Source organism: Oncorhynchus masou, chromosome 10, assembly GCF_036934945.1.
Source record: "Oncorhynchus masou masou isolate Uvic2021 chromosome 10, UVic_Omas_1.1, whole genome shotgun sequence".
Lineage (NCBI taxonomy): Eukaryota > Metazoa > Chordata > Actinopteri > Salmoniformes > Salmonidae > Oncorhynchus > Oncorhynchus masou.
Genome location: NC_088221.1, coordinates 6777746 through 7037500, shown reverse-complemented (window position 1 = coordinate 7037500; position 259755 = coordinate 6777746). Strand labels below are relative to the sequence as shown.

Sequence of the window (259755 nt, the reverse complement as noted above, 5' to 3'; positions counted from 1 at the left end):
ACTGGGTGACAAATTCACCTTTCAGTAGGACAATAACCTAAAACACAAGGCCAAATCTACACTGGAGTTGCTTACCAAGAAGACAGTGAATGTTCCTGAGTGGCCTAGTTAGAGTTTTGACAAAAATTGGCTTGAAAATCTATGACAATTCTTGAAAATGGCTGTCTAGCAATGATCAACAATCAACTTGACAGTGCTTGAAGAATGTTTTAAAGAATAATGGGCAAATGTTGTACAATCCAGGTGTGCAAAGCTAATAGAGACTTCCCCAAAAAAAGGCTACAGCTGTAATCACTGCCAAAGGTGTTTCTGCAAAGTATTGACTTAGGGTGTGAATACTTATGTAAATGAGATTTCTGTAATTCACTTTCAATACATTTAAAAACATTTCTAAAAACATGGGGGAATTGTGCGTAAATGGGTGAGCAAAAACATCTGTCTAATCCATTTTGAATTCAGGCTGTAACAACAAAATGTGGAATAAGTCATAAGTCAAGGGGTATGAATACTTTCTGAAGGCACTGTAAATGCATATAAATGTCACAGATGTTCATATTGTAACAACATTTGGTACACATGTTACAAACTGTCAAGACTCAACATACAGTATATAAGCACATTCATATCAACCACATTGTGGAGATATAACAGGCACATGTTTTGTTACTATCAGTATACTCTTGTTTGAATTGTTGTCACTAATTGGCGGGAGAGGGAGCTGCATCATTTGTGGCAGACAACATGTTTACTGTTGCCTTGTTAAGGATAGCAAGCCATTGCAAATTTAATGAACGTTCAGACCATTTGGCTATCTACTTCAGAATCTCAAAACTAACAAGCTGGTTTTTGGTTAGTTTAGGTCTTTTTTTGAGAATGGGTTTCTCTGGTTATCTTCAGAGTCTGAAACTATGTGAAAGTGACCATGTGACTCGCAAGGGAAATATATTGTCTGGCTGGGAATCACCGGATTTATTTCAGACAGACAAAATAAACCAGCTGACAGCTCGGGGAATGAAGGCCTGATTATTCCCATATATACCCACACCTGAGGCTCCCACAGAGACACACACACAGACAGTGGAATGTGGTGACGTGTTTATACCCGCAATGCTCCAATTAAGCTCTCCTTGGCCCCACACTGAGACACTTCTGAGATACTGAATATACACTACATGGCCAAAAGTACAGTATGTGGATGTCTGCTTGTCGAAAATCATACTCCAAAATCATGGGCATTAAAATGGAGTTGGTCACCCCTTTGCTGCAGCCTCCAGTCTTCTGGGAAGGCTTTCCACTAGATGTTGGAACATTGTTATGGGGACTTGATTCCATTTCCCGAACTGTTAGAAGCGCAAAGTAAGAAGCACAGAATCGTCTAGAATGTCATAGTATGCTCTAGCATTAAGATTTCCCTTTAATGGAACGAAGGGGCCTAGCCCAAAACATGAAAAACAGCCGAGACCATTATTGCTCCTCTATCAAACTTTACAGTTGGAACTATACATTCGGTTAGGTAGCATTCTCCTGGCAACCGCCAAACCCAGATTTGTCTGTTGGACTGACAGATTGTAAAGTGTGATTCATCACTCCAGAGAATGTGTTTCCACTGCTCCAGAGTCCAATGGCGGCGAGGTTTACGCCACTCCAGACGATGTTTGGCATTGCGCATGGTGATCTTAGGCTAGTGTGATGTTGTTCAGCCATGGAAACCCATTTTATGAAGCTCCCGACAAACAGGTTATTGTGCTGACATTGCTTCCAGAGGCAGTTTGGAACTCACTCGGTAGTGAGTGTTGCAAATGAGGACTGACGAGTTTTACGCACTATGCTCCTCAGTACTCACCGATCCCGTTCTGTGAGCTTGTGTGGCCTACCACTTTGCCGCTGAGCCGTTGTTGCTCCGAGGCGTTTCCACTTCACAAATCTGTCGTTCTGCCCCTGAACAGGCAGTTAACCCACTGTTCCTAGGCCGTCATTGAAAATAAGAATTTGTTCTTAACTGACTTGCCTCGTAAAATAAAGGTAAAATAAAAAAATAACAGCACTTACAGTTGACCCGGGGCAGCTGTAGCAGGGTAGAAATTTTACAAACTGACTTGTTGGAAAGGTGGCATGCTATGACAGTGACATGTTGAAGGTCACTGAACTCTTCAGTATGGGCCATTCTACTGCCAATGTTATTCTATAGATATTGCATCAATTGTATACACCGGTCAGCAATGGGTGTAGCTGAAATAGCCGAATCCTGCCGCCAACAATTGAATTAATGTTTTCTTTGCCGACGTTTACTGACACCGGCCATATTCAACGGGAGTTGAGCGTTCGTAAATCCATCAGTTATTCATCAGTTATTCTGCTCTGAAATCAGAGTAGATGGCCAGAGCGAATTTATGAACATACACAAAATAGTTACTTGCATAGTGGAGTCTTTGTTAAGACATGTAGCTACGTAAACAATTAACCATAATCCCAACTCATGATATTACTACCCTGCATGAATCTGCAGGTAGCTAACCAACCAGGTTCAATGTTAGCTAGCTAACATTAGCTATAACTACACAAGCAAATGGCTCTGAGATAAGAATAATAAGATTGTACACGTAACGTTAGCGAGCTAACAGTAGACTAACTTGAAATGAAAACGATTTTGTAAAAACTATAAACGTGTAATATCTGCAAATGTAGCTAGCGATCTCACCTGTATACTTTTTTATTTTTTTTATTTAACCTTTAACTAGGCAAGTCAGTTAAGAAGAACAAATTCTCATTTACAATGACTGCTAACCCCGGCCAAACCCTAACCAGGGCGACGCTGGGCCAATTGTGTGCCGCACTATGGACTACCAATCAAGCTTCTCCATGTCATGGATGCCCTTAGTTTAGTGTAATCCGGAGATAGGTGTTTTCTCCATATCCTTAGCTATCATACTCTAATTCAACTGATTTCAAAACTCTGTCCTCCAGAAAGTGGAGAGCAACACGGATGCAGCTCTACTAAGCAATATATATATATTTTTAAGTGGCGTTGGACAGGATTACGACACATACTAACCAGCTCAAATAGACAGAAGCTTACTATATGGCAGACCAACCCGAACTCTCTGTATGTCATTATCTCAGCCAATCATGGCTAGCGTATTTACTCATGCCATACAAGTTTGTTAAGGCACATGAAAGTTCACATGTTCCAGAAGGCATTTCTGCCAAAAAACACATTTGGATTATTTTCTTAAAGATTACGTTTCAATGCCTCTTCTGTGAAGTAGTGACTCGCGACATACGCCTAGTTTCCTGACACGGGTCACACATTTGAAGGGGTGTCCACATACCTCAGTGTAGATTCTGAATATATTCTACAACGTATCTCAGACACAGCCAGTGGTTCGTCTACTTCCGTCACAGACAGACACTAAATGTCCCATTTCCAGCAGCAGTGCTTTAATCTCCTTCCGATGGGTAGAATATATTTGTTATCCCTACAGATGAATGATGAAAGTGTTTGTTTTCCTTGTACACCGACATGAAAAGGTATGTTTTTTTCCACATAATTTGATTTTCCTCTTTCCATGTTTATTATATAATCCCATTCAAATTGGTGTAGAGATTTTGAAAATATTTTAAAAGTTTATTTCAAGGACCCTTATGTAGAATCTTAATCATCTTCATCTCTTGTATCAATGGGGAAATCAAATCAGCTCATGTAAGAATGTATCAGTTTGCATTTGACGAAACATTCTTGTGGTGGGAATAAAAGAGAATCAACAAACTCCATCCATGAATTCAAATTTGTTTCAGTAATTTGATAACAATCTCAATTACTGCTATTAGCATTTGCTATTTCTAATTTATGGGTCCCACCAAATCCCATTCTTACTTTGACACCTCACACCCATTTTGGATAGCAACAGATGACATTAAACATACGATAACATGACACATAAAACTTACAATAAAATATGGAAGAAATAGAGAACCTATGGTAACACCTCCATGACTTTATATGGAAGAAATAGAGAACCTATGGTAACACCTCCATGACTTTATATGGAAGAAATAGAGAACCTATGGTAACACCTCCATGACTTTATCTGCTAACTATTTTACTATAGATAGTATGTTATACTGTATATGCTTAAGAATCAATGGTTATACAGTTGAAGTCGAAGGTTTACATACAGCTTAGCCAAATACATTTAAACTCAGTTTTTCACAATTCCTGACATGTAATCCTAGTAAAAATCACGTCTTAAATCAGTTAGGAGCACCACTTTATTTTAAGAATGTGAACTGTCAGAATAATAGTAGAGAATTATTTATTTCAGCATGTATTTATTTCATCACATTCCCAGTGGGTCTGAAGTTTAAATACACACACTCAATTAGTATTTGGTAGCATTGCCTTTAAATTATTTCACTTGGTTCGAACGTTTCGGGTAGCTTTCCCAAAAAAAGTTGGGTGAATTTTGGCCCATTCCTCCTGACTGTGCTGTTGTAACTGAGTCAGGTTTGTAGGCCTCCATGCTCACTCAAGCTTTTTCACTTCTGCCCACTTCTATGGGATTGAGGTCAGGGCTTTGTGATGGCTACTCCAACACCTTGACTTTGTTGTCCTTAAGCTATTTTCCCACAACTTTGGAAGTATGCTTGGGGTCACTGTCCATTTCGAAGAACCAATTGCAACTAAGCTTTAACTTCCTGACTGATGTCTTGAGCTGATGCTTCAATATGTCCACAATTTTCCTCCTCATGATGCCATCTATTTTGTGACGTGCACCAGTCCCTCATGCAGCAAAGCAACCCCGCAACAGCTGCCACCCCAGTGCTTCACTTTTCCTGGAAACATAACGATGATCATTATGGCCAAACAGTTCCTATTTTTGTTTCCTCACACATTTCTCCAAAAAGTACAATCTTTGCTCTCATGTGCAGTTGCAAAACTTAGCCTGGCTTTTTTATGGCTGTTATGAAGCAGTGGCTTCGTCCTTGCTGAGCGGACTTTCAGGCTATGTTGATATCGGACTCGTTTTACTGTGGATGTAGATACTTTTGTACCCGTTTCCTCCAGCATCTTCACAAGGTCCTTTGCTGTTGTTCTGGGATTGATTTGCACTTTTTTTCCCATGGTGTTTATACTTGCATACTATTGTTTGTACAGATGGACGCGGTACCTTCAGGCATTTGGAAATTGCTCTCAAGGATGAACCAGACTTGTGGAGGTCGACAAAAAAAATGCTGAGGTCTTGGCTGATTTCTTTTGATTTTTCCCATGATGTCAAGCAAAGAGGCACTGAGTTTGAAGGTAGGCCTTGAAATACATCCACAGGTCCACCTCAAATTGACTCGAATGATGTCAATTAGCCTATCAGAAGCTTCTAAAGCCATGACATCATTTTCTAGAATTTTCCAAGCTGTTTAAAAGGCACAGTCAATTTAGTGTATGTAAACTTCTGACCCACTAGAATTGTGATACAGTGAATTATAAGTGAAATAATCTGTAAACAATTGTTGGAAAAATTACTTGTGTCATGCACAAAGTAGATGTGCTACCCGACTTGCCAAAATTATAGTTTGTTAACAAGAAATTTATGGAGTGATTGAAAAACTAGTTTTAATGACTAACGTAATTGTATGCAAACTTCTGACTTCAACAGTATATTATATCAATTTACTGCACAACCCCTTGATTTCTTCTAGATAGTCACATATTACATTTTCATCTCAAAACATGAGACAATATTTCTCACATGAATTGATTGTCTGCTCTCGATCAATATGATAAAACATTTCTTGAAGATCAACATATCATGTGTAATCTATAGAAGGAAGACACATTGTGTAGATGTATTTAAGAAATGTTTAGAATTCTGGATCAATTGTATGTTTTCAGATTAGCAGACAGGCCAAAAGCAACAAACTTTGAGGGATACACTTTCTCCAGGTTTGATATCAATCAAACATTTCCCTTTCACTGTTCAACAATACTTATAATACAGATCAATATCTACCATGTTTTTTGGAGCCCATCAAAGGTTGATCTTCCAGATATATTTAATTCAGTAGGACAAGAGAAGCTGTGATGGCAGAAAAAAAAGAAAAAATACAATAGCCATTCAAAGCAGAAGGGGGCGATTTTTTTTTGTTTATCAGTCAGTAGTTGTTCGAGTTAGGACTACAAGTCACATAACTGCTGCAAATGTCCATCATTGTACTCTAAAAATCACAGTTAACTGCAAAAGTTAGATTTGACTTCAAATTCAATATTGGTGCACAATTTCTACTGAAAATGTCAAAGGGATGTCAACGTCACTCTATTTGTTGAATGACCCCAATACCAACAGAAGTGATGGCTGCGAATATGGATTGTGGAGCTAAGCAACATTAGCTGTTCTGTAAAAGCTCTTGGGTATCCAAGTAAACAAACAAATGCTTGGGGAATAGAATTGCAAAATTCCAGTAACTTGGCCAAAATTCTCTGGATTTTCAGAAATCCCAGTTAGAGGATTTCCTGCTTATTCCCTCCAGATTCCAGGAATATTTAAACTGGGATTTCTGGAAAACTTTGGAATTTTACAGTTACCAGAATTGTGCAACCTTATTAGGTAAAGATGTTTATATCAATAGTAAAGACTAACTGACTCGTGCGAAACTTCTTCTACATCAGGGATGGGCAACTCCTGTCCTCTGGGGCATGATTGGTGACGCACTTTAGCCCCAGGCCATATTACCACACCTGACTACCAATAATCAACTAATCATGGTCTTCAGATTAGAATGCAATGAGTTTAATCAGGTGTGTATAGGACTGGAGGAAAAGTGTGACACCAAATCAGGCCCCTGAGAACTGGAGTTGCCCATTCCTGATTTACATAGTACCTGGTTCACGGTTTGGTTGGCTGGCTAGCAAATACACAAGAGGTATGTGGCAGGGTCTACAGTCAATCACGGACTACAAAAATAAAACCAGCCCCGTCGCGGACCAGGATGTCTTGCTCCCAGACAGAATAAATAACTTCTAATGGCCCGCTACCAAAACCTGCGGACTCTCCTTTACTGCAGCCGACGTGAGTAAAACATTTAGACGTGTTAACCCTCGCAAGGCTGCAGGCCCAGAAGGCATCCCCAGCCGCCTCCTCAGACAATGCGCAGACCAGCTGGCTGGTGTGTTTACGGACATATTCAATCAATCCTCATCCCAGTCTGCTGTTCCCACATGCTTCAAGAGGGCCACCATTGTTCCTGTTCCCAAGAAAGCGAAGGTAACTGAGCTAAACGACTAACGCACTCACTTCCGTCATCATGAAGTACTTTGAGAGACTAGTCAAGGACCATATCACCTCCAACCTACCTGACACCCTAGACCCACTCCAATTTGCTTACCGTCCCAATAGGTCCACAGACGTCGCAATCGCAACCACACTGCCCTAACCCATCTGGACAAGAGGAATACCTATGTGAGAATGCTGTTCATCGACTACAGCTCAGCATTTTACACCATAGTACCCTCCAAACTCGTCATCAAGCTCGAGACCCTGGATCTCATCCCCGCCCTGTGCAACTGGGTACTGGACTTCCTGACGGGCCACCCCCAGGTGGTGAGGGTAGGTAACAACATCTCCACCCTGCTGATCCTCAACACTGAGGCCCCACAAGGGTGCGTTCTGAGCCCTCTCCTGTACTCCCTGTTCACCCATGACTGAGAGGCAATGGTGTCAGGAAAGTAACCTCACACTCAACGTCAACAAAACAAAGGAGATGATTGTGGACTTCAGGAAACAGCAGAGGGAGCACCCCCCTATCCACATCAACGGGACAGTAGTGGAGAGGGTAGCAAGTTTTAAGTTCCTCGGGGTACACATCACGGACAAACTGAAATGGTCCACCCACACAGACAGCGTTGTGAAGAAGGCGCAGCAGCGCCTCTTCAACCTCAAGAGGCTGAAGAAATTTGGCTTGTCACCAAAATCACACAAACTTCTACAGATGCACAATCGAGAGCATCCTGTCGGGCTGTATCACCGCCTGGTATGGTAACTGCTCCGCCCACAACCGTAAGGCTCTCCAGAGGGTAGTGAGGTCTGCACAACGCATCACCGGGGGCAAACTACCTGCCCTCAAGGACACCTACAAAGGAAGGCCATAAAGATCATCAAGGACAACAACCACCTGAGCAACTGCCTGTTCACCCCGCTATCATGCAGAAGGCGATGTCAGTACAGGTGCATCAATGCAGCGACCGAGAGACTGAAAAATAGCTTCTATCTCAAGGCCAGACTGTTAAACAGCCACCACTAACATTGAGTGGCTGCTGCCAACATACTGACTCAACTCCAGCTCACTTTAATAAATGGAAATTGATGTAAAAAATGGATCACTAGCCACTTTAAAACTATGACACTTTGTTTATATACCCTACATTACTCATGTCATATGTATATACTGTACTCTATACCATCTACTGCATCTTGCCTATGCCGTTCTGTACCATCACTCATTCATATATCTTTATGTACATATTCTTTATCCCTTTACACTTGTGTGTGTATAAGGTAGTAGTTGTGGAATTGTTAGGTTTGATTACTCGTTGGTTATTACTGCATAGTCGGAACTAGAAGCACAAGCATTTTGCTACACTCGCATTAACATCTGCTAACCATGTGTATGTGACAAATACAATTTGATTTGGGATGGGCAGGTATTACATTTGCTGCTAGGCTCCCCATCTCAGTGGGGCCTACAAGCTCGTCGGTGAGCTTGGCATCACTATCGACATGGTGGTCTTCAGTATTTTTGCTTTTGGCAGTGCCCAGCCATTTTCAGATATCCATGCTGATCAAAGCTTAGCCAACTAGCTATAATTATTCAGTGCGCTGCTACCAACACTTAACAATCTTGTAGCTATTAGCTAGCCAAATATTAGGTGAACAACTTTTTTCCCTCTCTGTGAGAAAAAAACCCCGCCCTGGGATCCAATGAGCTTCCTAAATAAGGTAATGAAGGCGATACCTTATGACATTGTATGGCTAGGTTCCCAATCAGAAAGGATTTTAGGATTTTAAGTACTAAATATTACATCCCCCTCCCTCACTACTCCTCCTGATCACCCGGCATAAAGCCTCTGTCCCGCAGCTCTACATTGGCAAAAACCAGGCAGGGTAGTTCCTATACCATTTGTTCTGTTTATGGAGAACAAAACTGTGGGGGGGGGCATTCTGGGGTGGTTCATGCCTGGCTTCCTCACCCCGTAGAGCCGGCACTGGTACATGTTAATGTATACCAATGCAGGAACTCACAAAAAGCTGCATAAGACTAACAACATTTTTACAGTGTAGCCTTTGGCCCGCTATCACATAATGAAACTCCTTACAGGTCCAAACACATCATTATGAGGGCCAAGCCTTCCTTTCCCTTCTCTCTCCCTTCTCTCTCGGCTAACCACCATCTCCGCTCTGTTGAGATTCATATACTCATGTGGTGTTTACTCTGCCTGAACCCAATTATGCTTCACCAGCAAATTAGCTGCCATGGGGGGGGGAGCTCAACTCCCAGCCTGAGTTTCTTGACTCACAAAAATACTGTTTAGCGTAGCTGACAATGTGCACTAACGCACTGTGCCTCTGATTCTCCCAAGCTGCCCCCTTGTACCCTGACGTACCGTGTCTTTCAGAGACAACGGTTATGGTGCCCAAGCCGCACTCCGCCACTCTCTCAATCATTAGTCACAAACTTCAATTAGGGCCATTAAGAGGAACAATGGCTTCAGAGCGTAAGTGTGAAAAATCTATTTTGCCGTGTATGCTAGCATTTATCTAATTTGTAAGACTGTAAATCTTGATACAGTCAATGACAGGAGGCACTGTTATGAAGTGTAGTGATGATCAGAGCAGTTAGCTACTTCTGGATAATGGCTGTTGTGTTCATTGTAGCAGATATATCAAGAGCAGCCTTTGGTCATATGATGTCAGCCAAGAGTTCAAATCTATTTACATCAATCCTCACTGTTTCACTAGCTTCTGAGGATAACTATTTGTAATGTCTGGTTTATATGTGTACATACAGTAGTTAAAAACATTTGACGGAAATCTAGTAAAGGTCATGCACACAAAGCATGAAGCCAAAAAAACAAACTTAGAACCTTTATCCCTTGATTTACCTGGCATGGTTTGTGTTTGCTGGTCAGCTGTTTTATGCACAGGTTGCTTAATGTCAGCAATTGCAGTTGGCCTTGTTATAACTTATATATAGCCTATATTTAGTGGATATAAAATGTATATTTTGTTTCGTAAAGCTGTATAATTGTTAATGATTTTTATATATGAACAATTCCTTTCATGCATTTAACCTCTTGAAACTCTAGGGGCGCAATTCATTTTTGGATGAAAAACGTTCCCGTTTTAAACAAGATATTTTGTCACAAAAAGATGCTCGACTATGCATATAATTGATAGCTTTGGAAGGAAAACACTGAAGTTGAACACTGAAGATATTGTCTGTGGGTGCCCTAGAACGGGAGCTACAGGCAAAACCAGGATGAAACGGCAACCAGGAAACCAGCAGGATTTTTGAGGCTCCGTTTTCCATTGTCTCCTTATATGGCTGTGAATGCGAGAGGAATGAGCCTGCCCTTTCTGTCGTTTCCCAAGGTGTCTGCAGCATTGTGACGTATTTGTAGGCATATCATTGGAAGATTGACCATAAGAGACTACATTTTCCAGGTGTCCGCCCGGTGTCCTCCGTCGAAATTGGTGCGTCTTTTTACATTTACATTTACATTTAAGACATTTAGCAGACGCTCTTATCCAGAGCGACTTACAAATTGGTGAGTTCACCTTCTGACATCCAGTGGAACAGCCACTTTACAATAGTGCATCTAAATCATTTAAGGGGGGGGGGGGGGTTCAGCTGCTGGTATTTTTCCATGCGATTCTGAGGGGAAAGCAGGCTTCCACGAACTGCATATCAATGAAGAGATATGTGAAAAAACACCTTGAGGATTGATTCTAAACAACGTTTGCCATGTTTCGGTCGATATTATGGAGTTAATTCGGAAAAAGTTTGACGTTTTGGTGACTGAATTTTCGATTCGTTTCGGTAGCCAAATGTGATGTACAAAACGGAGCGATTTCTCCTACACAAAGATTCTTTCAGGAAAAACTGAACATTTGCTATGTAACTGAGAGTCTCCTCATTGAAAACATCCGAAGCTCTTCAAAGGTAAATTATTTTATTTATTTGGTTATCTGTTTTTTGTGAAAATGTTGCGTGCTAAATGCTACTCAAAATGCTAAGCTAGCTTAGCATACTCTTACACAAATTAGTGATTTGCTATGGTTCAAAAGCATATTTTGAAAATCTGAGATGACAGCGTTGTTAAGAAAAGGCTAAGCTTGAGAGCAGGCGCATTATTTTCATTTTATTTGCGATTTTCAGAAATCGTTAACGTTGCGTTATGCTAATGAGCCTGAGGCTTTATTCACGATCCCGGATCCGGGATGGGGAGTATCAAGAGGTTTTAATGGATAAAAAATTATTATTTTGTTGTGGTGATACATTTCTTTGACGTTTTTCAATTGCATCCTTAAAAGAAGTAACGTGAATAAACTTGGTTTTCGGACACGGGATATTGTGAACTGCACTTTCCATGACAGACTGACCAGGTGAATCTAAGTGAAAGCTATGATCCTTTATTGATGTCACCTGTTACATCCACTCCAGTCAGTGGATGATGGAAAGGAGACAGGTCAATGAAGGATTTTTAACCCTTGAGACAATTTGGACATGGATTGTGTATGTGTGCCATTCAGAGGGTGAATGAATGGGCAAGACAACAGATTTCAGTGCCTTTGAGCAGGGTATGGCAATAGGTGCCAGGCACACCGGTTTGAGTGTGTTAAGAACTGCAACGTAGTCCATGGCCCAACGCCTTGAGTCTGTTCTGAGGGCAAAAGGGGGTGGAACGCAATATTAGGACGGTGATCCTAATGTTTTGTACACTCAGTGTATGTTGCCCTAGAAGCGTAAAAAAAACCTTGCTCACCAAAATAATGTCATAAATGAATGCTTCAATCTATACTGAGCAGAATCTTAAAATGCAATATGTCCCATGGTTGGTCCTATGTTTCATGAGCTGAAATAAGAAAAGACCTGATCCCAGAAAAAAAACTCGTTCCATAGGGATGCTGGCCCATGTTGACTCCAATGCTTCCCACAGTTGTGTCAAGTTGGCTGGATGTCCTTTGGGTAGTGGACCATTCAGTTTCCGATTCATACACATGGGAAACTGTTGAGCATTCAAAAGCACTTCAATCATAAAAAATATGTATATATTTTTCACCCCTTTTTCCGTGGTATCCAATTTGGATACCAATTCGTGGTATACAATAGTTACAGGAGAGGCGAAGGTCGAGAGCCATGCATCCTCCGAAACACAACCCAACCAAGCCGCACTGCTTCAAGACATAATGCCCATCCAACCCGGAAGCCAGCCACACCAATGTGTCTGAGGAAACACCGTACAAATGGCGACCGTGTCAGCGTGCACTGCGCCCGGCCCGCTACAGGAGTCACTAGTGTGCAATGAGACAAGGATATCACTGCCGGCCAAACCCTCCGCTAATCCGGACAATGCTGGGCCAATTGTGCGCCACCCCATGGGTCTCCCGGTAGGCTGCAACAGAGCCTGGACTTGTTCCCAGAATCTCTAGTGGCACAGCTGCCACTGCGATCCAGCGCCTTAGACCACTGCGACACTCGGGAGGCCCGCACTTCAATCTTTTGTCTCCTCCCCTTCATCTACCCTTTATGAAGTGGATGTAACAGGTGAGATCAATAACAGACCTTAGCTTTTACCTTGATTCAACTGGTTTCATGAAAGAACGTGTGTTCCTAATATTTTGTACACTCAGAGTGTGTGTGTGTGTGTGAGGGAGATATATAATGGTTAATTGCAATAGGGCCTTATCCAGCATCTGACACATCAAACATGTAACACAAATTATTCACAACCTTTCACCTTTCCCTGCCAATTACCTAGCCGTACATCAATTATCACCATATCAATAATTGCTTCTTCCACGTAAAAAAGTTGTCATCTACTAATCTGAATCTTCTCCTGTTACACCATGTTGACATGCACTCACATTTTTTTATGTAGGGCGCTAGTTTTTGCTAAGCATCTGTTTGTAAACAGAATCGGTTCATTGAGTCGTTGAGTGACACTACCTGTTACCCAGAATGCTTCACTCTCTCTCTCTCTCTCTCTCTCTCATGAACATGGAGGACATTGAGTCGGAGGCTCTAAAACGAGACGGTTTTCACCACAGGCGCTTTGCGTGCGGCTGGGCTCTCTAAAACACATCTGTCAGTGTGAGCGGAGCGAGATCCCCTTTGATCAAGTGACATGTTGAGTGACACACCGGTACTCAAATGAAGTGCCTGCAACATGAAATGGAGAGAAGATTTAATTAGGTGTGGCTCCGTTGCCTCTTATTAATTATACGTCAAAGTGGGAGCACAATAAGGGATGTGATGACAGATTTAAATAGATCTAGGGCTTGTGGTTGTCTGGCAGGAGAGACATGCAGCAAACAAGAGGACAAACAGTAAACAAACGAGAGGCAGTGTGGAGACAAACGCAGACACACAAGCACGCATGGACACACACACATGCTCATAAAGCCAGTACTATCTGTACTAACAAATGTGGTGCTAGTGCATAAGTAGATGGGTTAATTATCTCTCCATCTCGTTCTGTCAATCATGTACACACATTTCCCTACATCCTCACACATGCTCATGTAGCCAGCACTGTCTGTCCAATCAAATGTGGTATTAAGTGCCTAAATGCAAAGATCCCGGCAAGCTAATGCTAGTTTAGTGTTTTTTTGTTTTCTCTGTGCCTGAGAGGTGCTTGGTGCAGGCTTGATCAGTATGTACCTTTGCGCCTATAGCCTGGTGAACTCCTACAAAAAGGGGTGTAAAGGCCATATTGGAAATGGACGCTAGTGGGGCACAATCTACAATGGCCCAACATTTTTTTAAACAATTGTTCAGACTTGCCTTGTACATAAATCTGGTGCTTTTATAATCCCAGAAATACCATAATTTGGAATACGGGGTTAAAACAAAGTTTTAGATTTCCAATATGTAGACTGTGAGGTAGACATGTGAAGGTGATCTGTTTGGCATTCCCTTTCTTTACAAAAAAATATGCCTTTTAAATAGGAAAGAACTTGGCTCAAGTCAAGAAAACCGAAATATTGTGTTGGCCACTGCATGTTATGGCAAATACTAGATTGAGAAATGGAGAAACAAACACAGCAAAACAACGCGACCATTGACAAGTAGCCGATGACTCGACTAAAGTGAGTTTAGCGACAAACAATACTAACAGAAATTCGCACTGACAATGACAAACTGTCCAAGCAGATGAAGAAAATATCAGAAAAAATCTAAACTGATATGACTGAACCGGGCAAATGTGTGGAGCAGGCCGAAACCGGGTTAACCATGGAGAAGCACAAGAAATGCTCCTGAAATCAATGGATGAACCAAAATACATAATTACGGGTCTTACTGAAAGATTAAATGCGATGGAGGACTTCAATAGCTGTTCAGATCTTTGTTTCGTAGATTTCTCCGGAAGCTGTGGAACAGCCGGAATGGAAGAATTCCTGGAAAAGGTAATATGACAACTACGGGGCCAGGAGAACTTCACACGAGCTTCCACAATTAAGCGATGACATCGAACAGGTGGCCCAGAGGGGACACAAGCAATAATCCAACAGGCATCATTACAAAGTTCCCTTAAAGCTGCAATATGTCACTTTTGAGCAACCTGACCAAATTCACATAGATCTGGCATTCTCATTGAACGCAAGTCTAGATCTGTTCTACAGTATGTGCACTATTTCTATTCTTCCCGTTCCTAAATTTTGATTTTGTGTATTTTACTTTCAGTTCTGTACACCAGCTTCAATCAGCTTAAAATACAATATTTTTGGTTGGTTATGGAAAACATATATTTCAGTGGTTTAGATGGTAAAATGAATATTTACACTATTCTTGCTTGTTTTGTCACAAACTGAAAATAGGCAAACTACTAGAATTTCTGTAACCAGGAAATGGCAGAGCAATTTCTGCATAGTGCACTTTTAACTACAGGGACAAAGATAAAGTTCTACAACTGGCCATCTAAGACAAAATGTTGGACCTTTAGGGACTCCTGAGTGGCACACCAGTGTAAGGCACTGCAGTGCTTGAGGCCTCACTACAAATCTGGGTTCGATCCCGGGCTGTGTCGCAGCTGGCCGCAACCTGGAGACCCATGAGGCAATGCACAATTGGCCCAGCATCGTCCGGGTTAGGAGAGGGTTTGGTCGTCCGGGATGTTCTTGTCCAATCGCTCTCTAGCGACAACTGTGGAGGGCCAGGCGCATGCACGCTGACACGGTCGCCAGTTGTACGGTGTTTCCTCCGGCACAGTGGTGCGGTTGGCTTCCGGGTTAAGTGTCAAGAAGCATGCGGCTTGGCAGGGTCGTGTTTCAGAGGACGCATGGCTCTCGACCTACGCCTCTCCCGAGTCCATATGGGAGTTGCAGCGATGGGACAAGACTAACTACCAATTAGAGATCACGAGAAAGGGGAAAAAAGTAAAAAAAGATATATATATTTAAAGTTGGACCTTTTGATGTATGAGGGCCATCGGATCTACATCAACGCCGACATGAGCAGAGACCTCTACATGAAACGCAGAGATTTCGACCCCATAAAGAACAAGTTATGGGAAAAACAAATCACACTTTTTGGTGTACCCCAAACAACTACAGTCAAAATGAAGGAAAGAGGCATGACACAGAACAGTGGAAATGACAATGAATAAAATGTAGACTACAGAACAGCTTCTCAACAGTCAATATACGACAGATGGGGCACTGAAATAAGGTGAACGATGGACTATTACACCCCACCACATCAAAGACACAAAAGAGAAAGATATATGTTGTTAATAACTTCACTAACACACCTATTGAATAGACAATAACAGCACCACCCAGACGATCTGTCTGAATAACACTTTAATGACTATTGGCTATGCAGTCCAAACGACAAAGGAAGTTGCCTTGATTTTACAAGTCATTATACCACCCCGCACTTAGGGATCTGCCCACTCTGTCCCCCGGTAGGTTAAGACCTGTGCCCCCCACATGTGGTTGCGTGCAGTACAACAGAACAGTTTGCATTTATTTCATAGGAGAATTATGTGGAGAGTTGAACGAATCTCTTTTAATATACTATAATGATGCCTAATTCCTACATAATCAAATTAATTTTATTATCAGTAAACACAGTGATGGCAAGTGCTTTTTGTTGTTGTTTATCTTTTGTTCTTGACCCTGAGAGGGATAACCTATTCATTTCATTTGGCTTTAAAAAAGAGCTAGAACTATCACACTGGCCCAGATAAATGATTAATGTATACTTTAGAAGGGTCTCCTATCTTAGAAGGTAGAACAAGCATTAGACAGGACTCCTTAATAATGATCACTATATTTACTTCACTAATACTAAGTAGTTGACTACACAACACATAGTACTGACCCTTACTCTACCAGTGGATGAGAGTGGATATGGGAGTCGATCACGCAGCAACCCAGACCCCTCTACTGTCGGAGATTACACATACTGACTCAAATAAACACATTAAAATATATAAATAAATAAATACATACATACATACAACTACTTAGTCCTAGTTGGGCAATATACAGCATAATAGAACTACCAATGGAATCATGTCATATTATTATCATATATATATCTATATATTTTTTGTTTTGTTTTGTATTTAACATTTATTTAACTAGGCAAGTCAGTTAAGAACAAATTCTTATTTACAATGACGGCATACACCGGCCAAACCTGGATGACGCTGGGCCACTTGTGTGCCGCACTATGGGACTCCGAATCACTACCGGTTGTGATACAGCCTGGACATTACAGTGCATTCGGAAAGTATTCAGATACCTTGACTTTTTCTATATTGTTACATTACACCCTTATTCTAAAATGGATGTCCCTCAATCTACACACAATACTCCATAATGACAAAGCGAAAAACAATTTTTTATTTTAACAGAAATACCCTTTGCTATGAGACTCAAAATTGACCTCCGGTGCGTCCTGTTTCCACTGATCATTCTTGAGATGTTTCTACAACTTGATTGGAGTACACCTGTGGTAAATTATTTTGATTGGAAATTATTTGGAAAGGCACACACCTGTCTATACAAGGTCCCACAGTTGACAGTGTATATCAGAGTAAAAATCAAGATATGAGGTCAAAGGAATTGTCCATAGAGCTCCGAGACAGTATTGTGTCGAGGCACAAATCTGGGGAAGGGTACAAAAATATTTCTGCAGCATTGAAGGTCCCCAAGAACACAGTGGCCTCCATCATTCTTAAATGGAAGAAGTTTGGAACAACCAAGAGACTCTTCCTAGAGCTGGCCGCCCAGCCAAATTAAGCAATCGGGGGAGACGGGCCTTGGTAAAAAAAAAAAAAAAGGATAAGTTCATTAGAGTTACTAGCAGAAATTGCAGCCCAAATGAATGTTTCAAAGAGTTCAAGTAACAAACACGTCTCAACATCAACTGTTCGGAGAAGACTGCGAGAATCTGGCCTTCATGTTTGAATTGCTGCAAAGAAACCACTACTAAAGGACACCAATAATAAGAAGAGACTTGCTTGGGCCAAGAAACACGTGCAATGGACATTAGACCTGTGGAAATCTGTCTTTTGGTCTGATGAGTCCAAATTAGATTTTTGGTTCCAACCACCGTATCTTTGTGAGACGCAGAGTAGGTGAACGGATGATCTCTACATGTGTGGTTCCCACCGTGAAGCTTGGAGGAGGACGTGTTATGGTGTGGGGGTGCTTTGCTGGTGACACCGTTGGTTATTTATTTGGAATTCAAGGCACACTTAACCGGTATGACTACCACAGCATTCTGCAGCGATACGCCATCCCAGCTGGTTTGCGCTTAGTGGTTGAGAGAATGCCAAGAGTGTGCAAAAGCTGTCGAAGGCAAAAGGTGGCTGCTTTGAAGAATCTCAAATATAAAATGTTTAGATTTGTTTAACACTTTTTTGGTTATTACATGACTTCAACTGTGTTATTTCATAGTTTGTTTTAACTATTATTCTACTATATAGAAAATAGTAAAAATATAGAAAAACCATTGAATGAGTAGGTGTGTCCAAACTTTTGCCTGGTACTGTATATATATTTTTTAATTATTTATTTATTGTAAGCTTCTTTAATTTACTATGTTCTGAATGTAATTATCTTCTGAGAATAATTAAGGAACATGACTCATTGTCGTTTATGTTAAATCCCAAACCTATGATAATAACAAAGCCATGGCGATTCAACACAATGTTACTTGGAGATTAGGAGTTTACCTCAGATCTCAATACACAGATCTGTCTAGGAAGCTCTTACAGCATATGTGAGAGGGTGTATCATGTCATACTCTTCACATAAGGAAACATAATATCAAAATAATTATTCTAAATACTAGAACAGAACATCATCGACTTAGAAAGAAAGCACAGTTTAAACTAGATATAAATTGTAACATCCTTCAACAGTTCAACACTTTGAAGCTTGAATATAACACACAATAAATACCCAATCTTCAGAGATTGCTGCCATGAAATCCAAGCAACAATAACTTGAGCAAAGTTCAGGGAAAATGCTTGCATGGCAAGTTAAGAAAGAGGAAGCGAAACGTACCATCCATAGCATTCGAACCCCCAGATGATAGTGTAACAGTGGCTCCTTCTGAAATCAACTAGTTATTTCATTATCAGAAACTATCATTCCAAAAACAACATTTCAAAAGGAGGATATAGATAATTTCCTAAGGCCAATTTTACCAATTAAAAGGTAACCAGAGAAAATGATTGTGGATAGAGACATTACTCCAGGGGAATTGTTGGAGGCCCTCAATAATCTACAAAACGCATTTGGTGGCTGTCTTAGTTTGGTTTTGGTCCAGTATTTATTTTCTGGATTGAGCTTTTGTACAAATCCCCCAAAGCATCTAAACAAACAAATGTAAAGATCTCTGAATCATTAACTTATCAAGAGGGACAAGACAGGGATGCCCTTTATATACTGTAGTTAATTATTTTATTTAGCCACAGAACCTCTAGCATCGATAATTAGAACTCATGGCTTAATCCGGGGAATAGAGATTGGTGGAGATCGACATCCAGATGTCATTTTACATTATTTATCTGAACCAGAACATTCTCTGTCATTTATCTTACTACTGTTGGACACATATATGGTGCTGTACCAGGATTCAAAGTGAATTGGAAGAACTGAAATAATGCCAATTTCTAGTTATGAATTCTCAAGCTTAGAAAGTAAAAGTGGAAATGGACAGATACATAAGAAATACCTGGGTGTACTGATACCATGCAATCTGGAGGAGGCATATAAAATCAATTACTTTCCTTTAATAAATAAGATTGAATCCGATGTTCAGAGATGGAGATCTCTACCCATTTCTATGTTAGGTAGGATCATACGTCAACAACGTCAACAAAACTAAGGAGCTGATCGTGGACTTCAGGAAACATCAAAGGGAGCACACCCCTATCCACATCGACGAAACTGCAGGGCTCTCCAGAGGGTGGTGAAGTCTGCCCAAAGCAACACCGGGGGCACACTGCCTGCCAGGAAACTTACAGCAAGATCATCAAGGACAACAACCACCCGAGCTACAGCCTGTTCACCCCGCTATCACCCAGACGGGAAGGTAAGTACAGGTGCATCAAAGCTGTAACCAAGAGACTGAAAAACAACTTCTATCTCAAGGCCATCAGACTTTAAATAGCCATGACCACCCGGTTACTCAACCCTGCACCTTAGAGGCTGCTGCCATATATTTATATATATGACATGGAATCACTGGCCACTTTAATAATGTTTACATACTTCTTTACTCATCTCATATGTATATACTGTATTTTAGTCACTGCCACTCTGACGTTAATCGTCCTAATATTTATATATTTCTTAACTCCGTTCTTTTACTTTTAGATGTGTGTATTGTTAGATACTACTGCACTTTTGGAGCTAGGAACACAAGCATTTCGCTACACCCGCAATAACATCTGCTAAATATGTGTATGTGACTAATACAATTTGATATGATGTGAACATAATACAAAATATATATATTACCAAGGTTGATGTATTTATTCCAGGCACTAACACTTTCAATTCCATCCAACTTTTTAAAGAAACTAAATGGCCTGCTCTCCAGCTTTATTTGAAATGGAAAGACCTCAAGAGTCAAATTGTCTGTTTTACACTTACCTTATAAAGCTGGAGGCCTTGGACTATTACCTCATATGAATATGTATTCATGGGCTGCACAACTGCGTTCACTTAAACAGTGGACTGCAGACTATCCTTGTGCATGGAGAAGCATCAAAGCCATAAATGTAATACCTGATGATCTAACATATACAGTATTCACTACATTGGGTCCAAGGCTTTGAATGAAAAATTTGACAAGCCAATGATTCTTAATTAGATTTGTATTTGGATAAATGTAAATACCTCCAGTGTTTATTAACAACACCTTAATTAAGTCCTGGTTCCAAAGTGTAATCATGAATTTTGAACATGTGTACTACGATGAATCTTTACTGTCATTCAATAAATTACAAAAAAAAGATTTGGATTATCCAAGGCCGATTTCTATTAATTCTTACAACTCAGAGATCATATTCAATTTATGCCAGCAGAATACCACCCTGCATACCACTGCTGGCTTGCTTCTGAAGCTAAGCAGGGTTGGTCCTGGTCAGTTCCTGGATGGGAGACCAGATGCTGCTGGAAGTGGTGTTGGAGGGCCAGCTCTTTCCTATGGTCTAAAAAAATATCCCAATGCCTGCCCTGTGACACTTCCCTGTGTAGGGTGCCGTCTTTCGGATGGGACATTAATTAAACGGGTGTCCTGACTCTCTGAGGTCATTGACGATCCCATGGCACTTATTGGAATAGTAGGGGTGTTAACCCTGGTGTCCTGGCTTCCCAATCTGGCCCTCAGAACCATCACAGTCACCTAATAATCCCCAGTTTACAATTGGCTCATTCGTTTCCTCTCCCCTGTAACTATTCCCAGGTCGTTGCTGCAAATGAGAACGTGTTCTCAGTCAACTTACCTGGTAAAATAAGGGATAAATAAATTGCTTCAACAGAATCTGAATGAACCTAAGGCATCTTGCATAAAAAAAACTACAGAAAGAATGTCACGACAGTCAAAAGAAGTGGACCAGAGTGGTGAGTGTACATTTTCCTTTTATTTAAAATGTTGCCAGCAAACAAAGACACAACCGTGATGCTTACGAGGGTTAAGTGCCACTAACACAAGTCAACTACCCACACTGAAAGGAGGGGAAAAGAGCTACCTAAGTATGATTCCCAATCAGAGACAACAATAAACAGCTGTCCCTGATTGAGAATCATACCCGGCCAAAACATAAAAATAAAGAAACATAGAAAACAAAACCCACCCCACATCACACCCTGACCTAACCAAATAGAGAAATAAAACGTCTCTCTAAGGTCAGGGCGTGACAAAGAAGCTGCTATGCCAAAGAAGTTGAATGCCAATTTGTATCAAGGGTTGAATGAAACGCTACCTGATTGTTCAGAACCAATAAGAAAAAAATAGGAAATGTTCATACCTGCTCCTACCTTAGAAATAAACATTTATTGGATATTTCAAACTTTTTTAACAAATCAAAAACTGAAAAATTGGGCGTGCAAAATTATTCAGCCCCCTTAAGTTAATACTTTGTAGCGCCACCTTTTGCTGCGATTACAGCTGTAAGTCGCTTGGGGTATGTCTCTATCAGTTTTGCACATCGAGAGACTGAACGTTTTTCCATTCCTCCTTGCAAAACAGCTCGAGCTCAGTGAGGTTGGATGGAGAGCATTTGTGAACAGCAGTTTTCAGTTCTTTCCACAGATTCTCGATGGATTCAGGTCTGGACTTTGACTTGGCCATTCTAACACCTGGATATGTTTATTTTTGAACCATTCCATTGTAGATTTTGCTTTATGTTTTGGATCATTGTCTTGTTGGAAGACAAATCTCCGTCCCAGTCTCAGGTCTTTTGCAGACACCATCAGGTTTTCCAGAATGGTCCTCTATTTGGCTCCATCCATCTTCCCATCAATTTTAACCATCTTCTCTGTCCCTGCTGAAGAAAAGCAGGCCCAAACCATGATGCTGCCACCACCATGTTTGACAGTGGGGATGGTGTGGTCAGGGTGATGAGCTGTGTTGCTTTTACGCCAAACATAATGTTTTGAATTGTTGCCAAAAAGTTCAATTTTGGTTTCATCTGACCAGAGCACCTTCTTCCACATGTTTGGTGTGTCTCCCAGGTGGCTTGTGGCAAACTTTAAACAACACTTTTTATGGATATCTTTAAGAAATGGCTTTCTTCTTGCCAACTCTTCCATAAAGGCCAGATTTGTGCAATATACGACTGATTGTTGTCCTATGGACAGAGTCTCCCACCTCAGCTGTAGATCTCTGCAGTTCATCCAGAGTGATCATGGGCCTCTTGGCTGCATCTCTGATCAGTCTTCTCCTTGTATGAGCTGAAAGTTTAGAGGGACGGCCAGGTCTTGGTAGATTTGCAGTGGTCTGATACTCCTTCCATTTCAATATTATCGCTTGCACAGTGCTCCTTGGGATGTTTAAAGCTTGGGAAATCTTTTTGTATCCAAATCCGGCTTTAAACTTCTTCACAACAGTATCTCGGACCTGCCTGGTGTGTTCCTTGTTCTTCATGATGCTCTCTGCGCTTTTAACGGACCTCAGACTATCACAGTGCAGGTGCATTTATACGGAGACTTGATTACACACAGGTGGATTGTATTTATCATCATTAGTCATTTAGGTCAACATTGGATCATTCAGAGATCCTCACTGAACTTCTGGAGAGAGTTTGCTGCACTGAAAGTAAAGGGGCTGAATAATTTTGCACGCCCAATTTTTTCAGTTTTTGATTTCTTAAAAAAGTTTGAAATATCCAATAAATGTCGTTCCACTTCATGATTGTGTCCCATTTGTTGTTGATTCTTCACAAAAAAATACAGTTTTATATCTTTATGTTTGAAGCCTGAAATGTGGCAAAAGGTCGCAAAGTTCAAGGGGGCCGAATACTTTTGCAAAGCACTGTATCTGTTGGAGACTTAAAAAGTATCTATTACATATACTGTGGTCCTGTGATAAACTGACACTATTTTGTGATAATGTAGGTGCTATCATTTCACTGTGTCGTCTAAATATCAATGACCAAAATCAGAGAAAGCTTTGTAATCTAGGTCTAATTGCTACACAAAAATGTATAGCCATCAATTGGAAACTCTCATTAACTGTAACGGTTTTCTTGAGTCGAAGGAGAGGCGGACCAAAACGCAGCGTGGTTATTATTCATGGTTCTTTAATATTTATTTTTATTTTATTTCACCTTTATTTAACCAGGTAGGCTAGTTGAGAACAAGTTCTCATTTACAACTGCGACCTGGCCAAGATAAAGCATAGCAGTGTGAACAGACAACACAGAGTTAAACGTGGAGTAAACAATTAACAAGTCAATAACACAGTAGAAAAAAAGGGGAGTCTATATACAATGTGTGCAAAAGGCATGAGGAGGTAGGCGAATAATTACAATATTGCAGATTAACACTGGATTGATAAATGATCATGTACAGGTAGAGATATTGGTGTGCAAAAGAGCAGAAAAGTAAATAAAAACTGTGGGGATGAGGTAGGTGAAAATGGGTGGGCTATTTACCAATAGATTATGTACAGCTGCAGCGATCGGTTAGCTGCTCAGATAGCTGATGTTTGAAGTTGGTGAGGGAGATAAAGGTCTCCAACTTCAGCGATTTTTGCAATTCGTTCCAGTCACAGGCAGCAGAGTACTGGAACGAAAGGCGGCCGAATGAGGTGTTGGCTTTAGGGATGATCAGTGAGATACACCTGCTGGAGCGCGTGCTACGGATGGGTGTTGCCATCGTGACCAGTGAACTGAGATAAGGCGGAGCTTTACCTAGCATGGCCTTGTAGACGACCTGGAGCCAGTGGGTCTTGCGACGAATATGTAGCAAGGGCCAGCCGACTAGAGCATACAAGTCGCAGTGGTGGGTAGTATAAGGTGCTTTAGTGACAAAACGGATGGCACTGTGATAAACTGCATCCAGTTTGCTGAGAAGAGTGTTGGAAGCAGTTTTGTAGATGACATCGCCGAAGTCGAGGATCGGTAGGATAGTCAGTTTTACTAGGGTAAGCTTGGCAGCGTGAGTGAAGGAGGCTTTGTTACGGAATAGAAAGCCGACTCTTGATTTGATTTTCGATTGGAGATGTTTGATATGGGTCTGGAAGGAGAGTTTGCAGTCTAGCCAGACACCTAGGTACTTATAGGTGTCCACATATTCAAGGTCGGAACCGTCCAGTGTGGTGATGCTAGTCGGGCAAGCGGGTGCAGGCAGCGATCGGTTGAAAAGCATGCATTTGGTTTTACTAGCGTTTACTAGCAGTTGGAGGCCACGGAAGGAGTGTTGTATGTCATTGAAGCTCGTTTGGAGGTTAGATAGCACAGTGTCCAATGACGGGCCGAAAGTATATAGAATGGTGTCGTCTGCGTAGAGGTGGATCAGGGAATCGCCCGCAGCAAGAGCAACATCATTGATATATACAGAGAAAAGAGTCGGCCCGAGAATTGAACCCTGTGGCACCCCCATAGAGACTGCCAGAGGACCGGACAGCATGCCCTCCGATTTGACACACTGAACTCTGTCTGCAAAGTAATTGGTGAACCAGGCAAGGCAGTCATCCGAAAAACCGAGGCTACTGAGTCTGCCGATAAGAATATGGTGATTGACAGAGTCGAAAGCCTTGGCAAGGTCGATGAAGACGGCTGCACAGTACTGTCTTTTATCGATGGCGGTTATGATGTCGTTTAATACCTTGAGTGTGGCTGAGGTGCACCCGTGACCGGCTCGGAAACCAGATTGCACAGCGGAGAAAGCGGAGAAATAAAGAAACTATACATGAATAGACTAACAAAACAAGAAATGTGAAAAACCAAACCAGCTCTATCTGGTGCAAACACAGAGACCGGAACAATCACCCACAAAACCCAACACCAAACAGGCTACCTAAATATGGTTCCCAATCAGAGACAATGACTAACACCTGCCTCTGATTGAGAACCATATCAGGCCAAACACACTAACAGACAAACTAGACACACAACATAGAATGCCCACTCAGATCACACCCTGACCAAATAAAACCTAGAAACATACAAAGCAAACTATGGTCAGGGTGTGACATTAACATTAAATAACAAACTGGAGGACTATACTATCTATTCGGAAACCACATGTTGAACACCTTTGGGAATTTATTGTATAGTGAGCATTTTGTGTTTTCTGGTTGTGTTGTTTGTGGGCTGCTTTGGAAAACAAACCAAAAATTGTCCCAAAATAACATTTTGAAACGTTCACTGCAAATGAGCTTTTTCAGTCTCAATGAACAGTCAGACTTTGTTGTTTGAAAGCATTGGCACAAGAAAGAAAAGCAATGTTAGAGGTATAAAAAAAAAGGGCAATCTGCGGTTCAAACAATAAAAAAACGCTACTCCACCAATGTTTTTGAGGGATGGGGCTGCATTAGAGAGAGCTATGAATATGCATGATGTCAAAATGACAGTTTTAACCATATTTTGAGGCTATACAGTGTTTGTTTACAAACAATGTAGTAAACCGCCCATATACAGTATTTTGGGTTCCGATGTTGTATGATAGTTGAACTAAGCTGACATTTAAACTTTGGGTATAAATTATTAATTTAAGTCTAAAAATGGATGTAGCAACGGCAGATTGCTCCTTTAAAAGGTAGTCAAAATGACAAGTGCTCAAGTTTGTCTCAATCCCATGCTATTGGTAGTGGATGGAGGAAGACTAGTATTTTTGACATGCTTACTGAATTTAGGCCCATCGCTCCTCCAGGGTGCATAGGCCATTGACGATCCCTGTCCATCACCCTCCTGTCCATCACACTCCTGTCCTCTGTAATGTTGACATGATACAATAATAAGAATGGGAGTCAACATAGGAACCAAGTGGGGTAAGACATTTTCTGGTTGAAGAAGCCACTTGGGTGAGTTGGTAATTAGTTATAGAGAAGAATGAGGACCCAAGCACATCCAAGACGTGTCATTACAAGCAAGGAGGAATGGAGATAGCAAGAAGACAGCTACCCTGGGCCTTAGAGGACTTTTCAGTCAAACTCCACTGTGCTTCCTTTATTGTTGGCTGAGAATCTTGGCTGGTGCGCAAAACCAATTAGGTCATAATGCACTGAGTGTACAAAACATTATGAATACCTGCTCTTTCCATGACAGACTGATCAGGCGAATCCAGGTGAAAGCTGTCAACCCTTATTGGTGTCTCTTGTTAAATCCACTTAAAATCAGTATAAATGAAGGGGAGGAGACAAGTTAAATAAGGATTTTTAAACCTTGAGAGAATTGTGACATGAATTGTGTGTGTGCCATTCAGTGGGTGAATGGGAAAGACAAAAGATTGAAGTGCCTTTGAACGGGGTATGGTCGACCACCCAAAGGACATCCAGCCAACTTGACACAACTGTGGGAAGCATTGGAGTCAACAACTCAATATTAGAAAGGTGTTCTTAATGGTGTTCTTAATGTTTAGTCCACTCAGTGTTGCTACTGTGTATACCACTTAAATAACAAAATGTTTTCTCAACTCTGTAAAACATCAAATCCATCAGAGTGCTGAAAGGTCTGATAGAATGGCTGTGTTTTATTGGGGATTTACAAATGAATGATGTTCCATATTTTACAAATAAATGTTTGTATTGAACTTATTTCTCGAGGCAAAAATATGACAGTTTTGAGAATATTGTATGTTGTCAACTCCAACATTTTTCTCAACTTTTTTTAATCAATGATTTTCAACAAATGCTTAAACGATTTAATAATTTATTGTTTTAGATCTAAGGGATATTGTTTGCTTTACAAAATGTTGCTTTACGTTCTAAATCTAGAAAAACATGCCAAAATGATAATGAAATTAGCCCGGGAGCATTTAATAGTGCTATCAAACGAAACAAAAAGAAGTTTGGAGATTTGTATTACATATTCCAATAATAGAATGTTGGAATTAAACAATCAAGGCCTTTAAATCAAATCAAATTGTATTGGTCACATACACGTGATTAGCAGATGCTATTGCGGGTGTAGCGAAATACTTGTGCTTATAACTCCGACAGTGCAGTAATATCTAACAAGTAATACATAACAAATTACACAACATATACCCAATAGACACAAACCTAAGAAAGAATGAATTAAGACTATATACATACGAACGAGCGATGTCAGAGCGGAATGAACTAAGATACAGTAGAATAGTATAGAATACAGTAAAGACAAATGAGATGAGTAATGCAAGATATGTAAATATTATTAAATGACTAAGATACCATAGAATAATATAGAATACAGTATATACATATGAGATGAGTAATGCAAGATATGTAAACATTATTAAATGACTAAGATACCATAGAATAATATAGAATACAGTATATACATATGAGATGAGTAATGCAAGATATGTAAACATTATTAGTGACTCGTGTTCCCTTCCTTAATAAAGTGACCAGTGATTTCTAGTCTATGCCTATAAGCTGCAGCCTCTAATGTGCTTAGTGATGGCTGTTTAACAGTTTGATGGCCTTGCGATAGAAGCTCTTTTTCAGCCTCTCGGTCCCAGCTTTGATGCACCAGTACTGACCTCGCCTTCTGGATGATAGCGGGGTGTACAGGCAGTGGCTCGGGTGGTTGATGTCCTTGATGATCATTTTGGCCTTCCTATGACATCGGGTGTTGTAGGTGTCCTGGAGGGCGGGTAGTTTGCCCCAGGTAATGCATTGGGCAGACCACACCACCCTCTGCAGAGCCTTGCATGCAATACTTTGTTATAAAGGGGAAATTTTATGGAACTCACGCGCCGCCTATAAACGGGTTAGTTGACAACGTCATCAAAACTATGCACACGCTTTAATGGGGCAGAAAGCAGTTTGTTGTTGTGATTCTGGCTGGCCAGATTGCTAGCAACAATGACAAGAACTTGCCATGTGGGGAATCGTAGGTGGCTCGTTTCAGCTAGTTTTATCTTGTTCTTGACATCATGTCTTGTTTTGAGGTGTTTTTACTGATGTCACTTTTCTGCTAACATGGCTCAAATTCACTAGTTAGCTAACCAACAACTGTAACGATGTATTTTCGAGACAAGTGTGATTGTATTTATGTTTTCAATAAACTGGAGACAAAACATAGTTAACATTCTGTAAAAAATCTAAGCCAACCCCATCTGTTTTGCCCCATAGTTGCGCACACATTGGTTTTTGTTGCTAAACAAACAACCCATCAATTGATGTCGGCATTTGAAGTCGGCCTTGTTGTGACTTAATAGCGTATATTATGCAAGTATTTAACGTTGCACTGTATGCACCGTTCCACAAATGCACCTTCGGAATCACGGTGTGGCTATGACCCAAAAGACAAAAGCAGACCACAACTTCAAAATTACTGTTGATAATCTGAATAATTGTAACGCTCTGGTCGTAGTGGGTGCGAAGTCAGGCGCAGGAAGCAGCGAGTACAGGGTAGTGCTTTTAATTGCACACACGGCGAACATAAGTTACCCCACGAAATACAAGGGCGCACAACAAAACAAATGCCCCAAACACGGGGACTCAAACAGTCCAGAGAAAAGCCCACAAACGAAAAACACGTCAACCTCAAACGTGCACAGTAGCAACACAAAACAATCCCGCACAAACAGCAGGTGGGCCTACTGGCTAACATAGCCTGACTAATCAGCCTACACACAAAACAGGTGAAACCAATAAACAGAAAGGCGAAAAGGGATCAGTGGCAGCTAGTAGACTGGTGACGACGACCGCCGAGCGCCACCCGAACAGGAAGGGGAACAACCTTCATTAGGAGTCGTGACAGTACCCCCTCTGACGCACGGCTCCCGTAGCGTGCCGACACCGGCCTCGAGGGCGACCCGGAGGGCGCGGCGCAATGCGATGTGGATGGAGGCGATGGAAATCCCTCAACAGTGATGGGTCCAAGATTTCCCCCACCGGTACCCAGCACCTCTCCTCAGGGCCGTACCCCTCCCAGTCCACGAGTTACCGCAGGCCCCTCACCCGGCGTCTCAAGTCCAGAATGGAACGTAATAGTGTACGCCGGGGACCCCTCGATGTCCAGAGGGGCCAGAGGGACCTCCGGCACCTCACCTTCTTGCAGGGGACCAGCTACCACCGGCCTGAGGAGAGACACATGAAACGAGGGGTTAATACGATAATAAGAAGGGAGTTGTAATCTGTAACACACCTCATTTATCCTCCTTAGGAGATTGAAGGGCCCCACAAACTGCGGCCCCAGCTTCAGGCAGGGCAAGCGGAGGGGTAGGTTTCAGGTTGAGAGCCAGACCCTGCCCCCCGGTACGAACACAGAGGCATCACTGCGGTGGCGGTCAGCACTCCTCCTCTGCCGTCCACCGGCTTGCTTGAGGGATTCCTGGACGGCTCTCCAGGTCTCCTTGGAGCGCTACACCCACTCCTCCACCGCAGGAGCCTTGGTCTGACTCTGATGCCAGGACCGGTTGGTAGCCCAACACACAATGAAATGGTGATAGGTTCGTAGAGAAGTGAGTTCTGGGCCAACTCCGCCCATGGGACGTACCTAGACCAATCCCCGGGCCGGTCCTGGCAATACGACCGCAGAAACGTACCCACCTCCTGGTTCACTCTCTCCACCTGCCCATTACTCTTGGGGTGATAACCGGAGGTCAAGCTGACCGAGACCCCAAGACGCTCCATAAACGCACTCCAAACCCGGGATGTGAACTGGGAACCTCGATCAGAGACAATGTCCTCCGGCACCCCGTAGTGCCGGAAGACATGGGTAAATAGTGCCTCAGCAGTCTGTAGGGCTTAGAAAACCAATCCACAACAACAAGGACCGTAGTGTTCTCCTGAGACGGGGGGAGATCGGTCAGGAAATCCACTGACAGGCGAGACCATGGCCGTTGTGGAACAGGGAGGGGCTGTAACTTCCCTCTAGGAAGGTGCCTAGGAGCCTTACTCTGGGCGCACACCGAACAGGAAGAGACATAGAACCTAACATCCCTAGCCAAGGTGTACCAGCAGTACTTCCCCCTGAGAACCCGCACTGTCCTCGCCACACCAGCATGACCAAAAGAGGGTAGAGTGTGAGCCCACCAAATCAATTGATCATGAACACCAAGCGGCACGTACTTACGACCTGTCAGACACTGAGGAAGCGCAGGTTCCACCCTTAACGCCCGCTTGATGTCCGAGTCCACTTCCCATACCACCGGTGCCACCAGCATAGAGGCTGGAAAGATGGGAGTAGGATCGATGGGCCGATCCTCCGTGTCATAGAGACGGGACAGCGCGTCGGCCTTCGTGTTCAGGGAGCATGGTCTATAAGAAATGGTGAACCTGAATCGGGTGAAGAACATGGCCCACCTTGCCTGACGCGGATTCTGTCTCCTAGCTGCCCGGATATACTCCAGATTCAGGTGGTCGGTCCAGATGAGAAAAGGGTGTCTAGCCCCCTCAAGCCTGTCTCTCCACACTGTCAGGGCCTTTACAACCGCTAACATCTCCCGATCCCCACATCATAGTTACGCTCCGCCGGACTGAGCTTCCTCGAAAACAAAGCGCAGTGAGGGAGTTTTGGTGGCGTACCCGAGCGCTCTGATAGCACGGCACCCAACCCAACCTCGGACGCGTCCACTTCCACTATGAATGCTAAAGAGGCGCCCGTGTGCGCCAACACGGGTGCATCGGTGAACAGCGCCTTCAAAATATTGAAGGCTCTGTCAGCCTCTAGCAACCACCGCAAACGCAACCGGCCCCCCTTCTGCAGTGAGGTAATGGGGGCCGCTACCTGGCCAAAACTCTGGATAAACCTAATTGGCAAACCCTAAGAACCGCTGCACTTCCTTCACCGTGATTGAGTCTGTCATTTACGCACGGTCACACTTTATCACCACCCCCGAGGTGGAAATGCGATAACCCAGGAAGGAGACGGCTCGTTTGGAGAACACACACTTCTCAGCCTTGACGTATAGGTCATGCTCCAGCAGTCAACCAAGCACTTTGCGCACTAGAGACACACGCCGGTCACGGGTGGCAGAATAGATCAGAATATCATAGATATAGACCACCATGCCCTGCCCGTGCAGGTCCCTGAGAATCTCATCTACAAAGGATTGAAAGACAGTTGGAGCATTCTTTAACCTATACGACATGGCAGGTACTCATAGTTGCACGATTTGGTACTAAACGTGATTTTCCACTCATTTCCATCCCGAATACGCACCAGATTATACTCGCTCCTGAGGTCCAGTTTTGTGAAAAACTGTGCTCCGTGAAATGATTCCAACGCTGTAGCGATGAGAGGTAGCGGGTAACTAAACCCCACCGTGATGGCATTTAGACCTCTATAATCAATGCACAGACGCAGACCTCCCTCCTTTTTTTCACAAAAAAGAAACTCGAGGACCATGGCCTCCCTGACCAACCCTGACCCTAATGGCCGGTTATCTAAGGAGTGCACAGGGAAGGGGGGGTTCTATCGGCATTAGCGGAATTCCCAGCTTGATGGCGAGTCCGCAATCCATAAAGTTACCAGCAGAGCCTGAATCGACTGGAGGCTTATGCTGGGAATAAAAATAAAAATAAATACAAACATGTGACCAACAGGGGTTCTGGATGAGTTTGGTGCTGACTCACCTGGGGTGACCGAGAAGTGTTCTGCTTGCCCTCTCGACTCCCAGACGGGCTCCTCCAGCACCGGTCGGCCGTGTGTCCTCTCCGACCACAGCTGGTGCAGGAGGAGCCTCCTCCTCCGGTACCCCTCGGCACGGCCCCCCTAACTACATAGGAATGGGAGCGGGAGTGCTAGGAGGTGGAACAGACAGGACCCTTTCCGAAAGCCCGCGGGCAGCCAGCAGATTGTCCAGCCGGGTTGATATGTCTATCAGTTCGTCGAGGGAGAGAGCGGTGTCCCGACACGCTAGCTGCCTGCGGACGTCCTACTGGAGACTACACAGGTAATTGTGTATCGGGGCCCTGTCGTTCCACCCAGTGGCCAAGGTCCGGAACTCCAATGCGAAGTCCTGCGAGCTCCTCGTCTCCTGCCTAAGATGGAATAGTCGCTCACCCGCCGCTCGGCCCTCTGGAGGGTGGTCAAATACGGCGCGAAAGCGGCGGGTGAACTCTGGATAGTGCTCCTTCGCCAAGTCTGGGCCATTCCAGACCGCGTTGTCCCACTCGAGAGCACGACCAGTCAGGCAGGAGACTAGGACACTCACACCCCCCCGAGGGAGTCGGTCTCAAGGCAGCCTGCAACTTGTGCTGTTGCCCGTGTCTTCTGTCTGTGTAGTCCATTTTGTCTTACAGGTTTTTTTTATTTTTATCCCAGCCCCCTTCTCCACAGGAGGCCTTTTGCCTCTTGCCAGGCCATTATTGTAAATAGGAATATGTTCTTATTTGATTATCCTGGTTAAATAAAGGTTTTAAAAATGTATGATTGGTTGAGTAGTGGTTGACATTGTATATTCCGTTCCACAGAACTTTAAACCTAATGTTGCAGGGATAAATAATGGCTGGAGTATTTTTTGTTGTTGTTGCTGTTCTCCACATTGCAATTTTGAGTTGTGTAGAAATGCAAAAAAATCCTTGGACATCCCACTTTGCCATACCCCTAGGTTTAGCTGAACTGATGCCACTGGTTTTATCCCAATCTTAATAATTTTCTTGACTTGAGAGAATTTCTTTGATGAATTATCACAGCAATCCACCATTTGACCTAGTTCAGTAAGCAGCAAATTGCTCATGTTGGCATCCAATTGGCTTGCGTTGATTCACTATGCTTGTCAAACAACATCCTAAAATAGCTCAATTCAATCCAATTTATTTCACAGCTCAATTCAATCCAATTTATTTCACGACAATATCACTCCAGAAGATCCGGCTTTGACTTATAGAATGAAGGATATTGGAAAAGAAAGTCTTACGTGATCATATCAATTGGCTGAACTTTGGACCTACAGTAAAAATGCAACATTTAATTTATGCCTGGGTCATAGGAGGATAGGTTCCATTTCCAGACAGCTCTCACCACCTCAAGGAGAACATCCCTGCCAGTATTGCCCTTGGCTCACTTTTACTAAGGTCAAGCCTGGGCCTGTAGCTAAGTGTTGAATTGAATTCAAAGTCATTATTCTCCTGAACCCTCATGAAAGGCCCAATGATTAGTGTGTTAGTTAATTTATGAAGGACCTATGAGACAAGGCGCCAGGACCTGAGAAGACGACATCTTCTGTAGATATTGTCTGCTTTTTCAAAATGAATTACAGAGGCCAGAAATTCTCCAGTGCTTGTGTAGACTCCACTATATCATGTTTTGGTTTTATCTGCTTGATCACTCTCTGCTGTATTCTGGACTTACTTTGGGGAGAGTTTTTTCTTTCCTCTAGGCCTTTTATTTAATTTAGTGTCTTAATCACTTCAAGCCATCAACTCCAATACACGGTTTTCAAAAGGGGGGCTCTACAATTACTCTTGGCTCTGGGAGAAATGAAAATAATGCTTACACAACATTCATTTTTCTTTCAGGGGAGCATATTTGACTGGAAATGAACTCTCTCGGCTGTGGAAAAATGCCTCCTATCAAATTATCCGTTATTGCTGGCCAAGAAAGTTTGAAATGGCATTTCTTAAAGGGCGACTGCACTTCCTGATTTGGCCTTGTTTTTCATGAAAGCTCATTAAGAAATGCTAGCAGCCACAAAAAGCAAACTAGAGTTGTCTTTGGGGTGTGGTTTGATGTGGGTGTTTCTTGAGTGTGTCTTTGCCATTCAACCACAACAAACAAGAGCAGTAGTGAGTACAGCGAGGTAAGCTAAGCTAAGGAGATAATAAAGTTTTGAAGTTGAGGACTTCTCCCCTCCTGACTCACCATCTCAAGATAGTCAGCTAATTCAGTTCTATGTGTAGGCTAAAGGCGTGCTGACCCTTGTGTTTAGCCAACAGCAGCTAGCTACAAGGTGCTACATAGAACCTAAAAGGGTTCTTCAGTTGTCGCCATAGAATAACCCTTTGAGAAACCCTTTTTGCTGGGTCTGTGTAGCACAGCTTGGGGATAGCTGCTACCCTAAATAGCTGATACTTCTCTGTCAAATCAGTTATGGCAAGATAGCAAGAGCCTGTGTCTGGAATGTGTTTCATAAGACACTCATTTCTACAACATCTTGCTACAAAAGTAGCTTGCAACATGGTTTAAACGTTTCATCACATCATGTAAATACATGTTACCGTGGATACGGTATCAAATTCAAGTTGAATACCCAGTCTTGAAGTCAGCTCAGCGGTCCTACAACACAATATTCTGTAACTAGCTAGTTTTGACTCTCCTTATGTCTGCTGTTAGATCAAATCCCAGAAATACTAATATCCCTATAACAGGTGGAGGCTACATCTGGACATAGCACTAACATTTCCCAGCTTGAGTATAGATACATGTATCAACTAAAAGTCTAAATATCATATATGCTTATAAAGACAGTAGGCACTCATCTACCTAGCAAATACAAATAAGTTGTGCATAGAGTACAACTTCAGCTGTCTAACCAGAACTAGAATGGTATTCCATTTGTCCAAATCAAAGGATTTGGCTGTCTAACCACACACTGACATTCACAGCTCTCTGGGTGAGGTTACAGTGGGTGATGAAGTCTATTCCATCTACAGTGCCTTGCGAAAGTATTCGGCCCCCTTGAACTTTGCGACCTTTTGCAACATTTCAGGCTTCAAACAAAGATAAAACTTTATTTTTTTTGTGAAGAATCAACAACAAGTGGGACACAATCATGAAGTGGAACGACATTTATTGGATATTTCAAACTTTAAGAAATCAAAAACTGAAAAATTGGGCGTGCAAAATTATTCAGCCCCTTTACTTTCAGTGCAGCAAACTCTCTCCAGAAGTTCAGTGAGGATCTCTGAATGATCCAATGTTGACCTAAATGACTAATGATGATAAATACAATCCACCTGTGTGTAATCAAGTCTCCGTATAAATGCACCTGCACTGTGATAGTCTCAGAGGTCCGTTAAAAGCGCAGAGAGCATCATGAAGAACAAGGAACACACCAGGCAGGTCCGAGATACTGTTGTGAAGAAGTTTAAAGCCGGATTTGGATACAAAAAGATTTCCCAAGCTTTAAACATCCCAAGGAGCACTGTGCAAGCGATAATATTGAAATGGAAGGAGTATCAGACCACTGCAAATCTACCAAGATCTGGCCGTCCCTCTAAACTTTCAGCTCATACAAGGAGAAGACTGATCAGAGATGCAGCCAAGAGGCCCATGATCGCTCTGGATGAACTGCAGAGATCTACAGCTGAGGTGGGAGACTCTGTCCATGGGACAACAATCAGTCATATATTGCACAAATCTGGCCTTTATGGAAGAGTGGCAAGAAGAAAGCCATTTCTTAAAGATATCCATAAAAAGTGTTGTTTAAAGTTTGCCACAAGCCACCTGGGAGACACACCAAACATGTGGAAGAAGGTGCTCTGGTCAGATGAAACCAAAATTGAACTTTTTGGCAAAAATGCAAAACGTTATGTTTGGCGTAAAAGCAACACAGCTCATCACCCTGACCACACCATCCCCACTGTCAAACATGGTGGTGGCAGCATCATGGTTTGGGCCTGCTTTTCTTCAGCAGGGACATGGAAGATGGTTAAAATTGATGGGAAGATGGATGGAGCCAAACACAGGACCATTCTGGAAGAAAACCTGATGGAGTCTGCAAAAGACCTGAGACTGGGACGGAGATTTGTCTTCCAACTAGACAATGATCCAAAACATAAAGCAAAATCTACAATGGAATGGTTCAAAAATAAACATATCCAGGTGTTAGAATGGCCAAGTCAAAGTCCAGACCTGAATCCAATCGAGAATCTGTGGAAAGAACTGAAAACTGCTGTTCACAAATGCTCTCCATCCAACCTCACTGAGCTCGAGCTGTTTTGCAAGGAGTAATGGGAAAACATTTCAGTATCTCGATGTGCAAAACTGATAGAGACATACCCCAAGCGACTTACAGCTGTAATCGCAGCAAAAGGTGGCGCTACAAAGTATTAACTTAAGGGGGCTGAATAATTTTGCACGCCCAATTTTTCAGTATTTGATTTGTTAAAAAAGTTTGAAATATCCAATAAATGTCGTTCCACTTCATGATTGTGTCCCACTTGTTGTTGATTCTTCACAAAAAAATACAGTTTTATATCTTTATGTTTGAAGCCTGAAATGTGGCAAAAGGTCGCAAAGTTCAAGGGGGCCGAATACTTTCGCAAGGCACTGTATGTAATGTATTACAGATTATGGACAGGTGCAGTTAGGTGGCAGGACAGGTGCATGACATTCAATCCTGGAAATGGCAGAGTTTGCCTCATCCCATGGGTTCAGCAGGCAGTGTTCAATAACTACAGTCAGATGAGAGATGTAGATATTCGAAACAAAGTGTTCTGATAACTTTCAAATAATAAAAGTTATAACTTTCTACAGTTCCATGAGGAATAAACCATACTTCACATTATACTGTGGAAACACACAAATGCAAACCTCCCAGACGAGCTTAATGCCTTCTATGCTCGCTTCGAGGAAAACATCACCAAGCCAGGCATGAGAGCCCCTGCTGTCATGGACAACTGCGTGATCTCGAGATCCCTGGCTGATGTAAAACTTTTAAACAGGTTAACACTTGCAATGCCGATGGACCAGACTGAATACCAGGGTACATTCTCAGAGCATACCCTGGCACTTGTCTTTACAGACATTTTCAACATCTTGTTGTCCCAGTCTGTAATCGCAACACGTTTCAAGCAGACCACCTGCCTAATCAACTGTCATCTCGTAGCACTCACATCTGTAACCATGAAATGGTTTGAAAGGCTAGTCACAGCACATAACAACACAGACACCCTGGACCCACTCCTATTTGCATACCAGCCCAACAGATCCACAGATGACATAATCTCTATTGCACCCCACACTGCTCTTTCCCACAGGGACGAAAGGAATACCTATGTGAGAATGCTGTTCATTGACTACACCTCTCCGTTCAACACTATAGTCCCCTCCAAGCTCATCCCCAAGCTCAGGACCCTGGGACTGAACACCCCCCTCTGCAACTGGATCCTGGACTTCCTGACGGGCTGCCCCCAGGTGGTGAGGGTAAGAAACAACACAAACGCCAAGAAGAAAAGATTGGGCATGGGTTCCTAAGTCATCCAAGACCGGGAGGCTCAGTCATCCAAGACCTCTATATTGGGCAGTGTTAGAGGATGGCCTGGAAAACTGTCAAAGACCCCAACCAAGGGCCTCCCGGGTGGCACAGTGGTTAAGGGCACTGTACTGCAGCGCCAGCTGTGCCACCAGAGACTCTGGGTTCGTTCCCAGGCTCTGGCGTAACTGGCCGCGACCGGGAGGTCCGTGGGGCGACGCACAATTGGCCTAGCGTCGTCCGGGTTAGGGAGCGTTTGGCTGGTAGGGATATCCTTGCCTCATCGCGCACCAGCGACTCCTGTGGCGGAAAGGACGCAGTGCATGCTAACCAAGGTTGCCAGGTGCAGTGTTTCCTCCGACTCATTGGTGCGGCTGGCTTCCGGGTTGGATGCGCGCTGTGTTAAGAAGCAGTGCGGCTTGGTTGGGTTGTGTACCGGAGGACACATAGTTTTCAACCTTCATCTCTCCCGAGCCCGTACGGCAGTTGTAGCTACTATCTTGTAGCGAGACAAGGTAGTAGCTACTAACAATTGGATACCACGAAATTGGGGAGAAAAATGTGTAAAAAAATGTAAAAAATAAAGACCCAAACCACCCAAGCTATAGACTGTTCACTCTGCTACTGCACGGCAAGCAGTACCGCAGCGCCAAGTCTGAGACCAAAAGACCCCTGAACAGTTTCTACCCCCAAGCCATAAGACTGCTGAACAGTTAATTAAATGTCTATAAAAATTAGCATTTTTTACACGGACTCTCTTACACTTAACCCTGTAAACACTCACTGGACTCTACCCACACACTCACACATGCAGTTAAAGTTTACATACACTATAGCCAAATACATTTAAACTCTGTTTTTCACAATTTAATCCTAGCAAAGATTCCCTGTCTTAGGTCAGTTAGGATCACCACTTTATTTTAAGAATGTAAAATGTCAGAATAATAGTAGAGAGTGATTTAGTTCAGATTTGATTTCTTTCATCACATTCCCAGTGGGTCAGAAGTTTACATACAGTCAATTAGTATTCGGTAGCATTGCCTTTAAATTGTGTAACTTGGGGAAAATGTTTTGGGTAGCCTTCCACAAGCTCATAATGTGGGTACATTTTGGCCCATTACTCCTGACCGAGCTTGTGTAACTGAGTCAAGTTTGTAAGGCCTCCTTGCTTACACATGCTTTTTCAGTTCTGCCCACAAATGTTCTATAGGATTGAGGTCAGGGCTTTGTGATGGCCTCTCCAATACCTTGACTTTGTTGTCATTAAGCCATTTTGCCACAACTTTGGAAGTATGCTTGGGGTCATTGTCCATTTGGAAGACCCATTTCCGACCAAGCTTTAACTTCCTGACTGATGTCTTGAGCTGTTGCTTCAATATATCCACATAATTTTCTTTCCTCGTGATGGCATCTATTTTGTGAAGTGCACCAGTCCCTCCTGCAGCAAAGCACCCCGACAACATGATGCCGCCACCCCCTGTCACGCCCTGACCGTAGAGAACTTTTTATTCTCTGTTTGGTCAGGGTGTGATTCGGGTGGGAAAGTCTATGCTTTCTGGTTCTTTGTTTTTGGCCGGGTATGATTCTCAAATCAGGGACAGCTGTCTGTTGTCTCTGATTGGGAATCATACTTAGGCAGCCTTTTTTCCTTTTCTCATTTGTGGGTTGTTGCCTTTGTTAGTGGCATGTATAGCTGTACAGAACTTCACGTTCGTTTTTTTGGGGGGCAACATTTAAAATAAAGAATGTACACTTACCACGGTGCACCTTGGTCCGGTCATTTCCTTGACGACGATCGTGACACCCCCGTGATTCACGGTTGGGATGGTGGTCCTCGGCTTGCAAGCCTCCCCCTTTTTCATCCAAACAATGCTCATTATGGCCAAACAGTTCTATTTTTGTTTCATCAGACCAGTGGACATTTCTCCAAAAAGTACAATCTTTGTGTGAAGTTGCAAACCGTAGACTGGCTTTTTTATGGCGGTTTTGGAGCAGTGGCTTCTTCCTTGCTGAGCGGCCTTTCAGATTATGTTGATATAGGACTCGTTTTACTGTGGATGAAGATACTTTTGTACCCCTTTCCTCCAGCATCTTCACAAGGTCCTTTGCTGTTGTTCTGTGATTGATTTGCACTTTTTGCACCAAGGTACGTTCCTCTCTAGGCGACAGAATGCGTCTCCTTCCTGAGCGGTATGAGCGGCTGCGTGGTCCCATGGTGTTTATAAAACAACAGTCTAGTTCATACTTGAGACCTTCACAAGTCTGGTTCATCCTTGGGAGCAATTTCCAAATGCCTGAAGGTACTACGTTCATCTGTACATACAATACAGACCCTGGTTCGATTCCAGGCTGTATCACAACCGGCCGAGATTGGGTGTCCCACAGGGCAGCACACAATTTGCACAGGGTCATCTGGGTTAGGGTTTGGCCGTCATTGTTACTAAGAATTTGTTCTTAACTGACTTTCCTCATTAACAGAAAAAGGTCACTTTCTTGTGAAATCTCTAATTCACATGTGTAATTTCAAGTTAAAATGTGAAAGCCATTCACATGTGAAAATCTAATTTGCAGTTTCACATGTAAGAAACATTCATAGTGAAAATCAAACTTATTTATTTATTTTATTTTTTGTAATCTATACCGCTTTTTCATCCTAATTTCGTGATTACGATCTTGTCTCATCACTGCAACTCTCCAACGAGCTTGGGAGAGAAGAAAGTCGAGTCATGCAACCTCCAAAACATGACCCGCCAATCCATGCTTCCTAACACCATCTCGCTTAACCCAGGAAGCCAGCTGCACCTATGTGTAGGAGGAAACACTGTTCAACTGACGACCAAAGTCAGCCTGCAGGTGCCCCGGCCCGCCACAAGGAGTCGCTAGAGTGTGATGAGCCAAGTAAAGCCACCCCCCCGATCATACCCTCCCCTAACCCGGATAATTGTGCGACGCCCTATGGGACTCCCGGTCATGGCCGCTAATGACACAGCCTGGGATCAAACCCCAGGGTGTAGTACTGCTGCAACACTGTATTGCAGTGCCTTAGACCGCTGCGCCACTCAGGAGGCCTAGAAAATCTAAAATGCACATGTGGAAATGAAAGTTCACATGTGGTGGTGAAATTGTGTTCTTATCCTCACTTGAAAAGGTGGTTTTAACATGTCGCAGTAGCAATGTTTCCACATGTGGAATTGCAAATTCTGTAATGCCATTCTATAAAAAAAGTATAATAATTCAAGTGTGGGTAAACTAATCATTTCTTATTTCTGAGCAATATATTCCGAGTGTTACTGCTGCAGGCACACATTTATTTTCTTTATATGTTGGCCAGTGACTGTTGGAAGAAGCCCAGTGACAAGAAAATACAAAAAAACGTCTCCTTATTTATCCTTTTTAACATGTTATAATTAGCGCTGTCAAAATTAATCAGTTAACTCAAGTTAACTTTGTAATTTTAGTGCACATTTTTTTTTTTATCGCATTTTCTGAAAGTGTTCAAAATACACTTAAAACACAAAATACATAATCTATACATCTAAAAACAACAATGCGATGTCGAAACAAGTTGACTTCTAGGTTAACCTCTTACACTTATGGTGGCGCTATTTCATTTTTGGAAGAAAAACGTTCCCGTTTTAAACAAGATATTTTGTCACAAAAAGATGCTCGACTATGCATATAATTGCTACTGTTCGAAAGAAAACACTGACGTGTCCAGAAATACAAATATCTTCTCTGTGCGTGCCCTTTAACGTGAGCTTCAGGCAAAACCAAGATGACTTGGCATCCAGGAAATGACAAGGATTTTTGAGGCTCTGTCTTTCATGATCTCCTTATATGGCTGTGAACGCAAGAGGAATGAGTCTGCCCTTTCTGTCGTTTCCCCAAGGTGTCTGCAGCATTGTGACGTATTTGTAGGCAGATCGTTGGAAGATTGACCATAAGAGACCACATTTACCACGTGTCCGCCCGGTGTCCTGCGCCGAAATTGGTGCGCAAAAGTCACCTGCCAGTATTTTTCCATGGGGCACAGAGAGAGAAGCAAGCTTCCATGAACTGCATGTCAATGAAGAGATATGTGAAAAAACACCTAGAGGATTGATTCCAAACAACGTTTGCCATGTTTCGGTCGATATTATGTAGTTAATCCGGAAAAAGTTTCACGTTGTAGGTGACTGCATTTTCGGTTCGTTTCGGTAGCCAGGCGCAATGTAGAAAACGGAATGATTTCTCCTACACACAGACGCTTTCAGGAAACACTGCGCATTTGGTATGTGGCTGGGAGTCTCCTCATTGAAAACATCAGAAGCTCTTCAAAGGTAAATGATTTTATTTATTTGGTTATCTGGCTTTTGTGAAAATGTTGCGTGCTACATGCTACACAAAATGCTATGCTAGCTTTGCATACTCTTACACAAATTAGTCAATTTCTATGGTTCAAAAGCATATTTTGAAAATCTGAGATGACAGTGTTGTTAAGAAAAGGCTAAGCTTGAGAGCAAACGCATTATTTTAATTTTATTTGCGATTTTCAGAAATCGTTAACGTTGCGTTATGCTAATGAGCCTGAGGCTTAGTCACAATCCCGGATCCGGGATGGGGAGTTTCAAGAGGTTAAAGAAAGTGTACTTTTACCTGATTTTGCTCACTTTTACTTTGGACAAAATCAAAACAGCAATATTCTTGTAATGGGACTGTTTTTATTTGCTAATTTGAATGTTGTAAACATTCTGTGCAATTTCCAGCCCACGATTACTGTGAACACTGAGGCTGTATCCGCTTTACTTTACAGTTAACAGTGGCCAAGTAGCCGACTGTGGCTATTTGATCATAATGTAAGCCTACCAGAGTGGCATACCATCAAAAACAATCGAGAAAATGCCTCCCATAACATTTTAACATGGAAATAGCTGTTTTATTATTCAGCCTACAGTAGCAGCCAATGTGTGGTACTCAATGTAGGTCATACATTCCATGAGACATGCAGGGCTTGACATTAACCTGTTTATCCATTTGTCCTTCAGACAAAGAGGTAACAGCATTTTTTGCGTTTTGTTTGACGCAAGAAACCACTTGACAAAATAAAATGCATTATTATTCCCATACCATTATTACAGAGAATCAGAAAGATTATCCTACCCTCTGCCTGTTGGCTTCTTATCTTATTCAACCCTGTCTTAAAATACAACACTGCCCCTATAAGATAAAAAAAAGCTTTTTACCTGACTCCCTTTTCAAAGATGTCTAGCAATGTGCATGTTTTGCGCTCTTGTAGGAAGCAATCACTACCCTATTGCTGACTACAAATGATCTACAACTGGGCTAATAACTCGCTAACTAGCAAAGGATATGAACAAAACGTGCACACGTGGCTTACATGCATCTCTTGCTTTGATCTCAAAAAAAGCCCATCTACTCACAACCACAGCTGTAAACACAGTCCAGTTCAAAGTAAATGGCATAGATCCATATAAGGTAATGGTCTATTTGCATATAGGCCTACTGTAGCTGTAATTGGTTATGCCGCAATAGTCTATGTAGAATCCTACTACATTGTGTTCTGCCTACAACAAACTATAGTGCATTTTTGTTTCGGGATATATCATTGATAGTGGCTAATATTGTGTTGATCCTTATTGATAGTACCATTAAATTGAATAATAATAAAATACGACAAAAAGTAATAGGTGTCTTGAATAATTTGTATTTTTACTATATCAGATGACTCCATTTCCAAAGCATATTTTCTGCCCCTCTGTAGAAAAACTAGGAAGAGTTGATAAGTGACAAATGTATTGAAAGGGTGATATTACTAAACACTTGTGATGTACTGTCTTATTAGTAATCCCCTTTTGTCTCTTCTGAGCTGTTTGCCAACACCTGATTGGCATGGCAGCGTAGATCAGCTCCAGACCCCTCTCGTCACAGATACTGATCATGAAGGAGCCCGACTTCAGCTCCTATATACAACCCAGCTTCTATATCACAGAGGGAGGGAGAGAAAGACTGTCACCATACAGTCATGGAAGCCAACAGTAAATCCATAGTTGAACATAGTCAAACAGAGATCCTGGTTCACAGCTAATTTACATGGGACAGTACTCGGGCCATCTTCTGATATGGCAGGGGTAGAGGTGTGCCAAGTAGTCAGCCAAAAATAAGTATCGTAACGGATATGGGCAATTTTCTGGATACGATTATGATCCAAGTATTTTTTGTAATTATACGTGATCTTTGGGTGCCATGCATCTTTCTAATTTCAGTCATGTAAGGTGCTATGTGCTCTAAATAATTCAAATAGTTTGTTTGTCTGTTTGTAAAGTGAAGGGTGGGCTGTTCGTTGATCCTGTTGCTCTGATTGGACAGAGTGAAGCTGTATTTTACTGCCCACTTGCTTGATAATTTCACCCGGTCAGATCATTCAGACTGCTACTGCCTCCTGTTAGCTTGCTACAATGATAAATCAAAAGCAAGGAGGTTTGCTATCAATGTGTATAATATCTAACAAGCCGGACGAGAGTCGGGAAAAAATATGAAACAGCAACAAGCATTCTGACTAAAGGTCGACCGATTAATCAGAATGGCTGTTTAATTAGGGCCGATTTCAAGTTTTCATAACAATCGGAAATCTGTATTTTTTGACACCGATTTGGCAATTTTTTAAATATGTTTTTTACACCTTTATTTAACTAGGCAAGTCAGTTAAGAACGCATTCTTATTTTCAATGACTCCCTAGGAACGGTGGGTTAACTGCCGTGTTCAGGGGCAGAATGACAGATTTTTACCTTGTCAGCTCAGGGATTCAATCTTGCAACCTTACAGTTAACTAGTCCAACGCTCTAACCACCTGCCTCTCATTGCACTTCACGAGGAGCCTGCCTGTTATGCGAATGCAGTAAGCCAAGGTAAGTTGCTAGCTAGCATTAAACTTATCTTATAAAAAACAATCAATCATAATCACTAGTTGAAAACATGTTGATACTACCCATCCCGGAACCGGGATCGTGAATACAGCCTCAGGCTCATTAGCATAACGCAACGTTAACGATTTCTGAAAATCGCAAATGAAATGAAAATAATTTGCCTGCTCTCAAGCTTAGCCTTTTCTTAAAAACACTTCTCAGATATTCAAAATATGCTTTTGAACCATAGCAAATCAAGCATTTGTGTAAGAGTATTGATAGCTAGCTTAGCATTTAGCGTAGCATTTAGCATGCAATATTTTCACAAAAACCAGAAAACCAAATAAATAAAATCATTTACCTTTGAAGAACTTCGGATGTTTTCAATGAGGAGACTCTCAGTTACATAGCAAATGTTCAGTTTTTCCTGAAAGAATCTTTGTGTAGGAGAAATCGCTCCGTTTTGTACATCACATTTGGCTACCGAAACAAACCGAAAATTCAGTCACCAAAACATCAAACTTTTACCAAATTAACTCCATAATATCGACCGAAACATGGCAAACGTTGTTTAGAATCAATCCTCAAGGTGTTTTTTCACATATCTCTTCATTGATATGCCGTTCGTGGAAGCCTGCTTTCGTCTCAGAATCCCATGGAAAAATACCAGCAGCTGAAAATGACGCACCAATTTCGACGGAGGACACCGGGCGGACACCTGGCAAATGTAGTCTTATGGTCAATCTTCCAATGATATGTCTACAAATACGTCACAATGCTGCAGACACCTTGGGGAAACAATAGATAGGGCAGGCTCATTCCTGTCGCATTCACAGCCATATAAGGAGACAATGAAAAACAGAGCCTCAAAAATCCTGCTCATTTCCTGGTTGCAGTTTCATCTTGGTTTTGCCTGTTGCTCCTGTTCTGGGGCACTCACAGACAATATCTTTGCAGTTCTGGAAACTTCAGAGTGTTTTCTTTCCAAAGCTATCAATTATATGCATAGTCGAGCATCTTTTTGTGAGAAAATATCTTGTTTAAAACGGGAACGTTTTTCATCCAAAAATGAAATACTGCCCCCAGAGTTTCAAAAGATTAACTACACATGGTTGATGATATTACTAGTTTATCTAGCGTGTCCTGTGTTGCATATAATCGATGCGGTGCGTATCGTTGCTCCAATGTGTACCTAACCATGAACATCAATGCCTTTCTTAAAAACAATACACAGAAGTATATCATTTTTAAACATGCATATTTAGCTAAAAGATATCCAGGTTAGCAGGCAACATTAACCAGGTGAAATTGTGTCACTTCTCTTGCGTTCATTGCACGCAGAGTCAGTGTATATGCAACATTCTGGGCCACCTAATTTGCCAGAAATGTACGTAATTATGACATAACATTGGAGGTTGTGCAATGTAACAGGAATATTTAGACGAATAGATGCCACCCCTTAGATAAAATACGTAACGGTTCTGTATTTCACTGAAAGAATAAACGTCTTGTTTTCGAGATGATAATTTCCGGAATCGACCATTTAATTGATACTCCCCATCCCGGATCCGGGAGCGTAATCATCGACTGACACTAATTAGCATAATGCAACGGACATAAATATTACTAGAAAATATTCCTATTCATGAAAATCACAGGTGAAATATATTGAGACACAGCTTAGCATTTCGTTAATCACCCTGTCATCTCAGATTTTCAAAACATGCTTTACAGCCAAAGCAAGACAAGCATTTGTGTATGTTTATCGATAGCCTAGCATAGCATTATGTCCAGCTAGCAGCAGGTAACTTGGTCACAAAAATCAGAAAAGCAATCAAATTAAATTGTTTACCTTTGATGAGCTTCGGATGTTTTCACTCAGGAGACTCCCAGTTAGATAGACAATGTTCCTATTTTCCAAAAATATTATTTTTGTGGGCGAAATAGCTCCGTTTGTTCTTCACCGTTGGCTGAGAAATCGACCGGAAATTGCGGTCACGAAAAAGCAGAAAAATATTCCAAATTAGCTCCATAATATCGACAGAAACATGGCAAACGTTGTTAATAATCAATCCTCAAGGTGTTTTTCAAATATCTATTTGATAATATATCCACCGGGACAATTGGAAAAATGTCTACCTCTGTATTTTACGCGAGAATCACTCAGAGCCATCAGGTGACCACTTACACAATGTAGCCGCTTACGGGTATTCTTCAACAAAAATGCGTAAAACTACGTCACAATGCTGTAGACACCTTGGGGAATACGTAGAAAAAGTAATCTGGTTGATAGTCCATTCACTGCTCAATAGGGACGCATTGGAACGCAGAGCTTTCAAAACATGAGGCACTTCCGGATTGAATTTTTCTCAGGCTTTCGCCTGCAATATCAGTGCTGTTAGACTCACAGACAATATTTTTACAGTTTTGGAAACTTTAGAGTGTTTTCTATTCTAAGCTGTCAATTATATGCATATGCTAGCATCTTGTCCTGACGAAATATCCCGTTTACTTTGGGTACGTTATTTTTCCAAAAATGAAAATACTGCCCCCTAGTCACAAGATGATCTAAGGCTCGTATTTCTGTGTGTTATTATGTTATAACTAAGTCTATGATTTGATAGAGCAGTCTGACTGAGCGGTAGTAGGCAGCAGAAGGCTCGTAAGCATTCATTCAAACAGCACTTTCTTGCGTTTTGCCAGCAGCTCTTCGTTGTGCGTCAAGCATTGCGCTGTTTTCTTCAAGCCTATCAACTACTAATAGCGTTTCAAACGTCACTCGCTCTGAGACTTGGAGTGGTTGTTCCCCTTGCTCTGCATAGGTAATGCTGCTTCGAGGGTGGCTGTTGTCGTTATGTTCCTGGTTCGAGCCCAGGGAGGAGCGAGGAGAGAGACGGAAGCTATACTGTTACACTGGCAATACTAAAGTGCCTATAAGAACATCAAATAGTCAAAGGTTAATGAAATACAAATGGTATGGAGAGAAATAATCCTATAATTCCTATAATAACTACAACCTAAAACTTCTTACCTGGGAATATTGAAGACTCATGTTAAAAGGAACCACCAGCTTTCATATGTTCTCATGTTCTGAGCAAGGAACTTAAACGTTAGCTTTCTTACATGGCACATATTGCACTTTTACTTTCTTCTCCAACACTTTGTTTTTGCATTATTTAAACCAAATTGAACATGTTTCATTATTTATTTAAGGCTAAATTGATTTTATTGATGTATTATGATAAGTGTTCATTCAGTAGTGTTATAATTGTCAATATTACAAATAAATAAAAATAAAAAAATCGTCTGATTAAATCGGTATCGGATTGTTTTGGTCCTCCAATAATCGGTATTGGAGTTGGAAATTCTTACTGATCGCAAACTTGTCTGCCAGCTGCAAGTTGAGTACACAGACACAGGTCAGACACACACACCCCTCCGCAGCTCCTAATATACCTGTCACGACTTCTGCCGAAGTCGTTGCCTCTCCTTGTTCGGGCGGTGCCCGGCGTTCGACGTCACCGGTCTTCTAGCCATCATTGATCCTTTTATCATTTTCCATTGGTTTTGTCTTGTCTTCCCACACACCTGTTTTCAATCCCATTCATTACCTGTTGTGTATTTAACCCTCTGTTTCCCCTCATGTCTATGTCAGAGATTGTATTGTTGTCAGTATAGTGTGATTGTTGCATATGTGCGCGTTGGGTCCTCGTACCCATGTTTGGTTTGTTTGTTAATTTATTGTTATGGAGCATACTCGTGAAACTTTATTAAAAGACTCCATTTTACACTCAGTTTGACTCTCCTGCGCCTGACTTCCCTGCCACCTATTACACCTATGCATGACAGAATCTCTGACCAATATTTATGAAGTCAGCAGGAGAGGACACTATGCCCATGGACCTGGAGGAACGCGTTCAGGAACAAGCGAGGGAGCTTGACTGTATCAGCTCCGTCATGGAGCACATTGTCCAGAAAATGGATCGCTGGGAGAGACAGGGAGTTTCTCCAGCACCACCACCACCACAACCGGAATCTCCAGTGAACATTTTTTCCTCTCCGGAATCGAGGATCCATTTATCCCTACCCACGGGATACAACGGAGATACTGCCGGCTGCCAGGGTTTCCTCCTCAAACTGAACTTATATCTAGCCACGGCCTCCCCAGTACCATCTGACCGTGAGAAGAGTTACGCCCTCGTCTCATGCCTCACTGGGAAAGCCCTGGAATGGGCCAGCGCTGTGTGTAGAAGGGAGGATGCGGCGTTGGACCATTTTGAGGAGTTCACCCGCCAATTCCGGATAGTATTCGATCACCCACCTGAAGGCAAAGCAGCGGGTGAGCTCCTCTATCATCTGAGGCAGGAGACGAGGAGTGCCCAGGATTTTGCTTTGGAGTTTCGGACGTTGGCTGCCGGCGCTGGATGGAGCGACAGGGCCCTGATCGACCATTACCGTTGTAGTCTACGCGAGGACGTCCGTCGGGAGCTGGCCTGTAGAGACACCACCCTCACCTTCGACCAGCTGGTGGACATGTCCATCAAGCTGGACAACATGCTGGCTACTCGTGGACGTCTAGATCGGGGTCTGGTTGTTCCATCCTCCCGCACCCTCTCTCCCAAACCTATGGAATTGGGAGGGATGGTGCGCAGGGAGACCGGAGGGGGTTCCCGCTCGAGCACCATTCTTGGTCGCAGAGGGCACACTGCTGATCGGTGCCGGGTTGGTTCCTCTGGGAATAGAGAGGGCAGGCAGGGCATTCTGGCGTCACCCCAGGTGAGTAGGCACCACTCTCATCCAGAGCCCTCTGATGCACTAATGTTTGTCTCTGTCTCTTTTCCTGATTTTTCACTGCATTCCCAGTATAAGGCACTAGTAGATTCAGGTGCGGCTGGGAATTTCATACCTTAAGGGAACTTTTTGACAATCACCGTATGGTTAGTGAGAAAGTCCATATTGGAAATGTACCGTCCCTTAATAGACGTCCGAAAACATTTTTAAAATTCAGGGACGGCGTCGGGCCGAGCGGCAGGGCCAGACCTACCGGGAAGTCATCAAATGAACTTTGTCGGACATTCGGTTTTCGTTTTATAAAATAATCAAATTTTGGTCCATTTTTCCGCTATGCCGGAAGATCCCACAAGAGGGCATAAGCAATCATATTGCAATTGGACAAAACATCCCGAATCACGACGGGCCATATCTCGAAAACTGAATATATTTCGAAGCCGAAACTTGGTGAGCATAGGTTTGGCATAATGGGCAGTTGGCCCCGAACAAGATGGCGTCTAGGCCTCAACGGTTTTTGAGTTATGGCCATATTTCTGGGATTAAAGGTCCAAAATGAAAATAGAGAAATTATTTTTTCACTTCACGTCAAAGTCAAGGAGCCTCCGGTGTCAATAAAAAAAAAATCAGCCATTTATCTATCGTCATTTAACTTCTTGAAACTCCCCATCCCGGATCCGGGATCGTGACTAAAGCCTCAGGCTCATTAGCATAACGCAACGTTAACGATTTCTGAAAATCGCAAATAAAATTAAAATAATGCGTTTGCTCTCAAGCTTAGCCTTTTCTTAACAACACTGTCATCTCAGATTTTCAAAATATGCTTTTGAACCATAGAAATTGACTAATTTGTGTAAGAGTATGCAAAGCTAGCATAGCATTTTGTGTAGCATGTAGCACGCAACATTTTCACAAAAGCCAGATAACCAAATAAATAAAATCATTAACTTTGAAGAGCTTCGGATGTTTTCAATGAGGAGACTCTCAGTTACATAGCAAATGTGCAGTTTTTCAAAAAAATATTATTTGTGTAGGACAAATCGCTCCGTTTTGTTCACGTTTGGCTATGAAAAAACCCTGTATACAGTTATAGCCTGAAGCTCATTAGCATAATGTAACGTTAACGATTTCTGAAAATCGCAAATAAAATGAAAATAATGCATCTGCTCTCAAGCTTAGCCTTTTCTTAACAACACTGTCATCTCAGATTTTCAAAATATGCTTTTGAACCATAGAAATTGACTAATTTGTGTAAGAGTATGCAAAGCTAGCAATGCATTTTGAATAACATGTAGCACGCAACATTTTCACAAAAACCAGATAACCAAATAAATAAAATCATTTACCTTTGAAGAGCTTCTGATGTTTTCAATGAGGAGACTCTCAGTTACACACCAAATGCGCAGTGTTTCCTGAAAGCGTCTGTGTGTAGGAGAAATCGTTCCGTTTTCTACATTGCGCCTGGCTACTGAAACGAACCGAAAATGCAGTCACCTACAACGTAAAACTTTTTCCGGATTAACTACATAATATCGACCGAAACATGGCAAACGTTGTTTGGAATCAGTCCTCAAGGTGTTTTTTCACATATCTCTTCATTGACATGCAGTTCGTGGAAGCTTGCTTTACTCTCTGTATTGTTTGGAAAAATACTGGCAGGTGACTTTGCGCACCAATTTCGGCGCAGGACACCGGGCGGACACGTGGTAAATGTGGTCTCTTATGGTCAATCTTCCAATGATCTGCCTACAAATACGTCACAATGCTGCAGACACCTTGGGGAAACGACAGAAAGGGCAGACTCATTCCTCTTGCGTTCACAGCCATATAAGGAGATCATGACAAACAGAGCCTCAAAAATCCTTGTCATTTCCTGGATGCCATCTCATCTTGGTTTTGCCTGAAGCTCATGTTAAAGGGCACGCACAGAGAAGATCTTTGTATTTCTGGACACGTCAGAGTGTTTTCTTTCGAACAGTAGCAATTATATGCATAGTCGAGCATCTTTTTGTGACAAAATATCTTGTTTAAAACGGGAACGTTTTTCATCCAAAAATGAAATTGCGCCCCTAGAGTTCCAACAGGTTAAGAGAAATCGTACAATGAAAGGTTTGTGATGTTCAGATATGTGTTTTTTTTTTCTACGGTTACAGATCCAGTTGCAGGGTGTTCATACGAATATTTTTAAAGTGTGCTGCGGAGCTCTGCGACATTTCTGTGATTTTCTATGATTTTCTGAAATAACACACACTCACTAAACCCTCCGTAAATAACTCAGTTCTTAACGTAAAGACTTAAAACTACACAGGATTCTGTAAAGGCATACCCCAATGAGGATATGAGTTTATTTATAGCTTTATAATCAGATCTGTCCAAAACTTCATGTGTGATTAGGCAACCCCCATGAACTGTAAATCAGTCATTTCTCCCAACAGATGTCAAAGAAAAGCTCTCACACACACACACACAGCAAGGATGGAGTGACAAAGAATGGTGTTTAAAGACACAGAGAGCAGGCAATGGCATAAACATAATCCCAAGGCCGTGCCGAGTTCAACGAGATATCCCGCTTGACCGTAGCTCGCTCGGTCTAAGCGCAGCGACCATGAGAAAAATAGGCCCACAATGAAGCCTGCACCACAATGTCATTTGATTTTGGGTGACAGCGGCGGAACCGTTAGGTTTAGAAAGACAATTCAACCACAGGAATGTTCCTAAGGTCCTCCCGATCTGTGCAAGCCTAACCTTGACGGTGTGGCATTAACCTTTCACAGTTAAAAGAAGGTGTTTACATCAAAAAGTTTGCATTGACTTCTCTCTCCATAGGAATACATTGGCTTCACCTCGAAATTCAACCTAAGGCCTACGTGGGTTATGAATGCCTTATGAACCTGTCTTCTATGACATTCCATCAGACCACTATGAGGTCTACCCGTGTCGATTCTAAGCTTCCTGGAGCAACCGGAAGTGGTTAAAATGACCCAAAAGTTATTTGGATGTACATCACCTCCAAAGGTGAAAATGACTCTGCATTATTCAACCCTGTGTAGATCAGTCAATTCTCAACTTAAAGACTTAAAACTCAGGATCCTGTAGGTTTCTATGTCAATCAAGACATGTGTGTATTTATAGCTTCCTGTGCCAACCGGAAGTGCCATAATAGGTGTCTCAGGGGCTGTTTGGAAGGGTTAAAAAAATCAGATCTGTCCAAAACTTCATATGTGTGATTAGTCAACCCCCATGAACTGTAAATCAGTCATTTTTCCCATAAAAATTCAAAGGAAAACTAAATCACACAGATACACAACTTGGATGGAGGGACGTATTGGGGTGTGTAGAGACTGACAGTGCCTCCAATAGTTAGCTTTGTTCGAGCTAAAAAAGAACCGTCAGACCTAGAGTTCCGAAACTTTAGAATCCTGTTCTAGACCTCAGGTCGATAGTGCGTGGTGAGTTACGGCGCTCTAGAAGGTTCTCGGACCGAGAAACAGCGTTGAACATTTGCAATGACTTCAATTCATTTTGACCATTACGAAAATGGCGACATTTAGAAATGTCCCAGAGACACAAGACTAGGTGCATTGTGACCGTCTCGGCCCATAGAGACACAACCCAACATCTCTGTCCGATAGCTCATTCAAGGACCCCGTAGCAAGGCATGGAAAAAAGTGAAATTTTCAGCACCAATTAGGGTTTTACTCGGACACCAAATTACCTATCGAGCCGAAACTCGGTATTCGGGGTCGCCTCACATAGGACTACACATAATGTCCGAACTGGCCCCGCAGCTAGAAAGTAACTATGTGTTTTATGGTTTTTTTATGGTTTGAACCGAAGGCGTTATGAATTTTGGGCCAGCTCTGAAGTATGTGATACTTGGCTCCTAAACGAGTTGGGAAAAGTGGGTTTGGTGTCAGTTTGCATCAGTTTGGTGTCAGAATGATATCAAATTGACTGATGGACGGTGACTTGCAGGTGACTCTTGTCCATTTGCAATATGTTTAAGCGGTGAGGTACCATCACCAAAAGCGACATTCTGAAATCAACCCTAACGAGCGATGGAGAGGTACCAGTATCACTGCCCAGTCATCCTGAGTTCATCGGGCCAGTCAATTTGGCATTCCTGCATGATTTTTATAGCATGACAAATTGGTGATGGTGAATGCCCAGTTAACCATATAGCAAATGCACAGTGACTTTGAAAGGGTGAGAAAACATTACCAAATGGACATTCTGAAATCAACCCTAATGAGCGATGGAGAGGTACCAGAATCACTGCCGAGCCATCCCGAGTTCATCGGGCCAGTCAATTTGGCATTCCTGCACGATTTTTATAGCATGACAAATTGGTGATGGTGAATGCCCAGTTAACCATATTGCAAATGCACAGTGACTTTGCAAAAGTGAGAAAACAAACAAATGGACATGATGAAATCAACACCACGAGTGATTGAAAGGAACAACAATCACTGCCCGGCCATCCCGAGTTCATCAGGCCAGTCAATTTTGCATTTCTGAAGGATTTTTGAGCATGTCAAATTTCTTATGACATTTGGCCCCCACAAAACATATGCCTTATGCACAAGTAAAAAAAAACAACAACATTATGATAATAAAATATGACTAAAGTATGTTGATACAGTTCTTATACGTGTGTAATTGACACAAAATTCGAAAACATTTCGAAAAACGGTCCAGAAAGCAATTTTTTAGGGGTGTATGAAGTTTATGAAATTTTGCAATTTTTGACTTCTTATGAAATCATGTTCCAAATGGAGAAAACATATGCCTAATGCACAAGTAAAAAAAAAAAAATATGATAATAAAATATGACTAAAGTATGTTGATACAGCTCTTATACGTGTGTAATTGACACAAAATTCGAAAATTTTTCGAAAAACGGTCCAGAAAGCACTTTTTTAGGGGTGTGTGAAGTTTATGAAATTTTGCAATTATTGACTTTTGACTTCTGACTTCCTATGAAATCATATTGCAGATGGAGAAAACACATGCAATAATGCGCAAGTAAAAAAAATAAAAAAAATAATGATAATAAAATTGGACAAAAGTATATTCATACAGTTCTTACACATGTGTAATTGACAAAAAAAGCGAAAGAATTTCGAAAAACGGTCCAGAAAGCACTTTTTTAAGGGGTGATAAGTTTTTGACAAAAAATCCATTTTTTCAAAATTTGGCTTTTGGATGTTGACTTAGAGTCCATATTCAATATGAAAAACCACGGTGGAGCGCACACGCCACCTGTTGGATTTTTGAAGTGTTACAACTGGCAATAGCCATATGGCATTTGAAGTACATTTTGCATGAATCAACGCCGATTTGGGTGGTATTGACCAATGTGTACATGGTTTGTACTCTGCCAATAGTTTGCCATTCATTTTTGTCCAATACAGGGGGGAATTCCCTTACATTAATAAAAGTCTAGCTCATAGTTTAGGGATCCCTATTGTTCCTGTGGATATGCCTTTCCCTATTCATGCCTTAGATAGTCGACCATTAGGGTCAGGGTTAATCAGGGAGGTAACCGCACCTTTGTGTATGATAACACAGGAGGGTCACAAGGAGAAGATTAGTTTTTTCCTTATTTATTCTCCTGCATATTCTGTGGTGCTAGGCCTACCCTGGTTAGTTTGTCATAACCCCACTGTTTCTTGGCCACAGAGGGCTCTCACGGGGTGGTCGCGAGAATGCTCAGGTAGGTGTTTAGGGGTTTCCGTTGGTGCTACTACGGTGGAAAGTCCAGACCAGGTCTCCACCGTGCGCATTACCCCCGACTATGCCGATTTGGCTCTCGCCTTCTGTAAAAAGAAGGCGACTCAATTACCACCCCATCGACGGGGGGATTGTGTGATAGATCTCCTGGTAGACGCTGCATATCCCAAGAGTCACGTGTATCCCCTGTCGCAAGCGGAGACGGAGGCTATGGAGACATATGTCTCTGAATCCCTGCATCAGGGGTTCATTCAGCCATCCATTTCACCCGTCTCTTCGAGTTTCTTTTTTGTGAAAAAAAAGGATGGCGGTTTACGCCCGTGCATTGATTATCGAGGTCTTAATAAAATCAGTGAAATATATAGTTACCCGCTACCTCTGATCAATACGGTTATTGAGTTAATGCACAGGGCACGTTTTTTCACAAAATTGGATCTCAGGAGTGCGTACAATCTGGTGCGTATTAAGAGGGGTGATGAGTGGAAGACGGCATTTAGCACTACCTCAGGTCATTATGAGTACCTGGTCATGCCAGATGGGTTGATGAATGCTCCATCAGTTTTCCAATCATTTGTAGATGAGATCTTCAGGGACCTGCACGGGTAGGGTGTATATCGATGATATTCTGATATACTCTGCTACACGCGCCGAGCATGTGTCCCTGGTGCGCAGGGTGCTTGGTCGCCTGTTGGAGCATGATCTATATGTCAAGGCTGAGAAATGCTTGTTTTTCCAACAATCCATCTCCTTCCTAGGGCATCGGATTTCCACTTCAGGAGTGGAGATGGAGAGCGACCGCATTACAGCCGTGCGTAATTGGCCGACTCCAACCATCGTAAAGGAGTTGCAGCGTTTTTTTGGGGGTTTTCCAATTACTACCGGAGGTTTATCCGGGGTTTTGGTCAGGTGGCAGCTCCCATTACCTCACTGCTAAAGGGGTGCCCGGTGCGCTTGCAGTGGTCGGCTGAAGCGAACAGGGCTTTTGAGCACCTGAAGACTCTGTTTACCTCGGTGCCTGTGCTGGCTCATACGGATCCCTCTTTGCCATTCATAGTGGAGGTGGACGCATCTGAAGCTGGGATAGGAGCAGTGCTCTCTCAGCGTTCGGGTATGCCACTGAAGCGTCGCCCCTGTGCTTTCTTTTCGAAGAAACTCAGCCCGGCGGAGCAAAACTATGATGTGGGGAACCGAGAGCTGTTAGCTGTCGTAGAAGCCTTGAAGGTGTGGAAGCATTGGCTTGAGGGGGCTAAACACCCTTTTCTCATCTGGACTGACCACCGCAATCTGGAGTACATCCGGCAGGCAAAGAGATTGAATCCTCGCCAGGCAAGGTGGGCCATGTTTCACTCGTTTTGTGTTTACTCTTTCTTACAGACCAGGCTCCCAGAACGTTAAGGCAGACGCATTGTCTCGGCTGCATGACACAGAGGAGCGGTCCATGGATCCCTCTCCCATACTCCCAGCTTCGTGTCTGGTGGCGCCTGTAGTGTGGGAGCTGGACGCGGATATTGAGCGGGCGTCACGTGCAGAGCCTTCTCTCAGAGTGTCCAGCTGGTTGTCTGTACGTTCCGTCTGCTGTCCGCGACCGATTGATATATTGGGCTCACACGTCACCCTCCTCTGGTCATCCTGGGATAGGTCGGACGATGCGCTGTCTTGAAGGAAGGTACTGGTGGCCCACTTTAGCTAAGGACGTGAGGATTTATGTTTCTTCTTGTTCGGTGTGCGCCCAGTGCAAGGCTCCTACCCAGAGGTAAGCTACAACCTCTACCCGTTCCTCAACGGCCATGGTCGCACCTGTCGGTGGATTTTTTGACTGATCTTCCACCTTCACAGGGTTACACCACGATCCTGGTCGTTGTGGATCGGTTTTCAAAGTCCTGTCGTCTCCTCCCTTTGCCCGGTCTCCCTACGGCCTTACAAACTGCAGAGGCCCTGTTTACACACGTTTTCCGGCACTATGGGGTGCCTGAGGATATAGTGGCTGATCGGGGTCCCCAGTTCACATCAAGGGTCTGGAAGGCGTTCATGGAGCGTCTGGGGATCTCGGTTAGTCTTACCTCAGGTTTTCACCCCGAGAGTAATGGGCAGGTGGAGAGTGTTAACAAGGATGTGGGTAGGTTTCTGCGGTCTTATTGCCAGGATCGGCCAGGGGAGTGGGTGAAGTTCGTGCCCTGGGCAGAGATGGCTCAGAACTCGCTACGTCACTCCTCCACTAACCTTTCTCCCTTTCAATGTGTATTAGGGTATCAGCCGGTTCTGGCTCCTTGGCATCAGAGCCAGACCGAGGCCCCTGCGGTGGACAATTGGTTTCGGCACGCTGACGAAATCTGGGAGGCAGCCCACGTCCACCTTCAGCGTGCCATAAGGCACCAGAAAATTGGCGCAGACCGTCACCGCAGTGAGGCCCCAGTGTTCGCACCAGGGGACAGGGTCTAGCTCTCGACCCGAAACCTGCCCCTTCACCTGCTCTGCCGGAGACTGGGTCCGCGGTTTGTGGGGCCGTTTAAAGTCCTGAGGAGAGTGAACGAGGTATGTTATAGGTTACAACTACCCACTCATTACCGTATTAACCCCTCGTTCCATGTGTCTCTCCTCAGGCCGATGGTGGCTGGCCCGCTCCAGGAGGCTGAAGTGCGTGATGTTCCTCCGCCTCCTCTAGACATCGAGGGGGTTCCGGCGTACTCTGTTCGATCCATTTTGGATTCGAGATGTCGGGCGAGGGGCCTTCAGTACCTCGTGGACTGGGAGGGGTACGGGCCGGAGGAGAGATGCTGGGTTCCGGTGGAGGACGTGTTAGATCCTTCCATGTTATCAGAATTCCACCGTCTCCATCCGGATTGCCCTGCACCTCGCCCTCCGGGTCGTCCCCGAGGCCGGTGTCGACGCGCAGCTGGAGCCGCGCGTCGGGGGGGGGTACTGTCACGACTTCTGCTGAAGTCGTTGCCTCTCCTTGTTCGGGCGGTGCTCGGCGTTCGACGTCACCAGTCTTCTAGCCATCATTGATCCTTTTTTCATTTTCCATTGGTTTTGTCTTGTCTTCCCACACACCTGTTTTCAATCCCATTCATTACCGGTTGTGTATTTAATCCTCTGGTTTCCCCTCATGTCTTTGTCAGAGATTGTTTTATTGTCAGTAGTGTGATTGTTGCATAGGTGCGCGTCGGGTCCTCGTACCCATGTTTGGTTTGTTTGTTAATTTATTGTTATGGAGCATACTCATGAAACTTTATTAAAAGACTCCATTTTACACTCAGTTTGACTCTCCTGCGCCTGACTTCCCTGCCACCTATTACACCTATGCATGACAATACCGCTTGATTGGTCTATAAATGTGCAGGGAGATGGGTATTTTCCAACATCCATCTAGGCATATTAAAACATTTTCCAATCACAAATATCATCCGATCTGACTATGAACTGTCCATTTACGGATCTGATTACAAAATAAGAGTATGACCATGTCGGCACACCCCTAGTAGGGGGGTTCTCACGATACTGCTGAACAACAAATACACCAGGTTTTGTACGTATCCTGTGAATGAAATAAAATATCACTCAAACATAAGGCGAGAAAAATAAGTAATTTGGAAGTAATTTATAAGCTAATAGAGGGACTAACAGAATAGATTCAGGCCGGTGACACTGACGCCATTACTAAGCAACAAGCTGTGTACGTTTCTAAATGCTTGCTGATATGATTTGCTATTTGCTGCCAGAGCCAGTTATATTTGTAGTAGACAAGTACCATCCTTCATTTATTTTTGCCAAAGATAATACACACACCTTTGTGAGAAAAGTCTGTTTGTTTTGGGTTAGCAGATGAAGCCCACTAATGCTTGCTAGCTTGCAAATCCAGGTTAATTATCATATAGTTGGGTTGTGACTAAAAGTACAGCTACGACTGGAAGTTACCTCTGGTAGCAGGTTAGGAGAATTTTAGTTAACCTAAATCTCATAATCTGCCAAATTAATTATCCTAACCTACTGCGTAAATTATCCTAACCTGCTAGGAAAAGGTCGGAACCATTTCTGAGTTGAAAGGAGTTGGCTAGCCGCCAGTTCAAGGTGAAACATTATGGAAACAAAGCTGGCCACATCCTATGACTTAGCTGGCAAGCTGGTATCCTTGTATTGAAGGCCAGTGAGCTACAGTTAGCTGCTGTTAGCAAGATAGCAGGCTAATGTGAGCTATGCACATCTTCTTTTGACATGATACATTGCATTACATGTTAGCTTGATGTATTTAGCTAGCTACAGTATCAATCCCCTTTAATTGTGGTATCATAGCTAGCCTGGATCATTATCAAATAATGTTGTATAACCAAAAGTAGCTACTAGCTAGGAACGTTACCAGTTATCTACTTAACCAACATACTCATCAACAACAGTGGTTTGACGGTTGACAGGCAGCAGAAGTGACCGTGTTGGATGTAATCCATTCCTGGCCATCTGGCAATATTGTTGAAATGGAAAATGGGCTTCCATAAAGTTTGCTCCAACTTTATGGAAGCCCATTTTCACTCCTATTTGCTGAGCGAAATGTGCAGACTTGATGGCAGCTGGGGGTGTATCACAACGTGTTGTCTTTGGGCATTTGGGCATCATTGGCAAAAGTGGAAAGGTAAGTAATCCATACCCAACCCTCCAGTAAGTCATGACAAACTCATGCACAAAACTCAATTAAGAATTTACACTTTGTAGTCAATTTTGACAATAGAATGAATGTTTGACTCATATTGATGCCACAGGCCTTTTAAAACCAAATACTTTAGTGCTAAGGTGCAGTTGACCTTTAAATAACAGATGGTGATGTGAAACATTTGCAAGTGTGGGTGTTAGTGTGTGTGTGTGCGTTTACATCCATGATGTATATACTTCATGGATGTAAACACACACACACACACACTAACACCCACACTTCTCATTTTGCTTAACGAATCACGTTCCTTCCCAGTGTAGCTACGTAGGACCAGCTTAGCCTAGCCCTGTTTAGTGTAGGCCTTAGGCTAAGGACTACAGTGTTGTCTTTTGGCCTGTACAGTACCTAATGGGTCTGTGTGTTTATCCCTGGTGGCCAGGTGTCAGAGGAACAGGGGGATCACACAGTCTTAATTACCTCGGACAGCGTCTGCAGTTGCTCTGGAATCACCTGCTGTTTAGCCCAGGAACGCTAATTAAATTTGGAATCCAATTATGGGAATGGTAATGAAATTTCCAAATGGGAAAGCTTGTAATCTGTTCATTGAGGTGTTTAATTACAAGCGGGTGTGTGAGTTGGAGATACGTTGCACCACTGGATTTAGCTGATCAGGGGAATGGTGTGTGTGTGAGAGAGAGGTATATTTAAATTTGATGAGGATCCCCATTAGCCGATGCCAATGGAGACATCTAGTTTTACTGGGTTCCAACACATAACGAGAAAGACATTACAGACATAATACTTTTGACAATTGACATACATTTTTTTAAATTAACAACTTAAGTGTGTGTGTGTGTGCATCGAGTTTGGAATGAGAGGAAATAAAACATCTAAATGTACTCATGTGTGCGCCTCGGATGAGTTCTGCTATTTAAAAAAAATTCTAACTGGGGCCTTTGTGGACATTTTCTCAGGAAAAGATCAACTTGGGGAACAAGCAAAATGAAAATACACTGAACAAAAACAATAAAAGCAACATGTAAAGTGTTGGTTCCATGTTTCACGAGGTGAAATAAAAGATCCCAGAAATGTTACAAGTGCACAAAAAGCTCATGTGCACCAATAAATTAGTTTACAGTGCTTTCAAATCAAATCTAATTTTATTTGTCACATACACATGGTTAGCAGATTTTAATGCAAGTGTAGCGAAATGCTTGTGCTTCTAGTTCTGACAATGCACTAATAACCAACGAGTAATCTAACCTAACATTTCCACAACTACTTCCTTATACACACAAGTATAAAGGGATGAAGAATATGTACATAAAGATATATGAATGAGTGATGGTACAGAACGGCATAGGCAAGATGCAGTAGATGGTATCGAGTACAGTATATACACATATGAGATGAGTAATGTAGGGTATGTAAACATATAAAAGTGGCATTGTTTAAAGTGGCTAGTGATACATGTATTCAGAAAGTATTCAGACCACTTGACATTTTTCACATTTTGTTACGTTACAGCTGTCACGCCCTGGCCTTAGTATTCTGTGTTTTCGTTTTGTGAGGCCAGGGTGTGACATGGGGATTTATGTGGTTTGTTTTGTCTGGGGTTGTTTGTAGTTATGGGATTGTGGTTAGAGTCATACTCTAGGTAAGTCTATGGTTGCCTAGAGTGGTTCTCAGTCAGAGGCAGGTGTTTATTGTTGTCTCTGATTGGGAACCATATTTAGGCAGCCATATTCTTTAGGTCTCTTGTGGGTGATTGTTCCTGTCTTTGTGTTTGTGGCACCAGATAGGACTGTTTCTTGTTTTGTAGATGGTTGTATTTTCATCTTTATTAAAGATGTACAAAACTAACCACGCTGCATTTTGGTCCGCCTCTCTTTCACCAGAAGAAAACCGTTACAGAATCACCCACCAACCAAGGACCAAGCGGCGTGGTAAACAGAGGCAGCAGCAGCAGGAGAAGCAACAGGTGCAGCAGGAACAACAGCAGCAGCAAAAGCAGCAGCAGGAGGAGCTAGCACGGCAGAGCGGCTGGAAGCCCGAGAGGCAGCCCCAAAAATGTACTGGGGGGGGCCACAGGGAGAGTGTGGCAGAGTCAGGAGTCAGACCTGAGCCAGCTCCCCCTGTTTACCGTAAGGAGCCATGGATGGAATTGGAGCTGTCGGCGAAGCGGAGTGCTGAGTCTGAGAGTGTTGAGGATGTATTGGACAGAGTAGAGAGAAGGCTGTTGGGTTGGCATAGTATACAAGGCATTCGCCCTGAGGTGCGTGTCCCCAGCCCGGTACCACCAGTGCCCGCACCAGGCTGTTTCTCCGTCCCGTCAACACAGGTGCTCCCGCCTGTCCGGCGCTACCGGAGTTTCCGCCACTCAGTCCAGAGGCGCCGCCTGAGCTGTCCGTCTGTCCAGCACTGCCAGAGCCTACCTCCCTCCAGCGCAGCCGGTGTCTCCCACCAGTCCGGCGCTGCCAGAGCTCCCGCCCCTCAGTCCAGAGGCGCCAGAGCCCCTCAGTACAGAGGCGCCAGAGCCCCTCAGTCCAGCGCTGCCGGAGCCGTCCTCTCCAGCGTTGCAGGAGCTTCCCGTCTGCCCAGCGCCGCCTGAACCGCCCGTCTGCCCAGCGCCGCCAGTATGCCCAGCGCCGCCAGTATGCCCAGCACCGCCAGTCTGCAAGGAGCCACCAGTGCCGCCAGTCTGCAAGGAGCCGCCAGTGCCGGCAGTCTGCAAGGAGCCGCCGGTCTGCAAGGAGCCCCCAGGAGCCACCAGTGCCGCCAGTCAGCCAGGATCCGCCAGGATCCGCCATTCAGCCAGAACTGCCAGTCGGCCAGGATCAGCCAGAACTGCCAGTCGGCCAGGATCAGCCAGAACTGCCAGTCGGCCAGGATCAGCCAGAACTGCCAGTCGGCCAGGATCTGCCAGGATCTGCCAGTCAGCCAGGATCTGCCAGAACTGCCAGGATCAGCCAGAACTGCGTCGGCCAGGATCAGCCAGAACTGCCAGTCGGCCAGGATCTGCCAGAACTGCCAGGATCTGCCAGTCAGCCAGGATCTGCCAGTCAGCCAGGATCTGCCAGTCAGCCAGGATCTGCCAGGATCTGCCAGTCAGCCAGGATCTGCCAGTCAGCCAGGATCTGCCAGTCAGCCAGGATCTGCCAGTCAGCCAGGATCTGCCAGAACTGCCAGTCAGCCAGGATCTGCCAGTCAGCCAGGATCTGCCAGAACTACCAGTAAGCCAGGATCTGCCAGAACTGCCAGTCAGCCAAGATCTGCCAGAACTGCCAGTCAGCCAGGATCTGTCGGAACCACCAGCCAGCCAGGATCTGCCAGATCCAGCAATCTGCCTGAGCTTCCCCTCAGTCCTGCGCTTCCCCTCAGTCCTGCGCTTCCCCTCAGTCGTGAGGCACCCCTCAGTCCAGGTGGGCCCTTTGTTGGGGTTAGTAGGCCTGGGTCGGCAGCGAGGGTCACCAATCAAGGGACACGAAGGGACACTAATCAAGGGACACTAAAATGTGAAGTTCTGTCAAACAACACAATGCCACAGAAGGGAGCGTACAATTGGTACGCTGACTGCAGGAATGTTGACCAGAGCTTTAACCACAGAATTTAATGTTCATTTCTCTACCTTAAGCCGCCTCCAATGTAATTTTAAAGAATTTGACAGTACGTCCAACAGGCCTCCCAACAGCAGACCAAGTGTAACCACGCCAGCCCAGGACCTCCACATCCGACTTTGTCACCTGCAGGATCGTCTGAGACTGTGGATTTGCACAACCAAAGGATTTCTGCACAAATTATCAGAAACCGTCTTGCGGAAGTTCATCTGCGTGCTCGTCGTCCTCACCAGTCTTGACCTGACTGCAGTTAGGCGTCGTAACCGACTTCAGTGGGCAAAATGCTCACCTTCAATGGCCACTGGAGAAGTGCGCTCCTGGTTTCAACTGTACCGGGCATATGGCAAACAGCGTGTATCAAATCAAATGTTATTGGTCACATACACAGGGTTAGCAGATGTTAATGCAAGTGTAGCGAAAAGCTTGTGCTTCTCGTTCCGACAATGCAGTAATTAGAGGTCGACTGATTAATCGGACTGGCCGATTAATTAGTTTTCATAACAATCGTAAATCTGTATTTTTGGGTCCCAATGTTTTTTTATTTTATATATATATTTTTTTACACCTTTATTTAATCTTTATTTAACGAGGCAAGTCTAAGAACACATTTTTGTTTTCAATGACGGCCTAGGAACGGTGGGTTAACGACAGATTTTCACCTTGTCAACTCGGGGGAACCAGTGCAACCTTACAGTTAACTAGTCCAACGCAATAACGACCTGCCTCTCTCGTTGCACTCCACAAGGAGACTGCCTGTTACACGAATGCAGTAAGCCAAGGTAAGTTGCTAGCTAGCATTAAACTTATCTTATAAAAAACAATCAATCATAATCACTAGTTAACTACACATGGTTGATGATATTACTAGATATTATCTAGCGTCTCCGGTGTTGCATATAATCTGACTGAGCATACAAGCATCTGAGCATACTAAGTATCTGACTGAACGGTGGTAGGCAGAAGCAGGCGTGTAAAAATTCATCCAAACAGCACTTTCATGCATTTTGCCAGCAGCTCTTCATTGTGCGTCAAGCATTGTGCTGTTTATGACTTCAAGCCTATCAACTCCTGGGATGAGGCTGGTGTAACCGAAGTGGAAATGGCTAGCTAGTTAGCGCGCGCTAATAGAGTTAAGTTTCAAACGTCACTCGCTCTGAGCCTTCTAGTGGTTGTTCCCCTTGCTCTGCATGGGTAATGCTGCTTCGATGGTGGCTGTTGTGTTGCTGGTTCGAGCCCAGGGAGGAGTGAGGAGAGGGACGGAAGCTATACTGTTACACTGGCAATACTAAAGTGCCTATAAGTTCTTCCAATTGTCAACGGTTAATGAAATACAAATGGTATAGAGGGAAATAGTCCTATAATTCCTATAATAACTACAACCTAACACTTCTTACCTGGGATTATTGAAGACTCATGTTAAAAGAAACCACCAGCTTTCATATGTTCTGAGCAAGGAACTGAAACGTTAGCTTTCTTACATAGCACATATTGCACTTTTACTTCCTTCTCCAACACTTTGTTTTTCCATTATTTCAACCAAATTCAACATGTTTCATTATTTACTCGAGGCTAAATTGACTTTATTTATGTATTATATTAAGTTAAAATAATTGTTCATTCAGTATTGTTGTAATTGTCATTATTACATATAAATAAATAAATAAATAAATCGGTATCGGCATTGAAGAATCAGAATCGCTCAACCTCTAGCAGTAATATCTAACAAGTAATCTAACAAATTCACAACAACTACCTTATACACACAAACATAAAGGGATGAATAAGAATATGTACATATAAAAATATGGATGAGCGATGGCTGTGCAGCATAGGCAAGATGAGGTAGATGGTATAGAATACAGTATATACATTTGAGATGAAAACATTATTAAAGTGGCGTTATTTAAAGTGATTAGTGATTCCTTTTATAAAGTCCATTTATTTAAGTGGCTAGAGATTTGAGTCTGTATGTTGGCAGCAGCCATGTATGTGATGGCTGTTTAACAGTCTGATGTGATGGCCTTGAGATAGCTGTTTTCCAGTCTCTCAGTCCCAACTTCAATGCACCTGTACTGAGATCGCCTTCTGGTGAACAGGCAGTGGCTTGGGTGGTTGTTGTCCTTGATTTTTTTGGCCTTCCTGTGACATCGGGTGCTGTAGTTGTCCTGGACGGGAGGTAGTTTGCCCCCTGGTGATGTGTTGTGCAGGCCGAGGAATTAAAAATGTCCACCTTCTCCACGACTGTCCTGTCGATGTGGATAGTGGGGTGCTCCCTCTGCTGTTTCATGAAGTCCACGATTATCTCCTTTGTTTTGTTGACGTTGAGTGAGAGGTTGTTTTCCTGACACCACACTCCGAGGGCCCTCACCTCCTCCCTGTAGGCCGTCTCGTCGTTGTTTGTAATCAGGCCTACCACTGCAGTGTCGTCCGCAAACTGTATGGTGTCGTGTGGGCGAGCAGTTTGCTTATGTCAACGTTGTGAACAAAGTTACCCATGGTGGCGGTGAGGTTATGGTATGGGCAGGTATAGGCTACGGACAACGAACACAATTGCATTTTATCCATGTCAATTTGAATGCACAGAGATCCCGTGACGAGATCCTGAGGCCCATTGTGGTGCCACTCATCTGCTGCCATTTCTCATGGAGGCCGTCATTGTAAATAATCATTTGTTCTTAACTAACTTGCCTAGTTAAATAAAGGTTAAATAAAATAAAATAAAAATATATATGTTTCAGCATAATAATGCACAGCACCATGTCGCAAGGATCTGTACACAATTCCTGGAAGCTGAAGATGTCCCAGTTCTTCCATGTCACCCACTGAGCATGTTTGGGATACTCTATCAATGTGTACGACGGTGTGTTCCAGTTCGTAGGACGGTGTGTTCCAGTTCCCGTCAATATCCAGCAACTTCGCACAGCCATTGAAGAGGAGTGTGACAACATTCCACAGGCCATAATCAACAGCTTGATCAATTCTATGCAAAGGAGATGTGTCGCACTGCATGAGGAAAATGGTGGTCACACCAGATACTGACTGGTTTTCTGATCAATACCCCTACCTTTTTTTAAGGTATCTGTGATCAACAGATACATATCTGTATTCCCAGTCATGTGAAATCCATAGATTAGGGCCTAATGAATATATTTCAATTGACCGATTTCCTTATATGAACTTTAACTCATTAAAATCTTTGAAATTGTTGCATGTTGAGTTTATATTTTTGTTCAGGGTAGAATAAAAATACATGTCCTCACAAATTAAACTGAGAACTTGGTCCAAGCCTTTCCTGTATCAACTGTGGACATTACTGAAATAGGCCTAAATCTATCCCAAATCATCCATAGCCAACAAAAGGAAGGAGAAACATTCCAACTTTATTCGTTAAATCAGGAAGATTCCTCAGAAAGATTGAGTTAGGATGATAACTTGGAATCTATGCACAAGTTTTTGAGCAAATCTTCCATTGGCAGCAATGCATGATGAGTCAATGTAGGCTGCTGAGGGGAGGCCAGCTCATAGTAATGGCCGGAATAGAGTCAATAGAATGGTATCAACCACATGGAAACCATATGCTTGGTACCATTCCATTGACTCCATTCCGGCCATTATTATGAGCCATCTTCCCCTCAGCAGCCTACACTGTGATGAGTTAAAGGGAGGATTTCTCCTTCTGAACTTTTAAACCCATTTTCACATTTACTGTTGTCGATATCCTGACACAATGTTTTGGTCCATATCATGGTAATGATTCATTTGGAGGCAAAACAGAGGCAGAGTAAGTGGAGGAGATGTGCAGGTTAAGGAGGAGAGAGGCTGAAGGGAGAGTAGGGATGAACAGGATGAGGTGGTGGTTCTCTGAACTCGGTAGGCGGGAGAGGCGGTGACTAGAGGGAGAGGGAGCTAGCTGGGGTTGGGCCTAATCATTTCCAACTGTTTTTGTTTCCTTGACTCTTTAGAGCACCATTTAATTTGAGTCATTTGATCAATACATTACAGCTGTCAGGGTGCGAGACAGTGTACATGTAGGCCTGCTACTACAGGAGGGCTGGAGGGACAAAATGAACAGCTCTCTTCCCTGTCATGTTGACTGCTGTAGGAATGGCATGCTTAAGTACGCGCTTCCTCTTCTAACAACTGATTGTGGATCAGTTCTTGCCTAAAACGAATTCTAACCTTTGACATTCAGAGCCAAACATCAGAACAGGCCCATGTTAATTTGTAAGTGTAATGAGTTTAAGGCCACAAACATGCTGTTCATTTGTTCACAGCTGCAGACACTGAGGAAGAGGGCTGGCTTAGGGGGCATATGGACAAAGCTTAACGATCATTAGGAAGACAACCTGCCATAAAGAAAGACAGAGGTGAGAGAGAGAAAAAGAGATGCCCAGTCTAATCAATCGCTAGCCCCAACCACATAGGCACGAGCTATGTCTGAAAACCTTACTAATCATCAATTCCTTGCTTCCTCCATCCTTGTTTCCTCCATCCTTGTTTCCTCTCAAAGTGCATTGGAACTTATCAGTCCTTCTCCTCCAAAGAGCATTGAGGAATTTAGGAAATAAGGAAGGAGGAAGCAAAGATTTGATTTCTAGTAATGTCTTCCAACACAGCCATGTTATTGGGCGAAGGCAAAACAACGGAAACTAGCCGCATGACAGATGTAGGTGGAGCCAATACCATATGGGGGACGAGTATAAGGTAAGCCAAAGGGTTAGTTGAGCCACCACTTGTTTTTTAGAAAACTATACACAACATGAATAATGTGAACAAATATTTAGGAAGAGGTAATCATTTCATTTTGTGATAGAAGAAACTACATGGAAAAAGCGGTTGGCAAGATTGCTCCAAAAAACGAATTTTCATGAAATCAAATGAATTTATTGTGTTACAGGTCAGGTTTCATGATGCTTGCATCTGAACCAAAGTTTTAAAAAAATGTAAACTGTTCTATACATCAGTTTGGACTCTATAAGCTCTAATATGAGGTACTAAACCTAGCATGAAAGTGCATTGTTGTAGCTTTTGGGGCTAATACAGTCAAAATGCTTGCTGTGGGATAAATTGAGCCATTTGACCAGAGCCAATGGTTGAGCCAATGGAAAGTTGAGCACATTGAAGTGTTTTCTTCCCAGGCTTGGTTGCAAGGCATTATCACTGGGATATGAGGCAACACCAAGGCATGGCCTAGGTTAAGTGTTAAAAAGTACAAAGTGTTTGTTAGGTGTTAAGCCTATGTTAAAAAATGCATACAATTATTCAAAGACAAAAAAGTGATTGTGCTTAATTGTGTTTGGCAAATAAAGATAGACATGAGTTTTAAAAGGTAGGTAGGTCATACATAATAGGTCATATTTCATTCAGTAAAGAAATGTGTAGGCAGCTGAATTGACCTTGTCCCTATGCTCAACTTGCCCCATATCCGGGGTAAGTTGTGCCAAGAGACCACTTTTTTTGGACAAGCTGTGTTTTCAAATCTTTATCTTTACACGAATTCTGATTATTTTCATGAATACTCATCACCCTGAAATATATGTAAATATCTTTGTTAGAAAGAATACTATATTTCCCTTGACATGGTGATGCTGAATGTAAAAAACAGCTCAACATACCGCACTCTCCCCTACTGCTTATATCCATCCAATCCTTTCAGATGTATGACTAGGGAAGGGGCTAGGGATGATTTCAAACTTGGCAAAAAGGATTAAGTAAGTCACAGGGGATAAACAGAGAAGCCATAACTATTGCTACAAGTAAACAATGTCACATGATGTTTTATAACACTCAACTGTAAGTATGTGGGTCTCAGAGGTCCTTCAAATATTGCACTCTATACTTCTTGCTCCTCAGTGATGTGTATATTTCTGTATATATAATCTAAGCTATTGATGTGGTTACACTGATATTGCTATTTGAGTCATGTTTACTTTTGGTCTTTGTCTGTGAGATTTTTAAGGACATAATGCATGTGGATATTTGGGTATAGGAGGTATTTAACAACTGCAATTACTTGAATTGTTTTCTTTATAGTATTGTCCTTAAGATCACTTTTGAGAAGTGAGAAGCCAGAAAAGGCAATCATAATATATTTGTTTGTGTCACGCTGGTATTAAGGATTTGGAGACAGGCGCAGGAATACACAATAGGGTTTTTTAATACACCCAAAACAAACATGTATACAAAAACACTGGGCTGTACCCAAACAAAAGAGTGAGGGTAAACCTTGTTGAACGAAATGGGACAATACCCATAATACACAATATATACAGCAAGCAGCATAACAGCTGCACCAACTCATAGGTACTCACACGACCAACGGACATGGGAACAGTAACCGACAAAGAGGGCACATACAGTTGAAGTCGGAAGTTTACATACACATAGGTTGGAGTCATTAAAACTCATTTTCAACCACTCCACAAATTTCTTGTTAACAAACTATAGTTTTGGCAAGTCGGTTAGGACATCTACTTTGTGCATGACACAAGGAATTTTTTCAACTATTGTTTACTGGCAGATTACTTCACTGTATTGCAATTCCAGTGGGTCAGAAGTTTACATACACCAAGTTGAGTCAATTGGAGGTGTACCTGTGTATGTATTTCAAGGCCGACCTTCAAACTCAGTACCTCTTTGCTTGACATCATGGGAAAATCAAAATAAAATCAGCCAAGTCCTCAGAAAAAGAAAATGTAGACCTCCACAAGTCTGGTTCATCCTTCGAAGCAATTTCCAAATGCCTACCACGTTCATCTGTACAAACAATAGTATGCAAGTATAAACACCATGGGACCACGCAGCCATCATACTGCTCAGGAAGGAGAAGCGTTCTGTCTCCTAGAGATGAACGTACTTTGCTGCAAAAAGTGCAAATCAATCCCAGAACAACAGCAAAGGACATTGTGAAGATGCTGGAGGAAACCGGTACAAAAGTATCTATATCCACAGTAAAACAAGTCCTATATCGACATAACCTGAAAGGCCGCTCAGCAAGGAAGAAGCCACGGCTCCAAAACTGCCATAAAAAAGCCAGATTACGGTTTGCAACTGCACATGGGGACAAAGATCTTTCTTTTTGGAGAAATATCATATAGTCTGATGAAACAAAAATATAACTGCTTGGCCATAATGACCATCATAATGTTTTGAGGAAAAAGGGGGAGGCTTGCAAGCCGAAGAACAAAATCCCAACCGTGAAGCACAGGGTGGCAGCATCATGTTGTGGGGTGCTTTGCTGCAGGAGGGACTGGTGCACGTCACAAAATAGATGGCATCATGAGGCAGTAAAATTATGTGGATATATTGAAGCAACAGCTCAAGACATCAGTCAGGAAGTTAAAGCTTGGTCACAAATGGGTCTTCCACATGGACAATGACCCCAAGCATACCTCCAAAGTTGTGGCAAAATGGCTTAAGGACAACACAGTCAAGGTATTGGAGTGGTCATCACAAAGCCCTGACCTCAATCCCATAGAAAATGTGTGGGCAGAACTGAAAAAGCGTGTGCGAGCAAGGAGGCCTACAAACCTGTCTCAGTTACACCAGCTCTGTCAGGAGGAATGGGCCAAAATTCACCCAACTTATTGTGGGAAGCTTGTGGAAGGCTACCTGAAATGTTTCACCAAAGTTCAACAATTTAAAAGGCAATGCTACCAAATACTAATTGAGTGTATGTAAACGTCTGACCCACTGGGTGTGTGATGAAAGAAATAAAATTTGAAATAAATCTCTCCACTATTATTCTGAAATGTCACATGCTTAAAGGGAATTTTTACTAGGATTAAATGTCAGGAATTGTGAAACACTGAGTTTAAATGTATTTGGCTAAGATGTATGTAAACTTCCCACTTCAACTGAATATAGCATACTAATCAGGGGAAATAGGAACAAGATGTGTGTAATCAGACAACAGTCCGGGATTGATGATAATGACTCCCGTTTGGTGACGTAAACCTCCGGAACTGGTGAACAGAATGAGCATCAGTACTGGGGGGAACCATAAGTTTGCATTCAGTTCCTTATTAACATTTTCAGAATTTGCAAGCACCTGAAAGTCATGAAAAAAAATCGTTCCCACTATTCTCATTTAAGATTCCGAAGGTGCAAACTCAGTCTGGTGAGTTCCTCATCGCTACTTAAAGACTCCCAAATGGTTCCCAGAATGAGAAAAGGCAGCCAAATTAACTCAACCTAACCAATTAGCTGACTACGATGATAAAGCTAAGGACAGGGAAAAAAGAATTGCAGATTCTGCCAACCCTCCAGGAGAGCCTAGTCGTCTCTGGGATTTTTCTTTCTCTTAGATGAAAGATTAAAATATTTAAAAATGAGTTGAGCTCCTCAGTCAATTATGACTTTAATTACTTAGAACCGAGAGCTGAGAACATGATTAGTCCTTCTTGCCCTCTAAGTTAGTCAGTGAATTCTTCCTTTGAACTGTTCCATCGGATGCTACAGGGGCAACGACATGATTTCCGGACCACCATAGAGCATCGGATGTTCATGACTGTAGCCCTCTAACTGACTCAATGTTTGTTTGGCAACTGCTACTCAAAATGACGCCACTAAATTTCTGCCATGAGACGGGAGCAAATCCATTGCAATTTCAAAGGATTTACTAGTGTAAATATCACCAAAGTGCTAGGTTCACTGGTACAGAAATCAGAGCAACAAACAACAAGCTATAACACAGGCTACAACACAAGAGTTTCACAAACCGTTTCAATTTGCAGACTTCAAGGCCAGATTACCAAACGGGCATCCAGTGCACGTGCCCCTGCAAAGAAATATGGGGGTCGGGGGCCCCCGAGATAGCATATGAACACGTCATAAGCAATGGCTAAATGTGTAGACAAGCAGGAAATGTACTTTAAAATGGCAACATTTTCTCAGAGCCTCATGGCAAAATGTGTAGAATAGGAGACCATTTGCTTTAAAACTGTACAATTGTCTCTAATCCTCACAGCAAAATGTGAAGAATAGCATGAGATGAGCTCTAAAACAGCACAATCTCTCTCAGCCTCATGACAAAATGTGTAGAATAGCATTATGAAACTGCAGATTTTTCAAACTGCTCTACAGCGAAATGTGTTGAAATGCAGAAAGTTAGCTGCTTTCCAAAAAAAAAGAAAGTTGTATTCCCCCAAAAACATTTTGTTTTGAAGGGGGGGTTGGGTTTCCCTGGAGCCCTAAATTCAGTAGTCCAGCCCTGGCTGTCTCCTTGCTCTTCAGGCTATGAGGATGTACCAGTGTCATCATAATAGTTTCCCATTCAAAATCTACAGCTTCTTCCAATTATCACTGTTTCATACCTACCATGGGATGCTGTAATGCAGATGCAACTAATTTATTACCACACTAAAAAAAAAAACTACACAGTGCCACAATTCATTCTCTTTCCATCGTATAAAATCAAACTTACAGTAAAATCATGTTTGTACTTCCAAACCCCATTACACAGACACCAGTGGCGATCAGTGCCAATGCAAATGAGGGAGGCCAATGATTGTTTTTCATGAGCATGGCCTTATTTCAGTTACAGCATATTGGATGACTGTCATTCATATTCCATTCACCCAGTTAAATGTAACAGCGATAGGTTTAATTTTACCTATACCCATCATGAGGTTGCTACAACCTAGCCTATGAATGAAAGTTTGCAACGTCGGTGCGGTGCACACAGGTCGAGAGACGCATTTTGGCCTTTCTAGGGAGTTTCCTAACCACAGTGCTTCAACACCAGCATTGCTTGCTGTTTGGGGTTTTAGGCTGGGTTTCTGTACAGCACTTTGAGATATCAGCTGATGTACGAAGGGCTATATAAATAAATTTGATTTGATGTGACACATGGACAGACAGTGACATTCAATACCGCCTTGAGCACTCTTGCCTGCATTTAGCTGATAGTGGGTGCAATCATTAGTCCACCAGTTGTAAACGAGCGTTTCCATTGGACAAATGCAGGTATGTTTATCCCCGTTTTGTTCCGTTTGCTTCTGTTTAACAGAACAATTTTTCAACAGAATCGGCTGAATGAATACACCACTGATCATGGGCAAATACAGTTCACAGTTTTATAGCAGCCACATTGTATTCCTTCTCGCATCTACATTATGCACTCTCCTCCTTTCACCTCTTCCCTTCGCTTGTGGACTTCAATGCACAACACATCAGCTGTATGTGACCAACCTTTCCAAGTCAAACTGCTACACACAGCCTACATCGTTATCAACATATTAGCTAAAGTAACGTCATAGACAGCGTAGCTAATAGAACTAACACGTTAGTAAACCCACTACAATCATGCAGTAACAAAACAGTAAGCAGTTATGTCGGCAGGTCCCGGTGGCAATACATTTGTAAAACCAAAAACTTACATCGATTTAGAAGAGTTCCAGTGTTGTGTTGGATAGTCATAACCAGCGAGCTAACATAGCATCCCTATGTTCGAACAGGGTGTTTCAGTAGGCTAAAATAGCTAGCTGCATGTCTTAGCTAAGTAAGTGAAACTGAAAACAAATGTAATCTCTCTCTTTAGCTTACCTTCATTTAGGAATAAATTAGTTTGTTGAAAACTGTTCAACTATTTTCTTTCTCTGAGTCAACTACTCACCACATTATTTTGCACTGCAGTGCTAGCAAGCTGTATCTTATGCTTTCAGTACTCGATTATCTCTGATCATTTGATTGGGTGGGCATCATGTCAGTTTATGCTACAAGAGTTCTAATAGTTTGGAGGATGTCCTCCGGGAGTTGTCATAATTACTGAGTAAGTCTGTGGAACGGGCTGAGAACCATGAGTCTCCTAGGTTTATGTAAGTCAATGTATTCAGAGGACGGAAGCTTGCTGTCCTCCAGCAATACCATGGTGCTACCCTACAGAGTGCTGTTGAGGCTACTGTAGACCTTTGCAAAATAGTTTTTTAATCAATTATTTGGTGAGGTGATTATATTTAGTATAATTTTATCTAAAAAGGATAGCTTCTTATTAAAATGTTGTTTTTTTTTATAATATGAACTCTCTCTCAAAAATGTGTCAAACAAATCGTGTCTATAATAAATCATGTAGTACACCAGTTGTGTTCGCACCCACATTTGCTACCATTGTGGCAATTGGAATAACTTGACGTTATAAACAAGAGTTCAAATTAAGTGTCTACATTCTGAAACTAGAAACAGGTCTCAAACGGACTGCCTACCCCAAAAGGGTGGAGCTAAGCAGGGGACAAAGTGAATGTGAATTACTGTTACAGCTCAAAAACTTCCATGGGAAAGTTCAGTGGTCCTTGGGCTCCCGAGTTCGAATCCATGCTGTATCCCATCTGGCCGGGATTGGGAGTACCAATTGTCCCAGCGTCGTCCGGGTTTGGCCAGGGTAGGCCGTCATTGCAAATAAGAATTTGTTCTTAACTGACTTGTCTAGTTAAATAACTAAAAATAAAAACATTTAACAATTCTCTCAGGGGCAAGGTTATTACAGTAAACTGAAACTAACACATATGGAATCATGTAGTAAACAAAGTGTGTTAAAAAATATCTAAATATATTTCAGATTTGAGATTCTTCAAATAGCCACCCTTTGCCTTGGTGACAGCTTTGCACACACTTGGCTTTCTCTCAACCAGCTTCACATGGAATACTTTTCCAACAGTCTTGAAGGAGTTCCCACATACAGTTTAAGTGGGAAGTGTACATATACTTAGGTTGGAGTCATTAAAACTTGTTTTTCAACCACTCCACAAATGTCTTGTTAACAAAATATAGTTTTGAAGGAGTACCCACATATGTTTAACAGTTTTTTTGGTTACTACATGTTTCCATATATGTTATTTCATAGTGTTGATGTCTTCACTATTATTCTACAATGTAGAAAATAGTCAACATAAAGTAACACACTTGAATGTGTAGGTGTTCTACAACTTTTGAACGGTAGCATATATAAATCTCCCTATACAAAAAAGTATAATAATGGATATGTATTTTCATCATGCAAAATTTATTCAGAACATTATTTTTTTATGCATGTATTGCTTTAAGATGTATTCCGGCAAAGTTTTTTTTTTTTACATGGCATTTATATATATTTTTAAATACATACATTTCACACATAGGGATTAATTATTTTCTAATTGCATTTAGTGTTAGGCAACCTCATGTCTACTTTGTTGTTTCTTGTATCTACTGTAGATGATACTTGCCATCTCATTTCGAGATTAGATTGAGATGGTGTAGACTATTGTAGGTTTATAATGTGCACATTTTTTTCAATGCACAGAAACCCATCTACTCTACGTATGAATGTTTATTTTTGTACACTATTAGGTTGTGGCCGCCATCAGGTTATGGAATCACATTGTATTTATCAATCAGGTTTAGATATTGTTGATGTAATCAATGACTGAATATGGTTGTAATCTACTATTATTTTGTAAAACTGTATATGCTCTAATGCTAAGCTAATAGCGCTAACCTATAGCCTATCAAGCCTTTAGGGTCGCTATTAGCTGACAGGCTACCGTTAGCTGGCTCACCATTAGCTGGTTTAGTAATTTAAAAGGTCAAAATAGGCTTCTTTATGTGTGTATTAATTTTTATTGAAACATAGTACATGATTGTTAACTTAATATCTGAGGTTAAAATAAATAAAGGTATATGTTTAAATACATGTCAATGTATTAGCTAATATGACTTTCAAATAGGGGATTTATTGTTATTGTACTTACAGTACTTTCTAGTCTTTTACAGCATCTGAAATAATTGTTTATGTTTTGCAAATCGAAATTCACCCAGGCTCGAACATTATTGTACAAAGGAACGTCTGGAGGGCGGAGTTAATCGCGATGGAGAGGTCTTGGAGCGGGCAGGCCTTCCCCGGGAGGGGAAGATCATGGCTAGGAGATCATGGCTAGGACGGGCTCGGCATTGGGGGTGAGGAAATAGCTTTCTCAGGCTCCATAGAATTGTCTCTAAGTTAGAAGATCCAATCACTGGATCACTTTTTTCGGGGCCTACAACTCAGAATGCACATATAAGGATAACAGGTGTTGGGTCGGAGATACATCACCTGTGAAGAGTGTCTACTTGTTGTTTACTCAAACCAACACTGTTTGGATTAGGAATGTCTGTTCCACTCTATGGGATAATCACTATTTGTATGTAATATTTGTATCATTATACAGCTAAGCCAGACTCATCGTCAGACCTAACTCAGATTTCAATATCTGGCTGTGTCATTTTGACTTTGGATAATTATTTGACATATTGAACTTATTTCATTTGAACAATTTGTAGGTGGCAAAGCTAAAAGGGGAGAAGAAGATGGGGGAGAAAAAAAAGACAGGATGGATCCTGAAAAAGTGATTAGAATAACTGGTGAGTAGGTTTTTGTTCATAGATGGAAAATTAGCTTTTGACAGTGTGCAGGTATTGTCATGATATTGTTTTGAAAAGAATGTGTCTTATAAATCACTCATGGCAGAAAGTATATTATTCCAGACACTGACATGACTTAAAGGGATACTGAGAAATGTAGGTTGTTTTTCTACTTACCCAGAGTCAGATGAACTCATGAAAACAACTTTTATGTCTCTTCATGCAGTTTGGAGATTATTAAAGTTAACACACTGTTAGCGTAGCACAATTACTGGAAATCTCCCACAGTAGCTAGCTCCTCTCAAAAAACACAGATATTGACCTTCGTGCTACTCCATAGCTGGGTGGTTGGTAATGTCTTGTCTTACGAAGCTATACATAGTAATCCATATTTTATACATGAGTTAATTTGACTGATAATCATTAGCGTCATTGAGACAGATACAACATTGTGATCTGCTGATTACTATACTGGGAAACTTCCAGCAATTGTGCTAAGCTAACTATGCTAACTTCAATCATCTCCAAGCTGCATGCAGACATACCATTTTGTATTCATGAGTTCGTCGGACTCTGGGTAAGTAGAAAAACAACCTAAATCTTGAAATCCTGCAGTGTTCCATTAAAAATGTATTATAGGGTTGGCATCAAACACAATTACAGGGTTGGCATCAATTTCAATTCAATTAATTGAAGGATGTTGAAGGGATAGTTCACTTTTTTTTTTTACACCTTATGGTCAGATGGCTAACAAAAAAACGATGAGCTTGATGGGGGCAATTAGTCAACAGTTCAATGTTTGCAGCCAAATCCCCTCAAGTTAATAGCGGCTATTTAAACTTCTTCGGGATTGGTGGGTCCACTGCGGGATGGTTGCGCTAACATAGGCTAATGCGATTTGCATGAGGTTGTAAGTAACAAGAACATTTCCCAGGACATAGACATATCTGATATTGGCAGAAAGCATAAATTATTGTTAATCTAACTGCACTGTCCAATTTACAGTAGCTATTACAGTGAAATAATACCATGCTATTGTTTGAGGAGAGTAAACAGTTATGAACTTAAATGTATAGAAGTGCAGACACTTGAAAAATGTAAAGATATCAATTTAAGGTAAGATTTGTCCCTTGTATGTTCTAAATTGATATTGTTTCATGATGATACCATCTATCTTTTCATATTTTTGCAAATCTTTCTAAAACAGAAAATGGACACAATTCAATGGATATCTATCAACAAAGAGGTAAGAATATGTAGGCTATAAGAATATGTTGAAGGCTAGTTGTATTGCGTGCAGATGACAACTGCTCACTTTTGTGTCTGTAGGTATACAGACAAGGAAGCACACAAAGGTATGACAATTGGTATGGTATGCAGATCACATTTACCATCCTCCTCCCTTACCACTTCAATGAATATCCCATAGGCCTCTACATTATGGACAAGGTATGTGTATGAAAACCATTATCAAAAAAAGTTTTTTTCATTCACATTCACCCCAGAAGCCAAGGTATGAATACTGTTGTGCGCATGTTTTGTTCATCATCAGTATAATTACTATTTCTTGGGATTCACAGACTTCACCCTCCTATACCACTACAAAATCATTCTGGCTATGTATACAGATAACATCACCATATTAACATCATTGTGCAAGAGGTTATACCCATTGGACTTTGAGTTATGCTGGGAGTTTACCTCCTATTTAGATTTTTATATTCTGCTTTGCCACTAAATACATAATAAACACTGAGAACTAAAATATTGGGTTATTGTTATGCATATTATTATTATTAATAAAAAATAAAAAGGGGGGTAGTTCAAAAATGTACCATAAAAGGTTCTTCAAGGATCCATTAGAAGGGGTTCCCCCACAGTTTCAATTTGAAGAACCCCTGAAGAATAGTCAGGGAACATTTTATTTTTAGAGTAGCGTGGCCATTTACGAATGCAGCAACTAGTCATTCTCAAATTCATTAGAAGCTAATTAATTGAGTCTACAGCAGTAGAGGCTGCTGAGGGAGAACGGTTCATAATAATGGCTGGAATGGAGCAAATGGAATGGTATCAAACACCTGGAAAAACAAGGTTTTCCAAAATGTTTAAGCTGGAGGAAAATCGATCCAGCCACAAATATAGATAAGAGATATCATCTTTATATATGTCCCATTATGGAGTCTGAGTGCACGATCAGCGCCATTGAGGCAATTTTCTTCTTCTACTACTTCTATGAGTTGCCTAACAAACTGAAAGGGTATATACTGCTACCTAGTGTTTGTCACAAGTATAATTGGCTGATCCCTCCTGATGACATGGATGGAATCATGTGATCCTTCATTAACCCATATGAAGTCCCACCCAGTTGACTACTTTAAAATGGTGGATGCCCCCAATGGCAATGTCCATGCCAACATGGGTTTTATCCACCTAGAGTCCCCGATCTAACTCTATGATCCTGACAGGCCGTATGAGTCCTCCTTGAGGCACATTTGTTCAGCGTGAGGAAAGACACCTAACATACAAAGTTAAGTCTTAAAAACAAACAGGCCAACAGATATGAGGGTTTAAGTGAGACTTATCACGTTATGACCATCGTTCGTGTGTGTTTTCCTTGTTTTAGTGTTGGTCAGGATGTGAGCTGGGTGGGCATTCTATGTTGTGTGTCTGGTTTGTCTATTTCTATGTTTGGCCTGATATGGTTCTCAATCAGAGGCAGGTGTTAGTCATTGTCTCTGATTGGGAACCATATTTAGGTAGCCTGTTTTGTGGGTGATTGTTCCTGTCTCTGTTGCACCAGAGGGCTGTTTTGGTTTTTTCACATTTCTTGTTTTGAAGATTGCACATTGTTCATCTTTATTAAAGATGTTTACAAATAACCACGCTGCGTTTTGTTCTGCCTCCCTTTACCCAGAAGAAAACCATTCCAAGACTGCTTTTAACAGCGCTCACTATAGGCCAATTGGTGCCATTCCTGTTTACCAAGTTACTCAAAGCCTTCTGTTTCTGTGTGCCAAATTAGAAAACAAGTTACCAATCTATGCTTAAGTTAAGAATTCAGACAATAATAAGTTTCACAACTTTACTGTGAACCCCTATTAAAAAAAAAGAACATTCATGAATTTTGTTCATTTTTTGTTGTCTCTGAACTTCGGGGAAAATCGAATGGGGTTTTAAAGCTTTTGAGGGGGTGGGTTTTCAAGCTAATGAATCTGGTGGGTAAATGCTGTTAGGAGATGGCGATGTTTAAAATAGGCCTAGCTTGTGCATCACTATCACTAGCCTTCACAAGCTAAACAGCAAAAAACAGGTTTCCCTCCACCATATTTTTGCACTAGTCTGTGCTATTCCTTTCAAATTCAAGTCACATTGAGATTTGTTTAAATTATAAAGTCAAACTTAACCAATGATCTGACCCATCACCTTGTAAAAAAACACAAAAAACACCATACAACACAAATGTCTCCTAGCCTCCCAGGCATGCCTTTTGTCCCTAAAATGAACTATAATTACCTTGCAAGGGGATAACTCTGCCAGCTACATTAGGAGAAATTAGGTGGACACCAATGCCTGTTCAGTTTGTATTTTGTTTAATGAACAGGTGCGCAATCAAACAGGAGTAGGTTCTCTTTGCTACGCTGGCACAAGTGTGGTTGATGCACCATTTGCATACAAGCTAATGTGGGGAACCATCACACACATAGTGAGAATGTGCTCCTCTGACACCAGGTGTTTGCCCAGCTGAGTGTAATTATCACATAGCCTAATTATTACGCTCATTACAGTATCATCAAGATCATTGATAGTAAGGGTAAAAAAAACAGATGCAGTAGTGGTATTAGTAGTACTCTTAGTTGTGCGGTAGTGGGTGATATAGATTTATTGTAAGTATTAGAAGTAGTTTAGTGGTAACAGTAATCATGAGAGTAGGCCTGTAGTGGTAATACTGACATGTACACCATAGTTGCAGTATCGGTGCTCATAGAGATGGTCTTAGTAGAGGACTAGGAGCATTAAGTCAGACTGACTCACTGACTATTTCACTCACTCACTGACCGACATGCCGCAGGGCTCCCACACTACACAGTAGGGTTGGCAGGTCTTCTTCCCACACTGTAGGGTTGCTAGGTCTTGTTCCCAAAGCGCCGGGGAGTGTCGGAGCAAGCAGGCATCATTAGGAGTTAGCGTATGCAGGGAGAGGACTATGGTGACAAGTAGTCATGCAGTGGGGAAGGTTCCCTGAGTAGTGTAGTATCACTTGGATCCCTAGGCACACTGCTCCACCACCTCATTACTCAATCAGCCATCCATAGGACTCTGGTTAAACGTAGTGCACTATGTAGGGAATGGGTTGCCATTTGGGACGCAATTAATCACTGTTCACCCAGGGAGACTCACATTAGTCAACTACTGTGGGCTCTTCTCCGGTTGCCATGTCAACTCCTTCTCATATGCCAGTGGGGGATTTGTACTGGGTAAGATGTGACAACTAGTATGTCAGCGCTGTGTCAACTTTGGTTTATAGTGACTGGTCACAAGGCATGGACTATCTTGTGAAAAGTCCAAGACTATGGAATGACTATGTTACCATTGCATGAACAAAGAGTGGCGATTCTTGTATGGATGTTTGTAGGGTAGATGATGTTCTTTGAATGTTTGTGGAGAGTTATGATCTAATATTAGCTCATGTCCTGGGATTGTTGTTTGCTGGGTACCAGCCCCTCCACACAATTAACTGCCTCGCAAAAAAATCTGTTTTGTAGATATTGCTACAATTGTGCAATATCTTAAAGTCCATGTAATGTGATAACTCCACTGTACAATATACCCAGCACAACCTGTGCACTCTAACCTTTCAACTCTCGAAGTCGGTAATACACACTGACGAATGAGTCCCTCGATGGGACCGGCCTCCAGATTTGCAACAAAATTGATTATTTATTGATTTATTATAGTAATTATGAGGTAAAAATCAATCATCAGATATTTGATACCAGGGCGAGTCGCTCTAGAATGCTCCCTCAGGAAATGGTGTGCATTTCAGCAAGTCAGGAACATAATTAGCCTTTTAACCCCTGAGAATGCTGAGTTTAGGCTAACATCCTCAAAACTGCCTGCATGGGCGTCGCTGATACCAGTATGATCAGCTGCCAATGACACAGAAAGATGGAAATAGATTATGCTTTTTGTAAAGGTAGAAATATTTCATAATGGACTTGGGTGGAGATGCACTAAATGAAAAAATGGTGTAGAAACCTTTCATATTCGTATCGCTGTGAAAAAGTCCCACTTTACAGAGCACTACATTCATGTCTATCTAAAATGTTTATATAATGTAATATGGAACACATCACATTGATAAGCAATCACTAACAGGCCTTATGCACAGCCTACAACATATGCCAGATCAAATCCATCTTAACCCTTGAACAAATATTGTGTGTGTTTCTCAACATGTCCAAGTGTAGCATTGGACAAATGCAAGGATAAAGTCAGCCCAGAGAATAGTTTCTCTTTGGCATCCAAATTGGCGCAGGCACAAAGGCAGCCTTGGGTTCACTTTCCACCATTCTGCTAATTGGCCTGTTTGGGGAATGGTGCTCTAAAAACTCTTCTTCCTCCAAACAGCAATGTGCTCATATACAGACACTTGCATGATCTCTTTCGCTCTTTCTTACATACACAGACACACACGTATGACTGTGCTCAATATGCATAAAACCACCCATCAAGTTTCAAATAGCCCCCATGCACTTTGAAAAAATTGCATTTATAGGCATCCCCACAGACCACAGTGTCCTCGAATACCCAGACAACTCTTTATCTCTCTGACATGCAGAAGCACACGCACGAACGCACACGCACACTCACTGTATTTGTTCAAGGGTTCAGAGGGATTTAATTTTACATAAGGCACACATGCACATGACAGACACACAAACAAGGCCTATGCTCCAATGTGCACTGATGGATGTACTCACGGACTGTGTACAGAACATGCTATTTACTAGAAAAGTATAGTTCACATCTAGCTAATGTTTTCCTCATAATACCTCACTCCTGCTGTGAGAGAGATAGAGAAACACATTTAAGGATGAAAACGACGATTCAAGTTTCTATATCCTTGGTTTGAACATTGGTAACACTGGTGGTACCTGACAGAGAAAAAACAAGCATGCCGTTGGATGACACTGATGAGTGTACAGGCTATTATGTCATATGATGGGTATGCTTATTATCTATAGTCCAATTAACAACTGCAACACAGTCAAATAAATAGTAGGCTAAATCAATGATTTATATTATTTGGTTATCATTTTATTTGCATGAGAGTTACAATCCTTTATCCCACCCAAGCAATGAACAGTCGGCCCTATACTACAGAAGGACAATAAAATTGTCTGTTTGTTGAGAAATGGAGCTAGACACGCTGTCACAAGGTCAAAGATTTTGGCTGAGTTTTGACACCACATTTGGCCGCAACAGTGGCCTGTTTGTTATGTTATACTAGGCCTTTTGAATACTAACGGGCTCTAATTTCCCTTAAAAATAATTGTTTTTAAACAAACCTTTTGGAATTGACCAGTTTCTACACTATATATACAAAAGTATGTGGACACCCCTTCAAATGAGTGGATTCGGCTATTTCAGCCACACCCGTTGCTGGCAGGTGTATAAAGCCTTGTAATCTCCGTAGACAAACATAGGCAATAGAATAGCCTTACTGAAGAGCTCAGTGTCATTCAACGTGGCACCGTCATATGTAAGTGATGTGACATTCAACGTGGCCCGGTCAACTGTAAGTGATGTTACTGTTACTCCTAGACGTTTCCATTTCACAAAGGCTCAGCTGAAAAGTGGTAGGCCACATAAGCTCACAGAACGGGACCGCCGAGTGCTGTAGCGCATAAAACTAGCCTGTCCTCAGGTTGCAACACACACTACTGAGTTCCAAACTGCCTCTGGAAGCAATGCCAGCACGGGAGCTTCATGAAATGGGTTTCCATGGCCGAGCAGCCTCACACAAGCGTAATATAGCCATGCGCAATACCAAGTGTCGGCTGGAGTGGAGTAAACAATGGCTCACCGCCATTGGACTCTGGACCAGTGGAACCGTGTTCTTTGGAGTGGTAAACCACACTTCATCTGGCAGTCCAATGGATTAATCTAGGTTTGGTGGATGCCAGGAGAACACTACCTGCCCCAATGCATAGTGCCAACTGTAAAGTTTGGTGGAGCAGGAATAATGGTCTGGGACTGTTTTTTCATGGTTCGAATTAGGCCCCTAAATTCCAGTGAAGGGAAATCTTAACGCTACAACATACAATGACATTCCAGATGATTCTATGCTTCCAACTTTGTGGCAACATTTTGGGGAAGGCCCTTTCCTTTTTCAGCATGACCATGCCTCTGTGCTCATAGCGAGGTCCATAACAAAATGGTGTATTTAGATTGGTGTGGAAGAACTTGACTGGCATGCACAGAGCCCTAACCTCAACCCCATCAAACACTTTTGGGATGAATTGGAACGCCAACTGCGAGCCAGGCCAAATCGCCCAATATCAGTGCCCGACCTCACCCTAGTGGTTGAATGGAAGCAAGTCCTCGCAACAATGTTCCAACATGTAGTGGACAGCCTTCTCAGAGGAGTGGAGGCTGTTATAGCAGCAAATGACCAACTCCACATTAATGCCCATGATTTTTGAATGCAATGTTTGACGAGCAGGTGTCCACATACTTTTGGCAATGCAGTGTATTTCTAAGGCAGGAATGGGTAACTTTTATGGGGTGGGGGCACAAAACAACATTTATTCATCAATAGTGGCTTGTGGGTCTACGTAGCCGCATCCACAGCGAAGAGAAAGAAATTATAGTTAGAGTATATTTTCAGCAATTCTTCACATTATGTCATCGGTTGGAGAGAAATGTTTTCGGTTTTTAATATGATACCCGAGTAAGAGTGACTAACAAAATCAATGTGGGCCCCCGGTCAGTAAATCGACCATGATTACTACTGGTCGCTAGACTAACTTAACTATTGCGTAATTTCCATCTCACAATTCGAAGGCGCAGGGGGGCATGTCGAGAACGCAGAAAATGGAGAGAGCTAAGAGCTCAGACAAAAATGCTGCGTGCCCAGAAAATGGAATTGAGCACACGTAAGTGTCGAGCATTCATCCCCCTACTCACGGTATATTTGCCTGCGCTCCTGTGCTTGTATGAACTCTGTGTGCTTGCAAATCTACAATGACATGCTTCTGAAATATGATTGGCAGCCTTATTGACCAATCATGACAGTGCTTTTTGTTACAATGCCATTGATTGGCTAACTGGAAGATGGGGCCCATACAATGTGACGTATACATCCCCAAGTAGATATCCAGCCCATTACCCACATGGCAAAATGGAGAACTCCCGGCAAGACACATCTTTTAGTTAAAAAAACTAGCTAGAGCCAATTCAGCCTAATGCTATTTCAACATGTTTTAAATTATCTACTTTATGTAAAGATTTGCCAGTGGATTTCTGGAATGGTAAACAAAGTAATTTCATCTCACACAAATTATAAAAAGGCAATATGTAGCTAGATAGCATAAACTAAATAGCATCAGGGTTAGGCTGTCTGGTCTGGTATTCTCTTTTTCACTGCAGCTTAATCCTGTTGGCTGAGCTAGCTAGCTATGTTGAAACTGCTTGGAAAGAGCTATATAATTTGCTAGCTAAGTTAAAAATTTGCTACTAACTATTGAACACTTTTTGCCAAACAAGTTCGTTCCCCTGTTTATTAATGAATTGGTAACTAAAAAATAAGTGAAGAGGCTGTTGTTTTGGTACAATGTGGCTGATAAGGACTAGGTTCATACATGTATACATCAGTTTCATTAGTTAGCTAAATTACTGACTGAGTAGTAGGCATTGTTATTCATGTTTTTGTTGTTATTCCATTTCAGGTGGACAGGGAGTAAGATCCCTAGATAGGAGCATGCTGACAGACCAGGAAGAAAGTGGATGTTGCACAGCAGAGGTATAACAGTCAATGCTTATGAACTGAATATTGTGTGTGAATTGCCTATTTATATCATTGGCACTAACAAAAGGGTTGGATCTCAGCAACATGAGCAGTAAATGCAAGCAAAGCTTTGGTGATAAAAGGTATGTCAAGGAGGTGACTATGTATCTATCAGAAGCTTCCCACATACTGTACATTGCATTATTTGCCTAGATTCCCCAGACAAATAAGGTACACACATCTTTTTGTCCCTAGTAACTCTTCCTCTCTTCCACCTGATATTAATTTGGCACGTCACTAATTGCAACTATTCTTTATTTAAGGTGAACGCCAGAAGTAGCACACCATAGATGTTAGCTGGGACGTTGCGTGTCTGCAGAGCCGGAGCTGATGTGACTGAGGAGAAAGCTTGCTGTTGCTGGAGCAGACCGAGACCAGTGTTGAAATGGAGAAAGGAGGCCTTGATGGGAATTGGGAGGGTGAATGCTGTGTTACGTGCTACACACTCATTAATGCCAGTGTGATCCGTGTGACCTGACAGGAGTACGAACTATGAATCAACAAGCCACTATGGACCAGATTGACGGCTGCTGGTGAGCGAGAGGAATGGAGAGGAGGCCTTTTGGGAAATTGGGAGAGTGAACAACACACCATTCCCAAAGCTAAGTACTGCTGTCACGTGTCCTCCCTCTCCGGCCTCTAGGTCACCAGGCTGCTCATTAAGGTCAACACCTGTCACCATCGGTACGCGCATTAGTGCAATATGACACTCACCTGGACTCCATCACATCCTTGATTACCTGCCCTATATATGTCACTCCCCTTGGTTCCTTCCCCAGGCGTCATTGTTTCTTTTTCATGTCTGTGCGTTGTTTCTTGTTTTGGATTATGTTGCAATTTTCATTTAAAAAAAAACTCACTCCCTGAACTTGCTTCCTGACTCTCATCGCACAACTGCTCCATATTCCATTAGCAACATTTCACCTGATGTCACTGGCTGCTGATTTTCAACTGCTTTATGTCCTATGCACTCATTAATGCCAGTGCACCTACTGTGAACCAGAGAGGAGACCTTTTGGGATACTGGGAAGGTGAAGCGCATTCACCCTTCCCTAAGTTAAGAAGACTAACTTTCTCCTTCCATAGACTTTCAACTGAGGTGAATTCCTTCCAATCGTACTCGACAAGTCATTGTGGATTATAGCGACTTTTCTAATTGAACACTCCCCGCTCACATCTCATCTATTTGAGTCACTAATGTCCCCCACTGGCTTTTACTACAAAGACAATTGAAAACCTGAACTTTGGTAAATAGACAAGATTGTCCATTATTGATAGCAGATAACGTTACTTGAGCCACTATCCCCTGAATACATGTATTTTGCCTTCAATTATTGTATCAAGTCTTGTAGATTTTCCCATTTAAGTCAGTATATTTACTATTCCCCTTTATCATTTGTTTTTGCTTCATTATACTCCTATCTTGATGTGTACATGTGTACAAGCCTTGTGAGCTGCATTCAGCATGCTTGGAAGTGAACATATGTTTTATGGGTAGCCAGGCCCGACAGAAACAACGTGTGTTCTACAAGTGTTTTGAGTTGTCAAGTGGTTATATACAGTCGTGGCCAAAAGTTGAGAATGACACAAATATTAATTTCCAAAATTTGCTGCTTCAGTGTCTTTAGATATTTTTGCCAGATGTTACTACACTTTCATAAGTGTCAAAGGCTTTTATTAACAAATACATAAAGTTGATGCAAAGAGTCAATATTTGCAGTGTTGACCCTTCTTTTTCAAGACCTCTGCAATCTGCCCTGACATGCTGTCAATTAACTTCTGGGCCACATCCTGACTGATGGCAGCCCATTCTCCAAGTCAATGCTTGGAGTTTGTCAGAATCTGGTTTTTCTTTGTCCACCCGCCTCTTGAGGATTGACCACAAGTTCTCAATGGGATTAAGGTCTGGGGAGTTTCCTGGCCATAGACCCAAAATATCTATATTTTGTTCCCCGAGCCACTTAGTTATCAATTTTGCCTTTTGGCAATGTGCTCCATCATGCTGGAAAAGGCATTGTTCGTCACCAAACTGTTCCTGGATGGTTGGGAGAAGTTGCTCTCGGAGGATGTGTTGGTACCATTCTTTATTCGTGGCTATGATCTTAGGAAAAATTGTGAGTAAGCCCACTCCCTTGGCTGAGAAGCAACCCCACACATGAATGGTCTCAGGATGCTTTACTGTTGGCATGACACAGGACTGATGGTAGCGCTCACCTTGTCTTCTCCAGACAAGCTTTTTTCCGGATGCCCCAAAATATTGGAAAGGGGATTCATCAGAGAAAATGACTTTACCCCAGTCCTCAGCAGTCCAATCCCTGTACCTTTTGCAGAATATCAGTCTGTCCTGATGTTTTTCCTGGAGAGAAGTGGCTTCTTTGCTGCCCTTCTTGACACCAGGCCATCCTCCAAAAGTCTTTGCCTACACCTGCCTGCTGCCATTTCTGAGCAAGCTCTGTACTGGTGGTGCCCTGATCCCGCAGCTGAATCAACTTTAGGAGACGGTCCTGGCGCATGCTGAACATTCTTGGGCGCCCTGAAGCCTTCTTCACAACAATTGAACCGCTCTCCTTTAATTTCTTGATGATCCGATAAATGGTTGATTTAGGTGCAATCTTACTGGCAGCAATATCCTTGCCCGTGAAGCCCTTTTGGTGCAAAGCAATGATGACAGCACGTGTCTCCTTGAAGGTAACCATGGTTGACAGAGGAAGAACAATGATTTCAAGCACCACCCTCCTTTTGAAGCTTCCAGTGTGTTATTTGAACTCAATCAGCATGACAGAGTGATCTCCAGGCTTGTCCTCATCAACACTCACACCTGTGTTAACAAGAGAATCACTGACATGTCAGCTGGTTCTTTTGTGGCAGGGCTGAAATGCAGTGGAAATGTTTTTGGGCGATTCAGTTTATTTTCATGGCAAATTAATTTGCAATTAATTGCAATTCTTCTGATCACTCTTCATTTGCAGTATATGCAAATTGCCATCATACAAATTGAGGCAGCAGACTTTGTGAAAATTAATATTTGCGTCCTTATCAAAAAAGGCCACAACTGTATAATGCTTCTTTAAAATCAGAACAGTTTTCAGCTGTGCTAACATAATTGCAAATGATCAATTAGCTAATCCAAGTTTATCATTCTAAATGGCTAACACACTGTGCCATTAGAACACAGGTGTGATGGTTGTTTATAATGGGCCTCTTTACGCCTATGTAGATATTCCATTAAATCAGCCATTTCCAGCTACAATAGTCATTTACAACATTAACAATGTCTACACTGTATTTCTGATCAATTTGATGTTATTTTAATGGACAAAATAATTTGCTTTTCTTTCAAAAACAAGGACATTTTTAAGTGACCCCAAACTTAACGGTATTTATATTTTGGGGATAAATAAATAAATATATAAACAGAGATATATTTTGAAGTTAATATAATGACATTGCAGACAGAAAAGGAGAGTTTGAAAGCTCTTGGTGAACAAATAAAGACCATTAAAAGGAGGAATTCAACTATTGTAGCAGGAGACATGGGTGAAAAAGTCAGACGTGACCCCCACCTGTGGCCTCTGTTCTCCCAATCTATTCTCACTGAGTTAGGCCTTGCACATCAGGTTTCAAGCATCTGGTCAGCACTGCCCGTCTTTGAGTCAACAGATTCTGACAGCAGTGACGAACAATGTCTTGGGCCAACCAGAACACAGGCTGTAAAAGGAAGTAAAGACAAACTTCTTGTGACAGTAATCACACACAAATCAGCATCTCCAAACAGTTATGCAGATTCCGAGTGAAACTAACAACAGTCATTCAGTAAAAAGAGAAACCTGGTGTATGTCGTTATTGCGGGATTTCTGGTCACAGGCAACAAGAATGTAGAAAAAGAAAACATGATTTTATGAGAAGAAGGGTACGTCTAAGGGACAATGGAAAAAAGAGGGGCGGGGCAGATATGATACAAACCAAACCATTATTAATTTCTATTGGTCCAATGAAGATTGATGCAGGGGTGTGGATAGGCTCATTTGTAAAACCTATTTTTGGCCTTGATGTGATTATGCAACTGATTCTGCATTGAACATTTCTGAAGGTGGCGTGGCAAAATAGGCAACTACGAGGCTCTACAGTTCAGAACCATGCTATTTGGACTACAAAGACAAACGTGTGGAACTTTGGATATGGAACCAGTGTACTTGACAGGTGTTGCCCCACCTTGCACAAAGCATTATCCCATTAGCTATGGACGCTACTAAAGTAGTGATTAAAGATCTATGGGACATGGGTATAGTTGAAAAGACACCATGTAATCTAGCTACTCTGATGTATCTTACAGATAACACATTACTTGAACATGACTGTTGTGAGTTGGCTTTGGATCAGCTCTCTGATGGGTTAACCCGTTACATCTATGGGGGCGCTATTTCATTATTGGATAAAAAAAACGTGTCCGTTTTAAGCACAATATTTTGTCACAAAAAGATGGTCGACTATGCATATAATTGACAGCTTTGGAAAGAGAACACTGACGTTTCCAAAACTGCAAAGATATTGTCTGTGAGTGCCCCAGAACTGATGCTACAGGCGAAACCAAGATGAAACTTCAAACAGGAAAGCAGGATTTTTGAGGCTCTGTTTTTCATTGTCTCCTTATATGGCTGTGAATGCGCAAGGAATGAGCCTGCCCGATCTATCGTTTCCCCAAGGTGTCTGCAGCATTGTGACGTATTTGTAGGCATATCATTGGAAGATTGACCATAAGAGACTACATTTGCCAGGTGTCCGCCCGGTGTCCTCCGTCGAAATTGGTGCGTCATCTTCAACTGCACGTCTTTTTCCAAGCGATTCACAGGAGAAAGTAGACATTCACGAACGATATCAATGAGGAGATATGTGAAAAACACCTTGAGGATTGATTCTAAACAGCGTTTGCCGTGTTTCAGTCGATATTATGGAGTTAATTTGGAAAACAGTTCGCCGTTTTGATTACTGAATTTTCTGGGTTTTTTTGGTACCCAAACGTGATGTACAAAACGGAGCGATTTCTCCTACACAAAGAATCTTTCAGGAAAAACTGAACATTTGCTATGTAACTGAGAGTCTCCTCATTGAAAACATCCGAAGTTCTTCAAAGGTAAATTATTTTATTTGAATCCTTTTCTGGTTTTTGTGCAAATGTTGCCCGCTAAATGCTACGCTAAATGCTATGCTAGCTATCAATACTCTTACACAAATGCTTGTATTGCTATGGTTCAAAAGCATATTTTGAAAATCTGAGATGACAGTGTTGTTAAGAAAAGGCTAAGCTTGAGAGCTAGCATATTCATTTCATTTGCGATTTTCATAAATAGTTAATGTTACGTTATGCTAATGATCTTGAGGCTATAACTGGATACAGGTTTTTTTCATAGCCAAACGTGAACAAAACGGAGCGATTTGTCCTACACAAATAATATTTTTTTGTAAAACTGAACATTTGCTATCTAACAGAGAGTCTCCTCATTGAAAACATCTGAAGTTCTTCAAAAGGAAAATGATTTTATTTGAATGATTTTCTTGTTTTTGTGAAAATGTTGCTGGCTGAATTCTAGGCTTATAGCTACGCTAGCTATCAATACTCTTACACAAATGCTTGTTTAGCTATGGTTGAAAAGCATATTTTGAAAATCTGAGATGACAGTGTTGTTAACAAAAGTCTAAGCTTGAGAGCAAATATATTAATTTCATTTCATTTGCGATTTTCATGAATAGTTAATGTTGCGTTATGCTAATGAGCTTGGGGCTATAAATAGGATCCCGGATCCGGGATTGCTCAACTCAAGAAGTTAATAGTCATGTGTTGGAAAACCCTGAGTTTCTTTTATACAGACGGTTCAAGCATTGTGGGGGGGGGGGCTGGGAGGGAGGAGGCTGGGAATGGGTAGTTAATGGGTAGTTACTACAATGGACAATGTGACAATACCAGGCACGTTAGATTCAAGAAAAGCAGACATTCACTTTGAATGACACAATGCTTAACTATTGCATACAACTCTCTAATGGGGAATAACTCCCAAGTGGGGACATGATGTAGTGCCAGGACAGTTGGTGATGGTAAAAAAATGTGACAGACACATTAGGGCCAAAATGGGAAGGTCCTTATCAAGTTTTGCTCATAAGGAAGTCAACATTAAAAGTCCAGAGAAATTCACGATGGATACATGTCATTCATTTCACTTTTTGATGACACAGCGGAGCCTGGAGAATAAAGAACTGATTGATTAGCAATTGGGGGCCAATCTCGGGTGAAGAAGCATAGTAAAATGATTCTGTGTTGTATACCGCAGTCGTCATATCAGGGATATCTCGGTTAAATGTCCAACTTATTCCTGAAAATTGGGACATTTCTCTTGAAACCAGGACATTTCACTTTTTTTGTTTCCTTCGTTACAGGTTATGAGAATGTACAATGGGAGGCTGCAGCAATATCCCTTGACTGTACCTGAAAAGATACAAGATCAACAGGTGAAGTGTAAGAAGAATTCCTCACTACCGACAGACTGTCAGAACATAATTTCTAATAGTTGTCTATGTGGGACTGATACCAGTGTGGAAGAGCAGATCACTTTTAAAAGGACTTGGTGAATGATTACCTTGACAATAGCACAATTGAATATTATTGTCTTGCAGACAAATGAAAGATGTTTGAAATTATTTTCCTCGTGAGTTTCCACCTAATACAGGATGTGGGTGGTGTTTCCATTTCTAATACAGAGATGCATCAGCAGGATGAGGGACACTCGGGCATTAATACGTTTCAAGCTCTCGCTCTACACTATGCCACAGTAGTCAATCAAAGTAGTTGTTGGGTTTGTACATCTGCTCCATTCACATCAAGGGCAAGTATTCCATTAAGGGCAATTCCTTTTAACCATTGTAAAATGTTGGGTACATGGAGAGATGTTAATTGATATAAGGCGATTGGTACTAATTTGGTTGAGAATGTTGAGTATCTATCAACATGCCAGAGTCCCTAGTTCTGCAGTACCTTCCTTCATTTGAGATTACCAATGACACTAATCAGTGACCACCTTAGTTATTACACAAGCCCCTGTTGGGTGGTTATGTTTTAATTGGTCATTCTCTCTGAACTTGTCTCAACTGCACCAGGACGCGTTTGTCAAAGTAGGTCAGAGTAAGTGTGATCAGACAACAGATCTATGTATCTGCCTGTGACGGTACTAAGGTTGCGGAATGCCTAATGTCTTGAATTGATTCTCAGTAATGGCACAAGGACTACTTTTTGTGCCAATACTTTTGGTAATATCATCAATAATGGTATGAGAGCTCCTAATGGGACTTACTTTATCTGTGGATCCTATGCCTATTCCTGGTTACCAAAGTTGTGGCAAGGGTCTTGTTATGTGGGATATGTAATACCCCATGGGATTACAGAATCTGAGAGATTGCTTTTTCCTCTTATGGTATTTCTAAAATAGCACAGGAAGTTATTAATATGGCTAACTCTTTGGAAATCCTAGCTAATAGTACATTGAGAGTCTTGAGTTAATTACAGCTGAGATGGTTGCCATGGTGGCAGATTACATGGCCCAGCAGATTCACCTGGGGACTAGGGGAAAAGCATTTTCATTTTTAGTGAGTGTAGTAAATCCAACCAGTGACCCTTGATTATATGCTATATCACATATAGCAATAGCGAAGGTGCATAAGTAGTCTATATATTACGAGAAGAGCCTGCACTCTTAGAAAGAAGGGTTCCAAACGGGTATGTTGTCTCTCCCAATAGGAGAACCCTTTTGGGTTTCAGTTAGAACCCTCTGTGGAAAGGGTTCTTTCTCCATGGAACCAAAAAGGGATCTATTATGGGGACAGCCGAAGAACACTTTTAGGTTTTAGAGAGCACTTTTTACTGAGAGTGTACTATAGGTCGACCGACTGATTTTTCAACGCCGATACCGATTATTGGAGGACCAAAAAAAAGTTGATGCCTATTAAATCGGCCAATTAAAAAAAAATGTATTTGTAATAATGACAATTACAACAAAACTGAATGAACACTTATTTTAACTTAATACAATACATCAACAAAATCAATTTAGCCTCAAATAAATAATGAAACATGTTCAATTTGGTTTAAATAATGCAAAAACAAAGTGTTGGAGAGGAAAGTAAAAGTGTAATATGTGCCATGTAAGAACATGAATATGTGCCAAGCTAACATTTAAGTTCCTTGCTCAGAACGGAACATATGAAAGCTGGTGGTTCCTTTTAGCATGAGTCTTCAATATTCCCAGGTAAGAAGTTTTAGGTTGTAGTTATTATGGGACTATTTATCTCTATACCATTTGTATTTCATTAACCTTTGACTGTTGGATGTTCTTATAGGCACTTTAGTATTGCCAGTGTAACAGTATAGCTTCCATGCCTCTCCTCGCTCCTACCTGGTCGATGTGTTCCTGGTTCGAGCCAACAGCTGACAAGGTAAAAATGTGTCGTTCTGCCCCTGAACAAGGCATGTAACCCACCGTTCCTAGACCGTCACTGAAAATAAGAATGTGTTCTTAACAGACTTAGAATGTGTTCTTAACTGGCCTAGTTAAAACCTCTTAGAGATCGGGCTACTTTTTTCAACATTGTTAAAAATCACGCAAAATTTCAACGTCCTGCTACTCATGCCAGGAATATAGTATATGCATATGATTAGTATGTGTGCATAGACAACACTCTGAAGTTTCTAGAACTGGTTCAATGGTGTCTGTGACTATAACAGAACGAGTTCCGTGGTCAAAATCGCAAGGAAACCTGATCACAAAATCGGCGGAGAAAAAAATCAATCCGCCAGTCTATGTATTGTCTATTGGAAGGAAAAATAATTAAGGATGGGATTACAGTTCCTACAGCTTCCACACGATGTCGCCAGTGTTGTGATTTCGATTCAACTAAATCCTTGGTCATCTGAGTAATAGCCACATCCGGTTTTCAGGTCCACAGCTGTGAAAAATGGAACTGGAAAAGCTGGATACGTTTTCCAAACTTGTGCCTATCGAATACAGATCGCTCCATGATCAATTTGATCGTTTATTAATGTTTACTAATACCTAAAGTTGGATTACAGAAGTAGTTTGAAGTGTTTTGTCAAAGTTTATAGGCAACTTTTTTAATTTAAAAAAATAACGTTGCGTTTAAAAACTGTGTTTTTCCTGGATCTGACGGTCTTCATAAATGGACATTTTGGGTATACAAGGACCGATTTAATCGAAAAAAAATACCCAATTGTGATGTTTATGGGACATATAGGAGTGCCAACAAAGAAGCTCGTCAAAGGTAATGAATGGTTATGTTTATAAGCCTATCGGTCCACTAATAGAGGACTAGTAAAGGCCCAGTGCACTACTTTGAAAAAACAAGTGTTTACCAGAATTTGTAACTTCAGTCTGATCATAATCTGTACTAAACAGTTAATCTGATAATACTTCTGGAATAGAACAATTCTTCATTTTTTCCAGTTTCTTGAAATACTTCGCAAATGGTCTATTCATACATTTTCCATTTTAGTAGACACTCTTATCCAGAGCAACTTACAGTAGTGATTGCATACATTCATACTTTTTCGTACTGGTCCCACGTGAGAATCGAACCCACAACCATAGCATTGCAAGCTCCATGATCTACCACTCTCCAAATCACATTATCACAAACCACTTGATGTCGCAATGTACTCTTACTGTATTGTAGGGCTGAACCTGACATTTCGATTGAACATGTATTTTTCCGTATATAGGAACACCCTTTGTGTTTTATTATAAATCAACTATATGCATTGAGCTTGTCTGATGCTTTATGCTTAAGGTTTGATGAAACAAGGCAAATGCCGCAAGAGGGGGCCAGAGATCTAGATAACCAGAAGAAGAAAAACCTTACCCTGACACAGCTATTCTCCTCCCGCTCCTGCTGGCTTTCTCACATTCTGCCATTACACTCCTAAAGTTGCCTGTAATAGCCTACAAGACGAGTCGGCAACCTTGGTCATGTGGAATGCCAACTTATCTTAGCATTTCTACCGATCTGAGGGCCAGTTATGGTTTTCATATATATTTTTTTTTTATCAATGTCTTCATAACTGAAAATCATTGTCATGTGATTAATCAAAATTCTACAAAAATTTAAATGAAAATTATAATCTTAAAAAGTAACTTCTATTGCCATTGCCAACTATGTAAAAATAGCCTACATAAAGCAACACTTAAAAACATTGCAGACTGCATGTAGAAAATATCCTAGAAATCCTACTGGCTACACATGGCGTGTCTGCAACGAACTTCAAAAACATTGTATCAACTATTAACTTTAGTCCAGCCAGAAGCTTGCGCTAGAGAACTTGCAAAATTCTATAAAAAAATGTCGTGCCAGTGCAAGGGATAAGAAGCAGTGCTTGACTTGGGAAGGAGCTCTCCAGAGCTGAGTACCGGCACCTCAAATGCTCTACTGCTTGAGCTCAAGTTCCCCTTATAGAATATTAGCTCAAAAGTATTGTGGAGCTCCTGCACATATATTCCAGTTCCAGCCCTCAAAATGATTACCGGAACCTAATTCAGTCCAAGTCAAGCACTGATAATAAGTAATCAGGAAGACCTATTTTATGACGTTTCCACTGGATCAGAGTATGCCATTTTCTCATTTCAAGTGGTTAGAGTGGTTATCGAAAGGGAGAGCTGCAAAGATTTTCAAATAGATTGAGGAATTGTCATTCAATGGTTGTAAACAATATCTAAAACTTTGTTTGCTTGCTGATTTTTGTTCTAGTGTTCAGTTTCTTTATTAAATTTACCATGAACACGTACCACTCTGCAACTTGGTCCTCTCCATCCAACAGCCATTACAGAACTACCCACCACAACCGGACCAAGCAGCGTGGTAACCAGGAGCAGAGGGTTCTGGACTCCTGGATATGGGAGGAGATTTTGGACGGTAAGGGACCATGGGCACAGGCTGGGGAATATCGCCGCCCCAGGGAGGAGCTGGAGGCAGCTAAAGCCGAGAGGTGGTGTTATGAGTAGTTAGCACGGCAGCGCAACAGGGACGAGAGGCAGCCCCAAAAATGTATTGGCGGAGGCACACAAGGAGTGTGGCTAAGTCAGGTAGGAGACCTGAGCCAACTCCGTGCTTACCGTGGCGAGAGGTGGACTGGGCAGGCACTGTGTTATGAGTTGCACAGTGTCCCCAGTGCTCAAGCATAGCCCGGAGCGCTACATCGCAGCTCCTCGTATTGGCCGGGCTAGAGTGGGCATCGGGCCAGGAGCAATGAAGCCGGCTCAGCGCATCTGGTCTCCAGTGCGTCTCCTCGGCCCGGGTTATATGGCACCCGCCATACGCACGGTGTCCCCGGTTTGCCAGCACAGCCCAGTGCAGTCTGTTCCACACCGGCGCACTTGCCGGGCTACGGGCAGTATCCAGCCAGGACAGGTTGTGCAGGCTCGGTGCTCGAGTCCTCCAGTGTGCCTCCACGGTCCAGTCTATCCGGTGCCTCCTCTACGCACCAGGCCACCTGTGGCAGCCCCATGCACCAGGCTGTCTCCCCGTCTCCTCCCTCCAAGTGCTCCCGCCTGTCCTGCGCTTCCAGAGCCGCCCGTCACTCCGGCGCCGCCCGTCACTCCGGGGCCGCCCGTCACTCCGGCGCTGCAGGAGTCTCCTGTCTATTCGGGGCCTGCTGCAAGGTTCCCCAGTCCGAGGTCGGCGGCGAGGGTCGCCGCTCCAAAGGCACCACGTAGGTGGGCCAAGACTATGGTGTGAATGGCTGTGAATGGCGTGGGGTCCACGTCCCGCTTTGTATGTTTCTATTTTTAGTTTGGTCAGGGTGTGATGTGGGTGGGTATTCTATGTTGTCTGTCTAGGTGTTGTGTTTCTATGTTTAGGCCTGGTATGGTTCCCAATCAGAGGCAGCTGGTTATCGTTGTCTCTGATTGAAAACCATACTTAGGCAGCCTGTTGTCCCACTATGGGTGTGGGTAGTTGTTTTCTGTCTTTGTGTGTCTGCACCACACAGAACTGTTTAGTTTGTTCCACTTTGTTGTTTTTTTGTTCTAGTGTTCAGTTTCTTTTTTAAATTTACCATGAACACGTACCACGCTTCACCTTGGTCCTCTACTTCCAACAGCCGTTACAATGAGAAGGATAAAAGACTGGAATAATAATATTGAATGCATTAAAATAAATTATCATAACCGAAGTAACAAACATTGTAGATTAGAAATTATAGGAATTAACGGTAAATGTACTACTAGTGATATATGTAATGGGGAATTGATATACACTAACAATCAAATATAAACAATTCACACAATTACATTATGAAATAATTAATATGCACAAATTGGCGGGAGAGAGCGTATTCTGGAGAGAGAAGTGCATTGTGCATCTGGCCGCATGGTCAATCTGACATCTGCATCGGCCATGCAGCATTTCCGGTGACATGGCAGAAGTAAGAGCATTCATACCCCTTTGCGCTTCGCGGAGCATAGTTTATAAACACAAAGGATGTACCGCATGGAGATGGGGTATGGAGCTCGATTTTGGCCTCTGCATGCCTCTGGAGGCTCCACAATTGCGTCACACCCTTCATCATCTGGCCACATTTTCAGATCTTGACTAAAATACAATTTATGCTTGGCCTCTGCAATGGATTAGTAAACCGAGATGGACGCATATACACACTACCGGTCAAAAAAATGTAGAACACCCACTCACTCAAGGGTTTTTCTTTACTTTTACTATTTTTTACATTGTAGAATAATAGTGACAAATCAAAACTATGAAAAAACACATATGGAATCATGTAGTAAGCAAAAATGTGTTTAACAAATCAAAAAAGTATTTATATTTGAGATTCTTCAAATAGCCACCCTTGCACACTCTTGGTATCCTCTCAACCAGCATCACCTGGAATTAGAGGTCGACCGACTAAGATTTTTCAACGCTGATACCGATTATTTGAGGACCAAAAAAGCCGATACCGATTAATTGGCCGATTAAAAAAAAAAATGTAATTATGACAATTACAACAATACCGAATTAACACTCATTTTAACTTAATATAATACATCAATAAAATCAATTTAGCCATAAGTAAATAATGAAACATGTTCAAGTTGGTTTAAATAATGCAAAAACAAAGTGTTGGAGAAGAAAGTAAAAGTGCAATGTGCTATGTAAGAAAGCTAACGTTACATTTCCTTGCTCAAAACATGAGAACATATGAAAGCTGGTGGTTCCTTTTAACATGAGTCTTCAATATTCCCAGGTAAGACGTTTTAGGTTGTAGTTATTATAGGAATTATAGGACTATTTCCCTCTATACCATTTGTATTTCATTAACCTTTGACTATTGGATGTTCTCATAGGGACTTTAGTATTGCCAGTGTAACAGTGTAGCTTCCATCCCTCTAGGTAGCGCGTGCTAATTAGATAGCAATTTCACTTTGGTGACACCAGCCTCATCTCGGGAGTTGATAGGCTTGAAGTCATAAGCAGCGCAATGCTTGACGCACAACGAAGAGTTGCTAGCAAAACGCATGAAAGTGCTGTTTGAGTGAATGGTTACGCGCCTGCTTCTGCCTCTCACCGCTCAGTCAGATACTTGTATGCTCAGTCAGATTATACGCAACGCAGGACACGCTAGATAATATCAAACATGTGTAGTTAAAAAACAATCAACCATAATCACTAGTTATAAGATAAATGTAATGCTAGCTAGCAACCTACCTTGGCTTACTGCATTCGCATAACAGGCAGTCTCTTTGCAACGAGAGAGAGGCAGGTCGTTATTGCTTTGGACTAGTTAACTGTAAGGTTGCAAGATTGGTTCCCCGAGCTGACAATGTGAAAATCTGTCATTCTGCCCCTGAACAAGGCAGTTAACCCACCGTTCCTAGGCCGTCATTGAAAGTAAGAATGTGTTCTTAACTTCTTCGATATAGGGCGCGCTCTTTTAATTTTTGGATAAAAAAAACGTTCCCGTTTTAGACAAGATATTTTGTCACGAAAAGATGCTCGACTATGCATATAATTGACAGCTTTGGAAAGAAGACACTGACGTTTCCAAAACTGCAAACATGTTATCTGTGAGTTCCACAGAACTGATGCTACAGGCGAAACCAAGATGACATTTCAAACAGGAAATGGCCCAGATTTTGAGGGGGCTGTGTTCCAATGTCTCCTTATATGGCTGTGAATGCGCCAGGAATGAGCCTACACTTTGTCGTTTCCCCAAGGTGTCTGCACCATTGTGACGTATTTGTAGGCGAAGATTGACCATAAGAGACTACATTTATCAGGTGCCCGCTTGGTGTCCTCCGTCAACATTATTGCGTAATCTCCAGCTGCGTGCATTTTACCATTTGCTTCAGAGGAGAAAGTCAACTGCCACAAATGATTTATCATCGAATAGATATGTGAAAAACACCTTGAGGATTGATTCTAAACAACGTTTGCCATGTTTCTGTCGATATTATGGAGTAAATTTGGAAAAAAGTTTGGCGTTGTAATGACTGAATTTTCGTTTTTTTTTTCTTAGCCAACGTGATGAACAAAACGGAGCGATTTCTCCTACACAAATAATATTTTTGGAAAAACTGAACATTTGCTAGCTAACTGAGTCTCCCCTCATTGAAAACATCCGAAGTTCTTCAAAAGGTAAATTATTTTATTTGAATGCTTTTCTTGTTTTTGTGAAAATGTTGCCTGCTGAATGCTAGGCTTAATGCTATGCTAGCTATCAATACTCTTACACAAATGCTTGTGTAGCTATGGTTGTGAACCTGTTAAGCCTACCCCCTACTTCTTCGAACATTCTGTAAAAAAAATCGCGCAACAGTTCAGCGTCCTGCTACTCATGCCAGGAATATAGTATATGCATATGATTAGTATGTGTGGATAGAAAACACTCTGACGTTTCTAAAACTGGTTAAATCACGGCTGTGACTATAACAGAGCCTGTGTTTCATCGAAAAGCTCAAGAAAAACTGATCACTGAAAACTGGAAAAAGTATCAATGCGCCACTTGCATGTATTGTTTATGGGAAACCAAATTACATGGGGCTGAGATTGCAAGTCCTACAGCTTCCACACGATGTCGCCAGTCTTGTCAATTGCCTGGGCTTTGTTTCTTGGTCAAACGAGTAAGAGAGAGCCCATTCTTTCCGGTCTCCGACAGGATGTTGGAGGAGAAATTTTCGACCATGAGTTCAAGACGTGGAGCAATTGAATACACATCGCCCCGTGATCAATTTGATAGATTATTAACGTTTACTAATACCTAAAGTTGGATTACAAAAGTATTTCGAAGTGTTTTGTGAAAGTTTATCGTCGACTTTTTTAATTTAAAAAAATGACGTTGCGTTTTAATACACTGTTTTTTCCTGGATCACACACTTTTCATAGATCGATACTTAGGGTATATATGGACCGATTTAATCTGAAAAAAGACCCAATAGTGATGTTTATGGGACATATAGGAGTGCCAACAAAGAATCTCGTCAAAGGTAATGAATGTTTTATTTCTGCGTTTTGTGTAGCGCCGGCTACGTTAATTCCTTTGTTTACGTCGCCATCTGGTTTTTCAGCATGTTGCTTGCTATCAGATAATAGCTACTCATGCTTTCGCCGAAAAGCATTTTACAAATCTGACTCGTTGGCTAGATTCACAACGAGTGTGGCTTGAATTGAGTACCCTGTACGTGACTTTTAATGAACGTTTGAGTTTTAACGAGTGCTATTAGCATTTGGTGTAGCGCATTTGCATTTATTGTTGGCAAGGTGGGACGCTAGCGCGTCGGGTTGCCCAGAGAGGTTAAGGGATTTTTTTATCAATGATGACTAATTATGTATAAATTTCAAATCAGGACTGACTAGTCCAAATGCTATTATGTACTGTACATATGAAATCTCTCTCTTGCTCCCATTCCCAATTGTATATAATATAGTCAGGAGTTTAGAACAGTACCTTGGTACAAATGAATGAACTATCTCCAGATGGCAGGGACGGACTATCTCTAGACTGTCTAGAATGCTATCTACACAAACTGACCTTGGCTACAGGTGAGGAGGGAAGGCTCGAGAACTATAGGGCCTCTCTACCGGTGTCATGAAGAGATAGAACATTTAGAAAACGCTGACGTGATTTTCAGTTTATAACCTGTAGAAAAATGTGTATATACCCAGTACTCTCTTGAATTAAACACTGTTACCTGACTTTTAAGACCGGGGCTCTGTCCAATCTTATAAAAATATTGAGTATTTAATTCTGATTGGGAAACAATACAGAGGAATTTAGAATTCCTTTAACAGGTTGAAAAGCATATTTTGAAAATCTGAGATGACAGTGTTGTTTACAAAAGTCTAAGCTTGTGAGTGAATATATTTCTTTCATTTCATTTGCGATTTTCATGAATAGTTAACGTTGCGTTATGCTAATGAGCTTGAGGCTATGATTACGCTCCCGGATACGGGATTGCTCGACGCAAGAAGTTAACTGACTTGCCTAGTTAAATGAAAGGTATAAATATATATATATATATATATATATATATATATATATATATATAAAAAAATAAACATAAAAAAATAATAAAAAATAACTAAATAAATACAAAAATCGGCACCAAAAATACCAACTACCGATTGTTATAAAAACTTGAAATCGGCCCAAATTAATTGCCCATTCCGACCTCTACCTGGAATGCTTTTCCAATAGTCTTGAAGGAGTTCCCACATACAGTTGAAGTTGTAAATTTACATACACTTAGGTTGGAGTCATTAAAACTTGTTTTTCAACCACTCCACAAATGTCTTGTTAATAACCTCTAGTGACTCCCAAACCCGCATGCGGGAGCGTAATCATCGCCTGAAACTAATTAGCATAACGCAACGGACATAAATATCCCTAGAAAATGTTCCTATTCATGAAAATCACAAATGAAATATATTGAGACACAGCTTAGACTTTTGTTAATCACACTGTCATCTCAGATTTTCAAAATATGCTTTACAGCCAACGCTAGACAAGCATTTGTGTAAGTTTATCGATAGCCTAGCATAGCATTATGCCTTGCTAGCAGCATGCAACCTTGTCACGGAAATCAGAAATGCAATCAAATTGTTTACCTTTGGTGAACGTCGGATGTTTTCACTCACAAGACTCCCAGTTAGATAGCAAATGTTCATTTTTCCCCAAATCTTATTTTTGTAGGCGAAACAGCTCCGTTTGCTCTTCACGTTTGGCTGAGAAATCGCCCAGAAATTGAAGTCACCACAACACCGAAAAATATTCAAAATTAGCTCCATAATAATCGACAGAAACATGGCAAACGTTGTTTAGAATCCATCCTCAAGGTGTTTTTCTAATATCTATTTGATAATATATCCATTGGAACAATTGGTTTTTCACTAGAAACGATTGGAGTAATGGCTACCTCTGTGTTTTACGCGAGAATCTCTCTCAGAGCCACCATGTGACCACTTATGCAATGTGGCCCCCTACGGCTATTCTTCAACAGAAATGCGTAACACTACATCACAATGCTGTAGACACATTGGGGAATACGTAGAAAGAGTAAGCTCGTTGATGGTACATTCACAGCCAAATAGGGAGTCATTGGAATGCAGCGCTTTCAAAACCTGGGGCACTTCTTCGGATTGGATTTTTCTCAGGCTTTCGCCTGCAACATCAGTTCTGTTATACTCACAGACAATATCTTTACAGTTTTGGAAATGTTAGTGTTTTCTATCGAAAGCTGTCAATTATATGCATATTCTAGCATCTTTTCGTTAAAAAATATCCTGTTTAATACAGGAACGTTTTTTTTTCCCAAAAATGAAAATACTGCCCCCTAGCACCAAGAGGTTTTAACAAACTATAGTTTTGGCAAGTCGGTTAGGACATCTACTTTGTGCATAACAAGCAATTTTATCAACAAATGTTTTCAGACAGATTATTTCACTTATAATTCACTGTATCACAATTCCAGTGTTTACATACACAAAGTTGACTGTGCCTTTAAACAGCTTGGAAAAAAACTGAAAATTATGTCATGGCTTTAGAAGCTTCTGATTGACATCATTTGAGTCAATTGGGGGTGTACCTGTATTTCAAGGCCTACCTTCAAACTCAGTGCCTCTGATTGACATCATGGGAAAATCAAAAGAAATCAGAAACCTCAGAAAAAAATGGTAGACCTCCACAAGTCTGGTTCATCCTTGGGAGCATTTTCCAAACACCTGAAGGTACCATGTTCATCTGTACAAACAATAGTACGCAAGTATAAACACCACACGACCACGCAGCCGTCATACCGCTCAGGAAGGAGATGCGTTCTGTCTATTAGAGATTAACGACATCACGGTACACGTTCCCCAAGGGCACCCCCCCCAAGCTCAACTCAAAAGATGGCGCACAGAATGCAAAAATATTCTTAGAAATATTTAACCTCCACACATTAACAAGTCCAATAGCTCAAATGAAAGATAAACACCTTGTTTATATCAAACCACCACTAGGACACATACAATATGTAGCCACATTGTCAGGTAAAAAACACAATCACAAACGCAGGATTAAAAGAAAAATAATTCACTAACCTTTTGAAAATCTTCATCAGATAGGCCATGTTACACAGTACATTTATGTTTTTTTCAATAATATGCAATTTATATCCATTAATCTCCGTTTACATTGAGCCATGTTCAAAAAATGCTACAGAAATGTACGGATAAATTATAGAAAGCTCCGCCAGATAACAGCAATACACATCATAAACTTTGACTAAATACACATGTTTTACATATAGTTAGAAAGATACACTGCTTCTTAATGCAACCGCTGTGTTACATTTATTTTTAAAGTTACAGAATTCGTTCACTATGCAATAATCTGAGGCGGCGCTCAGACATAAGCAATATTTCTCTGCTATGTTGGAGTCAACAGAAATACAAAATTACAACATACATATTCCCTTACCTTTGATGGTCTTCGATCAGAATGTAGAGGAAGGAGTCATACTTACCTAATATAACGTTTGGTTTCAGTTTGTGTGTCTTTGTATTAGCATATACTAACAGCTTCAGCTGAAATGCACCAAAAATGACTTCTGGTCACGAACAGTTGCGCATCAAAACTTCAAAATTACATATTATATGTCGACTAAACTGGTCAAACTAAGTGCAGAATCAAGCTTTAGGATGTTATTAACGTACAAAACAATTGGCGATTCAAACAAAAGAACGCAACTCTCCTCAGAAGAAGTGGAACAAAGAGTGCCGTGTCTACAATTGCGGCAGGACGCGCAGCTAAATTCTCGTGACACTTCAGTATTTTGCCCGCCAACCGTCTCAAAGCTCGCGGGATTTTCTCCATTCCTCGTCCCATTGAAAGAACACAGCACGCTGAATACACACAAACTGTTCCCAAATCCGTAGCTGGTTGGGAAGGGTGGGGGCGATGACATCAAATTTGGGGTAACTTTCCTGATGAGAGAGAGTTTGGGAGAATGGCTGCCCTGTGAGTTCTGCTTTACATACAGACATAATTCAAACGGTTTTAGAAGCTTTAGAGTGTTTTCAATTCAATAATAATTATTATATTATATGCATATATTAGCAATTTTGGACAGATTTTTTTTCTGTTTACTATGGGCACGCAATTCCTCCAAAGGGGGCAGTATTGTGCATAGCCTTAACAGGTTTTAACGTACTTTGGTGCGAAAAGTGCAAATCAATCTCAGAACAACAGCAAAGGACCTTGTGAAGATGCTGGAGGAAACAGGTACAAAAGTATCTATATCCACAGTAAAACGTGTCCTATATCGACATAACCTGAAAGGCCGATCAGCAAGGAAGAAGCCACTGCTCCAAAACCACCATAAAAAAGCCAGACTATGGTTTACAACTACACATGGGGACAAAGATCGTACATTTTGCAGAAATGTCCTCTGGTCTGATGAATCAAAAATAGAACTGTTTGGCCATAATGACTATCGTTATGTTTGGAGGAAAAAGCCGAAGAGCACCATCCCAACTGTGAGGCACGGGGGTGGCAGCATCATGTTGTGAGGTGCTTTGCTGCAGGAGGGACTGGTGCATGTCACAAAATAGATGGCATCATGAGGTAGGACAATTATGTGGATATCCTGAAGCAACATCCTCAAGACATTAAGTCAGGAAGTTAATGCTTGGTCGCAAATGGGTCTTCCAAATGGACAATGACCCCAAACATACTTCCAAAGTTGTGGCAAAATGGCTTAAGGACAAAGTCAAGGTATTGGAGTGGCCATCACAAAGCCCTGACCTCAATCCTACAGAAAATGTGTGGGCAGAACTGAAAAATCCTGTGCGAGCAAGGAGACCTACAAACCTGACTCAGTTACACCAGCTCTGTCAGGAGGAATGGGCCAAAATTCATCCAACTTACTGTGGGAAGCTTGTGGAAGGCTACCCGAAACATTTGACCCAAGTTAAAAGGATAGGGGGCAGTATTTCCCCTTTGGATGAATTGCGTGCCCATAGTGAACTGCATCAAAATCTGTCCTAAATTGCTAATATAAGCATATTATAATTAATATTGGATAGAAAACACTCTGAAGTTTCTAAAACCGTTTGAATTATGTCTGTGGGTATAACAGAACTCACAGGGCAGGCAATCTTGCAAACTAGTTTTGAAATCCTGAAAGTTGGGGCAAATTTGACGTCATCGCCCCCTCCCTTCCAAACAAGTTATGGATCTCGAAACACTTCCTATGTCTTCCACTAGATGTCCTCATTCAGTAGAAAGTGTAATGGAGCATTTGCTGTGAACTTTGACCGAATGGGAAGAAAAGTGCTAGAGTGTCGCAAAAGATTCATGTGCTTGAAGGCGTGTATGCGTTGGAGTGCTTCGTCTGTTCCAATCAGCCCGAGATGAACTAGGATTGCCCGGTTGGAATGTTATTCGTTTTGTATGTTTATAACATCCTGAAGATTGATTCTGCACTTAGTTTGACCAGTTTCGTCGACCTGTAATATGTAATTTGGAAGTTTTGATGCAAAATTATCCTGGACCAGAAGTCATTTTTTGGGCATTTGAGCTGAAAGTGGAAGCAGGTGCTGCTCCATGGACACTAGAATTGAACTTTATGAAACAAAACGATTTATTGTTGAACTAGGACTCCTAGCACTACATTCTGATCGAAGATCATCAAAGGTAAGGGAATATTTACGTTGTAATTTTGTATTTCTGTTGACTCCAACATAGCGGAGAAATATTGTTACGTCTGAGCGCCGTTTCAGATTATTGCAATGTTAGGCTTTTTCCGTAACGTAAAAAAAATGTGACACAGCGGTTGCATTAAGAACCAGTATATCTTTTTAATTATATGTAGAACATGTATCTTTAGTCAAAGTTTATGATGAGTATTTCTGTTATCTGGCGTAGCTTTCTATAATTCCTCCGGACATTTTGGAGAATTTTCTGAACATGGCGTCAATGTAAACCTGAGGTTTATGGATATAAAATGCATATTATTGAACAAAACATAAATGCACTGTGTAACATGTCATATGACTGTCATCTGATGAAGATTTTCAAGAGGTTGGTGAATTTTTTTTTTTTTTTATCCTCCTTTTGTCATTTTATCTTTTGTGGTACAAAATGGCTATGTTTTCTCTTTGTTTTGGTGGTGGTCTAACATAAATATATGCTGTGTTTTCACCATAAAACATTTAAAAAATATGACACGCTGGGTAGATGAACAAGGTGTTTATCTTTCATTTCAGGTATTGGACTTGTTAATGTGTGGAGGTTAAATATTTCTAAGAATATTTTTTGCATTCCCTGTGCCACCGTTTCAGCTGAAAGGGGGGGGGGGGGGTGTAGTTCCTGTAGGGGAACCCATAGGCTTAACAAGTTTTAAACAATTTAAATGCAATGGTACCAAATACTAATTGAGTGTACGTAAACTTCTGACCCACTGGGAATGTGATGACAGAAATTAAAGCTGAAATAAATCACTCTACTATAATTCTGAAGTTTCACATTCTTAAAACCTGATGGGGCTATGGGAAATACTGCCCCCTTTGGATGAATTGTGTGCCCAAAGTAAACAAAAACAAAAAACTGTCAAATTGCTAATATATGCATATAATAATTATTATTGAATAGAAAACACTCTAAAGCTTCTAAAACCGTTCGAATTATGTCTGTATGTAAAGCAGAACTCACAGGGCAGCCATTCTCCCAAACTCTCTCTCTCCTAAGAAAGTTGGTCCAACTTTGACGTAATCGCCCCCACCCTTCCCAACCAGCTACGGATCTGGGAACAGTTTCTATTTCTTCAGCGCGCTCTCGTCTTTCAACGAGACGTGCAACGGAGAAAATAGCATGAGCTTTGACTGCTTGGTGGGCAAAATAGAGGTGTCACGAGTTTTCAGGAGCGCGCTCTGTGAAAACTGATTTTTTTTTCCAATCTGGCTGAAGAGAGTTCGTTACGTTTGATTTAATCGCCAATTGTTTTGTACGTTAAAAACATCCTAAAGCTTGATTCTCCACTTAGTTTGACCAGTTTAGTCGACATATAATATGTAAATTTGAAGTTTTGATGCGCAATTTTCGTGATCAGAAGTCCTTTTTGGGGTAATTCACCTGAAGATGTTAGCTTTTGCTAATACAAAGACACACCAACAGCAACCAAACGTTATATTAGGTAATTATAACTCCTTCCACGGCATTCTTGTCGAAGATCATCAAAGGTAATGGAATATTTATGTTATAAAATTGTATTTTTGTCGAATCCAACATAGTAGAGAAATAATGCTAATGGCTGAGCGCCGTCTCAGATTATTGAATAGTGAACGAATTCTGTAACGTTAAAAATAAATGTAACACAGCGTTTGCATTAAGAAGAAGTGTATCTTTCTAAATATATGTAGAACATGTATATTTAGTCAAAGTTTATGACGTTTATTGCTGTTATCTGGCGTTAGCTGCTGGAGATATTTATAATTTCTCCGGTCATTTCTGCTGCATTTTTTGAACATGGCTCAATGTAAATGGAGATTTATGGATATAAATTGCATATTATTGAAAAAAAACAAATGTACTGTGTAACATGTGCTATTACTGTCATCTGATGAAGATTTTCAAAAGGTTAGTGAATTATTTTTCTTTTAATCCTGCGTTTGTGATTGTGCTATTTTGCATAGCCATGTGGCTACATATTGTATGTTTCCCTAGTGGTGGTTTAACATAAATATGTGCTATGTTTTCGCTGTAAAACATTTTAAAATTCTGACATGCTGGGTAGATGAACAAGGTGTTTATCTTTCATTTAAGCTATTGGACTTGTTAATGTGTGGAGGTTAAATATTTGTAAGAATATTTTTGCTTTCCCTGCGCCACCGTTTGGGCTGAAGGGGGGGGGGGGGGGGGTTCCTAGTTGGGAACCCGTAGCCCCATAAATTGGTGATCCTAACTGACCTAAGACGGACTTTTTACTAGGATTAAATGTCAGGAATTGTGAAAAACTGACTTCTGACTTCTGCTGTAAGTATTCAGACACTTTACTCAGTACTTTGCTGAAGCACTATTGGCAGCCATTACAGCCTTGAGTGTCCTTTGGTATGAGACTTCAAGCTTGGCACACGTGTATTTGGGGAGTTTGTCCCATTCTTCTCTGCATATCCTCTCAAGCTCTGTCGGTTGGATAGGGAGCGTCACTGCACAGCTATTTTCCGGTCTCTTCAGAGATGTTCGAATGGGTTCAAGTCCGTGCTCTGGCTGGGCCACTCAAGGACATTCAGATACTTTTCTCAAAGCCACTCCTGCATTGTCTTGCCTGTGTGCTGAGGGTCAATGTCCTGTTGGAAGTGGAACCTTCACCCCAGTCTGAGCTCCTCAGCGCGCTGGAGCAGGTTTTAATCAAGGATCTTGTTGTACTGATGTCCAAGCTGAAAAACATCCCCACAGCATGAAGCGGCCACCACCATACTTCACTGTAGGGATGGTGCCAGGTTACCTCCAGACGTGACGCTTGGCATTCAAGCCAAATAGTTCAATCTTGGTTTCATCAGACCAGATAATCTTGTTTCTCATGGTCTGTGAGAGTCCTTTTCCAAGCGGGCTGTCATGTGCCTTTTACTGAGGAGTTGCTTCCGTCTGGCCACTACTATAAAGTTCTGATTGGTGGAGTGCTGCAGAGATGGTTGTCCTTCTGGAATGTTCTCCCATCTACACAGAGGAACTCTGGAGCTCTGTCAGAGTGACCATCAGGGGCGGGCGGCAGGGTAGCCTAGTGGTTAGAGCGTTGGACTAGGTTGCAAGTTCAAACCCCCGAGCTGACAAGGTACAAATCTGTCGTTCTGCCCCTGATCAGGCAGTTAACCCACTGTCCCTAGGCCGTCATTGAAAATAAGAATTTGTTCTTAACTGACTTGCCTGGTTAAATAAAATAAAAAAAAGGTTATTATGGTCACTCTTTGCTCAGTTTGACCAGGCGGCAAGCATTAGGAAGAGTCTTGGTGGTTCGAAACATCTTCCATTTATTAAGAGTGATGGAAGCCACTGTGTCCTTAGGGACCTTCAATGCTGTTTTGGTACCCTTCCCCTGATCTGTGCCGCAACACAATCCTGTCTCGGAGCGCTACGGACAATTCATTCGACCTCATGGCTTGGTTTTTGCTCTAACATGCACTATTGACTGTGGTAATGTATATAGACAGATGTATGCCTTCACAAATCATGTCCAATCAGTTGAATTTACCGAAGGTGAACTCCAATCAAGTTGAAGAAACATATTAAGGATGATCACTGGAAACAGGATGCATCTGAACTCATTTTCGATTCTCAATTATGTAAATAAGTTAATTATTTATTTATTTTTTCTATTTTTGAGGGCACAAAAAAAACTGTTTTTGCTTCATCATTATGGGGTATTGTGTGTAGATTGAGGTATGAATTCAATTCAATCAATTTTAGAATAAGACTGTAATGTAACAAAGTGTGGAAAAAGGGAAGGGGTCTGAAGACTTTCCAAATGCACTGTACTTTAACTGCTTAATTAACTTAGGAACCGCATCTGTGTGGAAGAACATGCTTTCAATATGTTTGCTATCCCTCATTTACTCAAGCGTTTCCATTGTTTTGGCAGTAACCTGTATTTTTATCTAACAAGTTGCACCTTCCTGAATAAACTCCAGAATAAACCTCAAGTTAATGGAGATTTTACTGGTGCTCACGAGGTTCCTAATGTTCAACATATGTCTGGATGTTATGTGCTTAAGTCTTTAAAAAAATAACTAGCAAATATATCGTTTATTTTCTATAAACCTATCATTAGCTTCATTGATGAACTCAGCTGATGGTGGGAGTTAGTTGGCTATCTACTGTAGCGATTCCCCAGCAGTTTCAGCCTATCTTCTGTTGCTAGCTTCCTAATGGCCATTTAAAAAAAAAATACATTTTCCATCGCATTTAGAGCCGCCGACATCAATGAGATCATCAAAAACTTGTTGAAATAGCATTAGACTTAATTCGCTTGCTAGCTTTCTTACCTAAAAGAAGAAGCGCCTTGCCGGGAGTCCTCCGTGTTGTAATGTGGCTACAAACTAGCTACCTGGGTATGTAAACTTCACGTGTTATGGGTCCCGCCTTCCATTTAGGTAGTCAGTCAAAGTCATTGTTGTAATTAATTGGTCAATAATGCTGCCAATCATATTTGAGTATCAAGTCTTTGTAGATTTGCAAGCACACATGTCTCATATCGTGCAAGCACAGGTGCAATTCCAGGGAGCACTGGCAAGTATACCGTGAGCAGGGGGATGCATGTCGACACTTAATTTCTTGCGCTCAATTGCACTTTCGGGGCACGTAACATTTTGGTCTGAGCGCTTAACTCCTCAACATGACCCTCTGCGTCCTAGATATATATATATAGGGGGGGTTGAGATAAATATATATATATATGTATCTCTATATATTTATCTCAACCCTCTCCAACTGCGCTCAAAATTATTTCCCGCGCCCTCGACATTGCCCCCTGTGCCTTCGAATTATGAGACGGAAATTACCCATAGGCGTATTTACCAACTACAAAATGTTAGCTGCCATGGGCTAATTGAGAGTGGCTAATTGAGAGGGAAGGGGAGGGTACAAAATGGGAGCCGGTTGCCCATCCCTGTTCTAAGGCGTAAAAATAACAGTGCCTTTGTGTCTGACAGGATATCAATTACTGGGTCGAAGCAGCTATGGCAACAATATGTCTGAGAATAATATTTCGAATATTGAGGTATTTTGGCATACTGTGGGACAGGCAACTCAGTGACGGACACCGCATTATTTCATAGCAAAGCAACAATCTAAGCCCCAGCTGGATGAATCGATTTCTGCAACCTTTTTAAATGCAAGTGGCCAATTAGATTGTGAGTGCATATCTTCCCACCCTTCCTGCATGGTTCAGCTGTGACTAGAGCCGAATCCCGCTCGTTCCAAGCCCAAACAGTGAACAGACACTGACCGTTGTGTCCACCACAAAGCCGTATCTCCCTCCTTCCTCTCCTTCTCCATCGCATAGCATTCTTCTCTCTCCTCCAATCAGCGTTCTATAATTACCGATAACCCCTCCCCCCTCTCTTTCGCATCCGTCACCACGTGATCATAACCAGACCGGTAACCTGCTGCTGGTGGGCGCAACGCAGATTCCAGAGAAATGAGGAGGCGAGCGCAACAGACAGACTCACTGCGCGTCTGAACACAACTACGAGGGGAGCGCTTGTCAAGGAAGCCCGTGGCATTTCTGGATATTACTAGGACGTATCCGTATCGAAACCGAGTGATATAAACAGTATTTGATTCAATTCCTTCCACCAACCCCTTTTTTCCCATCTTTATTTTCTCTCCTCATCGTTGAGCATCCTTCCTCTACCTGCCTGCCCGTCCTCTTTCACTGGTTTACCTGGCTAACTTTCCCCTTGACACCATCCCACACACCCTCCATTGCCCGCCCCCTCCCCCCACCAGACCTTTTCACTCGAACCCCCCTTCATATTGTAGCTGCGCCACCTCGAATCGGGCGGAACCCGTTGGTTACTCTACAGCACTTAATGGGGCACGCTTTCTTGCACGGAAGATGTCCCTTTCTTGGTCACTGAGCGCCCCGGTGAAACAGCCAACGTCTGGACCGGAGTTGTTGGTGCGTGTCTGCCTCTTTTGCCCAGCTCGCTTTTGTTGTCGGGGTGCGCCGCTGAACTGAGATGGGTCTATCGGTGGCGGCGGCGGCACTACAGGAGCCCCGACGCCCGCACCAGTGGAGCCGGACAGTAGGAGATTGGGTCTGGATCACCGTCGTTTCGTTTTTAGCCACTTTACCTGTAGAGCAACTTTGCGCTTTCCCGTCATCCCTCAGCGACTGTCAGACGCCTACCGGCTGGAACTGCTCTGGTAAGAAAGCCAAGGACTCGGGGGCATTTCTTTGGGCTACATTATCTCCCTGATAGTCTGTTCTGTCAGCCTGTTCCAGATGTTTGCATTGGTACGCAGGGCGCCTGATAGTTTTTGTGATAACGGTAATAAAAGTCCTAATGTATATGGAAATTTGGGGTGGACAGGCTAATAGATTATCGAAGGCATTGTCTGCAAGTAGCATCGTTTGGGTTTTAGAGTAAAACATTATTCCAAATAGCCAAGGAGTGAGTATGGTCATCAGCCCTCGAGAATTTCAGGGTTGCCTAAAGGTCCCATTATTTTATAATACGATATGGCTTTTTCATCGACAACATAAACATGAATTTATTCGCGTTTTTTTTCTGATATACCAAAGTGGCACATTGATGTAACTGTCCATGAAATTAAATGTTTACCTTTCTTGCATTGTTTAGCTTATTAATCAAGTAATTAGCCATATTTGGCTATTATTATAACTATCCTATTTTATTATTATTAGTCAATGTTGTTGCGGAATAATTTGCGCGGTGCAAAATTTTGAATTGCAGTTATTTCTCAACATGAATTCCTCAAGTGATGAACCTAAGTGCCACATTCTAGTTTATATTTTAGACTCCCCAAGAGTCTACAGTGGTCTGAAATCCTCCTATACACTTGGAGACATTGAAAGAAGTGTATGTTTGATTCATTTTAATAACTCATGAATAACGTATTATTTCTTAACTTGTGAGCAATTGGAAATGTCACCAAAGACAATATTTAACCCATTGCACGCACGAGAATGCATTTATTTGTTCACTATAGGCTGCTACAAACCATTTAAATTGTGTAATCTGTAGATTACCAGAATACATGTAGCCTATTTGTCTGTTCTTTAGCCTACTGTACGGCGAAATATAACATTTTCTTTTAATCTACCTGGCGCTGTTCCGTTACCTGCAGGAGTTTCATTTAGTGCTACCCGGAAGATGAACCTTACTAATTTGTTTTATAGCCCGGTGTAATGTAAACTTGTTTTCCATTTTCTGTGCCAAACAGATAAAAACATGGTCGCGAGGCTGTAAAGCACGTCTGCGCGAAAGCCTGCCTTTGTAAATCATCTGACTGTGCCGTCGTAGATTTTCTGTCGCATTTCTAAATTTGAATCCTAAAATAGCCTCAGCCCTTTACCCATCATTTGAGAACAGTAGGCCTGAGTGCTAGAGCATTATTCAATACCCACTGGTTTTGCATCGTGCAGTTGTCACTGTTATTTAGCCTGTAGCTTACATAAAATGCAACATGATTGTGATGACAATTTATTATTTTCGTTAATCCATACACTTTGACCTGTAGCCTTCAACTCATTTTCCTCATAAGCATATGAATGTACTTGAGAAAAGCACTCTCTACTAACCCCCAGTCCAATTACCCATCAGGTTGCCTATTATCACACAAGAAATGTAGATAAGCAAATAGACACTGGATTTGTATTGTTTAGCAAGAATATTCTAACAAACTATTCATTTAAGTGGAAATGAATGCAGAGCACTACCTGCAAATCGTAGGCTTCGAAGTCTGAATGCTTTAAAGCCAACATTAAATATTTGGCCAACATTGCCAGAGTAACAGGTTACGATGGTCATCTTGGGACCAGGGGACTAAATATGCTATACTGAATGCGTTTTATGTCCCATTTACTCAGCAAGTGAGGAAAGGCTTGGGATGCGTCCCAAATGGCACCATATTCTCTATGTAGTACACTACGTTTGACCAGGGCCCACAGGGCTATGGTCAAAAGTAGTGCACTATATAGGGAATAGGGTGTCATTTGGGACATATGCTTGGTAGCGAAGCTATTACTGAACCGCTGTAGATAATTAGGTCAAAGCTCTGTCGTTTATCAACCCCGGTTTGCATCCCTCGTTCCTTTCTAATGATATGGACTAGACTTGACTTAAGAGACTTATTTTAGTCGTATTGCCTTTTCACATCCTGAATGTCTATCTTATTAATGGATTCATATAACTAGTTCCACTTAGTTTTTTAGGGTCTAAACTTTGTGACTGTGGTGTAGTAGCAATGGATTGTGTGTGTGTTCATAGGCCTAACCAACATGGTTGTGAACGTGAATGCGTTGTTGTTGTTGATGATGATGAAGAGTAGGTGTCCCCCACTCAAACCCACATGATCCTCTTAGGGGGCTGTGTCTGAGCTTTTATCCCTCCCAACATGAAAATGTAACAAGTGACACATTGTCCATTATGAACATGAATGGTAATCCTCAATGATGCAAAACACTGAACCCATAAATAGCAGCTGGACTCAATGGAAGCCGCCTTCCTCGTCATGGTCTATATAAACCAATGATATAATGAATGGACGTTTTCAACACCATGTCCATGGCTGCTTTGACATGACAGTGAAAATACTTTGATTGCAAAGCAGGAAATGCATTAGTTGCCCTCATATCCTTCTTTAATGGTAATATAAATAATAATAATATATGCAATTTAGTGAAGCTTTTATCCAAAAGGTGTGTGTGTCCCTGGTGTCAAACACAAATTGTGTCTATTGGTGCAGGTTATTATCGTGTAATTACCATTTTACCATGTCAATTCTGATTTTAGGATGTTCTTATCTTGAAATACCCGTGACACAGTCTTCAACAGAGATTGTGGACTAAAACAATATTAGGAGAATAAACAGTATGTTGTTAATTCCATCAACATGTTTTTTTTTTATTTGTGTTCATAGCTAGATCTAAATTAAGTTACATCTTTAGCAACTGAGCTGTTTCCCTAAAGCAGTAAAACACTGTTGCTCTAAAACTCACCAACGAAACGTAACTCTCTGTGAATATGAAATCATTGGTTTAATAAGCGGCAACGTTTGCAGATATTTCCACAAGCTGGTGAGACTCTCTCGATTTATACAGTCAGTGTTTATATTGCACTTCATTAATAACCACCATTGTAAAAATACATAAAAAACATTGAATGCGAGAAACCAGATCCAATAGAATTATCAGTGGCCCAAGGTCAACAGAATCTCTGCCTCTGAGGATAGAGGTGGAAAATCCTTCTCTTCACAAGCTGCCCTACATACATTATACACAGAAAAAGATAGCTGAGATCAGGAGATTGGGAATTATGTGACGAGAAAGGCCCAATATCTTCTAATCGAAACAGAATAAAAAATTGCTAGGTTTACAAATGTAGGATCTTAATTTGATCATCCCGTTGCAGGATAACTTCACTGCTATGCAGGAAATGTAAAATGTGCAGTTTATTTGCGGTTTAAATGGGCTTCTGAAGTTTGTTTCCATTTAGAAATTTCAGACGTGATTTTCCCTTACAAAAATGTTTGTTAATTATAATCCACATAATTCACATTTCCTGTTGCTGCAGGATTATTTTCATGCTGTAGCAAACTGACTGAAATTAAGATCCTAGATCTGTAATTGTTGACTGCTTGCCTCCAGCAACCTTTCAAACAGGCCTTTTAAGATGTATAAATCACCATATATTAACTCATGGCCATGACCTGAGTTCCCCCTTTCATTTACACATGAGAGATCAGAAAGAGTGCTCTTGAACACATAAATCCCCCGCTCTTTGCAATGCTTGTTACCACTAACAAGCAATGGTTCTCTTATAGGAGAAACAATTCAAACCTGTAGCCAGGACCTATGACATACTTGATGTAAGAATGAGGTCAAAGAAGAGTCCTACCCTTGCTGTTGTTCTGTTCTATATTTCTAATTCATTCCTTACATTTTTTTTACCAACACAAGGCTTGAAAACAGGGAATGTCCTATAGAGCTATCTGGCTCTGTGACAGATGCAGTTCCACGTATGTTGGTGACGCATTGGACTGTGGAGAAATTGCTTTGGGTTGCATAAGTGCTTTGCTTGCCATCTTAATAGTTGGCATATAAACATCACCTTTTGCATATTTGATGTTTGCCAGCTTGTTTTGGTAAATTATTTAGTTCACTGTAATCTCCTCCTTTAACAGTGGGTGGGGCATAGGAGGTACAAATAGTCTTGGCCTCTGACATGGGATATTTTGCAGCTAAGAGCACATTAGGCCTGAAGCAATATACAGATGTAGGATCTTAATTTGACCAGTATTGTCACAGTGTCACGCCTTGGTCTTAGTATTTTGTGTTTTAGTTTATTAGTTAGTCAGACCAGGGTGTGACATGGGTTTATTTTGTATTGTAGTTTCATATTGGGGTTTATAGTAGTTGGGATTGTAGCTGATTAGGGGTGTGTGTGTTTAATAGGTTTGGCTGCCTGAGGCGGTTCTCAATCAGAGTCAGGTGATTCTCGTTGTCGCTGATTGGGAACCGTATTTAGGTAGCCTGGTTTTCGCTTTGCATTTTCGTGGGTGATTGTTCCTGTCTCTGTGTTAGTTTCACCAGTCAGGCTGTAATAGGTTTCACGTTCTGTTTGTTGTTTTTGTATTTATTAGTTATTCGTGTATAGTTTGTTCGTTTGTCTTCCTAATAAACATGAGTAACTTACACGCTGCATTTCGGTCCGACTCTCCTTCAACAAAAGAAGAACGCGTTACAGAATCACCCACCAAACACGGACCGAGCAGCGTGTCAACAGGCAGGAGCAGCGCAAAGAGGAGCCGCGTTTTAAGGATTTCTGGACATGGGAGGAAATCCTTGACGGAAGAGGACCCTGGGCTAAACCAGAGGAGTGTAGCCGCCCTAAATTGCAGCAGGCGAAGAGGAAACAGGAGCTACACGAAAAGCAACAGAAGCAGCTTCAGTGGGAGAGGCTACACCATTTGGAGAATTGGACATGGGAGGAGGAACTGGACGGAAAAGGACCCTGGGCTCAGCCTGGTGAATATCGCCGCCCCAAGGAGGAATTAGAAGCGGCTAAAGCGGAGAGGCGCAAGTATGAGGAGGCAGCATGGCGACGTGGATGGAAGCCCGAAAAGCAGCCCCAAAATTGTTTTTGGGGGGGGCTATCAGGGAGTATGGCTGCGTCAGGTAGGAGACCTGCGCAATCTCCCTGTGCGTACCGGGGGGCTAGAGAGACCGGGCAGGCACCGTGTTATGCAGTGGTGCGCACGGTGTCCCCAGTGCGGGCGCATAGCCCGGTGCGGTATATTTCAGCTCCGCGTATCGGCCGGGCTAGATTGAGCGTCGAGCCTAATGCTATGAAGCCGGCTCTACGCATCCGGTCTCCAGTGCGTCTCCTTGGGCCGGCTTACATGGCACCAGCCTTGCGCTCGGTGTCTCCGGTTCGCCTACATAGCCCAGTGCGGGCTATTTCTCCTCGCAGCACTGGCAGGGCAACCGTGAGTATTCAACCAGGTAAGGTTGGGCAGGCTCGGTGCTCAAGAGCTCCAGTGCGCCTGCACTGTCCGGTTTATCCAGTACCACCTCCACACCCAGGCCCTCCAGTAGCAGCTCCCCGCACTAGGCTTCCTGTGCGTGTCCTCGGCCAAATACCACCAGTGCCAGCACCACGCATCAGGCCTTCAGTGCGCCTCGCCTGTTCAGCGCAGCCAGCGCTTTCTCCCTCTCCTGCGCTGTCGGAGTCTCCCGCCTGTTCAGCGGTTCTAGAGCCTTCCTCCTCTACAACGCTGTCGGAGCCTCCTGCCTGTATAGAGCAGCCTGAGCTGCCAGTCTACAGGGAGCAACCAGAGCTGTCAGTCTGCATAGAGCAGCCAGAGCTGCCAGTCTGCATGGAGCAGCTAGTCTGCATGGAGCAGCCAGAGCTGCCAGTCTGCAAAGAGTTGCCAGTCTGCATGGAGGTGCCAGTCTGCATGAAGCAGCAAGAGCTGCTAGTCTGCATGGAGCAGCTAGAGCTGCCAGTCTGCAAGGAGCTGCCAGTCTCCATGAAGCCGCCAGAGCTGTCAGTCAGTATGGAGCAGCCAGAGCCGCCAGTCAGCATGGAGCAGCCAGAGCCGTCAGTCAGCATGAAGCAGCCAGATCTGCCAGTCAGCCAGACTCTTTCAGATCTGCCAGTCAGCCAGACTCTTCCAGATCTGCCAGTCAGCCAGACTCTTCCAGATCCGCCAGGCAGACAGACTCTTCCAGATCTGCCAGTCAGCCAGACTCTTCCAGATCTGCCAGTCAGCCAGACTCTTCCAGATCTGCCAGTCAGCCAGACTCTTCCAGATCTGCCAGTCAACCAGACTCTTCCAGATCCGCCAGTCAGCCAGGATTCGCCAGTCAGCCAGGATCCTCCAGTCAGCCAGGATCTGCCAGATCTGCTAGTCAGCCAGGATCCGCCAGTCGGCCAGGATCCGCCAGTCAGCCAGGATCCGCCAGTCAGCCAGGATCCGCCAGTCAGCCAGGATCTGCTGGATTCTACTGCCTGGCTGGGCTTCATCTCAGTACTGGGCTTTTTCTCAGTACTGGGCTTTTTCTCAGTACTGGGCTTTTTCTCAGTCCCGAGCAGCCCCTCAGTCCCGAGCAGCCCCTCAGTCCCGAGCTGCCCCTCAGTCCCGAGCTGCCCCTCAGTCCCGAGCTGCCCCTCAGTCACGAGCTACTCCTCTGTTATGTGGGGTCCTGGGTGAGGACTATTCGGCCATGGTCGGCGGTTAGGGTGGATTATCCATGGACGCGAAGGGGAGGAACAATGACATTTGTGAAGTGGGGTCCACGTCTGGAGCCGGAACCGCCACCATGGACAGACGCCCACCCGGACCCTCCCTATGGTTTTGAGGTGCGTTCGGGAGTCCGCACCTTAGGGGGGGGGGTTCTGTCACGCCTTGGTCTTAGTATTTTGTGTTTTAGTTTATTAGTTAGTCAGACCAGGGTGTGACATGGGTTTATTTTGAGAATCAGGTGATTCTCGTTGTCGCTGATTGGGAACCGTATTTAGGTAGCCTGGTTTTCGCTTTGCATTTTCGTGGGTGATTGTTCCTGTCTCTGTGTTAGTTTCACCAGTCAGGCTGTAATAGGTTTCACGTTCTGTTTGTTGTTTTTGTATTTATTAGTTATTTGTGTATAGTTCGTTCGTTTGTCTTCCTAATAAACATGAGTAACTTACACGCTGCATTTCGGTCCGACTCTACTTCAACAAAAGAAGAACGCCGTTACACACAGCAAAATAATCCTGCAGCAACAGGATTTTAACGGTTAGCCAATAATGTTGTTTGATGAGTGGTTAAACTATAAGCTGGCCAAAATGAGGCTGCATGAAAAGTGCAATACTGTTAATATAACTGTGTGTTAGTGTGGGTTTTCAGTGAATTTATGTAAATCCGAAGCTCATCTGCAATTCTCAGCAACAACAGAGTGATCAAATTAAGATCCTACATCAATTTGTTATGTTGTGGAGGTGCCGGTGGGGCTCCAACTAGTGTGGCTCTGGTAAATAATGGCCTGATGGAAACAAAGCACACCCTCACATGATTGGTTCATAGTTCAATGTCGACATTAGCAGCTCACAATCTGTGAATGTATATATGTATAGGGATGGGTATTTTCACATAATTCTGGTTTAGGCATGCTTGTGAGTGGTTAAGGCAATGGTTAGTGTAGGGTTTAGTATATTAACACGTCTGCATTCGACCAACTACCACTTGTGGCCTACAAGTCCTGTGCGTGAAGCGCTCAGCCACTCCTCCCACCTACCAACCTGCTCACCAATTCCTGTAATGACTATTGCTGCATTTTCTAAGAATGCCAATATGTTAAAAGACATACAAATTGACCCTCCCATAGACTCGCTTCGAGGCAAGCAACACTGAACCATGCATGAACGCACCAGCTGTTCCGGACGACTGTGTGATCATGCTTTCTGAAAGGCTGGTCATGGCTCACACAAGTGTAGGCAACCACATCTGCTATGATGATCCTCAACACTGAGGCCCCTCAGGAGTGTGTGCTTAGTCCCCTCCTGTGCTCCCTATTCACCTACGAGTGCGTGGCCAAACACGACTCCAACACCATCATTAAGTTTGCTGACGACACAAAAGTGGTAGGCCTGTTCACCAACAACGATGAGATAGCCTATAGGGAAAAGGTCAGAGACCTGGCAGTGTGGTTCCAGGACAACAACCTTTCCCTCAATATGAGCAAGACAAAGGAGCTGATCGTGGGCTACAGGAAAAGGCGGGCCGAACAGGCCCCCATTAACATCGACAGGGCTGTATTGGAGATGGTCAGGAGCTTCAAGTTCCTCGGTGTCCACATCCCTAAGGACCTATCATGGTCCAAACACACCAACACATATTTTGCATAGGTCCCCAGGTCCTCAAAGTTCTACAGTTGCACCATCAAAAGCATCCTGACCAGTTGCATCAGTTGAAGTCGGAGGTTTACATACACTTAGGTTGGAGTCATTAGAACTTGTTTTTCAGGCCATCCCAAGTGGCGCAGTGGTCTAAGGCACTGCATCGCTGTGCCTCTAGGGATTCTGGGTTCAAGACTGGCTTCATCACTGCTTGGTATGGCAAGTGCTCGGCATCCGAACACAAGGCGCTACAGATTGTAGTGCGAACGGCCAAGCTTCCTGTCACCCAGGACTTCTATACCAGGCAGTGTCAGGAAGGCCCTATAAATGGTCAAAGTTTTTATCCACCCTAGTCACAAGGTGTTCTCTCTGCTACCATATGGCAAGTGGTACCGGAGCGCTAAGGTTCCTGAACAGCTTCTACCCCAAATCCATAAGACTGCTGCTATTAATTAGATGTTCTGCTATCACCCCCTACCTATATGTGCATAGTACTTCAGTCAATCACCTAACCAAACCTACATGTACATATGACCCAATCTACCTCATACCCCAGCACACTGACTCGGAACCAGTACTCCTTGTATATGGCTTGTATGTAGCCTTGCTATTGTTATTATATTGTGTTATTATCTTTTTATCTATTTGTTAATCTTCTTACTTTTTAACTGTACTTTTGGGAAAGGGCTCGTAAGTAAGCATTTCACGGTAAAGTCTTCACTTTTTGTATTCAGCACTTGACAAATAAACTTTTGATTTAATATAATTTGTTTCCTTAGTCTTTTTTGCAGTTAGCAAATGTTAGCTACAAGCAGCTCACCGATTCATATTGTTCCCGAAGGCAGTAGTGTATCACAGGGTCAAAATACACTGAGCAACAACGAGAACTGTTACTGCTACTGTACCTGAAATTTTAGGCTGGACCAACCCATAAATGTCTGTCAGGGAGACACAACCTCAAGCCTGCACATACTGTATGAATTGTACCTTTTAGTTTTCCAGGTTGGGCTATATATTTGAGTCTTGTTAATTTGTGATTTTCGAGAAATCCAAGAATGTCTCAAAAAGAAACACGGCAAGTTCTGAGATTCAATGTCTTTTGGAAAAAAAAAGTTTCTCATCCATTCTTTTTTTCAGAGAATACGTGGATTTGAAATACTTTCAGCATAAAACTGTGAGAACACCAGACACTTTCGGCTTCACTACTGAATGTCCTAGATGTTGGCAGTCTGTAGCACTGACTGTGTCTTTGAGTCTATGGCTTTGGGTCTGACTGTGCAGTAATTTATCTGATTATGTAACCGCTATGACTGTGACTTGCTTTTTGTGTCTGACAGTCAGCAAAGCACAGCTATTGAGTCTGTATTCCTATCTGGTATCTATTTGACTCTTTGGTCCACATTCATTCACAGATAAATGCAGACTGCACTGCGGGTGCACTCACAAGCATTAAAACCACCACACCTCACAAGCTGTAGAAACTAGTTGTCATACAAGCTTTCCCCTCACCCTTACGGACTTTGACATTAGATATTGACACATAACCACACCTGTCCTTATAGTTGAAATCTGTTTCGGTGAAACTGCCACGTCCATTTGCGATATTACGAAAACGTTACTCCAAACATGGAACAATGGTTTTTTTTCTTCCATCGAACATCATTGTACATCACTGCACGCGGGATAATACAGCAGAGTATGTATTGCAATTGTTTTTTGTTTTTTTACATCGTTGGATGCTCATCTCCTTTTCAAAAACAAAACAATAACACATTGTCTGGGGTGGATCTCAGCTTTACAATACAAAACATTCTGACTAATACTACAGTGGGGTTTACATTCATTTGAGATTGATTGTTACTGTCTTTGTGTCTTCATATGAAATGTACTATTTCATCAATTTACAGTCAACAATTGAAGTGTAGTAATTGCTCCCGCAGTATATTTGAAATATTTATCTTTCTATTATCATGTTTATCTTTCAAGATGTTGTCCTGCAAACAGTTGGGGTTTTTCAAGGGAATTTTTCTACAATTAACTTGTCTGTTTAATATGCCTATACTGTATATAAACATATGTACAGTACTCCTACGCTGAGTTATATATTATTTCATATATTGATCTTAATGTGGTGCCATTTCTAAAGGCAGTTTATTGCATTCCAAGAGCTTTTTTTGACAAGTAGGATAAATTACCTCTAAACTCCTAGGGCTCTGCTCATGTGTCACATTTGACACCTGCTTAGTAAATCCTTATGCAACTTGCATGCCATGTATTCATACATATTACCCAAGGAAACACAACTTGAAGTGATTTAGGCTAATTGTTTTCTGTCAACGGTAGAAGAGAAACAGCTCCATCTTTGAGGGCGGGTCAAGTTTATGTTTCAAAGGCGTGTTTTTGAGGTGATTGTGGACTACTTAGCAGATTTCAAGATGTATGCTATTTTAGGAAAATTTTGTTGAAATTAGCTGGTGCTATTTTTCCCATTTCTTCTGTAAATTCTGGATTGCCTATGGGCGATTCCCCACGAAACTAGAACCAAAAAAGTCTATGAACATTTAATCAATAGAAGGTTCCTTTGGAGGAAGGATTGTTGACATACATTTGTATCTTAAAGCATAATTGAGAAATTATTAATTGAAGTTGGAACATTTATGACATTTCGGCCATACCAAGGCCTCCTTTAAGATAATGTTTCATCTGTTGGTACTACAAAGCAAAAATTGGTGTCATATGACATACAGTCGGGCAAAAATGTATTTAGTCAGCCACCAATTGTGCAAGTTCTCCCTCTTAAAAATATGAGAGAGGCCTGTAATTTTCTTCATAGGTCCACTTCAACTATGACAGACAAAATGAGAAAAAAAATCCAGAAAATCACATTGTAGGATTTTTTAAATGAATTTATTTGCAAATTATGGTGGAAAATAAGTATTTGGTCACCTACAAACATACAAGATTTCTGGCTCTCACAGACCTGTAACTTCTTCTTTAAGAGGCTCCTCTGTCCTCCAATCGTTACCTGTATTAATGGCACCTGTTTGAACATGTTATCAGTATATAAGACACCTGTCCACAACGTCAAACAGTCACACTCCAAACTCCACTATGGCCAAGACCAAAGAGCTGTCAAAGGACACCAGAAACTAAATTGTAGACCTGCACCAGGCTGGGAAGACTGAATCTGCAATAGGTAAGCAGCTTGGATTGAATAAATCAACTGTGGGAGCAATTATTAGGAAATGGAAGACATACAAGACCACTGATAATCTCCCTCGATCTGGGGCTCCACGCAAGATCTCACCCCATGGGGTCAAAATGATCACAAGAACGGTGAGCAATTATCCCATAACCACACCGGGGGGACCTAGTGAACAACCTGCAGAGAGCTGGGACCAAAGTAACAAAGCCTACCATCAGTAACACACTACGCCACCAGGGACTCAAATCCTGCAGTGCCAGACGTGTCCCCCTGCTTAAGCCAGTACATGTCCAGGTCTGAAGTTTGCTGGAGAGCATTTGGATGATCCAGAAGAAGATTGGGAGAATGTCATATGGTCAGATGAAACCAAAATATAACTTTTTGGTAAAAACTCAACTCGTCTTCTTTGGAGGACAAAGAATGCTGAGTTGCAACCAAAGAACACCATACCTACTGTGAAGCATGGGGGTGGAAACATCATGCTTTGGGGCTGTATTTCAGCAAAGGGACTAGGACCACTGATCCATGTAAAGGAAAGAATGAATGGGGCCATGTATCGTGAGATTTTGAGTGAAAACCTCCTTCCATCAGCAAGGGCATTGAAGATGAAACGTGGCTGGGTCTTTCAGCATGACAATGATCCCAAACACACCGCCCTGGCAACGAAGGAGTGGCTTCGAAAGAAGCATTTCAAGGTCCTGGAGTGGCCTAGCCAGTCTCCAGATCTCAACCCCATAGAAAATCTTTGGAGGGAGTTGAAAGACTGTGTTGCCCAGCAACAGCCCCAAAACATCACTACTCTAGAGGAGATCTGCATGGATGAATGGGCCAAAATACCAGCAACAGTGTGTGAAAACCTTTTGAAAACTTACAGAAAACGTTTGACCTCTGTCATTGCCAACAAAGGTTATATATCAAAGTATTTAGATGAACTTTTGTTATTACAAGTAACAGAGATCACACTCTGGAATGTTCTCTCTCTCTCTTTATATATATATATATATAGAGAGAGAGAGAACATTCCAGAGTGTGATCTCTGTTACTTGTAATAACAAAAGTTCATCTAAATACTTTCTAAATGTTATGTTTTCAATATTCATGTTTTTAATTTTCAATAATCATAAATTAATCGAAGATGAAACATAATGGAGTCTTTGAGGCCTGGGTCAGGCAAAAAAGTCACACATATTCCAACTTCAATTAATTATTTCTCAACCATGCTTTAAGATGCACATGTCAAATATGTGTCAACAAATTTATTTTGTTCTAGTTTTGTGAGGAATCACCCCAACTATATATGGCAAAAATACCATGGGATCGCCTGACTTTAGAACACTCCCAAGGTATGAAAAAGGCTGACAAGTTTAATTTTGTAGTATTGTATTCTTTATGTGGGCATTTCTAAAGACTTGTTGGTGAATAAGGTTTCTGGGACTAAGCAGGCTATTGTTCATGTGCTGGGAACACGTGAACACCTCTGTTTCTTTCCAAGAAGTGAATTAGCCTGTAGCATGACTGCCACCATTCCTCTCCGTGTGAGTGTCACCCATGTGTCAGCCCCTTGCCACTTTCCCATGGCAACTCATAGGGTTCTCGTCTCATAAGTGCTTCAGTACAGCAGCCATATAATCCAAGTGTCACTCTGACGTCCATACTGCTACTTCTGGCTGTATGATTATGTGGAGCCGCTAAGAGCTAACACTTGCTGCCCATTAAGAACCCATGTAAATAGCAGGTTGGCTATTTTAGCATGCAAGACTCCTTTCCTCTGAGCAATGAGCACCATCCAGAGAAGAGAGCATTTAGGCTGATGGCAGGAGAGTTGGGCAGCACTCGGGACGGAAGTGCTGTCGCAATGTTTAATCCATCACCTTACTATGCATCACCTCTTGAAAACAACATTGTCATGTAGCTGGCTAACAATCAACAACACATTAATTGCAGAGCTTTGAGAGGCCAAGTGCATGCCTCAGATTATTGCTGTTTAAATTTTATTTTGGAAGAAATGTCAACCAGAAATTGCTCTTATGACTAAATTGGCTTTCTATTTGAGTAAACCATATCAAAAAGTGATAGCTTAGGTTATGCATAACTCCATTGAATCCTCTTTCAAAAATGTTGATAATCTTTAATCTCAAAACGTGAAACACACATGCATAGATGAAAATGTATATTTAGTGTGCAGGTAACTGTACATGAATGACATGAATGTCAATTGTCCAACATTTTCTGAGCTAAGGTTGTATGACAAAAATGAGTGAATGTTGGACACAACACAAAAGAAGGCCAAGCCTAATTATCTATTAATACAGGTTTTATGTATTATAATGAGGATAACCATCCTCCTCTTCTCCGGAAGAGCCTCTACTTCACTCTACCTAACTTTGTTTTCGTCCCAAATTATAGCTCCTTTTTTGTCAATGTGTTGTATAAAAGACTACGGCTTCTCGGTTTCAAATGGACGCTTATAAGACCACTTTGACATGCGGGGGCTATTTGTAAGCAATGGGTTCAGGTAAAATAATAGTCTGGAGCTTTCTGTCCTGTCTCATGCACATGAGACTGCTTGATTCGATTTGGGATGCTTCTTCTGAGTCATTTGATTTACCTAATTCAGACTGAATTGTATAAAATCCAACATCATGTTCCAAATTGCACCCTATTCCCTATACAGTGCATTACCTTTGACAAGAGCCCAATAGGTCCTGGTCTAAAGTAGTACAATATAAAGGGAATAGCGTGCCATTTGGGATGCACCCACCCCACTGGGCACTGACGTCAATTCAACATCCAACAGTGGTTCAACGTTATGTCATTCAAATGACGTGGAAACAATATTATTTAAATCAGTGTGTGCCCAGTGGGGTATTGTTTTTTTGTCGGGACAATGCCTGGTGTCAACCTTGTTATATAAAGACAGACAGAACTTCCTTCCCTAAAGACAAAGACAGACTATGTTGTTATAAAATGTATCATGACTAATGGAAGACATTGATTTCTCCAGTCCCCACTGGGCACAAACATCAATTCAACATCTAGTCCACGTTATTTCCATGTGGAAACAATGTTGATTCAACCAGTGTGTGGGTCATTTGTACAGTTGTTTTTCCAATTGACTTAGCTTTTTTTTGCAATGGTATATGTTTAATGGGATTATTACAAAATGTATCCCTTAACAAAGCTGTTATTGGTGCCATTCAGTAGGTTCTAATTTTAGGAAGTCTTATTCACCCAAAAATATTTTAATCTCAATGCGACTGTACACTCTTCAAAAAAAGGTAGATTAACTCTTCTGGGTTCCATGTACAAATCTCTGTAAATGGGACAGTAGAAGAAACCTTTTAGAGAATAGGGTGCCATTTTTGCAACTTTTGCTTCAGTATGTTTATGTATTTAGCTAAAGTTTTGTGTTTTTACATGGCAGGTTTTGATGACCGGGACACAGACCTCTTTTTGTGTGACACCAACACCTGCAAGTTTGACGGAGAGTGTCTGAGAATTGGAGAGACAGTGACGTGCATCTGCAACTTCAAGGTAAGACATTGTTCAATGTTTTATTCTTAGAAAAATGTTTCAGGAAAAAGTTGCATATTCTTCTGTTCATATGCAGCGGTCATTATGAAATGGCATATTATTATTGCAACCTCATTTGGTTGTTGTCACGCCTTGGTCTTAGTATTGTGTGTTTTAGTTTATTAGTTAGTCAGACCAGGGTGTGACATGGGGTTATTATGTATTGTAGTTTCATATTGGGGTTTGTAGTAGTTGGGATTGTAGTTGATTAGGGGTGTGTGTGTGTGTGTGTTAATTAGGTTGGCTGCCTGAGGCGGTTCTCAATCGGAGTCAGGTGCTTCTCGTTGTCGCTGATTGGGAACCGTATTTAGGTAGCCTGATTTCGCTTTGCATTTTGTGGGTGATTGTTCCTGTCTCTGTGTAGGTAGCACCAGTCAGGCTGTATTAGGTTTCCTTCTGTTTTTTGTTTTTTTTGTATTTATAGTTATTCGTGTTAGTCCGTTTGTTTTGTCTTCACTATTAAACATGAGAAACATACACGCTGCATTTCGGTCCGACTCTCCTTCAACAACAAAAGAACGCCGTTACAGAATCACCCACCACTCTCGGACCGAGCAGCATAAACAGGAGCAGCGTGTTAACAGGCAGCGACAGCTGGAGCAGAAAAGGGAGGAGGAATTATTCGAAGAATGGACATGGGAAGACGTGCTGGATGGTAAAGGTTGCTACACTTGGGAGGAGATATTGGCCGGAAGAAATCGCCTCCCATGGCAACAGGTGGAGGCACTAAGGAGAGCAGAGGCAGCCGGAGATAGGAGCCGACGATACGAGGGAACACGGTTGGCAAGGAAGCCCGAAAAGCAGCCCCAAACATTTTTTTGGGGGGGGCTATCAGGGAGTATGGCTGCGTCAGGTAGGAGACCTGCGCAATCTCCCTGTGCTTACCGGGGGGCTAGAGAGACCGGGCAGGCACCGTGTTATGCAGTGGTGCGCACGGTGTCCCCAGTGCGGGTGCATAGCCCGGTGCGGTATATTTCAGCTCCGCGTATCGGCCCGGGCTAGATTGAGCGTCGAGCCAAATGCTATGAAGCCGGCTCTACGCATCCGTTCTCCAGTGCGTCTCCTTGGGCCGGTTTTCATGGCACCAGCCTTGCGCTCTGTTTCTCCGGTTAGCCTACATAGCCCAGTGCGGGCTATTTCTCCTCACAGCACTGGCAGGGCAACCGAGAGTATTCAACCAGGTAAGGTTGGGCAGGCTCGGTGCTCAAGAGCTCCAGTGCGCCTGCACGGTCCGGTCTATCCAGAACCACCTCCACACCCCAGCCCTCCAGTAGCAGCTCCCCGCACTAGGCTTCCTGTGCGTGTCCTCGGCCAAATACCACCAGTGCCAGCACCACGCATCAGGCCTACAGTGCGCCTCGCCTGTTCAGCGCAGCCAGCGCTTTCTCCCTCTCCTGCGCTGTCGGAGTCTCCCGTCTGTTCAGCGGTTCTAGAGCCTTCCTCCTCTACAGCACTGCCGGAGCCTCCTGTCTGTATACAGCAGCCTGAGCTGCTAGTCTGTATGGAGTTGCCAGTCTGCATGGAGCTGCCAATCTGCAAGTAGCCGCCAGAGCTGTCAATCTGCATGGAGCAGCCAGAGCCGTCAGTCAGCATGAAGCAGCCAGATCTGCCAGTCAGCCAGACTCTTCCAGATCTGCCAGTCAGCCAGACTCTTCCAGATCTGCCAGTCAACCAGACTCTTCCAGATCTGCCAGTCAGCCAGACTCTTCCAGATCTGCCAGTCAGCCAGACTCTTCCAGATCTGCCAGTCAGCCAGACTCTTCCAGATCTGCCAGTCAACCAGACTCTTCCAGATCTGCTAGTCAGCCAGGATCCTCCAGTCAGCCAGGATCCGCCAGTCAGCCAGGATCCGCCAGATCTGCTAGTCAGCCAGGATCCGCCAGTCGGCCAGGATCCGCCAGTCGGCCAGGATCCGCCAGTCGGCCAGGATCCGCCAGTCGGCCAGGATCCGCCAGTCGGCCAGGATCCGCCAGTCGGCCTGGATCTGCCGGATTCTACTTCCTGGCTGGGCTTTTTCTCAGTGCTGGGCTTTTTCTCAGTGCTGGGCTGCCCCTCTGTCCCGAGCTGCCCCTCTGTCCCGAGCTGCCCCTCTGTCCCGAGCTGCCCCTCTGTCCCGAGCTGCCCCTCTGTCCCGAGCTGTCCCTCAGTCCCGAGCTGTCCCTCAGTCCCGAGCTGTCCCTCAGTCCCGAGCTGCCTCAGTCCCGAGCTGCCCCTCAGTCACGAGCTGCTCTTCTATTATGTAGGGTTCTGGGTGAGGACTATTCGGCCATGGTCGGCGGTTAGGGTGGATTATCTATGGACGCGAAGGGGAGGAACATTGACATTTATGAAGTGGGATCCACGTCCGGAGCCGGAACCGCCACCATGGACAGACGCCCACCCGGAACCTCCCTATGGTTTTGAGGTGCGTTCGGGAGTCCGCACCTTAGGGGGGGGGTTCTGTCACGCCTTGGTCTTAGTATTGTGTGTTTTAGTTTATTAGTTAGTCAGACCAGGGTGTGACATGGGGTTATTATGTATTGTAGTTTCATATTGGGGTTTGTAGTAGTTGGGATTGTAGTTGATTAGGGGTGTGTGTGTGTGTGTTAATTAGGTTGGCTGCCTGAGGCGGTTCTCAATCGGAGTCAGGTGCTTCTCGTTGTCGCTGATTGGGAACCGTATTTAGGTAGCCTGATTTCGCTTTGCATTTCGTGGGTGATTGTTCCTGTCTCTGTGTAGGTAGCACCAGTCAGGCTGTATTAAGTTTCGTTCTGTTTGTTGTTTTTTTGTATTTATAGTTATTCGTGTTAGTCCGTTCGTTTTGTCTTCACTATTAAACATGAGTAACATACACGCTGCATTTCGGTCCGACTCTCCTTCAACAACAAAAGAACGCCGTTACAGTTGTAGAAATATTTTCATGGTGGGGATGCCTGTTTGTTGTTTTTCATGTGAAGGAGTGGGCCTTTAATGTAACAAAAATGTAATTTAAAAATGTGTTTTTGTAGTCTACAACAGTCAGTGTTTCAACATCCTTTCAGTGGTTCGACTCAAATGTGCTTTTATAACTCGCTGATTGGTGGCTGGACACCAAAACCCATTAGCTATCAAGAGGGAGGGGACAACGATGTATAGTGAAGACAATTTACCGCTTCTCATAAAACCGAATGTCACTCTCAATCATGGTGGCTGTTTTATGTATTCCATTTCATTGATGGTATAGCCATTGACAACACACAGATTTAAATACCCTTATTAAGAACATAAATCCAGTGACTGATGCTGTACTACATAACTACGGCTTATGCTTCAGTTTATTACTGATCTATAACAAAATTGCAACAAACCAGCCATCCATTGATTAATTCTTTTGTATTGCTTTTACCTCATTCAAACTAATATGCTTTATATTACCTACATAAATGAAGATACTGAGATAAAGCACATGGATATGCCTAATGCGTTTCAGCTCGATGCTCTCATGTCCAATCCTGCGAGCTTATCAGCACATCCAGCGCCAAAGCTTGCTTTTATCTCAATTTTGTACTTCCCTGGGAGCGAACATTAGTAGAAGCGCACAGATAAATGACATTACCTCTCCATTTCTCATCCATGAGATCTCGCACTGATAGTGGCTGTCATTCGGGACAGAGCTCTCTCTGTGAAGCTTAGCAAGAGGCGGTTAACACCGCTTTCATGTCATACTGACTTAATACTGGTGTGGCCTTGGGTCACGGCCTGCCGTGGCATCCTGTGTCTCATGGACAGGACAGGACCTGACGCCAATGCGCTTAAACCTACTAGCCGCCATGTCTTTATTCCATTAAGCGCCGTAATATCCTCTTATGGGGGGGGGGGGGTACTCACCAACCCCTAATGTCCTAGCATGCACAAACATGCATTAGTGTGCAGGCATACACACGCACACACACACACACTTTCAGCCCTTGAGGGGTTACGTGCAGTATAGTTGAGAGGAGGAAGTGGGTTTGATCTGAGAGAATCAATGGATGCTATTCAACACCAGGATGCCCATTCAGCAGCCGTGTTAGCTAGCTAGTCAACCCACACTGCCTGTGTGTATGTGTGTGTAGCTAAAGCTCCATGCTCATGTGATTCTTGGACATGCTGTGAAATATCTTGTTATCGTTTAATGATACTTGAACTGGGATCTCTTATCTGTGTTTAATTGGTGGGTTGTTGTGCTCACTACATGTTTTGTATGTCCTTGAATGAATGTAATGTAGTATTTTGTCTTGAGTCATGCTTGGATTTTTGGTTGAATGTCATTTGTCATCCATCTGTATTGGCGTATGACTCGCTTTCTAGCACCTCAGTGTTTTATTTTCTCCAAAATGCTATTGTGATAACGGCTCCGGCTTGCTCTTCAAGGTGTAGTTTTCACCCTGTCTGTAATATGTGTTCTGTAACTCCATAAAACGTGGGGTTGGCCATTTTCTCTGCTGTAATACATTGGATGTCATGCCATGATGTTGCTGTAATTTTCTCTAATATTTGCCCATGACTGTCTTTCAGCAGTTTAATGGCATTCTGTGTATCAGTTCACAATGTTGTTTTTATTTCCTCTATCTGGTTGTTACTGGTCACTCAGAATTTTGATGTCATTCTCCTTCCAATGTTGTGATGAGATTCAGACTTCTGTGGATGTGAGAGTAGGAAAGGAGAGCGTCTCCTTCCTAGCTCTCAGAGCAAACTACCAGATATCACTCTTGTACACACACACTCAAATACACATGCATATATGCACACACACACACAAACACGCACACACACACACACACTTAAATACACACATGCATACACACACACTGAAGGACCGTAGCTATACCACGGAGCAGTCCCAAGTGGAATTCGGGAGGTCATTATCAGAGCATTCCTGATGGAGACCTTGTTCCATATATCTGTATGCATTTATGATACTTTAATTTGGGGCCATGTGAACCGTCTGGGTTGGAGACATACAGTCCATAGAGACGTAATGGTGGGTTTAATTCCCAGGGGCAGCCTTGGATAAAGGGCGCCTAGGGAGACTGGATCAGCAGGGACCTTGGCTTAAGATGATGATGGCTGTTCATGTGTTCATCAGTGTTTGAGTTGAATCTACAGTAAGTTTGTCAGGATGTGGCTAAGTATAGCTAAATATTTTTGAAGACAACTTGTATTGGGAGTTGTTACACCAACATCTCATATTGGCAGAGGTAGGAATCGTCACTAATGTGAAATGACAGGACAATGGATAATACATGATACAATATGTTTAATCTCCCCTCTTTCCTTCCTTCTTTCCATCCAACCCCGCTTATCTGTTTCTCCACTCCCTCCCTTATCCCTTCCACTGACTCTCTACCCCCTGCCTCTCTACCTCTCTCTCCCTCTATCTATATATTTTCTATTCTCCCTGCAGCTTCTACTCTCCTACTCCTTTCTCACAGATGTGGTGTTCCTCTTATCTGTATTGCATTAGTAGTGGGTCTCTGGACCTGCAAGCCCTCTGAGACTTCCCTTGGGCTCTACTGTCATAGTGTGCTGCAAAGCTGACTTCTACCTTTGCATGACGAATGTGCCAATTAAAATCAGCGTGAAGAAGAGTCCTAGTACCAGCGGCAGCTCCCTGAGCTGTGCCTTTGTCTTTGTGAGCAGACTGTATGAGTTGATGCTGGTCGATAGGGCAACGTCGATAGATGGGCACTCCTGTAGTGTCCAGCAACACATGATGTTTTAGGGCCCTGAAATGGAACCTGAAGGCCAGAAGGGCAGTCCGTTGGTGTATAACGTGATGCTAATTTAATTAGTGTTGTCACGATAACATTTTACTAATGATACGATACCAGGCCAAGTATCACGATACCAAGTAGGACCACGGGGAAAAACGTCTGTGGCCTGTTTTCCCCGTCCCCTGGACTCTTGTTCCCATTTTCTAAACGTTATGTGCATGTGCTACAAAGAAACCTGTCACTGATATTCACACTTATACTCAATACAACACATACTGAATTTAACTTCACACTGTATAATAGAATACTGCATAGAATGGCTAATCTGCTCATATTTACAAAGGTTTACCTGCGATTTGGCTGGAGGAACGGGAGGAAGGAATATACATGCATAACGATCTGCATGTTATTGAGGCAGTAAGGGGAAAACACTGCATGAAACGTTCTACTCTTCAGTTAACACACAGACACATTTTCGCTCCCTCACAGTCTCTCTCTGTCTCCCTCTCTCGTAACACACACACACACACACACACACACACACACACACACACACACACACACCAATCTCTCTCAAGCATACACACACTGTTCCCAACTTTAAAAACGTGAAGCACCATCAGAATGTAATGAGCACCAGAAAGAGAAATATTTTTTATATAGTTTGGCTTATATGAATCCTAACTTTGAAGCACATCTCTTGAGTAGCAGACCCTTTTCCTTTCTACTTGTGCCAATAAAATGTGCCTATGCCTACTGTCAAGTTACCAGATTCTTAGCTAGCTAGGTAACATGACTGAGCAATATCAAACCAATAATTAGTGGGATTAGTTTAAAATTGCCTGTGACATCGTTTGTGAAATTATATCAAATTGCACAGGAAGAAAGAAAATGTAGCTCTGGTTATAGGAGTCATATTTTTGTAACCGTTTTAGCTCGAGACAAGACATTTTCTTAGCTGTAAAGGTGCAAGAATGAATGCCTGTCGCAAAGCTGTTTTTATCTCTGGCCCTGCTGCATGACTGCATGTATGTGTGTGTGTGCGTGTGTGTGTGTGTTTGTTTGTTTTTATTTCACCAGGTAAATTGTGAACAAGTTCTCATTTCCAATTGCGACCTGGCCAAGTTAAAGCAAAGCAGTTCGACACATACAACAACACAGAGTTACACATGGATTAAAACAAACACAGTCAATAATACAGTATAAACAAGTCTATATACGATGTGAGCAAATATGGTGAGATAAGGGAGGTAAAGGCAAAAAAAGGCCATGGTGCCAAAGTAAATACAATATAGCAAGTAAAACACTGGAATGGTAGATTTGCAATGGAAGAATGTGCAAAGTAGAAATAAAAATAAGGTGGTGCAAAGGAGCAAAATAAATAAATAAATTAAATACAGTAGGGAAAGAGGTAGTTGTTTGGGCTAAATTATAGGTGGGCTTTGTACAAGTGCAGTAATCTGTGAGCTGCTCTGACAGTTGGTGCTTAAAGCTAGTGAGGGAGATGAGTGTTTCCAATTTCAGAGATTTTTGTAGTTCGTTCCAGTCATTGGCAGCAGAGAACTGGAAGGATAGGCGGCCAAAGAAAATTGGTTTTGGGGGTGACGAGAGATTTATCCAAGATGGCATAGCAGTTCAGACATCTTTTGTCCTCGTCTTGTCGTGTCACGTGTGTATGTATGTTTTGGGGGTGACTAGAGAGATATACCTGCTGGAGCGTGTGCTACAGGTGTGAGATGCTATGGTGAACAGCGAGCAGGGTCTTGTAGATGACATGGAGCCAGTGGGTTTGGCGACGAGTATGAAGCGAGGGCCAGCCAACGAGAGCGTACAGTTCGCAATGGTGGGTAGCATATGGGGCTTTGGTGACAAAACGGATTGCACTGTGATAGACTGCATCCAATTTGTTGAGTAGGGTATTGGAGGCTATTTTGTAAATGACATCGCCAAAGTCGGGGATTGGTAGGATGGTCAGTTTTACAAGGGTATGTTTGGCAGCATGAGTGAAGGATGCTTTGTTGTGAAATAGGAAGCCAATTCTAGATTTAACTTTGGATTGGAGATGTTTGATGTGGGTCTGGAAGGAGAGTTTACAGTCTAATCAGACACCTAGGTATTTGTAGTTGTCCACGTATTCTAAGTCAGAGTCGTCCAGAGTTGTGATGTTGGGCAGGCGGGCAGGTGCAGGCATCGATCGGTTGAAAAGCATGCATTTAGTGTTACTTGTATTTAAGAGCAATTGGAGGCCACGGAAGGAGAGTTGTATGGCATTGAAGCTTGCCTGGAGGGTTGTTAACTGTGTCCAAAGAAGGGCCAGAAGTATAGAGAATGGTGTCTTCTGCGTAGAGGTGGATCAGAGACTCACCAGCAGCAAGAGCGACATCATTGATGTATTCAGAGAAGAGCGTCGGTCCAAGAATTGAACCCTGTGGCACCCCCATAGAGACTGCCAGAGGTTCGGACAGCAGACCTTCCGATTTGACACACTGAACTCTTTCGGAGTAGTAGTTGGTGAACCAGGCGAGGCAATCATTTGAGAAACCAAGGCTGTCGAGTCTGCCGATGAGGATGTGGTGATTGACAGAGTCGAAAGCCTTGGCCAGATCAATGAATACGGCTGCACAGTAATGTTTCTTATCGATGGCGTTTAGGACCTTGAGCGTGGCTGAGGTGCACCCATGTCCAGCTCTGAAACCAGATTGCATATCAGAGAAGGTATGGTGAGATTCGAAATGGTCGGTAATCTGTTTGTTGACATGGCTTTCGAAGACCTTAGAAAGGCAAGGTAGGATAGATATAGGTCTGTATCAGTTAGGGTCAAGAGTGTCCACCCCTTTGAAGAGGGGGATGACCGCAGCTGCTTTCCAATGTTTGGGAATCTCAGACGACACAAAAGAGAGATTGAACAGGCTAGTAATAGGGGTGGCAACAATTTTGGCAGATCATTTTTAGAAAGAAAGGGTCCAGATTGTCTAGCCCGGCTGATTTGTAGGGGTCCCGATTTTGCAGCTCTTTCAGTACATCAGCTGACTGGATTTGAGAGAAGGAGAAATGGGGAAGGCTTGGGCGAGTTGCTGTGGGGGGTGCAGTGCTGTTGACCGGGGTAGGAGTAGCCAGGTGGAAAACATGGCCAGCGATAGAAAAATGCTTATTGAAATTCTCAATTATGGTGGATTTATCAGTGGTGACAGTGTGTCCTATCTTCAGTGCAGTGGGCAGCTGGGAGGTGTTCTTATTCTCCATGGACTTTACAGTGTCCCAGAACTTTTTTGAGTTAGTGTTGCAGGAAGCAAATTTCTGCTTGAAAAAGCTAGCCTTGGCTTTTCTAACTGCCTGTGTATAATGGTTGCTAGCTTCCCTGAACAGCTGCATATCACGGGGCTGTTCAATGCTAATGCAGAATGCCATAGGATGTTTTTGTGTTGGTTAAGGTCAGTCAGGTCTAGGGAGAACCAAGGGCTATATCTGTTCCTGTTTCTAAATTTCTTGAATGGGGCATGCTTATTTAAGATGGTATTGAAGGCTTTTTTTTTAAATACCCAGGCATCCTGTACTGACGGGATGAGATCAATATCCTTCCAGGATACCCCGGCCAGGTCGATTAGAAAGGCCTGCTCGCTGAAGTGTTTCAGGGAGCGTTAGACAGTGATGAGTGGAGGTCGTTTGACCGCTGACCCATTACGGATGCAGGCAATGAGGCAGTGATCGCTGCGCTGACCTCTTGGTTGAAGACAGCAGAGGTGTATTTAGAGGGCAAGTTGGTTAGGATGATATCTATGAGGGTGCCGTGTTTAAGGATTTGGGGAGGTACTTGGTAAATTCATTGATAATTTGTGTGAGATTGAGTGCATCAATTTTAGATTGTAGGATGGCTGGGGTGTTAAGCATGTTCCAGTTTAGGTCGCCTAGCAGCACGAGCTCTGAAGATAGATGGGGGGCAATCAGTTCACATATGGTGTCCAGAGCACAGCTGGGGGCAGAGAGTGGTCTATAAGCAGGCGGCAACGGTGAGACTTATTTTTAGAGAGGTGGATTTTTAAAAGTAGAAGTTCAAAATGTTTGGGTACAGACCTGGATAGTACGACAGAACTCTGAAGGATATCTTTGCAGTATATTGCAACACCGCCCCCTTTGGCAGTTCTATCTTGTCTGAAAATGTTGTAGTTTGGGATTAAAATGTCAGAATTTTTGGTGGTCTTCCTCAGCCAGGATTCAGACACAGCATATAACAACAGAAGACTGATCAGGGTCCCCATCCCCGCTCACCATCACTGCTAAATTAGATTTACTTTATTGAACTGGTGCATACAAAAGACTAATTGCTGTTGCTTCATTTTTTACTCAATTTATAAATAACTGACTTTATAAACATTATATAACTGGCGCCAACAGGTTCTTTAGATCGGTAGGGCTGAAAATAATGGTAGTATCATATGAAACAATACTACGGTATTATAATGTTGGTATCCTAAGTATCATGACATTTTGGTACTAGCTAGCTGTGCCACCAGAGACTCTGGGTTCGAGCCCAGGCTCTGTCGCAGCCGGCCGCGACCTGGAGGTCCATGGGGCGACGCACAATTGGCCTAGCATCGTCCGGGTTAGGGAGGGTTTGGCCGGTAGGGATATCCCTGTCTCATCGCGCACAGCGACTCCTGTGGTAGGTTGGGCGCAGTGCACACTAACCAGGTTGCCAGGTGCACGGTGTTTCCTCTGACACAATGGTGCGGCTGGCTTCCGGGTTGGATGCACGCTGTGTTAAGAAGCAGTGCGGCTTGGTTGGGTATGTTTCGGAGGACGCATGACTTTCGACCTTCGTCTCTCCCGAGCCCGTACGGGAGTTGTAGTGATGAGACAAGATAGTAACTACTAACAATTGGATACCACGAACAAGGGGGTAAAATAATAATAATAATGTATGGGCAGCGCAGGGCAGGGCAGGGCTCTCTCCTTGGAAGTTAGCATCTGTGTCAGCTGCTCGGCAGCTCTAGCTGGCCTGTCAGACACCATTACAGCCCGTCTCCGGTGACTGCGCTGGGGAGACTCCTCAGGGACAGGCAGGCAGAGGCCTAATCAAGAGGAGACTGACAACCGATTAAAGAGCAGAAGCACAAGCCAAGCAGCCCCCAGTCTTTCCCACCAACTGTCAGAGTATACTAGCATCCCCAACCATTGCAAGGCATCATGGGAGTTTGTCAATCACTCAGACAATGCGCAACACATTTCCGTCTGGGGGATGGGAGGAATACATCATCAGGTTAGACACGGAATGTATTTTATCCTGGGATGGTGTTCTTCGGGAATTAGTTGTTGGTCCATTGCTTTTTTGTCATTGACCCCCACTGATATAAGCTCCCTCGGATGTGTCTTGACTAATGTGGAGTGCTATTTATTTGTAATTTCTTTTATTACTTTTTTTTAAATTAACCAATCCACCCTCTTTGGAGGACACATCTTTTTTTTTTTTTACAGCTTTTCTGCTACACAAGTATACATTTTACATACACGTTTTACATACATGGTACTTGTATATAAAGCAGTCACATAACAATAATACATTACCAAACATACATTTTTAATCCCACCCCTCAGCCACTCTCAGCACATCCCACCTACTGTATCACCATAGACCACCATGGTTTGGTTTCCATGTGCCATATATTTTTCGATTGTTTTTATCAATATTTTACATAAATGTTGAACCTTTCTAATCGTATAGTATCCACAGATTGTGAGCTAAGGATTAAAACTTTTCCTACGAGTAAATATCATATTATTTATTGACTGACTATGGCTTTCCAAATCGCCCAACACTGTTATTTGTACGGTTAATTTTAAGTTAATTTTTTTAACCATTCCTGAAACTGTAACCAGAAACAAGCTACATAGGGGCAATACCAGAATAAATGATCTAGTGATTCTGTCTCTTTGCAGCAAAATCTACAGAGCTGAAATTGTTGTATGCCCCATGTACAGTTGAAGTCTGAAGTTTACATACACTTAGGTTGGGGTCATTCCACCAGTCCACACATTTCTTGTTAACAAACTATAGCTTTGGCAAGTCGGTTAGGACATCTACTTTGTGCATAACAATTGTTTACAGACAGATTATTTCACTGATAATTCACTGTATCACCATTCCCGACTGTTTTTTTTGTGAAAAACTGAGTTTAAATGTAGTTGGCTAAGGTGTATGTAAACTTCCAACTTCAACTGTATACAGCATTTTGTTGGTTGCAAGATGTTTGTATAATCATTTAAATTCAAAAATTCGAAGTGTTGAATCATGTGTTGTTTTTTGTACCAATTCATACCATGTGCCATGGAATCAGTACATCGCAAATCTCTTCCCATTTATTTTGCAACCTGTATGTCACAGTCGTCAACATTTTTGTCCTCACATTAAACTGGTATATTTTTGTATTCTTTCCAATTCATTTTAGCCAATACGTATCTTAAAGATATGGCAGGCAAACAAATTCCCTACCTTCTCACTTTCCACTTGCCGCCTCTGTTTTTGGTGGTAATGGTGCAATCAGTTGGTTCTAAGTGTCAGATGTGTGTGTACTGGTAGTGAAGTCAGGTGTAGGAGAGCAGAGGGTTGTGAACAGGAGCACACTTTATTTAGGCAAAAGTGCAAAATGCGCAAAACAGTCACAAGATTTATGTTTAAACAAGAAACGTCTTTGTGAAAAATAACACGGGAAAAACAAGCCAGTCCGGCGTGTCAACAATACACACATAACACAAACAATCTTACACAAAGACATGATGGGGAACAGATGAATAAATACATGTAGATTGATCGGGGAATGAAAACCAGGTATGCAGGGAACAAGACAAAACAAATGGATACATGAAAAAGGTGCTGAATGCCCCTCGCCCGACGCCTTGCATCCAGGATGAAACGGACGGAGTACACCAAGGCCCCCTCGATGTCCAGAGGGGGCGAAGGACCTCCCGCACCTCAGACACCTGGAGCGGACCAGCCACCACCGGCCTGAGGAGAGACACATGGAACGAGGGGTTAATATGGTAATCGGAGGGAAGCTGTAACCTGTAACATACCTCGTTCACTATCCTCAGGACTTTCAATGTCTCCACAAACCGCGGGCCCAGCTTCCGGCAGGGCAGGCGAAGGGGCAGGTTTCGCATCGGGAGCCATACCCTGTCCCCCGGTGCGAACACCGGGGCCTCACTGCGGTGACTGTCCATGCTGGTCTTCGGGCACAGCGCGGCCTGCTGGAGGTGACCATGGGCGGCTTCCAAGGTCTCCTCCGCGCGTCTGAACCAGTCATCAACTGCAGGAGCTTCGGTCTGACTCTGATGCCATGGTGCCAGAACCGGCTGGTACCCCAATACACACAAAAGGGGAGAGGTTAGTGGAGAAGTGGCGGGGCGAGTTCTGCGCCATCTCTGCCCAGGGCACGAATGCCGCCCACTCCCCCGGCCAGTCATGGCGATAGGACCACAGAAACCTGCCCACATCCTGGTTCACTCTCTCCACCTGCCCATTACACTCGGGGTGGAAACCCAAGGTGAGGTTGACCGAGACCCCCAAACGTTCCATGAACGCCCTCCAGACTCTCGAAGTGAACTGGGGACCTCGATCAGACACTATATCCACATGGAATGGACATGGAATGCACACCGTAGTGCCGGAAGACGTGCGTAAACAGGGTCTCCGCATTTTGTAGGGCCGTACGGAGACAGGGCAGAGGGAGGAGATGACAGGACATAGAGAAACCATCCACAATGACCCGGATCGTGGTGTTTCCCTGTTAGGGAGGAAGATCCATTAGAAAATCCAACGACAGGTGTTACCAAGGCCGTTGTGGAACGGGTAAGGGATGTAGCTTACCTCTGGGCAGGTGTTTAGGAACATTACACTGAGCACACACAGAGCAGGAGAAAACATAAACCCTTACATCCCGAGCCAAGGTGGGCCACCAGTACTTCCCAGTCAGACCGATCCCCGGATGACCAAAGGAGGGTGATGTGTGGGCCCAATTGATCAACTGGTCACGGACAGTAGACGGAACGTACTGATGCCCGACAGGACACTGGAGGGGAGCAGGCTCTGTGTGCGACACCTGCACAATGTCCGCGTCCAGCTCCCACACGACCGGCGCTACCAGACAGGAGGCCGGGAGAATGGAAGTCTGATCCATGGTCCGCTCCTCTATGTCATACAGCTGGGACAGTGCGTCTGCCTTCACATTCTGGGAACCTGGTCTGTAGGACAGGGTAAACACAAAACGGTTAAAGAACATGATCCACCTTGCCTGACGAGGATTCAGTCTCCTAGCTGCCCGGATGTACTCCAGGTTGCGATGGTCAGTCCAGATGAGGAAAGGAGGTTTAGCCCCCTCAAGCCAATGTCTCCACTCCTTCAAAGCCTTAACCACAGCCAACAGCTCCCGGTCCCTCACATTATAGTTCTGCTCAGCTGTTTCGAGAAGAAAGCACAGGGGCGGAGCTTCGGTGGCGTGCCTGAGCGCTGAGAAGGCACGGCTCCGATCCCAACATCGGAAGTGTCCAGCTCCACTATGAATGCCAAAGAGGGATCCGGATTGGCCAATGCGGGAGCCGAGGTAAACAGAGCTCTTAGGTGCCCAAAAGCCCTGTCCGCCTCAAACGACCACTGCAGATGTACAGGACCCCCTTTCTGCAGTGAAGTAATGGGAGCAGGGACCTGGCCAAAACCCCAGAAAAATCTCCGGTAGTAATTGTCAAACCCTAAAAATCGCTGCACTTCCTTCACCGTGGTTGGCGTCGGCCAATTACGCACGGCTGCAATGCGGTCACTCTCCATCTCCACCCCTGATGTGGAAATGCGATACCCTTGGAAGGAGACAGCCTGCTGAAAGAACAGGCATTTACAGCCTTGACGTACAGGTGATGCTCCAACAGTCATCCAAGTACCTTGCGCACCAAGGACACATGCTCGGCGCGTGTAGCTGAGTATATCAGAATGCCATCGATATACACCACTATACCCTGCCCGTGCAGGTCCCTGAAAATCTCGTCTACAAAGGATTGGAAGACTGATGGAGTATTCATCAACCCGTTCTGCAAAACGAGGTACTCATAATGCCCTGAGGTGGTACTAAATGCCGTCTTCCACTCGTCTCCCTCCCGGATACGCACCAGATTGTACGCACTCCTTAGATCCAGTTTAGTGAAGATGCGCGCTCTGTGCATTGACTCAATCGCCGTGGCGATAAGAGGTAGCGGGTAACTGTACCTCACCATGATTTGATTTAGACCTCTGTAGTCAATGCACGGACGCAGACTTCCATCCTTCTTCTTCACAAAAAAGAAACTGGAGGAAGCGGGTGAAGTGGAGGGGTACCAAAAGTACCCCTGACACAGGGATTTGGAGACATGTGTTTCCATAGCCACCATCTCCACTTTCGACAGGGTATACACTTCATCAATGGCGCCGGAGGAGATGGCCGCCGTTTTATGGTTTCTCAGCCAATTGTGGAAATTATTGTGTTAATGTTTCTGCAACAGTATCTTACGGCAGAAAAGAGCTTCTAGATATCAGGACAGCGATCACTCACCTCGGATTAGACACCAATTTTTTTTTCAACAACAACAGCAGCAAGTAGGACTCGCAAGATATTCTCCAAACACCCCACAATGCAGACATCCCAATTATTCGCAAAAGTAAGTGACGCAGAGGAAGAAGAGCCGGATGCCTTGCCGAACCCGCAGAAGGCAACTAGGAAAGCTTCCGTTACCGTCAACATTACTCGCCAACGTGCAATCACTGGACAACTAGACAAGATACGATCACAAATATCCAACCAACGGGACATCAAAAACTGTAATATCCTATGTTCCACGGAATCGTGGTTGAATGACGACATGGATATTCAGCTAGCGGGATACACGCTGCACCGGCAGGATAGAACAGCACACTCCGGTAAGACCAGGGGGGAGGGGGGGTCTGTGCATATTTGTAAACAACAGCTGATGCACGAAATCTAAGGAAGTCTCTAGATTTGCTCGCCTGAAGTAGAATATATAATGATAAATTGCAGGCCACACTACTTGCCAAGAGAGTTCTCAGCTGTACTTCTCCTAGCTGTTTATTTACCACCACAGACAGATGCCGGCATTAAGACTTCAGTCATCCAGGAAATAAGCAAACAGGAAACCACTCACCCAGAGGCGGCACTCCTAGTAGCCGGAGACTTTAATACAGGGAAACTTAAATCAGTTCTACCAAATCTATATCAACATGTTAAATGTGCAACCAGAGGGAAAACAATTATCGACCTGTACTCCACACACACAGACACGTACAGAGCTCTCCCTCGCCTCCATTTGGTAAATCCGACCACAACTCTATCCTCCTGATTCCTACTTACAAGCAAAAATTAAAGCAGGAACCACCAGTGTCTATAAAAAAAAGGTCAGATGAAGCAGATGCAAAACTACAGGACTCTTTTTGCTATCAAAGATTGGATCATGTTCCGGGATTCTTCCGATGACATTGAGGAATACACCACATCAGTCACTGGCTTTATCAATAAGTGCATTGAGGACGTCATCCCCACAGTGACTGTACGTACATACCCCAACCAGAAGCCAAGGATTACGGGCAACATTCTCACTGAGCTAAAGGGTAGAGCTGCCGCTTTCAAGGTGCGGGACTCTAACCCAGAAGCTTATAAGAAATCCCGCTATGCTCTGCGACAAACCATCAAACAGGTAAAGCCTCAATACAGGGCTAAGATTGAATCATACTACACCAGCTCCGACGCTCATCGGATGTGGCAGGGATTGCAAACTATTACAGACAACAAAGGGACGCACAGCCGCAAGCAGCCCAGTGACACGAGCCTACCAGACGAGCTAAATCACTTCTATGCTTGCTTCGATGCAAGCAACACCGAGGCATGCAAATGAGAGCATCAGCTGTTCCGGACGACTGTGTGATCACGCTCTCCATAGCCGAAGTGAGTAAGACCTTTAAACAGGTCAACATTCACAAGGCTGCGGGGTCAGATGGATTACCAGGACGTGTGCTCCGGGCATGTGCTGACCAACTGGCAGGTGTCTTCACTGACATTTTCAACCTCTCCCTGTCTGAGTCTGTAATACCAACATACTTCAAGCAGACCACCATAGTCCCTGTGCTCAATAACACAAAGACAACCTGCCTAAATGACTACAGACCCGTGGCACTCACGTCGGTAGCCATGAAGTGTTTGAAAGGCTGGTAATGGCTCACATCAACACCATTATCCCAGAAACCCTAGACCCACTCCAATTTGCATACCGCCCAAACAGATCCATAGATTTTGCAATCTCTAAGGAAATGGTTGTGGACTAAAGGAAAAGGAGCACCGAGCGCATCCCCATTCTCATTGAAGGGGGTGTAGTGGAAGTGTTAAGAGCTTCAAATTCCTTGGTGTCCATATCAACAACAAACTAGAATGGTCCAAACACACCAAGACAGTCGTGAAGAGGGCATGACAAATCCTATTCCCCCTCAGGAAACTAAAAAGATTTGGCATGGGTCCTGAGATCCTCAAAAGGTTCAACAGCTGCAACATCGAGAGCATCCTAACCAGTTGCATCGGCACGGCAATTGCTTGGCCTCCGACCGCAAGGCACTAAAGAGGGTAATGCGTATGGCCCAGTACATCACTGGGGCAACGTTGCCTGCCATCCAGGACCTCTGCACCAGGCGGTGTCAGAGGATGGCTTTGAAAATTGTCAAAGACCCCAGCCACCCCAGTCATAGACTGTTCTCTCTGCTACCACATGGCAAGTGGTACCGGAGTGCCAAGTCTAGGACAAAAAGGCTTCTCAACAGTTTTTGCCCCCAAGCCATATTTGCATTGTGTACCCCCTCCCAACCCCTCTCTTACGCTACTGCTACTCTCTGTTTATCTTATATGCATTGTCACTTTAACTATACATTCATGTACATCCTACCTCAATTGGCCCGACCAACCGGTGTCTGTATATAGCCTTGCTACTCTTATTTTCAAATGTCTTTTTACTGTTGTTTTATTTATTTACTTACCTGCACACACACACACACACACTTATTTTTCTCCGCACTATTGTTTAGAGTCTGTAAGTAGGCATTTCACCGTAAGGTCTACACCTGTTGTATTCGGCGCACGTGACAAATAAACTTTGATTTGATACACGTGACTCCTGGGAAGTGCAGCATGTACCCGGAGATTTATCGCACAATCCCCCCGTCGATGGGGTGGTAATTGAGTGTCCTTCTTTTACAGAAGGCGACAGCAAAATCGGCATATTCTGGGGGAATGCGCACGGTGGAGACCTGGTCTGGACTTTTCACCGTGTTAGCACCAACGGAATCCCCTACACACCTCCCCAGGCAATCTCGCAACCATCCCGCGAGAACCTTCTATTGCCAGGAAATGGTGGGGTTATGACGAGCCAACCAGGGAAGGCCTAGTACCACGGGAAACGCAGGAGAGTCAATGAGAAAGAGATTGATTCTCTCCACGTGACCCCCCGCCCTGCGTCTCCATGGCCAGGGAGATGGTGGCTTCCCTGATTAGCCCGGACCCTAAGGGTCAACTATCCAGAGCATGAACCGGGAAAGGTCTATCCACAGGAATAATGGGGATCCCTAAACTAAGAGCTAACGCTCTGTCGATAAAATTCCCAGCTGCGCCTGAATCTAAAAGCACCTTATGCTGGGAATGCGGGGAGAACTTAGGGAAACAAACAGGTACAAACAGGTGGACAACAGAGGACACTGGAAGAGAGTGGTACAGACTCACCTGGGGTGACGCCAGAGTGCCCTGCCTGCTGCCTCGACTCCCAGAGGGACCAATGGATGGTCAAGGACGGCCCGGAAGCGGTGGATGAACTCCTCGAAGTGGTCTTCCTCTCTCCAGACTGCATTTCCCCACTCCTGAGCTCTCCCCAAGAGGTATGAGACGAGACTTCCTGTCTCTCCCAGCGGTCCATGGTCTGGACAACGCGATCCATCATGGCACCGAGATGATGTAGCATTGCCGTGTGTTCCTGGACGTGCTCCTCTGCTGCTCTGACCTTGGTACCTGCTCCTGCTGACTCCATGGTAGGTTTAGGATTATATCAGATATGTGCGTACAGGTAGCGAAGTCAGGTGCAGGAGAGCAGAGATTTGTGAACAGGCGCACATTTTATTTAGGCAAAAGTGCAAAACGCGCAAAACAGTCACCAGAATTATGTTTAACAATTAACATCTTTGTGAAAATTAACACAGAAAAACAAGCCAGTCTGGCGTGTCAACAATACATACATAACACAAACAATCTCACACAAAGACATGATGGGGATGGGGAACAGAGGAATAGATACATCTAGATTTATTGGCGAACGAAAACCAGGTGTGCAGGGCACAAGACAAAACAAATGGATACATGAAAAATGGAGCGGCGATGGCTAGAAATCCGGTGACGTCGACCGCCGAACGCCGCCCGAACAAGGAGAGGAGCCGACTTCGGCGGAAGTCGTGACACTAAGTTTGGACAAGCAAACATTCCCACATATTTTCGACAGTAGCATATGTGCCATAACTCCACCGTTTATATTCCTAAAATCTTTAATAAATATAATACTTTTTTTTTAAATCCATAAAGATATTTTTTTTTAAATCAGTATTTTTGAGTTTAACCATAACATTAGTTCTATATTTTCTGGAGGATAAAATTGAGATTGTAATCAGCTTTGTATGGCTTGTTTAAGAAAGGGCAATATGAGAAGTTGTAATCTGTATGAAGGCAAAAAGGCTATTTTAAACAAAGGATGAGCCTTTCTTAATAATCTACTGGAGAACCATTTTGGATTTAAGTATAACTTATGTATGAGTGAAGCTTTTAGTGAGAGGTTTAAAGATTTTAATATTTAATCATTTTAGCCCCCCAAACTCATATTCATTATATAAATAGGCATGTTTAATTTTGTCTGGTTTAGCATTCCATTTGTTCAAATTATTTAAAAATTAGTTGTCTGGAGTAGGGAGCGCCATTGGTAAGTAAGTGTGATAGGACCAAAGAGTTAATCAATGTGACTTTACCATGAATAGAGAACTTTTTACCTCTCAATGTTTGCAGAATCTTATCTACTTTTGCAAACGTTCTGTTGAAATTGAATGTATTAAGTCCATTTATATTTTTTGAGATGTGAATATCTACTTGGTTTTGGAAAACTGCAAGGTAGTGTAAACACTGTCTATTAAACGATCCAATATGTTACACTTGTCATAATTAGATTTTAGTCCAGAGAGTCTAGAAACACTATCAAGATCTTCAATTAGACTTTGCAGGAATCCAGAATGTGGACTTGAGTCTTCAGTCATTGGCATACATTGCCACTTGCGTTTTTATCCTCTGGATTTCTAACCCCTTGATTTACTTGTTGGATCTACTTTTAATAGCTAGCATTTCAATAGCCATAATAAATAGATATGGAGACAAAGGACAGCCTTGTTTCACTCCTCTTAGAAGCTCAATACTTTCTGAGAAGTAACCATTATTTACTAAGTTACTGCTGGGGTTGCTGTACATAACTTTAACTCGTTGAATAAGGGATTCACCAACATTTAAAGTAATGCAGGCATTTATACACTACTTGTCAAATGTTTTACAGCACCTACTCATCCAAAGGATTTTCTTTATTTTTACTATTTTCTACATTGTAGAATAATAGTGAAGACATCAAAACTATGAAATAACACATGGAATCATGTAGTAACCAAAAAAGTGTTAAACAAATCAAAATGTATTTTATATTTGAGATAGCCACCCTTTGCCTTGATGACAACCTTTGCACACTCTTGGCATTCTTTCAACCAGCTTCACATGGAATACTTTTCCAACAGTCTTGAAGGAGTTCCCGCATATTCTGAAGACTTGTTGGGTGCTTTTCCTTCACTCGGCGGTCCGACTCATACCAAACCATCTCAATTTGGTTGAGTTCGGGGGAATGTGGAGGCCAGGTGATCTCATGCAGCACTCCATCTCCTTATTGGTAAAATAGCCCTTACACAGCCTGGAGGTGTGTTGGGTCATTGTCCTGGTGAAAAACAAATGATAGTCCCACTAATCCCAACCCAGATGGGATGGCGTATCGCTGCAGAATGCTGTGTTAGCCATGCTGGTTAAGTATTCCTTGAATTCTAAATAGATCACCGTTAGTGTCTCCCGCAACGCACAGCAACGCACCACACCATAACACCTCCTCCTCCATGCTTTACGGTGGGAAATACACATGCGGAGATCATCCATTCACCCACACCGCGTCTCACAAAGACACAGCGGTTGGAACCAAAAATCTACAATTTGGTCTCCAGACAAAAGGATAAATTTCCACCAGTCTAATGTCCATTGCTCATGTTTATTGGCCCAAGCACGTCTCTTCTTCTTATTGGTGTCCTTTAGTAGTGGTTTCTTAGCAGCAATTAAACCATGAAGGCCTGATTCACACAGTCTCCTCTGAACAGTTGATGTTGAGATCTGTCTGTTATTTGAACTCTGTGAAGCATTTATTTGGGCTGCCATTTCTGAGGTTGGTAACTCTAATGAACTTATCCTCTGCAGCAGAGGTAACTCTGGGTCTTCCAATCCTGTGGCAGTCCTCATGAGGGCCAGTTTCGCTTGATGGTTTTTGTAACTGCACTTGAAGAAACTTTCCAAGTTCTTTAAATTTTCCATATTGACTTACCTTCATGTCTTAAAGTTCTGATGGACTGTCATTATTTTTGCTTTTTTGAGCTGTTCTTGCCATAATAAGGACTTGTTCTTTTACCAAATAGTGCTATCTTCTGTATACCACCCTACCTTGTCACAACACAACTGATTGGCTCAAATACATTAAGAAGGAAATAAATTACACAAATTAACCTTTAAGAAGGCACACTTGTTAATGGAAATGCATTCCAGGTGACTACCTCATGAAGTTGGTTGAGAGAATGCCAAGAGTGTTCAAAGCTGTCATCAAGGAAAGGGTTGTCTATTTGAAGAATCTCAAATATAAAATATATTTTGATTTGTTTAACCTCTAGCGACACCCCATCCCGTGAACGGGACCGTTGTCATCATCTGACACTAATTAGCATAACGCAACGGACATAAATATTACTAGAAAATATTCCTATTCATGAAAATCACAAGTTAAATATATTGAGACACAGGCCTTTTGTTAATCACCCTGTCATCTCAGATTTTCAAAATATGCTTTACAGCCAAAGCTAGACAAGCATTTGTGTAAGTTTATCGATGCATAGCATTTTGTCCAGCTAGCAGCAGGTAACTTGGTCACAGAAATCAGAAAAGCAATCAAATTAAATTGTTTACCTTTGATGGGCTTCGGATGTTTTCACTCACGAGACTCCCAGTTAGATAGCAAATGTTCCTTTTTTCCAAAAATATTATTTTTGTAGGCGAAATAGCTCCGTTGGTTCTTCACGTTTAGCTGAGAAATCACCCAGAAATTGCAGTCATGAAAACAGCAAAAAATATTCCAAATTAGCTCCATAATATTGACAGAAACATGGGAAACGTTGTTTATAATCATCCTCAAGGTGTTTATCAAATATCTATTTGATAATATATCCATCGGGACAATTCATTTTTCAGTAGGACCGATTGGAGTAATGGCTACCTCCTCTATTTTACGCGAGAATCTCTCTGGGAGCGTCAGGTGACCACTTGCGCAATGTAGCCACCTACGGGTATTCTTCAACATAAATGCGTTAAACTACGTCACAATGCTGTAGACACCTTCGGGAATATGGAGAAAGAGTAATCTGGTTGATAGCCCATTCACTGCTCAGTAGGGACACATTGGAACGCAGAGCTTTCAAAACATGAGGCACTTCCGGATTGGATTTTTCTCAGGCTTTCGCCTGCAACACCAGTTCTGTTATACTCACAGACAATATTTTGTACAGTTTTTTTTTTTTTACTTTAGAGTGTTTTCTATCCTAAACTGTCAATTATATGCATATTCTAGCATCTTGTCCTGACAAAATATCCCGTTTACTACGAGAACGTTTTCTTTCCAAAAATGAAAATACTGCCCCCTAGTCACAAAAGGTTAACACTTTTTTTGGTTACAACATGATTCCATATGTGTTATTTCATAGTTTTGATGTCTTCATTGTTATTCTACACTGTAGAAAATTGTAAAACATGTCAGAAAAACCCTAGAATGAGTAGGTGTTCTAAAACTTTTGACCGGTAGTGTATATACATTTTTGTCGTACTTTATCAAACACTTTTTCAAAATATGATATGAAGACCAGACCTGCTATCTTTGATGTTTCATAATGTTCAATTGTTTCAAGTAATTAATTGTTGTATATTATCTCCAAGATATCGTCCATGTAAATCTGGAGTTTTGTTGACGTGAAGTCAGAGCCTAAACAAACCAACAGAAACTGGGAGTTGATGTCTGTGCTTCTGGCACTGGTTTACACTGTATTGGAACTCTATCTGATTTGGCGCCAACTTTGCCAACACAGAACTTTAACACCCACTTTTGGATTGAAGGCTGGACTTAAATAAGTAGCCCTTGAAAGAGAGCATAAGAAAAAGAAAGTACATTATTTGAAGTCAATGGAGACTTGACAAGTCTAGTCAGATCAGGAAACAAATTCTAATTAAATTGGAACTGAAAGGAAATGGACCCCAACTCTGACAGAGACCTTCATGATCGAGCTCCCCAATGCCTCCTCTCGTTTCGCGGCTTGTCTTCACGAAAGCCTTCCTCAGTTGTTTTATTTTCCCTGGTGGAAGGTCAGAGCTTACCCCCGGTGTGGAGCTCATGATTTGACAAAAGCCTCCGATTTTCCGCTCTCCGCCCCCTGAGCTCTGTGCCATGTCAGAAACTCTGTACCAGACATTCATCATGCTCCAAGGTCGACTGACAGAGAAGACTGCATCAGAGACTGAGACGCGATTTCGGACAAAAACATCTGTCTTTTATCATGAACCACTGGTGTCCCTACTGCTGGAATCAGTGAGTCATCTCAGTCAGAGGCTTACAGAGACTTAGCTTTGATTAGTATGAGCAGACGTAAGTAAAGACTATGCCTCAGTGTCTTATGAGTGGAAACTGTGAATACGGCATATTATATAGGTTAAATGGTGAACTGATTCCATGAGAATCGGAACATGCCGTGCAGTATAGTTGCCATCATCTGAGGTGAGCCCCAGATTTGTAGAGATGTTTATTATTGATAGGGGTGGATTATAGCCTTGGGATGCATTGCATAATCGAGAGCTGGCTTTACTGGATACAGGAAATGCATGAGGCTAGGAGGTGTGTGTGTTTTTCTGTGTGTTTGTGTGTGTGTGTCTGTGTACACGTTTGTGATCTTGTGTTGTCACACAGCAGGAAACTAAACCTTTAACTTCCCTCACAGTAAACAGAGACTACGGTGCCATGAAAAAAAGTATTCATTACAACACGAAACAAACATTGAGAGGGGGTGGATGAATTCTTTACAGGGCAACCGTTTGCTGCTTGGCAACCCAGGCCCAGACTTCAAAGAGTTTGCGTGACTGTCCGGGTCAGCCAGTGCTGAGTAATTGGCCATTGATGTAGCTATAATGGGTTCGGCAGCAGCTGATTAGAATATCAATGTTAATCGCCAATGGTGTAGCTTGTGCTGGTTGACATGCTGCTCTATGGGGTCAAACTGTGGAGATCTTTAAGTAGACAACCCCTAGCAATCACAACCTCATCTAATATATTGCATTCTGCATTTGTCTCATTCCTATGCTACACATGTTTGTGCACATAAGTTTCCATTATCCGTCTCCCTATTATCTCCAGTGTCAGAGAAAGACATACTCAGCTAAGCCAAGTCAGTCTCTATGTAATGTACAGTTGAAGTCAGAAGTTTACATACACTTAGGTCAGAGTCATTAAAACTTGTTTTTCAATCACTCCACAAATGTCTTGTTAAGAAATTATAGTTTTGACAAGTCGGTTAGGACATCTACTTTGTGCATGACACAAGTAATTTTCCCAACAATTGTTTACAGACAGATTATTTCACTTATAATTCACTAGATCACAATTCCAGTGGGTCAGAAGTTGCCTTTAAACAGCTTGGAAAATTCCAGAAAATGTCATGGCTTTAGAAGCTTCTGATAGGCTAATTGACATAATTTGAGTCAATTGGAGGTGTACCTGTGGATGTATTTCAAGGCCTACCTTCAATCGCAGTGCCTCTTTGCTTGACATCATGGGAAAATCAAAAGAAATCAGCCAAGACCTCAGAAAAAAATTGTAGACATCCACAGGTCTGGTTCATCCTTGGGAGGAATTTCCAAATGCCTGAAGGGATCACGTTCATTTGTACAAACAATAGAACGCAAGTAAAAACACCATGGGACCACGCAGCCGTCATACCGCTCAGGAAGGGGACGTATTCTGTCTCCTAGAGATGAATGTACTTTGGTGCGAAAGTGCAAATCAATCACAGAAAAACAGCCAAGGACCTTGGGAAGATGCAAGAGAAACAGGTACAAAAGTATCTACATCCGCAGTAAAACGAGTCCTATATGGACATAACCTGAAAGGCCGCTCAGCAAGGAAGAAGCCACTGCTCAGAAACCGCTAAAGCGGTTTCTGTACCACCAGAGACCCTGGGTTCGAGCCCAGGCTCGAAGGAGGGGCGACGCACAATTGGCCATGGGGCGACGCACAATTGGCCTAGCGTCATCTGGCTTAGGGATGGTTTGGCCGGTAGGGATATCCTTGTCTCATCGCGCACTAGCGACTCCTGTGGCAGGCTGAGCGCAGTGCACCAGGTCGCTCGGTGTATGGTGTTTCTCCTCTCCGGAGGTTGAGATTGAGGTTGCGCAGTAGAAGTGGTTCACATTACTCCTCCAGGGTCCAACTTGCTCAGAGGTCTTTGATTTAGCCAGGGCATTTATTTCCTTTCCAAGCCCTAATAATATTAAATTACATTGAGAATGTTTACAAAATATGTAATGCACATAACACTGGAGAATATCTAAACAATTACATGAATGTGAAAACAACATTACCAACAAACTACACACCTTTCGCAATGTGCCATGTATCATAGAAATGTTGAATATCAGGCTTCTCTTCCCTCAGGAACTTTTGGATGGAAGGGTGTCGATCTGTGACTATGCTGTGAATCTTGACCCCTGCCGCCTCCAAGGCCGAGAGGCTCCACACCAGCCCCTTCTTCTCCATGCGCTGGCACCTCGTTGCTTTGTGCTTGGAAACTAAAGTCTTACAGATCTTATATTGACATCACTTTGTCAAGTAAGGATTTGTTGTAATTGATGTGAAATCTACCTTATCAAATTGAATGTCCAACACTTTGTTGGCCTACACATCCATTGTAGTGTAACTTCCACATTTTAAACAGTGCACTAGAGTGTCAGCCCTCGTATCACCCCCAAGACAAATAGCTCCGTCTTGACAGGGTGATATGAGACAACCAAGTGATACATTTGGTTGTCGACATTGCATTTAGTTCTAAAGAAATAATTAAGGTTTTTGGTAAAGCACTTTACAACCAAAACCACTCTACTACTTGTGTCTGCTTGGCTGGGTAATTAGCCTTTTAGTTTATCTAGGCGGGTATGTTTTTATATAACTTTTCACATACCACACATTACATGTCGTTGTTGATGAAGCTGTCTGTGCCATCAGGGCAGTAACTCGGGTCACTATCAGAGGCCTCATGATGACTTGTCCTTTTCATAGTAGTCAGGGGGAGACTCTGGCAACAACGTAGGAGGTGTCAATGGCACAAGGGTACTTGTGTTGCATGACACACTTTTATTCGAAGGTCTTGCCTGACAACAGTGAAATTAATTATTTTTGGAGGTGGCTAAACCATTGCAATCGCATTGTTGGACATGTTATGATACCCACCCTGACTCCTTCTGGTTGGTCCTGGCATCCGTTCATGACCAGGAGATTAGTCTGGCATCCAACTGTGCACTTTGTCAAACACAAAAACAGGGTATAAATTATAAACAACAATTATAAACATAACTCAAAATACTTAACCTCATTTGGAAGCTAATTATATGCTTGACAGATGCTCCTGTCTACACTATGCAGACGTTACACTATGCAACCAACTGTGACATGGGTTGGTTTGGGTTTGTTGCTGCAAATGAGTACACTGTTAGTACACCATAGCTACTGGTCCATCACTCTGAATGGAGCCTAATACGATGCCATTGTTAAAGTAGGCAAATAATATTTAGGAAACAACTTTACCATCATTATGATGTTGACAAATTTGCTAGCAAAGTTTATCAAAAAATTGCTTGCAATACTAATTTTAGCTAGCTAGCTGAAATACGGTGGTGTTCCTTCCATCTTAGTTAGCTAGCTGACTAAAGTTAAACTGCATCTGAAGTCAATCTGGTGACATCACAATCATGACAAAAGGTTTTCCTACTGATTATTTGCCTCCTTTTGAAATGTTACCGCGTTTCCAAGCCAAATCTGAGTTGTATTGAGGTAGCCAACTAACGTCAGCAAGCCTGCCTCGCTAGCATTATAGTGATAATGATTAGCTATCAAAATATACATAACCAGCAGCGTCTAGCTTTACTCATCACCACTGGTCGTGGGTATGACAGCAGACAGACATTGACGGACAGCAAAAGTGGTAGCGTTGGATGCTATCTAGGAAGATTGTGGGAACTGCAACCACCTATTCCATATGGTAACATTAGGGTCCTTCGGCAGGGCATGCAAACCATGGATAGCTATGTATCCTAGCATGCATTTTCGAACCAAAGGCATGCTCATGGCTAACACTGCTAGCTACTACTACTAACTGCAATTATAATCTTGAATCTAGTGGATACTATGCTTTTGCTATAACTATACTGAATACACTAATGAACAAAAAATCTGTAGAATGCTTTTCGCTCAGTCTCAAAGAGGACGATTGGTTGTCAGGACATCACTTTTTGGATTTAAAGAAACGTTATCCTCTCCAAAAATGGTTTCATTGCATGTCACGCCTTGTTATTGTTGCCAAGCCCATCAAGGCCACTTATTTAATTCACAGCTCTTTATCTGTTGGCAAGGTTGGACACACATACTGTATGCACAGTGATTTTTAAATAGTGTTTTCAATTGAAATATTTTACACACTTTGACATACATTATTACATTGTGCCTGTTAATTTATGCAGTAATTATTATTCAGCATGTACACACCTGAGATTTGAACTCACAAACTCTTGGTTGACGGTAGACCGATTTTATGAATTTTCAACGCCAATACCGATAACGATTATTGGAGGACCAAAACAATCTGTATACCGATTTGTATATATTCATTTGTAATAATGACAATTACAACAATACTGAATGAACACTTTTATTTTAACTTAATATAATACATCAATAACATTAATTTAGTCTCAAATAAATAATGAAACATGTTCAATTTGGTTTAAATAATGCAAAAACAAAGGGTTGGAGAAGAAAGTAAAAGTGCAATATGTGCCATGTAAAAAACCTAACGTTTAAGTTCCTTGCTCAGAACATGAGAACATATGAAAGCTGGTGGTTCCTTTCACCATGAGTCTTCAATAGTCCCAGCTAAGAAGTTTTAGGTTGTAGTTATTATAGGACTATTTCTCTCTATACCATTGGATGTTCTTATAGGCACTATAGTATTGCCAGCCTAATCTCGGGAGTTGATAGGCTTGAAGTCATAAATAGTGCAATTCTTGAAGCACAGCAAAGAGCTGCTGGCAAATGCAGGAAAGTGCTGTTTGAATGAATGCTTACGAGCCTGCTGCTGCCTACCACCGTACAGTCAGACTGCAATGTCAAATATCAAATCATAGACTTAATTATAATATAATAACACACAGAAATACAGCCTTATGTCATTAATATGGTCAAATCCGGAAACTATCATTTCAAAAACAAAACGTTTATTCTTTCAGTGAAATACGGAACCGTTCCGTATTTTATCTAACAGGTGGAATCCCTAAGTCTAAATATTGCTGTTACATTGCACAACCTTCAATGTTATGTCATAATTATGTACAATTCTGGCAAATTAATTACGTTCTTTGTTAGGAAGAAATGGTCTTCACACAGTTCGCAAGGAGCCAGGCGGCCCAAACTGCCCTGACTCGGCTTGCACAGAACGCAAGAGAAGTGACACAATTTCCCTAGTTAAAAGAAATGTATGTTAGCAGGCAATATTAACTAAATATGCAGGTTTAAAAATATGTACTTGTGTATTGAGTTTAAGAAAGGCATTGATGTTTATGGTTAGGTACACATTGGTGCAACGAGTGCTTTTTTTCGCGAATGTGCTTGTTAAATCGTCACCCGTTTGGCGAAGTAGGCTGTGATTCAATGATAAATGAACAGGCACCGCATCGATTATATGCAACGCAGGACAAGCTAGATAAACTAGTAATATCATCAACTATGTGTGGTTAACTAGTGATTATGTTAAGATTGATTGTTAATAATAAGATAAGTTTAATGCTAGCTAGAAACTTACCTTGGCTCCTTGCTGCACTTACGTAACAGGTAGTCAGCCTGCCACTTAGTCTCCTCGTGGAGTGCCAATTGTTATGAAAACTTGAAATCGGCCCTTATTATTCGTCCATTCCGATTAATCGGTCGACCTCTACTTCACGGCATTCTGATCTTTCTACTATGCAACCATGTTCTTGTCAGTTACAGTAGCGTGCCGTGGTTCTGGGGCATGGGCCTTCAGTGAAGTCCTACACAGTCCCACCCGAATTAATCCACCTCTTATTACCATCATTATGATGCCAAGGCTCTAGAAACTACACATTTAGACAGAAACACAGTATAACCAGGCGTTGCGTCACCTTGAAATTGACATTTTTATTCAGAGAATTGCAGGGGAAGAGTACAATACCTTTTCATTGTGCAGCTTCGTTGCCCTGCGTGCTTGTTCGTTGTGCTGTAGATCCACTCGGGTGTCCCCAAAAGTTTTCAAAAGCACCATTGTTTGTAAGTGCCCAGCCGTACTTTGGTGTCTCGTTGCTGCCTTGGTTAGACAACTCAGGTTTGCAAAGCCAGTGTGGCTCCAAACACCAAATCGATCACTTGTAAATAATAGGCATTCCCAGCAGTACAGTTTGCAGTGCTTCTCGGAGCCTGTCTTTGTAGCGTCGGCTTTGTAGCGTCGGCGTCTACCTCTCCTGACAATGTCTAACTTTTCTTGAAAAGTTTGTTGCTTTTATGAATTTTGTCTTGCTGCTTTTTGCTCTGTTGCTCTGTCTGTATGCTACGTCTTGCTTGTCCTATGTTGCTATGTCTTGCTTGTTCTATGTTGCTATTGTCTATATTGTAATTGTTTTTAATAACCTGCCCAGGGACTGCGGTTGAAAATTAGCCGTCTGGCTAAAACTGGCACTTTTACTGAAACGTTGATTAATGTGCACTGTCCCTGTAAAAATAAAAATAAACTCAACTCAAAAGTTTGTCTTGAGAATGGCGTTATAGTTATATCCTTGACCAAATCGATATCTTCTCCTTCCGCCATTGTGGGTTGAAAAAAACAGTTTAGTAGTACGCAAATTAATTTGTTGATCAATCGTTGATCAATTTCAGTTTCCTAGTTGGTAATCCAATCAAAAGACGTGCGGGCACTACGCCTGCTAGCTGGCTCCTGTGTAACACTGGAGCCAGCCAGCAGGCGTACAATAGCCAACTCTAATGCTGATTGGTTGACACAATTTTAATTTCCATTCACTTTAAGCTACAAGCGCCCGCACTGTTGATTCTGAAGGCCTGAGGGCAGATTTTAGACCCATGGCAACACATGATGGCTGAATATGATTGGATAAAATATCTAACATAAAGACCAGCCCTCCAAATCTCAACCTGGGGCTGGAAGCAGTGCAACCAAGAGGAACGCTATGAAATGAAGTGTAACTCTTACTCTGGGGAATAATTTAATACATATTTGTGGGAAAATATATATTTTTTAAAATTATATTCTGATGATGTTTAGGCCAGCAGAGAAGGCCTTGCTGGCCCTGACGGCCCACCACTGGTCAGTTATCAGTTAATCTGACTACTCTATCATCATTGACATTTTATATCTTCCTGGAAAGTGGTCTAATGTTGATGGAGCATTTTACCCTGTTTTAATGTTACTCCTGAATCACTAAGATCAATAAAATCGTTTTTCTTCGGTGTAGTTCAAACATAGCTGAGATTTACTTGAAAGTGTATTTCAAGAAAATGATGGAGAGATGCTCAACTATATGAAATTAATAAATACTGATAATTCATGAGAGGTAGTGGTAATGTGGTCATAGTTTGTGCTCAAGGGGTAAACCTACAGATTCCCATCTTTCAATGAGAAACTGATTTTAATTACATCTGTTAGGGGTGTTGTAAATGTTGCCAAATAATTACATTAACATACACTGAACCAGCATTTTACTTTTAGTTACAGTTCATAAGGAAATCAGTCAATTTAAATAAATGGCAAATTTTCTAAAACAACGTTGGAGGCGGCTTATGGTAGAGAAATGAACATTCAATTATCTGGCAACAGCTATGGTAGACATTCCTGCAGTCAGCATGCCAATTGCATGCTCCCTCAACTTGAGACATCTGTGGCATTGTGTTGTGTGACAAAACTGCACATTTTAGAGTGGCCTTTTGTTGTGTAATGATCATGCTGTTCAATTATCAGCTTCTTGATATACCACACCTGTCAGCTGGATGGATTATTTTTCACAAAGGAGAAATTCACACCAACAAGGAAGTAAACAAAGTTGTGCTCAAATTGTAAAATATATAAGCATTTTGTACATATGGAAATTTTCTGGGATCTTTTATTTCAGCTCATGAAACCAACACATTACACTTTTTTGTTCAGTACTGTATATATTGCTAAGAATGTGAGAGTAGTGCAGGTCCCTATCAGGTCTTGAACCTAGGCCACCAGCACCAATGACAAATGCCCTAACCACTGTCACAGTAAGCGATATCCCTCAGGCATGTGCTTATTGGGCCAGTATAGTTATGCCCCGTACAGAAGCAAACACTAACCCCTTCTCCCTCTGCACTTTTGTAGTTTTGAAACAACTGGATAGGTGTAATCGATTCGGTGAATGAACTTTGAAGTACAGTACATTCGGGAAAATATTCAGACCCCTTTGACTTTTTCTATATTGTGTTACGTTACAGCGTTATTCTAAAATTGATTAAATATCTTTTCCCTAAATCTACACACAATACACCGTAATGACAAAGTGGAAAAAAAATATATTTTTTTTGCAGTGGGGCAAAAAAGTATTTTGTCAGCCACAAATTGTGCAAGTTCTCCCATTTAAAAAGATGAGAGATGCCTGTGATTTTCATCATAGGTACACTTCAACTATGACAGACAAAATGAGAAAAAAAAATCCAGAAAATCACATTGTAGGATTTTTTATTAATTTATTTGCAAATTATGATGGAAAATAAGTATTTGGTCACCTACAAACAAGCAAGATTTCTGGCTCTCACAGACCTGTAACTTCTTTAAGAGGCTCCTCAGCCTCCACTCCACTGTTGGAAATTGTTTATCAGTATAAAAGACACCTGTCCACAACCTTCAACAGTCACACTCCAAACTCCACTATGGCAAAGACCAAAGAGCTGTGCAAACATTTCTACCAACCTGTTTTTGCTTTGTCATTATGGGTTATTGTGTGTAGATTGAGGAAATATATTTTTCTTTCAATTGTAGAGTAAGGCTGTAATGTAACAAAATGTGGAAAAGGTAAAGTGGTCTGAATACTTCCTGAATGCACTGTTAATCTCAGCTCTGTTAAGTACACTCAAGAAAAATGATTTTTATTGATCTCAGTGATGCAGTAGTAACATTAAAATAGGGTTGGTTATATGCCTCATCAACATTAGACAGTTATACAGTAACAAGGGGTGATGTGTAATAATGCAACAAATGTGTTTGTTTTTTTAGAAAGTTTCTTTGGGCCCATCAGGTGAGCTTCTGAACACTCTTACACAGGAATATTCTTGCAAATCAAATGTTTTTTCTCAAATGCTTCGTAAACAACAGATGTAGACTAACAATGAGATGCTTACAGTACCAGTAATACACACCTACTCATTCCAGGGTTTTTCTTTATTTTTACTGTTTTCAACATTGTACAATAATGTTGTAACCAAATAATTGTTAAACAAATCAAAATATATTTTATATTTGAGATTCTTCAAAGTAGCCACCCTTTGCCTTGATGACAGCTTTGCACACTCTGACAGAGGTTGAGAGGATGATGTTGAGGGAGAAGTTGTTGAACTGACAACAAACTACCAGGTCTCTGACCTCTATAGGCTGCCTCGTCGTTGGTGATCAGGCCTACCACTGTCATGACATCAGCGATCTTGATGATGGTGTTGTAGTCATGCAAGCAGTCGTGGGTGAATAGGGACGGCAGGTGGGGCCTAAGCACACACTGCCCCAGTGTTGATGGTCAGCATGGAGGATGCGTTGTTATCTACCCTCACCACCTGAAGTCGGCCCATCAGGAAGTTCAGGATCCAGTTGCAGAGGGAGGTGTCCCAAGATCTTGAGCTTCGTGATGAGCTTGGAGAGGACTATGGTGTTGAATGCTGAGCTGTAGTCAATGAACAGAATTCTTACTTACAGTGGGGAGAACAAGTATTTGATACACTGCTGATTTTGCAGGTTTTCCTACTTACAAAGCATGTAGAGGTCTGTAATTTTTATCATAGGTACACTTCAACTGTGAGTGGAATCTAAAACGAAAATCACATTGTATGATTTTTAAGTCATTCATTTGCATTTTATTGCATGACATAAGTATTTGATCACCTACCAACCAGTAAGAATTCCAGCTCTCACGATTGTAGACCTGCACAACGCTGGGATGGGCTACAGGACAATAGGCAAGCAGCTTGGTGAGAAGGCAACAACTGTTGGTGCAATTATTAGAAAATGGAAGAAGTTCAAGATGACGGTCAATCACCCTCGGTCTGGGGCTCCATGCAAGATCTCACCTCGTGGACCATCAATGATCATGAGGAAGGTGAGGGATCAGCCCAGAACTACACGGCAGGACCTGGTCAATGACCTGAAGAGAGCTGGGACCACAGTCTCAAAGAGAACCATTAGTAACACACTACGCCGTTATGGATTAAAATCCTGCAGCGCACGCAAGGTCGCTCTGCTCAAGCCAGCGCATGTCCAGGCCCGTCTGAAGTTTGCTAATGACCATCTGGATGATCCAGAGGAAGAATCGGAGAAGGTCATGTTGTCTGATGGGACAGAAATAGAGCTTTTTGGTCTAAACTACACTCGCCGTGTTTGGAGGAAGAAGAAGGATGAGTACAACCCCAAGAGCACCATCCCAACCGTGAAGCATGGAGGTGGAAACATCATTCTTTGGGGATGCTTTTCTGCAAAGTGGACAGGACGACTGCACCGTATTGAGGGGAGGTGGATGGGGCTGCGTATCGCGAGATCTTGGCAAACTACCCCCTTCCCTACGTAAGAGCATTGAAGATGGGTCGTGGCTGGGTCTTCCAGCATGACAATGAACCGAACACACAGCCAGGGCTACTAAGGAGTGATTCCGTAAGAAGCATCTCAAGGTCGAGGAGTGGCCTAGCCAGTCTCCAGACCTGAACCCAATAGAAAATCTTTGGAGGGAGCTGAAAGTCCCTATTGCCCAGCAACAGCCCCAAAACCTGAAGTATCTGGAGAAGGTTTGTATGGAGGAGTGGGCCAAAATCCCTGCTGCAGTGTGTGCAAACCTGGTCAAGAACTACAGGAAACGTATGATCTCTGTAATTGCAAACAAAGGTTTCTGTACCAAATATTAAGTTATGGTTTTCTGATGTATCAAATACTTATGTCATGCAATAAAATGCTAATTAATTACTTAAAAATCATACAATGTGATTTTCTGGATTTTTGTTTGAGATTCCGTCTCTCACAGTTGAAGTGTACCTATGATCGAAATTACAGACCTCTACATGCTTTGTAAGTAGGAAAAGCCTGCAAAATCTGCAGTGTATCAAATACTTGTTCTCCCCATTTTAGGTATTCCTTTTGTCCAATTGGCTGAGTGCAGTGAGGAGTGCTATAGAGATTGCGTCATCTGTGGATCTTTTGTGGCAGTATGTGAATTGGAGTGGGTGTCACGCCTTGGTCTTAGTATTTTGTGTTTTCGTTAATTAGTTGGTCAGGCCAGGGTGTGACATGGGTTTATGTTGTTGTATTTCGTAGTGTTTTTTTTTTTGTTATTCGGGTTCGCGGCTGAGTAGGGGTGTTGCATAGGTTTGGCTGCCTGAGGCGGTTCTCAATCAGAGTCAGGTGATTCTCGTTGTCTCTGATTGGGAACCGTATTTAGGTAGCCTGGGTTTCACTTTGTATTTCGTGGGTGATTGTTCCTGTCTCTGTGTAGTGTTCACCAGATAGGCTGTAATAGGTTTCACGTTCCGTTTTGTTGTTTTGTATTTGTCTCAGTATTTTCTTGTATCGTTATTTGTTTCATTAAAAAACATGAGTAACCAACACGCTGCATTTCGGTCCAACTCTCTTGCGACAAACGAAGAACGCCGTTACAGTGGGTCCAGGGTGTCTGGGATGATAGCATTGATGTGAGCTATGACCAGCCTTTCAAAGCATTTCATAGCTATAGATGTGAGTGCTATTGGGCGGTAGTCTTTTATGCAGGTTACCTTTGTATTCTCGGGCATGGGGACTATTACGGTCTGCTTGAAACTAGTTGCTATTACAGATCGGGCCATGAATAGGTTGAAAATGTCAGTGAAGACACTAGTCACCTCGTCAGTGCATGTTCTGAGTATGCATTCTGTGTATGGTATCCCGTCTGGCCTCACAGCATTGTGAATGTGAAGCTGTTTAAAGGTTGTTCCGATGATAATAACAACTCACATCAGCTATGGAGAGCAAGATCACACATTCGTCCGGAACAGCTGGTGTTCTCATGTGTGGTTCAGTTTTGCTTGCCTCGAAGCGAGCATAGAAGGCATTTAGCTCGTCAGGTAGACTCGCAGCTTACGGCTGGGTTTCCTTTTGTAATCTGTGTTAGTTTGCAAGTCCTGCCACATCTGTCGAATATCAGAGCTTTCGTAGTAGGATTCAATCTTAGTCCTGTATTGACGCTTAGCCTGTTTGATGGCTAATCGGAGGTCTTGGTGGTTTTTCTTAAATGTTTCTGGATTAGTGTCCCGCTCCTGTGGGGACGATGTCGTCGATGCACTTTTTGATGAAGCCGGTGACTGATGTGATAAACTCCTCAATGTTATCGGATTAATCCCGGGACATATTCCAGTCTGTGCTAGCGAAACAGTCCAGTATCTTAGCATCCACTTTATCGGACCACTTCCGTATTGAGTGTGTTACTGGTATTTCCTGTTTGAGTTTTTGCTTGTAAGTAGGAAGGAGAATAATATAGTTATGGTCTGATTTGCCAAATGCAGGATGAGAGAGGGCCTTGTATGTGTTTCTGTGTGTGGAATAAAAGTAGTGTCGCCTCATTTATAGGTGACATGCTGGTAGAAATGAGGTAGAACGAATTTCAGTTTCCTTGCATTAAAATCACTGGCCACAAGAAATGTAACCTCTGGTTGTGTATTTTGTTGTTTGCTGATGGCTCCATACAACCCGTTGATTGTGATCTTGGTGCTAGCATCCGTTTGTGGTGGTAAATAGACAGCTACAGAAAATATAGATGAAAACTTTCTTGGTAAATAGCATGGACTGCAGATTGTGCACCAGAACATTGTACACCAGCTGTTGTTAACAAAGAGACACACTCCTCCCTTCTTATCCGAGTCTGCCGTCCGGTCTTGACAATAAATAGAAAAACCATGGATATCATACATGTCCTCGTTCTGACACTACACTGAGAAACATAGAATGATTTTTTCATGTCCCTTTAATATGATATTCTTAAATAAAGCTCATCTAGTTTGTTCAACAGTGATTGCATGTTCGCCAAAATGTGTCTAGAACATTATCTTATATTCTGAGAACATGCCAACCATCTTCTGTGTAAGTTTGGTGGGACGTTGATGAAATATTTGCTTAACCCACAGAAAACTGGACACATGAATGTGCTTGCTATGTTCTAATGATACGTGTCTAGAACATTAATATTTAATATTCTGAGAAAATGTTAGTTATGTTTGACATTAAAGGAATGGTCTCTTGGAAACAGTCCTTGCACGTCACTGGGTCATTCCTATTGAAACGTTAGGTTAAGACCTAATGAGACTCTTAAGGGAACTCCTCTAAACTAGTTTGTTGTTATCTGGTTTACCTTTTAAGATCGAAATACACACTTTAGAGGCAATTGTTATGCTTTCATGACATTATGGTCATTTTTTTGATTAACTGTTTATATAAGTATAATAATGTGACCAAGCACATTTTAATGTGTGTGAATCCAAGAAGTAGAGGAAACCAAAACCCGTACAAACCAAACATGACAACCCATCAGCATCAAGGGCACTCATTTCCCTACACTGTGCACAACTTTTAACCAAAGCCCTACAGTATGAGCCCTGTTCAAAAGTAGTGCACTATGAAGGGAATTGGGTGCCATTTGGGTCGACGCCAACCAGTTTTACAGAGCCTCGGTTCCATTTACTAATCACCATGTTTATATCTGTCTCCACTGGCTGAATTGAATTGTCTGGCCCTGCAAAGCCTTCTGTGAATGGCTAGCCCTCTGCTTTTATTCATGTCTAGATGGGTGTAGAATGATGGATACCAATTTCAATGGATGGTTGGATACATAGATGGGTAGCGGATTAATTTATTCTTTTGTTTATTGATGCTGATGGGTTGTCATGTTTGGTTTGTATGGGTTTCAGATTCCTCTACCTCTCTGATTTACACACACTAAATTGTGCTTGGTCCCTTTCTTATACGTATGCAGATAGTGATGCTCCTACTCTCACTCTCTCTCTCTCCTTTTCACCTATTCTTATCTCTATCTTTTCACTATTCTTTCTCTCTCCTCCTTTTCACTTATCTTCCTCATCCCTTACTTCCTGTCTCCATGTCTCTCTTGCGCTCTCCTTTTTATGTTCAACCTTGTCAAACAACTGCTATGTCCAATGTTATTCGGTGTGCAGCATGGGAGTCTGTGTTGAGTGACAATGTTTGCAATATTTGCGAACACTTTGTGTGATGTCACCTGCAATGTCAAGGAGGCCTTTTCTACATAGTGTACAAAGTGCCCTGGCCCTGAATGATTGTGTGCCAGGACAGTTTCACAGGCTGGTAGACAACAGGTCTACATGTCTGTGCCTTATTTCTCTGCCGTAATATAAAGGAAGTGAGGGGAGGTTGGGGCGACAGGGGAAGTTGCTCACAACGCAGAACCACAGCAGCCCCTGCCGGTGTATTTGGGAACAACAGCTCAGCCAGCAGCCTGGAGTAGATACAATGGGTTGGGTTGTCGATGATGAATGTAGATGGGCAAAGACACATAAACCCATAGACACACACGCACACACACTAACCCAAAAACCTAACCTTAACCCTAACCCTAGCTCCTAAACCTAATTCTAACCTTAAACACCCTAGAAATAGCATTTGACCTTGTAGGGACTTACAAAATGTCCCCAGTTGGTCAAATTTTTGTTAGTTTACTATTCTTGTGTGGACTACCATGTAAGTAGTTGAAATGCTACCATGTGCTCCAGGTTTTGTCACAGTGGAGGGCTGAAGTTCTGTTCAGAGGTATGGTCCGTTTTGTAAGGCCCAGTGCGGGCGCAGAAGGCCATGCCATATGGCCTTAGCCCATCGCTTTTGCTCACTGCAGAGAATAGTGGGGGATCAAATTCTCTCACCTTCTGTCTGTTCCTCTCTCCATCACTTCTCATTCACCCCTCTCCTTCGATCCCCACTTCCTCATATCCCTCTAACTTCATCCCTCATGCATTTCTCTCATCCTTCAGTTTTCTGTCTGTCTCTCTGATTCCTCTCACAGCCATTGCCTGTTTATCTCCCTGCATGCTTTCTTTCTTTCTCTCCACTCCTCCTCTCTACCATCCATCCTTATCGAAAAGGATGAAAGCCATATTGGGCAACTGAGAACTGTGAGACATTGAGGCTCAGCAGCATCTTTGTGCCTGCATAGCTGTGCTCCGAGACGGGGGGCGAATTCACATGGTTCCTCCTCCTCCTATGCCTGCCTCCCTAAGAGAGGGATATTTAAACCCCCCTCCCTCCCCTTAGGGGAGAGAGAGAGACAGGGAGATGATCAGACTAGGGGAGGCTTTACAAAAAAAACAGGCACTCTCCAAGACACCCGCAGGTTCTTGCCGGTTATCTTTCCCTCAGTTGCATCATGACTGGCAAAAGACGCCCCTGGTGTTAAAAAACGGTGAGCCAGATGGAGAGGAGGATGAAAACGTACAGTATAAGCCACCTAGGCCGTATCTGTAGAATTGGCCATACTTTCTTTCTCTTGAAAAGGGGGAGGGAGTGAGAAGGGGAGAGTTCTTCCCTCCATCGTAGAGCTCTCAAATTATTTATATTTTACTGTGATCCCCGCTCTTTTTCAAACATCTCTGTTACTTATTTACCCCTTCCTTTCTTTTTTCTGTCTCTAATTTCTTCCCGTTGTCCTTCTTTTTTTCCAATCCTGTTTTTTCCACTCCTCTCCCCTTCACTTGTCCTCACCCTCCTCCCTCTTCCTTATTCCCCCATCCCTTACTTTCTATCTCCGAGTCGCTTATTTTCTCTACCCCTCCTCCTCACTACTCACCCTCCCTCCCTCTTCCATTTTTCCCTCTCTGTTGCTTTCTATCTCTAACTCTCTTCTTTCCTCGACTCCCCCTCACTCTCTCATTCTCCTTCCCTTTCTTTCTCTCTCTTTGATCAGGAGCCAACCCTCTGTTCCCCCCCTCCTGCATTATGGCACCCTCCCTTACTCTCTCAGCCAGTTAAAAATGATCGCCGCTCTGTAGCCCTGCACCGCTTCCAGGCTCTTGAATCGATAGCATGGTTATTTTTGTGCTGCTCCTGGCAGTCAACTGACTGTGTGTGTGTGTGTGTGTGTGTGTGTGTGTGTGTGTGTGTGTGTGTGTGCAGTGTTCTGCCAGAATGTGAACAGATGAAATGACAGCCTACTGTGCGTTATGCCGTTGTGTAGACCTGCACATTGTTCATATATTAGGGGCCACCAGAGGCCTGTAAGAGACAGTCTAGCTCCTGTCCAGTGGGACACAAAATGTGGGCTCCAGGTATCCTTGTGATGTCACACATGGTGATGACATATTGTTTTGTGGTTTGCATTTCCAGTCTGTGTTCCTGAGCTACAAGCCTATACAGTATTTGTAGTTGAATCAACATGACAATAGAGATACTGTTTTGTATATACAGTAGCCTAAGTTTACATGTCCCATAGTGCCGTAGGCCTAGAGATGGTGGTATAGTTCTGTGCATTGTACAAGAGCTACCTCTCCTATGTATAAACGCTGCACTAATAAGAAATACATAAAGACACACAAAGAAATACGTTATGGATGCATAAGCTTGTATATAGGAAATCATAATGTATTACGTGGAGAGTCTAGATGGATGATTCATTTAATAATCTGACCATAACCTTAACCTTTGCTCTCTCTGCAGTGTAACAATGACTACGTCCCAGTGTGTGGCTCCAACAATGAGAACTACCAGAATGAGTGTTATCTACGCAGGGACGCCTGCAAGCAGCAGTCTGAAGTGCTGGTGGTGTCAGAGGGCTCTTGTCCTGTCGGTATGTAGCATCTCAAGGATGGATTTATACTGCACATGTTCATTTGCATGCATACACACACACACACACACACACACACACACACACACACACACACACACACACAAAGCTAGGGAGAATTATTGCCACTGAGCCACTTTTCAAGGCACAATAGAGTTCAGCAAAAGGGACTTTCCTAAAGCATTGTCACACATGCCTATTACTTATAAGGGCTTTGTTAACCTTTTGTGTGTAGGGGGCAGTATTTTAATTTTTGGCTAAAAAACGTACCCATTTGACACTGCCTATTTCTCAGCCCCACAAACTAGAATATGCATATAATTGTCAGATTAGGATATAAAACACTAAAGTTTCCAAAACTGTAAAAACATTGTCTGTGAGTATAACAGAACTGATATTTTTTTTTATTTTACCTTTATTTAACCAGGCAAGTCAGTTAAGAACAAATTCTTATTTTCAATGACGGCCTAGGAACAGTTGGTTAATTGCCTGTTCAGGGGCAGAACGACAGATTTGTAGCTTGTCAGCTCGGGGGTTTGCACTTGCAACCTTCCGGTTACTAGTCCAACGCTCTAACCACTAGGCTATCGAATATATATTTTAAAAACAACTTGAGGAATGATTATAAAAAACATTTGACATGTTTCTGTGGACATTATGGATATTATTTGGAATATACGTCTGCGTTGTCGTGACCGCTCTTTCCTGTGGATTTCTGAACGTAGCGCGACAATATTTTGGGTATAAAAATCATCTTTATGGAACAAAAGGAACATTTGTTGTGTAACTGGGAGTCTTGTGAGCGAGATCAAAGGTAAACAATTTTTTTGATTGCTTTTCTGATTTTCTTTACCTAGCTACTTAATGCTTAGTATACATAATGCTATGTTATCGATAAACTTACACAAACGCTTGAATTGCTTTCGCTGTAAAGCATAATTTCATAATCTGAGACGACAGGTGGATTAACAAAAGGCTAAACTGTGTTTTGCAATATTGCACTTGTGATTTCATGAATATGAATATTTTTTGTAATATTATTTGACTGTGGCGCTATGCTATTCAGCGGTTGCTGATGACAATTATCCCAGTACCGGGATGGGTAGCGTCAATAAGTTAAATGCCTCACTCAAGAGTTCTTGTGTGCCCAATGTTAAATTTGAAGCAAAAACTCTCTGTAAAGGTCTCTGAAGGAAGTGCCTATAGAAAGTTGGAAAAACTGTTTGAAGCCAATACATTCGCCTGCATTCCATTGTCAAAATATAAAGCCAAACTGACTTCATCCACAGTACTTTAGTCCATCAAAGTTACTATTATAGCATGAAACTTGGAGACGCAGCCAAGCCAAGTCAATCTGCACTTTGTTGGCCGGGTTCAGCATCCACTAAGGTTGCTGGAACTGTGCTGGAAAAGACTGTAGAGAAGAACATATCAGAGCCAGCACAGCATGGTTTAGGTCAGCACCGTAGTGTGAAAAGGGTATGAGACTATTCGTGCCATGTTCACCACTACAGTAATCTGGGATTATCCCACGATTCCTTTATTCCAGATAAGAACCTACAAGCATGTTGAAAGGGTCTAGCATTTAACATCTAGTAAGAGTCGTGTTCATTAGGGTATGCAACAGAAAACGTTTTAAAACATTTTGAGTGGGAAACAAAAATTGGACAATGATTGGACAAGTCCAGGTAGTCCGTCCCTTTTTCAGTCCATTTTCTTCCGTTTGTTGTCTGACCAAAGTGAATCTTTGGCAAGGGGAACATGTTGGCTTCACTCAAAGTTTCACTGGCGGGGTAGAGTAGCACTCTTGGTGTGTCGCTGACTCAGTTAACCTCACTGCCAGCCTGGTCAACTCCACTTAGGGGACTTTAAACACTCATATAGCTCAGCAGTCCAAACCACACTCACAGGGAACACAGTCAGACTTGGAGTCGGAGTGTGTTTGTGGGAGGTTGTGATTTGTTTCGCAAGAAAATACGTCACATTCTCGCCTGACTCACATGGAAGCTCTTAACTCTCTGTAAATTGTTTGTGTGTTTGTGATTTTCTGTGCGTCTGTGTGTGTGTGTGTACATGCGCACGTGTTTGTGTGTCTTTTTGTATGAGAGAATGGCTTTTTCCACGTGATAAGAGGTAATTTCGAGAAACAAGCTTTAGAAAACAAATGGAATGTGGTTGTACTTCGGCAGAACAGGCGTGATAGTGATGAGAATAGGCTGACAGCTCACTCCCCTCCTTCACAGCCAGCCCCCTCATCCCCTCTGTGTTTCTTTCCCTTTATTTCACTCCATTCTTCACTGTCACGTCAAAAGCGTGTGTGGTAAAAATCCATTTAGACACAATTTATGTACCGGCCAGTGACCCTTGGAAGTGATCGTACAAACAAATGACAGGAATAAAAAAGGGAGTACAGAGCACAAGAAAGTTATTACCCTCTGTCGTGATGTCGTTATCGTTAATATGACGACATGCTATTTATCTAATAATTAACTATGTTTATAATTACGTGATTAAATTAATCCTGGAACCATTAACTCAGTAACCTGGGGCACCACGGGAAAAGTTTGTTTATTGAGTGACCGTTTCCCGAATTTCTCTCAAAAAATATCAGAATATCGATTTCATGACAGTCCCTAATTAATTCATTTCCTCATCAGTCTCATTCTGAAAATCGCATAATTTGTAAATCTGCACATACCTGGGTCTCATTAAATCATTCTGTACCACACAAATTTAGTTGATTATTTATTTACCAACAAGCTAAATGATAACATAAAATATACAAACAGTCTAGGTTATTATTTAAAACTTAACACAATCGTCCCTACCTCACCAGGGGTGGCAGGGTAGCGTAGTGGTTAGAGCGTTGGACTAGTAACCAGAAGGTTGCAAGTTCAAACCCCCGAGCCGACAAGGTACAAATCTGTCGTTCTGCTGAACAGGCAGTTAATCCACTGTTCCCAGGCCGTCATTGAAAAAAAGAATGTGTTCTTAACTGACTTGCTTGGTTAAATAAAGGAAAAATTAAAAAAAAACACAATATGACACATGTAACACAAGATGGATATTTAAAGAAAGCGAGAGAGAGAAAGTGCATGAGAGAAAAGCACACTTGCAAACATTTGTAAACTATGCTTAGTTTAACCTGAACACCTTGCCCCGAACTGCAACATTTATGGGTCAGAACTATAATGCATGTATTTATGTGTTGAAGATCTCCGTTGGGTATCTCTTCGTGGGCCGAGTTCCGCTTAGTGGGATTTGGTCGATGCCCTGTACTTTCAATGGCTGAGTCTCCTTCGTTATCGAGTGTAAGTCTCTGATTGTTCACACAATGTCCTTTCTCTTGGTTGTCTATCTCTTTTGACTCGTTCTGTGAGAGTGGTCTTCTTAGGGGGCTAATCAGCTGTGTCGACGTTCCCAGCTTGGGTAGGAGGGCCATGTAGACAACCGATGACTTGAAGAGAATAACCGGTTGGTCCTTCTTGAATTCACCTTCTTAGATTCAGTAATCAATCGTAGCATTGATTGTTAAGGTGTCCCTTTGTCCTCTTCCTCAACTTAGTCTGCAATGTAAATTCTTAACATGTTATATACCCAAGGGTATAAAGGGGCATTCTCATCTTTATGACACACTCTCTGGGTTCCCTGTGGTGTAGGTAGTTACAAGGCAAGGTATCAGAACTTACAATAATCTTGTTTAGACAACTTGAATCACAGTTTGTTAAAAAAAATATATCTTTGATCTGAATATTGTAATGAAAACTCTTCAAGTTACAACATCATCATTTCACTCTCAATGACATCATAAAATCGACCTTCATTTTCATATTCCACCTATCATTGTTACCAACATTTTGGCTGATGACATATAATGTCCCAAATTCCATTTACTGAGGTAGATTCTCCATAAGGCCCACACAGACATTCCAGTCCCAAACACTAAAGGTAAAAAGGATTTGTCTGCTGCCTTAAGATTTCTAATGGGCGTGTGATTTGCACTTTTCGCACCAAAGTACATTCATCTCTAGGAGACAGAACATGTCTCCTTCCTGAGCATTATGACGGCTGCGTGGTCCCATGGTGTTTATACTTGCGTACTATTGTTTGTACAGACGAACGTGGTACCTTCAGACATTTAGAAATTGCTCCCAAGGATGAACCAGACTTGTGGAGGTCTACAATTTTCTTTCTGATGTCTTAGCTGATTTCTTTTGATTTTGCCATGATGTCAAGCAAGGAGGCACTGCTGGAAAAATTACTTGTGTCATGCACAAAGTAGATGTCCTAACTGACTTGCCAAAGCTATAGTTTGTTAACGAGAAATGTGTGTAGTGGTTGAAAAAACAAGTTTTAATGACTCCAACCTAAGTGTATGTAAACTTCCGACTTCAACTGTATATTTAACTAGGCAAGTCAGTTAAGAACAAATTCTTATTTACTATGATGGCCTAGGAACAGTGGGCTAACTGCCTTGTTAAGGGGCAGAAATACAGGTTTTTACCTTGTCAGCTCGGGTATTTCATCTAGCAATCTTTGGTTACTGGCCAACGCTCTAAACACTAGGCTACCTGCCACCCCGAGTGTTGGGCTGGAGAAAAAGCCTGCACACAGGACCTTTCAAGGACTGGTGTTGGACATCCCTGTTGGAAACGAAGCAGTCACAGGAACACAGGAATAGGATGTTTCTTTCCCATTTCCAGTCTACTACCCACTGGGCAGAAACTGGTTAAACCAACGTTGTTTCAACATAAATTGTCAACGTACTGCGACGTGGAATCTATGTGGAAAGTACATTGGATTTGAAAAAAGTCATAAATGTACACTGTTGTTTTGTGGGTGAAATTTCAACCACAGGATTATGTCATATTTACCAATGTTCCATATTGACAAATCTTATAATATCTGTTGAATTTGTAATTTTGAAATAACATCAGAACTTCAACGTAATATCCTCCAAAAGAAAAAAACAATAGACTGAGCAGCACCTCCTACTGATCCATCTAGAGGTACCCGTTTGTCTCCTTTCCAGGGTTGCAAACCCAGCCCGCTTCGCTTTGATATTTGTCACCAATGTGGTATTGTGAGAATGATTGTTGACAAATCTCCACTTAATAGATTCACTGTTGCTATCAAAATGTAGATGTTGGATTCACATCTCCAGCGCATCCAAATATCTAAGTTAAAGAATATGACTAAATCAAATCTAATTGTATTTAAAGTTCAAGTTAAAGTTTGTGTTGGTTTGATTTAGTCCTATTAATTAACTTATGATTAGTTAACAAATGATATGTTGCATTCAGGTCTCGATCTCAACCAAAAATAAAAGTTAAAGATTGGAAATATTCATGCATTGTTCCTTAAATGTTGATATTTGGTTGTGTTGTCAACTAAACACATTTCAATTTTACCCTTGTAATATGTAAATAGTTAAGGCTATTTTACAAACTAATGTAACAATTTTTATTCAACTTTAAAATTAGTTACACATCCTTGGCCACATTTTGAGGTTACTGTAACAATAAATGTTAAAGTAGCATGCGAATGTTGCAGGTCTGTGGAGATCTTCACAATTGGGTTAATAATCTGCACATGATCTGAAACGGCAATGACCACTTGAACCACTGTACTTAAATTATCTTAATTGCAGTCCAGGTAATTTTGGTTGTGCTAGTAGATGAAGTACAGTGATAAGATGAATATCTGTTAAAAAATTATCTAAATTGTACCCCATTTTAACTTTGTTCTTTTAAACGGTTGACAGCACAGTGAAATGATATTGGGAATTCAACACATTTGTGACTGTATTTTTGAGTGGGTGAAAATAGTTTATAATCTCATTGATCCACATATCAACCAAATATTTCCCAATTCTCCACTTTGAAATGATGTGGTGTGCACAGTGGGTAGTTCCTTTCATGGCTTAAATAAGAGCTGTCACTCCATCCTTCATCTGCCTACTCACTCTCTCCATCTTCTTCACTACCTCTAGAGAAAACATCACACAGTGTGATGGATGTATATGGATACCATGCCGATATGTTCCCCCATATGGTTTCCTTTGTGCTTAAATTGTTCATGATAAAGTAGGACTCATGTTAAACTCTGGAATGGACTGTCAGTGAATGTGAACTGTTTGTATGTTTAAGATATGCCTGGACAAACGTGATATTGTATGTCCAGGCATACCTTAACAGTATCTGATTTGGATGGTTCACACCCCGTCTAGTATCCAGGCATCTCAGTTCTCTGATAGGCTACGCTATCTCCATGAACACCTGTGTTTACATGTAAACAGGTCTGGTCTCCATCAGTACACTAGCCTACATGTTGACAACACAGCCCAGCTCCTTGTTGTTGTTTACCTCTGTAAACACGTCTGACAGCCGTGTGACAGCAGGGCTCTGTCCTCCCAGCAGCCCTGTGTGACCAGAGCCAAGGCCGAAAGGCCAGACGTCGGGATCTGATGTCTCTGCCAAATTGCAAACAAAAGAGCGCCAAGGTTCGTAGTCATGCTACCATGCTACTGAGGCATGTGCTCAAATGCATTTCTTTAGGGCACCACTGTGTACTTCTGATATGAGTTGTTTTTTTCAAGGTACTGTTTTACCAATAAACTCTGTAGAGTTTCTGTAAGGAAGAAGACCATGTATAAAAGTTGCTTAAAATGTTCCAGCCCTGGTTTTGCAGTGTTTATGATTTACAACATGAAACTTATCTATAATTTAGCCTTCAAGTTGTATCATCTTTTATTTCTTAACCTTTTAACCCTATTTTCAACAGGTTGTTATAGCATGTTTTGACAGCCCTCCTGCATCAATTTACATCATTAGTATCCTTTTGGGTTTCTGCAGTTTAATGTTAAAATAGGAATAAAAACTGCACTTTTTAATTTATTATCTAAAAATGTTGTCTGTACCTGTGAGTAATATGATGGAATAACCTAGATCATTTGAAATTCAAGAAAAACATTTTTGGGAAATCACACTGGGCAAAAACTGGTTGAATCAACATTGTTTACATGTCATTTCAAAAATCTATATGATGACATTAAATCAATGTGCAAAACTGATTGGGTTTGCTAAAAGTCATCAACATAAGGGCATTTCGTCTTTTTTTCACCCAACTTTTAATCTAAATCCAATGACACGGTGACGGTTTTGTTGATTTCACATTGAATTCACGTTAGTTGACAACTCAACCAAATGTAAATCAAAACTCGACATTGAACTGGTGTCTGTGCCCAGTGGGATTGTAGTATACACAACCTGAACATGCATTCATTTCAAGTAATTGAATATTCATGTTTGGACACAAAAATATCATTATTTGGTCAAAATCAAAATCAGTCCCTTGACTTCTCAACCGCCTGGTAGTGTCATGCCCTGACCATAGAGAGCCTTTTTATTCTCTATTTTGGTTAGGTCGGGGTGTGACTAGAGTGGGTAATCTAGGTTGTTAATTTCTATGTTGGCCTGGTATGGTTCCCAATCAGAGACAGCTGTTTATCGTTGTCTCTGATTGGGGATCATATTTAAGCAGCCATTTCCCCACTGTGTTTTGTGGGATCTTGTTTATGTGTAGTTGCCTGTGAGCACTTCATTTGCGTCACGGTTCGGTCGTTCCTGTATTGTTTTTTTTGTGTGCATTTCATTAAATAAACATGTGGAACCCATATCACGCTGCGCTTTGGTCCAAATGTTCTTACGGCGATCGTGACAGGTAGAGCTCTGTAATTTCCAAATTAAACAAAGTTGGAAAACAAATCATTGGAAGTTCTTTGAGTTGTTAGTAATAGGAATTGAAGGTGAAATAATGTTTTCAATATGTTTTTCAAGAAGAGACAGTCAATTTTTTATACCAATAGAATTGAGGAAAATATTGTTTGTTTACCTCTAGATTATGGATAAACTGGTATTTACCAAGCTAGCGCTAGGCTAACAGTGAGCTAACAGAGAGTTAATGGTAGTTGATAGGCATGGGATGCTACTGTTACTCCATCAGATTGAGTGGTGGTGCTGCACTGTGGAGTGCAGTTAACCATTACCATAGCCACGTGGAACAGTGAAAACTGAGTCCATTTCCCCATAGGTGAACAAGTTTTTTTCCAACATGGCCGAAGGCAGGTGCTATTGAGGCAAAGTGACAACATAGTTACAATGTTTATTAAATATTTACCTTACCGAATCTCACCGTGAGTGTTTCCATCGCCTCCTTCCTCTCTCCTTTATTCCTTTCTCAAGCATGCAGAGAGAGGGTCTCTCATCAGTTTAATGAAATTTGTTTTGTTGTGAAAACAGATCAATATCGATGTTTCTAACCTGATTTCAGTTGGTTTTCCATTTTGTGACTTAAGTGGGCTACAGTCTGTCTGTTCCTATCAAACTGCAGATGTGTTCCTGCCTGTGCTCTAGGCCAGCATTCAGGTAGACAGGCCACCACCAAGTATTCAGACTCCTTGACTTCTCCACATTTTTGTTACGTTACAGCCTTATTCTAAAATTGATTAGATAAAACATTTTCTTCATCAATCTACACACAATACTCCATAATTACAAAGTGAAAACAGGTTTTAGAAAATTTTGCAAATGTGTTAAACATAAAAAAACTGATTCTGAAATATAACATATTTATTGATTTGTTTAACACTTTTTTTGTTACTACCTGATTCCATATGTGTTATTTCACAGTGTTGATGTCTTCACTATTATTCTACAATGTAGAAAATAGTACAGATAAATAAAAACCCTTGAGTATGTGTCCAAACGTTTGACTGGTACTGTGTAAATAAGGTATTTATATTTTTCTTCTAAGATTTGAAGGGTAGGATAATTAATGAGGAGTAAACTTGATTTATCTCCGTTCTTATTAGAATTTTTCCATTGTAAACAATAAAAATGGTTTCATGCCATGAAAGGTACCAGATAGCAAATAGTTTCTGTAACGCAGGCATCCAAAATTGAGAGGTTATGGATCCTTTTCCGGTGGCTCAAATAAAGCACTGCTTTTAGGTCACTGTAACCTCTCTTCAGTAGTCCCATCTGTCTGGTGAAGAACAGGAGTCTGTGACCATATTTAGTTAACCTGCGTGAATTGTAAAGTTTTACCCATATTTTTAATCATAAATTATTTATTAAGCTGCAAGGTGTAATAGCATGAGTGATAGTTTTGGAGATCAAGATTGTTGATCCACAGAAATGGACAGGAATGTGAAAAGAAAACAGATTGCAAAACCTGCGTGTGTGCATGTGTGTGGGTTTACATGCATGTGTAGGTTCCTGTGTGTGCTTGTATGCATTCGTATGTGTGTGCTCACACACATTTCTGTAATGATTTAATTCATTCAAGTGCATGCCATACATGCATATGGATGAGGGTGATTTGATTTGATTAGTTTGTACATGCGTGTAGATGCCATTATATCTTTGCTTCTGGTTCATGTCCTGGGCTATCCATCTGGTCTCAGCCAGAAATAATAATGAGAACTGTGGGCCGCAGAAATAGCCCGTTAAAACGCATACTTTGCTTTTACATGGAATGAGAAGTGGTTTAATACAGTTGGTTGCTTGAAATGTGGCCAATATCCATCCCCTCAGCCCCCATGCATTTCTCTCTCTCAGGTTACATTCAAAATGTTATAATCCAAAATTGTAATCAGTAATGGAATTTTTGGATCTGTAAATAAAATTACGAGCCTAGTTGGTTTAGCCACAGAAAAATACTGGAACCTTCCCGCTAGCCATGATTGGCTGAGATAATGGATGGGCTGGACATGCTGAGAGATGAGTTTAGATTGGTCTGCCATGTAGCTTGATTCTGTCTATAATGAGCTTCTCAGTATGTGTAGGTAATCCTTTTAGTCAATTTTAGTCTCATCTGACCAGAGTACCTTCTACCATATCTTTGGGGAGTCTCTCCCACATGCCAAAGTGTTTGCTTATTTTTTTTCTGGCCATTCTTCTGTAAAGCCCAGCTCTGTGGAGTGTGTACGGCTTAATGCGGTCCTATGGTCAGATACTCCAATCTCCGCTTTTTAATGTCCCAACCCTGATCGGTACTTCTCCACAACTTTGTCCCTGACCTGTTTCGAGAGCTCCTTGGTCTTCAAAGTTCCGCTTGCTTGGTTGTGCCCCTTGCTTAGTGGTATTGCAGACTCTGGGGCCTTTCAGAACAGGTGTATATATACTTAGATCATGTGACACTTAAATAAAGTCAACCTGTGTGCAATCTAACTAATTACAGTATGTGACTTCTGAAGGTAATTGGTTGCACCAGATCTTATTTAGGGACTTCATAGCAAAGGGGGTGAATACATATGCATGCACCACTTTGCTGTTTTATTTTTTAATTTTGAAATAAGTTTAATTTTTTCATTTTCACCAATTTGGACTATTTTGTTTATGTCCATTACATGAAGACCAAATTAAATTAAATTTAATTGACAGGCTGAAATACAACAAAATAGGAAAAACACCAAGGGGGATGAATGCTTTTGAAAGACACTGTAGCTAGCTACATTTTCGGGAATTATACATTTCTTATATACTTTGTAGCGCCACCTTTTTCTGCCTAGTCGCTTGGGGTATGTCTCTATCAGTTTTGCACATCGAGAGACTGAAATTGTTTCCCATTCCTCCTTGCAAAACAGCTCGAGTTCAGTGAGGTTGGATGGAGAGCATTTGTGAACAGCAGTTTTCAGTTCTTTCCACAGATTCTCGATTGGATTCAGGTCTGGACTGACTTGGCCATTCTAACACCCGGATATGTTTATTTTTGAACCATTCCATTGTAGATTTTGCTTTATGTTTTGGATCATTGTCTTGTTGGAAGACAAATCTCCGTCCCAGTCTCAGGTCTTTTGCAGACTCCATCAGGTTTTCTTCCAGAATGGTCCTGTGTTTGGCTCCATCTATCTTCCCATCAATTTTAACCATCTTCCCTGTCCCTGCTGAAGAAAAGCAGGCCCAAACCATGATGCTGCCACCACCATGTGTGACAGTGGGGATAGTGTGTTCAGGGTGATGAGCTGTGTTGCTTTTACGCCAAACATAACGTTTTGCATTGTTGCCAAAAAGTTCAATTTTGGTTTCATCTGACCAGAGCACCTTCTTCCACATGTTTGGTGTGTCTCCCAGGTGGCTTGTGGCAAACTTTAAACAACACTTTTATGGATATCTTTAAGAAATGGCTTTCTTCTTGCCACTCTTCCATAAAGGCCAGATTTGTGCAATATACGACTGATTGTTGTCCTATGGACAGAGTCTCCCACCTCAGCTGTAGATCTCTGCAGTTCATCCAGAGTGATCATGGGCCTCTTGGCTGCATCTCTGATCAATCTTCTCCTTGTATGAGCTGAAAGTTTAGAGGTACGGCCAGGTCTTGGTAGATTTGCAGTGGTCTGATACTCCTTCCATTTCAATATTATCGCTTGCACAGTGCTCCTTGCGATGTTTAAAGCTTGGGAAATCTTTTTGTATCCAACTCCAGCTTTAAACTTCTTCACAACAGTATCTCGGACCTGCCTGGTGTGTTCCTTGTTCTTCATGATGCTCTCTGCGCTTTTAACGGACCTCTGAGACTATCACAGTGCAGGTGCATTTATACGGAGACTTGATTACACACAGGTGGATTGTATTTATCATCATTAGTCATTTAGGTCAACATTGGATCATTCAGAGATCCTCACTGAACTTCTGGAGAGAGTTTGCTGCACTGAAAGTAAAGGGGCTGAATAATTTTGCACGCCCAATTTTTCAGTTTTTGATTTGTTAAAAAAGTTTGAAATATCCAATAAATGTCGTTCCACTTCATGATTGTGTCCCACTTGTTGTTGATTCTTCACAAAAAAATAGTTTTATATCTTTATGTTTGAAGCTTGAAATGTGGCAAAAGGTCGCAAAGTTCAAGGGGGTCGAATACTTTCGCAAGGCACTGTACCTGTATATTCATGCAGGGTAGTAATGTTATGAGTTGGTATTATGGTCCATTGTTGATCTAGCTATCTAGCTACATGTCTAAACAAAAGACTCTACTATGCAAGTAACCATTTCACGGTACCATTTTATTTGATATAGTGTTTGTTTACCAGAGACGTTTTTGTCAAGAACAACATGACCTGCACCAAATTCAATTTAGGATATAACATTAGGCCAATGAGACAGTGTCTAAATTCTAAAATTCTCCGGTAGAATGCCCTGCTTTTATTTCATCACACTCACAACCATAAGTTATTTTCTGTAATTAGCTCGCCATTAACTTGTAAATAATGATCTTGTTGTGAGTTTATTTTCATGTAATAATGAATGACAACTGTATACTGACATGTCAATAGACGCAGTATAAACCATACTTTAGTCTAGAAATCTTTGGTTGTTTAGTACACAACTGTACTCACTGTTTAACACATGGCCTCACATGTAAATCCTTAAAGAGATGAGTGGGGCTTAAGAGGGTTTGAACGATGCTAAATGGGTGTAGACAAAGAAGAGCTCTCCTGCATGTATACCAAAACATTCAAGGTTACAAGTTTATCAACTTTCCAAGCAGAATTACTTTCCCATTGTTCCTCAACTGTAGTGTATGATATTCACTTTTCTAGTCTCTACTTTTATCCAATGTAAAAAAAACACCATTTCAAATGTTGCTAAATAAGTGAGAATCGAGCCAGTCGGTCAAAAGTGAACGACATCTATTGCAATATAAATCAATGTTAGACTTTACATACTGTAGATAACCTATAGCTATCGGGGAGAAGGGCCTTGGTCACAGAGGTGACCAAGAGCCTGATGGTCACTCTGACAGAGCTCCAGAGTTCCTCTGTTGAGATGGGAGAACCTTCCAGAAAGACAACCATCTTTGCAGCATTCCACCAATCAGGCCTTTATGGTAGAGTGGCCAGACAGAATCCACTCCTCAGTAAAATGCACATGACAGCCCGCTTGGAGTTTGCAAAAGGCATCTGAAAGGACTCTCAGGCCATGAAACTCAAGATTCTCTGGTCTGATGAATCCAAGATTGAACTATTTGGCCTGATTGCCAAGTGTCACGTCTGGAGGAAACCTGGCGCCATCCCTACGGTGAAGCATGGTGGTGGTAGCATCGTGATGTGGGGATGTTTTTCAGCGGGAGTGACTGGGAGATGAGACTGGATCGAGGGAAAGATGAAAAGTACAGAGAGATCCTTTATAAAAACCTGCTCCAGAGCGCTCAGGGCCTCAGACTGGGGCAAATGTTCACCTGCCAACAGGACAACGACCCTAAGCACACAGTCAAGACAGCGCCGGATTGGCTTCTGAACAAGTCTCGGAATGTCCTTGAGTGGCCCAGCCAGAGCCCGAACTTGAACCCAATCGAACATCTCTGGAGAGGCCTGAAAATAGCTGTGTAGCAACGCTCCCAATCCAACCTGACAAAGCTTGAGAGGATCTGCAGAGAAGAATGGGAGAAACTACTCAAATACAGGTGTGCCAAGCTTGTAGCGTCATACCCTAGAAGACTCGAGTCTGTAATCACTGCCAAAGGTGCTTCAACAAAGTTCTGAATAAAGGGTCTAAATACTGTATGTAAATGTGATATTTCATAATAAAAAAATTATTTAAAAAATCTAGGTGTCTAAATACTTTCCAAAATATAACTTTTCAGAAAATCATTTGAAATTGACAAGTTGAAACAGCCTATAAATAATTAGCAGACAGAGTGCCTTGGTTTGAGGGCAGTGTGGGTTAACCACATTTTCTGCGCAAATCTGTCGAATATTGGCCTGATGGAAACTACAACTCCCTACTAGATCACACAGTTCGGGTTCGATCTGATTTACAGGATTTCTAAAGAAAATGCGCATTGAGCTCACAGAAAAAAATGGAAAGAAATGGAATTCAAATAATTGAACAGACATGAGTCAATTAGTTGGTAAAAAACCAAAAATTACCGAAAATGTTGGTTAATTGCTCAGCATTAGTAAGTGATGACAGTTACATTTTCTCTGTAATCGGTTACATGTAACGGATTATTATTCTGAATGCAAGTACGGATATTTGGACACGGCGAGTCTCTCTGCTCTTTCTCCCTCTTACATTTTCTGTTTTTATCAGTATATATATGCATTCTCAAATAGAACATTTTAAGTGTGTGTGTTAGTGTGTCAGTCTGTGCGTTTGTGTGATAGAGTGAGAGTAATGCAACATAGCCTTAGGTGTCTGAGACACAGCAAGGTTAATAACTTTCCCCTGGTGTTCCTCTCCTCCCCAGTAAAATGTAGTCTTGATCTCAATAGGATTTCCTTGTTAAAAAAAAGGTGAAATTAAAAAATAAAACAATAATGATTCTCTAAAGTATTAGTCTTTATCCTTTTCACTCATTGACAGACAGTCGTAAGGTTTACGGTAAAGAATAAAGATGGTTAACTAGGGGTCCTCGTTTTTAGGCTTATCAGGTTTGCCTCTAGCTTTACAAAGGAAACCTGGGTCATGTTCATTAAGGCACACTGTAACAAACGTTATTTAACAATTTGCAACATTATATGAAAATGAACGTTTCTTATTGGATAAGTCCAGGTACTGCTTCCCTGTTTCAGACCATTTTCTCCTGTTTGGTGCATAATAATCATGGTGGGAGTGAATGTCTGCTTTCTCCCCTAGTCGGTTTAGCATAGTGGGCTGCTGCTTCTCATGTTACCACTGCAGCAGCTCCAATAAGTGACCATCAGTATCCCTTTCAGAGGCATAACACTAAACAACATTGTAAGCTAGATTTATTGGAGGACGCTTTACAAGGATGCAGCAGGATTCGAATGGGCATGCAGATGGAATGATATACCACACAACCATATTGAGCAAACATATACAAAGACGCTGATAGATTGGAAGATATAATTTTGTGATTGTGAGGTTGTGACATAATTTTGTGATTGTGAGGTTGTGATTAACCAATGCACACACACAATAGTTGTTAAGCAGGAGGCTTGGTTCATCTGTTGTCACAAACCATTCTCAGATGTTGTCTTTAATTCTCTCACTCTCTCCCTCTTTATCTCTCTCTCTCTACCCCTCTTTCTCACTCTCTCTCTCACAGATGCCGGGTCAGGCTCGGGAGATGACGGTAAGATCGCTCTACTCTTTTTTTCTTCATTAGTTTTCATTTTCCCTTATATTACTGTTGTTTCTGTACTCATTCTCCTTGCTTAGAAACAAGACTGGCACACTACTTGGAAGTGAGCTTTCACATAACATATTCAGATGGGGAACAAATGCATATTCACAAACATGCACGCACACACTCAATAAACACACTGCATGGACAAATGAACAAACGCGCTCTAGAACAAACACACACACACACAAACACAAACATTTGTTTGTATTCTCTCAGACATGCAGACACATCCTGACACACACACCATGCAATAACTAAATAATCATGCATGTAAACAGTAAGAACACTCTAACATGCTTAGCAAACCCCTGTACCATGCAAATGACATCCTATTCCCTATATAGTGCACTACATTTGACCAGGGCCCATAAGTAGTGCAACATGTTGCCATTTGGGATGCAGCTATGGTCACAGAGCCTGGTGAGAGAAACAGGAAATTAGTCCCTTTTCTGGAGTGTGTTGCTTGCTTCCTCTTCATCTCTCTCTCATCCCCCTAACTCTCCTTCTCTCCATAGCCCTCTCTATCTGTCACCAAATCTCTCTCTCTCTTTACCCCTCTCTTCACACTCCTCATCCTAATGTTGCTGTTATAACCTGTATGGTGGCAGATCTGGGATAAAAGTAGATAGGAATGGGAAACTTTTGAGTAGGTGACAGGAAAGGTGTAGGTACGAGCGTACATGCTTGTGTGTATCTGTGCTAAAGAGATGTAATTCTTGTAGCTGGATTTTCTGTATATACAGGTGTTGGTTGAGCTAATGTATGTTGATTTGTGTGTTTGCGTGCGTGCATGTGTTTGTGCGCTCTCGTTCGTTCATGCAAACATGTGTGTGTTCCTGTGTGTGTATGTGGGTTTGTCCATTCATTAGTGCATGTGGATGGAGGAATAACAAGTATCCCGGAGTCAGATATGATAAACAGATTGCACTCTGCCTATGGACCTCCAAATGAGAGACAGACAGAGAGAAGCGGAAATGAAGAGGGTGGGAGGTCAAACAGAGAAATAGGACAGAAATTACCATAGAGATGAGGAAGAGAGATAAAGAAAGGGAGGAAGCAGGGGGCAGAGAGTGAGAATGGAGGTAGAGTGATAGAATAAGATGGAGGGAGGGTTGACAATGATAAGGAGGAGGTAGAGATAGATGGAGAAATAATAAAAAGGGGAGGATGGCAGGAAGAAGGGATAGAGAAAATATGTCAGTTTATGGGTAAAAAGAAGGTAAAGACAGTTATAAAATGGGGTTAGAGTAGTACAGAGGCACTAACACAAGAACAGCCCCCAATAAAATTTGAATGTCTTTTAATGGCCGACGATGAATCTCAGAGCTGTTCATTTATGGTAGTCTGGTAGGTGAAATATAGATAAGGAGATTTGGACACACACACTGTAAACCCCAATGTGCTGTCATTACTCAAAACTTTTGAGAAAACCTATTACACAAACCGGGGCGGCAGGGTAGCCTAGTGGTTAGAGCGTTGGACTAGTAACCGAAAGGTTGCGAGTTCAAACCCCCCGAGCTGACAAGGTACAAATCTGTCGTTCTGCCCCTGAACAGGGAGTTAACCCACTGTTCCCAGGCCGTCATTGAAAATAAGAAGTTTTCTTAACTGACTTGCCTGGTTAAATAAAGGTAAAATAAAAAAATAAAACTGAGGGGTGTAAAACTCATTCCACGGAGGGCCGAGTGTCTGTGGGTTTTTAGTTGCCTTTCAATTAAGACCTAGACAACAAGATGAGGGGAGTTCCTTCAAATAACCAGCTCATCATAAAGCTTTGATTATTTGAATCAGCTGTGTAGTGCTAAGGCAAAAAATATATCATACAGTGGGCAAGTGAAAGTAAATTATAGGCCTATCCAACGTCTGTGGGAGGAATAAACAATGAAGCATGGATGTTATGCAAACGTGTCTGTGGGAGGAGAGGCAACCCAAGGACCACTCCTGCATGCGCAAAGCAGCTAATCGTAGGCACTGTTTGAATATATTCATGGCTGGATGCTCCCTTTATTGAAATAATCATTTATTTAAATATAGACCTATTAAATCAATAATAGGCTATTTAGGCTATGAATAAATAATCACTGACATGACTCTGTTGGTAGCCTAGCATAATATCTCCTTTCACTATCCATTTATCGGGGATGTCTTCAAGGATGGGAGTACCAAAGGATGCATAGGTTATCCCAAAACAGGGGCATCGTCTCTGTTAAAGGCTATTTGTCTCAGCTATCCCGCAAACTTAGGCTACCACTTGTTTACCTTATTTTAGAGGGTAGTGTTTAGACATGTTAGGTTAAATTACTGTCTCAGATGGGCTTTAACCAAACCCCTACCCCCCTGCCACGTGGCTTTGCAAGTGCAAGGTCCATGACAGGGGTTTGGGGGCAGCCCTTGAGCCCAACAGGGATTTGTGATCCTTTTCCACTCAATCCGTGACTTACATTCACAAGATAATAAGCATGGCCTATGAGACTACTTTATTGGAAGTCTACATAAAACACCATGCAATTACACACGCATTTGTAATTTACCCTTTCGGTTTCGACATATAGTCTTCTGGGCTAGCTGTTACTCTCCAAGATACGATGCAAAGTGTTGGCATACACAAGGGACTGAGGATAACATTGTAGCAAATTCGAAGGGCACCATGACAGGGACTGATGCACGCAACTCATGTCTCTATGCATTCTGACAATATTCCATGGCCATTAGAATGGTATTGCTTTGGGGATACCATGTGTGTGTGTGAGCATGCGCGTGTGTGCACAGCGCAGCACAGTGATGCCTGTATTACATCTCCCCCACCTCATACACATACAACCCACCTGTTTCTACCTATGTATACTGAACAAAAATATAAATGGAACCTGTAAAGTATTAGCCCCATGTTTCATGAGCTGAAATAAAAGATCCCAGAATGTTTGCATATGCACATAAAGCTTATTTCTCAAATGTTGTGCACAAATTTGTTTACATCCCTGTTGGTGAACCTTTGCCAAGGTAATCCATCCACCTGACATGTGTGGCATATCAAGAAGTTGATTGAACAGCATGATCATTACACAGGTGCACCTTGTGATGGGGACAATAAAAGGCCACTCTAAAATGTGCAGTTTTGTCACACAACACAATTCCACAGATGTCTCAAGTTTTAAGGGAGCATGCAATTGGCTGACTGCAGGATTGTCCACCAGAGCTGTTGCCAGATAATTGAATGTTAATTTCTCTACCATAAGCCCCCTTCAACGTTGTTTTAGAGAATTTGGCAGTACGTCCAACCAGCCTCACAACTGCAGACCATGTGTAACCACGCCAGCCCAGGACATCAACATCCGGCTTCTTCACCAGTGGGATCATCTGAGACTAGCCACCCAGACACCTGATGAAAATGAGGAGTATTTCTGGCTGTAATAAAGCCCTTTTGTAGGGGAAAACTAATTCCGATTGGCTGGGCATGGATCCCAAATGATTTCAATTGACTGATTTCCTTATATGAACTGTAACAGTAAAATCGTTGAAATTGTTGTGTGTTGCGTTTTTATTGTGGTTCCCTATATTTAAACACAGATTTGGATGAAATACCTGATCCAAGTCTGTGTGGTTCCTCCTTCTGTGGTTCCTCCAATCTGCAGCACAACCTCTTCCAGGTCCTACAGTAATACTTATTATCATATGGTTATTACATGCTAAAAGAGCAAGGATTTCCTTGTTACTAAAACCAATTCTAAAGTATAGTTTCACCAGTCATCTAACTCTGGAATTTCAATGGTGGCACGCACAGCAACAGGGAGCCAGGGAGACGCAATTAATAACCAAATCTTATACTTTAATCTTGAAATATATACCTTTGAATTTATTCTCAAAATTTCAACTTTATTATAAAGATGTGGAGTTTATTTTGGAAATAGTGGCACTTTATTCTAGAAATATTGCCACTTTTTTTAAATGCTATCTGTGCTTTTTTTAAATCTAAGTACCACCAGCCATCACCATTTATTTATTTTTTCTCTTAACTTAACCCTAAGACTCTTCCGTACCAGTCTGATAGCACATAAATGTAGAGATGGTGAAAAAAATATACTACAATATTATCAGGGGCTTATCAAGTGGACAGTTGATAGAGTCCTCTAAAAAGACTGAAGACAAAAAGTGGCTGTCCTATCACATCCTCAAGGATCCTAGATCAACAATGGCTTAGGGATTAGGCAGAGGAATTGGTTTGGCTATTTGTAGAGCTATGACACATAAAGCTTTGGGGTATTCACCCTAGTTGTGGGCTAGAACAAAAACATACACCTCTTTGGGTCCCCCCCAGGTCTAGGATAAAGAACCTTTCAATTTTGTGGTATCGTGGTATTATTGTTACCACATTTTCCAACCACCTCTGTCCACATAGCAAAAGGTACTTAATCGTGCGGAAAAGAGCATCCTACAACTTATTATGTTCATTGAGAGACTACTTAAACGGTGAAAAACTCCTTCATTACTACAGATGCCCTTTCAGAACACTGGTTGATAGGGACCAATGCAGCGGTCTATTGCCTAGTTATCAGTATTTAAAAGGTTTTCTCCATGTCTCTCTCTCTCCCTTGTCTTTCTCTTTCCTCTTTCACGCTATTCTCTTACAATTCTTCCTCTCTTTTGGCCTTTGTAAGAAGCTTAGTAAACCTTTTTTTGTAAAATAGTACCTGTAATGTATAGTTCATATTATTGCCTCTTGTAGCCCAATCTTTATGCTGTGTGTATAAAGTGTGTGTGTGTGTGTTTGTGTGTGTTATGCTTGTACATGCTTGTGTGTGTATGCGTTTGTGTGTGTGCACATGTGGACATATGAGTATTGTGTCTGATGTGTGGGTTGAATAATTGCGGGACAAACATTGCATTTAAGTTCATTGAAATACAATAGCTGGACTAAAGGATTTATAAAATTATCATTCAGAAACCACAGCGATATGGATTCGCCTCCACACCATTAATTTGAATTAAGTGTGATACCCAAGTATGAATTTAATTTCAATTGATCTCCATAGTCAATACATACTGTAATGACACACCATGGGCTTAGCAAGTTACTCACTGCTGTATACAGGATCACACTCCAAATCAAATTGTATTTGTCACATGCGCCAAGTACAATGCTCTCTCACAAGCCCTTAACCAACAATAATGTTCAAGAAATAGTGTTAAGAAAATATTGACCAAAGTAAAAAATACCATGATTTTGTTTATGGTGTCGGTAGGGGTAGTGGTCTAGAGATGGCCATGTTTAATCTTTCACAGCCATTGAACCACTTTTTAAAAAGACAGTGAAAATAAATGACCTGGTTGTGCTTTTGACGAAAATACTTTGCCATTCTGGCTCCTTTTGCCTCCGCTGACAGAGGCCTGCCGACTCAGTTGCAGCCCCATCGCCATGGTAACGAGGTTTAGGAATAGGGAGAGAGAGGGCCAGGATGACCAAATACAGACAGCTCCTTGCCGGCAAAATATGTTCTGCTCCCAGATATCTAGTGAAAGATAGCCCCATCCACCCCGCAGGTTGACGTTTATTGTGATTAGTCTTGTTCCGGAGGCATTGTTTTATTAGCTATATTGTACAAATTAGCTTTTTGGTCTTAATTTAAAGTAAGGTTTAGGCATTAGGGTTAGCATTGGGGTTAGGGTTATGTTTAAAATCTGATTTTATGACTTTGTGGCTGTGCCAGCTTGTTACAACTCTACAGTGCTGCCTCCAATACATGAGTCATCCCAATAAATGTTAACTTGCATCCACCCCACACAATTCTGCATTAGGCCGAGCGAGGTGTGGTGATTTGATAATGTGAAAATACTATGATTAGCACAAATAACTTAGCAGACACTTATCCACAACCTTGGTGTAGAACCACCATGTTCGCACCAAATGAGCCACACAGGCTGCGTTTAGAAAGACAAATTCTGATATTTTTTACACTTAAGTGGTCTTTTGACAAAACACATCAGATGTTTTAAGATCAGATCTTTTTCAGAGCTCATTGGTCAAATGACCAATTAGTGAAAAAATATTAGAATTGGTCTGCCTGTCTAAACACAGCCATTGTGTGTGTGAAAAGTAGTGGTAATAATTTGATGCAAATATTTTTTGCTCACTGTTTCAAGTTATGGAGTGTATGTTATTTATAATAAGGGTTAGCTGAATAAAATCAGACCTCTCTGAAATAAATGGATAGCCCTCCCTTCAGCAAAATATGTTTTAACCAAACCCTCCCTGAATGCTTGAAAAAATGAAGTGACCCTCCCCTATACCCCTATTAATAATAAAAACATAAAGTAGATACTATTTACCCTCACTTCTAGGACAGACTAGAGACTTAGATATGCAGTTTTAGAAACTGTTCTTCGTCCTGTAAGGGATTTTCATAGCACACAAGGCTGCGGGCCAGAAGGTTGTGGGTTCGCAGACCACCATTGACAACAGTAGTGGTGGAAATACAGTATATACACTTTATATTAAAAGCATTGCATGAATCTATCATCGTATTTGTGGGTCTGAGAAAATGTTGCCTTTTATAAACATTTCAAGCTATTCTACGTCATTTTACATTACTGGAGACCTTAGCAGAATATTTTTTAATACCACACATATTACCAAAATTACAGGCTAAGAATGGAAAGAGAGATAAGCCTATGCGTTCATCTTATCATATTTCTCCAATGCCAAATCAGTGTGTCTTGTTTGCAACGAAACTATCCTTGTTTGCAAATAATTACATCTGCGATGTCATTATGCATCTAAGCATGGTACTATGAAAATGTAGGCCTACCATTCCAATACAGACAGAGTAGCCCTACCAGAAAAGTGTAAGCTTTAACTGCTGGCAACTCATCTTCTGTGGCATAACCCAACTAGAGGACACAAGTGTTTCCCTAAAAGCTGTCTGGGTTTAAACATCTTCCATTTTACATTAAGTGAATAGCTCAATCAATTGGTTCCAACAGAATAAGAGCAGGTTAGCATTTTTCAACATTAATCTTGTTCTGGAGGCAGCTCTGCAGAGTGGCACTGTGCAAAATACCCCTGTATGAAGATCAGACAGGTCTTAATGCACATTCCAATACAGCATTATGTCCATGAGTATCCAAATGTGTCCAGGTCCGATACGGACCGTATCAACACATCTCAAAAGTAAGCATTTAATCCCTTTTTGAATAAATGTATTATACATTTTAATGTACCTTTTAAATTAAGGGTGCTCATCACCATGAACCCAGACCTTCAGAGTTACAGACCAGGACATTTATTATTGATTCAAAATGTGCTCTTTAAAAAAAAGAGAATCAAGTCATATCAAGTCTGTCAATCAAATTACAACATTTAAGTCCTAGGCCAGACAGTGACAGTGGTACTTTCAAATACTTTTTCAAGCACTAATATGTATTTTGAAGGACCCTCAATTTGTAATAGTTCATATTATGCAATTGTTTCTAGGCGCCACCAGATGACAGTATATCGCCACAACCTCATGAAAAAAAACAATTAACTTTGAATTCATCACCACCTGACAAGTTCTAATCAATAATACGTTGTTCCACTACTTATTTACTACATACATGAGTGGTAATTCAGTACTGATGATGTTGTAATTTGAGTAGCGATAAGCAGAGTTTTGGGACTGGTGGACACACATTTCCTATTCGCATCACTACACAATTCCAGCTAAATTACTGTTTTATTGGGCATTTGGGAATCTACTACTTAATAGCTATGAAAAAGTGTCTTGCTTCCGACTGGCAGCTTTAGTGTCGCCAGTCCGGAGAAGGGTGGGCTGTATGAGGAAAACGGCCCGTGAACGGCCACCAGAACAGCAGAAGCACGGCTGCGGCTTGATAAGGTGGAATATACACATTTTTTGCACATTACACAGTGTGGGTTGGTCGGGTCCAGTGATGTAGATGTAAAAAAGTGGGTTAACTATACTTAACGAAAATATTAAACGCAACATGTAAAGTGTTGGTCACATGTTTCATGAGCTGAAATAAAATATCCTAGAAATGTTCCATACGCACAAAAGGCAGGATTTAACCTACATTTTCCCGGAATTTTAGCTATCGATGTGACGTTTGGCTGTGCCTAATCAGTCAGTTCTGTACCTGCCTGGCTGAGTGGCAGTGTGGGTGTAATGAGTGAGCTCGCCTGACAACCACAGAGTGAAACACGTAAGGAAATTATACTTGGTAGTCTTGCAAGACCAAATATTTTTCATAAACGTATTTGATCATTATCTGTTCTCATTTTACTTCAGAAATTGTCAGATTTTCAAGGTTTTCCTGTACTTGAATTTTAGAGTGCCAAATTTAAGTACTTTACCACCTCAAGGACTGTGTGCGAACCCTGCCTACTGTAATTGATGCAGTTAATACTACAAATATGGATTTAAAGCCAGCAATTGCCATACTGGTATGAATTTGTTTACAATAACAAAAACTACACAAACCTGTTTCTCAAATCACAATTTACACCTCCAACATACTAAATAAAGGAAGCATTATTTATAGAGCAAAATACATTTCGTAGTCAAGAGCTCTAAACCTAGCTACCTATGTATGAAACCCATTCTGGCAAACTCTGTTACACTGGGTCAAAAGACAGAAGCCCTGTGCCAATTAAATGGAGTAGAACAATTTGATGTATGTAGCTAGCTAGCTAGCAACTGCAGTTGGCTGTAGTAGAAATAAGGGCTCCTCTGCTTACTTCAGGCTGGCTACCATACAGCTGCCTAACGAACTTTAGCTAGCTAGCCAACTAGACAGCATAGATCAAGCCACCACCAGCAGAAAGGAGCTGGTTGTTAGCTATTAGCTTACTAGCCAGCCAGCTAGCTAGCTAACTTTGCACGCTTCCTCAACAAATGGAGATTACAGATGAACACTAGCCAGCCTTAGTTAACTAGCTAGCAACAACCCCAAACGCATGCTACATACAAAGTAGCTAGCTAGAATATTTGTATTCATCCCTGATAGATAGCTGATATTAGCTAACATTAGCTAAATCAGTAGCTAGCCAAAAGTTAGCTGGCTAGAAAGCTAGCTCTTTTCATTCAGCTGGATAGCAAACATGAGATGTTTAAGATATTATACCTACTGTATGAATTGTTCCCTTGACTACCTTGGTTCTTTATTGAAATCCTCCAACTTTTTTGAGTCCATTAAAGTCTTCTCGTTGAAATCAAGTCACAGCTTGTGAATAGGCTTGGAATCTTTTTAAAGACAGCGCTTAAAAAATACCAGAGTCAACATTGACTGTTAGAAATGTTATAGGATTTCATCGGATGTACCCTCGGGCAGAGCCTCCTTCCCAACAGCCAATTGCATTACTTGGAGGGAATACTTACAATACTCTAAACTGTCAGACACACTGTCTCATATGTGTCAGGATATATTCAAATATCTGGATTCATTGTGTCAAACACTGCCACCATGTATCAGAATCTGACATAGAATTGGACACATTTCAAGCTGATACATTTAGAAACTGAACTGTTCAGGTCCGAAACATTTGTTGTCAAGAAAAAAATGATACCGTCAGACACACTTTGATACAGGTCATTTAATGCAGTGGTCACTAGCTGGCACAGCCACAAAGTCATTGAATCAGATTTTAAACCTAACCCTAACCTTAACCTTAACCTAAACCACACTGCTAACCCTAATGCCTAATCCTAACCTTAAATTAATACCAAAAAGATCATTTTAGTTTTCATAAATATTTACAATTATAATGTATAGCCAATTTTGACTTTACATCTGGCCTATCTATTGGGAAATCGCTCAGTTCTGCTTCCAGGACAAGACTCATGACAATAAATGGCCACCTGCAGAATTAGGTTACTGTCACGTTCTGACCTTAGTTCCTTTGTGATGTCTTTGTTTTAGTATTGTCAGGGCGTGAGTTGGGTGGGCAGTCTATGTTCTCTTTTCTATGATTTGGTATTTCTGTGTTTGGCCTGGTATGGTTCTCAATCAGAGGCAGCTGTCAATCGTTGTCAATACTTAGGCAGCCTGTTTTCACCCTTGAGTTGTGGGTGATTATTTTTCTGTTTCGTGTGGTTTGCACCTGCAGGGCTGTTTTGGTTGTGCTTTTTGTTTCTTTGAATGATAGTGTTCAGTTTAAATAAATACATGAACAAGTACCACGCTGTGCTTTGGTCCTCACCTTCTTCCACCGACGACCGTTACAGTTACTTTCCAAGCAAAGTAATAGGTTTTTCTCCTTGGCTATCCAATCTGAGAAAAAAAGGTTCCAAAAGGGTTCTTTGTGTAGACATAGGGTTCTACCAAGAACCGTTTTGATCAGAAGAACCCTTTTTGGAAGACAAGGTTTATTTGTAAGTCATAGGCTGATACCTAGAACCTTTAACATCCTAAGAACTGTTTTTGTAAGAAAGGGTTCTTTGATCATTCTTTGGATGGCACGAGGGTTTCTTTGGAAGGGTTCTACAAAGAACCAAATATAATATTTCCCAGCATCCTCTATTGCAGTGAGATATTCAGAATAGTTTATTTTTGTAACGATGTACACTGAGAGTCGGGAAGCAAGTTCAGGGAGTGAATACATGTCATAAATAAATGAACAAAACAAGAAACACAAACAGAGCACCAACATGAAACAGCAACAATGACGTATCCCCATTTCCCTTTACTTTCTTACCTTGGTACAACACAACTGATTAGCTCAAACCCATTAAGGAAATATATTCCACAAATTAACAAGGCACGCCTGTTAATGGAAATACATTCCAGGTGACTACCTCATGAAGCTGGTTGTGAGAATGCCAAGGGTGTTCAAAGATGTCATCAAGGCAAAGGGTGGCTACTTTCAAGAATCTAAAATCTCAAATATTTATTGATTTGTTTAACTATTTGTTTTACTACATGATTCCAGATGCATTATTTCATAGTTTTGATGTCTTCACTATTATTCTACAATGTAGAAAATTGTCAAAATAAAGAAAAACCCTTGAATAAGTAGGTGTGTCCAAACTTTCGACTGGTACTGTATATATATAATGTATTGTCATAAACAATTCATTTTTAAAGGCTACGGTTGGATCTAGGAAAAAACATCAGAAGATAAAAGGGTTATTGGTAGAACTCTTCATATAAGGTTTTAGGCAGAACCTAGGTAGAACCATACAGGGGGTTATTTGAAGAATCCTATGTAGAGGGTTCTAGATGGAACTGCAAAGGGTTCTACCCAGCACCAAAAACGGTTATCCTATGCGGACGAATTGAAGAACCCTTTATCATTTTAAAAGGCTAATTGATCATTAGAAAACCCTTTTGCAATTATGTTGGCTGAAAACTGTTGTGCTGAATAAAGAAGCAATAAAACTGGCCTTCTTTAGACTAGTTGAGTATCTGAAACATCAGCATTTTATGTTCGATTACATGCTCAAAATGGCCAGAAACAAATAACTTTCTTCTGAAACTCGTCAGTCTATTCTTCTTCTGAGAATGAAGGATATTCCATGTGAGAAATTGCCAAGAAACTGCTTTTTAACAAAAGGTAGGCCTATGGCATACACATAACCTTTCATACTGCCTCAATTTGAGTCCTGGTTTTAACTTCCCCGACACAGAGGTAGGCTATTTAATGAGTATGTGGTCGGTGGAGGAATTGGCAGAAAGATCTATGGATAGCAGCCTAGCCTAATTTCCTCTGTCAAACAGGTAGATTTATCTCTTACTTCTTAAATATTAAATAGGACGAAGTAGGCTCCAACACAAAGCCCTCTTGTTGTTTGTAAAGTGTAATTAAAGTGAAGACTGTTGAAATTATTTAGGCCTTCTCAAATATATCTACTTTCAGCACAATGAGCTGTCCATTTTCGATTTATTTTGGCACGGCTGCCACTTCAAGTTTCAGAAACATAGCAAGCTATCAAAGTTGATCTCTGGTCCTCTTTCTCATCTTTGCGCTCTCCCTCTGAAACTGAACAGAACAAAGGATGTTCCGTGTGCATGATAGTACATTTTGTAAAACTAATTTAGCATTATTTTCGGAAGAAGCCTTTGAAAAGTAAAAGACTCTGGGAAAGAAGTACATATAAGTACATATAAGTACATATAAGTACATATAACTTTTTCTTGGTGCTTCTCCAAGCATGCACTTCCTATAGCCTATGATATAGGCTATGGATCATTTGATTGAGGCAACACAAAATAGCCTATAGGCACACTTGATACTGCACGCCTAGTGGAGAATCAGAGGTGAGGGGCGACATCGGGCACACATCAATATATAACCAATAAGCAACGAATTCTAAAACACTGAGAAATATTGAAATGTCACAAATTCCAAATTCCATAACCCTCCCCTGTACTAAATATATATATATATATATATATATATATATATATATATATATATATATATATATATATATATATATATATCATTATCATTATATATAAATAATAATAACTAAATCCTCCCCCAGACTGAAATTGAAAAAGCATGACCCTCCCTCATATTCCTCCAGGTTCCCATTCTGTACATTTCGAACCATCCCTTATCATATTCTATGTTCCATACTTTTCTAACCAGAGGGAAGGGAGATTGTGAAATTGATCCTATATTGCTGGCACTTAAAAGTGAAAACATCCTATATTGCTGGCACTTAAAAGTGAAAACATAGATCGGTTTTAATTAGCACTTTTAGGTCTGTGTTCAGATGGCATCCTTCATTATTAAATCTAGAATCGGCATCCTATTTCGCAACAAAGCATCCTTCATTCACGCTGCCAAACATTCCCTCGTAAAACTGACTATCCTACTGATCCTTGACTTTGCCGATGTCATTTACAAAATAGCCTCCAACACTCTACTCAGCGAATTGAATGTAGTCTATCACAGTGCCATCTGGTTTGTCACCAAAGCCCCATATACTACCCACCACTGTGACCTGCATGCTCTCGTTGGCTGGCCCTCGCTTCATATTCGTCGCCAAACCCACTGGCTCCAGGTCATCTATAAGCCTTTGCTAGGTAAAGCCCCGCCTTATCTCAGCTCACTGGTCACCATAGCAGCACCCACCCGTAGCATGCGCTCCAGCAGGTATATTTCACTGGTCACCCCTAAAGCCAACTCCTCCTTCCAGTTCTCTGCTGCCAATGACTGGAACGAATTGCAAAAATCATTGAAACTGGAGTCTTATATCTCCCTCGATAACTTTTAAGCATCAGCTGTCAGAGCAGCTTACCGATCAATGCACCTGTACATCACCTGTAAAAAGCCCACCCAACTACCTCATCCCCATATTGTTATTTTAGTTTTTTGCACCCCTGTTTCTGTACTTGCACATTCATATTCTGCACAATTATTTCGCCACTATGGTCTATTTCTTGCCTTATACCTCCCTAATCTTACTACATTTGCACACACTGTATATAGACTTTTCTATTTTGTTATTGACTGTACGTTTGTTTATCCCATGTGTAACTCTGTGTTGTTTGTGTTGCACTGCTTTGCTCTTGGCCAGGTCGCAGTTGTAAATGAGAACTTGTTCTCAACTGGCCTTCTTAGTGAAAGGTGAAAAAGGTGAATAAAGGTGAAATACATTTAAAAAAAAATATTTACAAAAAGTTGAAAAGAGACTGGTCATGAGGATAATGGATGGTATTTCATTGTACTTTTAACTAGGTATATTGTGTACATCAGCAGTGACGAACCCTCTTGGAAGCTTACTGGTTGTGCAGGTTTTTGTTCCAGCCCTGTTTTATCAAAACTGACTCAGCTTGTCAGGGTCCTGCGGAGCAGCTGATTTTTCGAATCAGGGGTGTTAGATAAGGGCTGGAGAAAAAGACTGCACATCTAGTAACTCTCCAGGAATTGTGTTGTCATGCTATACATTCTACATTTCATGTACATTCACTCACCCCATTGGATACAACCTTGGTGATGCACTACACTGGTCACCATGCATTAGCAATGGCTATGGAGAAGTTGGCTGCATAATGTACCACAATATGTCAAATCACTATCCTGATTATAGCCCACACCTTTTCCATCACTCAAAGCATGTTTTCAAAACCTGTGCATTGATAATATGTTGTCATGCTACACAGCGTGGGTTCTGGATAGGATCTGTAAAGGGACAAAAGCCAAAGTCCTCAGATCACATTTTTTGCTCTCATGCCCTCATCCTCCCCACATAAAGAATGATATAATATACTATGGAAATACTAAACAAATACAGAATACTAAAGTCTGCAAAAGCACTACAGTATTTATTGTAGCATTAACCGTAGTATACTGTAGTATTTACAGTTAACTATAGTATAAATACTATATTTACTGTAGTGTTTTTGTAGATATTACTGTAATATTTACTTTAGTGTTTTTATTGTATTATCTTGGACATAGAAGTGGAAGCTTTCTCCTTCAGGAAACCCGCTTGACAAATACTAAAAGGCGAAATGTTCAATAACCTGTAGGCAGGTAGGACAGGGGTCTGACTGGATAGTTCAGAACTTTTGCTTCTTTCTATAACCCGTAGGTAACAAATGGTCTATACTTGGCATGTAGCTTGCTCACTTATGGGTGTCACAAATTGCGATATGGCAGAGGGGAATGGTCAGGTTATATGCAAATTGAATACTAATATTTACTTTAGTTAAAAAAGTACTGTTTTGTGGACTGTAGTGTTTATTTGGATAACACTTTAGTATTCTACAGTATACTACAACATTCTATAGAATTCTATAGTAAGTACTGTAGTACACTACAGTAAACTGCAGCAAATTTTCATGAGTCTCTGTCTCCCTGTTTCCCTGTGGTGGCTGTTCAAATCAAATAACTCTGGAATTATTATGGATGAAATGTAAGTCTCTGGAAAACACTGAAGGGTATGGGTGTGTGTGTGAGTTGAAGGTATGTGCAGTGCGTGTGCATGCATATGTGCGTGTATCTCTCTGTGTGTGTTTTTGGTTTTACTATCTTTGTGGGGACCACAAGGATAATAAAACAATACAAATTTGGACAAATAGGGACATTTCGCCGGTCCCCTCAAGGAAATATGCAATTTTAGGCTTAGGGGTGAGGTTTAGGGTTACAATTAGGGTTATGGTTAGAATTAAGGCTAGGGTTATGAGTTACGGTTAAGGGATAAGTTTAGGGTTTAGGGAAATTTTTATTTTGAATTGGAAACAATTGTTTGTTCTCCACAAGGAAAGTAAAACAAGTGTGTGTGTGTGTGTGTGTGTGTGTGTGTGTGTGTGTGTGTGTGTGTGTGTGTGTGTGTGTGTGTGTGTGTGTGTGTGTGTGTGTGTGTGTGTGTGTGTGTGTGTGTGTGTGTGTGTGTGTGTGTGTGTGTGTGTGTGTGTGTGGTTGGGGCATCTGTATGTGTGAGCTCAGTCTGTGGGACAGAAAAAGGATCTGCTGTATTATGAAGGGGGTCACCCCTGGGCCATCGCTGGCTTTTATACTTTTTTCCCTGTGTATGAAATAATGAAATAGGGCTGACGTGGAACCGAGCCCGCCCGGGAAGTGAAGGATGTGGAGGGATGAAGATAGAGGGATGAGGGAATTGAACCTGTCTCTATAATGGCGGGATTAGGTGGGTTTAGCGGAGAATAGGGAGAGACAGGTGGGCTAGCATACCGGTTGAGAGGAATTTTAGCAAACAGGGTGACGTGTGTGTGTGTGTGTGTGTGTGTGTGTGTGTGTGTGTGTGTGTGTGTGTGTGTGTGTGTGTGTGTGTGTGTGTGTGTGTGTGTGTGTGTGTGTGTGTGTGTGTGTGTGTGTGTAAGGCACATGTATCTGTGAATTCTACTAGATTAAAAGTCAAAATGAGTATGACATCCGGACATTTAAAGTATACTAGTTTTTTTCACATACTGTACTATAAAATTTTATTTTTCTTCATACTCAAATGGCCTACTATTTAGGACGCAAGTATACAGTTGAAGTCGAAAGTTTACATACACTTAGGTTGGACTCATTAAAACTCGTTTTTCAATCACTCCGCACATTTCTTGTTAACAAACTATAGTTTTGGCAAGTCGGTTAGGACATCTACTTTGTGCATGACACAAGTCATTTTTCCAACAATTGTTTACAGACAGATTATTTCACTTAGAATTCACTGAATCACAATTCCAGTGTGTCAGAAGTTTACATACATTAAATTGACTGTGCCTTTAAACAGCTTGGAAAATTCCAGAAAATTATGTCATGGCTTTAGAAGCTTCTGATAGGCTAATTGACATATTTTGAGTGAATTGGAGGTGTACCTGTGGATGTATTTCAAGGCATACCTTCAAAATCAGTGCCTCTTTGCTTGATATCATGGCAGAATCAAAAGAAATCAGTCAAGACCTCAGAAAAAGAATTGTAGACCTCCACAAGTCCGGTTCATCCTTGGGAGCAATTTCCCAACGCCTGAAGTTACCATGTGTGTCTGTACGCAAGTATAAACACCATGGGACCACGCAGCCATCATACCGCTCGGGAAGGAGACGCGTTCTGTCTCCTAGAGATGAATGTACTTTGGTGTGAAAAGTGAAAATCAATCCCAGAACAACAGCAAAGGACCTTGTGATGATGATGGAGGAAACCGGTACAAAGTATCTACAGTGGGGAAAACAAGTATTTGATACACTGCCGATTTTGCAGGGTTTCCTACTTACAAAGCATGTAGAGGTCTGTCATTTTTATCGTAGGTACACTTCAACTGTGAGAGACGGAATATAAAACAAAAATCCAGAAAATCACATTGTATGATTTTTAAGTAATTCCATGCAAGATCTCAACTCGTTTGGCATCAATGATCATGAGGAAGGTGAGGGATCAGCCCAGAACTACACGGCAGGACCTGGTCAATGACCTGAAGAGAGCTGTGACCACAGTCTCAAAGAAAACCATTAGTAACACACTTCGCCGTCATGGATTAAAATACTGCAGCGCACGCAAGGTCCCCCTGCTCAAGCCAGCGCATGTCCAGGCCCGTCTGAAGTTTGCCAATGACCATCTGGATGATCAAGAGGAGGAATAGGAGAAGGTCATGTGGTCTGATGAGACAAAAATAGAGCTTTTTGGTCTAAACTCCACTTGCCGTGTTTGGAGGAAGAAGATGGATAAATACAACACCAAGAACACCATCCCAACCATGAAGCATGGAGGTGGAAACATCATTCTTTGGGGATGCTTTTCTGCAAAGGTTACAGGACAACCAACTGCACCGTATTGAGGGGAGGATGGATGGGGACACGTATCGCGAGATCTTGACCAACAACCTCCTTCCCTCAGTAAGAGCATTGAAGATGGGTTGTGGCTGGGTCTTCCAGCATGACAACGACCCAAAACACACAGCCAGGGCAACTAAGGAGTGGCTCCGTAAGAAGCATCTCAAGGTCCTGGAGTGGCCTAGCCAGTCTCCAGACCTGAACCCAGTAGAAAATCTTTGGAGGGAGCTGAAAGTCCATATTGCCCAGTGTCAGCCCCAAAACCTGAAGGATCTGGAGAAGGAGGAGTGGGCCAAAATCCCTGCTGCAGTGTGTGCAAACCTGGTCAAGAACTACAGGAAACGTATGATCTCTGTAATTGCAAACAAAGGTTTCTATACCAAATATTAAGTTCTGCTTTTCTGATGTATCAAATACTTATTGCATGCAATAAAATGCAAATTAATTACTTAAGAATCAATCAATGTGATTTTCTGGATTTTTGTTTTAGATTCCGTCTCTCACAGTTGAAGTGTACCTATGATAAAAATTACAGACCTCTACATGAGTAGGAAAACCTGCAAAATCGGCAGTGTATCAAATACTTGTTCTCCCCACTGTGTATCCACAGTAAAACGAGTCCTACATCGACATAACCTGAAAGGTCGCTCAGCAAGGAAGAAGCCACTGCTCCAAAACTGCCATAAAAAAATAACCAGACTACGGTTTCCAACTGTACATGGAGACAAAGATTGTACTTTTTGGAGAAATGTCCTCTGGTCTGATGAAGCAAAAAATAGAACTGTTTGGCCAAAATGGCCATCGTTATGTATGGAGGAAAAAGGGGAAGTTTTGCAAGCTGAAGAACAGCATCCCAATCGTGAAGCACGGGGGTGTTAGCATCATGTTGTGGTGGTGCTTTGCTGCAGGAGGGACTGGTGCACTTCACAAAATAGATGGCATCATGAGGCAGGAAAATTATGTGGATATATTGAAGCCACATCTCAAGACATCAGTCAGGAAGTTAACGCTTTTGTCGCAAACTGGTCTTCCAAATGGACAATGACCCCAAGTATACTTCCAAAGTTGTGGCAAATTGGCTTAAGGACAACAAAGTCAAGGTATTGGAGTGGCCATCACAAAGCCCTGACCTCAATCTTATAGAAAATTTGTAGGCAGAACTGAAAAGGCGTGTGCGAGCAAAGAAGCCAACAAACCTGATTCAGTTACACCAGCTCTGTCAGCAGAAATGGGCTAGAATTCACCCAACTTATTGTGGGAAGCTTGTGGAAGGCTACCTGAAAAGTTTGACCCAAGTTGAACAATGTAAAGGCAATGCTACCAAATACTAATTAAGTGTATGTAAACTTCTGATCCACTGGGAATGTGATGAAAGAAAGAAAAGCTGAAATAAATCATTCTCTCTACTATTATTCGGACATTTCACATTCTTAAAATAAAGTGGTGATCCCAACTGACCTAAGACAGGGAATTGTTACTGTTAAATGTCAGGAATTGTGAAAAACAGAGTTTAAATGTATTTGGCTAAGGTGTGGGTAAACTTCCGACTTCAACTGTAGGTATTTGGACTTGCTTCTCAGAATTCAACTTATAGGTTGCACGTTGCATCATAATACTGTTTTGAAGATTCTCTTGAAGACTGGTGCCCGACTGAACATTCTACTCAATACATTCTCAATTGGCGCTAATAGAGATTTTTTCAAAAGTGCATTATAGTGGCTTGGAAGTACGATGACATTTCTAAAGGAGGCGAATAATTAGTAGGAAAATCTTTTGTCGTCACTGTGATGTCGCCTGATCAGGGATGGACAAATGGCGGATTTAGAATGATGATAACAATGGCGTGACGCAACTGAGTGATTGAGGTTCAACCCATGAATTGGTATTTCTTCTCTGAGACTCGCTTCTCAGAACACCCTACTGACGTTCTGGGAATGCAGAAGTAACTGGAAATTGTTTGCTGGAATGATTCATACTCTTATAAAATGTTATGTTAAACATGTTTTAATTATTATTATTTTTTTATGTAGCATGTTGTCTGTTATGTTACCTATTTAGCTTTTTCCTTCTGATCTCTGGTTCAGCATTTAATAACAAAAACAGAGACTGATTGATTCGAATTGAAAAGAAGTAATTCAATCAGCACGAATCCCAATCCTTTCATCATCAAGCGGACAACTTCAAAGGACCGTATCGAGACTATTTAGTGATATGCTTGCTAGCAATATGGCTAAAAAGTATGGCCAACAGTAATAGCCAGGCTTAAGACCCTGCCCTTTAACAGGACTTGAATGGTAATGTAACCTTATGTACTCTTGATAAGACCATCTTCTGCAATACCAATATGTAAACCCAATTCCAACTTCATCCGGCCGAACAAAGCAACACATTTAACCACTCCCCTAATGAAACATCTTTGTTGCAATAATAAACCGAATAAATTAAATGTGTTAATTTCCATGTGTTTGTTCCAGCCTAATAGCCTACGTAACCATGGTGACTGGGATAATGGGCGATTTCTGGTTTAATACAATGTAATGAGCCTATGTGCTCTCGATTGATGACCCTAAAAGTACCCGCTCCCATTTATTTCCACAGGTCCGTGTTTAGTCCCATTATAGAGCCAACACTCTCTGATCTCTCTGATCTTCCACTTCCTCCCACTTCTGTCACCATGGAGCAAGGTTAGCTCATTGGAAACACAGGCTGTGTCTGAAATGGCATCCTATTCGCTGTATGGGGCTCTCTGCACTATATAGGGAATAGTGTTCCATCTGGGGCTCATTCGGTGTCTCGGGATGATGCAGCTGCAGCTACTTAAGCAGCAATCTTGTAAGAGTTTATGCTTCCTAATAAGTACCTATGACCACCTATGTTGATGTCAGTAAGGAGAGAAATAAACAATTAATTAAATAAATAAATGACAGATGAATATAAGAAGAATGGAATGGAATGGAACTGGGTGAAAGAAAATTGCCTATCACACTGTAGTTACTCTGATTTAAGGCAATATAGTGTGGCCAATTACAAACAGCCATCAGATAACATGTTCAATATCACAATTCATTTTGAACAAGTGTCTGTAGGCAAAACAATAGTAGTGTTACGAGTGTTGTAGGCAACAAACTATATTTGTCTATTTACTGTTCTATTTAGGTTCATACAAGTGACTCATCATACTCCACACCCAGCTTCTTACCCTAACTTCTTTGGCTTATCAATAGTAGGTAGTGTAAATTGCTCACCGCACCCACCCATTCCCTGGAAACGCCATGTGTCTCTGTGTTCCATATGTAAACATCTGAAGGCTGTTTATCTACCGGTTTAGCCGCTATCTCTGGAGAAACTAGCGCATCCCTGGAGGTACGAAGGGGAGAACTCCACCATGATATGTTGAGGGCTGGTTGTTATTTGAAAGGGTAGGAAGTAGGAAGAGTGGGAGTAGTGCTTAGGGAATACCCATGTTGTGAGTTGTTTGTTTATATCTGAAAATAGCATGTGATGGGACGGGTGGAGAGGGGACGGGGGGGACTGGGGGCTTTGCAGGAGCTAAGAAAGTTGGCGACGATGAAAAGTGTTTATTTGCATTGCAAAGTGAGGATTAAAGTAGGAGTGAAAGGGAGACTACTTTGGTGTATCGGTTCGAGCAGAGTGGTGTTTGGGATAATGAGGAATTCCTGGTTCCTGACATTCATGCCAATAAAGCTTTTTTTATTTGAACGGACTCAGTTCCAGTGGACTCTGTTCCAGTGCAGAGTTTCAAATAACGTTTTGGGGAGCTGATGCTTTGTATTTGAATAGAAGGTAATTTGGACACTCTTAATTCAATGTGTTATGGATACTTATACTAAACAAAATTAAAATCGCAGCATTAAAAAATGTCAAAGACTTTACTGAGTTGCAGTACAAGGAAATTAGTCAATTGAAATAATCTCATTAGGCCCTAATCTATGGATTTCACATGATTGGGCAAGGGTGCAGCCAGGCCCAGACAACCAGAATGAGGTTTCCCCCACAAAAGTGCTGTATTAAAGACAGAAATGCTCATCAGCCCCCCACCCCCCTCCACGATTGGGTCGCGTGCAGTTGCTCTCCGAATTTATGATTACTTGGGTGCTGCCAGCTGTGGGCAGTATTAAAATAAACCCAACCCACGGTACCCTTCACTCCTTGACATACCATTTTTTCCTTTCATCACGCAAATCTCAGTTTTGGGACGAGACATTTCTTTTAGGGGCAGTTGTTCTTTAAATATGGATTGATGAAGGAGCTAAGGGAACTCTCAATGGGTCATTTTTCACAAGTTTAGCATCAGCTCATTGTGGGCTTCACTTTGGGGACATGCATATGTACCTTAGGTGAATATCATTCTCTCCATTATGGAATAAAGATTCAGATTCAGAAAATGTTAATGTCCTCGGAGAGGCAATTCATTTTGCAGCAGTCGTAAAACGTATCACATATATAAAAAAGAAAAAAATAGAAATGGATATTTACAAGCAAATAGGCAGGGTAAGGGCAGTTGCATAGGGGAAGTGCTAAGTGTAATTAGTCCAACATTGTGTTAATGTGCAGACTTGTATTCGGAATAAAACAGTACTTGGTCCTTGTCGTGGCAATTCTAATCAAAGGGGAGAGGGACTGCAGATTATTTTAAATAACACTTTATTATAAGATTTGCAAAAATTGAGAATCAACTATCCACTCAACAGTGCATAGTTGAAAAGCTCAGCGAACAGTGTCGGTTCTCAGCTTTTATAGAGAAGCACATCCTTTTTTAATACGTGGCAGTCAGCAGATAGTGTGTAAAATGCAATTAGTTGTCTGTGCAGATTTAAGATAGCACGAGGTTGATAGCCAGAGGGCTCAACCGTCTAACTGCATTCACAACAACAAATACTGTAATTGGCTCCTTTCTGCAAGTTTCGATACATGTGACTTTCTGTTGATAGTAAACTCACGGGATGTCACATGCTGCGGTCGCTGCACCGAAACGGACCTTAGCTATACACCCAGTCTTATGACTGAGTCCCACAAAGACAAGTTTGTATAAGGTTACAAAAAAATGAGCATATAACAAGAGACTATTCTTTAAGCAGTAAAACATGGGATAGCATGGCTAAATATGGATTTTTCCATGACATTTCATCCCTTTTGAGACTACGTCTCAACCTAATAGAAAATTAAATTGAGGGAAAAGGAAATACTTTCTTGCACTTGGTATATTACAATTGTAAATGACCCACATTGTCATTGACTTTCAACCCTTCACATAGTACAATTCATTCTCAGAAGGGGGAAAGGAAGATATGAATTTAAACATCAGTACATACGTTATCACCAAACACAGGAATCGCTTTGTTGAGACTGTCCATATTGCCACTGAGTCACCATGTTGGTAGGCCCTTAACCCTACCTTGGGAGCACCATTCACATAACATGCACCATTAACTCAATGTTTTATACCTTGGTGTTATGGATTATCACCGTCTTCATCAGACATGTAATCATTGGTAATGGCTCTCACCTGAGCCGCCATTGTCCTTTACAGTCCATTTTGTCTTGTCCATTTCCCTACCAGTCCACCAGCAGCATGACATAAGTTGACAGGATCTCTCTCCATGCTCACTACATGTGGACTCATGTCGCACTCCTGAGAGAAAAGGCATGAGAGAAAAGGCAGTTGATAGCTTGAACTGGATGCTGTGTATATTGTGTATGTTGCTGGCTCGGACTCAGGTGTCACGGTAGAAATGGGGAAGGACAAGATTGTAGTGAATGCCATTTATTCAGCCAGTTAGGGTGGTTGAGGTTCACACTGTTCTTGGACAAATTATCCCTGTCATGCATCTAGACACCATCTGTGGTGAACTTCGCCATAACCTTGAAAGAGGTGAGACCAAAACAACAGTTTAAGGCATTTTTGATTCAGAAAACTATTTATCTTATGACAAATTATTACCTTCCCAATTTTCTTAGTATAACATTCCTAAAACAAATGAATAACAACATACTTGTTGAAACCATTTTGCAAATTTGCTTGTACACCCTTGTCATACTGACGACCTCCCTGCAGAGTTATCCCTTAGCGAGAAATGCCGACCGTACAGCAGACCCATCCCGACCGTATAGCAGACATTTGTATCAAAACAAGACAAAACAAACCACACAACACAACAACAGCAATACACTTCTTCATATAAACTAGAGGTGGGAAAAATGTTTCTTCCTTTCATAGGCAAACATAATTATGCATATTTAACTAATTATGCATATTTACCAATGGCCCCAGAGGACCAGTAATTAAAAACTGTTAAATCAAAAATAACCAAATTAGAATAACAAATCAAATTAGAATGACAACTCTTAATAACTCCATGAAGAAATAATTGTATCCCATAAAATAGACTAGAGACAGGTGTCCCATATTCAGAGCAGCACTCTCTCCTTGTGTTCCGAATCCCACATAGGACTATTGCTGAATTATAAACTTCTTCCTAATTATTAGAGTTTACATAGATTTAATTCTCACCCAATGTCTTCAGTCTTTCTAGTGAGGGTGAACAGGCCTCACCTGTGAAGTCAGAACAGAGGGCATAGGTCAGTCAGCCCTATTAAGTATTTTCTTTCCCTGTTTTTCCAAAACCATTTAAAATATTTCCATCATTCTGCTTACCTGTTTTACAACAAATAAAACACGGTATTATCACCACTTATTCATAACATAATAATAACATATAATAATAACATAACATAATATTCATAACAGGTGAGTGGTGTGTGCGTGCTGGTGTGTGTTAAAACTTAGGGCAAAAACAAAGAAACCAATGGCCAGTTCTTACTTTTTTGGTAGCTCTCCCTTTACGTCCAGATCTGATACCTTTATACTTTTATAAAACTGCAGAATTTCACTAACTGTTCTCCCAATGCAACGTTTCAAAGAGAGAGATAGGGACACCCATCCTCTCCTGAAAGAGAAAATAAATAAACATTTAGTTCGTTTTCACTTTGCTAAATCTTAAACCAATTCACTTACCAATTAATCTACATCTCTGTTTCTTTTAACTCAGAAGCCCTCTCAATCACCATCAGCCAGTACATTTCTCTTCCACTCAAACACTTGTTTCCCTCTACAATCTCTACTTTACTCTACCTCCGTCTTTCCGTCTAACGTTTACTTTACCAAACAAAAAGTTTAAAATTACAGTCAAAACAAACATGATAAGTTCAGTTCACAGGGAGGCCACTTTAATTACTCGTGACCTATCCTCCCTTTTGTCAATTCTATAATTCTATTTTAGAATAAGACGGAATTGTCACACCTGCTCCCACTCTCCCTCCCTGGCGCTCATGGGTGCCAGGTTGCCCAGCTCTACGCAGTCCTGCGACCATCATTACGCACACCTGTTTCCCTCGTCACAAGCATCAGAGATTCATTGGACTCACCTGGACTCAATCATCTGTTTTCATTACCTCTATATCTATATCTGTCTGTTCCCTAATTTGTTTCCCCTTTTCAGTATTATTGGCATATGTCGTTTTGTTATCTTGTTCTGACGCTGTTTCTGTCCTGTTTCATGTCCTTTCTTAATTAAATGGTCTCTCCCTGTACCTGCTTCTCATCATCAGCGTCGGTTCTTACAGAATGCTGAAGCCACCATTTGAAGTATTGGGGGTTGCTGGCTTTTTGGTCTTCGTGGGGACGTCCGGTCCGGTGCCTCAGCTGGCTCGTCGGGCTTCTACGCCCTATCTGGCTCGAGAGGTTTCCTTGCCCTGGTTGGCTCGGCCATCTCCGATCCCACGTCAAGCCTCAGCCGGATTGTCAAAGCACCTCATTTAGTAATGTCCATTGCGCACCCCATGACAATACTATCTAGCTATCAAATCAATACATGTTGGGTGTTTGGATAGAATTCAGTTCATGTACTAGCAAGGTTGATGCAATTATATGCTATGTGGTTCATAAGGACAGAGTAACCAACAAATTTGCATACATTACATATAACGTTACTTTCTTTGAAAAGTCATTACTTTATAACATTGCTCAACATTTTCTTAACATTTGTTATAACTAGTTTAAATCAATTAATTTGTATTTATGATCAATAAGCATACTTCACAAATAGTACTGTTAGTCTGGTTATGCTGAGTACATCTACTAATCTTGTTTTTATTGTTTTTTTATTTTCTGTTGATAGAACAGTGACATCAAAATGCTTATGTATTGAGCTTTAGATTTTTATTTTATGTCATTTTGCCAACTCACAGTAGCATCTGAATTCTTTATTAGATTCAAATTTTCTGCAAGCAGGAAAATGCTACGGAATATTATCCATACTTAGATGTATTTTTTTTGCTCCCAATTTTCGAGCCGAATTGGTGGAAAGCTTATGCACTTCTTTTAGTGCCTCTATGGTTTTGCTATAGTTTACCTCTTCCTGACCGTTGCCAGAGTGTTTAGATTTACTCACTCACCGCTCTAATATATGCCAATCTAACTATTTCTGAAGGTAGTGATACCCACTTCCCTGGAGAATAGTTATGGTATTTGTGCCTTTTAATTGGTAATGGAACCTGATACCTTGTATTAGAACCAATACTGAAGATCTGCCAATTTACTAATGGAGAATATGGGAGACCGAATACCAGTCTCACACTTCAAATATCACTGCTGTTGACAACACATTAATTAATCAAAATTAGTGTCCATCATCTGTCCGTATGTTAGGAATTTTATAAATAATGACTAAACAATATCTACATTTTAAATCAAAATATAACTAATTAAATGTATACTTTGTTTTATTATATCTGATTAACAATATGTATTCATAAGTGAGGGATTGTGGAGCCTGAAACAGGGGGTAATTACATTTAAATAAATACCATTCCAGCCAGGTTGGAGGAGATTAGGAGTGAGGGTTTTTAAGTAAGCAGAAAAGGTCTTTAAACTATGGTTGAACCGACGAAACTTAGCTCTGGGGTATTTTAGATAAGACATTGAGTGCATTCCTAGGTTTTCCGTTAACTAGAACTGTCAGCTAAGTGGTGATCAATAATGGCGAGGGGTCAAGAGTAGCCTAATGGTTAGAGCGTTGGACAAGTAACCGGAAGATTGCAAGTTCAAACCCCTGAGCTGACAAGGTACAAATCTGTGGTTCTGCCCCTGAACAGGCAGTTAACCCACTGTTCCTAGGCTGTCATTGAAAATAAGAATTTGTTCTTAACTGACTTGCCTAATAAAATAAATTCAGTTATATAGTGTGTGCGCTAGTGAGACAGAATTAACTTTTAAACTTGCTTTGTCTCGGTCGGGAGGAGGAGATTCATTCACCAATGGCGTCATATTTTGTATATACACTGTTGTTCGTGGTTACGTGGCAGCTCTCTCCGAGAATAAATACTATTACCCATTATTGATAAGACTGGTCTCTGTCTATTTTATGCAAATAAGAATCTTACAAATTCTCATAAAATAGACTAAGTGAATTCAATTAATGAAAACATATTGGAAATAATGAAATTACAGTAACACAGTAATATGTTTTATATGTCTTGTCAATGGTGAGAAATGTGCGGTGCAGTGTAAGCCAGTCTGTGACACAAAACTGTCTTTCTGTTTCCAACAACTGCGAGCAGTTGAGAAGATATCCTGTAAGTCCCATGCATAGTACCAATCACATGTAATCCCAAATTTACAGAGAAGATCTCTTCCTGACAAATTTACAGGACAACAGAAAGCAGAAAATTAATTGACGTTTCCTGCGTGTGTTATCAATTTTAACAGTTAGTGGCATCGTGAGCAACTCTTTCATAGTCACTCCACATTGCTGACTTATTCATTTGGCATGGGAGGTTTGGACATGGATGTGAATTTATGATAGACATTGCAGCGCCAGTATCTACTAGAAAATCTATTGACTCACCGTTGCCAAAGAGACAAACCATCGGCTCCTCGCAGGGATTTTGTCACGTTCTGACCTTTATTTCCTTTGTTTTGTCTTTATTTAGTATGGTCAGGGCGTGAGTTGGGGTAGGCAGTCTATGTGTGTTTTTCTATGTTGGTGTTTTGAGTTCAGCCTAGTATGGTTCTCAATCAGAAGCAGGTGTCGTTCGTTGTCCCTGATTGAGAATCATACTTACCTAGCCTGGGTTTCACTTTTGAGTTGTGGGTGTTTGTTTCCGTGTGAGTGTTTGTTGCCACACGGTACTGTTTCGGTTTCGGTCATGTTCACGTTTATTGTTTTGTATTTCATAGTGTTCAGTTTATGTCTTAAAATAAACGTTATGGACACTTACCACCCTGCGCATTGGTCCTCCGATCCTTCTCGCTACTCCTCCTCAGAAGAGGAGGAAGAATGCCGTTACAGATTTGAAAATAAATCTTTAAATGCTGTCCAAGGTCGTATTTTTTTTTTACCTGCACGAATAATTGTATTTTTTCTAACCTGCATGAATATTTTCTTATTTCTTCAGGATTTTATCCTGGAACACTTTCATCGGGAAAGTGCCCTGGTATCTATAACACATGTGACCTGTTCCTAGAACAGGACTTTCTACAAGTTAACTTTCACCAATTGTAGGTTGTGTTTAAGAAAATCAATGTCACCCTTAATTTATCTTATCTGTCCGGAATACGTATGGTTAGCAGATGTTATTGCGAGTGTAGCAAAATGCTTGTGCTTCTAAAGCCGACAGTGCAGCAATATCTAACATGGAATCTAACAATTCCTAAACAGCTACCTAATACACACAAATTTAAGTAAAGGAATGGCATATGAATATATACATATAAATGTATGGATGAGCAATCACAGAAGTGGCATAGGCAAGATGCAATAGATGGTATAAAATACAGTATATACATATGAGATGAGTGATGCAAGATATGTAAACTTTATTGAAGTGGCATTAGTGACTAGTGATTCATTTTTTGTGGCCAACGATTTCAAGTCTGTATGTTGGCAGCAGCCTCTGTGTTAGTGATGGCTGTTTAACAGTCTGATGGCCTTGAGATAGATGCTGTTTTTCAGTCTCTCGGTCCCAGCTTTGATGCATCTGTACTGACCTCGCCTTCTGGATGGTAGCGGGGTGAAGAGGCAGTGGCTCGGGTGGTTGTTCTCCTTGATGATCTTTTTGGCCTTCCTGGGACATTGTGTGCTTGATGTGTCCCGGAGGGCAGGTAGTTTGCCCCCGGTGATCCGTTGTGCAGACCGCACCACCCTCTGGAGAGCCTTACGGTTGTGAGCAGTGCCTCCTGAGGTTGAAGAGGTGCTATTGATCCTTCTTCATCACACTGTCTGTGTGGGTGACCATTTCAGTTTGTCCGTGATGTGTATGCCAAGGAACTTAAAACTTTCCAACTTCTCCACTGCTGTCCCGTCAATGTGGATAGGGGTGCTCCCTCTGCTGATTCCTGAAGTCCACGATCATCTCATTTGTTTTGTTGACATTGAGTGAGAGGTGGTTTTGCTGACACCACACTCAGAGTGTGGCATTCTTACATAGGTATTCCTCTTGTCCAGGTGGGATAGAGTAGGGTGCAGTGGGGATTTTATAGTCTGTGGACCTATTGGGGCAGTAAGCAAATCAAAGTGTGTCTAGGGTGACAGGAGTAGCTTTGGGACAAGTCTCTGAATGTCCTTGAGTGGCCCAGCCAGATCCCAGACTTGAACCCGATCTAACATCTCAGGAGAGACCTGAAAATAGCTGTGTAGCGACGCTCCCAATCCAACCTGATATAGCTTTGAGAGGGTCTGCAGAGAAGAATGGGAGAAACTCCCCATTTACAGGTGTGCCAAGCTTGTAGCTTTATACCAAAGAAGACTCGAGGCTGTAATCGCTGCCAAAGGTGCTTCAACAAAGTACTGAGTAAAGGATCTCAATACTTATGTAAATGTGATATTTCAGGATTTTATTTTTAATACATTTGCAAAAATGTCTAAAAAACAATTTTTTCTTTGTCATTATGGGTATTGTGTGTGGATTGATGATCATTTAAAATATATATATATATATATATTTTAGAATAAGGCTGTAATGTAACAAACTGTGGAAAAAGTCAAGGGGTCTGAATACATTCCGAATGCACTGTATGTGTTGAACTTTCAGACAATTTATTACATGTAAGATTGTGTTCATTTAGGAGACACTGTTCTACCGCTTGTCTGGGCTGCATTATGGAAGTATAGAGAGCCACAAAGCAAAACGGTGGAGTGTGAAATGACTGTTTAGGTATGCCTTCAGTCCGGGTCACTCCCTTTCTTTGTCTCTATCAATGTCTCTGTTTGTGCTGATCATACTCTCACTCAATGTACCTGTCTGTCTCTTCCTCTCTTTATTTCAGTGTTTGTGTGCTTCCCTCCCTCTCTTCATTTCTCTCTCTCCTTCCCCTCCCCCACTCCCTCTTTAGTGCCCTAGCTCCGTATCGGGCCCTGGCACCGGTGTCCTACTGTACTGTACCTCTCTCCTCTGCATAGAGGATTAGCGATTAGCAGTTAGTGCTCTCAGCCCCCTGTGAGCCCCATTCAGTTAGCTACAGTGCTACTGTGCTGACCGAGACCCTTCTCTAAAGACCAACAGTGTGGGGAGACAGAGATTGGACAATGATAGGATTAGTCAGGGAGTCAGTGGGGTACTGGCTGGCACCAGCTGGGGTGTTATAGCCTGGCACGGGGGTGGGTGTGGGCTGGAAGATTGCCTTTTCTGCCTTGGTTGCAGAAACAAGGAGGGGCAACAAGAAGATAGGAGGGGGACCGCTGTGCTAAGTATCACGCAAGTAGGGAAGTAGGGTCGGGGAGAGTGTGTGTGTCTTAGAGCGTGTCTGTCTTTAGTCTATTTATTACAGTGTGTGTTTGTCTCTGTTGATTATTTCTTTACAGAATATACTACAACTCCTCAATCTACAGTGCCAGTGTCTGTTCACTGCAGCATGGGAAGAAAATGGACAACTCAGGTTGATGCACTTTATATACAGTTGAAGTCGGAAGTTTACATACACTTAGGTTGAAGTCATTAACTTCATGCGACGAGCAATCCCGTATCCGGGATCCTATTTATAGCCTCAAGCTAACGCAACGTTAACTATTCATGAAAATCGCAAATGAAATGAAATAAATATATTTGCTCTCAAGCTTAGACTTTTGTTAACAACACTGTCATCTCAGATTTTCAAAATATGCTATTGAACTATAGCTAAACAAGCATTTGTGTAAGAGTATTGATAGCTAGCATAGCTATAAGCCTAGAATTCAGCCAGCAACATTTTCACAAAAACAAGAAAAGCATTCAAATAAAATCATTTACCTTTGAAGAACTTCAGATGTTTTCAATGAGGAGACTCTCAGTTAGATAGCAAATGTTCAGTTTTTCCTGAAAGATTCTTTGTGTAGGAGAAATCGCTCCGTTTTGTACATCACGTTTTGCTACCAAAAAAAAAATGAAAATTCAGTCACCAAAGCGCCAAACTTTTTTCCAAATTAACTCCATAATATCGACTGAAACATGGCAAACGTTGTTTAGAATCAATCCTCAACGTGTTTTTCACATATCTCTTCATTGATATATTGTTCGTGGAAGTCTGCTTTCTTCAATCAATCACATGGAAAAATACTTGCAGCTGAAGTTTACGCACCAATTTCGACGCAGGACACCGGGCGGACACCTGGCGGACACCTGGTAAATGTGGTCTCTTATGGTCAATCTTCCAATGATATGCCTACAAATACGTCACAATGCTGGGGAAACGGCAGAAATTGTAGGCTCGTTCAGGGCCCATTCACAGCCATATAAGGAGACATTGGAAAACAGCGCTTCAAACATTTTGCTAATTTCCTGTTTGAAGTTTCATCTTGGTTTCGCCTGTAGCATCAGTTCTGTGACACTCACAGATAATATCTTTGCAGTTTTGGAAACGTCAGAGTGTTTTCTTTCCAAAGCTGTCAATTATATGCATAGTCGAGCATCTTTTTGTGACAAAATATCTTGTTTAAAACGGGAACGTTTTTATATCCAAAAATGAAATACTGCCCCGAGAGTTCCAAGAGGTTAAAACTAGTTTTTCAACCACTCCACAAATTTCTTGTTAACAAACTATAGTTTTGGCAAGTCAGTTAGGAAATCTACTTTGTGCATGACACAAGTCATTTTTCCAACAATTGTTGACAGACAGATCATTTCACTTAGAATTCACTGTATCACAATTCCAGTGTGTCAGAAGTTTACATACATTAAATTGACTGTGCCTTTAAACAGCTTGGAAAATTCCAGAAAATTATGTCATGGCTTTAGAAGCTTCTGATAGGCTAATTGACATATTTTGAGTCAATTGGAGGTGTACCTGTGGATGTATTACAAGACCTACCTTCAAACTCATCATAGGAAAATCAAAAGAAATCAGCCAAGACCTCAGAAAAATAATTGTAGACCTCCACAAGTCTGGTTCATCCTTTCCAAACGGCTGAAGGGACCACGTTCATCTATACAATCAATAGTACGCAAGTATAAACACCATGGGACCACGTAGCCATCATTCCGCTCAGGAAGGAGACGCGTTCTGTCTCCTAGAGATGTATGTACTTTGTGCTTTGGTGCGAAAAGTGCAAATCAATCCCAGAACACCCGCAAAGGACCTTGTGAAGATGCTGGAGGAAACGGGTACAAAAGTATCTATATCCACTGTAAAACGAGTCCTACATCGACATAAAGGCAGCTCAACAAGGAAGAATACACTGTTCCAAAACCACCATATAAAAACCCGGCCTATGGTTTGCAACTGCACATGGGGACAAAGATCGTATTTTTTGCAGAAATGTCCTCTGGTCTGATGAAGCAAAAAATAGAAATGTTTGGCTAAAATGACCACCGTTATGTTTGGAGGAAAAAGGGGGAGGCTTGCAAGCCGAAGAACACCATCCTAACCGTGAAGCACGGGGGTGGCAGCATCATGTTGTGGGGGTGCTTTGCTGCAGGAGGGACTGGTGCACTTCACAAAATAGATGTCATCATGAGGTGGAAAATTACGTGGATATATTGAAGCAACGTCTCAAGATGTCAGTCAGGAAGTTAAAGCAATGTCGCAAATGGGTCTTCGAAATGGACAATGACCACAAGCATACTTCCAAAGTTGTTGCAAAATTGTTTAAGGACAACAAAGTTAAGGTATTGGAGTGGCCATCGCAAAGCTGTGACCTCAATCCTATAGAAAATTTGTGGGCAGAACTGCGAGCAAGGAGGTCTAGAAACCTGACTCAGTTACTCCAGCTCTGTCAGCAGGAATGGGCCAGAATTCGCCCAACTTATTGAGGGAAGCTTGTGGAAGGCTACCCAAAACGGTTGACCCAAGTTAAACAATTTAGGCAATGCTACTAAATACTAATTGATTGTATGTAAACTTCTGACCCACTGGGAATGTGATGAAAGAAATAAAAGCTGAAATTAACCATTCTCTCCACTATTATTCTGACATTTCACATTCTTAAAATAATGTGGTGATCCTAACTGACCTAAAACAGGGATTTTTTACTAGGATTAAATTTCAGGAATTGTGATAAACTGGGTTTAAATGTATTTGTCTAAGGTGTTTGTAAACTTCTGACTTCAACTGTAGATGTGAGTGTAAAGATTTCACAGAAAGTGAAACTGTTTGTAATGATAGAGTTAGAGTTAGATAGATGGTAGAGTTTTGATCGCCAATGACATTGTTGTGAATTGGAAACAGGCCGTTCATAATTTCAAAGCGTTATCATGTGCCTCAATTAATTCAGTGCATTACAGCAGTAGGCTTAGGCTATCTCGATACAACCCGTGCTCTGGACTCACAAAGCGCACCCCAAGTTGGCTATAGCATTGTCGAATCATACAAACTTTGTAACGGCAGTCAATCAAAAGTCAAATGACTGAAGTTGCTAAACTTGCTCGATAACTTCAACCGAATAACAGAATGTCTCCTAACATTGAGTTGACGACCATGCAGATATCAGATCAGCTCATGAATAACAGGGAGATGAAGAGAGAAAGTTGTTTAACTTCCTGCGTCGAGCAATCCCGGATCCGGGATTCTATTTATAGCCTCAAGCTCATTAGCATAACGCATAGTTAACTATTCATGAAAATCGCAAATGAAATGAAATAAATATATTTGCTCTCAAGCTTAGACTTTTGTTAACAACACTGTCATCTCAGATTTTCAAAATATGTTTTTCAACCATAGCTAAACAAGCATTTGTGTAAGAGTATTGATAGCTAGCATAGCTATAAGCCTAGAATTCAGCCAGCAACATTTTCACAAAAACAAGAAAATCATTCAAATAAAATCATTTACCTTTGAAGAACTTCAGATGTTTTCAATGAGGAGACTCTCAGTTAGATAGCGAATGTTCAGTTTTTCAAAAAATATTATTTGTGTAGGAAATTGCTCCGTTTTGTTCACGTTTGGCTATGAAAAAAACCTGTATCCAGTTATAGCCTCAAGCTCATTAGCATAACGTAACGTTAACTATTTATGAAAATCGCAAATTAAATTAAATAAATATGCCATCTCTCAAGCTTAGCCTTTTCTTAGCAACACTGTCATCTCAGATTTTCAAAATATACTTTTCAACCATAGCAAAACAAGCATTTGTGTAAGAGTATTGATAGCTAGCGTAGCATTTAGTGTAGCATTTAGCGGGCAACATTTGCACAAAAACCAGAAAAGGATTCAAATAAAATAATTTACCTTTGAAGAACTTCGGATATTTTCAATGAGGAGACTCTCAGTTACATAGCAAATGTTCAGTTTTTCCTGAAAGATTCTTTGTGTAGGAGAAATCTCTCCGTTTTTTTACATCACGTTTGGGTACCAAAAAAAAACGAAAATTCAGTCATCAAAACGGCAAACTGTTTTCCAAATTAACTCCATAATATCGACTGAAACACGGCAAACGCTGTTTAGAATCAATCCTCAATGTGTTTTTCACATATCTCTTCATTGGTATATCGTTCGTGGTGGTCTACGGTCTCCGGTGAATCGCTTGGAAAAAGACAGTTGAAGATGACGCACCAATTTCGACGGAGGACACCGGGCGGACACCTGGCAAATGTAGTCTCTTATGGTCAATCTTCCAATGATATGCCTACAAATACGTCACAATGCTGCAGACACCTTGGGGAAACGATAGATCGGGCAGGCTCTTTCCTTGCACATTCACAGCCATATAAGGAGACTATGAAAAACAGATCCTCAAAAATCCTGCTCATTTCCTGTTTGAAGTTTCATCTTGGTTTTGCCTGTAGCATCAGTTCTGGGGCACTCACAGACAATATCTTTGCAGTTTTGGAAACGTCACAGTGTCCTCTTTCCAAAGCTGTCAATTATATGCATAGTCGAGCATCTTTTTGTGACAAAATATTGCGCTTAAAACAGGCACGTTTTTTTATCCAATAATGAAATAGCGCCCCCATAGATGTAACAGGTTAAATATCAAGATATCTTCACTGAGACCAACTCTGTTTAAAAAATATATATCTATATCTACTCTTATACCGTTTGTTGATCGCGCATTCTCTACCAAAGCTCTCATCTCGGCAGCAATACAATACAGCGCAGAGAAGTGGAGAAAATGTTATTGCGCTGTGGTAATGCTACCTATGGATTACAGAATAAAGTTAGGAATTCTCATACTAGACAGGTTTTCAGTTTTCAGTTTATATAAGGCTATTTGTCCAGCCAGCATACAATTAAACAAATATACAGACAGAGATTCTGTAAAACAAAATCACATTAATTGATTATCAGACAAGTCACCGGCTTTTGGTAAGGAGTAGGACAGGCTACTACTACGTGAGTGAAGTGTAAAATCCACTTGTATAACATGCTAGCAAAATGTTCTGATCAACTAATATTTTATATGAGCAAACTAGAATACAGATTATCTTTAGCACTCACCTCAATTTAGCTAACATTTCTCCAGCCTAATTGTTACCAAATATCCAACAAGAGATTCAGTGAAAACAGAAATCTGACATTTCTATCTAGACGACTCCCCTACTCTTGTTCCAAAACCATGCTAAGGCGCTGTCACAATCAAAACAGTGCTGAAATTATAATCTTGGTGACCACACGACTATTGCTTTAAATTAGTATAACGTTTGGATATGACTTTGGGAGTTTCAATATTAACAAGAATTTGATACATGCCTTCAATTCGTCGGACCTGGAACGAATGTTCTGATGATAACTCTAAATTGCATTCGGGACTCGTGTGCAGTCTGGCAGTGTCAAATATGGTGTGTGCTTTGAATTTAAGGTGACTTTTTGTGAAGTAAATACACTAGGCTAAAGGCTTCCATGCAATACCTGTTCCATGTAATACCTAATCTGCCGCTGCGCATGTTCTGTATTTTGTGGAATTGCATTAGTGCGACATTGGGAGAAAATGTTGTAATTTCCCGGATCTTGTCATTTTATTTTTTCGGGAAATGTGAAGAGTGGTCCGGGGACAGTCCCGGGATCCCTGTTACCGGTGTTAATCTCTAGTACTGTATTGGCGCCTGGCCATAACAGTGTCTTATCTCCGTATCTTCCATATCAGTGAGCAGATGGGCTGATGGGGAATTTAAACACTTCTGTTTCACACTCTGCAGCACATAGCACATTCAACAGAAAAATACAGCCAAGAATCTATTCCCATGGCACAGTGGGTTGGAGTGGTGCTGGCAACACCAGAGCTGTGGGTTTGATTCCATACTGTGTGTAAAGTGTTTTGACTAAGTTGTTTTGAATAGCATTTCTGGTGAATGACAGGGTATTTTGTAGTATCACAAAGGGTGCATTGAGGAGATAGGCTTAGGCTGAATAATTAGTGTCCTATGCTGTCTTATCTGACTTCATATATTTAAATATTCATCCTCATGAAAGGACATTTCAGTTGTTTGTGTGCTTTGGTACACCTGTTTCAACCCAACACCAGACTCAGATTTATATATCATCCTCATTGCTCTCATCTGAAACTCTCTCACATTATAACTCATTTTTATTGTCATACATCATTCTCAGACATCCTATGTTTTCAACCCTGTAGCTTTGTCTCTCTCTCCACGTACGCACACACACACTCACACAAATGTCCTCTCCCTGCCAACCCTCTCTTTTACCGTACCTTCTCTCAACCCCCTCCCCTCTTTCCTTAGACAGAAATAAGTCTCCGTCTAGGCCCTCCTGCCCCTACAGCTCTTGTCCCTGGTGCAGACCTATTCTGGAGCATACCGTATGTGAAGCTGCTCCTCATAGCTCCTACTGGGAGTTTATTCTCCACTGAGAGTGCACTTGATGAGTGCTGCACTGAGTGCTCTGGAGGGAAATGGATGGAGAGAGAGAGAGGGAAGGGGTGAGAGAGAGACAGAGAGGGAGACATACAGACACCAGAGAGAGAGAGAGGTAGAGATGGATGGAGAGAGTGGATGTGTGTGTGAGGGAGAGAGGGAGAGAGGCTATTTGTTCTTCTCTGTCTTACTGCTGTGTATCAAGCACAACATGGGGCTTAGAGAGCAAGTATGTTGCAGGTTGTAGAGGGGAATTAATTGAATTTACAATGAACATGCTGATGCAAGATGTGATGAGAACTATATGGATTATGTGTGTGTGTGCACGCGCACTTCTGTGGGTGGGTGTGTGGGTGCGTGCTTGCTTGCGTGTGTGTGTGTTCAAAATACTATGCTTATGGGTATGTCGTATGTGCATGTGTGTGCATACATGCTTTTGTTTATACGTTAACATGTATCTACTTTGAATGTGTATGGTCATGTGTGTGTAGACGCATTATGTCATTGTCGAGGATGATCGTGCTTGGCTGTGTGCGTACGTCCACGTGAACCAGTATGTATATGTTTTTGCCGGACATATTTTGCTCTCTGTCCATCTGCTTGCATACAGAGTGGAGAGCAGAATGCTATTCTGCAGTTGACCTTGTGCCCAGTGGGCAAGAGAGAAGAGCAGTTGTACACAGAGAAGCCTTCCCAGACGTGGGATTCTTCCCAAATGGCACCCCTTTCCCTATATAGTGCACTACTTTTTAACAGAGTTCTATGGGCCTTGTTCAAACGTAGTGCATTATAAAGGGAAAAGGGTGCATTTGGGAAGCAGACCTGGGTACAGTAGAACCACTCTCTGCCACCACAGCAGTAGCAGCCAAACAGTGAGCCAGAGAGAGAGAGCAGGGTCTAATCCTCTCAAAGCTGTGAAAAATGAAGTTTCAAGCTTTAATTCCTCCAATATTTCTAAACCTTCTTAATCCATTCAAAATGAATGACCCAGTTTGGGACCTTGTTTATCAAACTTGTTCCCACTGTACTGTTACTAGCTACCTGTCACGGACTCATGGCCATTTTGGGTTATTTTGGAGGGGAAAGGAAAGAAAGTGAGTTGAGAGAATATACAGTGCATTCAGAAAGTTTTCAGATCTCTTGACTTTTTCCACATTTTGTTACTTTACAGCTTTATTCTAAAATGGATTAAATAATGCATTTTTCTCATTAATCTACACACAATACCCCATAATGACAACAACAAAAAAAGTTTACATTATTTACATAAACTATTCAGACACTTTGCTATGAGACTCGAAATTGAGCTCAGGTACATTCTATTTCCATTGATAATCATTGAGATGTTTCTACAACTTGATTGGAGTCTACCTATGAAACATTAAATTGATTGGACATGATTGGGAAAGGCACGCACCTGTCTATATAAGGTCCCACAGTTGACAGTACATGTCAGAGCAGAAACCAAGCCATTAGGTTTATGGAATTGTCCATAGAGCTCCGAGACAGGATTGTGTCAAAGCACAGATCTGGGGAATGGTACCAAAAATGTCTGCAGCATTGAAGTTCCCCAAGAACACAGTGGCCTCCATCATTCTTAAATGGAAGAAGTTTGGAACCACCAAGTCTCGTCCTAGAGCTGGCCGGCCTACCAAACTGAGCAATCGGGGGAGAATGGCCTTGGTCAGGGAGGTGACCAACAATCCCATGGTCACTCTGACAGAGTTCTAGAGTTTCAGTGAAAATGGGAGAATCTTCCAGAGGGACAACCATCTCTGCAGCACTCCACCAATCTGGCCTTTATGGTAGAGTGGCTAGACAGAAGCCACTCCTCAGTAAAAGGGGCTGTCATAAAGGCACCTAAAGAACTCTGACCATGAGAAACAAGATTCTCTGTCTGGTCTTGTGAAACCAACATTGAACTCTTTGACCTGAATGCCAAGTGTCACGTCTGGAGTAAACCTGGCACCATCCCTACGGTGAAGCATGGTGGTGGCAGCATCATGCTGTGGGGATGTTTTTCAGCCGCAGGTACTGGGAGACTAGTCAGGATCGAGGGAAAGATGAAAGGAGCAAAGAACAGAGAGATCCTTGATGAAAACCTGCTCCAGAGTGCTCAGGACCTAAGACTGGGGTGAAGGTTCACCTTCCAACTTGGCACACAGCCAAGACATCGCAGGAGTGGCTTCGGGAAAAGTACCTGAATGTCGTTGAGTGGCCCAGCCCGAGCCTGGACTTGAACCCGATCTAACATCTCTGAAGAGACCTGAATATAGCTGTGCAGTGACGCTCCCCATCCAACCTGACAGAGCTTGAGAGGATCTGCAGTGAAGAATGGGACAAATTCCCCAAATACAGGTGTGCCAAGCTTGTAGCATTCTTTTATTTATTTAACTAGGCAAGTCACTTAAGAACAAATTCTTATTTACAATGATGGCCTACCCCGGCCAAATCCAGACAACACTGGGCCACTTGTGTCCCTCCCTATGGTACTCCTAATCACAGCCAGATGTGACACAGCCTGGATTCGAACCAGGGACGCTTCTTGCACTGAGATGCAGTGTCTTAGACCTCTGCGCCACTCGGGAGCCAAGAAGACTCGAGGCTGTAATCACTGCCAAAGGTGCTTCAACAAAGTACTGAGTAAAGGATCTCAATACTTATGTAAATGTGATATTTCAGTATTTTATTTTTAATACATTTGCAAAAATGTCTAAAAACCTGTTTTTTCTTTGTCATTATGGGTATTGTGTGTGGATTGATGATCATTTAAAAAAATATATATATATTTTAGAATAAGGCTGTAATGTAACAAACTGTGGAAAAAGTCAAGGGGTCTGAATACATTCCGAATGCACTGTATGTGTTGAACTTTCAGACAATTTATTACATGTAAGATTGTGTTCATTTAGGAGACACTGTTCTACCACTTGTCTGGGCTGCATTAGGGAAATATAGAGAGCCACAAAGCAAAACGGTGGAGTGTGGAATGACTGTTTCGGTTTGCCTTCAGTCCGGGTCACTCCCTTTCTTTGTCTCTATCAATGTCTCTGTTTGTGCTTATGTAAATATGATATTTCCTTTTTTATTTTGAATGCATTTGCAAAAATGTCTAAACTTGTTTTTGCTTTGTGTAGATTAATGAGGGAAAATACAATTAAAGACATTTTTGAATAATGCTGTAACGTAACAAAATGTGGAAAAAGTTAAGGGGGTTGACTACTTTCCAAATGTGCTGTATAGTTTCAGGAAAGATATCTGGTTTTGTAGCAGTAGCATCATTTCTTGTGTATTTACGGACATTATTTGACAGAATATTGTATATTGGGTAATGACTCATGCATGTTGGGTGATTACTAGTGCTGAGTGATCAACTGACATTTCTGGTAGATTTAAACATCTAATTGACCAACGTTAATGATCAATTATTTGATTTCCATTTCGTTCAGTTTTTTTTCTTTGAGCTCAATGCTGTTTCCCTGGAGATAAATTGAATCAAGCCTGAAATGTTTGATGCATTAGGGAGGCAAATGTTCTACGTAGTTTAGTGCAGAAAACATGGTAATTAACTACAATGACTATAATCCATTGCATTACTACTTGTCCGGTCTGTGTGGGGCAGACACGGGGAGGGAGAGAAGAATGTGCAATCGAGAGGGATAGAGAGAAGTTGCTTGGAGAGGTATCTCTACCTGAAAATACATGATCTAACTGACAAAAATAGTGCTTTGAATTGACTTAATTCAAAGGTGACATCGGTTCCACATGAATGAAACGTGTTAGACAAACACATTATTTTATTTTTCAGTTTACTTTTATTTTTGTCAAGCAAATATAATTTATTTAAGTAAATATATTGTAATGGAATAGAATCAATTTTATTTGAAGTAAATGTGTAAAATTTGATAATGTTCCCTAAACCTGATCACTACTTAATAAATAACATTATTTTATTGATGATATTGCTCATAATTATGTAGACGGTTCTACATAATTATTAATGTAAGCACAAGATGAAATACTGCCATTTTCTACCTTAGTGTTTGAATTTACACAAATGAATAGGGAAATATAAAGTACATGCTAAAGCTGTGTAACCAAGGAGCAAGAGACCATGTGTATCAGTGACAAAGAAGGCAAAAGGCATGTTTCAAAATTTATACTGTATTTTTGGTAATGGTTCAGCTTTTTGGAACGATAAATGTCCATTCACTGACATTCAGTGTTCAATGAATGGCACAGGTCTAAATCACAGTGCTGTAGGCTATATATCTGTATAAAAACAATAAGAAGTGTTGGGCTCACAATGATTGGGCACTCTCTAATGCGTTTTGTTACAAAATGAGGTAGTTCTTTTTCATAAGTAGTATCATAGACAAAGAATGAGGTAGGTATGTGTACATATTTTTGCATGTTAATTCTATTGACTAAAAGTCACTACAAAGAGAAACTGAACTTTTTCCATAAGCAGCAAAGAAATTAAGGGCATCTTCTCAAAACACCATACAAAATATCTAACAAAATCACAATAGCTCCATCTTTGGACATGCTATTTCTGTTTTGAGTTAAAAAAAAATAATAATATTTTACCCCCAATTTCATGGTATCCAATTGTTAGTAGTTACTATCTTGCTCATCGCTACAACTCCGTACGGGCTCGGGAGAGACGAAGGTCGAAAGCCATGCGTCCTCCGAAACACAACCCAACCAAGCCGCACTGCTTCTTAATAATTAACACAGCGCGCATCCAACCCGGAAGCCAGCCGCACCAATGTGTCGGAGGAAACACTGTGCACCTGGCGACCTACCTGGTTAGCGTGCACTGCGCCCGGCCCGCCACAGGAGTAGCTAGAGCGTGATGAGACAAGGATATCCCTGCCGGCAAAGCCCTCCCTAACCCTGACGATGCTAGGCCAACTGTGCATCGCCCCACGGACCTATTGGTCGCGGCCGGCTGTGACAGAGCCTGGGCACAAACCCAGAGTCTCTGGTGGCTCAGCTAGCACTGTGATGCAGTGCCCTAGACCACTGCACCACCCGGGAGGCCCTGTTGTGAGTTTTTGTGAACAATCTAACAAGTTCAACATAAGTCAAACATATTGTCTTAAACACAACAAAACAGCTCACTGAAACAGCCTGTTTTTAAACTCAACAGCTTTGTTAGAAAGTTTGTTCCCATTCAGTTCCATAAAAACCTTCAGAAAGACTTCAAAGGTGTAGCGGAGCTCAGTAGGGTAACTGAGATTCATGGCATGCATGAGGCCGAACAGCATTGCAACAGTAAATGCTACATTGCCCAGATCCTACAGCACCTTGACGCCTTCAAGGACAATTCCAGTGTCCTCTGGTTCCTCACTCAAAGCATGGTCTTTAATAACTCTAATATCCACCAGATCCCCACAGTTGTGTCCTCAATGGATGCCTTGGTGGACTCTTCATCCATGCCCTGAACAAGACAGAAAGGCAACACTTGTCAATCATACAAAATTAATCATTCATCAATAAAGTGTTTACAGTTATAGACTTTAGATTGCAAAACATATAGCTCATGAAGCACAAGAGCATGAAACAGACAGAAATAAATCAAGACTGGAGTCCTTTTAAGTGTCAACTAAATCAAGAACTGCTGGTAATATTTGAACTCCGCCTATTACAAGGATAAAATTAAAAGTGGTTCTAACCAAGATTTCCATTCAGATTACAGTTGAGACATAGCCAATTTCATCACTGTATTCAGCATTCATGCAAATAAAAAAAGACAAATCTGAATAATATAATTCAGAAGAAAAAAATAGTGCATCTAACCGCAGCTAATGAAATAAAACGGAAGACGGGAGATGACACAGTAATAGAATAGCTAGTGATAGAATATGATGGTGGCACGGAACAGGAAAGGAAGCGAAAGAAGAAGGAAGAAGTAAACACTTCAATCTATTAACATACCACACATTTCTGAACAAGGTTATGTTCATACACACACACTCTCTTTATGATGCACTCTCGTCCGACATCTATGTTGCTATTCTAAGAAAATAGAAGGATTTTCGAAAAAACTTTTGGTGTAGAACTACATATGAATGTGTCTTTTGAAGCATAAGGAATTCTTACATCAGCCATAGGTGCCATGATTGATATGAGTCTTCTGCCCAGCTGTCCTCTTCTTTGGAACAACTTCAGCAGGTCATCTGAGTGTATTTCAAGTTGAGAAAGAAATTTGAACTGGAGTGGGGTGGGGTTGTGGTGATTCATTTGAACTCAGCATTGACCTGAACATAGTAATTAAACAAATTAGATAAAAAACTGCAGAAAGGAAAATAGACTGGAGATGATCACACAAGCAGCAAACTATAGGGTTCTCTATAGGGAGAGAAATAACTAGGCAGTCAGAACAAATTGTGTTAACTCTGAATAAGGCTCACTTTTGTGGCAAGCTGAGGGACAATAATCTTCTACCTTCAGATAACATACCCAATAAATCAACAATGAGACAAGTATGGTTAACTTACCTGAATGACTTCAAAGAGCACAGGCCATCTGCAATGAAGTCCTCTACCAAAGGGTGTGTCGCAGACAACTTCATGTCTCCTGTATGCAAACTTCTTTTCCATTTTGAACTTCACTGTCTATGTTGTTCCTTTTGTTCACATTGGACAGTAGAGCTTTCCGCATGTCCTCGAGGCTCTCTCCTGTTTCTCCTGAGGGATATATGGGGCAAAAGTTCACTTCTGCTCTCTTTGTCTTTTTAACACCATAGGCTGCACTTGACTTCCCTGCAGGTTTGTGCTTCAAGGAGTTTATCATCACCTCTGGACATCCCAGTCTTCTCAGGCGAGTGCGGTAGTTTGCCCGTTTGTATTTCAAACTGGTTTTCCATCCAGTGAAGGAACACTTCTCAGTCAGTTTTTGAGTAAAGAGTGGACTTTACTTTGATGCACAAGGCATTAAGGCATTCCAGGTCTTACATGCGCATGGACAGTCAATGTACTGTATGTACATGGGTAACGGTACATGGGTAACGTAATGTGGGTGCTTTAACTTGTAATGATGCAAAAGTTGGGACCTACTTGACACCAATTCTGAACACCCCTTACATTTCCACATTTCCACATTCACACAACACTGAAAAAAAGACTGACATTCTGAGCATTTTTTTAAATTGGTAGTAAAACAACTCTGATAACAGTAATTATCAACACTGTATAGCCTTAGAATGGGTAGACAAAGCAGCACAAATGTAGTAGGCAAGCATCATGGACCTTAAATATGAATTTTGTTCATTATTTTTTTCATTATGAAATGTTTGATTCAATGATCTATTGATTTATGCATGCATCCACTCATATGTACATACGTTGAATGAATTGTATTTTTGTCAAATAATTTTAATGTATTGATAAATGGACACCCATAATGTAAAGTAACGCTGTTCAAGTGCTAAAACTCCACATCCCATTTCAATAAGTCTTTTTTTTCACCTTTGCACCACATTTTACAACATAAAGGCAGTAATGGGCAAACTGTAGCCATGGGCAAAATGTCTGTTTGGATTCAATTACATTACCTTTTACCATTTTTGACTTTTACCTCACAAGAGAAAAAAAAATTGGCCCACTAAATGCTGCTGCAAAGTGATTGCAAATGATGCACAAGCACCATAGCATTAGTTAGCTAGCATGTTAGCTAGCTCAAGCAGTGTGCTCTCCTCAGTAAACCTTAATTAGTTCTTGGCTTGGTGAATTCGTCTTGACCAATAGGTAAATATTATGGTGTTTCGCCAACTAACTTTACCTCCTTGCAAAATGTTAATCTTGACCGAGTCCTGTTTCACTGTTCATAGGAGCTAGCTAGCAACATCCATGCCAAAATGTTTCAGACTCAGAGCATAAAATGTGGATATGGAGCAATCACTAATAATGTTACTGCTTACGATTCTGACTACAACCACACAGACAAACGTTGAATAAAATCTAATTCCCACTACAACCACACAGACAAATGTTGAATAAAATCAAACTCTGACTACAACCACACAGACAAACGTTTAATAAAATCAAATTCTGACTACACCCACACAGACAAACATTGAATAAAATCAAATTCTGACTACAACCACACAGACAAACGTTGAATAAAATGAATCACAATGCTTACCTTGACCAAGATCCTAGGTTCTGTCTTATCAAAAATAGATGATTAACCATTGTTTGAGGATATTTGACTTTGTGATATTTGGAAAATGTAAAGCCTCGCTGGGTGAGCAATTGGACAACTAGACTATTGCAAACCTTCCATATTTGATTAATTTCACTAGGGTAGGGGGCACATTTTCACCTGCGGATGAAAAGCGTGCCAAAGGTAAACTGCATGCTACTCAGGCCCAGAAGCTAGGATATGCATATAATTAGTAAATGTGGATGGAAAACACTCTAAAGTTTCGAAAACTGTTAAAATAATGTCTGTGACTATTACAAAACTGATTTGGCGAAAACCTGAGAAACATCATTCCATTTTTTTTATGTTTGTAGTTTTCTATTGAATGCCAGTACAGTATCCGTTGACTTAGGACTCACATTGCACTTCCTATATGGCTTCCACTAGATGTCAACAGTCTTTAGAAATGGTTTAAGGCTTGTATTCTGAAAAATGAGAGAGTAAGACCACTCTGAATGAGTGGACCCTACAGTGTCCCAGAGGTTTTTCATGCGTGCGACCGAGAGCGCGCCTTTCTTGTTTAGCTTTTATATTGAAGACGTTATTGTCCGGTTGAAATATAATCAATTATTTAGGCTAAAAACAACCTGATGATTGATTATAAACATCATTTGACATGTTTCTACAAACTTTACGGATACTATTTGGATTTTTTTGTCTGTCTGTTGTGACTGCGTTTGAGCCTGTGGATTACTGAACACAACGTGCAAACAAAACTGAGGTTGTTGGATATAAACAGGGACTTTTATTGAGTAAATGGGAATCTTGTGAGTGCAACCATATGAAGATCATCAAAGGTAAGTGATTAATTGTATCACTATTTCTGACTTGTGTAACTCCTCTATTTGGCTGGTAACTGTTTGTAATGATTTGTCTGCTGGGCGCAGTTCTCAGATAATCGCATGGTATGCTCTCGCCGTAAATCCTTTTTGAAATCTGACACCGTGATTGGACTAACAAGAAGTTCATATTTAAACCGATGTTTCACACTTGTATGTTTTCCTGAATTTTTATGATGAGTATTTCTGTTTTTGAATTTGGCGGTCTGCAATTTCACTGGATGCTGGTCAGGTGGGACGCTCGCGTCACACGTACCCTAGTGAGGTTAAGGAGCAATATAGAAAATAACAATTCTTTAACTACAGTAAACCAAGTTGTTTTTATGATATATGTTGTTCCACATTGGTAGTCTGTAACTATTATGTATGAATTTAACTGCAGAATTAGATATTTATACACGTTCCTCCAAATGTAAAATTTTGAAGTTGGTCCAAACATAAAATCTGAAGTGTTTTTGACACTCTGGGTTGAGTCCTACTCAAATATTGTTCTGTTTCTTGTAAAATTTACAAGTTGCTCCAAACGTCAAATTTAGAAGGTTAATGTTTTCGATAGGGGTAAAACATAACAATTAGGCACTTATTCCACATTTTTTAAGGTAAGGGTTAAGGTTTGGGATAGGGTTAAAATAAAATAAATAATAACGAGTGTCCACCACTGTCCACAACCTTCTGATCCAGAGTCATGGGATCCAGAGTCATGGGATTATGCTCATCCACCACCCCCATCCACAGCACCCTAGCAAGACCCAAGCCTACTTGATGTTAATAACTACATTAGATTTGATTTACTGTTTCCCTTAGTGGCCGGTTATATAGGCTATTTCCCGAAGTCCTCATGGATAGACGTCCAATTCCGAAGTCATTTTTGAGCCTGACATACACTATGTGTTCCAGACCATGTTTGAAGTTAGATTTGGACCTATCATGATTTTCATTGGGTCTATGGAAAATGTCCATTGATAGTGCATTTTAGTCCAGGAACAGTGTTAAAGTCTTGAGTACGGGAAAGTGATAATGTCCCTGCATTACATTGTGAAAATACAGTAGAATGTTGCTGCAAAAGAAGGTGTCACTGTCTACTAAGCCATGAAAAAAGTATTTGTACTTTATTTAATAATAATTTCATCAGTATTCCAGAGCACGCCTCTTTGTGGAGTGATAGGTGTCAGCTCATGATTGGGTCGTGCTAAAGCATGAGAATTACCCATTAAATCATCTAGCACTGTCAATATTAGGATCCTGGGGTCCCTCAAAGTATTTCTTTGTCATTTAATGGTTTAGGATAGACCGATCAGTCATCCAATCCGTTGCACTATAGTGTGTAGGCAAGCCGATAGCTCACCCACAATTTCAACAACCCTATATATAAATATAATGGTGAACTCTTCAAAGGCCACACATAGTTTAGAGCTGTATGGTATTTGTCACTGTTTCAGATTAAATACAACAACGAAGCTTTAAACATATCATCACCAATTTAGACATTTGCACTTGCCCTTAATCTTTTTGTTTTTAAACCTCTATTGTATCATTGTTTTCTACCTTTGAAATGATTTGATGAAATGATTAAATTATAATTTACCAATGGCATACAAACCAATTGAACATGTCGCTGTAATATACAGTATACAAAGTATAGGTAATAAATGCATGTGTCCTTTTATGAGAATGGAAGCTTGAGATGGTTGATGGTTCTTTTTCATAGAAATTCTACTTTCCTCACCCTCCCCTGTGGGATATTTGCAAGTTTTGTGTTCTGCTGTTGCTTCTCATCAAATCCCTTAATAGTATCATTATTTACATCGCAGTCATTATCGCCATGTCTCATATTCTTTGTCATTTTGTCATCCCTGTCATTTCTTCTGTCGCCCTTGGCTTGCTTTTGGGAATTCAGGCAGGGACTTTTTGTTAGGCTGCTGGTGACAAATGGCTTTGTAAAAAGTGCTATAAACAATGAAGAAAAAAGAAAAGAAATGGAAAAATTTAATCTATGCTTCAGTGGTATCATCTTTCACCTTTTTCAATATCAATGTCCATTATGTTTATGGATTGTTTGGCTGCTGCCTCTATTCCTTGGTACGTGGGACCTGTGTATCAGATTCGTAGATTCAATGCTTAGGGGCATCCGGCCGTTGATAATGTCATTTTGATTGATTGTTTTAATCGTTTAATTCAGTGCAAGTCTTCTAATAATGGATGGTTTCTCAGTACAGACAGATTATGGTTCAGATGGTGTATAGTCCTTTACTCTGTGTAGTTCATGATTGCCTCGTCCCTATCAATGACCTCGACCTGGAAGTAGCCTACACCAAATGGCAAGATTCCATCAAGCAGGTCTTGACAGTGTCAGTATTTGAACTTTTAATTTCAAATCATTTCAAAGTTGAATTCTTTGAACTTCTTGAGTGCAGCAGTGCTACACTGGAGTTGATGTGGTGCACCATACTAAGGCATAGCCACGGAAAAGAACAGCTCACCCAGCACAGTTCTTAATGTTATAATATCAACATCCCTTTATCCTGAAAACTTGTAACATTTACATTTCAGGAGTCTACTTGCTATTTCTGCAGTAGCCAATCATATTCTGCTATATCAATTGAATAGAAAAACATACTGCAATGGTTTGTTTGAATTGAGGTCTTGCACATTGCTTATGCACACTGGCTAATTGCCAGTTCAAGTATTAAACGTAGCATGGTGTCTTTTGACACTACGGATCAACCAGTTTTAACAGGGAACCATATGGTTTACTCCATTCTGAAGCTGCATTGTCCTGGTAACCACACACCAGCAACAGACCTCATCATCTGTGGATGCACTCTTTTGTGTGTGTTTGAGTGTGTGTATACGTGCCTGTGCTTGTGCGTGTGTGTGCCTTTCCCCTCTCTCTGTGTTTGTAACCAAGGTCGCTCTTGAACCGCTGTGTTTTTTTCAGAGGTGTGTGGGCTTCATTCATCATCCCTATGATAGGTGGTGCTGTAGTGCCCTAAATCTCCCGCTCTGCCTCTCTTCAACTGGTCTCTCGCTCGCTCTTTCTCTTTATCGGTCTCTGTCTCTCTCTCTCTCTGTCTCTCTGATTTGAGAGGGGGCTCTTGGTCAATGTGGGGAGCTCTATTATTGAGAACAAAATCTAACTGTACTATACATGTCTTTTCTGGCATGTCCTCTCTCTCTCTCTCTCTCTCTCTCTCTCTCTCTCTCTCTCTCTCTCTCTCTCTCCTCCCCTTTGTAAAGATTGTGTGTGTGTGTGTGTGTGTGCGTGCATGTGTATACGTGTGTGTGTGCGCTTCTTAATGTGTATATGAGTGCGTGTGCATACACACATGCGTGCCATTGTGCGTGGCAGGGGTGTTATTACTATAACCCAGTGCTGCGTAGTATCTTCAACTCTCCTCCCTACTAATGGTTTCCAAGTGGGGGGGGGCTGGTCTGCCTCTGTTTCCGATCGATACCGGGAGATGTGAAGAACACAAACATGGCTAATTGTTACGGTCATTGTCTTCTTGTATCTCCTGACACTTGGGATAGTAGACAGGAACAGGGGAGATGTTGTGTAATGTTGCTACCAAGACACAGATCTACCATAGTCTGGGATGTGGGGACTTGGGAGGAAAAAGGGAATGAGGGAAAGAGGGTAAAAGTACTGCCTGTCGTTCCAAGTCACTTCATAATTGTACTGACAATGTAGGGTGGGTGGGGAGAGAGGTGTGTGTGCATGTGTGCGTGCGTGCGTGTGTGTGTGTGCGTCTGTGCGGGAATATTTGTGTGAAGTGTACGTAAGCGTTTGACACAATACAGAGGCAAAGGATGCAGTTTGAAATGCAGTTTCAGTATAAAACTATTGAAAGTTTTATAGAACAGAGAAAGTAGAAGACATCTGTGTCAGCCCTCTATGCTAATCCAATCAGTAGCAGTCAATCATATCAATTCTACCTGGATAGGAAAATGAACAACATAATTGAACTGTCAACCTCAAGTCTGTTGAACCCTTATTTGAACACAACACACACCTTTGTATAATTTGTATGATATATTTTGAAATAAAGTTAAATTTCTAAATTGCTTTTGAGGGATACAACGTTTTTGCATATTTTCTCTGGTTTGAGTTGCAGTTGGTATCTTTGTGTTGTCACTGCTTTGCAGACAAAGATAATTGAGGCTCACCTTACCTTCTGGAGAGATCTAAGGTATAGAGTAGTCCCATGAATACAGAATATACACATTTCTCGCATGACTGGGTTCTGTCTTCACAGAGACAGGAAAAGAGAGAGCGTCTTAAGCATTCAGGAGGGGTGGGTGGGTGTGTGGGTATGTATGTTCTGCCAAGACCTGAGGGCACAGACACAGGTTCAAACTAAAATTGAGGAACGGGGAGAAATTTTCAAACTCTCACTGCAAGGAAACTTTCTCCTTTCTTGTTTTTCTCTACCTTTCTATCCTTTCTACTGGTGTGTAAGGACTTCGTGGCAAATGCATGTACATGGTAAGAATGATTGCTGAAGCAGAGAGAACTTAACCTTGAGAAAGTGCTATCCAGACAAAACCATAAAATATCATGCCAAATAGCCACCGAAACAGTCAGAAAAGGGTCACAAACCAAAGCACTAACCAGACCAAATATGCCCAAGAGTAGACGAAAAAGCACTAACCAGACCAAACAGATTCTACAAGTATCAGGAACTCTATTGTAGGGATGAGACACCATTCTTCCACCAGAAATTCCATAATTTGGTGTTTTGTTGATGGTGGTGGAAAACGCTGTCTCAATCGTCGCTCCAGGATCTCCAATAAGTGTTCAATTGGGTTGAGGTCTGGTGACTGAGACAGCCATGGCATAAGGCTTACATCGTTTTCATGTTCATCAAACCATTCAGTGACCACTCATACCCTGTGGAATGTGGCATTGTCATCCTATAAGAGCTTAGCATGGTAGCTAAATTAATGGCCAGAATAATGAACTGTCCTGCATTTTTAAACATGACCCTAAGGATGATAGGATGTTAATTGCTTAATTAACCCAGGTACCACACCTGTGTGGAAGCACATACTTTGTATCCTTCATTTACTTGTGTTTTCAATATTTTGGCAGTTACCTGTATGTAAGAGAGTAGACAAAACAAACAGCGAACAGACCAAAATAATGACAAAACTTGATGTTATGAACACTAAAACAGACTAACCAGGTCAACCCAGGACAAACCAGGTCAAACAGGCACTAAACCAGATGAAAGCTAGACTATAAACCAGGATAATCTAGTCCAACAGTTATTTCCAAACACCACAAGGGAACACACTCTAACAACCCAAGGTGGGGGAAAAATTAAGGATGTGGTACTGGGAGATGATACTTCTCTCCCTGCTTCTCCTTTCTCTTCCTCACGGGCCCTACCTTTTTAAAAATAGCACTCAGTAATAGAGGGCCGGGATGGAAGAGGGAAAGGGGGCCAGGGATCCTCAGAGGAGGGATACGCAATTTGAGTTTGGGCAGATTGCTTTTTCCCCCGCCCGGTACTGATGAGTCGTGGCTATGCACCGGTGGGGGGCTAAGCCCTCCAGCCGCCGGCGCACTGCAGAAAAGATATCATCATGATGAAATAAAGGAGAGACTCCAGAAAGATCAGCAGGGATTTCAGGTGACAGAGAGACAGAAGGGGAGGGATGGAGGAAGGGAAAGAGGGAAGGAAGGAGGGAGGGAAAGTAGGCATCAGAGAGACAGTATGGGCTGATTGTTGGATACGGTGGATGTAGAGGCACTTGAGACGCCTGGCTCCGGTTGCTAGGGGTCATGGTAACATTGTGGGATTGAGGACTTGTGAGATTTTCAGCAAATGGGTTTTACATTTTTTGGGGGCAGAAGTAGTGTGGATCTTATTGAACCATTTTGTTTATATGGGTGTCTATATGGGACCTTATAGGGGTCTGTGATAGTTGTGGTACCAAAGGCTTAGTTGATTGGACCATGGACCCTGCATGGGCCACTAATACGTTTACTAAATAACCATGTTGTTATGTCATATGTTGTTGTGAGTGGCTAGTTGACCAAATCTGGACCTTCAAATGTCCTTTAAAGAGACTAGCCGGGATCTTGAAAACTGTGTCTGTATTTTTCAACCTTCCGTGTGGACTTGACTTGTCAATGTATGGCTCATACATGCTAATATCTGCAGTCTTCTCCCAGTGGAGAAAAATCCTTACATTCTAACATGACATAATTTAGTGCATGAGATCTGTGCACTTGCTCCTGTCATGTAGTGAACACACGCTCTGAAACAAGACGGATTTCCGGGCTGCATGCTGACAATATTTTTATAACAGCGAGAATGAATCAAATACAGTACATTGATGAAATGAATTCTTCCGAAGTTAGAAAACATCAAAATGAAGGCATTCGACCGGTTAGACATATCTCTCTCAGAAGCTCATCTCTCTCTCTCCCTCTCTCACTTTCAGGAGGTGAGGGGTCGGCGGAGACTGGGCAGAAGGAGACGTCCACCTGTGACATATGCCAGTTTGGGGCGGAGTGCGATGTGGACGCTGAGGATGTATGGTAAGTAAACCTCAGGGTTAGTGCACAGCTGGTCAACTCATTCAGGAAGTTAACAGCAACAGTAGTACCAACTCAGTAGGCTTGTAGTTCGTGTGCACCCTGAGTTAGGAGGCTGGAAGGGTTTCAATCCCCAGGCGGGTCATACTAAATGTCATGGGAGGGATCTGAATCCTGGTCTCCCACGGTAGAAATCAATGTCTTGACCATTAAACCAAGTGAACATTACCTTTCCTTGATGTTGAAGTGGCATGCAGGACTACCTAATCACAAGAACATGAGCAACCATGTACCCGACTCATTTCTGCTACATAAACACTTAAAAAATGGGAACCGATGCCTTTCTGCACAGCACTCAGCAATAAGCAAATTGATTGTGGTTAAATTAATAAAAGAATGAACAAATGAATAAACAAATGAGCGAATGACCGAATGAGTGAATGTATTTTTGTGTCTTACCACATTTATGCAACCCTTAATCCCCTTATGGGACACCGTTTAGATTTTCAGCACTTCAGTGACACATCAGTCCACCTCTTTTAACCTTAATTCAACTCCAATGACTTCTTCAGCCCCATGGGAGGATAGGCTTCAAAGGGTGGATGGACTGAGTGCCACAGACCAAGAGAGGGAAGGTCGAAAATGTCTTTATCAGACTTAATGTCCCCGACACCTTACCTACCAACACCTGCATCCCCCTGCTCTGTACAGGCACACACACACACACACACACACACACACACACACACACACACACACACACACACACACACACACACACACACACACTCTCCCCATTCCAATCTGTTTGTTTGTGTTTGTGTGTGTGTCCTGCTTCAGTCCTGCTTCAGTGCCACAAACGTGCTTCACTCCCTCTGTTCCCATTGTTCTCTCTCTGTCTCTTACTATCATTCTCTACTCTCTTTCTTTATCTGTCTCTCACCCCCTACTCTCTCTATCCCTCTCTCTCCTTCCCTCCCTTCCTCTTTCTGTCTGTCAGTCCTTTGGAAGGATTACTCTGAAATATGAGGCTGGGGATTATAAAAAATCAATGTTATATTCAGCAGCAATAAAGTTTATAGCTGTGGTTTTGCACGACATGGAAGAGGCTAGGAAAGGCTGCCGAGTGGTCTAGCCACTGACTGTGTGTGCATGCACGTGATGATGTGTGTTTGTGTGGTGTGTGTCTGCGTGCGTGCATATAGGACCAAAGTCTGTGTGTGTGTGTTTGTTTATGTGATATAGTGTGTGTCTGCCTGTGTGCGTACCTCTGTCTGCGTTTGTGTGTGTGTGCGCATTCGTGTATCCGTGTGCATTTGTATGTGCATGTGTTTGTGTGTGTATTTTCATGTGTTTGTATGTGTGTACATGTGTGTGTGCATGACTGGAAGTGGCCGTTAAAGGACAGGTACACAGGAAGCCTGCAGGCAATCATTGAGTTTAGATAGAGGGTAAACCACATGGCACTGTGCAAATCAATAAGACACATCCTACTAAGAAGTGCTCCTCACACACAGGCACACCAATACATGCTCTTATTGTTCATCTCTACTCCCTCTCTCTCCGTCTCGATATACACAGAGTTTACAAAGCATTAGGAACACCTGCTCTTTCCATGACTGACTGACCGGGTGAATCCAGGTGAAACTATTATCCCTTATTGATGTCATTTGTTAAATCCATTTCAATCAGCGTAGATGAAAGGGAGCATACAGGTTAAAGAAGGATTTTTAATCCTTGAGACAATTGCGACATGGATTGTGTAGGTGGGCCGTTCAAAGGGGGAATGGGCAAGACAAAATATTTAAGTGCCTTTGAACGGGGTGTGGTAGTAGGTGTCAGGCGCACCAGTTGACTGTGTCAAGAACTGCAACGCTGCTGGGTTTTTCACACTCAACAGTTTCCCGTGTGTATCAAGAATTGTCCACCACCCAAAGGACATACAGCCAACTTGACACAACTGTGGGAAGCATTGGAGTCAACATGGGCCGGCATCCCTGTGGAACACTTTCCCACCTGTTTGAGTCCATGCCCCGACAAATTGAGGCTGTTCTGAGGGCAAAAGTGGGTGCACTCAGTATACGTTTGTGTGTGTGATTTTATTTTATTAGGATCTTTTTTAGCCCACCAAGGACAAGTCTTCCAAAAGCCATGAAGAAATGTAAAGACATACAGAAATGTTTAACAACAACAAAAGCAAAACACAAACACAGATCCACATTCCTATCTCCTTTGTATAATATGTGTGTGTGCATACGTAGGCCAGAGAGAGGGTGTGTGTGCGTGTGTGTGTGTGTGTGTGTGTGTGTGTGTGTGTGTGTGTGTGTGTGTGTGTGTGTGTGTGTGTGTGTGTGTGTGTGTGTGTGTGTGTGTGTGTGTGTGTGTGTGTGTGTGTGTGTGTTGATGTGTTGACGCAGTGCAGTATTGCAGTGGTAGTGCCTATTGTGGAGAAAGTGAGAAGCTCTATTAAAAATGCATGGCCTACAGACATTATCCTTGATGACCGCCACAGATGGCCACTCGGGATGGCAAGCCTCTGAAAGCATTGCCACTTCTGGGTCTTTGTGTGTGCATTCACGTGTATGTGGTAATAATAGGTGGGGGATTGTGTATGCGTTATTTGTTTGTTTGTGAGTGCGAGAGTGTGTGTGCGTATAGGTCATGCATCCCATTACACAGTATGTATATCTATATTTCTATGTACGAGAGTGTTTATGTGTTTGTGATTATGTGTGTGTTTGCAGTATGCAAATTGGGCAGAGAGCTGGTATGAAGCAAGGCCAATGCTTTCCTCATAGATGGCTCTGGGCCAGGGGAAAATAAAAAAGGAGCAGAGTATAATGACAGATTTATAATTACAGTGTCTAACGTTCAGAGCTACTCAGCAAGAACTGTCTAGGGACTGCAATTTTTGTGTAATTTCTGCTGAACATGCTCACTGAGCACTTTGGGTCACACGCACACACACACGCTAACTCATGCGCGCACATTCTCGCACACTGTCGTTTCAATGAAGACCGCACACACACACACACAGTCAGTCAGACAGTCAGTAAGTCAGTCAGTTATGCACATATACACATTCACGTACATACATACAGTACCAGTCAAAAGTTTGAACACGCCTACTCATTTCAGGGTTTTTCTTTATTTTTACTATATTCTACTCTGTAGAATAATAGTGAAGACATGAAAACTATGAAATAACACATATGGAATCATGTAGTAACCAAAAAAGTGTTGTTTATGTTTATATTTTAGATTCTTCAAAGTAGCCACCCTTTGCCTTGATGCCAGCTTTGCACACTCTTGGCATATGTGTTATTTCATAGTTTTGATGTCCTGACTATTATTCTACAATGTAGAAAATAGTAAAAATAAAGAAAAACCCTGGAATGAGTAGGTATGTTCAAACTTTAGACTGGTACTGTACTTGTACACCCCCCCCACACACACACACTACACACTCAGATGCACATCGAGACTTTCCGACTGAGATATAAAGTGAAATTCATGGACAAAATGGTAAACAAAACAGGCAGTATCGACCACAAAGAAACAAGTTGAATCGTGCACATAAAGCAAAAACACAAACACCTACACCCACCCACCCACCACCCACACACGCACACACACACACACACACACACACACACACACACACACACACACACACACACACACACACAAACACACGACATGTGATAAAAAAAACACAATAGACTACACTCTACAACGGGCGCTGATTCACTGAATGACAAATCCTGAAGAACTCCAGTTCTCTATCACTCTATTATTTTTTTGGTGTGACCACTACTGATGTGTCCCACCATCCTTTCCAATAGGTGTGTGTGTAACATTGACTGCTCCCACATCAGCTTCAACCCAGTTTGCGCCTCAGATGGCCATTCCTATGACAACCCCTGCCAGGTGAAGGAGGAGTCGTGTCAGAAGCAGGAGCGGATCGAGGTCAAATACCTGGGCCACTGCCAAGGTGAGATATAGCTACTACGGTATACGAAACGTATTTCTGTATCTTTTTCTTCTTCTTCTCCCTTCTCCTCTTTCTACGTTAATATTTAGTAATATAGGCCCCATTAATATTCAATGCATTTTAAATTGCATTAATATTTGGTAATTTAGGCGACCAATCAATTGCAAATATAAAATGTGTGCTATATTGGAAGTTTCAAACTCTTTACAACCATCAAAACCTCCTCTTGCAGAATATTGACATGGAAACATGCCTGTCCTTGAATATAATGTTAATATTCTTTATCAGCAATTGGGGCCTTTGTAATTTTCTTTTGTCCAACAATTGATCCAGTGCAAAGCAATACAACACAACCACATCAACAAAACACCATCATTATGTCTTAGAACCCAATTCATATAATGAAGCTTTGGCACTGTGGTTTGGTTCTGTGACAGCAACATTTGTTAGATTTTCATTGCAAATGAAGGGTTTGATTCCATATTTTTCACATTTGCATTATGTCATCTGAAATTAAGGCTCATGGGTCCTATTCTATGTGTATGAGTTATGGCTGTTCTCATACTTTTTGAGGCTTCTGCATATTGATGCATTAACATGACACTACAACATTCAATGGCAGCCATGTTAGCTCTGATTAACAGAATGAACATTATGATCCATTTACATGGCACTTAAACATTCATTTACATTGGGAATATTAAAAAAGACTATGTAACTGATCTACAATCAAAATTCTGAAAGGTGGGCCAACTTTCTAAGTATATATGGCTGGTTATATCCACTGTCCAGATGGATGGAACGTCGTATATGGTTTTTGCCTCAGGCGCAAAACTGAGTCATAAGGCAAATCATTTCCATTATATTTGTCTGTTCAGTCATAAGTTAGGTTTCTCTAAATGTTTTCCCACACGATGTAACCTTAATAGGCCACTGGCTGCAAACACAGGGAGGCTGCAAACAGTGGGCTGTGTCACTACGACAATAAGAATCAATCCATCCTTGACCGGGAAATGAATTGTGACAGACTTTTCAATGCCCTTATTGTATGTTAAATCCTTCCCTAACGTGTATATAATCAAACTCAAAAATCTTCCCTTTATTTAACCTATTGAAAAAATCTGTAAAACCACCATAAAATGTTTCAAAAGTTGCTTCAAGACATTCTCCGGTACTGTTGTATTCTTTTTAGCCAGTAGTTCTGAAAGTAGCACTCACAAGCCAAAAGTGGCCCATGAAAATTGCGTACTACGTCACATATGTGCAGATATGTGCACCACCTGATTGCTCTCTGTCTCTCTCGCTCTGCTGTGTGTGCATCTTGCTAGCTGTCACGCAAATGGCGAGGGGCTGAAGCTCATTGGCTGGAAACCGAATTGCTAGGGGACTGGCCCACATGGGGGAAAATGTAGGGAAAGTGGCAGAGCATAGCTTCCAGGAAAACAATCGCTTTCAAACTAGGGATTTCGTGTCTAATTGAGGTAAAACAGTAATTCTGCTCATAGATTATGCACGTATGAACTACACATTGACACATCCAGCCCAAAATGGGTTTAAAAAAAGACTTAGTAGACACCAAAGTTCCGGAGCATGTCTTTAAATGTTAAATGTCCAAAAAATAAAACCCACATTGTATACATTGTTCACCCTCTGGATACAATGTCTGTGATATTTGCACAATATAGTTGAAACTAATGGATTATTTTTATATTTATTTATGTATTGATACTTAATTACATGTAGCGTTACTGTTTAAAACCTAATTGGGATATTTTTTCTATTGGGTTTCTGTTGTTTGGGGTGAACTGTATAGCGTTTTGTCACAAAACATGATTATTAGTCTCTCTAAAATAAAATTACCTTGCAATATACACTATATATACAAAAGTATGTGGGTACCCCTTCAAATAGTGGATTCGGCTATTTCAGCCAGAACCGTTGCTGACTGGTGTATAAAATCGAGCACAACGCCATGCAATCTCCATAGACAAACATTGGCAGTAGAATGGGTTGTAAATAAGAATTTGTTCTTAACTGACTTGCCTAGTTAAATAAAGGTTTTTTAAAAAGCCTTACTGAAGAGCTCAGTGACTTTCAACGTGGCACCGTCATAGGATGCCACCTTTCTAACAAGTCAGTTCGTAGAAATCTGCCCTGCTATAGCTGTCCCGGTCAACTGTAAGTGCTGTTATTGTGAAGTGGAAACGTCAAGGAGCAACAACGGCTCAGCCATGAAGTGGTAGGCCACACATGCTCACAGAACTGGACCACCGAGTGCTGTAGCGCGTAGCGCTTAACAATCATCAGTCCTCGGTTGCAACACTCACTACCAAGTTCCACACTGCCTTTGGAAGCAACGTCAGCACAAGAACTGTGCGTCAGGAGCTTTGTGAAATGTGTTTCCATGGCCGAGCAGCTGCACATAAGCCTAAAATCACCGTGCGCAATCCCAATGCATTCTCCATCTGGCGGATTCCAGGAGAACGCTACCTGCCCTAAGGCATAGTGCCAACTGTAAAGTTTGGTGGTGTAGGAATAATGGTCTGGGGCTTTTTTTCATGGTTCTGGCTAAGCCCCTTAGTTCTAGTGAAGGGAAATCTTAACATTACAGCATACAATGACATTCTAGACAATTCTGTGCTTCCAACTTTTTGGGGAAGGCCCTTTCCTGTTTCAGCATGACAATGCTTCAGTGTACAAAACGAGGTCCATACAGAAATGGTTTGTCTAGATCGGTGTGGAAGAACTTGACTGGCCTGCACAGAGCCCTGACCTCAACCCCACCAAGCTCCTTTGGATGAATTGGAACGCCGACAGCGAGCCAGGCCTAATCGCCCAACATCAGTGCCCAACCTCACTAAAATGCTCTTATGGCTGAATGGAAACAAGTCCCCGCAGCAAGTCCCCGCAAGCCTTCGTAGAAGAGTGGAGGCAGTTACAGCAGCAATGGGGGGACCAACTCCATATTAATGCTCAGATTTTGGGATGAGATGTTCTACGAGCAGGTGTTCACATACTTTTTGGTCATTTAGTATATTTTATGTCATCGTAAGATGAAAAAATAATAGCTCTATCACTTTCACAAGATGTGTCTTTAATCAATGTCAATTTACCAACATTTCCGAAATGCAAATATTGCGTTTAAATGAAACCCATCAAATAATAAATAAAGGTATAATTCAATTGTATTGAGGTTTGTATTGCAATAATCATCTGACCATTAAATGGTTTGGATAATTTGCATAAGATAAATCATGATCCCTATAACACATATACTATAAATAAATCTATATATTATGTTGTTTTGTTATTCCTTTTATTTTGTTTAATAGAATGCTCAGAGGATATTTGTTATTATAATAATTTGTCTTTTAATCCTTAAACGTTGTCCTAAATATTGTAATCCACATGATACTCTCAAAGATTAGATAATTTAACTCCTATGTGAGGTACTGTCCTACCCTAGCTACTGGTTCAAGGTCAGTTCTGTGTTTTGAACTGTCATTTTGTCCCGAGCAAGAATCACAGAGTGCTGAACTTGGATCAGTTTGGCCTGTTAGATCACAATGAATAAAAATAGACAGCGGGGACCTGATCCTAGATCAGCAATCCTACTTAGACTGTATTATGACTGTGCCTTCTCAGGTGACATCATGACAGGGACCAAAGCCGGAGACGGACACTATGCCAGGAAAGATTACTCAGGTAGGTGGTAATGTGTGTGTGTGTGTGTGTCAGATCCATGAATGACGTGAACAATGGCAGACAGTTTAATGTGTGTCCTTTTGACAAGGGCCAATATGACTCTGGTCAAAGTAATGCACTATATAGGGAAAAAGGTGCCATTTGGGACGCAGGCCAAATTGAATAACATGCCGACTATTAGCATAAGGGATGTCAGTGGTGGATAAATGTAATTTACACAGCTTTTAATCGGATCAACAGCAGTTACGCTATTATGCTAAATTACTGACACTCACCTTTACCTTTTCAATCCTATCATTTTTATCCCTAACCTTCAGTTCTTCTGTGCTGTGTGCGTGTGTAGAAGAGAAGCCGGACCAGAGAGGAGAGGTGGCCATAGGCTTGTACATCCCCTGTCCTGAGCACTACAAGAACTACTGTGTCCACGGAGAGTGTGAATATCCCAACATACTGTCTGTGCCATCCTGCAGGTATGCACACACAAGCCTACACACGGACGCATATGTGTGGACACACATCCCAGTACATAGTGACCAGTGTTGGGGTTGTTACTCCAAAAAAGTTAGATATTTAAGCAATAAGGCATGAGAACCCGGAGATTATCGTGTGATAATTCCCTACTTAGGGCTGATTTTAGGCCCAAGGCTAAGCTTTTTTTTAAATGGTTGCCAACATATTAGAAAAGATTAACAACACGTTTTCATTGAAAACATTAATTTAGTGAGAACATTTGTTGAAATTGAATGATGGCATTATGTCGTCATGGCAGTTTGCAGGGATTATCGTGAATACCTGACTTAAAATCTCGTAGGGGGCTTGGGCTAATGCACCTAAATGTGTGAAGTAGGATTTTAAAAATGGATACAATATATATTTGGGTACAGGACTTGTGTCCTAACATTCTGGTTCTCCGGGAAACATGGTGAAACGGTACTGTATTTGATAAAGACATTGAAGTAAATGATTATAATGTAGTTAGATGTGGCAGTTTACAGAAAGGCGGAAGAGTGGCCATATATGTAAAATCTAATTCCATGGTGTCCCAATCTTTAAATATTTCTGTTCCCAAGAAATTTTGAGCTCCTGGTTGTAGATGTGTCCACAAACCAGAATAAACATGTATTTGTTACTGGGATTTACCGCCCCTCTGCTGCCATGGTTGATGCTATTGGTGATATATCCGAGTGTTTAACACCTTTTTTGTCCTCAGAGTTGTCCTCACTTAAGTAGTACTTTCACCCTCCTGCTGTGTTCTGGTCGAATTGGACCGATTTACAAGTTTTATCTTTAAAAAGTTCTTATTATTTTAATCTGATTGTCATAAGGTTCCATGACTTTGTCCACACAGGGCATCTGACCACACAAAATACATTTAGATAATTTTCATTATATTTTGGGTGTTTTATTTAACTTTTGTACACCTGTGGCATTCCCGGTCAAAAATGACCGGGCATTAGAAATTAATGGGTGAGACTACAATTGGTGTATAAAATTGATTTCAGGCACATCTCTGTTCATCAGATGGTCACACTTCCTCTCCCAGATCCCGACATCCCCACATGCATGTGTGTTTGACCACACACACACACACACACACACACACACACACACACACACACACACACACACACACACACACACACACACACACACACACACACACACACACACACACACACACACATCCCCAAGGATTGGAAAGCTGCCGCAGTCATCCCCCTCTTCAAAGGAGGAGACACCCTGGACCCAAACTGTTACAGACCTATATCCATCCTGCCCTGCCTATCTAAGGTCTTCGAAAGCCAAGTCAACAAACAGGTCACTGACCATCTCGAATCCCACCGTACCTTCTCCGCTGTGCAATCTGGTTTCCGAGCCGGTCACGGGTGCACCTCAGCCACACTCAAGGTACTAAACGATATCATAACCGCCATCGATAAAAGACAGTACTGTGCAGCCGTCTTCATCGACCTTGCCAAGGCTTTCGACTCTGTCAATCACCATATTCTTATCGGCAGACTCAGTAGCCTCGGTTTTTCGGATTACTGCCTTGCCTGTTTCACCAATTACTTTGCAGACAGAGTTCAGTGTGTCAAATCGGAGGGCATGCTGTCCGGTCCTCTGGCAGTCTCTATGGGGGTGCCACAGGGTTCAATTCTCGGGCCGACTCTTTTCTCTGTATATATCAATGATGTTGCTCTTGCTGCGGGCGATTCCCTGATCCACCTCTACGCAGACGACACCATTCTATATACTTCCGGCCCGTCCTTGGACACTGTGCTATCTAACCTCCAAACGAGCTTCAATGCCATACAACACTCCTTACGTGGCCTCCAACTGCTCTTAAACGCTAGTAAAACCAAATGCATGCTTTTCAACCGATCGCTGCCTGCACCCGCATGCCCGACGAGCATCACCACCCTGGATGGTCCCGACCTTGAATATGTGGACACCTATAAGTACCTAGGTGTCTGGCTAGACTGTAAACTCTCCTTCCAGACTCATATCAAACATCTCCAATCGAAAATCAAATCAAGAGTCGGCTTTCTATTCCGCAACAAAGCCTCCTTCACTCACGCCGCCAAACTTACCCTAGTAAAACTGAATATCCTACCGATCCTCGACTGTGGCGATGTCATCTACAAAATTGCTTCCAACCAATTTGTAAGTTGCTCTGGATAAGAGCGTCTGCTAAATGACATAAATGTAAATGTAACACTCTACTCAGCAAACTGGATGCAGTTTATCACAGTGCCATCCGTTTTGTCACTAAAGCACCTTATACCACCCACCACTGCGACTTGTATGCTCTAGTCGGCTGGCCCTCGCTACATATTCGTCGCCAGACCCACTGGCTCCAGGTCATCTACAAGTCCATGCTAGGTAAAGCTCCGCCTTATCTCAGTTCACTGGTCACGATGGCAACACCCATCCGTAGCACGCGCTCCAGCAGGTGTATCTCACTGATCATCCCTAAAGCCAACACCTCATTTGGCCGCCTTTCGTTCCAGTACTCTGCTGCCTGTGACTGGAACGAATTGCAAAAATCCCTGAAGTTGGAGACTTTTATCTCCCTCACCAACTTCAAACATGTGCTATCTGAGCAGCTAACCGATCGCTGCAGCTGTACATAGTCTATTGGTAAATAGCCCACCCTTTTTCACCTACCTCATCCCCACACTGTTTTTATTTATTTACTTTTCTGCTCTTTTGCACACCAGTATCTCTAAATGTACATGACCATCTGATCATTTATCACTCCAGTGCTAATCTGCAAAATTGTAATTATTCGCCTACCTCCTCATGCCTTTTGCACACAATGTATATAGACTCCCCCTTTTTTGTACTGTGTTATTGACTTGTTAATTGTTTACTCCATGTGTAACTCTGTGTTGTCTGTTCACACTGCTAAGCTTTATCTTGGCCAGGTCGCAGTTGCAAATGAAAACTTGTTCTCAACTAGCCTACCTGGTTAAATAACGGTGAAATAAAATAAAATAAAGTATGTGAGGCTCTTGATCATATCTTTGATCATGTCACTGGTGAGGAGAGTCCTTGTTAAACTTTGACACAAGTAGTCAGTGATAAATAACACAATATGTTTCATCTGAGTATTTGTCAAAATAATCCATACATTAGTCAAAATAATCCGTACATTATGCTTTTTTTTACTCAATATGAGTTGTATGAGCTCAGGTCAATGAGGCCTACAGGCCATAAATAGCAAATGGAAGTTCAAAACTTGTAATATTCACAAGAACTTAAGTTGATAAAAAGATGTAACACAACATTAGGTGATAATATGTGTATTATTATGGATTTATAATCAGCTATAATGGGGCGGTCATTTTGGACCGGGAACACAGAATTAAAAAACATGAAACGAACACAACAGGAGGGTTAAAGTTTTTTACTTAATTATTTTATTTTACACCACTGCTAATAACCCTCATCAATATTTCTCTGGTGGAGTGTTAGCATATATCTCAGTGATCATTGTCCCATAGTATGTATTAGAGATATGAAACAGCAAAATACTAATCCTTGTTTAATTAAGTCAAGAAGAGAAATTTAAAAGCCTTTTCTCCTCAAGGGTTTCTACATGACATGTTCCACTCTGATTTAGCCACTATCTCCTGTATTCCTGATCTTGAGTTGGCTCTAGAACATTTCTCCTCCATATATATTTATCTGGCAGATAAACACGCTCCTTTTAAACAATTCAGAGTGAAAGATAGATCTAACCCTTGGTTTTCTTTTGAGCTACCTGAGCTCATTCAGATGGGAAATCAGGCCTGGGCCAAAGCAAGGAAAACTGAGTGTAGTGGACTGGCGATCTTTCAGACAATTGAGAAACAGATGTATTAAGAATGCTAAATCAAGCTCATTTTTAAGCTCTATCTATGACTCTGCTGGTGATCCTTCTAGATTTTGGAAAACAGTAAATGCAGTGAAGCGGACACATTTCTCTTCTTCCCCTGGCAAAGCAAGTTCTGTCTGACTCTGGCATCATAACTGAGAATAATGGAATAAGTGATGCTTTTAATCATAATTTTATCTCGGCAGGCTTTTCATTTGAGGAAAACAGTGGTTTAATTGACCCTGGTTAGTCAATCGACTGCTCTTCCCTCTGCCAGCCTCTAGCCGACTCGATGGTTAACCCATCATCTTCTAGTGAATCTTTGTTTTAATTTGAACAATTTACTATCTGTGATGTGCTAGATGCCTTGATGTAAAGAAAATCCACTGGGGCTGATATGCTTTATCCATTTTTGCTGCACCTCTCTGCCCCCCTGATTGCTGAATCATTAACCCATATTTTTTACGGTTACATCTGACACTATCCCTAAGGTTTGGAAGGCGGCCCATGTACCCCCACTTGACAAAGCTGGTGGCCCTATGTATGTATTCTAAATGTACATCAGTCTGGTTTTAGTCCAGGTCATAGCACTCACTGCTGCATTCCTAGTTATAAATGATGTGGTTAACTGTATGGATAAAAGGCAATATTGTGCTGCCCTCTTCATTGACCTGTCAAAGACTTTCGATACTGTTGATCACTCATTGCTAATTCAGGGCCTTCCTTAATTGGTCTAGGCTGCATGTAAATGGTTTAAAAATTACTTGACAGATAGAACTCAATGTGTATGTACTGATGTTGTTAAATCATGTTTCCTGGATATTACGAAAGGTGTCCGTCCTGCAGGGGTCAATTTTACGCCCTATGCTTTTTACTGTTTACATTGACAAATCGAATTGTCTGTAAAAAACTGTAACCTGCATTTATATGCCAGGTACTGTTGTGTATGCTATTGCCCCACGGTTACCTTCATTGTATTCCAGAAACACTTTATTGACCTGAAATTTGTATTGAATACAGGTAAAACTAAGTATATTTTGTTCTCTGGAGTGCATAAAAATAACTGATGATTTAATTATGTTCTTTGGTCGGTGTCCATATCGATTGTGTCCCTGCTTACAAATATCTGGGCATCTGAATAGATGAAAAGCAGTCTTTTAAAAAGCATATTGACAGCCTGGGGTTCAAACCCAGGCTGTCAATGGCTTTACTTGGCTCATCGCGCTCTAGTGACACCTTATGGCGGGCCAGGTGCCTGCAAACTTACATTTTGATGTGGGTATTTTCTGTCCTTTATGTAATTCAAGGTTCACCTGAGAAAGAGACCTTGGTCTCAGTATAATTCCCTGATAAAATAAAGGCTAAATACAAATAAATAAAATAAATAAATTCCCTTCTATCAACCAATCAGCATCAATACAATCATCTACAATACCTATTCCTCATTAGTACTTTCAGCTTCTTTATTTACTTGTAATTAGATATATTATTCGTTATATTACTTTTGCGTTACATCCAAAAGTGTTGTGCGTCCTCACCCAATGTAAACAATGTCAACGTTGCATTACATTACCGTGGATAAGGGCAGCGTTTCCTCCACTACATACCCAGCCACAAGCTTGTTCAGCTCTCCCTGGATTACAGGCTGTCTTCCTGAACGATTAAAATGTAGCCTAGGTTGTTTTCCGATGAGGTAGGCCTACAGTCATATTTAGCAGCAGTAGTCAGGCCTCGGGGCTCTTTCTCTATTTTCTCTATATTCTCTAGTTTTGTGTTGACATGTTGCTTTTGCAGGTGCTTCGAGAGATTGGAATTTGTATTTCTAGCAGTGGAGAGGTGTTTATTGCCTGGACACAGCTTACATTTCACAGTTATTCTCGTCATTTTGTTCTCGTTCCAAATCAAAGTAATGGGAGTACTTTTTATTTTATTTTTCATTTAACCTTTATTTAACTAATACTACTTCCAAGCTGAGAAACTCAATGTTTTAGACGCTTCTGACATTTTTCATCTCCCTGACTAAAGCAGTTAGTAGTAGTGCGTGCGTAAACAGGAACTTGGTGAGAGGACGTAACGAAGTAACGAAGTAATGAAGTAACGATGACCTATCTTTGATCAGTAACTGTAATATTATTATATATTATTATTATATAATATTATGTTACATTACTAATTACCGCAAAATGTCATATTATTTGTGTAACATATTACTTTGTAATGCATTACCCCCATCACTGACAGTGACACACACACAACCTACCCCCCCCCCCCCACCTACACACACACACATGCTGACACATACACACACAAGACATATACCTATAATTACTAACCCACACAGAACCCCCTCCCTCCCTCCCCACACACATACACCCCTGATCACCTGTGCCCCGTCCAGCCCTCTGGGTGAGTAATAGGCCCATGGCCAGGCCAAGCCCATTAACCTGTGGGGTCAGTGGGATTGTGCTGCAGTCACAGCCACAGGGATTTAGCCTCTTCTCATCTCTCCCCTCACAGAAACATGGCTCTACCCTCTAGCTCTTCAAGCCTACATACCCTGCATAGTGAATAGTGGTGATAGTTGAATGGGAAAAATAGGGGAAGGTCTCTGGCACCACCAGCTGTATGGAGGAGGTACTGTTTTGATGAATGGGAGTGTTGATTTAGGATCAGTTTTGTGATTGCATGGACAGGGGGGAACTGATCCTCGATCAGCACTTCTACTTTAGATGTTTGATAAATATTGCCCCTGTTCAAGGTTTGAGGTAGAAGTTGATATTTTACCTCTGATCGAGAATCAGTTTATCCAAATGACAATTCCTAATCTTAACCATTAAGGAGAAAATTGCCAAACTGATCTTATATCAGTGTCTACGGACCACTTCATCCTTCTCCATTGGAATAACTGTGAGCAGACAGAGAGTTTGCTCTCTGTACACCTGTCCACTGCATCATGATGAAAGATATGTGAGGAAAGAGAAAAGGGAGTGGGAGGGAGATGGTAAGGTTGAGTAAAGGAGAGGTGGAAATAGAAGCGAGCGAGTGAAGAGAGGTGAGAGAGAGAAGATATAAGAGAAGGAGCGAGAGAGAAATAGCTAAGGTTGAGGGGATAAAAGAGTAGTCTGACTTTCGCTCACCCTCATGTGTCCCACTGAGAAATGACCCACTGAGAAGTGTGTGTGTGTGTGTGTGTGTGTGTGTGTGTGTGTGTGTGTGTGTGTGTGTGTGTGTGTGTGTGTGTGTGTGTGTGTGTGTGTGTGTGTGTGTGTGTGTGTGTGTGTGTGTGTGTGTACAGAGCAGGGGGATGCAGGTGTTGGTGGATAACAACCTCCCCAGAGAAAGACAGAGAGATGGACATACTGATTAACATATACCGCTTTTAGCCCCACCAATACACATACTCACAACTACCGCATTCAGATATAATGCACACGTACAGTTACTTCAAGCACTAATTTAAAGACACACATTAGCCTGTACACTGTGGTGACCTCAAATCCAAACACAAACACCACACATGTATCATATACACAAACTCACATCAACCTTTGTGTATGTGCTTATTTGTGTGTGTGTGTTTGTTTGTTTTTGTGTGTGTGTGTGTGTGTGTGTGAGTGTCTGTCAGCTGTCACTCAGGCTTCAGCGGGCCCCAGTGTGAAACTAAGGAGTACAATGTGCTCTACGTGGTCCCCGGCTCTGGCAAGCTGCGCTACGTCCTCATCGCCTCCATCATCGGAGCTCTGCAGGTGGCCATCATCTGTGTGGTGGTGCTCTGTATTACCAGGTAGGACACACACACAAACATGCATACACACACAGTACACACATGCAGGTACACGCATACAGGCACACATACACATTGTGCAATCACACACACGCATACACAAACTTGTGTGAGCAAGCATATGCATTATGCCAGTGCTTCTCAACCTAAGGTTGTACCCTTGGGGTACCTAGGCTAGCCACAGGTGGTACTTGGAAAGACCCATAAGAACATTGGCCTAATGATCAGGTTCACACAAGGGGGTACTTTGGGCAGAACAAAATTAGATTGGGGGTTGAGAACCATTACATTAGGCAACCATATGTGTAAACTCTCACATGCTGTGCATACACACTGTGTTGAACCGTGAGGTGTTGGGTTGAGCATGCAGAGATTAACACAGACAAAGGGAGGTTTTAGTCCGCATGTTTGAAAAACATAATTCCACTTTGACATTATGGGGTATTGTGTGTAGGCCAGTGACCAAAAATCTGAATTTAATCCATTTTAAATTCAGGCGGTAACACAACAAAATGTGTAAAAAGTCAAGGGGTGTGAAAACTTTCTGAAGGCACTGTGTGTGCGTTCACACCCACTTCTACAGAGGACTACATACACAAACAGATATCCATTTTCCACATTGGGGATGTCATGATGAGAGGTAGTGCATCATAGGGGGTTACGTTCTTGTGCTGCGGAGGGAACGTGGAAAGGTCATCTTGACCTATGCAAGACATGACATTTAATAAAGTTTTAAAAAACTATAACCAAGATGAAACGAGAGAGAGACAGAGAGAGAGAAATCAAGACGACAGGGAGAGAGAGGGACAGAGAGAGAGAGCAAGAGATGAGCTCCCGCACTTTTCAGCATGTTTTTACAAAAAGATTTAGAGTTAGATAAACTTGGATTTTTTTTGAAAAGTTTCACTCCAAATCAAAACTGCAAACCTACAACCCCGATTTTGGACAAAATTACCTGGAAGGATTCCTACTACCAAAGATTTCCAAGCTTTACAGCAAATGCTCTGGCAAACAAACAACATAAACCTGAAAACACCATTGAACCTGGAATTGAGTAAGTAATGTTTAGTCTGAAGCCACGTTTAAAGTCAAAAAGAAAATACATTACAATGTATATATATATATATATATATATATATATATATATATATATATAAGGACTGAATGCTATGTTAAGGCTACCAAGCTTGCTAGGACAGAACGTATCTGACTGCAATTAGCACTGAGGTGTGAAATGAGAGGTGTCAAAGCCCTTGAGCCTAACAATGGCAGGAGAGTTTCACAGCCTACCCTGCCTTTGAAGCCCCTTCCTAAAATTCAGAGGTCATTACAATACAGTGCCCTCAGGGCTTTGTGATGGCCACTTTGTTGTCCTTAAGCGATTTTGCCACAACTTTGGAAGTATGCTTGGGGTCATTGTCCATTTGGAGGACCCATTTGCGACCAAGCTTTAACTTCCTGACTGACGTCTTGAGATGTTGCTTTAATATATCCACATAATTTTCCTCCCTCTATTTTGTTAAGTGCACCAGTCCTTCCTGCAGCAAGCACCCCCACAACATGATGATGCCACCCTCGTGCTTCACGGTTAGGATGGTGTTCTTTGGCTTGCAATCCTCCCCCTTTTTCCTCCAAACACAACGATGGTCATTATGGCCAAACAGTTATATTTTTGTTTCATCAGACCAGAGGACATTTCTCGAAAAAGTACAATCTTTGTCCCCATGTGTAGTTGCAAACCATAGTATGGCTTTTTTCTGGTGGTTTTGGAGCAGTGGCTTCTTCCTTGCTAAGCGGGCTTTCGGGTTATGTCGATAAAATGTCCTCCTGTGTGCTACCTATATCCCCCCACTAGAATCCCCATACTTTAATGAAGACAGCTTCTCCATCCTGGAGGGGGAAAAAGAACCTGACACCCTCAGCACTCAGGGGGGCAAACATCTAATTGGAGGTGACAGCATTCCCTTCCCCATATGCCCCCTTAGGCACAACTACGACAATATAACCAACCGAAACGGGTCACAACTCCTGCATCTCTGTCACACGCTGGGTATGTACATAGTCAATGGTAGGCTTCGAGGGAACTCCTATGGTTAGATATACCTATAGCTCATCTCTTGGTAGTAGTACTGTAGACTATTTTATCACTGACCTCAATCCAGAGTCTCTCAGAGCATTCACAGTCAGCCCACTGACACACCTATCAGATCACAGCAAAATCACAGTCTTCTTTAACAGAACAATACTCAATTATGAGGCATCAAAGCCAAAGGAACTGAATAATGTAAAGAAATGCAATAGATGGAAGGAAAGTAGTGTGGAAACCTACCCAATTTTTTTTTGACAACAACAAATGTAATCACTTTTAGACTTCCCGGACAAAATGTTATACTGTAATAGTGAAGGTGTAAACTTGGCAGCAGAAAATCTAAACAGTATATTTGACCTCTCAGCTTCCCTATCAAATAAAAAATGTCAAACAGAAAACCAAAGAAAATTAATAACAATGACAAATTGTTTGATGAAGAATGCAAAAACCTAAGAATGAATTTGAGAAACCTATCCAACCAAAAACATAGAGACACAGAAAACTTGAGCATACGCCATCACTATGGTGAATCACTAAAACAATACAGAAAAACACTATGGAAAAAGAAGGTACAGCACATCAGAAATCAGCTCAATGTAATTGACTCTAACCACTTCTGTGAAAATTGGAAACCAGTAAACAAACAACAACACGAAGAGTTATCTATCCAGAACAGAGATGTATGGGTAAACCACCTCTCCAATCGTTTTGGCCCTATAACAAAGAACAAACAGCAAAAACATATACACGATCAAATACAAATCTTAGAATCAACTACAGTATTAAAGACCAGAACCCACTGGATTCTCCAATTACATTGAATGAACTACAGGACAAAATACAAACCTTCCAACCCAAAAAGGCATGTAGTGTTGATGGTATCCTCAATTAAATTATAAAATATACAGACCACAAATTCCAATTAGCTATACTTAAACTCTTTAACATCATCCTTAGCTCTGGCAACCAAGGACTGATCACCCCAATCCACAAATTTGACTGTATCATTAACAGCAGACCTGTACATTTCCTTAGTGAAATCAATGTACTTAGCAAATGTTAAAAGGGCTTTTTTCCAAATTACCGTACGACAGCCCACATCTTCACCCTACACACCCTATTTGACAAACAAACTAACCAAAACAAAACAGTCTTCTCCTGCTTTGTTGATTTCAAAAAATCTTTTGACTCAATTTGGCATTAGGGTCTGCTATATAAATTGATGTAAAGTGATGTTGGGGGAAAATCATATGACATTATAAATTCCATGTACACAAACAACAAGTGTGTGGTTAAAATTGCCCAAAAAATACATATTTCTTTCCACAGGGCCACGGGGTAAGACAGGGATGCAGCTTAAGTCCCACCCTCTTCAACGTATATATCAACAAATTGACGAGGGCACTAGAACAGTCTGCAGCACCCGGCCTCACCCTACTGGAATCCGAAGTCAAATGTCTACTGTTTGCTGATGATCTGGTGCTTCTGTCCCCAACCGAGGAGGGCCTACAGCAGCACCTAGATCTTCTGCACAGATTCAGTGAGACCTGGGCACTGACAGTAAATCTCAGTAAGACAAAAAATAATGGTGTTCCAAAAATGGTTGCCAGAACCACAAATACAAATTCCATCTAGACACCATTGCCCAAGAGCAGGGTTTCCCAAACTCTGTCCTCAGGATCCCAAGGAGTAAACATTTTGTTTTTCGCCCTAGCACTACACAGCTGATTCAAATAATCAACTAATCATCCAGCTTTGCTAATCGAATCAATTGTGTAATGTTAGGGCAAAAAAATAAACTTGCACGTCCCATTGCCCTTTATGGTTGTGAGGTCTGGGGTCCGCTCACCAACCAAGAATTCACAAAATGAGACAAACATCAAATTGAGACTGCATGCAGAATTCTGCAAAAAATATCCTCTGTGTACAATGTAAAACACCAAATAATGCATGAAGAGCAGAATTAGGTCGATACCCGCTAATTATCAAAATCCAGAAAAGAGCCATTAAATTCTACAACCACTTAAAACGATGCCTTCAAACCTTCCATAACAAAGCCATTACCTACAGAGAGATGAACCTTGAGAAGAGTCCCCTAAGCAAGCTGGTCCTAGGGCTCTGTTCACAAACACAAACAGATCTCACAGAGCCCCAAGACTGCAACACAATTAGACCCAACCAAATCATGAGAAAACAAAAAGATAATTACTTGACACATTGGAAAGAACTAACAAAAAAACTGAGCAAACTAGAATGTTATTTGGCCCTAAACAGAGAGTACACAGTGGCAGAATACCTGACCACTGTGACTGACCCAAATCTAAGGAAAACTTTGAGTACGTACAGACTCAGTGAGCAAGGCTTGCTAGTGAGAAAGGCCGCCATAGGCAGACCTGGCTCTCAAGAGGAGACAGGCAATGTGCCGAGAGAGAGAGAGAGAGTCTGACTGTGAAGCCACAGTTATGAGGTTGTGTCCAGTCAGTTTACTTTCACTTTAATTTATCTTCCAATAAATCTCTGAATTCAATGCAGTTTAATCAAATTCACATTGCTTCTGTAGCAAACGTCACGCATGCATTTTACGACTCGCTCACATTAGTACATTAGGCCCTCACACTTCCCCACTACTCTAAATGCACACATTTAATTTAAAGGAATAGTTCACCCAAATGACAAAATTATATATTGGTTTCCTTACACTGACAGCAGATATAACTGAAATCAATGCTTTGTTTTCCCTGGCAATGTTTCCTCACTCTAACTTTTTAGCATTTGTGACACAAATCCCATTCAAGTAATGGGACCGATATTAGCATTTTTCACGCATCATGTTCAAAACATCTATAAGTGACTTTGTTGACCTTCACAATTCATTTTAGTTACTTTCGTATGATTTGGACATGATGCAAAAAAATATATATTATTTGAACCATGACTTGAATGTGATTTGTGCCACAAATGCTAAAGCATTAGCATGTGGAAACAGTGCCAAGGAAACTTAAGCAAAGCATGGATTGCTGTCATACGTTGTCAATAAACTACATACAGGGTAAGGAAACCAAAAAATACCAAGTGTTCAAAAGAACAGGCCGAAGACCAATCTATGTATTTTGAAAATATTGCATTCAGGTACAATACTACATTACCATTCATTTATAGCACCTTTTGTTCAAAGTGTATAGGCTAATTTGTGCTTCATTATGGAAATGGAGTCTCCCCATATCTACATTCCAGGCTGCTTAATCTCATTTCTGTTAATTAGTGAATTCTGTTTTTAATGGTTTGCATAAGTAATCCCTAGGTACATTGGTTTTACAGTGTCAGAGATGCAAATTATACAATGTTGTACAGAATATTTAGAACACAAACATAATAGCTCTTTTCTATACTTAGGTACCAACCATTTTATGTGTCAAAGTAGTAGAAGATCAACAGGAGTTATAATATAATTCATTATATTGATCATTGTCCTTTATATTCTTATCAAAACTATTTGAGTGATTAATTTAGCAGATTTCTACCACTTAAACGTATTTATTTATATATGCTATTTAGCATAAGCTTTTATCCAAAGCCGACTTACTGTCATGCTTGCATACATTTTACATATGGGTGGCCCCGGGAATTGAACCCACAACCCTGGCGGTGCAAGCGCCATGCTCTACCAACTGAGCCATAAAGGATTGAAAATGTGCTCTCTGGTAAAAATATAAGCCCAACATGCAACAATATCTAAGATTTTACTGACTTACAGTTTATATAAGGAAATCATTCAATTGAAATTAATTCAGGACCTAATCTAAGGATTTCACATGACTGGGAATACAGATATACATCTGTTGGTCACAGATACCTTTAAAAAAAGTAGGGGCGTGGATCAGAAAACCAGTCAGAATCTGGTGTGACCTCCATTTGCCTCATGCAGCGCAACACATCACCTTCACATAGGGTTGATCAAGCTATTGATTGTGGGCTATGGAGCGTTGTCCCACTCCTCTTCAATGGCTGTGTGAAGTTGCTGGGTGTTGACGGAAACTGGAACACACTGTCGTACACGTCGATCCAAAGCATCCCAAACATGCTCAATATATAACATGTCTGGTGAGGATGCAGGCCATGGAAGAACTGGGACAATTTTAGCTTCCAGGAATTGTGTGCAGAGCCTTGTGACACGGGGCTGTGCATTATGATGCTGTAACATGAGGTGATGTCGGCGGATGACTGGCACGACAATGGGTCTTAGGATCTCGTCACGGTATCTCTGTGTATTCAAATTGCCATCGATAAAATGCAATTGCGTTAGTTTTCCATAGCTTATGCCTTTCCATAACATAACCCCACCGCCACCATGGGGCACTCTGTTCACAACGTTGACATCAGCAAACCACTCACCCACAGGACTCCATTCACGTGATCTGCGGTTGTGAGGCAGTTGGATGTACTGCCAAATTCTCTAAAACGACGTTGGAGGTGGCTTATGGTAGATAAATGAACATTCAATTCTCTGGCAACAGCTCTGATGGAAATTCCTGCAGTCAGCATGCCAACTGCACACTCCCTCAAAACTTGAGACATCTTTGGCATTGTGTTGTGTGACTAAACTGCACATTCCAGAGTGGCCTTTTATTGTCCCTAGCACAAGGTGCACCTGTGTATTGATCGTGCTGTTTAATCAGCTTCTTGATATTCCACACGTCAGGTAGATGGTTTATCTTGGCAAAGGAGAAATGCTCACAAACAGGGATGTAAACAAATTTGTGCCCCCAAAAAATTGAGACATAAGCTTTTTGTGCTTATGGAAAATGTCTGGGATCTTTTATTTCAGCTTATGAAACACGAGACCAACAATTTACATGCTGATTCATATTTTTGTTCAGTGTATTTTGTTAGCTTGTATTTGCTGACTTTTCTCTATGTACTTGCATATCATTGATCACACCACTAGGTGGCCATGAAGGCTATCATATTTTTTATTTTCAAAGGAATTAAATGCCCTTTTCCCTACTTAGTTCCCTTTTTGACTTGTTGATTTCCATTCAAGTATATGAGCAAACCAAAGATAAAAACAATGGAGGGTCAATAAATCAGAAATATTTCTTTATTTTGAAAAGAAAAAGGTGTTTTGGGATTAAACCCTTGGATAATGAACATAAAACAAAATGGCTTACAGCACTCTCTCTCTCATTCTTATACCTCCTCCACTCTCTCTGTCTCTCTCTCTCTCCTTTCTCTCCTTTCTCTCTCCTCTACTCCACTTCCTGTCTGGACAGGAAGTGCCCGCGGAGCAACAGGGTCAATCGGCAGAAGCAGAATGCCACCCACTACAGCTCGGAGAACACCATGCGCGCCTCCACCCGCCTCATCTGACTGAGCCGCCCCGTGATGGGGGAAACCCCGAGACCCGCTCCTCTCTTGGTCCAAGTTGCCCCGTAGACACAGATCTAGGATCAGCTTCACCCTTCTTGTACTTCCCTACAATCCCAACCTTAATGAACTATAAAGGATTGGGTAGTAGGAGGGGGACGAAATGCAAAACTGACCTTAGATCAGCATCTAGGGGCAACTTCATCCTTCTGGAGACCAGCGCTTCGCCCCGACACCAATGATGAGGCATTGAACAATGGGCTTTGGGGGTGAGGATACAGTGTCGGTGTGTTGGGTTGTGGGGGGGGGGGGGGGCTATAGAAGTGGGTTAGCTGATGTTCGTGGGGGATGTTGGTTGTTTTTAGGGGGAGAAGCAATGGGGGGTTGGGAGGGGGAGGGGGGCTACACGTGATGCCTTGCACCTGTGGTATAGGTCACCGGAGAGGAAACTATGGTACTACAGTACAGCTCTATTTGGTTATGTATTACTGATCTATTTCCAATAGTTATTACATTGTCTTGGTGGGGTATTTTTTCTGTAATGTAAATAAATAATTTATATCACAA

General features: G+C 41.7%; 1 protein-coding gene and 1 long non-coding RNA gene across 2 annotated transcripts; both read left to right on the top strand.

Annotated features, from left to right (window-relative positions):
• The first annotated feature begins 85061 nt into the window (after positions 1–85061).
• Positions 85062–86174, top strand: LOC135546913 (uncharacterized). The gene is made up of 3 exons (XR_010456633.1): positions 85062–85132; positions 85550–85623; positions 85932–86174. It is a non-coding gene; the product is annotated as an uncharacterized LOC135546913 (long non-coding RNA).
• A 26204-nt stretch (positions 86175–112378) lies between these two features.
• LOC135547087 (tomoregulin-2-like) lies at positions 112379–259485 on the top strand. The gene is made up of 10 exons (XM_064975739.1): positions 112379–113119; positions 127947–128056; positions 168491–168620; positions 183690–183716; positions 235799–235895; positions 239738–239886; positions 243532–243591; positions 243935–244061; positions 251577–251735; positions 259095–259485. The coding sequence occupies exons 1-10, from the start codon at positions 112933–112935 to the stop codon at positions 259189–259191; spliced, it is 1143 nt and encodes a 380-aa protein (XP_064831811.1). The 5' UTR covers positions 112379–112932; the 3' UTR covers positions 259192–259485.
• The last annotated feature ends 270 nt before the right edge of the window (positions 259486–259755 follow it).

What these genes read in the sequence shown, in the direction of transcription:
- LOC135547087 (XM_064975739.1), top strand. Translation starts at nt 112,933, where the DNA reads ATGGGTCTATCGGTGGCGGCGGCGGCACTACAGGAGCCCCGACGCCCG. An exon ending in GTGGACGCTGAGGATGTATG is followed by an intron (nt 235,896 to 239,737) that starts GTAAGTAAACCT and finishes CCTTTCCAATAG; the next exon opens with GTGTGTGTGTAACATTGACT. An exon ending in ATACCTGGGCCACTGCCAAG is followed by an intron (nt 239,887 to 243,531) that starts GTGAGATATAGC and finishes GTGCCTTCTCAG; the next exon opens with GTGACATCATGACAGGGACC.